Genomic DNA, 256,160 nt, shown 5'->3' with positions numbered 1-256,160 from the left:
AGGTCCTTGATAAGTGATCACCTGTGAAAAAGTTATGGATATTGATACTTAAGGATTTATTATTGGGGCAGCTAGGTGGTGCAGTGGATAAAGCATTGGCTCTGGATTCAGGAGGACCTGAGTTCAAATCCAGATTTAGACACTTGACACTTACTAGCTCTGTGACACTGGGCAAGTCACTTAACCCTCTTTGCCCCACAAAAAAATCTTTTTTAAAAGCATTTATTATTTTTGGTTTAGCCTTTCTTTTACAATCTTAAAAAGATCTTTGAGGTTTAATTGATAGCGCATGAACCAAAAAGAAAACTTTGTTGATATATTAATGAAGACAAGGATTACTAGTGAAAGAATATATTAAGGAAAAGTAAATATTTTTTAAAAATTCTTTTTAGTGAGTAAATTATTTAAATGAAGAGAATAGCAAATGTCTAGCTGTTTTTTTTATTAAATTGCCTGGCTTTTCTCCTGCAGGTAGGTGGAATTGAAAGCTGTACTGTCAGTATTTCCGCAGGGAATGATTTGTCTTACCTGTCAAAGTTTGCTTTGGGAACTGAATGTCACTGCCTAAGGTCACTTTCACTTATGAATTGCATAGGCATATCCTGTCACTTGCAGAATAGATTGGATTTTAATGGAAATAGTCTATTTCCTTTCTGTGAAGATTAGCTCAGCTATCAATTTATTCTTTTGTGGATCACAGTTGTAACCACAAATTAAAGGTGAATAGAATATGTCCTAGTTAATATTTATTGAACATTTTTAGTGTTAGTTACTCACAAAATACCTGAACAATATGTGTGTACACATAAACAATGATATCCCTGTCTTCATAGAGCTGAATGTATAAGAATATCTTCCTATTTTCAGACTCTACATAATTGTCCTATTCATTTCAGCTAATTTACTAATTATTTGGGAAAGAGATGATAACCTTTTTTTGCTTGATTTTCAAAAAAAAAAACCTTATTTTTTAATTGGGGGGCAGGGCTAGAATCATATCAATTGTATATTGGAAAGAGTATCTGAAGACCTGCATTCAAATCCTGGGTCTGTGCAACTAGAGAAATCACAACCACTATTGCTCTTAGCTTTTTATCTGTAAAAGTAGGGAATTGGACAAGATAACCTCTAAGGTCACTTGGTGATTTTCAGAGGGAAAAGGTAACATTCTAGATTGAAGAAGTATGATAGTGCTACCTTTATTTAAAATTTTTCTTAATTCTGATCTTAAACACCAAAAAACATTTCCATAGGCAGCAGCAAAGTTCTTTATGAAACCATGAATATCCAATTCATACTGCTTGTCATAAAAGTATTTTATTATTTTCCAGTTACATGTCAAAATAGTTTTCAGGAGTTGTTTTCATAAGATTTTTAGTTCCAAATTTTTCTCCCTCCCTCCCCCATCCCCAAGACAGAAAGCAATCCTATATAAGTTATGTCAAGATAATGGAATGTGATAGATGAGATTTGGCAGATACTCAAGAGCCCACCTGAGTGGATTACTGGCTGATTTGACTGGATTACTAGTTGACTAGATTCTAAGCACATCTCGCTGGTACTTGAGAGTACTTAAGAAAGCATGGTTCTCAGAAGCTAACAAACTTTGACCTTCTGGCCCAGTCAACCAACCAGCTTGAAGAACCTCCCATTTCTGGGAGGGGACAGGAAGGAGGAAGGAGAGCCTGCGCAGGGAGCTCTGTCTCTTTGGGTTCCTGACTTCACTGTGGTGGAGGAGAGAGACGCCAGAGGACTTCACAGGGAAATTGAGGAAAGATAGGATTGCCAGGCTATAGGAATTCTGTTCTCAATCTTTCTCTTTCTATCTTTCAATAAACCCTTAAAAACCTAAACTCATTTTATCAGTGATTTTAGTCAGTTTCCCCCAAAACTAGGGGAACAGATTAGAACCCACATTTAGAATTTTAAATTACACAGTTATATGTGTACAATCACATTAAACATATTTCTACATTATTCATGTTGTGAAAGAAGAACCAGAACAAAAGCAAAAACCTCAAAAAAGGGGAAAAAAAAACAACCAAAAAGTAAAAACAGTATGGTTCAATCTGCATTCAGAATCCACCGTTCTTTTTTCTGGATGTAAAGAACATTTTCCATCATGAGTTCTTTGGAATTGTCTTGGATCATTGCACTGCTGAGCAGAGCCAAGTCAATCACAGTTGATCATCACACAGTGTTGCTCTTACTGTATATAATGTTCTCCTGGTTCTGCTCACTTCACTCAGCATCAGTCCACTTAAGTCTTTTAATGGAGATGATTCTTTTTTTAAAAAGAAATAATAAACGTATTTTATTATTGTCCAGTTACATGTAAAGATAGTTTTCAACATTTGTTTATATAAGATTTCAAATTTCAAATTTTTCTCCCTCCCCCCCTCCCCTAGACAGCAGGTAATCTGATATATATAACATTAAACATATTTCTGCATTAGTCATGTAAGAAGAATCAGAGCAAAAAGGAAAAACCTCAAAAAAGAAAAAACAACAGTACCAAAAACAAAAGAAATAGTATTGTCCAATCAGCTTCCATATTCCACAGTTCCTTTTTTTTTTTTTCCTGGATTTGGAGAGCCTTTTCCACCATGAGTCCTTTGGAACTTTCTTGTGTGATGTTTAAAATCTTAATTGTGGTCGCCAAAACTTAAAAGGCTTTAGTACCAGTCTTTGGGCATTAAACATTTATTAGAACATACAGATATTTACAAAGAGTTGTTAAAAAAAAAAACCTCTTTGTAACCAAAGCATGCCAATCGAGTGGCATATACCAAAGCCATATTTTGAGTCAGTAAAAATAGTGGCACTCTTCCCTTTGGCTATATTACAGGCTTGTGTAAGAGGAAGTCCTCCTCCACAAGCCTGCTTTAATCAGGAATTCCTCCAGGAGCCTGTTTTAATCGGGAACTCTCTCTCAAGCTGTTTGTGGAAACTTTTTTATAGATCTGGAACAGAGGCGGTCCTTACACACTGCTTCAAGGTGATTGGTTGGTGTCATCCAAATCCATTGTCTTTGAAGGTGTTCTCAAGTTGAGTTCACAGTCTAGTTTCTGAGAACAATACTTTCTTAAGGGATAGCCAGGTGTGATTACAATCCAATTAACTTGAAGTAGGCTTAATCAGCAGTCAATTACTCTCACTTGATTCAATCAGTCTTGATTAATCTCCAGGTGGGTCTTTGAGTATCTGCTAAATCCCATTATTTCATCACACTTGTACATTGTATTGGTGAGATGAATCTAGTCTATCACAGTTGATCAACACATAATGTTGATGATACTATGTATAATGTTTTTCTGGTTCTGCTCATCTCACTCATCATCAGTTCATGCAAGTCCTTCCAGGTTTCTCTGAACTCCTCCTGCTCATCGTTTCTTACAGCACAATAAAATTCCATTACATTCATATACCACAACTTGTTCAGCCATTCCCCAGTTGATGGGCAACCCTTCAATTTCCAATTCTTTGCCACCACAAAAAGAGCAGCTATAAATATTTTTGTACAAGTGGGTCCTTATCCCTTTTTTATAATCTCTTTGGGAAAAAGATCCAAAAGCGGTATTGCTGGGTCAAAGGGTATGCACAGCTTTATAGACCTTTGGGCATAATTCCAAATTGTTCTCCAGAATGGTTGGGTCAGTTCACAGCTCCACCAACAATGCATTAGTGTTCCAATTTTTCCACAGCTTCTCCAACATTTATTATTTTCCTTTTTTGTCATATTAGCCAATCTGATAGGTGTCAGGTAGCATACTGCTTGCTTTTTAAAATATATATTATAAGCTTTAGACATTATTTTCAAAACTGTCTTGTTTGTCATTTTTCCCCTCAACTTTCTTCTGTTCTTATTCATGTATTTTTTAAATGCTACTTTCAAAATGGTCCTGCTTGTCTGTGCTCCTCTCCCTAATTTCCTTTGATTCTTCTCTGTGCTGTTTTCAAAAGTATTTCAGTAGCACTTTCTTTTTTGGCATGACTATTACTAAATGTCTGTCACTACCACCACTACCCCCCATTCTCCTTCCCAATTATAAACAAGTAAAGTCTGGCAAAGGGAATCTACCCAGTGGCTATGTCCAAAAAAAATGTCTTCCTCTGTATTTTGTTTCCAATATCTCTGTCAGGAAGTGGGTAACATGCTTCATTATGCATCCTTTGTCAATAGTTGGTCATTTCATTTATTACATTTCTTAAGTTTTTCAAGGATATATTCACAATGTTGATATCCACTGTAAATTGTTTTTTCTTTGGTTCTGCCTTCAACTTTTGTGTCAGTTCCTACTACTTTGAATTCTCTGAAATAATTTCATGATTTTTTATGGTGCAATAATACTCCTTCATGTTCGTATACCAAAACTGTTCGGCCAATTCCCCAATTGTCTGAGACAATCTAAAGCACTGTCTTAGATTCTAGTTCTTTTTTCTTTTCAATCCCCTACTTCATGATTAAGAAATTTGGTTTGCTTACAACTATTACCATTCTGGTATTGTCCTCCTTAACATCAAAGTTTTTTTGTTTTTTTTTTGGTTTTGGGGGGGGGGGGTTTTGGTGAGGCAATTGGGGTTAAGTGACTTGCCCAGGGTCACACAGCTAGTAAGTGTTAAGTGTCTGAGGCCAGATTTGAACTCAGGTACTCCTGAATCCAGGGCCAGTGCTCTATCCACTGCGCCATCTAGCTGCCCCAACATCAAAGTTTTTAAGTGCATTTCAATGTAAGTTAGTGATTTGGGGCATTTTTCATATGGTTGTTGATAGTCTTTTCTATTGAAAACTTTATGTCCTTTCACCATTTATGGCAAAATGTTCTTATGCCTTTGTATCAATTTACTTCTATAGTTTGAACATCAGAATTTTATCACAGAAGCATGCTTCAATGATCTTTTTCCTGATTAACTCTTTCCTTTCTAATTCTAGTTGCCTTGATTTTGTGAAGAATAAAAAAAGTATTAAAATGATTACTATGTGCCAAACACTACCAAATGCTGGGGATATAAATATAAAAGCAAAGATAGTCCCTATCCTCCAAGAGCTTACATTCCAGTGGGAGAAACACCACACATAAAGGATTGGTGACTGGTTTGGGGCGTTTTGGTCCAGAAGGTTCTAGAGATGGAGAATGGAGCCATGGGCGAATGGCTTTATACAGCTGTCCCAAGAGCAGTGTCAGAGGTGATTGGATTAAGGTTCCAATTCTGGTTATGGGAGTTTTGGAGGATGGGGGTAGGTAAGGCAACTGTAGTTAGAAGGGGGTTAGTTGGGGAGAAGGGAATGAAATATGTCTGCTATATTTCACTTTAGATCTTTCTGTGTGTAATTGTTCTTTCCATTTTTATATTGTTGTAGTAACTATAATATTTTTGACTGCTTATTTTGCATCAGATCATATATTCTTTTCATGTTTCTCTGTATTCATCACATTCATCATTTCTAATAACACACATTCATGGATCACAATTTGTTTAGTCATTCCCCATCTACTTTGATTGTATTTCTTTGCTATCACAAAAGGTATTGCTATAAATATTTTTGTGTATATGGGGACTTTCTTATCTGTGGCTTCCTTGGAGTATACAAGTAATGAAGTCTGTGGGGCAAAGAGTATGGATATTTTAATCACTTTATTTGCCTAATTCCAATTTTTTTTTCAAAAATGTTTGTACTATAGTAACACTGATGCAAATGACCAACTATGATTGATTTAGCTCTTCTCAGCAATGCAATGATCCAAGAAAATTGCTAAAAGACTCATGATGGAAAATGCTATCCACACCCAGAGAAAAAATTGATAAAGTCTGAATGCAGATTAAAGCATACTATTTTAACTTTTGGGGGGGTGGGGTGGATCATGTTTTTTTCCTTTGTTCTGTTTCTTCTTTCACAACATGACTAATGTGGAAATGTTTTACATTACTGCCCATGTACAGGGGTGCTCCAGAAGTCATGAATACTTAATAACTCCTTTATTTTTTATTTACAATACCATAATCATATCATATACAGAGTATATATATATATATGAAATGAATTTACATTATGTAAAAAAAATCTCATAAATGGCAAAAAATAAAGGAAATTTTTTTTAAATTTATTAAAACAAACTCCTTCATGACTTTTGGCCCACCCCATATAATCTATATCAGATTGCTTACCATCTTGGGGAGGGAGAAAGAGAAGAAGGGAGGGAGAAAAATTTGGAACTCAAAATCTTTCAAAAAATGAATGTTGAAAATTATCTTTATGTGTGATTGAAAAAAATTAAATACTACTAATTTTTTTTATAGTTGTACTGTTTCATAACACCAACAATATCACATGTGCCTATCATCCTATAACCTCTCCAGCATTGACCATAGCCATTTTTTTGGTCATCTTTGCCAATTTTCAGGATGTGAGGTAAAACCTCAGGTATGTTTTTTTTTGTTTTTCTCTTATTAATAATTTGGAGAATTCATTCATGTGATTGTGAATACTTTACAATTCTTCTTTAGAGAATTTTTTTGTTTATAACTTTTGACCTATTTGACCTATTTTGATCTATTGAGAATGGCTATTAGTCTTAAAAAAATTTTTATACTAAGCTATTATCAGAGAGATAGGATGCAAAGATTTTCCCCCATTCAACCTCTTCCCTTTTTATCTTAGATTTATTCATTTTATTTTTGCAGAAGCTTTTTGTGTTATCAATTATCTATTTTTTCATTTATAATTGTCTCTATCCCTCATTTGGTTAAGAATATATCTCCCACTCATACTTGTGGGGGTATATGAACAACTTTGCTTCTAATTTTTTAATAGTATAATTTTTAATATTAAGGTCAAATCCATTTAGAATTGTATACTATAGTGTAAGGTCTTAGTTTAAGCCTAATTTCTGCTAGACCACTTTTCAGCAAAGTTATTGTTTTAATTAATTTTTGTTTGAATCTTGACCCTATCATCCTCAAAATATGATAATTTTGTTTCCACTTTCCCTATGCTTATTCACTCAATTTTTTATAACTATAGCTAATATTTATAGAATTACGTCAAATGATTGAATTCATTTAAGTAAAGCATCATTTAATTTGCAAAAAGCTTAAAGGATATTTCAAACTCAAAGCACTGAAGTGGTGTCCTTAAAGGAGGTTTTTTTTTTAAAAGAAAGGATAAAATTTTGTCTGCAAGAAATAGCTTATTCTTTCTCTATGAACAAAAAATGCCATTTGTTAAAGACATTTAAGAAATTATCTCCAATTAAGCAGGCTCTTCTATATGGTGGTCACCATGTATCTCTGGGTAACAGCCAATATCCAATTAATTGTTGCTATTATTTATCTTTTTAAGGAAGACAATTACAGTGATAACTTATTTGAAAAAACCCTAAGGCATATAGTATTATTTGTTCCCTGGATACAGAACTACTGCTACAGATTGAATTACTGTAGTGGAGGGACCTGAGAAATGTGTTCAAGGTTCTACTTAATCAGAGGCTTCTGTTTTAGGAATAAAAGTTTATTTTGAAAGCTTGTTTTAACCACTGTGTCCCTAAAATATGGATGGTTTGTCCTGTCCTTTTTATTTTTTTTTTGTAAGATAGAAGTAGTCCTCTGTTTTCTTCACTATTAAAATGAGAATCATAATAGCTGACATTTATATAGCATATTAATGTATTAAGGTTTGGAAAACACTTTGCATGTGTTGTCTTATTTGGACTACAGGTATTATCCCAATTTAGGATGAGGAAAGAGTCAAAGGGATTGCAGTTAATGTGTTGAGGCAAGATTGACTCAATATCTTAAGTGCACCATCTATAATGTGCTGCTTTTACTACTTGTACCATTTAACTTTGAGGCAGCTAGTGGCACAGTGGATAGAGCTCTGGACCTGGAGTCAGGAAGACCTGAGTTTATATCTGGCATTAGACACTAATCACATGACTCTGGGCAAGTCATTTAACCCTGTTTGCCTCAGTTTCCTCATTTGTAAAATGAGCTGGAGAAAGAAATGACAAACCATTCCAGCATCTTTGCCAAGAAAACCCCAAAAGGAGTCATGAAGAGTCAGACATGACTGAAATGACTGAACAACAACAAATTTAACTGTTGTGAGGCTCATATAGCACATAACTGGTACTCTTTCTATTCTGTTGATATATGTAAACCATTTATAATAATTTGATAATCCCATAAATTGAAAGTCAAGTATGGTTTTCTGGGACAACCAATCAGAGCTATAAGCTTGGTTTACACAATATTAATTTAAAAGGATCTCAGAGGTTACTTAGTCTAACCCCTTTATGAATAGAAAGGAAAAGTATTAAGTTCTTACCATGCAGCAAGCAATGTGGTAAAGTCTAGATGATACAAATAGGAAAGTGAGATGGACCCTGCTGTCAAGGAGCTCACATTCTCTACAATAGAAGAGGGGGAGGGGAGAGGACAGGTCTAGTCTTTAAAGTGCATTGGAGGGGCAGCTAGATGGCGCAGTGGATAGAGCTCCGGCCCTGGATTCAGGAGGACCTGAGTTCAGATCTGGCCTCAGACACTTAACACTTGCTAGCTGTGTGACCCTGGGCAAGTCACTTGACCCCAATTGCCTCACCAAAAAAAAAAAAAAAAAGTGCATTGGAAGGGCAAATGACAATGCCCATGTGGTTGGAGGGCCCTGTGGCTGAGTAGCCTATAAATCTTGGTAGTTTTTTTTTTTCTTACTGGAAGGATTATAGTGAGTAACTCCCCCTTCAAGTCATGTGAGTGGCCATGTCTACCCCTCAGCTCAGAAAATAGGGAGGCTAGTGATCAGGGTTTATAGGAACCCAGGTCCACAGTCCTTGGAAACATCAGGATCGATATGTTCCCCTGGGGGGGGGGGGGGAGAGAGGAAAGTTAGAGGGGGGGGGATCTGGAATGGGTGAAGAAGGGAAAGAGTCACTTGAATATGAATCCCCTTTACAACTTTTCAGCTTAATGACCACTCAGTGATTGGGCTCTCACTGTTTCCTAAAATAGCCCATTTCACTTTTGCCTAGTCTTCATTGGAAGGTGATTTTTCTTTATGTCAAGGTTCAGTATGTTTCTCTGCAACTTCTGCCCACTGGTACCAAGCAGAACAAGTCTAAACCATTTTTTTCACATGATAACTTATAATTGAAGAAAGTTTCTTTATTCATCCTAACTCTCTTCCAAACCAAAAATCTTCAGATCCTTTCAGTAATCCTTATCTGTCATGATCTCCAGCCTTCTCACCATCCTAATTATATCCTGGTTTATTTATAACCATCTTAAAAGTGTGGTGCCCAAAACTAACTCCAGTTGTGAATTCCAGTTGTGTTCTGATCAGAGAAGAGTACTATTATCTCCTTAATTCTGGACATGATCTGAAGCCTAACTCATGGCTGATTTTTCAAGCACTGTGTCACACTTTCATTATATTGATCTTGCAGTTTACCACAAACTCCCCATTGTCCTATACACCTGCAGCTATGGGTCAATATTTCTTTTCATCTTCCTCCTGTTCTCTATAAGCCCTGATCACTAGCCTCCCTATTTTCTGAACTTTAGCATGCCTAACTACTTATAGGACTATAGATGGCACTTTTTTCTATTCATTCTCAGGTATATACATTTGTTTCTATCTCCTCTCCTTGTCTTTCATTAAACCCAATCTGGTTGATAAATTCTTCATGTATCCCCACTGTTTTTATACCACTATCCTTTTTCTTTCTCATCAGAATCTTTGGTGTTGTCAGAGTTTTATTCTTGAGAGCACCCTTTTCTTCCATTCCCCTAAGATATCATAAACTGGAAAATTCTCCTATTTTTGAACTCACTGAAATCCTTTCTCCCAAATCTAGCATGTGCATCAGACTGCCTGGGTTTTCTTCACAATTGGGAAACATTAAATAACTCACTGTTTCAATGTCCAATTTTCAACATAAATTTTGATTTCCTACAGCTGGGGTGACTGATCTTTTCCTGTTGAGGAGCTACTTGAGATTTCCTTGATGTCTTAACCTGCTGGGGTAAGAAGTAAGGACAGTATTCATATAATCAGAGAATGTTAAGAGTTAGAAGGACCTTTAGTAGCTGTATTATCCAGGATAAGGCTCCACCCCAGGTATTTCTTTTTCTTTTTCTTTTCTTTCTTTCTTTTTTTTTTTTTGGTGAAGCAATTGGGATTAAATGACTTGTCCAGGGTCACACAGCTAGTACGTCACTATGTATCTTGTTGACAAGGGATTTCTAATTCATATTACTGACAGGTCAAGCCTAACATGGTATAGGCAGCTGGCTTGAAAATATTAACCCTGGCAACATTTCCAGGCCATTTGGATCTTAGTGTTCTGTGATATAATACTAGCTGCTTGGCTATGAAAACATTACTTAATCTCAGAATTAGTTTCCTTATAAGAAGATAATAAAATTTATACTACCTACCTTGTGGGATTCTTGTAAGGAAAGTGTTTTATAAGCCTTAAGGCTCCAAGAAACTGTATTAACTAAGTGTATTCTCAACATGGTATTGTGGTTGCCTTTGTTCACAGTATAACTATACTGGGGGGGGGTGTCTTTATAGGAAATGGAATTCAGGAAATGCCTATATGCCACAAGAAGGTAAGGCCACTGTGGGAAATGAACTGAATATAGAGTGCTTGGCCATTTAAATGCTTATCTGTAAATGCAATCATGACTTAGTGTTGGACCTTTCTAGTCCTTATTAATTTCTTTGTATTCATGATTTATTTTTTAGCAGTGAGCTAGTAATTGACCTAGTATTTTAAACTTTGAAAAGTGCTTGAATCTCCTGGGACTTTTATAATGTAGGTTCTACAGGCAATATCCCCATTTTAAAGATGAGGGGGCCAAGGATCAGAAAGCTTAAATGAATTGCCCATGGTCACAAAGCTAATAAGTAAAAAGGCCAAGATTTGAACCCACTTCCTAACTAGAACTCTATTCACTACACTATACTACCCCTCAATCACCAATCATTTATTTGTTGGTCAGGCATACGGTTATTTCCAAGTCTTCATGATCCCATGGACAATAGCATGCCAAGTCCTTCTATCCTCCATTTCTTGAAGTCTATCCAAGCACATATTCATTGTTTCTCTGACACTATCTCATCTGCTGTCCCCATCTTCTTTTGCCTTCAATCTTTGGCAACATCAGGACCTTTTCCAATGAGTCCTATCTTCTCATTCTGTGGAGAAAGTTTCAGCTTCAGTATCTATCCTTCTAATGAATATTCTAAATTAATTTCTTTAAGTATAGACTTATTTGATCTCCTTATTGTCCAAAGTACTCTCATAAGTCTTCTTCGGTATCACAATTTGAAAGGATTGATTCTGTGACACTCAACTTTCCTCGTAGTCCAACTTTTTGGGGGGGGGGGTGGGCAATAAGGGTTAAGGGACTAGCCCAGGGTCACACAGCTAGTAAGTGTCAAGTGTCTGAGGCCTGATTTGAACTCAGTCCTCCTGAATCCAAGACCAGTGCTTTATCCACTGTACTGCCTAGCTGCCTCCATAATCCAACTTTCACAACCATACATTACTACTGGAAAAAATCATAGCTTTGACTATACAGACCTTAGTTGGCAAGGTGATGTCTCTGCTTTTTTTTTTCTTTTTGGGTGGGGCAAAGAGGGTTAAGTGACTTGCCCAGGGTTACACAGCTAGTATGTGTCAGGTGTCTGAGGCTGGATTTGCACTCAGATCCTCCTGAATCCAGGGCTAGTGCTTTATCCACTGTGCCACCTAGCTGCTTCTGATGTCTCTGCTTTTTAGTGTGTTGTACAGATTTGCCATAGCTTTCCTTTCAAGGAGCAAACATCTTTAGTTTCATGGCTGCAGTCATCATCTATAGTGATCTTTGAGGCCAAGAATAGAAAATTTTCTTCCATTTCTTTTCCCTCTATTTCTCAGAAGGTGATGGGACCAATTACCATTACCTTAGTTTGTTTAATGTTAAACTTCAAGCCAGTGTTTACACTCCTCTTTAGCCCTCATCAAGAGGCTTCTTAATTCTTCTTCACTTTCTGCCACCAGCATGATATTGTCTGCATATCTGAGATTGTTGATATTTCTTCCAATACCCTTAATTCTGGCTTTTGATTTGTCCATCCTGGCATTTTACATTATATATTCTGCATATAAGTTAAATAAATAAGGTGACAATATGCAGTTTTGTCATAATACTTTCCCAATCTTAAACCAATCATGTTTCATGTTCAGGTCTAAATGTTGCTTCTTAGCCCTCATAGAGGTTATACTCCCATCTCTTTGGGGATTTGCCACATTTTGTTTTGATCCACACAAAGGCTTTAGTGTAGTCAATGAAGCAGAAGCAGATGTTTTTCTGGAACTCCCTTGCTTTCTCCAAAATCCAGTAAGTGTTGGCAATTTGGTCTCTAGTTCCTCTGCCTTTTCAAAAACCTTCCTGGTCTTCTGATAATTTTAGGTTCACATATTACTGAAGCCTAATTTGCAGAATCTTAAGCATAACTTTGTTGACATGTGACATGAGTACAATTGTTTAGTAATTTGAACATTCATTGGTATTGCCCTTCTTTAAGAATGGGACATAAATTGATCTTTTCCAATGGGACCACTGTTAGTTTTTTCAAATTTGCTGGCATATTGAGTGAAGAACTTTAACAGTATCATCTTTTAGGATTTTAAATCTGAGGTGGAATTCCATTAGGAAATGCTTCCTAAGGCCCATGACTTCTTTCTCCAGGATGCCTGGCTCTAGATCAATAACCACATCATTGTGGTTATCAGTGACGTTAAAATCTTTCCTGAATAGTTCTGTATATTCTTGCCACTTCTTAATCTCTTCTACTCTTATCAACTGCCTGCCATTTTTGTCTTTTATCATGCCCATTTTTGCAGGAAATGTTCTTTTTATATCTCTAATTTTCTTAAAGATATTTATTGTCTTTCCCACTCTTTTTTCTTCTATTTCTTTGCATTGCTCATTTAAGAAAATCTTATTTCTCCTTGCTATTCTCTGAAATTCTGCATTCATTTGGATATTTCTTTCCCCGTCTTTCACTTTCACTTTTCTTTCCTCAGCTATTTGTGAAGTCTCATAAGCTGTTTTTCTTCCTTCTCTTCTTTTTCTTTGGGATTTTTTTGTTACTGCCTCCTGTACAATATTGTGAACCTCTGTCCACAGTTCCTCAGGCACTCTATCTATCAGATATAATTCCTTAAATCTATTTGTGTCACCTCCACTTCGTATCCTAAGGAATATTATTTAGGTTATACTTATACACTCTCATAGTTTTCCCTAATTTCTTCAATTTAAGTTAGCTGGGGGCAGCTAGGTGGCTCAGTGGATAGAGCACTGGCCCTGGAGTCAGGAAGACCTAAGTTCAATTCCAGCCTCAGACACTTGACACATACTAGCTGTGTGACCCTGGGCAAGTCACTTAACCCCAATTGCCTCACCCCCCAAAAAACAAAACAAAACAAAATTTTTAAGTTAGCTGACTGTATAGAGCTTTTCTGCCTTTAGCTCCAAAGTATATAATCAGTTTTATTTCCATGTTGATCATCTGGTGATATCCATGCATAGAGTCACGTTTTGGTTTATTGAAAAAGAGTGTTTGCTGTGATCAACGAGTTATCTTGACAAAAATCTATTAGTCTCTGCCCTGATTATGTACTCCAAGACCAAACCTTCCTTATATTCCAATTATCTTTTAGTTTTTTACTTTTGCATTCCTATCCCCTATAATGAATGTGACTTTTTTTGGTGTTTATATATATATATATATATATATATAATAGTTATGTTGATTTCTTTTTTCCCCTTTTTTCTTCCTCACCCCTGCCCTATAGATAGCTACCATTAGACACACACATATATACATTTATATATATATGTGTGTGTGTGTGTGTGTATATACATATACACATATGCATATATGTAAAACCATTCTATACATACTTCTATTTATCAGTTTTTCTGGATGCAGATAGTACCTTCTTTCACATGTCCTTTGAAGTTAATCTGGGTATTTATAATAGTCAAAATGATGCTTTGCTTGTGGCGTTTAAAATTATATGTGGTCATCTTATTTCTGTCCCCAGTTTAGGGAAAATTAGCTGGGATTTCTAATATATTTATTACTTGTAAATTAGAAGCTTTAGCACCAGTTTTAGGCATTAAGCATTTAAAATAGCATGCCAAATATTAGGTAAGAGAGAACACGTGGCTCAGAAAGTTAAGAAGGCCTATCTAGCCTAGAGCTCAGCCTGGCTTCCTTCTTTCTCCAAGTCCCTCATCACCAGCACCTCCAAGAGCATGTATATGTCTGTGGAAGCTTCCTCCATATCCGGAGGAGAAGTAGCTCTTCCACACTGCTCAAAGCTAATTGGCTAGCATCATTCAAATCTATTGGTTTACTGGACTTGAGAGTGGTCCATGAGCAATAGTGCTGAGGTCAGAGTTCAGAGAACACACCCTCTGAGGGCCAGACTTTCAGGTAGGTGTGGCATTAATTAAGTTAACTTTAAGTGAGTTAATCAGAAAAGTCAATCCAATCAATCTTAATATTATCCCCTCAAAGGGGGCCTCTGGGTGGCCCCAAACCCATTATTTTTTCACATGCTCAAAGTTACTCTTTTTTTTTTTTTTTGCAGGGCAATGAGGGTTAAGTGACTTGCCCAGGGTCACACAGCTAGCAAGTGTCAAGTGTCCAAGGCCGGACCTGAACTCAGGTACTCCTGAACCAAGGGCCGGTGCTTTACCACTGCACCATCTAGCTGCCCCCTCAAAGTTACTCTTAAAACACTATTGCTGTTAATTATTGCCTGGATTGTTACAACAGCACAAATGGCCTCCCTGTCTCAAGTTTCTCCCCACTCCAATCCATCCTCCATTCAGCTTGCAAAGTGATTTTCCTTAAATGTAGGTCTAACTATGTTGTACCTCTACTCAATAATTTCTAGTGACTGCTTATTACATACAGGATCAAATATACATTCCTGTCTTAGAATTTATATTTTGGCACTGGGCACTCAAAGACAAAAATCCAAATTGTTCCTGCCCTCAAGGAGGTTACAGTGAAGCCAGAGAGGAGAATGTGTGCATGTGTGCATGTGTGGATGCGTGTGTGTGTGGGGGGGGGCAGTAGAAAGTGATTTTATTTTTATTTATAGTTTTGGGTTCTAATTTTTATCCCTCCTTCCCTCCCTCTTCCCTGAGGTGGCAAGCAATCAGATATGGGTTATACATCATTTCATACATGTCTTTCCAGGCCTTTCTAAAGTCATCCTGCTTATAATTTCTTTCTTTCTTTTTTTTTTTTTTTGGTGAGACAATTGGGGTTAAGTGACTTGCCCAGGGTCACACATCTAGTAAGTGTCAAGTGTCTGAGGCCATATTTGAACTCATGTCCTCCTGAATCCAGGGCCAGTGCTCTATCCACTGTGCCACCTAGCTGCCCGTCATTTCTTATAGAAAAATAATATTCCATGACCATCATATACCACAGTTTGTTTAGCCATTCCTTAATTAATGGGCATTCCTTTGATTTCCAATTTTTAGCCACCACAAAAATAATTGCTATAAATATTTTTGTACAAATAGGTCTTTTTCTATTTTGGGAGATGTCTTTGAGATATAAACCAAGCAATGCTATATTGCTAGATCGAAGGGTATGCAAAGTTCCATAGCCCTTTGGGCATAGTTCCAAATTGCTCTCCAGAATAGTTAGATCTTTTCACAACGCCACCATCCAAGTTCCTGCTTTCTCACATCCCCTCCAACATCCATTATTTTCCTTTTTTTTATATTTGTCACTCTGATAGGTGTGAGGTGATACCTCAGAACTGTTGTAATTTGCCTTTCTCTGATCAGTAGTGATTTGGAGCATTTTTCATATGATTATAGATAGCTTTGATTTCTTTATCTGAAAACTGCCTGTTCATATCCTTTAACCATTTATCAGTTGGGGAATGATTTATATTTTTATAAATTTTAATGCAGTTCTCTATATATTTAAGAAATGAGGCCTTTATCAGAGATATTTGTTTCAAAAATTCTTTCCCAGTTTTCTGCTTCCCTTGTAATCTTGGTTACAATTAGTTTTGTTTATACAAAAGCTTTTTAATTTTACATAATCAAAATGATCTGTTTTATATTTTATATTTATATTTATATCTTCTTTGGTCCTAAATTCTTCCTCTGCCCATAATCTGACAGATTAATCAATCAATCAATCAATCAATTAGCTCATTTATTTATTTGTATTTATTAAGATATTCTCTTAATTTGCTTATGATAATCATCCTCGATGTGTAAATCATGCACCCATTTTGACCTTATTTTAGTATACAGTGTGAGATGTTGGTCTATACCTAGTTTCTGCAATACTGTTTTCCAGTTTTTCCAGCAGTTTTTGTTCCAAAATCTTGGATCTTTGTGTTTATCATATACTAGATTACTATAGGCATTTACTATGGTGTAATTTCTATCTATTCTATTCCACTGATCCACCTCTCTATTTCTTAGCCAGTACCAGATTGTTTTGATAATTACCACTTTATAATACAGTTTGAGAGCTGATACTGCTAGACCACCTTCTTTCGTATTTTTTCATTGATTCCCATGATATCCCTGAACTTTTGTTTTTCCAGATGAATTTTGTTATTATTTTTTCTAGCTCCATAAAATATTTTTGATAGTTTGGTATAGCATTAAATAAATTAACTTAGGTAGGATTGTCATTTTTATTATATTGGCTCTGCCTACCCATGAGTAATTAATATTTTTCCAATTATTTAGATCTGACTTTATTTCTGTGAAAAGTGTTTTGTAGTTCTAATTGCTTTGTTTGTCTTGGGAGGTAGACTCCTGAGTATTTTATATTGGCCACAGTTATTTTAAATGGAATTTCTCTTTCTATCTGTTGTTGCTGGATTTTATTGGTAATATATAGAAATGCTGATGATTTATGTGGGTTTATTTTGTAACCTGAAACTTTGCTAAAATTTTTAATAATTTCTAGTAGCTTTTTAATTTATTCTCTAGCATTTTCTAAGTATAACATATCATCTGCAAAGAGTGATAGTTTCCTCATTACCTATTCTAATTCTTTTAATTTCTTTTTCTTCTTTTATTGCTATAGCTAACATTTCTAGTACAATATTAAATAATAGAGGTGATAATGGGCATCCTTGCTTCACCACTGATTGTATCGGAAAGGCTTTTAGCTTATCCCCATTACAGATAATGCTTGCTGATGGTTTTAGATAAATAGTACTTATCACTTTAAAGTAAGCTCCTTTTATTCCTATGTTCTCTAGTGTTTTTAATAGGAATGGGTGCTGTATTTTGTCAGACCTTTTCTGCATCTATTGAGATAATTATATGATTTCTGTTGCTTTTGTTTATAAATATGCTCAATTATGCTGATAGTTTTCCTAATATTGAACCAGCCCTGCTTTCCTGGTATAAATCTCACCTGGTCATAGTGTATGATCCTTGTGATGTATTGCTGTAATCTTTTTGCTAGTGTTTCATTTTAAATTTTTGCATCAATATTCATTAGCAAGATTGGTGGGTTAAGACAATGGATTTAGCAGATACTCAGGGACCCACCTGGAGATTTAAACTGATTGAATTAGATAAGGTGAACACTTACTAGATTGTAAACACATCTGGCTGGTACTTAATGGTACTTAAGAAAGTAATTGTTCTCAAAAGCTAACAACTTTGAACTTTGACAACCTTTGGGCCCAGTCAACCAATCAGCTTGAAGAACCTACCATTTCTGGGAGGGGAACATGAAGGAGGAAGCAGAGGCTGTGCAGAGAGCTTGGTTTCTTTTGTCTGGAGAGATCTATGTGGTGGCAGGACTTCACAGGGGAGTTTAGGAAAGCTAGGATTGCCAGGTAATAGGACGTCTGTTCTCAATCTTTCTCTTTCTTTTACTATCTTTCAATAAATTCTTAAAAAACCTAAATTTGTTTATCAGTGATTTTAGTCAGTTTCCCCCCAAACTGGGGGGGGGGGGCAGATTAGAACCCACATTTAAAATTTTAAATTACACATTGGTCTATAATTTTCTTTCTCTGTTTTTGCTCTTCCTGGTTTGGGTATCAACACCATGTTTGTCTCATAAAAGGAATTTGGTAGGACTCCACTTATTTTTTAAAATAATTTATATAATATTGGAATTAATTGTTCTTTAAATGTTTGGTAGAGGGGCAGCTAGGTGGTGCAGTGGATAGAGCACCGGCCCTGGAGTCAGGAGTACCTGAGTTAAAATCTGGCCTCAGACACTTAACACTTACTAGCTGTGTGACTTCGGGCAAGTCACTTAACCCCAATTGCCTCACCAAAAAAAAAAATGTTTGGTAGAATTCACTTGTGAATCCATCTAGTCCTGGGAATTTTTTATTTTCTTTCTCTAAGCTATTAATTTTCTCTTGCATAACTCTCATTTCTTTTCCCAAATTTTCTTCTACCTCTTTTATTTGGTTTATAAAATCCTTTTTGAGCTCTTCCAAGAGGCCTTTTTGGTCTCAAGACCAATTCCTCTTCCCCTTTAAGGCTTCACATGTATGTGTTTTGATATTGTTGTTTTCCTCTGAGTTTATGTTTTGATCTTCCTTATCACCATAGTAACTTTCAATGGTGAGGGCTCTTTTCTGTTTCTTATTCATATTTTAGCCTCTTTTGTACCTTTTTTTTTTTTGCAGCGCAATGGGGGTTAAGTGACTTGCCCAGGGTCACACAGCTAGTAAGTATCAAGTGTCTGAAGCTGGATTTGAACTCAGGTACTCCTGAATCCAGGGCTGATGCTTTATCACTGCGCCACCTAGCTGCCCTCTTTTGTGCCTTTTAAAGTTGAGTTCTGCTCCTGGGATACAGTATGCACTGTAAAGTTTCTTTTACTCAGGGCCAGGGGCCCAGTCATTGGCTTTCTGCTCTGAGGCCTCAGCAGCTTGCAGCTTGCTTACTGCACTGGAGTGGCCCAGCCTAGTTGGGCCTGTTGGGTAGCAGATACCCCAGATGGCAGATTGCCTTCTGTGTTGGGGCTGGAGGCCTCACAACGGACCTGCTGTGCCACTAGCTTGTTGAGCTAAGACCTCAAGTACTCAGCTGCTAATTTTATAGCTTTATAATTTAAGAGCCTTTTGCTGCACTGAGCTGTGATCCCCTTTTACCCAGATGAAACAGATGTTTCCTGAAGATCTTCTAGGTTATCTTAAGTCAAAAGATTGTTTCACTCCATCTTTTCTCAGGTTCTGCAGCTCCAGAATCTGTTAAGAGGCTTAATTTAACGTTGTTTCTGAGGAAAATTGGGAAGAGCTCAGGCAGTTTTCTGGTTTCACTCCACCATCCTGGCTCTACCTCCAGTGCATGGTTCTTAATAAATGTTTGATTTACTGATTTCAGTGTGCATAGAAGGAAGTAGTATCCAATAAAGATGGAAATGTAGGTTATGGTCAGGTTGAAAAGGGCTTTTAATGGCAAACAGAGAAAAATTCATTGTTGACCCTGGCAATAGGGAGTTGATGGAATTTATTGAGTAGGAGTAACATGAAAGCAGTTTTGAGCCTATGGAAAAGTTCCTTTGTGATCAGGGACTATTTCAGTTTTGGCTTTGTATCCTCAGCACTAAGAACAGTGCCTAACACAGAGGGCAATAAATGCTTGATTGATTAAAGGATGAGATTGGGGGTGGGGGTGGAGGTAGTATGGAGGTGGTTGAGGGAATAAGAATAATATGACTTCTGTAAGTAGCTTCTGTATTCTGATTTAGGTGGAGAAAAATGAACCAGATTTTAGAAACAGTACTCTACTACTCAGCTGACATAAAATTGTATATAGATAACTAATACTGCCAGAAAACTATTTCTAGGAATTAGATGTCACAAGAATCTTAATTTTTTTGCAGCACTGTCAAATGGCTTCAAATTACAGGAATAAAAAAAAAATGGCAGTACCAAAAAACAACTAACCACCCCATAAAAATGAAAATATGCTTTTAAAAAATTCTAGTTCTAAGAAAATGTTTCCATTGTCATTGGGTTTCTTATTTATATTATTTGGCGAGAAGGGATGATTTATCAATTGTATCAGCACTTGTACTTGTTTTTTTAGCAAGAACGAAATGATCAAATGATTAATGTGTATAAAAGTTTTCAATTGTCCATAAATCAAGCTCTTACTGCTTCTCAGGCATGCAATAAGACTGGACAATCCATGAATCCAAGAGATTAGTGTGAGGGTCAGAATACAAGTCCAGAGTTCTATGTTCCACACTTGAAAATAACTATGCAAAAAAAAAAAAAAGACTATTCAACCAATAGATCTGTACCCAAACCTACCCCCTTAAAAGAGAACTTTCTTTGTTTAAATTTCTAGCCACTTTCAAGAATTTAGAATGTGAAGACTAACCCAGAGTCAACCCTCTTTCCAGTGGAACAGTCTAGCACTCCACGTTGGCTGAACATGGTAATTATATGCTTTTCATTGTAGAATTAGTAGTATTACCTTGAAGAATTCAATTACAGCTGAAAACTCATCTGTACCTGCAGCTCAATTCTCCTGACAATCCTCTGGGCTAGTAACCCAATAAAGTAAACCCTTCTCTGTAGAAACCTCCCTCTGTGCAAAGATCAATTGCAAGAATAGTATGCCAGGGGCAGCTAGGTGGCGCAGTGGAGAGAGCACCGGCCCTGGAGTCAGGAGTACCTGAGTTCAAATCCGGCCTCAGACACTTGACACTTACTAGCTGTGTGACCCTGGGCAAGTCACTTAACCCCAATTGCCTCACTAAAAAAAGAACAGTATGCCATAGGACATCAAGGTACACAGGTTTGGTCCCTTGCATGAAGCATTAAGGGACTTGCTATAAAAGAACTAGGGCTGCTAAAGTGACACAGTGGATAGAGTGCTGGGCCTGGAGACAGGAAGACTCATCTTCCTGAGTTCAAATTTGGCCTCAGACACTAGCTGTGTGACCCTGGGCAAGTCACTTAACCCTGTTTGCCTCAATTTCTTCATCTATAAAATAAACTGGAGAAGGAAATGGCAAACAATTTCAGTATCTTTTCCAAGAAAACCCCAAATGGGGTCACAAAGAGTCAGACACAACTGAAAATGATTGAACAACAATATAAGAACTAGAATTCTTATTTCAGAGCAGGACCACTCTCCATTAGAGATCTTTTCATTTTGAAGTTGTAAGGATATGGGGTTAAAAATCCTTTCAGATAACTGAAATTTCACTCCTTAAGACATTTTAAGATGCTTCATTTGCACAAGAAAAGTTTACAGAGACAATAAAATTATCTTCTTGGTATAGATGGACTCCATACCCCCCCCCCATTCATTTATATGGAAAAGCCAGAGAAAACTTGAGTTTAGGAACTGGAGAACCTGAGACCCAGAGCTATTGAGCAAACAGCTAACCCACAGAGGTGTTTTTTAATGTAATAAACATTTTCATTTATACTTTTGGGTTCCAATTTTTATCCCTCCTTCTATCCCTCCCCTCCCCCTCCCTGAGGCAGCAAGCAATCAGATATGGGTTATACATGTATGATTATGTAAAACATTTCTATATTTGTCATTTTATACAAGAAAACTTGATTAAGAGAAAAAAATTAGAGAAAATGAAAAATAGCATGCTTCAGTCTGTTCTATCAATATCAGTTCTTTCTTTGGAAGTAGATAGTATGTTTCATCAATAATCCTTTGTAACCCACAGAGTTACAAGTTTAGAAAGTATATTATACAATACACTGGGAGCAGGACTCTGTTGCTTTGACCATGCTTAGGTCTGGGTCACAGTCCTGGATGCCAGTCCCAGGGTGAGGAGGAGCACTAGCATACCAGAGCTGGTGGCCACAGTGCAGTGGGGACCCTCTTCACAGTTCCAAGGCAGAAAAGATGCTTGTGGTCACAGGCCACTATAGTAAATACATGATCTAAGGATCATACCACCTTGAAAAAACTAAAAGTTTACAGGTCCCTAGAAGTATCTCTGAAAACAGCTACACAAAACCCCTGAAGCTTGGAACAGTGTGCTCTCCACTGTGGAAGCAGAGTCCCTTTTTAGTAGAGAGTCAAAAGTCAAGAAATAGGCTAGAAAAATGAGCAAAAAACAGAAAACAGTTATGACTAGAGAAAGTTATGGTAACAAGGAATAGCAAAATTCACACTCAGAAAAAGACAACAAAGTCAAAACTCCTATATCCAAAGCCTCAAAGAAAAATATTAATTGGTCTCAGGCCATGGAAGAGCTCAAAAAAAGATTTTAAAAATCAATTAAGAGAGGTAAAGGAAAAATTGGAAAGAGAAATTAAAGTAATGCAAGAAAGTCATGAAAAAAGAGTCAACAGCTTGGTAAATGAGGCACAAGAAAATAATACCTTAGAAAAACAGAATAGGGCAAATGGTAAACGAAGTAAAAAACAAACAAACAAAAGAACACCAAGGAGTGGAAGAATGCCTTGAAAAGCAGAATTGGCCATATGGAAAAAAATATATAAAAAGTCACTAAAGAAAAGAACTCTTTAAAAAGTAGAATTAGACATATGGAAAAGGAGGTACAAAAGCTCACTGAAGAAAGTAATTCCTTAAAAAATAGAACTGAACAAATGACACCTAGCGACTATGTGAAACATTGAGAAACAATAAAACAGTCGAAAGTACAGAAAAAAAGACAATGTGAAACATCTCACTGGAAAAAACAACTGATCTAGAAAATAGATCTAGGAGAGATATTTTTAAAAAAAATTTGGACTACCTGAAAGCCATTATGAAAGAATGAGCCTAGACATCATCTTTCAAGAAACTATTCAGGAAAACTTCCCTGATATTCTAAAAGTAGAGGGGAAAATAGAAATGGAAAAAATCCACTGATCACCTCCTGAAAGAGATTCCAAAAGAAAATTCCCAGAAATATTAGAGCCAAATTCTGACTGCAAATCAGTCAGAAAAAAAACAATTCAAGTACCATGGAACAACAGTTAGGGTAACACAAAATTTAGCAGTTTCTGTTTTAAATAATTGGAGGGCTTGAAATATGATGTTCTGGAGGGCAAAGGAACTGGGATTACAACTGAGAATTACCTACCACATAAAATTGAGTATAATCCTTCGGGGGGGGGGAATGAATATTCAATGAAATATAGGACTTTCAAGCATTCCTGATGAAAAGGCCAGAGCTGAATAGAAAATTTGACTTTCAAATACAAGACTCCAGAAACATAAAAAGGTAAACAGGAAAGGAAAATTATAATGGACTTAATAAGATTAAACTATTTACATTCCTACATAAGAAGGTAATATATGTAATGCTTAATGGCTTTTTCATTATTAGGGCAGTTAGGAAGAGTATATATAGACAGAGGGCACAGATGTGAGTTGAATATGATGGGATGATATCTAAAATTATAAAATTAAGGGATGAAAAAGAGGAATGGATTGGGAGAAAGGGAAAGGGAGAGGTAGAATGGGGTAAATTGTCTCACATAAAAGAGGTAAGAAAGAGCTTTTACAATGGAGAGGAAAATAAAGGAGGTGGCAGGGAATGCTTGACCATTACTGTCATTGGAATTGGGGCAAAGAGGGAATAACATACATGCTAAATTGGGTATAGAAATCTAGCTTACTCTATGGGAAAGTAGGAGGGGAAGGAGATAAGAGAAAGGGGGAGTGCTAATGGAAGGGAGGACAGAGTTGGGGAGGCAGCAGTCAGAAGCAAAACACTTTTGAGGAGGGACATGGTGAAAGGAGAGAGAGAGAATAGATTAAATGGGGGGTGATAAAAGGGAGGAAAATAAAGTTAGCAATCAACTGTGAAAAAAATTTTGAAGTAAGTTTCTCTGATAAAGGCTTCATTTCTCAAATATGTAGTAGTCAAACTTATTAAAATAAGAGCCATTCCCCAACTGACAAATGATCAAAAGGTATAAAATAATCAAAGCTGTCTGTAGCCATATGAAAAAAAATGCTCTGAATCACTATCGATTGGAGAAATGCAAATTAAAACAATTCTGAGGTACTACCTCACATGTATTAGATTGGCTAATGACAAATATTGGAGGCGATGTGGGAAAACTGAGATACTAATGCACTATTGATGGAATTGTGAACTGATTCAACCATTATGTAGAGCAATTCAGAATTGTGCCCAAAGGGCTATAAAAAACATGCATATCTCTTCACCCAGCAATACCACTACCAGCTCTATATCACCAAAAAGATTTAAAATAAAAGGACCTACATGTACAAAAATATTTATATCAACTTTTTTTTTTCTGGTGCAAAGTATTAGAAATTGAGGAAGTTAAGAAATTGTTTAAATCCAAGGCAAACTGGGAGGAAAGGCAGTAAGCTCTTGGAACTCATGACACAATTGCACCACAAAACCTCCAGATAATGCCATAGGACAATTCCTGGAGCAGTGGAACCTGCAAAAGAACAGGTTGAGATTATTTTCCAGCCAAAGATGGCTTAGAATGTTGGCAGAAGGGGACTGCTGTGCTGAGGCAGGAGTGGAGCCAAACTTTACAGTCTTTCTGACACAGATCCAGTCCTAGGTAGGCTGATCCAGAGAAAGAGACCCCCCAGAGCCTCTGAATCAGCTGCAGCACCAGTGTCATCTGGAACTAAGATCACGATCTGATAAGAGGGCTGAGTGGTTGGTTGGGGGGAGATTACAGGGTTTTCTGCTGGCTCTGAGGTGGAACTTGGGTGTTTCACCCCTGCTAGGAACCAGGAAGTAGGCTTGAGTGGCACTGGCCCAGGTGGGGGAGGGAAGCAGACTTGCTGGAGCTAACAACCACAAAACACAAAGTTTTACTGTCTGGTTAATTGGCAAGTTGGCCTGGGGTTATCTACGAACCAGGGAACAGGCCAGGTGAGTGAAGAACCTTCCCCTCCTTAAATCATATCACCTGGGAACCCCTGAAGCTTGGGACAGTGCAGCCTGGAAAAGTACCCCACTTTAAGGAGTTAAAAATCAAGTAAAATACAGACAAGATGAGCAGACAGAGAAAAGTGAAGACCACAGAAAGTTTCTTTAGTGACAAGGAAGATCGAGGTGCACCCTCAGAAGAGGATAGCAATGTCAGGGCTCTTACATCCAAAGCTTCCAAGAAAAATATGAATTGGTCTCAGGCCATAGAGGTGCTCAAAAAGGACTTTGAATATAAAGTAAGAGAAGTAGAGGGAAAAATGGAAAGAGAAATGAGAGTGATGCAGGAGGGTCATGAAAAAAAGTCAGCAGCTTGAAAAGCCAAATTGGCGAAATGGAAAAGGAGGTACAAAAGCTCTCTGAAGAAAATCATTGCTTAAAAATTAGGATTGAGCAAATAGAACCTAATGACTTTATGAGAAATCAAGACACAATAAAACAAATCCAAATAAATAAAATAAAATAAAGGGCAATGTGAAACATCTCCTTGGAAAAACAGCTGACTTGGAAAATAGAGCCAGGAGAGATAACTTGAAAATTATTGGACTACCTGAAAACCATGATCAAAGAAAGAGCTTAGGCATCATCTTCCAGGAAAGTATCAGGGAAAATTGCCCTGATATTCTAGAAGCAGAAGGTAAAATAGACATCAAAAGAATCCGCAGATCACCTCTTGAAAGAGATCCCAAAATGAAAACTCCCAGGAATATCATAGCCAAATTCCAGAGCTCTCAGGTCAATGAGAAAATACTGCAAGCAGCCAGAAAGAAACAATTCAAGTACTGTGGAGCCACAGTCAGGATAGCACAAGAATCTAGCAGCTTCTACATTAAAGGATTGGAGGGCATGGAATATGAACTTCCAGAGGGCAAAGGAATTAGGATTGCAGCCAAAAATCACCTACCCAGCAAAACTCATCACAATCTTTCGGAGGAAAAAATGGTATTTCAATGAAAATGAGGACTTTTGGGTGTTCATGATGAAAAGACCTGACCTGAATGGAAAATTTGACTTTCAAATACAAGACCCTAGAGAAGCATAAAAAGATAATCAGGAAAAAGAAATTAAGAGGGATGTTAAAAGGTTAAACTGCTTACATTCCTACATGGGAATGTAATTTCTCATGTAATTTCTAACTCATAAGAAATTTCTCAGTATTAGGGTAGAGGATAGAAATAAATTTAGACAGAGGGCACAGGTGGGAATTGATTATGAAGGGATAATATTTGCAAAACATTTATTTTTGTTTAACTTTTTTTTTGTGGGGTGGTTGAGCAGTGGATAAGTATCTTGTGATTGGAGTCAGATTTGGGCGAGAGTCCTTCTGAGTCTAGGGTGGGTGCTTTGACCACTGTCACCTAGCTGCCCCATGATGACATCTTTAGGGTAAAATTGGGGGATGAGAGGACTGCACTGGGGGAAGAGGTAGAGGAGAGGTAGAATGGGGTGAAATCCCACATGAAAGAAACAGGAAAGGGCTTATGGAGTGGGGCAAGAGATGGGGAAGGAATGGGACAGTGAATGAATCTCATACTCATCAGAATTGGCTCAAAGACCTTAATCTCATCAGAGTTGACTCAAGGAGGAATTAAAATACACACTCAATTGGGTAGAGTAATCTATCTAACCCTGCAGGAAAGTAGATGGGGAAGGAGATAAGGAGGGAGGGTGCAGTCAGAAACAAATCCCTTTTGAGGAGGGATAGGGTGAAAGAAGATAGATAATAGAGTAAATATCATGGGGAAGGGAATAGGATGGAAGGAAACAGTTAACAATAGTAACTGTGAAAAAGAGAAAAGGAAAAAAAGTGTACAAAAATATTTATGGTAACTCTTTGTGGTGGCTAATAATTGGAGATTGAAGGAATGCCCATCAATTGGGGACTGACTGAACAAGTTGTGGTGTGTGATTGTGGTGGAATATTATTGTGCTGTGGGAAATGACAAGCAGGATGATTTCAGAAAAACCTGGAAAGACTTATATCAACTGATGTATAGTGAAGAGAGAAGAACCAGGAAACCATTGTGCATAGTAACAGCATTAGTGTTCTAAGAGTTAATTGTGAATGACTTAACTACTTTCAGCAATACAATGATCCAAGACAATCCCAAAGCATACTATCCACCTCCAGAGAAAGAACTGATATTGAAGAACACACTTCAGTGTGCTACTGTGAATTTTCTTTTTTTCTTTTTCACTTTAGTCTTTTTATATAAAATGACTAATATAGTAATGTTTTACATAATTGCACATGTATAACCTATATCTGATTGCTCACCACCTCAGGGAGGGGGGAGGATAAGGAGGGAGGAAATGAGAGAGGGATAGAATTTGGAACTCAAAACTTTAAATACATATGTAGATAAATAAATAAATAAATATGTTTTTAGAAAAGTGAATGAGGTAAAAAGACAGTCAGCAAAGCTAATTGGCCTTTCAGAATACCATTAATCAAATTTTAAATGCTGCATTTAAAACATTATTTGATGACCATGAGCAAGTCATTGGATTGTAGCCCTAGAGCTGGAAAAGACCAAAAATTGTTTTGGTCCTATTTACTTCAGTTTTCATTAATTCATACAAGTTTTCTCAGGTTTCTCTTATTCCATCCCTTTTGTCATTTCTCATTGTACAATAATGCCATACCAAAAAATTTTCACATTGTGCAGTCATTTGCCATTGATGAATACCTACTTTGTTTTCAGTTCTCCATTACCAAAAAAAATCATTTCTATAAATGTTTTTGTACATATGGGTATCTTCCACATTTCTTTCATCTCTTTATAGTATAAATTTGGTAGTGCTTTCATTATGTATGCATAGTTCAGTTACTTTGGGAGGGTATAGTTCTAAATTGCTTCCTGAAATGGTTAGATGCTTTCATAGCTCCACCAAGATTATATTAGTGTCTATTTTCCTCCAGATCATCCAATGATTGTCATTCTCCATTTTTTGTCACTGTTGTCTAATGAAAATGGGATGGAACTTCAGTCATTTAAATTTACATTTCTTTTATCATTAGTGATTTGGAATTTTTTTTCATATGGTTGTTATTAGCTTGGATTTTTTACCTTGAGAACTTCCTGTTCATCTCCTATGACCAGTTATTTACTGGGAAATGACTCTTTTTCTTATCTGTTTATAACAATTCCTTATATATATATTTTTTCCCCCTGAGGCAATGAGGATTAAGTGACTTGCCCAGGGTCAAGTGTCAGAGGCTGGATTTGAACTCAGGTACTCCTGAATCCAGGGCCAGTGCTTTATCCACTGCACCACCTAGCTGCCCCCTTACCTATTTTCAGTGCCAGACCTTCATCTAAGAAATTTGAAGCAAAAATATTTTGTCCAGTTTTTTTGTTTACCTTCTGAGTCTATGTTTTTATTTTATTTGTTCAAAGACTACATTTTAGGTAATCATATTTATCTATTTCATCTCCTATGATTCTCTCTATCCCTTCTTTTGTCAAGAACTATCCATAAGCACGAAAATTATATCCTTTACCTTCTCCTTTAATTTGTGTATGATATATCCCTTTCTATTGAGATTGCACATCCATTTGAAATTTATTATGGCATATGGTGTGACGTGTTAGTCAAAGCCTAATTTCTGCCTCACTGCTTTTCAGCTTAGTTTTTGCTTGAATCCCAGTATTTGTAATTCTTGGGTTTGTCATACGTATGCTACTGTTTCTTGGTTCTTATGAAGCCAATCTGTTCCACAAATCAAATTTTCTACTTTTTAATCAATACCAAATTGTTTTTAGTTTGTAGTTGGGTACTGGTAGGCCTCCTTCCTTGCTACTTTAAAATTATTTCTATTGAGATTCTTAACTCCCTACAGAAGAATTTTGTTATTTTTTTAAGTTCCATAAATTAACTCTTTGTTATGTTCAATTGGTGTAGAACAGAATAATAAATTTAAGTAGTAGTATTATTTTTATTATATTTGTATGGCCTAATGATGAGCAGTTATTCTCACATTAATAATTTAGGTTTGTCTTTATTGCTATATGAGTGTTTTATGGTTGCATTCATATATCTCCTGTGTATGTCTTGGTTTGTGTACTCTTAAATATTTTAGACATTCTCTATTTATTTATTTATTTATTTATTTATTTATTTTTGAGGGGCAATGAGGGTTAAGTGACTTGCGCAGGGCCCCACAGCTAGTAAGTATCAGGTATCTGAGGTTGGATTTGAACTAAGGTCCTCTTGAATCCAGGGCCGGTGCTTTATCCACTGTGCCACCTAGCTGCCCCTCTCTATTTATTTTGAATATAATTTCTATTTCTATCTCTTGCTAGTATTTTTTTGGTAATACGCAAAAAGTTTTATGAATTATATAGGTTTATTTTATATCTTCCTACTTGGCTGAAGTTTTTCATTTGTTCCCTTTAATTTTTAGTTGAATCTCTAGGATTTCCTAAGTAGATTGTCATGCCATCTATATAAAGTGATAATTTTGTTTTCTCTCTGCCTATGGTTATACTCTCAATTCTTTTTCTTGACTTATTATTATGGCTAGCATTTTTAGAATGATACCAAATAATAGTGGTCACAATGAGACCTTACCAGGAAGATTATCTGTCATTTCTTCATTATAGATAAGACTAGCTCTTAGCCTTGGATAAATACCATTTATCATATTAAAGAATGGTCTGGGGGGCAGCTAGGTAGGTGGCGCAATGGATAGAACACTGACCCTGGATTCAGAAGGAGCTGAGTTCAAATCCAGTCTCAGACACTTGACACTTACTAGCTGTATGACCCCGGGCAAGTCACTTAACCTTCAGTGCCCTGCCAAAAAAAACAAAACAAAACAAGAATAGTCCATTTATTCCTATAAACAGGTTTGGTATTTTGTAAAATTTTTCTGTATCCATTGATGTAATCATATGATACTTTTGTTCTCATTATTAATCTAGTCTATTATGTTTATAATTTTTATGATATTTAGGCCTATTTACATAAACTGATTCTGGCTCTCCTGGCAGGACTCCTCTTCCAAGATCTATGATTTCTGGTTATCTTTTTCTGTAGTTCTGTGTTGGATAAAAAAAGTATACTATTGTTTTTCTTTTAATTTCTCGATCATTATTTGATCTGGTGACATTTTTACCTCCTCATTTATTTATTGATTGATCCATTTTTAAAACTTTTGAGTTCCAAATTCTCTCCCTTCCTCTCCCTCCACCTTTGAGAAGGCAAGTAATTTGATATAGATTATACATGTGTACTCATGCAAAATGTTTCCATATTACTTATATAGTGAAATAAACATTAAAACCTCAAGAAAAATAAAATTTAAAAATATGCTTCTATCTATATTCAGACATCATCAGTTCTTTCTTTGGGGATGGATAGCATTTTTCTTTATAAGTCCTTTATAAGTCAGATTTGTTTTGGATCATTGTATTGCTGAGAATAGCTAAGTCATTCACAGCTGGTCATTTTACAGTATTGATGTTACTTTGTACACAGTACATTTCCCTTTGCATTAGCTCATGTAAGTCTTTCCAGGTTTTTCTGAGATCATCCCACCCATCATTTCTTGTAGCAAAATAGCATTCCATCATAATTACATACTGCAATTTGTTCAGTCATTCCCCAATTGATGGGCATCCCCTAAATTTCCAATTCATTGCCATCTGTTGACATTTTTAGAGTTTTGCAGGAGTACATGTGGGAGAGCTGGATTTCTCTATAATCTTTCATCTTACCATCTTAACCAGAAATGTCCTCAGTCTTTTCTCTCTGTACTTTAGTTTCTCTCAGGAAAGAAGGACTAAAAGTCATTCATCTCTGTGCTCATTTCTCTCCAATTATGACAATTTGTTCTGAATGATAAAGTTCCTGTCTACTCACAGATGACAATTAAACACCTCAAGATTCCATTTCCTCTAAAAGGTACAGTACACCCTCTCCCTGCCCTTTCAGCTAAAAATTTTGTCCCATACTCCCTCCCTGCCTGTCAAATTGAGGTCATAGCTCCTTCTTCCCTCTTCCTTATCCACTTGGATGTCTCCCTCACCATCTCCTTCTTCACTCCTTAATTCACACATGAAATGGTGGCTAATTGCCAAACTAAGTGCTTCTACAAGCACCCATGATTCCATTCAAACATATCATCTCCACCACATTGGCCCCTTTATCAACCATGCTCTTACTAATCTTCAAATTTTCCTTGTCTATTGGCTACTTGCCTGCTGCCTACAAACACATCTCTCCACTCCTTAAAAAGATCTCACTGGTTGTGACCACACCCAATAGCTATCATCCTATATTTCTCCTCCCATTCTTTGAGAAACCTGTGGACAATTTGTGCTCCCCTTCTTCCACTTTCACTTTCTTCTAAACCCTCTTCAGTTTAGCTTCCAACATCATCATTAGCCAAAACTACTCTCCAAAGTTATCAGTCATTTCTTAATTGTCAAAACTAATGACCTTTTCTTAATCCTTTTCCTTCTTGAATTCTCTACAGCCCTTGGTGCTGCTGATCTCTTCTCCTGGATTCTCTATCTTCTTTAGGTTTTCATGACATTACCCTCACTTGATTTCCTTCTTACCCATCTGACTGCTCCTTGTCAATCTCCTTTGCTGAATCATCTTCTAGGTCAGACCCACTAACTGTGGGTATCTTCCAGAACTCTGCTCTGATTTTTCTTCTCCTTTTATGTTATCTTGATTAATGATCTCTTTAACTAACATGGATTCAATGAATATTTCTATACAGATGATACTCAGATCTACTTATCTAGCCCTAAACTCTCTTCTGATTTCAGTTTCTGCATCTCTAACTGCCATTCAGACATCTCAAGCTATATGTCCTGTAGACATCTCAAAATCAACATATCCCAAATAGAACTCATCTTTCCCTGAAAACCTTTCCCAGTCTCACCTTCCCTCTCCCCCTCCATTTGCTAGGGCCTTCCTTCTAAGCTTACCTCCCATTTACCCCATATATATCTTGTACATAGGTGTTTTCATGTTGTCTTCTTCACTAGAATGTGAAGTCCTTGAGAACAGAGATTGTACTTTTGCCTTTCTTTGTATCCCCAGTACTTGGAACATTGTAAGCTTATTGGTTAATTGGTCTATAGAACTGCAAAAAGTAGTCATTTATCTACCTATGCAATAGTCTTCAAAACAATCATCACAAGTGATAGCAGGACAGCAACCTGACCCAGGACTCTATCCAACAGGATGCTGAGAGAATAAATTACCTACTTCATAGTAGCCTGGAGGTAGCCTCATTCTCATATTGGTTTCTTCAGTCATTTCTTGTACAAGTCAACTCTGACCTTCCTATTTTATCCAGCTTACCTACAGATCCAAATCTTTGAATCCTAGAACTCCAGAGTTGCAAAGGACATTAGAGATCATCTAGTCTTACTCCTTTATTATACAGAGAAGAAAATTGAGACTCAGAGAACTAGACTTCTCCATATAGTTAGTGACAGACCTGAGATTAGCATCTATCCCTTTTAAGAGCACTGTTTCCATTTCTAGAGATACTAATCTTTGGGATGGATATGGGAAAATCTAAACAACAGCAACAATGATAATAGGTATCATTTATATAGTGCCTACTATGTGCCAGTCACTGTGCTAAGGGCTTTACAAATATTGTCTTATTTGATCCTCACAACAGCCCTGGGAGATAGGTGCAATTATTATCCCCATTTTCCAGTTGAGGAAACTAAGGCAGACAACAGTTAAGTGACTTGCTCAGATTACACAGCTCGGCTGAATTTGGAGGTTATTCTTTGGATCAATTGGTGGCTGAGGAGAGGAAGGGTTGGCCTAGAAGGATTAGATTTGTCCAGCTACAGAGAGGATATTCCTTGTTAGGTGATCCTTTGATGTTTTTCTGTATTGGGACTGAGCTACTTTGGTTTCCTGAAAGGAATAACCATCCACTGGGCCAAAATCTACTTTTAGACTTCTTCAAAGAGAATAGGAGCTGAGGCATGAGCATTCACCAAACATCTGCTCATTTTGAAATGGGCCAATTCAGTCCAAGAAGCCAGAGAAGGAAACAGAGACAGCTGGGAGATGAGACATCTCTTTGGATGTGTTGCCATGACATCCTGAATGAGGTTAATGCATAGTTAGCAGGATAGGGGCAGGACCAGGGGAAGTCTCAGATTCTTAACCTTCTCTAAAGCAGGTCATACTCATGCTCAAGAGGCATGATATTCAGGACATAGGATCCAAATCTTTTAATGGTTGCCTTTGCCAGAATTTGAAAATAATAATTATAGCTCATATTTAAATAATGAAAGGTTGATATGGTACCTTAACAATCCCACATGATAGGATGTTTAGAGATTAAGTGGCTTGGCCAAAGTCATATAGTTTGCAGTGCCAAAGCTAGGATTCCAACCCAGGTCATATGATTTCATATCTACTGCTCTCTTTTTTTAGAGAAGCTATGTAGTACAGTTGATAGAGCTGATTCTGAAATCAGGAAAACTCATTTTCCTGTGTTCAAGTCTGTCCTTGGATATCAACTAGCTATGGAACCCTGGACAAGTGTCTAGCCTCAGACAACTTAGGAGGATGTTGGGAAAGATATGATCTCCCAGAGTAATGTTCTGGTCTGATCGTAGTGAAGATACCTCCTGGCAGATTCCTTTGAATCAACAAACAGCAAGCCTTATGGGCAGCTGTGTTGGCTTCCAGAGCTGTTGTTGTTGTTGTTGTTGTTGTTGTTGTTGTTGTTGTTGTTGTTGTTGTTGTTTTTGGTGGGGCAATGAGGGTTAAGTGACTTGCCCAGGGTCACACAGCTAGTAAGTGTCAAGTTTCTGAGGCTGGATTTGAACCAGGGCCGGTGTTTTATCCACTGCACCACCAAGCTACCCCCAAGCTTCCAGAACTTTTGATCCACAGACAATGTGAGGCTTGGGTGGCTGATCAGGGGAAGATTGTGGGAGCCCTTCAATGATGCTGGATATGGAGAAACAGGTACACTTATCAGACAGGGTTCCAGGCTGTAGCTGACCAAAGAGGATATTGTACATGCCAATGAGTGTGGTTGCAGAGGGGTGGGAGTCCTGCTGGTTGTGGTCACTCACAGGCGAGTAGAGTCCCTGGTTTCAGATTCAGGTCAGAAGGTTGTGCTGATGCTTGCAGCTACCTAAAGGACCACAGAGAGCAAGAGTATTTGCAGTGGCAGTGATGCTGAGGGAACCTGGACCTGTTGGCATTTATTTGAGCTCAAAGAGAACCTGGTGCTGGCCAAAACAATACAATTTGTCAGAGGGTAAAATCTTACCTCAGGGGCAGAGAGAATATCTGAAGTTTTTGTAGACCAAGGCATAAGCCATAGAAACAGTGACAACACCTGGCTTTGGATTATAGAACATTGGAAGAGCCAAGAAGTCAAAGGCCTCCAGAGAGAGCTCAGGTAATAACAGCATGAAAAACCTGAAGCTTGAGACAATATTCCTTATACCCTGGGCACAGAGTTCAACTTTAACATAAAGTTAATGGCCAAGAAATAAGCTGTTTTCAAATTAGTAAAACAAAACAAAACAAAAAACAACAGAGACAGAACCTAGCTTTAGATAGCCACTTTGTGATAGAGAAGACCTGGGTTCAAACTTTGAAAAAGACAAAATAGCTTCAAAGCTTGTAAAGCTTCAAAGAAAAATGCAAAATGGTCACAAACTTTAAAAAAAAGTTCTTGGAAAACCTTAAAAAAGACTTTAAAAATCAAATAAGAGAATTGAGAAACAATGGGGAGGAAATGAGTAATGAAAAAAAGCAAGAAAATTCTAAAAAGAAAGTAAACCAATTGGTATGAGAGAGCCAAAAAGTTACCAAAGAAAATAACTCTTTAAAAATTAGAATTGGGTCAGGTGATGCTAATGACTTCATAAGACATCAAGAAGTAATAAAACAAGATCAGAAGAATGAAAAAATAAAAGTGGATGTTTTTTATTAGAAAAATAACTGACCTGGAAAACAGATAGAGGAGAGACGATATAAGAATTGTCAGACTTCCTAAAAGTTATGATAAAAAAAAGAGTCTAGACACCATACTTCAAGAAATTATTAAGGAAAATTGTCCTGAAGTTCTAGAACTAGAATGTAAAGTAGAAATAGGAAAAAATCCACTGATTCCACCTGAAAGAGATCCCAAAATGAAAATTCACAAGAACATTACAGCTAAGTTTCAAAGCTCCCAGGTCAAGGAGGCAATATTTCAAGCAACTGGGAAGAAACAATTTAAATACTGTGGAGATACAATCAAGATAACACAAGATTTAGCAGCTTCTAAACTGAGTGAGTGTAATTCTGCAAAGAAAAAAATCGGTATTTAATGAACTAAAGGATTTTCAGATACTTTTGAACAAAAGACCATAACTGAACAGAAAAAAAATAAATTTGACTTAGAATCAGGAGAAAGATAAGAAGGTACACATGAAGGGGGCAGATAGGTGGCACAATGGATAAAGCACCGGCCCTGGATTCAGGAGGACTGGAGTTCAAATCTGGCCTCAGACACATGACACTTACTAACTGCATGAACCTGGGCAAGTCATTTAACCCACACTACCTTGCGAAACAAAACAAAACAAAACAAAACAAAACAAAACAAAACAAAACAAAACAAACAAACAAAAGGTACACACAAAAGGCTAATTATAATTGATTTAATAAGGTTAAATTGTATACTTCTTATATGGGAAAATGATACTTATAACCTGACAATATGTTGTTTACAAGAAAAACATAAAAATGAGAGACATACATGGGATAAAAATAAAGGGCTGAAGTAAAATTTATTATGCTGTAGCTGACGTAAAAAAAAAAAGCAGGGACAGCAATCATGATCTCAGACAAAGTTAAAGCTAAAAGATTTTTAATTAAAAGATAAGCAGGAAAAGTATATTATCTTAAAAGGTACCATATATAATGAAGTATTATCAATACTAAACATATATGCATCAAATAATTTAAAAATTTTAAAGGTAAAGGTAAATGAATTACAGGTAGAAATAGATAGCAAAACTATAATAATGGGGAATTTCAGCATTCTCCTCTCAGAACTAGATAAATCTAACCAAAAGAAAAAAATTTTTAAGTCAAGGAGATTAAGAGAATCTAGGATAAATTAGATATGATAGACATATAGAAAGAACTGAATGGGAACGAAAAGGAATATGCCTTTTTCTCAGTAGTATATGGCACCTTTATAAAAAATGGTCATACATTAGGTCATAAAATCTTCATAGTTAAATGCAGAAAAACATTAAGTATATCCTTTCCAGATCATAATGCAATAAAATTACATTTAATAAGGACCATGGAAACACAGATAAAAAATTGGAGGGGCAGCTAGGTGGCGCAGTGGATGGAGCACCGGCCCTGGATTCAGGAGGACCTGAGTTCAAATCCGGCCTCAGACACTTAACACTTACTAGCTGTGTGACCTTAGGCAAGTCACTTAACCCCAATTGCCTCACTAAAAAAAAAAAATTAATTGGAGACTAAATGATCTAATCTTAAAGAATGAGTGGGTTAAAGAACAAGTCATAAAACAATAAATAATTTTATTAAAAAGAATAATAATGTAATGAGACAACATACTAAAACTTATAGGATTCAACAAAAACAGTAGTCAGAGGAAATTTTATATCTCTAAATGCTTACATCAGTAAAACAGAGAAAAAGCAGATCAATGAATTGGTTATGCAATTAAAAATACTAGAAAAAGGACAAATTTTAAATCCCCATTTAAACACCAAACTGGAAATTCTGAAAATTAAAAATAAGATTAATAAAATTAAAAGTAAGAAAATCATTGAATTAATAAATAAAACTAGGGGTTGGTTTTATGAAAAAAACTAACAAAATAGATAAACCATTAGTTAATGTGATTTTTTTAAGAGAGAGAGAATAAAACCAAGTTACTGGTATGAAAAAAGGAAAGGGTAACTATACCACTAATGAATATGAAATTAAAGTAATTATTAGGACTTCTTTTGCCCAGTTGTATGCCAATACATTTAATAATTTAAGTAAAGTGAATGAATACTTACAAAAACATAAACTACCCATATTAACAGAAGAGGAAATAGAATATCTAAATAAACCTATTTTAGAAAAAGAAATCTAACAGGCCATAAATGAGCTTCCTTAGGGGGAAAAAAAGCATCAGGACCAAATGGATTTGCAAGTTAATTCTACCAATAATTTAAAGATCAACTAATTCCAACATTAAATAAAATATTTGGAATAATAGGTGAAAAAGGGGTCCTGCCAATCTCCTTTTTTTTTTTCGTGAGGCAATTGGGGTTAAGTGACTTGCCCAGGGTCCCACAGCTAGTAAGGGTCAAATGTCTGAGGCTGGATTTGAACTCAACTCCTTCTGAATCCAGGGTCAGTGCTCTATTCATTGTACCACCAGCTGCCCTCAATCTTCTTTTATGGAACAAATATAATGCTGATACCTAAACCAGGAAGAGCAAAAGCAGAGAAAAAAAATTATAGACTGATATCACTAATTTTTGCATCCATTCTTCCTTTTTTTTTTTCAGGGCAATGAGGGTTAAGTAACTTGCCCAGGGTCACACAGCTAATAAATGTCAAGTTTCTGAGGCCAGATTTGAATTCAGGTCCTCCTGAATCCAGGGCCGGTGCTTTATCCACTGTACTACCTAACTGCCCTACATATCCATTCATTTTTGCATCCATATTCAGATGCAAAAATCCTAAATAAAATACTAGCTAGGAGACTAAAACAATATAGCACAAAGACTACATTATGACCAAACTGAATTTATACCAGGAATGCAGAACTGGTTCAATATAAAGAAAACTGTTAACATAATTGATTATACCAGTAAGAAAAGTAATAAAATCATGTGATTATATCAATACATGCAGAAAAAGCTTTTGACAAAACACAACATTCATTTCTATTAAAAAACACTTGAAAGCATGAGTATAAATTGATTTTTCCTTAAAATAATAAGAAGTATGTACCTCAAACCATCAGCAAGCATTATAAGATCAGGAATGAAACAAGGATGACCATCATCACCAAATATTATTCAATATTGTATTATTGTATCAATATTGTATTCAATATAATTCAATATCATGTTAGAAATGCTATCAATAAGAGAAGAAAAATGCATAGAAAGATTCAGAATGGGCAATATGGTAATAAAACTATCTCTTTTTGCAGACAATATAATGTTATACTTGAAAAATCCTAGAGATTCAACTAAAAAGTTAGTTGAAACAATCAATAATGTTGGCACACTAGCAGGATATTTTTTTTAAAACCACATAAATCACCAGCATTTCTATTTATCACCAACAAAGTCCTGCAAGAAGAGGTAGTAAGAAATAGCTCATATAAAATAAACATAGACCTTAAGGAGTAAATCTGCCAAGACAAACTCAGGAACTATATGAGCATAATCTTTTTATACAAATAAAATCACATTTAAATAATTGGAGAAATATTAATTGTTTATGGGGAACAGACCCAATATAATAAAAATGACAATTCTACCTAAATTAATCTACTTATTCAGTTCTATCATAAATTATCAAAATTTTATTTTATTGAGATAGAAAAATAATAACTAAACTCATCTGGAAGAACAAAAGCCCAAGAATATGCAGTGCCAGATCTTAAACTGTCTTATAAGGTGGTAATTACCAAAACTATTTGGTACTGGCTAAGAAATATTAAATTAGAGCATCAGTGGAATAGGGTAGATAAATGATAAACAGTCATAAATTATTATAGTAACCTTGTGTTTGATAAATGTAAAGATTGAAGCTTTTGGGATAAGAATTCACTATTTGGCAAAAATTGCTAGGAAACCTGAAAAGCAGTCTGGCAGAAACTACACATAGACCAATATCTCTTATACCATTTACCAAGATAGGTTGAAAATGGATACATGACCTAGACATAAAGGGAGATATCATAAATAAAATTTTAAAACATGGAACATATCTAAAAAGATAAAAGGGGGAAATGACAAGTGAGGGAGGGAGTGTGGAAAAATTGGGACACTCAGACACCATTGGTTGGAACTGTGAACTGATTCAACCATTCTGGAGAGCAATCTGGAATTATACCCAAAGAGTTATAAAAATATGTATATTCTTTAATCTAGAAATACCACTATTTATTTCCCAAGGTAATTATGGAAAAAGGAAAAGAACCTATATATTCCAAAAATATTATAATAACTCTCCTTGTGGTGGCAAAGAAATGGAAAGTGACAAAATGCCCATAAATTAGGGAAAGGCTAAATAGGTTGTAGTATATGATTATAAAAGAATACTACTGTGCTATAAGAAATTATGAACAGCTTGATTTTAGGAAAACATGGAAAGACTCATGAAATAATGAAAAGTGAAATGAGCAGAACCAAGAGAACCTTGTATACAGCTTTTGGCCTTTTTTTTTTTTTTGCTTCTATTTTCACACCTAGTTCTGGTTTGTAAATTTTGTAAATTTTTGGTGCTTCCAAGGTGATGTCATCTAGAGAGAGTTGTGATCATTGGTCTTCTGGTTTGTGCTCTAGTCCTTACCCATGAAGGGCCACTGATCTGAATAGTTGTTATCTGTAATGTGGCTGAAATTCTAGCTAGTCTGTCTAAAAAATCTAATGAGTGGTCGCCAATAAATTAGAAGCTTTAGCAAGAGTTTAGACTTTTAAGCATTTATTAGGGAGCATAAGAATTTGGTGAGGAGAGAGAGAGAGGCCTATCTATCTATCTCAGGGATCCAGCATTTTAGCTCCACTCCCCACGAGGTCCTGATGAAAATAGAAAGAGAGAGAGAGAGAGAGAGAGAGAGAGAGAGAGAGAGAGAGAGCACCTTGCCCCTTCTTCATCCCACAGGCCTTCTGTGAAAAACTGGAAACATCCCATACACCCATACATACACACACATACACACATACACACACACACACACACACACACACACACACACACACACAGCTCCAAGCTAATTGGCTGGTAGCTTTGATCGACAGTTCCCACGAGCAAATGTCACTTCCTGACACCAAGGTACTCACCTTCCAAGCCACATGGCTTGCCCTCAGATGCCTTCTCCTCATGGCAGAGCTTTCCTACAATATCTCTCCAGCAGGGGGCATCACTCCAATTGTCGCAGATCCTTTCTGGCTGTAAGAACTTCTCTCTGCCCTGAAACTGTAACCTAGAATTAGGTATGTGAAATGGAGTTGCCAAACTGTGCCCAGTTTTCTGGGCACCTGGTGCTAGCACAGGGGTCCCTTGTAATTTCTTTTTAACCAGTTTTCCAATCAAAATTTCTGTCCTGAGAGCTATGGAAGCCTCTGCTGTTGTAATAGCTGTGTCTGACTCCCATAGCTGGTGATGATGTCACATGTATTCTGAGCCAGCCCCTCACCTCAGTGTCAGACATTTCCTTCCTACCTCCTAAATTGTCTTGGGCTAGAAAAATGTCTCACCCTGAACTTTTGTTGGCTATGCTGCCCCAGAATTTGACTTGAGACATTATTTTAAAGTTGTTTGGATGGATACATTGGGAGAACATGGTTTTAATGCTTTTTCTACTCTGCCATCTTGGCTCTGCTCTTTTCTTATGACATTATTAAACCAAACTCTAATGAATACTCTTTTTTTGTTTGTTTTCTTGGCTCCTGTTACCCTGTCATACTCTATTTTGGTTCTCCTCCTGCCTCTCTGGACACTCTTTCTTGTAGCAGTTTCTTAAGCTTTCTTTTGGGCACTCTATTCTACCTGTTGGTGATTTCATTTTCATTGGCTTCATCTATTTCATATCTATGCAGATGACTCCCAAATCTTTATATTTAGCTTTGATCACTCAACATGTCGCTTGTCAGTTATAAGAATCACAGATTTTAAGACACTTCATTAACTTCTGGTTCAACCCATACCCCCAAAAACAACCCCTTCTACAATGTACTTGATGAAAAAAATAATTCAGCCTCTTCTTGAAGACTTTTAGTGATGGGGTTTCCCCAATAATTCCAGAGGCAGCACATTTCTTTTTTTTTTAATAGATCTTACTGTTAGGAAGTTTTCCCTAACAACAAGATTAAATTTTCTTAATTGTAAACTCCAACCATTACTTCTGCCATTGAGAGCCAAACAGAATAAGTCTAATCTTTTTTTCATATGTCAGCTCCTTATTTACCTGAAAATATTTATTTATATTCATTTACCTCTATGGCCACTCTACAATAGCTGTTGTTAGCTCATTGTCCATATAATGACCCCCTAATATTTATCCTAGACTCTGTTCTATTCTCTCTTTATACTCTCTCATTCAGTGATCTTTTATGGGTTAATTTTAATCTTTATTCAAATAAGATATAAATGCATGTGTTTATGTGTGTGTGCATGTGTGTGTAGAAATAGGACCACTCTCCTAATCTTGTGCATCTCACATTATTTAGTGGATATTTCAAATTAGATGTCTGTTGGGCATCCTAAATTCAAAAAATCCCAAACTGAATTAATTATCTTTTCTGCCAAATACATACTACTCCAAACTTCTATATTTCTGTCAAGGGCATCACCCTCCTTGTCTTATTCACCTATGTTTATAACCATAGTGTTATCCTTAACTTCTTACTCTTCCTAATCTCATATAAATTGCTAAATCTTATTTCTACATCCACAAAATCTCTCCCAACTGTCCTCTTCTGTCTATTCACACAGCCACTACCCTAGTTCAGGTCCTTATCATCTCTCACTTGAACTATTGCGGGAACTTTTCTATGTCAAGTACTTTCCCTTTCCAGTCCATCTAGACGGATGACAAAATGATTTTCCTAAAGTGTAGGTCTAACCATATCACTTTGCAGTTCAATCATCTCTACTGACTTCCTATTTCTTCTAAGATTAAATATGAACTCCTCCATTTTACTTTTAAAATCCTTTATGAATGTATCCAACCTACCTTTCCAAATTTATTATATTTGACCCACATTTCTGCACTCTCTGGTAAAACCAAACTGGTCTTGCTATTCCTCACATGCAACATTGCATCTGCCATCTCCAAGCCTTGGCTTGCACTGGCTGTCTTCTAGTTAGTAAGTGTCAAGTGTCTGAGGCCAGATTTGAACTCAGGTCCTTCTGAATCCAGGGCTGGTGCTTTATCCACTGCACCACCTAGCTGTCCCACTCCCTCTTCTTAAAATTCCTGTTCCCTTCAACATTCTGTGCAAGCACAACCTATTACATGAAACCTATTCATGTTCCTTCCCCCACCCCATTTATTTTGCATTTATCTTGTATATATATCTATATGCATTTTAAGATACTTTTTATGAACTTTATAGTTGTCAACAGACATGAACACTTCTATATTTTATGCACTTTACACAAATTTGTGTATATGTTATCTTCCTGGATGAATATAAGTTCTTTGAAAGCAGAGACTATATCATTTTTATCCTTTTTTCCTGCTTCCAGTAGAGTTTCTGACACATAGTGGGTATGTAGTAAATGTTTGGTAATTGATCTTTTTTTAGAGTAAATTTTATTGATTTTTTTCTATAACCAGAATTTCTCCCAGTATCTTCTATCCTCCTTCCCCCTCCCAGAAAGCCATCCCATATAATAAAAAAATTAAGTGAAAATGAGAAAAAGAAATGACAGAAACCAAAATGGATAATTTTGATAATATCAAAAACACTTTGCACAAACAAAACTTAAGGATCCAAAATTAGAAGGAAAACGGGAAACAGGAAATTTTTTATGGCCTGTTTCTCTGATAAAAAATCTCATTTCTTTTTTTTCTCTTTCCTTTATTTTATTTTATTTTTTTTTTAGTGAGGCAATGGGGGTTAAGTGACTTGCCCAGGGTCACACAGCTAGTAAATGTTAAGTGTCTGAGGCCGGATTTGAACTCAGGTACTCCTGAATCCAGGGCCAGTGCTTTACCAACTTTCCTTTATTTTTAACACTAATTTAAAATTTTTTCCAAGGTCTCTTTCTCTCTCTTCCTCTTGCCCCTCCCCTACTCAATGAGAAGGGAAACAGTGGAATTATGGGAATATGGCAGAATAAGTCAGGAAAATATCTGGCTCCCCCAAAGTCCCCCACAAGTAACTTAAAATGAGGCCTCAAAGTAAATTTTAGAGTGGCAGAAATAATAAAAAGTTGGGTTAAACCAAGTCACTTAACCCTGTTTGCCTTAATTTCCTCATCTTTTTTTTTTTATAATTTTTTTTTTTTTTTGCAGGCAACGGGGGTAAAGTGACTTGCCCACGGTCACACAGCTAGTAAGTGTCAAGTGTCTGAGGCCAGATTTGAACTCAGGTACTCCTGAATCCAGGGCCGGTGCTTAACCACTGCGCCATCTAGCTGCCCCCAATTTCCTCATCTTTAAATGAGCTGGAGAAAGAAATGGCAAACCCCTCAAGTATCTTCACCAGGAAAACCCCAGATGGACTGAAAATGACTGAACAACAACAGCAGCAACTCTTTCCAGAATGCCAACTTGCCTCAGGTCTCCCAGGGATAAATAACTAAAATATCATCATTGTTACATTTGGAGTTTTAAAGTAGTAAGTTCTTGTCACTAGAGTTCTTCAATAGAAGCCTTGATAACCATTTCTTGGGGATGTTTTAAATGGAGGAAATAAACTCTAAGAACTTATCCAACTCCTTACAATCTTAGTGCGAATGAGTCTATTTTATACTAAAGACCATGGGCATCATCTTTTTGCTCATGTGGGGGAAGGGGGGTTGGAGGGAATATTGCATCCCATTAGGGAATCCCTTCCTAATGCACTCTGAGCAGCCTTAATAAACAGGGGTAAGGACAAAAGATCCCACCATTGCTCTGACAAACTAATTTGAAGACCAACCTTCTGGCATATAAAAAACTAAACTTCAGACACTGTTTCTCAATCAAGGGAGATTATCCTAAATGTTTTATAATAGAAGGCATGAACTATACATTAAAGAAACCATGTTTTCCAATTCCAAATCTCCCCATTCAGTCTGCACTGGTTGGATACTTGTGCAAATCTGTTGGGCTTTTTTTTTTCTATCACCATTATTTGTGATTTTCACACAGTGTCATTAAATGCTGTTAGGACATTATTAATGCTCCAATGTTCCTGCATAGGACAATGGGCTATTGCCTTTTAATATGCAGTCTGATAACTGCAGTAAAAGTACACTAAATGGTGATTTCAAACAGTAATCAGATTCTTTTCTCTCTTCTTTCCTCCCTCCCTCCCTTCCTTTGTCCTTTGCTTCCTCTTTTCTCTCTCTTCTTCCTTCCTCCTTTTCTCCCTCCCTTCCTTCTTTCCTTCCTTCCTTTTTCCTTCCTTTCTCCCTCCCTTCCTCCCTTCCCCCTCCTTCCTTTCTTTTCCCCCATCCCTTCCTTCCTTTATTCTTCCTCTGTCATCCCCACTTTATCAGTTATTTTCAATCTCTCCCTGTCTACTGATTCCTTGTCTATTGCTGCAAATATGCCAATGTTCCCCCCTCCTGAAAAAAACCTGTCACTTGATCCTTCCATCCCTTCTAATTATCATTTTATATCTTTTTTCATTTGTGGTTAAACTCCTAAAAAGGCTTTCTACAATAAGTGCCTTAACTTTCTCTTCTCTTGCTCACTTTTTAACCTCTTATAATCCAGCTTCTAACTTCATCATTCCATCAGAATTCCTCTTTTCAAGCATACCATTCACTGATCCTTTAATTGCTAAATACCTCTCTGCAGTCTATGATATGTTGATCACCCTCTCTTTGATACTCCTCTCTAGATTTTCAAAACACTATTCTTTCCTGGGTCTCTTCCTAAACATCAGATTTCTCCTCAGTATCCTTTACTGGATTCTCATCTAGATCACATCCTCTAACTGAAGGTGTCTCTTAGGATCCTGTACTTGGCTCTCTTCTCTTGTTCCTCTTTACTATTTCACTTGGTGACCTCATCAACTCGCATGGAATTAATTACCCTCTATGCTGATGCAGTCAGTGACTGAAGCCCTGAAATTAAAAGACACTTGCTCCTTAGAAAGAAAGCTATGGAAAATCTGAACAACATACTAAAAAGCAGAGACATCACCTTGCCAACAAAAATCTGTATAGTTGAAACTATGATTTTTCCAGTAGCAATGTTTGGCTGAGTAAAGGTTCATAAACTTTACCAAATTGCCAAAGAGGTTCATGACACCAAAAAGATTTAGAAGCCCTCCTCTAGAAAAGGCTTTACTCTCCAGAATATCCTTAAATACTGTCTTCAGAACTACTTTCCCCAATTCTTACTCACATTGGAAGGAAGAAAGGAAAAAAGCATTTATTAAGGGCCTACTATGTGTCAGGCACTTTACAAATGTTATCTAATTTAATTCTCATAACAACCTTAGGATTTGTAGATGCTGTTGTTATCCCCATTTTAGAAATTAGGGAAACTGAAGCAGGCAGAGGTTAAATGACTTGCCCAGGGTCACACAGCTAGTAAGTGTCTGAGACTGGATTAGAACTCAACATTCTATCTACTCGTCTGCCAACCTGTCTCCCAGGTCCCTAGAGAGTAATTATTACATCCTACTTCAGGACATAATGGGTGACCTGGCAGGCTTGGGGATTTTTTGTTTTGTTTTGTTTTGGGTTTTGTTTTGCTTTGGGTTTTTTGCAGGACGATGAGGATTAAGTGGCTTGTCCAGAGTCACACAGCTAGTAAGTGTCAAGTGTCTGAGGTCAGATTTGAACTCAGATTCTCCTGAATCCAGTGCCTTGCACCACCTAGCTGCCCCCTTGGGGGTTTTTTGAAAACTGTTCCTCATTAACTCCCAATGATGTTGCTCTCCATTTATTATCTTATAGCTTCAATTACTTTTAGGAAAAGGGTTTGTTTGGGGTTTTTTTTGGGGGGGGTTCTTTACTAATGTAGTATAGTAAACAGTTGTATATAAAACAGTTGGTACAAAAATGTACCCTCAAAGTATGGGGCACACTCTCCTACAAGTACACACAAGTCCATAGGAAAAGTGAGGTCAAAATTATAATTTAATTACGACGATTGTGAGGCATATTTGTAGGAAGCATGTGTGGCAAAGTGGTAGCTCTTGGTTACTGGAAGTTTTTTTCTTCCTTCACAGAGTTCTCCAGGTACACACTGATGGTAAATCCAATTCTTCTGACCTTTACCTTTCAAAGTTCGCAAGGTTGTTCTTTGGTCAAGGAAGAGTGGGAGGAGAGAGAACTCAATCCTCCTCCCAAGGACAACTGCTTCATCCACTAAAGTGGCCTCTTGTAATCTCTGATGAAATGCTTGATTCCAAACTGGCTTAAAATACATGGGTCCAGAGGTATATATAATTCTTTCAGCTAGTCCAAATATGTTTCCTGTGTGGCATCTGATTTCATCCAGTGATCAAAGTACTTCACCACTCTTGATGGATTAAGACTTTATCACACCTAGTTTACACTTTTGGTTGATTGATTTAAAAGAGGTGTCTTTTTTTTTGGTAAGGCAATTGGGGTTAAGTGACTTGCCCAGGGTCACACAGCTAGTAAGTGTTAAGTGTCTGAGGCCGGATTTGAACTCAGGTACTCCTGAATCCAGGGCCGGTGCTTTATCCACTGCACCACCTAGCTGCCCCTAGAGGTGTCTTTTTTACACTTTTGATTGATCCAGTAGCATGTCTAGACTTTCTGCGATTACATTAATTGGGGTGGGGGTGCGGAACACACCTCCATATATATTAATGTTATCAATCCAGTGTTCTACATAAGAAATAAAGTAGGTGCCTTGCAAAGTGAGTGATCATACATACTCAGGGAAGAGCAGCCTCAATCTGGGAATCTGTCTTCCCCTCTAATATTTTCGAGGCTGGTTGTTAGCAAATGTTTTCCTTGTATGGGAAACTAGGGAGACAAGACAGTGGCCTGGGTCAGGAAGATGGGGAACTCCACCAAGGCCACAAGCACTTAGTTTTAACGAGAAAGCTCACCTTACTAACTGCGTCCCTAATACGGAACAGAAAAGGGGGGCCGGGGGGGGGGGAGAGAGAGACACCTATTAACTTTCACCACTAGGTGGGGATAGCGCCCCAATGTAATGCTGTGGCTGCTAGGGTTGGGGAGGGGGGGTAAGGAGGGGGTGCAGCGGAGGCTTTGCAACCTCCACAGGAGGACACAATGCAGACTAGGCTTAGCGCAGCGCCTGGGCCAGATACCTGGGAGTGAGCAGAGCGGTAGTGTCAAGAGTACCTGGGACCAAACAGGCAACTTCTTTGGAGCAATGGGAGCATCCAGCCAGGCCCCAGAACTGAGAGGACAGAATGCGCATCGGGACGCCAGAGGAGCCAGCCTCTAGCCCGGGGCAGAGCGGGGAAGGAAGCCAGCAGGTGGACTGCCGTAGCTCACCGGGACTGGCATCGAGGTGTTGGGGTGACATCTGAGATGAGGGAGCCCGAGGCGGGAAGACTGATAGCACTTTAGCTTAGCCTCGGGGTCCTGTGTTGGAGTCCTTGGAGGGAGAAGCGTGGTCTGTAGGGAGCCTGGGTGTGCGCAGCGCTTGGTTAGCTACACCCCGCTCCGCCCCCTCCCCCTCCAGTTCTCACCCCACCCCCACCCCCCCGACCCCCTTGTTCGGATTGCCATCTTCCCCATTTGAGGACGGCTCCCCACTGGGGGAGTCTAGGGAAGAGCGGGGTCTGCAGAGCCTGGAACCCCACAGTGACCACGTGATCCTGGGAACTTGGATTTGGGGGCGGCAGGTAGGAGCGGGGTTCGTTTCCTCTTGCTCTTCGGCACCCTGGAACAGAGCCTGGGATAGGGTTCCCACTTCCCTTGTGTGTGTGTCTCTCTGGCTCTTTTTGGAAGCAAGTTCGAACAATGATCACAGTCAATTCCGATGGGAAAATAATGGTCAGAAGATGTCTGGTCACCTTGAGACCCTTTAGGTAAAGTTCTTTAAAGACCATCTCTTTGAGGGTTTTTTAAGGGGATGTGGGTTGGATGGGGGAAGGGGTGATTTCTGTCCAACTGACTATGGGTGGGGGGGTGTGATCCAATTAATCTCACTCCATAGAGGCCAATGGGTAAAGACTAAGGTAATTAGGCGGGTTTTAGGGTCCTGCGAGGGTGGGGAGGAGGTGGGAGGCAAAAGACAACAGTGGAGTTCTGTCCGAGCATGGAGACAATGTCGAAGGCTGTGTGTGTGTGTGTGTGTGTGTGTGTGTGTGTGTGTGTGTGTGTGTGTGTATACGTACTCGCGGAGGAAGGGAGCGAAAGCTCCATTGAGGTGGTAGCTGGATTTGGGGTTCTTGAGAATAAAAGTCTGCCGAGGTCGGCCTATTCTTTCCCCTCCATATGCTATACAGTCTGTCACGGACCCTTCAGTCCATAAAGTTATCTTGATTGTGTGCACACCGGGGGAGTCCGTGCTCCAGGCTGCGCCCTTCTCCTTTTGTGTGTCTCCCTCCCTTTTCCAACACCACATCTTTTCGTCTAATCAAATTCGCTTCTTCTAATTTCCAGGCTGTTTTGGGGTCTCTCGAATTGGGCTGAGGTAGGAGTGGGTTGAGAATGGAACATTGGGAACGGTAATCTTTTTCCAATGGGGAATTCTCCTGGTTTGGGCTTCAGAAATTGTGGGAGACCTACTACACACTTCCCACCTGACTCTGGATTATGGAAATGGCAAGGTGGACTGAGAATGCACAAGGCTAGTAGACTGGGTTAAGGTCCAGGAGACACCTGAGCTCTGGGCGAGGAGGCAGAGCTCTGGGGGTCAAAGGGAATGGAGCCTTAGCTCAAAGGAGTAGAGTAGGAGAATGCAGACACCACTTCTCTTTCCCTCAGCTTTGCTCTGGAGGTGTGGGGTTAGGTCCATTCACTCCTAGGTTATTCTCCTCTACCCTAGCATTTGCTTGCCCCTATTTGTTTCAGCGGATTAGTTCCTTTCGGGTAGGCCAGCGTAATTCCAAAGCAGGAAGGTTATAGGCTGTGCCGGGACCTCCTGGGAGTTCACAGAGCCAGGTTTGGGGGTGGGTGCAAAGACTGGATTGGAATTGAATCTTTATCCAAGAGCGCAGCTGCGAGAACGCGAGGGGACGGTGTGGGGGAGGGGGAAAGGGAAGGAAAACCAGTACGGAGAGTGGACTGGGGTAACATGAAGGGGCTTCGGGACAGGGCTATGGTTGGACACAGCAACAGGTTAAGGAACCCCAACCAATAGGTTAGGGTGCGTGGGAACCCGAGGTGGGCAAAAGACAGGTGCAGAGAGAAGTTATAGCCCAACCTAGCTTTGAGGATTACGTGATGGGTTTGGCTGCAAGCCGAGCCCTTTCACTCTCATCCCACCTATATCCAATAGGCTCAGGAGACCCTTTACTGAGCTATATTTGGAGGATAATGCCCCATGCCCCTCTCCCTCTTCACTCAACTGGACCTCCCTCCATCTTGGCAAGGCAGAACTCCAGACGGCTGAATTCAATGGCCTCACACCAGCCGTTCGGTGAGCTCCACAGGCAGCACTGGGACAAGAAAGCAGGTTCCTGAAAAGGGGTCTCCAGGAGTGTAGAGGAGTGTCTCAGGTTCTGTTACTCCAAAGAGAGGATATAAGATAAAAGGGAATAGGGGGTGAGAGGGAATGTCTCTGACGCTAGACTCATAAGATCATAGAATTTAGAGCTGGAGGGGATCTTAAGGCTCACTCCATTCCATTCTTTAATTTTACGGAAGAGGAAACTGAGGCTCAAAGAGAGAAAGTGGCATCCAACTAACATTATGCAGCAAATTAGCAGCGCATGAAACAGAATCCTGAGCTTTTGGGCCTTGGGAAATCCTTCTGTTCCCTACCTTCCAGGAACCTTTGGAGGTCATTAAGTCCCCTGCCTCTTTTCCATTGTCTTAAGAATTGGAGGCCTTTTCTCTTTTCTGCTATAAGCTACAGATGAAGCCAACGTCCCAGATCGCTGAAAAGGGATGCATTGGATGAAGTTAGAAGCCTGAAACAGCAGGCCTTCAGGACCATGGAGAGCTTCCAGGATCTTTCCAGCTGCTGAAAATGTAGCCTCAAACTTGAGCAACAAATGAATAGATGTATTTAGGTAGATAAGCAGGCAATAAGTCAGGTTGGTAGGTAGGTAGGTAGAGAGAGAGAGAGAGAGAGAGAGAGAGAGAGAGAGAGAGAGAGAGAGAGAGAGAGAGAGAGAGAGAGAGAGAGTTCCTTGAGAGCTCCTCTCCTCTTTTTTCTACTCCTACTCCTTATCTCACATCTTTCCAATGTCACATCCCACTATTTCCCCCTTAACTCCATGATAGTAATATGGTCCTTCTCCTTGTTGAAGCAGCCCCAACTACATGCATTCGATCCTATCCCCTACCTACTCCAGCAGATTTTCTACACCATTGTCCCCACTCTCTCTTTAATGTTAAATCTGGCCTTTTCTATTGGCATCTACCTCACCCTTAAAATTCTCATTATATCCTGTTATTCCTGACAGATATTAGGCCTGCCCTTCTCAGTTAAACTTCTTTAAAATGATGTCTATAAACTTGGACTATTTCAAAAACCTCCTAATTGGTCTCTCTCTCTCTCTTTTTAAATTTTTTTTTTTTTTGCGGGGCAACGAGGGTTAAGTGACTTGCCCAGGGTCACAGCTAGTAAGTGTCAAGTGTCTAGGGCAGGATTTGAACTCAGTTCCTCCCAAATCCATGGCCAGTGCTAGTTAGCTGTCCCCAATTGTTCTCTTTCTAATCCATCCTCCCCTCAAGTTGCCAATATGATTTTCCTAAAGTGTATGTCTGACCATGTTATTCCACTACTCAATAAACTCCTGTGATTACTTATTACACCTAAGATAAATTATGAAGTATTTCATTTGGCATTTAAAGTTCTTTATAACCTGGCCTCTTCTGACTTTTCCAGTCTTTTTACATTATACTTCTCTCTATGAACTCAACAATCCAGCCATTTTGGCCTACTTGCCCATTCCTTAAACATGACACTTCATATCCAGTCACTGCTTTCCATGCCTGAAATATTCTTCCTCCCAACCTCAAACTCTTAGAAGCTCTGGTTTCCTTTAAGACTTAAATCAAGCACCACCTTCTAGAGGAGGCAGGAGATGGGGAGATAATAAATTCTTTTAAGTGTGTGTGTGTGTGTGTGTGTGTGTGTGTGAGTTGGGGAAGAGGAATAAAGGATATGAGAGGTAAGTAAATGGTATGCCCTTATGTAATCCTATTGAAAGTTCTAGTTTCAAGAAATAGCCCAACCTGTTGAAGATATTATTTCAGCCTTTAAAAAATATGACAGAGACAACGGGGTCCAACTCTAGCTAGAGATTAAATAGATCATTCATTGCTCCCCACCCTTTCATGTGCTTGTGTATATAGCTCTAGATAGCTATAATTAGTTGCATACTTGTTTTCACACTTCCATGCACACCTGCTTACATTTCTCCAAAGATATGTGTGTATTTGTGTTCTACCTTTCCTGAAAGTATAAGTTTCCCAAGGACAAGAATAATTTCTCCTTCCATCTTTCCCCAACCTCTTCCCCATCATCCTTCCTGGCAGTGTACATAGGAAGATTTCCTTAATAAGGTTAAATTAATGTCCCTAATTAATTTTTACAGGTGGTACTTTAGTTTTAATGTATAAGGTGAATATACATTGCTTTAGGAAAAAGTCTGGGTTGAGGGTCACCAATGTCCACTTGAACAAGAATTATATTTGTATTTCTTCCTCCAAGATTACTGGCCATTGTCTGGGGAGGCACTTTTAACTAATTATAATAATATCTTGTATTCCTGTGCTTTCTTGCAAAAATTCTTTGAGGTAGGTCTGCAAGCACTATTATCCCCATTTTATTGATAAGGAAACTAAGGCTAATAGGGATAAAATGACTTTCTCTTGGTTGCATAACTACCAAGTGTCGGAGTCAGGATTTGGGAATGAAAATATAGGCCTGCTAACAACAAACTCAGATTTCTTTTCAATATAGAAGTTTTCGTAAATCTAACATTATTTGTTGAGGCAGAGACCCTGTTGGCCTTTAGACTCTGAGGCCACTAGTGATATCATATAGGAAGATATTTCATTTCAGACATGAACTTTCAAGTGATCTAAATCAGGAAACTGATTCTAATACTGGAACTTTGCAGAGGTACCAGCATGGCAGCTTACTAAAAATCCTTAAATGTACCAGTTTGCCTGCCTACTTGGCAGAGTTAAAGACTCCTTCCCACCCCCTCCCTTTAAAAGCAAGATATCACTAAAACTGCAATGACCACAACAGAGCTTCTTTTAGTTTTCCCAACTCACACGCTTTGTTATTGTTCAGTCATTTTTTAGTCATGTGCAACTCTTCATGACCAAAACGGATGAGGAAAGCTAAGGGTGTTCTCTGTGGGTGGGTTCAGTGCACATCATTCATGGTACAGATCCCTAAGGTGGAGTGGTCTATCCTGGAGGGAAAGTGGACCCTGGGAGAGGGAGTTGGAAGCCTAGAGAAGCCTGGAAAGAAGAGGAGTGTGTTGGCACTGGCATAAAGCCTTGACGTGGCTTGATAGTCCTGACTCTTAGAGATCATCAAATACAATAATGTATGGAAAGCACTTTATAAAACTTAGAGCAATATCAGTGTATGGTATGAGGGGATTAAAAGCTAGAACTAGAACCCAGGTCTCATCCTCTGGTGATCCTTCTGAAATGCCACAGCTACCTTTATCTCTCTTGTAAATATGTGGAGCCCAGGTCCCTACTGTGTTCACATCTACTGTGGATCCCAGGGGAGAGCTTCATGGCTGATTGGCCCCTTTGCATTGCCCTGTCCCCTCAACTTCATTCCCTTGCAGGCTGTTTGTTCTGGGAATCGGTTTCTTCACACTCTGCTTCCTGATGACATCCCTGGGAGGCCAGTTCTCCGCCCGACGCTTGGGGGATTCACCTTTTACTGTGCACACTGAAGGTACCTTGGGCAAGGAGCCTTTGGTTGGGGGAGGTGGGGGAGGATATGGGTGTATGTGCTTGTTGGGGACTGGATGGGAGTGTTCCTGAAAGTACAGGCCCAGGAGTTCCCTTGCTTTCCCTCAGAGAGGGGCTATCCATAGACCTGCATGTAGTATGTGGGGTATCCTGGCCCATGAATGGGAGCTTCTGGGAATAGGGGCTGGTGGTTGAAGCTGCATGAGCAATGTGTGGGGGTCAGACTTGCATGCTGCTTCTGCTTGAAGGATGAAATCCTCTAAACATTTTTTGCCCTGTATTCCCATGCTAAGGGCTTTAGCAGGTATGCAAAGAGTAAAGATTTCTTCTTTGCAAAATGAAACACAATGCTTTGTACACAGTAGACATTTAATAAATGTTTGTTCAATTACATTGAATTGAAAAGCATTTGCTGCATTGGCCTACAGTGTATCTCTGTAACCCTATAAACCCCTGTGATGTTTGTTCACCTCAGGATGGGGCTTTGGCTTTTTTAGAGGGTAGAGAGCAGGTTTGTCCAGGGATTAGTTTTTTTGACTCTTACCTCCCTGACAAATCTGCCCTCCTTCTTTTGTGGTCTAGCTTCTAAGGTGATCTGAATGATAACTTGGGGAATGTTCATCTTGACAAGACCCCATCTTATAAGACTCATAACAGTATGAAATGTCAAAGCTAGATGGGTCCTCAGAGGTGTTAGAGTCCAACTCTTTCATTTTACAAGGGAGAAATGGAGACTTAACCAGGGGAAGTCAGTCAACAAGTATTTATTAAGTTTCTACTATGTGCCGAGTACTAAGCTAAGTGTGGAAGTGACTTTTCCAAGGTCACAAAGCTGATTAATGTCAGAGTTGAAGTATCCTGACTCATAATTCTTTGCTTTTTTCTACTACACTATGATGCTGAATAGAGGGAGAGGAAATGATGGATTATACTGCACAAGACCACTCTCTGGCTCCTTCTAATTTTTTTTAGGGAGTTTTGTTTCTTGGGTTAGGTTTACCAACTTCTGTCCTAAACTATTAATTCTTCTTCTAATTCTCTCCTTCATAGTCCAAATTTCATTTATAATTTAATATTTTACCTTTTACTTCTTTTTTTTCCAAGTACTCTTTTTTTGTTTGTTTTGGTTTGGTTTGGTTTTTGTGGGGCAATGGGGGTTAAGTGACTTGCCCAGGGTCACACAGCCCAAGTACTCTTTGTAGTTTTTGCACCACCAAGCCATTTAAAAACAACGTGAGGTTCTACTTACAGTTGACTTATAGTCTACTTATAGTCTTTCCTTTTAGGCAATTCTTTATATATGCAAATAGAAGTTACAAATTCTTTACATTTCTTCATAGTGTTTGGTGTCTTTCTTTTGACCCATATCTCCTGACTCCATTCTTGATTTGGGACTTTGTGCCATTATAAGGCTCTACCTGCTCCCAAATTCTTGGATAGGGAGGCCAGGTCCTGTTTGTCCCTGACTTCACTTTCCTTGGTTCTTGTCACTGGCTTCCTTCCCACTTTCCTTAGTGTGTTCACATTCAGAGTGCTTGCAGGTTTCATGTGCCCATTCAGAGATTTTTGGTTGGCTGACCCTGATAAGGGTACTTCTGTCCCCTCCCTGAGGATTTCTTGATTAGGGCATTAAGTGGTTTCTTTCTCTTGGGGCTTCCCCAATGAACTAGGCAGTCTTCTCTTATTATCTAGAGTTTACACAGTCAGGCTCCTGTGTGGTCTTCTGTTTCTGTTTGGGACTTCCCAGTCAGAGCTGTGCTGATTCTTTCTCACCTAGTGTTTCCCCTTTGGGCCTTTGATCAAACTTCTCTGTGATTTCTGTTCTGCATGGTCTTCTTTTTTGTTTGATTGTGAGTTTTTCATTTTTTTAATTCTGAACTTAGCACACAGCAAAATAAAATGAGCATTTCTATAAACATTGTGGAAAAGGAAAGGATTTTGGATGAAACTGAATCTCTATGATCAGTCAGTACACATTTATTAATTTCTTACTATTTTTCAGGCAACATGCTAAGCAATAGGGATGCAAAGAAAGGCAAAAAACATCCCCCAACCTCAAGAAATTAACTTTTTAATGGGGGGGGGGCAATAGGCAAACTATTAAGTTATATATGAGGTAAAGTGAAGGTAATTTCAGAAAGAAGCCACTAACATTAATGGGGCTTCTTGCAGAAAGTGAGGTTTTAGTTGAGACTTCCTCCGGGAAGCTCAGATCAGAAGACGAAGAGGAAGAACATTCTAGTTTGGGGGAACAGTCAGTGGAAAGGCATGGAGTCAGGAGATGGAGTGTTATGTTCAAGGACCAGCAAGGAGGTCAGTGCCACAGGATCATGTACAAGGGTTTAAGAAAACTGAAAAGGTAGGAAGGAGATAGCTTATAAAGGGTTTTAAAAGCCAAACAGAGGACTTTATATTTGTTCCTGGAGGTAACTGAAGTTTATTTCATGAGGTGGCAGATAACATGGTCAGACCTGTACTTTAGCAAGATTACTTTGGTAGTTGATTGGAGGACAAACAGGAATGGGAAGAGAATTTATGAAGGAAAACCAACTAGAAGGAGTTGCATCGGGGTGATAGCAGTATCCAAGTTAAGAAAGGGGATGTAGACGCTGTAAAAGTAGCATCAACAAGATTTAACAACCAACTAGATATGGGTGAGAGAGACATTGGGAATGATACCTAGATTATGAGCCTACATGACTGGAAGGATAGTGATTCCCTTTATAGTAATAAAGAAATTAGGAAGAAGGGAGGTTTTGGGGGAAAAGACAATGAGTTCAGTTTTAAACATGTTAAGTTTCACACGTTTATAAGACATACAGCTGGAAATGTCCAATAGGCCATTAGAGATGTGAGAGTGGAGTTCAGGAAATAAGTTAGGGCTGGAAAAATAGATCTGAGATTCATCAGTATAGACACGATAATTGAATCCATTGGGGGGGGCTAATGAAAATATCAAATGAGTTAGAATGGAGGGAGAAAAGAAGACCCAAGAGAGAGCCTTGGAGATCACCTAAGATTAATGGGCAAGGCCTGGAAGAAGAGCCAACAAAGGAGACTGAGAAGGAGTTTTAGATAGGTTGGAAGAGAACTAAGAGAAAGAAGAGATTATAAAGAAGAGGGGGATCAGGGGGACAGCTAGGTGGCACAGTGGATAAAGCACCAGTCCTGGATTCAGGAGGACCTAAGTTCAAATCTGGCTTCAGACACTTGACATTTACTAGCTGTGTGACCCTGGGCAAGTCACTTAACCCTCATTGACCTGCCAAAATAAAAAGGAAGAAGAAGAGGGGGATCAGGGGAAAGGTAGGTGGTGCAAAACAGAGGAGAAATATAGGACAATAACTTGCCATGATGTATAGACCAAGGGAGGGTGTTTTTTTGAAGATGGATGAGGCATAGACATATTTGTAGGCATCAGGGAAGCAGCTAGTATATAGGGAGAGATTAAATATAGGTGAGTAAGCTTATGTAGAGCTTTTATTCTCTTCAAGAATATAATAATTCGTTATACCATTTATTGTTGTTTGGTTGTTTAGTCATGTCTGACTCTTCATGACCCTATGGATTATACTGTCCACAGGGTTTTTTTTGGCAAAGATCCTGGAGTGATTTGTCATTTCCTTCTCCAGAGGATTAAAGCAATCCTTGCTTTAATTAAGGCAAACAGAGGTTAACTGATTTGTCCAGGGTCACACAGCTAGTGTCTGAGCCCAGATTTGAACTCAGGAAGATGAGTGTTCCTGACTCCAGGCCCGGCACTCTATCCACTGCACCATCTAGCTGCTCACTAAACTATATTATTATGTGAATACATTTTATTCATGTATTTTATTTATGTACATATGTACATATACATATATATATATTAATTTCAACATGTAATTTTCAAAGCTGTCCAGCTTTCTGCATTTCCTTTGGTTCTCTTCTCTTTTTTTGTGGGAAAGGACCCTATGTGTATCTCCCTCTTTTTCTTCTACTCACCAATTTTTTTTAAGGAGGAATAAATCCTCATAACAAAAATGCATAGCCAAGCAAAAAAAAAAAATCCTACATTCAGCATGTCCAAAAATGTCTGTCTCATTCTTCATCTTCAGTCTTCACCTCTCTGTCATGAGGTGAGTAGCATCTTTTATCATCAGTCCTCTAGAATCATGGATAGTCATTGCTCTGGGTGAAAACCACAGTTAAGTGATTTCTGTGGCATGGTTCCAAATTGCTTTCCAGAATGGCCATACTGATACAGAGCTTCACCAATAGTGCATTAATATGCTTATTTTCCTACAACCCTTCAAAAAAATTTATTCATATGTGCCAATGACTGGTGTGAGATAGAATCTCAAAGTTACTTTAATTTGCATTTCTTTAAATACTAGTCATTTGAAGGATGTTTTCATATGCTTTTTAATATATTGGAGTTCTTCCTTTGAGAACTATCTATTCATATTCTTTGACAATTAATTTATCTATTGAGGAGTCTTTCTTTTCCTTATAAATTTAACTCAGTTCCTTCCTTATATATCTTGACAATGTGACTTTTATTGGAGAAATGATCAGCAAAAATTTTTCCCTATTAACTGTTTCCCATCTATTTTTAATTGCATCAGTTTGGTTTGTGCAAAACCTTTTTCATTTTGTGTATTCAAAATTGTTCATTTTATCCCCTATGACTGATCCTCTCTATCTCTTGCTTGGTCATAAACACTTTTCCTATTTCTATTTCCAAGAGGTAATTTCTTCTTTGCTCCTCTAATTTATAGTATGAACTTTTGTATCTGTAATGTATCCCATTTGGAATTTATCTTGGTGTACAGTATGAGATTGTTTATCATCTGTCAGACTGCTTTCCAGTTTTCCCAGAAATTTTTCTCAAATAGCGAGTCTTTAACTCAGTAGCTGGGATCTTTGGATTTATCATATGTTATGCTGTATTCATTTGTTTCTGTGAATTGTACAAATAATATGTTCTGCCTGTCAACTTTAAAAATTTTTAAACAATACCAAATAGTTTTGGTGAATACTGCTTTGAAGTATGGTTTAAAATATAGTATTGCTAGGCCCCCTTGCTTCTTAATTTTTTCATTTTCTCTTTTGTTCCTCCATATGAATTTTGTTATTATTTTTTCTAGCTCTATGAAGTAATCCTTTTAAAGTTTGGTTTGTATGGCACTGAATAAGTAAATTGATTTGGATAGTATTATCATTTTCATTGTATTGGCTCAACCCAGTTACTTAGATTTGTCTTTATTTCTGTAAAAAGTGTTATAGTTTCTATATGTGTCTTGGTAGGTAGACTCCAAAATATTTTATATATTCTCTAATTATTTTGAATGGAATTTATTTTCCTTCTTGCTGAATTTTTTGTTGGAAAAATGTAGAAATTCTGTTGATTTATGCAGGCTTATTTTGTATCATACAGCTTTGCTGAAATTATTGCTTCAATTATTTTTTTAAATTAAATATCTAGGGTCCTCTAAGTAAATCATCATATCACCTGCTAAGAGCAATAATTTTGGTTTCTTCTTTCTGCTTATCTCCTCAATTTCTTTTTTCTTGTCTTATGATATAACTAGCATTTCTAGAATTTTATCAAATAGTGGTGAAAGCGAACATCCTTTTTGTTCAGTTATTCAGTCATGTCCGACTCTTCTTGACTTCATGGACCATAGCATGTTCTATGACCCTTCTATCCGCTGCTATCTCTTGAAGTCTGTCCAAGCTCATGTTTGTTGTTTTCATGACATTATCTGTCCATCTCATCTTCTGCCATCCTCTTTTCTTTTCTTTCTGCCTTCAATCTTTCCCAACATGAGGGTCTTTTCCAATGAGTACTGTCTTCTCATTATGTGGCCAAAGTATTTAAGCCTCAATTTCTGTATTTGACCTTCCAGTGAATAGTCTGAATTAATTTCTTTAAGTATTGGCTGCCTTGATCTCCTTGCTGTCCAAAGGGTTCTTAAAAGTCTGTCCCAGGACCACAGTTTGAATTTGTTGATTTTGCAGTACTTAGCTTGCCTTGTAGTACAACTCTCATAACCACACATTGCTACTGGGAAATCCATAGCTTTGACTATATGGATTTTTGTCAGCAAGGTGATGTCTCTGCTTTTTAGTATCTTTGCTTTACCCTTTGTCTTATTGGAAGACCTATTGTGATTTAACATTATAAATAATCCTAGATCTAGGTTTTAGATAGATATTATTATATTAAAGAAAGGTCCATTTGTTCATATACTTTTTAGCATTTTTAATAGAAATCAGTATTATAGTTTAAAAAAAGCTATGATCCCATGATTATTGTTTTATTTTTAAAACTAAAGTTATTAATATGATCTATTATATTTATAGTTTTCCTAATATTAAACCAACCTTACATTTCTGTTATGAATCCATCCTGTCATAGTGCATCAACTTTTTAATAAATTGCTATAGTCTTTTTGCTAATATTTTATTTTAAAATGTTCTGTCACTATTCATAAGGGAATTTGGTCTATAGTTTCCTTTCTCTGGCTTTCTCCCCCCACCCCATTTCCTTCCTTTGGAGCACTTATAGTATGCAATATCACTAAATCATCATAGCATACTTGTTCATTGCTACATGAGATTATCCAATCTGAAATTTACTTAAGGTTGAAGCTTCCAGTTTTTGTTAAAGATATACATTATTAGTTCTTTAAAGCTGAAATTCTATAGAACAAGTTAATTTAAATCAAGGGGGTGATCTGTAATATTGTCTCATATACACATCCTCTATCCCTAAAATGCCAAAGACATTTTAAAGAAAATTATCATTGTGGTCATTCCAATGTCTGAATGCCAATAGTCTTTTCAGATTGACCTCCAACCTGGACAGAGATCAGAATCTATATTGCTTAGTGGTGAATTCTTCTGCATGTCAATGACAATCAGAAGTTGGGACTGTATTCTACTTCTTAACTACCTGTCACATTGTTGGCTAAGGATTAAAAAGTCATGTTCCTGGGGATCATCTCTAGAGAGGCCATGTGGTATACATTATTATGTATAATAACATATAAAAGAGTACTAGTTTGTTAGGAGTCAGAAGACCTGAGTTCTAATTTCATCTATGCCACTTATTAGACATGTAGAAAGGGATAGGACCTGGACCTGTGATTTCATTGGAATAGAAAATTCTCTGGGTGAGGAAAAATCTCTACCAATGTAAGTTGGTGCCTTCTCTAGAATTTACAATCACAGAGTTGCTCAAAGTACTGAGAAATTAAGTGACTTCACTTAACACAGGGTCACAAAGCCAGGATGCTTGAGGAGTGGGACTTAAACCCACATCTTCCTGGTTCCTGGTCTGTCTTCTTTTCTGGACTTCTAATCTGTCGCTGTCACCACCCTGCTGCTCTATATACAACATCTGATTAATATGAATTTTGGTAAATCACCTAATTTCTCCAACCCTCAGTTTCTTCCTTTGTAAAATGGGGTTAATGACTACCATTACAGCAGAGGTGTCAAACTGGGGCCCATTGTCCCCAGTGTATGTACCCCACCACATTAAAATGTAATTAAGATTTTTGGAATTTTTTCCTTTTGCTCTGATTCTTCTTTCACAGTATGACTAATGCAGAAATATGTTTAATGTGATTGTACATATATAACCTGTATTGGATTGTTTGCTGTCTTGGGGAGGGGAGAAGGAGGGGAGGGAGGGAGAAAAATTTGAAACTAGAAAACAAATGTTGAAAACTATCCCTACATGCAACTGGAAAACAATAAAATACTTTTATGAAAAAAATGTAATTGGGAAATATCTAATAAAATAAATAAAAATATAGTATGACACAGATGATGTTAATTTTCTAAGTGAATATGCTTCCCCTTTCTACTTGTTTGACACCACTGCCTTATAGAAAGAACCATTATGAAGATCAAGTGAGAAAGTACAGAAAAACTTCCATTATCAATTCAGGTTGTTATCTTCTCTATAGCTTGAACAACTGAAGTATAGTCTTAGTTGCCTAGAGTACTGAGAGGTTAAATTGTTTCTCAAGATTCACATATCAAAGGTGGGAATTAAACCCACATCTTCTGGACTCAGAAGCCATCTCTCTATGCACATGCTAAGCACCAGCCTTGGATTCAGAAGGACCTGAGTTCAAATCCAACCTCAGACACTTGACACTAGCTGTGTGACTCTGGGCAAGTCACTTAACACCAACTGCCTCAACAAACAACAAAAAATAAACAAAAAAACCCCATGCAAGCATGCCTATGTTTCTTTTTTCAAGATTATAATTTTTAGTCACTTTGAATTTGAAAACCATCAACAAAAAATGAACATTTCCAGAATAAGAAAACATAAAAGATTTTTCAAAAAGAATAAAAAGAGAGAATTTCATATGAAACCATGAATCTCCACTGTGTATAGCTTGAGTTTTAAGTACATAATCAATACTACCTGTTTGTTCCAAAGTTGTCCTATTTGTCTATCTCTCTCTATAAATTTTCTTCTGTTCATTAAACATTTTTTAAATGTTTCATTGATACCTTTTTATTTCTGTTCTTTTTTATTTGGCACCACAGTTGTCAGCCTCACCTTCCCCCTCAACTTTTCAGCCCACCCTGAAAAAAATCTTTTTCTTACAACAAATAAGTATAGTCAAGCAAGACAAGGCCACACATTGCACAATTGAAAATGAAAGCATGTTTTATAATTATTTGGTCATTGCATTAATCAGAGTGCATAAATTATTAAAAGTTGCTTTTCTTTACAATGCTGTAATCAACATGCATATTGTTTTCCTAATTCCAGTCACTTTAGTTTTTGTTCAGCTGTTCAACTATTTTTCAGTCCTGTAGAACTCTTCATGACCCCATTTGGGGTTTTCTTGGCAAAGATACTGGAGTGGTTTGCCACTTCCTTCTCCGGTTCATTTTATTGATGAGGAAACTGAGACAAACAGGGTTACATGACTTGCCCACAGTCACACAGTTAGTAAGTATCTGAAGCTGGATTTGAACTCAGGAAGATGAGTCCTCCTGGCTCTAAACCCCACACTTGATCCACTGCACCACCTAGCTATCCTTCACTCTGTATGAATTCATTCAAATCTTTTCAGATTTTTCTGAATCTCTCCTTTTCATCTTTTCTTACAACTTTACGTCTTTTCTTACCCTTCCTTCTTTTTAAAAAAAATTATAGGGGGCAGCTAGGTGGCGCAGTGGATAGAGCACCAGCCCTGGAGTCAGGAGTACCTGAGTTCAAATCTGGCCTCAGACACTTAACACTTTACTAGCTGTGTGACCCTGGGCAAGTCACTTAACCCCAATTGCCTCACTAAAAAAAAAACAAAAAACAAAAAACATTACACTTCCATCTGTATTCAGATACCATAAATTCTTTCTCTGTAGATGGATTATATTTTTCATAAGTCCTTCAGAGTTGTCTTGGATCATTGCATTGATGAAAATAACTAAGCCATTCACAGCAGATCATCTTACAATATTGCTGTTGTTTTGTATACAGTACATTTCACTATGTATCAGCTCATGTAAGTCTTTACAGGTTTTTATGATAGCATCCCACTCATCATTATTTTTTAATAGTAAACTACATTTGTATAGTACTTTAAAGAGAGATTTCCTTACAATACACCCATGAGTTGGATTATTGCAACAATAATAATAGCTAACACTTATATAGTACCTTATACCTGACAAAGAATTTTCTTCTCAATAGCCCAGCAAAGTACCATCCTCCTCCTCCTCCTCTTCCTCCTCCTCATCTTACATTGACTTGCCTCTGCTTCAATTTTTCCCCAGTTACTATTTCTGTGTTTCCCTCCATCTTAATTGCTCCACATGGTATTTGCTCTATTTTCTATCTTCTTTTACCCTATCCCTCCTCAAAAGTGTTATGCTTTTGACCACCCCTCCCTCCATCTGCCCTCCCTTCCTTCACCTCTCCTCCCTTAACCTCTTCCCTTCCTACTTTCCTACAGGGCAAGATATATTACTATACCCACTTAAGTGTGTCTCATTCCCTTTTTGAGCCAATTCTGATAAGAGTAAGGCTTTCTTGCTCCCCTTCTCTTCCCCCATCTTCTCCTCCACACCATAAGCTTTTTCTTGCTTCTTTTATGTGAGATAACTTACCCCCTTCCACCTCTCCCTTTCCCTTTCTCCCAATGCAATCCTCTCACCCCTTAATTTTATTTAAAAGATGTCATCATGGGGCAGCTAGATAACACAGTAGATAAAGCACCCACCCTGTACCCAAGAGGATCCAAGCCCAAATTGGGCCTCAGACAAAAGACACTTACCACCTACATGATCCTGGGCAAGCCACTCAACCCTGACTGCCCCACAAAACAAAAAAACAAAAAACCCTGATAAACAAAAAATAAATGCTTTACAGATATCATCCCTTCATATTCAATTCACACCTGTGCCATCTGTCTAAATTTATTCCTTTCAGCTGTCCTAATACTGAGAAAGTTCTTATCAGTTAGAAGTATCATCTTCCCATGTAGGAATGTAAACAGGTTAACCTTTTAAAATCCCTTATGATTTCTTTTTCCCATTTGCCTTTTTATGCTTCTCTAGGGTCTTGTATTTGAAAGTCAAATTTTCTATTCAGTTCAGGTCTTTTCATCACAAATACCTGAAAGTCCTCTTTTTTATTGAAGTCCCATTTTCCCCCTGAAAGATTATATTCAGTTTTGCTGGGTAGGTGATTCCCAGTTCCTTTGCCCTCCAGACTATCATATTCCATGCCCTCTGATCCTTTAATGTAGAAGCTGCTAGATCTTGTGTTATCCTGACTGTGGCTCCACAGTACTAGAATTGTTTTTATCTGGCTGCTTGCAATATTTTCTCCTTGACCTGGGATCTCTGGAATTTGGCTATAATATTCCTGGAAGTTTTCCTTTTGGGATCTCTTTCAGGAGGTGATAAGTGGATTTTTTCAATTTCTATTTTACCTTCTGCTTCTAGAATATCAGGGCAATTTTCCCTGACAATTTCTTGGATGATGATGTCTAAGCTCTTATTTTGATCATGGTTTTCAGGTAGTCCAATGATTTTCAGATGATCTCTCCTGGATCTATTTTCCAGGTCAGCTGTTTTTCCAAGGAGATATTTCATATTGCCCTCTATATATTTTTTATTCATTTGGATTTGCTTTACTGTGTCTTGATTTCTCATAAAGTTACTAGTTTCCATTTGTTCATTTTGTATCTCCTTTTCCATTTGGCTTTTCAAGCTGTTGATTTTTTTCTCATGACTCTCCTGCATTGCTCTCATTTCTCTTTCCATTCTTTCTTCCACCTCTCTAAATCTTCCTTCTATCTTCTACTTTTTCTTCAAAGTTCTTTTTGAGCACTTCCATGGCCTGAGACCAATTCATATTTTTCTTGGAGGTTTTGGATGTTGGAACTTTGACTTTGTCATTGTCTTCTTCTGAGGGTATATTCTGGTCTACTTTGTCCCCCAAAAATCTTTCTATAGTCTGCTTCTTTCTTTGCCTACTCATCTCAACCCAGAAGCAGATGTCTGATTGAAAATTGATTCTCTATGGTCAGAAGCTTGGCGTGCCTGTTCCCCTCCCACACTGGGCTGCCACCACTAGAGTCAGCCCACTGGATCAGAACCTGGGCTCTTTGCCCCAACTCCAGCAGAGACCACAGCCACTTCACCCTGGCCAACCACCAAACCCCCTCACTGGTCCGCTAGCCAAGCCTCAGAAGAAGTTGCTGGCATTGAAGACTATGAGGCCCTGGAAGCACTGTCTGTCTCAGGCTGGTTCTGCACTGTGCGCTGAGCTCCTCTCTCTATCCATGGCCTGAGTTCCAGAAGCAGCTGCTGCCACAGTTGAGTCAGAGGCTTCCAAGGCCTGGTTCTCTGGGGCTGGGGCTGGGGCTGGGGCTGTGTCCACTCAGTGTGCTCCACTCTCACCCTGGTACAACAGACCTTTTCTGCCGACCCTCTAAGCTGTCTTTGGCTGGAAAATTATTTCACCTTGTCCTTTTTTGGGTTCTGTTGCTCCAACAATTGTCCTATGGCATTATTTGAAGGTATTTGGAAGGGTTTGGGGGAGAAGTCAGGGAAGTCACTGCCTTTCCTCTGCCATCTTGGCTCTGCTTCCCCTCTCCCCCCATTCAATCCTAATTCTTAAGCAATTATTTTCTTCAGAGAACTTTTCCATTTGGTTTTGCAAGCTTTTGACTCTTTTCATGACTTTCCTGCATCACTCTCATTTATCTTTTCACTTTTTCCTCTGCTTCTATTACTTTATCTTCACAGTCCTTTTTGAGCACTTCTATGGCCTGAGACCAATTCATATTTTTCTTGGAAGCTTTGCATGTAGGAGCTTTGACGTTGTTATCTTCTTCTAAGGGTATATTTTGATTTTCCTTGTCACCAAAGCAACTTTCAATGGTCTGTATTTTTTTCTTTCTGTTCATTTTTCTACCCTAATTATTGACTTTTAACCCCTTCTTAAAGTGGGGCATTACTTTCAGGGCACACTGTTCCAAGCTTCAGGGGGTCCAAGGTGGTACAATTTAGGGAGAGGAAGGTTCTCTCCTCCTCTGGCCTGCATTCTGCTCTGTAAATAGCCCCAGGCTTGCTTGCTCTTTAACATGGAAACAGAATCCTTACCCTTCCTTCTAAAATACCCTCCCTTCTCTCCCTGTCCCTGCCTATTTCTATGTTGAGTTAATTGTATTTCTACACCAAATTTGTTGTGTATATGTATTTGTGTGTATATTCAGCCTTTGGCTATTTCAAATAAGAGAAGTTCATGTAATGCTTGCTCTCTGTACTCCTTCCCCCAATTTTTGTATACTTTTCTTCTCACACATCTGATTATAAGAAAATGTAAGTTCCCCCTCTTTTCATTCTCATTTCTTCCCTAGTCCCTTTGAGCTCCTTTTACTTTATTCACTTAATACCACCAAACCTGAACAAAACCACCTGATTATCCTGTATTTATCTTATTTAATTCCCTCTATGACCCTTGAAAAGATTAGGATTCTGAAAGGATGTTTCACTCTTCTCCCCCTACTAGAATGTAATCATTTCATTCCAATTCTTTCCAATTTTTCAGATGTCATTCAATATTCAACAAGCATTTCTCAATACATACATACATATGTATATACATACACATATATACATAACATGCATATACACACACATACATACATACACATTCTCTCCCAATAGAAAAAAAGTTCTTTGAGGGCAGCAATGTGTTTTTTTTCCTTTTTTAGTATCTTTAGCACTTAGTACCCTGCCTGGCACATAGTAAATGTTTGAGAAATGCTTATTGAATATTGAATGACGTTTGAAAAATTGGAAAGAATTGCAATGAAATGATTACATACATACACATACATACATATTGTAAGGTTGCTGAAATTCTAGCTAGTCTGTCTAAAAATATCTAATGAGTGGTTGCCAATAAATTATAAGCTTTAGCAAGAGTTTAGATTTTTAAGCATTTATTAAGGAGAATAAGAATTTGGTGAAGAGAAAGAGGCCTAGATGCCTACAGCTATCTATCTCAGGGAGCCAGCATTTCTAGTTCCTCTCCCCCACTGAGGTCCTCATGAAAGAGAGTGAGAGAGCAAGCCTCACCCCTTCTTCATCCCACAAACCTCCTGTGAAACTGGGAGCATCCCATCCACATGCACACAGCTCCAAGTTAATTGGCTGTTAGCTTTGACAGACAGTACCCACGAGCAAACATCACTTCCTGACGCCAAGGAACTGACCTTCCAAGCCACATGGCTTACCCGCAGATGCCTTCTCCTCATGGCAGAGCTTTCCTACAGTATCTCTCCAGTAAGTGGTGCCACTCCAATTGTCACAATACACACACATGTATGTACATACATGTTTCCAGGTTTCTCTTTATTCCTATGTTGGCTTTTCAAAGCTTCAAATCTCTTCTAATCTTTATATCAGTATGCTTGGAACAAAATCTCCTATGGCATTAAATGTTCATTTTAGTCCCTGTAGAACTGTGCTCAGTCTCTCAAGGTGTATTCTCTATATTCAATATCTATTGTTTGCCTTTTGAAATGTTGCATCACAAGATCTTTATGATTGGGAGTTGCCAAGTATTGTGTAATTGCGACTGTAGTTCCTTGCTTTTTAAACTCTTTTTAAAAATATCCTTTTTTTAAAAAAAGGAATCATTTTTTTTATTTATTATTTTTTTTAGTGAGGCAATTGGGGTTAAGTGACTTGCCCAGGGTCACACAGCTAGTAAGTGTCAAGTGTCTGAGGCCGGATTTGAACTCAGGTACTCCTGACTCCAGGGCCGGTGTTCTATCCATTGCGCTACCTAGCCACCCCGGAATCATTTATTTTTAGCATTAAAAAAATTTTTTTTGAGTTCTAAATTCTCTTCCCTCCTCCAGCCTCTACTCCACTCCACTGAGGAAGCAAGGAGTATATCACTTATTAGGAATTTGAGCTCTTGCTTTCCTTTGACTTGGAGAGTCTGAATTTTGGCTGTGATATTCTTGGAGATTTTCAATTTCAGGTTTCTTTCAGGAGGTGAATAGTAGATTTCTTTCCATTTTCATTTTGATTTCTGACTCTAATAGACCTAAGCAGTTTTCATCTATGATTTTTTTCTTTAAAAATCTATTTTTTGTTTGTTTTTGAACATTCTTTTTTAACAAAAACTTTGAGATTCAAATACTCTCCCTTCCACTAGCTCTTTCCCTACCCATCAAGAAGGCAAACAACATGATATCAATTATACATGTAAAATCATGCAAAACATATTCCCATGTTAGCCATGTTGCAAAAAAAATGGCAAGAAAAATAAAGTGGAAAAAATTATACTTCAATTTGCACCAAATTCATCAGTTCTCTAATGAATAGCAGTTTTCGTCACGAGTCTTTTGGCTTGGATCTTTGCATTGATCAAAGTAGCTAAGGCTTTCATAGTTGATACAATATTGCTGTTACTATGTACAGTATTCTCTTGGTTCTGCTCTCTTCTCTTTTCATCAATTCATATAAGTCTTCCCAGGTTTTTCTGAAACCATGATCCTTGTCATTTCTTATACCACAATAGCATTCCATCACAATCATATACAACAATTCAGCCATTTCCTAATTTGTGGGTATCCCCTCACCTTTCAATTCCTTGACACCAAAAAAAAAAAAAGACCTGCTATGTCATTTATGATTTCTTAAAACATAGTTTCCAGATGGCTTTTTTTAGTATTGGGGAGGGGGTGTTACTCATGGTTTTCAGGGAATATAATAATTGTTAATTTTCTCCCTAGATATTTTTCCTATGTCCGTTTTTGATAGCAGATTTCTTATTTTCTTCCATTTTTTCAATATTTTTTATTTTGTTCTAATATTTCTTTCTTGTTTGTTTTGTAATTATTGAATCATTAGCTCCATTTTATTTTTCAGGAAGTCTACTACTTGGCTAAAGTTTTCCACTCTCTGTTCTAAGCAATCTATTCTATTTTTTTCCTCCATAACTCTTATTTCATTTTTAATCTCTTGATTTATTTCTTCCAGATACTCTTTTAGTCTCTATGATTGGGCCTTTTATCTTTTTTCTTTCCCTAAGATTTGGCTTGTAGTTGTTATGGACCTACTCAGAATACTGTCAGCATTCAGACCCACTCTGAGCTGCCTCATTGGAATACTTCAGGCTCTCCAAAGAGAGCACTGCTAGACTCAGGTGCCTCTGGTCAAAGCATTGACAAGCTCTGGGCCTACAGCATACCTTAGAGATAATGTGGGTTTGGTTTCAGGTCACTGTAATAAAGCAAATATTGCAATTGAGGGAGGGTTGTTTTTTTTGTTTTTCAGTGCATACAAAAGTTATGTTTACACTGTACAGTAGTCTATTAAGTGTGCAACAATATTATGTCTTTTTAAAAGGTACATACCTTAATTTAAAAATACTTTATTGCTGAAAAAAATGCTGACCATCATCTGAGCCTTCAGCAAATCATAATCATTTTGCTAGTGGAGGGTAAATAGAACCTTACCTGAGCTCTTGTTTTCTCTTCTAGTTGCATTTTTTTTGTACAGATAAATGAAAGTACTTACTCTTCTTTCTCTTTTCCTATCTTCATCATTATTCAATATGGTGTCCCTTTATAGATCTTTTCTGGAGTAAATATAAGAGATCAGGGCTCCTCAATGACTTTTCATGTTGTTATCTTAATGGAGAGTCTCATGTCCAGTTTTGTACATGTCCAGAGTTTTACAAGGCACTTGACAAAAGCTTTCATATCTTTGTGGAAAAGGTGGTGACATGGCCTAGTTTAGAGGTGGCAAGCCTGAACCAGATTCAATGTAATTGAGAAATGTTTAACAACATAAATAAAAATACAATAAAACATAGATAATGTTAATTTTGTGTTTTCTAAGTTAACATGGTGCCTGAAAAGGATTTGTTTCTATTTGAGTTTGATACCACTAGTCTAAATGATAGTACCAGTGAGTAGATTTGGATTTGGTTGAATGAATAGACTAAAAGATAGTTGTTAATAGATAATATCAGTTTGGAAGGAAGTTCTGGTTGGAATATCACAGGGATCTGTCCTGGGCCTTGTGCTGGTTAATATTTTTATCGGTGACTTGGATAAACACGCAGTATGCACACTCATTAGATTTTCATAGGACACAAAACTTGGAAGAACTGCATATTAGATGATGTGATTAACATGATTACAATCAGGATCCAAATAGGTCTCCAAAGTCTAGAATAATGAACCAAGTCTAACAAGATGAAATTTTATAGTGATAAATATGTATTCCTTTACTTGAATTTTTACACTATGAACTGAAAAACTATGAGATGAGGTAGATATGGATAGATAAGAATTATTTGGGGGCAGTGGATAGAGCACCGGCCCTGGAGTCAGGAGTACCTGAGTTCAAATCCGGCCTCAGACACTTAACACTTACTAGCTGTGTGACCCTGGGCGAGTCACTTAACCCCAATTGCCTCACTAAAAAAAAAAAAAGAAGAATTATTTGATTAAAAACCTTGGGATTTTAGTGGATTGTAGGCTCAGTAAAAACTTAATAGTGTGAAATGATAGTTAAAAACAAACACAACCTTAAGCTATATTATTAAGAAATAAGGTGTCTAAAATGAGGTGGGGGGTAATAGTCTTGTTTTACCCCACTGTGTTCAGACTCCATCTATAGTGGAAGAGGGATTACACCTATTCTTCTTGTTCCTAGATGGTAAAACTAGTGTTAAGTGAGTTGCAGAGGTCAATTTTAGCTCAATGTAAAGGAAAACCCTGTTTATGAGTACTTCCACAATATCTCTTATTCATCCCCTTATTTTCATTCATAGACAGTTCTCAAAGTCCTTACCATTTTTCTGTAGGACTTTTGTAGTACCAGTATACCTCATTTTATTATACTTCACTTTATTGCACTTCACAGATATTGTCATGTTTTTACAAATTGAAGGTTTGTGGAAACCTTGTATCAAGCGAGTCTATAGGTACCATTTTTCCAACAGCACATGCTCACATTGTATCTCGGTGTCATATTTTGATTATTCTAGCAACATTTCAAATTTTTCATTATTATTATATCCAGTATGGTGATCTGTGATCAATGATCTTTGATGTTTCTATTATAATTATTTTGGGGTGCTATGAACCATACCAATATAAGGCAGTAAACAATTAGTAAATGTGGTGTGTGTTCTGACTGTTCCCCATCTCTCTCCCTCTTGTTGGTCCTCCCTATTCCCTGAGATGCAATGATATTGAAATTGGCCAATTAATAACCCTCCAATTACCTCTAAGTGTTCAAGTGAAAGGTAAAGTCAATGGATTTGGTAAACTTCGTTGTTGCCTTATTTTAAGAACCTTCAGCAATTACCACCTTAATCAGTCAGCAGTCATCAACATTGAGGCAAGACCACCCACCAGCAAAAAAGATTACAACTCACTGAGGGCTCAGATAATGGTTAGCATTTTTTTTAACAATAAAGTATTCTAATTAAGGTATGTATATTGTTTTTTAGACATAATACTATTGCATACTTAATAGATTACAGTATAGTGTAAACATAACTTTTATGTGCTATGGGAAACCAAAAATTCATGTGATTTGCATTATTGAGATATACACTTCATTGTGTTGGTCTGGAACCAAACAGTCAATCTCTCTGAAGTATTCCTGCAGTCTCATTTGGTCTCCTTGCCTCTGACCTGACCTCTACTCTAATTAATCTTTCATTTTAGTACTCCGAGACACCACTAGACATTTGATCTCATTGATAGGTATTCATTCCAACTGTGCAGATCATAATCCATCTTCTACACAGATGGGTAGAAAGCACACAAAATGTAGAAAGACCTGGAAGAAAGCCAGAGCATGGCCAGGAATTGCACATGATTAGAAGGGATGGACGAATTGCAGTCTGTCCTGGTGGAGGGAAGAGCCACTTCAATGAGATTACAAATCCTTTGAAGTCCTGAAATAAGAACATAGGTCTTGGCCCTATTATTCTCTTGTTCAAAACCTTCAGTGCCTCCTTATTATCTATAGTATAAAATGCAAAGTCCTCCCAAAGGTCTGACATTAAGGCCCTCCTCAATCTAGCTCCAACTCACTTTTCCAGGCTTATTTCATATGATACTACGTTATGAATGGTCTTCTACATCCAAACTGTATTACTGTTTCCTTCCACATCTTGGCATTCTAATTCTTGCCTTCATGAATTCCTATGTCCTTCTTCCTGTCCTCCTCTGCTTCTCAAAATCCTTATCTGCCTTCAAGGTTGAACTCAGTTGTAACCTCCTTGACAAAGCTTTTACTAATTCCCTCAGTTATTAGAGCTGTCTTCTTTCTCATATTACTTTTTATTTAATTATCTGTGTGTAGTGGGGGGACAGAGACAGAGCACATGGAAGACACAGAATGGTTGAATTTTTATTTCTCTCCCCCAAGGTGATGTAATCACAGAAAGTAAAGGGCAGATAATAGAAATAATGAAGTGATATACTAGTGAGGTGTGAAGACATGTCTACAACCTGTCATCCTCTTACAAAGCATGTAAAATTTTTTCCCTGATAGAATGTAAAGGGAAGCTGGCTGTTGGCTAGGGTGGGGATGGTGGGTGTGGGGATTGTCATACTCCTGGAGGTTTTTAAAAGACTAAATCTGCCGAGCCCTGGAGATTGTCAGTGTGAGGCAAAGAACAGTTGTGTGGAATGTGACCCCATCACCTCTAACTAAGAGTTGGTAGGGGAGAGGAAGAGAAAAGGATTTTCTCTCTTCCTTCCACTCTTTTAGGCCCTGACATATTGTAGCAGATGCTACATCCAGCAAAGTTCAGAGAGTCCAGAAGGCTAAGGAAGGGAGCAAAGAATTACCCTTCAGAGACACAGTGTTTAAAGCAGGAAGCAGCTTCAAGGAAAAAGGGCTTTAGCAGCTGAGAAGAGAGCTGATTCAAGCGATAATTAACCTAATCTATAGAGAAGAACAAGTCAAGTGTTCTAACTCAGGCCAGTCCTAAATAGTTAAGTCTAAGAATGAGATAAGGTGGGGCAGCTAGGTGGCGCAGTGGATGGAGCACCGGCCCTGGAGTCAGAAGTACCTGAGTTCGAATCCGGCCTCAGACACTTGACACTTACTAGCTGTGTGACCCTGAGCAAGTCACTTAGCCCCAATTGCCTCACTAAAAAAAAAAAAAAAAAGAATGAGATAAGGTACTTGGAAGTAAAGGTTAATAAAAGCAGATTTATTTAGCAGGGGAGGGTTTTTCAACAAAGGATATACTTTGAGAACACAGTGAATTGATTAAGTTGAGAGACTCTTACCTGCCTCTAAATAATAGTTCTCTCTAGTCTACCAGCAAAGCATTAGAGAAGGCTTGGAGCTCTTTATGGATGTTTTGTACTCAGGATGACAGGAAGTGACATCAATAGCCTGAGTCTTTAGTCCTTTGAGTCAATCAAGTCTTTTTTTTTCTTTTTTCTTTTTTTCGAGGGGGGTGGGGTGGGGCAATGAGGATTAAGTGACTTTCCCAGTGTCACACAGCTAGTAAGTGTCAAGTATGTGAGGCTGGATTTGAACTCAGGTCCTCCTGAATCCAGGGCCAGTGTTTATCCACTGTGCCACCTAGCTGCCCCCAGAGACAATCAAGTCTTTTTTAAATTATTTATTTATTTATTTTGGTGGGGCAATGAGGGTTAAGTGAACTTTTCCAGGGTCACACAGCTAAGTAAGTGTCAAGTGTCTGAGATTGGATTTGAACTCAGGTACTCCTGAATCCAGGCCCAGTGCTTTATCCACTGCACCACCTAGCTGCCCTCTGCTGATGTATATTTGCAAAAGAGTATGCCTCAGGTTTCGGTGAGAACCATCGACTACCTAGAAAATAATTTAGGACATCTTGAATACTTGGCATTGTATAGTCTACACATATCTGGATCATCCAAGATTTTCCATATCACTACTATGGACAATACATATGGACTTCTGAACTTTGTAATGATTCTGTCGATTTTACTTCTTTCAGGTTATTTCTGAGGTTGTCCATGACATGGAAGGAAATCTTCCATGGCTTCTTTCAAAAGAGTCAAGCCAGTAAAACAGATTCTGTGAGTTTCTCCTTCAGCACATTCCACATCCCACTCTTGCAAAGAACACCTTTGTCCACTTACTGAGCTATCCTCTCATTTGTTCCTTCCATTCTTCAGGCTCCGGAGGCAAATGTCTTTAGGTTTATTTCTGAGTTGAAGAGATTTGTTCTTTGAGGATGCTCTCTGGTACTACTTGGTCAAAATATTCAGCTTCTTTTTCATATTATGTTGTTAATATCTTGAATAACTTAGAGTTGGGTGCAATCAGCACTGACACACCAAAATGTTCTCTGGATCTGGATGTGGTAGAGACAAGGTTTCCATTCTTCTGTTGATACCAACAACCTCCTTAGGAAACTAAAGATTCACTCTAATGTAGCCTTTATATAGATAGTCTTTGTCATGCCGTCAATAGTAATCTAGTCCGTTAACAGGCTTCAATGGAATTTTCCTCAAATTTTTTCATAGAAGGACTGGAACCCAAGGACCACCTGGGATCTAGTGTCTAGTAAAGCATTTCACATTCTAGTCTTCACCATCATTTCTTTTTGGGGGACCTATAAATCCAAATTGGGGGAGGGGACCTATAAGCAAATTTATGAAGAACTATGCTATAATATGGACAAACTACTCAAAGATCTCATTTAGGGATATATGATCAAGAAGCAAAAAGGCAGGACAAAATAGGTCAGTTTGGCCTAAACCATCTGACATTATTAGGAAACTGTTGGAAGGGAAATATAAACCAGCCTTGAAAGATTTGGTCCATCGCCTCAGACATACACCAGTGCTGGCTTTTACAGACTTGAGCAAGCTTTTTATGCCACTAACCAAGAGAAAGAGGGTTATAAAAACCTGTTGCTTTTGCCAGCAGAGGACCTTTTGACAACATAACTCAATATCCAATTTACAAATTGGAATTATTGGCTCTAAAATGTGCTGTCGCTGAGTTGAAAAACTATGTGTGTGGAGTTTAATTCCAAATTTGAATGAATAACAATCTACTGACCTATATTTTGACATCTGCCCAATTGGGTGCTGTCTGCCAGAGATGGGGAGATTTAAGTTCCAGCTTTGTGGGGAGTAGGAAGACAGCTGTGAAAGAGTGATCACTCTCGTCTCCTATCTTCAAGAGGAAGGATACAGGGCTAACCCTTGCCTCATATTTTACTGAAAAATTTGAGGCCATTTGCAGATGAGAGCTCCTTCTTCTCCCCTGTTTCTCATCATATCACTCAGATGTCTTCTGCTACTATTTCCTTCTTCATCCCTGTTTTACATAAAGAGGTATTCTTTCTTTCCAAGGCAAATCCCTCTACATATGCAATCAATTCTATTCCATCCTGCATCCTCCAACAGATTGGCTCCCCCATCACCCCCACTTTCTCACTAATCTTCAATAACTACCTGCCAGTAGCCAGTAGGCTACTTTCTTCCAGCCTACAAGCATATTTATAGTCTAAGAATATGATTCTCTTTTGGGGACCAGAATAAAAACTATTTTATTTGGTAGCTAGACACTGTAGTGGGTAAATTCCTAGGCATGGAGTCAGGAAGACCTGAGTTCAAATCCAGCCTCAGGTACTTACTAGCTGTGTGACCCTGGGCAAGTCACTTGACTTCGGTCTGCTTCAGTTTCCTCAACTATAAAATGGGGATAAAAAATAGCACCTATACCTCAAAGGGTTGTGAAGATTAAATGGGATATTATTAGCACAATGCCTGTCACAAAATTACAAATTTAATACCAGTCAATCAACATTTAATTAATTAATTAATTAATTTAATAAATGTTCGTTTACTTCCTTTCTTCTTTGGTCATTCTGGGAAGAAAGTAGTCGCCTCCCACCAAATGCTTATTACAAAAAAGATAATCAGAGGTATTAGAAAACATTTATCAAAGCAAATAGTAAAATAGTAATTGGGAAAATTAGACAGAATAGTTTATCCATAGAATATACAAGAGTCAGGGAAGTTTTCTAACTTGAGAGCAAGATGAAATTTCAGCTAAGCTGAGGAAAGGATAGTCTTACCTACAATTAACAGTCTTTGTAGGGAGAGGGTATAAGTAGAATCAAGGGACATTTAGGGGTTCTGACTCTTCCCTACATGGCTATCCATGGCCCTGTCATTTAAAGTCTTTCTTGCCAAGTCCATGTAGGGGCAAAGCTATACTTGCATATGAGTCAATAGGTCTCAATTTTAACTTGCATTTGATAATATTTGGGTGATATAACATATTTTCTGTTGATGTCTGCTTTGGGGTTGAAGAAAATGGGGAAAATGGAGAGATATATAACCATTTTGTGTCTCAGTAAAAAGATACATTGAAAGAGACTTATCATCTATCTCTGGCCTTAGATCTGAGAAGCTGTGATAGAAACAGGATGAAGCCCAAGTTCATTGCCAAGATCTTTATCCAAGTGGTAGAGTTCTGCTAAGGTATTTGACTATGTAGGGAAAGACATAGAATAAGAGAACAATGGTAGCTGAGCCCTTACTAAGTCATATACTAGGCAACCTGATAGTTTGCAATATAATCACCACTACCCCACCCCCGAAATGGTCAAGATTCCAAAAAGACAATGTATCAAAACAGCTTATCGGAGAACTGGTAACACTTTCTGAAGAACTAAGGCAGAGAATGAACTGCAATCTAAGAGGAACTCGTAGGACAGCCCCACTTGTCTGCTATGGAGAAACTGTCAGAGGTAGGTAATAGCTTGGAAGATAATGCTTCTGAAGACAATAGAATTGGTACCTACCAAGGAGTCAGGGGACTCAAACCAGATGGATCCCAACCAAAGGGGAGCCCCCATGCAGCTAAGAGGAAAGTGATATCCCTTTCCAACCTAATACACTGCTGTATTACCTGGGAAACAGAGGGTACCTGTAAGAGACCATGAAAGCCAACCTGAGCCATCCACAAACTCAGAACTGGTATTGCAACTCCTAGAAACTACAGGGTTGGTCCAAAGTCACGATGTTTTAATAACTTTTTGAAAATTATTTTTCCTTTATTTTTCACCATTTATTAGATTTGATTTTTTACACATAATGTAAATTCATTTCCTACATATACTATATGTGATGCTATGGTATTATAAGTTAAAAACAAAAAATAAAGGAGTTATTAAATATCAAAACCCCTTTTGGCCCACCCCTTACTAGAGAATAGCTTCAGCTTTGAACACTAGACCTGTGGATGCTGATAGCCACGATAGCCAGATTGGCAAGGCAGGTGTGATAGGATTATTCAGCCAGTCAACAGACTTAATTATGATGATTCAGGAAAAATTAGAGGTTATAAATATCAGTCAGTCCAAATTCTCTCTCTGTCTCTGTCTCTCTGTCTCTCTCTGTCTCTCTCTGGCCATGTGACTCTATTATGGTTTCTGAAAGTGAGTAAAATCCTCAAGTTCACCAATTATGGAAGGCCTGGATCCTTATGGAAGCAAGTCTCCAGCAGAACTGTGTCACGTAAACTCTTTATGCAGGTCTCTGGGGAAACTGCTTGAGAATATGATGCTTAAGCCTTCCCAAGTCACTAGGGTGCTTTCTAGAAGTGGGACGATGGCCAGATATGTCACAAGCACTTCTGCTTAATCAGCTGAGGACAGGAAATGTTTAACCCGGCGGGGGGTAGAAGGTGGGGAGAGAGTGTATAGAAGCGGGATTTTGTTGAAATCTGAGAGTGGTCATCCTCCCCCACTTCTACCACTGCCCCCGTACTGCAAACCTGAGTACCAAGCTGGGAGGTCAGCCCAGATAATGGACTACATGTGTACATATTATATTTCATAGTGTAACAAAAGGTCCTTGTGAAGGAAAAATCCTTATTGTTTTTCCTTTTGCCATTGTTTCCAGAGGGCTTGACATGACACCATTCACATGATAGGTAATGAATATGTTTGTGAATTGAATTGATTTGGAATGTAGAAAAGCAGAATAGACGAACTCAGTTCCTCCACAAGAGAGGGTTCCTCTTCAGATGAGACTAGATGAGGACTTGTTGGAGATATCCTGTTAAGGTTGGAATTTGTGGCCTCTAAAATCTCTTCCAAAATTGAGATTCTGTGATTTTGTGTACAAGTTAGGTCAAATCGGGGACAGCTGGCACAGTGGATAAAGCATCAGCTCTGGATTCAGGAGGACGTGAGTTCAAATCTGGCCTCAGACACTTGACATTTACTAGCTGTGTGACCCTGGGCAAGTCACTTTACTCTCATTGCCCTGCCAAAAAACAAAACAAAACAAAACAAAAAGTTAAGTCAAATCCTCTTGTCACTGGTTTTACTTTTCCCACTATGAGAAGGAGCTGGGCAATCAATAAATAGATATTGAATTATCAAATAAATAAATTGATTAGTAAATCAATCAAATAATTGTGATATGACATTGAGTTCTTATTTCCAGTAACTTCTGTTAATGTAGAAAGGCAATGTTATCTATCCCAGGGACAGGTCTAGGCATTGATGGGCTTGGGATATGTTGGGACAAGAATGGTCCAAATGGCATAATTGAACAGTGTATTGGACCTAGGTCTTGATGCCAAGATATTTCAGAAAATCAAACTAATAACTAGAAACAAATTATTTTGCTCAATCTTCTCTAGGATCTGTGGGCTGTCTGAGGTTAATAAACTTTTGAGGTCCATTACCTACACAGCCCACATGAACCTTGCCAAGGGTTTAACTGGCATAGGACTTCATGAAAGATAGGATAAGGAGGCAGGCCCTAGAAACAGTTCTGGTGATTACACAAATATAAGTGACTGGTGTAGGAGTGAGAGTAGGGAGAGGGATTTCCAACTATAAACTGAGCAACCCAGTGAGACAATACCCTGAGATGCCTCGTCTGGTGGATGGGATGGGATGGAGTAAGGGAATTTTTTTAAAAATGTGCTTGGGTTGGGGCAGCTAGGTGGCACAGTGGATAAAGCACTGGCCCTGGATTCAAGAGGACCTGAGTTCAAATCTGGCCTCAGACACTTGACACTTAACTAGCTGTGTGACCCTGGGCAAGTCACTTAACCCTCATTGCCCTGCCCCCCCCCAAATGTGCTTGGGTTTATTCTGAGGCCTCAACCTCTTTTTCAAAAGTACTACTTGATATATTGGAGATAAAGAAGGGGAAGAAATAATTGTCCTATTTATGAAATTCCTCTTAAGAAAACTACCTTGGGGGCAGCTAGGTAGCACAGTGGATAAAGCACTGGCCCTGAATTCAGGAGGACCTGAGTTCAAATCCAGCCTCAGACACTTGACACTTACTAGCTGTGTGACCCTGGGCAAGTCACTTAACCCTCATTGCCCAGCAAAAAAAGAAAAAAAAAACTACCTTGAAATCATCAAGCCCAATTCAGAGACCACTTTTTTTTTTTTAACCAACTCACAGGAGCCAGTATTCTAGAATTAGAAGGGAACTTTAGACATACAACAGGATTACGGAATCACAGAACCTTTAACTAGGCCAGCTGGTACCTGATCAATAATCTCCTCTACAAGGTATTCAACAAGTGATCATCCAACCTTGGGCTGAGAAACTGAAGACTCAGCACAAGATGGGAACTCAGAATACTCTGAGGCAGCCCATTTTATTTTTAGGTAACTCCATTAGGACATTTTTTCTTTAATTAAGTCTTATTTGCCTCTCTGTAACTTTCATCCATTATCCATAGTTCTACCCACTGTGGCCGAGCAGATCAAATATAATCCCCTTTCTGCATAACAGCCCTTCAAATATTTGAAGATTTCATGAAGAAAATCATGTCTCCTCTTTTTTTCTTTTCACCAACTTAAGCATCCCTAATCACAGAACCATAGATAGAGAGGTGAAAGGGACCTGAGAGACTATCAGGTCCATTATTCCTATTTTACAGATGAGGATACTGAGGCATGGAGAGTTAAAAGGTGATTTTCCCAGGGTCACACAATCTAGTAAGTGTATAAAAACCTGGGTGTATAAAACCTGAGATTAAAACCTGAGTCTTGGGGCAGCTAGGTGGTGCAGCAGATAGAGCACTGGCTCTGGAGTCAGAAGGACCTGAGCTCAAATCTGGACTCAGACACTTGACACTTACTAGCTGTGTGACCCTGGGCAAGTCACTTAACCCCAATTGCCTCGCCAAAAAAACAACAACAAAAAAAACCCAACTTGAGTCTTCCTAGAGATCATATGTCATGATCTCAAGGACAGTCACCATCCTGGCCATTTTCCTCTGGACACTATTCAGTTTATCAATTCCCTTCATTTCCGTGCTTTCCCCTCCATTCTCCTGAGAAGATACTAATAGTTCCAGTTTCAAAAACTTCCTTTACATATATATTAGAAATTTCCCTATGGATGTATGTGTGTGTTTCATCTTTAGCAATTATGGGTATGCAGTTTTTTTTTCTCCTGCAGACCAAACTATTAATAAATGTAACATTTAAACACCATTTCTGCCAGATCCTGTTGATGGAGATTAAAATGAATAAACCATGTAAATTTTTCCTTTCATCAAGCCTAATTTTTCCCTTTTTTTTTTTTTAAATTGGAGCTATTATTTTTCTTTTGGTCCATTGGGCCAATCAGAATTAATTTAATCCTTCTCCCACACAACAGCCCTTCAAATATTTGAAGACAATTATCATATCTACTATAAATATTCTCTTTTCCTAAAAAAAAAAAAAACCCAAAACCAAAAAAACTCCAGTTCCTTTGACTTATCCTCAAAATCTCACAACCTCTCACCATCTTGATTGTTTTCCCATAAACATTCTCTGGCTTATCAATGTCTTTCCTAAAATGAGATTTAAAGAAATAAACTCAATATTCAAGGGGCAGCTAGGTGGCGCAGTGGATAGAGCACCAGCCCTGGAGTCAAGAGTACCTGAGTTCAAATCTGACCTCAGACACTTAATACTTACTAGCTGTGTGACCCTGGGCAAGTCACTTAACCCCAATTGCCTCACTAAAAAAAACAAAAAACAAAAAACAAAAACTCAATATTCAAGATGCCTTCTGAATAAGGGGGTGTCATCCTTTATCTTTTAAGCTGACTCTCTTAGTTTTCAAGAGCAGTTAGGTGGCACAGTGAATAGAGTGCCAGGCCTGGAGTTAGAAAGACATCTTCCTGAATTCAAATCTGTCATAAGACACTTACTAGTTGTGTGACCCTGGGCATGTCACTTAACCATGTTTGTCTCAGTTTTCTCACCTGTAAAATGAGCTGGAGGAGGAAATGGCAACCCACTCTAGTAGCTTTACTAAGAAAACTCCAAATGGGGTCACAAAGAGTCAGACATGACAGAAAATGACGGAACAACAACATAGTTTATAGAGGAGGACATTGTGACCTAGAGAGTATGAGTACTAGATTTTATTACTCTTGAATGAGAAGTCAGCAGTCATTCTACTGTACTCCCAAATACAATAGGCAAGCCTTAAACATTTTTTTTATGTCTTCATTCATCCCACTTCCTTCTAGGAGAACCTGATCCCATTCAGGGACCTTTTAACAGACTAGTCCTATTAGAATTGTATCTGTGGACCAGTCATCCCACCTGGTCATTTTTCTAATAGATAAAGAGCCTCCAAAATCCTTCTTCTTTCCCACTTCAAATACTGATGGAAAGCATGTAAGAAAAGAGGGCTAAGCATGGGGAAACATTTGATTGACACTAGGAGTGCAAATGAACTTTGAAAAGATAAATATATTTCCGTCTAATGGTAGTATGTAATTTAAAATTCCAAATGTGGGTTCTAGTCTGTCCCCTCAGTTTTGGGGGGAAACTGACTAAAATCACCGATAAACAATTTAGGTTTTTTAAGGGTTTATTGAAAAAATAGTAAAAGAAAGAAAGATTGAGAACAGATATCCTATAACCTGGCAAATCTAGCCTTCCTAATCTCCCCCTTCTTAAGTTCTGGGCCACCACCAATGTCTCTCAGCCAAAGAGCCAGAACTCTACCCCCAGTGTCTGCTTCCTGCTTCATGTTCCCCTCCCAGAAATGGGAGGTTCTTCAAGCTAATTGGCTAGTGTCTTTCAAATTCATTGGTTCACTGGACCCGAAGATGGTCTCAATGTAAAGTTCAAAGTTTTTAGCTTCTGAGAACAATTACTTTCTTAACTACCCTTAAGTACCAGCCAGATGTGTTTACAATCTAGTTAACTGGAAGTAAGCCAGTAACCCAGTCCGAAGTCACTTGCCTTATCCAATTCGATCAGTTTAAACCAATCTCCAGGTTGGCCCCTGAGTATCTGCTAAATTTCATCTATCACATTCCATTATCTTGAGGCAGTAGCTATCTCTAGGGTGGAGGGAGGAGGGGAAGGGAGGAGGGAAAGAAAAAAAGAAATTTACATGATAAATTATACATTTAAAAGGAATATCAAGTTGTGCATAATAGATATATAGTTTCATGTACAATTATCTTTTTTTATTCTAGGTTATGGAAATGGTCATTTTGTTTCATATATTAAAAATACAATAAATAATTTTTTTGAAAAAAGGTAAATAATTTCTCTCCAACTCTTTGAAGTTGCTGGGTAGATCAAGGGGGGGTAGAAAGGAGTGGCGACATGGTAAGTAAGGTCTGAGTTTTAAAAGGTAAGGATCAAGAGACAGCATCAAAGAGGAGCTAGAGAGCTGGTGGTAGAACCAGGAAGAGTTGGAGTCAAGTCCTACCTATGGCTTTGTGCTACCCTGAGTATCCTGTATACCATTCATTCTATCCTGAGAAAGTCACTTAACTTCTCAGTGCTCCAGGAAACTCTCTTATCTATATAGATGGAATGTTTTCACACCCAACAGTTCTCTATATCAACAAAAGCCAGATCCAGTCCCTACTCCTCTTCTAGAATCAACTCATCCCCAGCCCAGACATCAAAGCTACTCATTTTAAGGACCCTTCTCTGGGTCCAGGAAGGGAAAGATTTCTGACTGTCAAGAATACTAGGGGGGCAGCTAGATGGCGCAGTGGATAGAGCACCGGCCCTGGAGTCAGGAGGACCTGAGTTCAAATCCAGCCTCAGACACTTCACACTTACTAGCTGTGTGACCCTGGGCAAGTCACTTAACCCCAATTGCCTCACTAAAAAACAAACAAACAAACAAACAAACAAACAAAAAGAATACTAGGAACACCACAACTTTTATTCCTCCACCTGCAAGCAGGCATGATTTTGGGAACAAAGTTCCTCCTTCCCTCAAATATTCATCCATTTCCCCCTAGCCAATAAGCTCTCTCTATCTTCTTTTGCTCTCCTAGTTCCATGTTCCACTCCCAGCAATTTATATCCATTCTTATTCAAATATAACCCATCTCCCACACTTTTCCCCTTTGGATTTCACAAGCTAACTGGCTTTTCCAATGGAAGTGACCAAGTCTTCCCTCTAACCTCAATTGTGCTCAGTGCAGCAAGGGTGCCCAGGCAGGAAATGACTTATATTTACATGGTAAAAAAAGAAAAATACTTCAGCTGGACAAGGAGTCATGGTAAACAGAAATTCTAAAGAGAAATATTCCAGGGAGTACACGAGGTGGTACCCTCATTCTGTGTCCCATTAATCAGGGGTCAGGCTAGAAAATTCTCTGCTCCAGGGGAATAGAAAATGATTATTTTGTAAGGGGTTACCTGCAGGGACAGTTAGGTGGTGCAGTGGATACAGCACAAGATCTGGAGTCAGGAAGTTGCTGTTGTTCAGTCACTTTTAGTCATCTGACTCTTCATGACCTCATTTGGGTTACACCACACTGGAGTGGTTTGCCATTTCCTCCTCCAGCTCATTTTACAGATGAGGAAACAGGATTAAGGGACTTGCCCAGGATCACACAGCTAGTAAGTATTTGAGGTCAGATTTGAACTCAGGAAGATGTCTTCCTGACTTCAGGCCCAGCACTCTATCCACAGAGTCACCTCCTCGACCTCAAGAAAAGCTGAGTTCAAATCCAGCTTTAGATACTTCCTGGATGTATGACCCTGGGCAAGTCACTTAACCTCTGTCTTTCTCAGTCTCCTCAACTATAAAATTGAGATAATAATAGCCTCAACCTCCCAGGATTGTTGTAAAGATCAAATGAGATAATACTGGTGACTTTGCACAGCCCTCCCTCACCTAAATCCAATTCACTGCAAGTCATGACATCATCTTCCAATGTGATTGTCCTCTTCAAGAACTAAAGACAAACAACAGGTACTTAATAAATGCTATTCCCTTCCCTTCTCCATGAGGTAGTGTTGGGGTTGGCTGGGAATAATTTATTAATGTTTTATATTCAGGCAAAATGAAGTCTAAGAAATCAAACGATTTCTCTGAGATCCAACAGCTAGTAGGTGGCAAAGTCAGGGCAAAAACCCAGGTTTTGGCAGCACAAGGATAGCAGAGAGAACACTAGGTTTAGCATCAGAGAGCCTGAGGTCAAACCCAGTCTCTGCTACTGTGGTTCTCCCTAAAAATGAGTGATGGGACTAAGTGATGTTTAAGGTATCCTCTTCTAGTTCTAAATCCTATGATCTAAAATGTGCTCCCATTACACACCCTATCCTGGGTGTGATATAGCTCTCCTTTCTCTCTCAGGTCCTTCCTTAGGGGTCTTTCCCCATTTCCCCAAAACCCACACAATACAGCTCAGCATGAATTGGTTCCATTTATTAGAAATCCTTTGGCTGATCAGTTATTGGGCTTTGTATTTGAGAAGAAAAGTGCCTGGAGCTGAAGGCCTTTAGGCTTATTCAGCAGGATTGTTAAAAACCCAAAGAAAGATTGAATTAATAAGGCATGGCTAAATGTGTGGGCTCCCCAGCCCTTGGGTATGCACACACACATGCACGTGTGCACACACACACACACACACACACACACACACACACACATATATACACCCTCTACTAATTATCAGCAGTGATTGGAAAGGCAAGGAAATCCTGGAGAATCATGAGGCTGTTTAATGGTATCTGGTTTCAAGTGCTTTGCTCATTTTTTAACAGCATGATCTCCTGCATAAACGGCCTTCATCTTCCTAGCAAGATGTGGGAAGCTTCCGTTTCGATGACCCAGTTCTGGGAAAGCTCTGGCTTTGTTCCCACTCTTCCCTTGCTGTCAGTGAGTTGAAGTATCTGGAAATATGCTTCAAATTCAGGACAAATGTATTCTTTCTTTTCGGCCTAGACCTGAGGAAGAAAGCTGAAGGAGGGATATGCTGGAGTGAGGGCCTCAACGTATAAAAGGAACAAACAGAAAAATAGCAAAAAAAAAAGCAAAATAAACAATGTGACAATCCTTTCTGAAGGAGCTGAATTTGGGAGAACAAAATCCAGGAATTTCAAGCCTTCTTCCCCACTTAAAGAACTGAGTCCAAGATTTAGATAATCTGGCCTTTGTGGTGGTCGATGCCAAATCTTCGTAGTTCATAGTAGTGTCTCAGGATGGGCAGGAACAGCAGAAGATGATGCTTACTATGTAGTCACCAATCCTCAACACAGGTCAGGGAAAAGTACCCTGTATAATCAAGCACTGATGTTCTCTGTCTCTGAAGCCAGGATCTCTCCCTACAGAGGTAGGAACAGGTAAAGGTAGGAGGATAGCAATCTCTGCCTGCTTAGGTGGCAGAGGAGATAGAATTCAGAGTCAAGACAACCTGAGTGCAAATCCAGCTTCAGACACTTCCTAGATGTGTGAGTTACATAATCTCTGTCGGCCTAAGTTTCCTTAATTGCAAAATGGAAATAATAATAGCACCTACCTCCCATGATTGTTGTGAGGTTCAAATGAGATCATATTTGTAAAGTGCTTAACATAGTGCTTGGCACATAGTAGGCATTTAATAAATTCTTGTTTTCTTCCCCTGTTGTCATTACAACAAATCTTGGAGGATTTGTACCCTTCTTCTGTGGAGGCTGGATAGGCACTTTCAGCTCTCCCTTCTTACCAAAAAAAAAAAGACACCTCCCAACCATACCACTTCTTGGTCTTCCACCCCCTCTCCAGGCAGGAGTTGTCCAAAGACCACTGAATCATAATGGGCAGCAATGTGGAAAGACATTGGTCTATAGTAATCAGAGAGTTGTAGTGGCCCTTTGCCATTCGGAGTGAGCACATGCCAGTGCTCACTCTGCTGAAGCCTGTGTGTCTATGCCCACTTGACTGTAGCTGCTAATTGGGCCCAGGATGTTGCCTGCTGGTTTTGCCCCTTGGGCCCATGGCCACTACCATTGGCATCTGTTCCACTATCCAGGGTCAACCGCTACCCTGCTGTATCAAGGCTGAGTGTTGTTGTGCATACTGTCACTGCCCTCCTGAACTAAGTAGCTGCTACTACTTGGGCCTAAGCTCCGTTGACCTTGTTGGACCCTTATTCTGGGGCCTAGCTTTGACTCCTATGCTGGAACATAGTATTGCTATGGGCATGTGCCCATACTTTCCCATAGGCAAGACGGGTTACCTGTGTAGAGCCCGACTCTGCCACTCCCCATGCCAGGACAAAGCCTTGCCACAGGCTTGTGATGCCACAGCTGAGGCTTCACTGTCCCCCCCTACTAGTCTAGGTTGGCAGTCATCCAACAGGTAGCTCAGACAATGACAAGGGATTCTGGCCAAGTATGCTGAGGCTTCAGTTCTTCCTCTCAGTGGTTGTCCTCTCAAGCACGGAAAATTCCTCCTGCTGCCAATCAGAACTCACTGAGGGGCCCAGGAACTCCCAACATCTCTAACTTAAAAGACAGCCAGCAAGGCTAGGATTACCCAGCTCAGGATTATGTACCTATGCTATACACAAAGAGTAACGATTTTTACCAGGATGGGAGGTTAGGGTGCTAGAGCTTGAGCTCTGCAGGGATCCCTTACTGGAGGGACTGGAAGTCAGAGAGAGAGAGAGAGAGAGAGAGAGAGAGAGAGAGAGAGAGAGAGAGAGAGAGAGAGAGAGAGAGGATTGCAGTTCTCAGTTCAAGAGTGAGAGTGGAAGCTTCCTTTCTTTTAAAATTTTTCAAACGGCAACATCCCCTATTTTCACCAAATCAACAGAGGTGGGAGTGGGGAGTGGTACAATTGGTACATTTATCCTTATCTCCAATTCCAGAAAGTTCTCTGCCTTCCTGGGGAGAACCAGGAAATTTCCTCATAATGTCTCTCAAGTGTCCTCTCCAATGCCACATAGAAAGCCCCAGTTCACTACAGTTTTTCAAACATTATAATCTGAGGGAAGAGATCAGCCTTGGTCTAGGCCTATTAGCTGGTGGGCCTTCATACCTCTATCACCCCATAACACAAGACATTATACAAATTCAACCACCAGCAGTCTGCAGAAAGATATTGGTGGGTTGTTTTTTTTTTTTTGAGGGTATAACTCTTATTGACACCAAGCATATTCACATCAGTATGTCCTTACTGAATGGCCAAAGACAGTTTACACTTTAATCTTCTGGGGTTCAGGGAATTATTTCAAAGCAATTATCTCAAAAGCATGGAGGCTAGTCTAGGCTCACCATTAGCCATCATCCAGTTCAAGAAGATCATCCCATTTCAATCTTACATCACTATGTCAACTGTTCTGGGCTATACCTGACTTGAATCAATTTGTAGGAAATTTGAGTTTTATATCAGGACAAAATTAGGAACTTGTTGTTTATTCAACTTGAGAGAGAGAGAGAGAGAGAGAGAGAGAGAGAGAGAGAGAGAGAGAGAGAGAGAAAGAAAGAAAGAAAGAAAGAAAGAAAGAAAGAAAGAAAGAAAGAAAGAAAGAAAGAAAGAAAGAAAGAAATTTGCTAGGGAAAGACATTCAACAAAGGATATATACTGAGGACACCATGAATCAGTTCAGCTTACTGAAGTTTCTCAGCCTCTGAATAATGGTGGTGGTCCACCAGTCAAACATCAGAGATGTCTTAGAGTTCCTCAGAGCTTTTTTGTACTCAGGTGATCAGAAATGTTATCAATAGCCTGAGCCTTTGGTCCTCTGATGGATTTTAATACTTTTTCAGGAAAAACTTGCCTAACTTTCATAAGGGTGAGTTAGGATTTCATGGGGGTAGAGTTTTAAGATACTGCTTCCACCACTAAATTTATATTTGACTTGAACCCTGAAGATATTTAAGGACTTAGGGGCAGCTAGGTGGTGCAGTGGATAAAGAACTGGTCCTGGATTCAGGAGGACCTGAGTTCAAATCTGTTCTCAGATACTTGACATTATCTGTGTGACCTTGGACAAGTCACTTAACCCTCATTGCCCCACAAAAAAATTTTTTTTTAAATTAAGGACTCTAAAAGATGAAGATGAGGCTAGAAGTCTAGTCTAGACATAAGGACACAGTTCAGGTAAAGAAGGTGTAGAGGCTGAAGATAGAATAATAAATTGGGGGAATAGAAAACTGTCTGGTTTGGTTGAAGTAAGTAGAAAAATATAGCCTGTGAAGGATTTAATATGCTAAGCTAGAGAATTTATGTTGTAAACCAAAAGTAATAGAGAAGCATTAATATCCTTGAGCAAGAGCAGACCTGTTAGCAGTCTTCAATATTAATTTAAGAGGGATGAGGCTTGAAGCAGAGGCACCAACAAGGAGTTATTGCAATAGTTCGGGCAAGAGCTAATGAGGGCCTGAACTAGGTTAATAGACCTGAAAGTAAAAAGAAGTGGAGGTAGAATTGATGAATGAATTAGACTCTGGGGCTGTGGAGGTGAGGATGACTCAGAAATACCAAACACAGATGGCTGGGAGACTGGTAGTATTCTCAATAAACTTAGAGATATTTGGAAGAATAATGGGCTTAGAAAGAATGAAAATGGGTTCTGTGAAAGACATCTGGGTAGAAATGTTATATAAGATGAAAGCTCATGAGAGAGACATAATGATTGGACATAGAGATTCAGGCATCACTTTCATAAAGATTATCAATGAACCCATGGCAACTGATGAAATCACCAAGAGAGTATATATTTAGAAAGAAGAGGATAATTCCAGGACAGAACTATGAGGGACACCCACCATGACAGGTCAGAAGATATCAAGGAGAATGCAAAAAACAAGAGGTAGAACCTGGAAAGACCAATGTCATGAAGAGGCAGAATATTTAGGAGGAGAGTGTTGCCTATGAGTCAAATGCTAAATAAAGTGAAGAAGGATAAGGACTGAGAGAACACTGGATTTGGTAATTAATATATAAAATTATAACCCTTTCAGACTAGGTTGATAGACATGAGGAGGAGAGACATCAAAATGTATGGGGAGGGACAGCTGGGTGGCGCAGTGGATGGAGCACCGGCCCTGGAGTCAGGAGTGCCAGAGTTCAAATCCGGCCTCAGACACTCAACACTTACTAGCTGTGTGACCCCAAGCAAGTCACTTGACCCCGGTTGCCTCACTAAAAAAAATGTATGGGGAAAGGATTTTCAGATTGTGAAGGAATCGTTTCACATGTTAGAAAAGTTCTGAAGCTTGTAGAATCAATTGTATGTGGAGAAGCCAGATGGACAGCCAGCTGTGTCTTAGGATATATACTACTCAATACCTTCATCTCCAGCCATTTGTCTGCATGAGGCCTGTGAAAAATCTGTGATCATTAAAGGTAGAGTTCCGCCCCCCGCCCCTCTCCCGTCCCGCAAAGGGAAACCACCTCTGAATATAGAAGGATCATTCAAAGCTGAGGCTCTCAGGGAGTCAAAGAGGAGATCTTCTACCTGTCCTAGACTAGAGATTGTTGTCCTAGCTAAAAAGAACATTGTAACAGCTGAGCCAGAGGATCTAGGTGGCAATTAATAAATCACTGGGAGGACTATGGGAAAACAGGCACTTTATGCACTCTGGGTGTAGCTATGAATTGGTCTGGTCATTCTGGAAAGCAATTTATATGTCTAAAGGGTCAGTAAACCTTTTATCCAGCAATACTAGTACTAGGTCTATAAACTCAAAAGATTAAACCGTGAAGAAAAGAATACATATGTACATAAATATGTAAAGCCACTCTTCAGAGTAGGGGAAAAAACCTGGAAACTAAGATGGTACCCATCTATTGGGTACTGTCTAAGGCCAGTTATGGTATGTGAGTATAATGTTATATCCTTGCTCTATTAAGGGACTCAAGATGCAGAATGAGATATATGCACTTCTGGACATTACCAGTGGAAGTTATTTGTTTTGCTTGACCATCCATACTAGTTACAAGGATTTTGTTTTTCTTTTTTTCTTTTTTCAAGAGCAGGGAAGGTGAGTGGAGGAAAATGATTGTTATTTTTTAAAAAACTAAAATAACATAAAAGTTACATAAAAACTAACAGGTTTTAACAATTAGTAAATTGTTCATCGGTAACCTTGGAGACAAGTTTTTAGTAGGGTGGTGTTGAAACCATATTGCAAGTTGAGAGGCACTAAGTGGCTTCAGAACTTCTGTTATATGGAGGTTCTATGAGATAGGAGGTAGGAGGAATAATTTTAAATTTTGCCCAAGGCATTCAAATGAAGATATTAGTATTCTGTTCTGCTTGGAGTTCACCTACATTTTTTTTCAACTGGGGACCAGAGTGAGGCAGAGGAAGGAGCAGTGACTTAAAACCATAACTACTCTGTTGACTTAGTACTCTAGGGATTTGCCTGACTTGGAATTGTCTCATCTCTCATTTTTTACTTGACTCCTTTAACGCCCTCCAGAGCATGCCTCCAACTTGCTTTTCAGATTATTTCCCATTACTCTATACTCCAAACAAACAACTACTAGATGGCCTCTGAGCTCAACATTCTATCTACAAGAATTCTTTCCCCCATCACTTTCACCTCTCACAATCTTTAAATCCCGTAACGCCCAGTTCAGGTGCTACCTCTATCCTTCACTGATCCTTTTAAGGGCTCTCTTTCTTCACATTCTTAATTTTTTTCATCTATGAAGGTGTTGTTATCTTTCCAGTAGAATGAGATCTCCTTAAGAGTAGGGTCTGCTTTCTTTTTCTTTTTTCTTTTCTTTTTAAATGTTTTTATTCCCAAGATCCAGCATATTATCTTGTATAAGGTAGGCACCTCATAAATAGTGAATGAATAACTGAAAGATGCATTGCTACTCTCTCAATTTTCCCTCTTCCGTTTAAATGTCAAAAAGTTCATGTTGTCCATAAGTAGTCAGAAAAATGTCCATTTGTCCTCCTGGGGAATTCTATGCTACAAGGGAGCCTTGGGTTTGAGACTGTGGTCATTTCCCTCAATTCTACCTATATAGTTATTGTGTTGACGAGGAGCAGTTCTCAGCACAACAGGTGTACCAACAAGGATCCCATACGTTAGGACTCAGCTCTGTCCCATCTATGCCCTACCATGGTCCCGATGAGCAGAGTTGCTTCTAAAATACCCTCCTCACTATAATCACTATAATCACTCCTACTGGGTTCTCTTCCTACAGTTATTGGTGCATTGGAGTCCCGGGTTGTCTTACGAAAGATGAGTGACCTATTGGAGTTGATGGTAAAACGCATGGACACAATGGTGCGTTTGGAAAACGGCAGCGAGTTTCACAGGGGCGATGAGGGCCATGCTGTGGATAGGTGAGTACTGGGGTAGGGGTTATTATGACTCCTACCTTGTAATGTCTGTGGGCAGGTAGACCATGAGAGGTGAGGAAGAGTGTCGCGCACTCTTCTCCTATCTTTGGGAAGAGTTCATTCCCAACAAGAGTGAATCTAACACTAGATTTTTCACTAAGGTCTGTTGATTTTAAGTATCATTCATAAGCATTAAAAAAGTTACATCTGGCGATCAACTCTGTTGCTTAGTTAAGGTTACTGGTCAAGTCACTTATCTTCTCTGGTCCTCAGTTTCCTTATTTGTGAAATGATAGCATTATCCTCTGAAGTTCACTCCAGTCTGAAACCTATGACATAGTTTAACCCTTTCATTTTGCAGGTGAAAAACTGAAGCACAGAGAGGGGAAGGGGTTTGCTCAGCATCATATTATGACTTAGTGACATACCTAGGACTAAAACTTAGATTTCCCAACTGCTAATCTAACTCACTTTCCACTGCATTCTACTGTCTCTTCTACCAACCAAGACTGAATTCTCATATTTTATGCAACTTTGGGGAAAACCCATGTATTGATATTTTGTCCTATGTGAAAACCAAGAGACACATGACATGATGGTTGTATTTTAACAAGCATAAGTCTGCCAAATCACTAGTATTCAAAAAAGAATTTACTTAACATAGTGGGGAAAACACTGGACTGGGAGTCAGTTGACCTAAAGTCTGGCCCTAGCTCTGCCAGTAACTAGTTCTGTAATTTGAGAAATGTGATATCCTCCTTCCAAGAGTCAGTTTCTTCACCTGTAAAATGGACATAACATTGTGCATTTCCCCTGTTTTGATGACTCCCAGATTTTTATATTTAAACATCTCTTCCCTGAGTTCTAGTATTGTATTACCAATTACCTGTTGGACACTTCTAACTGGAAGTCCTATAGGAATCTCAAACTCAATATGTTCATGATAAAACTCAATCTTTACCACTAAAACCACCCCTTTTCCTAATTTTCCTCTTTAGTCAAAGGTTCCGCATCCACACAGACACTCAAATTTGCAAATGTGCAGTTGTTTTTACATCTTCACTGTCCCTTAAAGCTGACATGTTGCCAAGTTTGATCAATTCTACCTCCACGTCTTCTCTTGTATCTTCACCCTTCTCTCAACTCAGAGAGCTACTATCTGGTTCAAGCCTTCATCACCTCTTGCCTTGACTATTGCAGTAACCTCCTAGTTGTTCTCTCTTCCTCAAAGTCCTTTCCAATCTTTCCTTTACATAGATGCTAAAGTGATATTTCTAAACACCCTGTCATGTATGACCATGTCATTCTCCTGCTCAAGAAGTTTCATTGGCTTCTTGTTGCCTCTAAAAACTATAAAAAAAAAAAGAAAGAAAGAAAGAAACAAATCTTTCCCTTGGTATTTAGAGCCCTTTTTAATCTGGCTGAAGTTGTTCTCTCCAGAGTTACCAATGATCTCTTAATTGTCAAATTCTGATGACTTTTTTCAATCTTCATTCTTCTTTACTTCTCAGCGACTTTCTTCTCTTTCATACTTTCTTCTCTCTAGGTTTTCATGGCATACACACACACACACACACACACACACACACACACACATACACACAATTTCCCTATATGTATAACTTATAGACTGATGGCATTTTAGAATTAAAAGAACCTTTAAAATAATTTTCCAAACTTTATTTTACAAATGAAAAACTGATGCTCAGAGAGCCCAAGGTCACACAGTTCATATTCATTTATAGTTGAGAAAGCACATCACTTACATTATTCGTGTATGTTCTATATGTTGTTGGTGTTATTTAGTCATTCAGTCATGCCAGACTCTCCCATGACCCCCTAGACCATATCATACCAATCCTGTCCATGGGGTTTTCTTGGCAAAGATGCTGGAGTGGTTTGCCATTTCCTTCTCCAATGGATTAAGGCAAATAGGGTTAAGTGACTTGCTCAAGGTCACACAACTAGTAAGTATCTGAGGCTATATTTGAACTCATGTCTTCTTGACTCCAGACCCAGCACTCTATCCACTGAGCCATCTAGCTACCTCCAGAATTCTGTATAGATTTATGAACATGTTTTCTTCCCTAAGGGAGGAAGCCTCCTTGAAGATAAGGACTGTTTCATTTTATCTTCAGTGCCTGGTACATAGTAGGTATTTTATAAAATTTTGCTGATTCATTATTTCATTTAATCCTCACAACAATCTTGTATAGTAGGTAATGACTATTATAATCCTCATTTTACAAGTGAGGAAACTGAGACTCAGGATGGGGAAGTTATTTGCCTAAAGTCATTAAGTGTGGTGTTTGAAATATTGGGGGGACTAGCTCTTTTGTGCCCAGATTATTAAGGAGCCAGGCTGGGGTTTCTAAGATATTGCTACTTCTGAATTAGAGGCTATTGCACCAGTTTTGGCAGAAAGCATTTATTATTAATTTGACCGCATGTCTGAAAAACTTCCCCACTATTAATATACCCAGCATGGAGTCCCAGGAAGAGGGGCTGAGAACCAACCCCCGGGGTAAGAGAAGCATGTAGGAGCATAAGAGAATAGGAGAGGCAAGAGCTTTGCATCTCCAGGGATTTTTATCTTCTCTCAGGTAGAGGCAGGTCACCACACATTGATCTAAGGTACTTGGTTAGTATCATTTGTGATGTTTAAAGTTTAATGTGGGTCCTACCCTGCCCCCCCCCCTCAGTTTTGCGGGGAAACTAGCTAAGATTTACTGACAAATTCAGCAAGAGTTTAGGCTTTCAAGTATTTATTAAAGTGTATTAGAAGTTAGTGAAGAGAGAGAGGATAAGAGCACAACTCCATTGATTGTCGTGACTGGGGGGGTAGTCAAGGTAAGTTTCTTTTCCCTAGGTAGTCAGAAAGGTCAATCTGCATTCCTTTTGTTAAGCTGCAGGCTCTTCCCAGGCTGGAGAGGGGGAAAGCAGCTTCTGGATTTCTTTTAGAAATTCATTATTGATAATTATTTTCTCACAAAAGTTAGTGTCAGAGCTGGATCTAGAACTTGTATCTTCTGACCCCTAGACCAGTGCTCTTCCCAATACAGTATGTTGGGGAAGCTAGGTGGTGCAGTAGATAGAGCACTGGCCCTGGATTCAGGAGGATCTGAGTTCAAATCTGGCCTCAGACATTTAACACTTACTAACTTGTGTGACGCTGGGCAAGTCACTTAACCCCAATTGCCCCTCAAACCCCCCCACTGCCAAAAAAAACTCCAGTATAGTATGTTATGTGCACATTTCTTGAACCCCCTCCTTGAATACCTTTAACTAGGCAAGGTAGAAATAACTACCAGGTTACATGTTACCACATATATTTGCATGCATGTATATTTGTTCTCATACTCAATTATCTGCAGTCTATCCACCTTGTCGATTATTAGTGGCAATTTTTAAAAAATCCTCAAATGTCTTCTCACTACCCCTACACATGGTTCTAAACTACCTTCTTTGACTGTTAGCTGCATTGCAAATTAGCTTTAATATCAGCCTAAACAATGAATAATTAAGAAGGTAAATCTGCTATACAAAATCATATTATGAATTCCAAAGCCAAGTAGCAAGGTTCCTCTCCACTGGTGTGAATGATTAAACTCTAACTCTGTGTATATTTGTCAAATGTTTTCCATATGCATGGTATCCATCTGTAGGGGGACGGAGTAGGAAGAAAGGACAAAGGAAAAGATTATGTGGTTCCTGTCCTCAAAATGCTGACACTCTATTTAGGAAGACAGAATATACATAAGTATATAGCTAGAGAACAATTAGACAGATAGATAAGGCAAGCAAATGCAAAATAACAAAGTTCTCCCTTTAATCAGATAATAATTAAGGTTCTACTATGGGTAGAGTTGAACATGAAATACAAAGCACTTAACTTCAGTCCCTGTTCTCATGAAGTTTACAATCTAGTAGAAGAGGATGGGACAGAAATAAATATTTCTTAAGCATCTGCTTTGTTCAATGCACCATGGTGAGGTGCTGAGGCTACAATTTTATTCTTTTTCAGTCATGTCTGACTTCATGACCCCATCTGAGGTTTTCTTAGCAAAGATACTAGAGTGATTTGTCTTTTCCTTCTTCAGCTCATTTTATAGATGAGGAAACTGAGGCAAACAGGGTTAAATGACTTGACAACCATCACATAGCTAGTGTCTGAGACCAGATTTGACCTCATAAAGACAAGTCTTCTTGATTCCAAGCCCAGTGCTCTATCCACTGCACCACCTACCTATAAATGTCAAACTTTTATGACATGTTGGTTAGTGTTGTTGTAGTGTTTTTTTCCACTCTTTTTTATTCTTTGTTATAAGGGATGACTCTCTGGGAGGGGGAAAGATAAAGGAGATACATTGGAAAATATGGTTGATGTGAAAAGATAAGGTCCTGGCAATGCTACATGTGGTATTGAAATGTCAGCTACTAGAAGTTTTAACCTGAAATTAAGTTGATGGAGTGGGAAATGTAGTGCCAGAGAAGAGCAAGGAATATTTTTTTTCCACTAAAACTTGATCTTGTACTCAGGCTTGATTCCTTTTAGGTGTGACCCAATTTTCCTCTCAGATCCTCACATAGGGACCGTTTATACAGGAAAGATAAATGCAGTTCAGTGAAATGGAAAGAGTCTTCTGGGTGGGGGGGAGGGTTGCGGATCGAGAAAACTGAATTTTAGGATTTTAGTCCTAACTCTTCTACTAACTAGCTGTGTGACCTTAGATAAGATATTTTCTCTCTCTGGGCCTCCTGTGTAAAATGAGGAGATTGGACCACATGGTCTCTAAGTTCCCTTCCCACTCAACAATTTTATGGAAATCTTTCTTTTTCATTTCCTTTTTTAAAAAATTTATGAATTTAATACTTATCAATAAATACATTTCAATACATGAAGAGGAAAAAGAATTGCATATAAAACCATGTTTTTAGAAATACATATTAAATTTGACAATGTAGGAGCAAAATTGCCCCATTTTGATTTTGTCCTCCCTCTTCTGAACTTTTTTCTTCTGTGTATTTTTAATGTTTTATTTGATGATTTTTTTTCATCCCTATCCCTACCTTGACTCCCTCCTCTTGCCTACCCCCATTCCTTCTCTTGTTACAGGCATGCTCAAACAAAATACATCAACACTTGGGTAATGTCTGAAAATGCAACTCTAGTCTATTACCTCTCATCATCACTCTTTTAAAGTCATGATAGGTCATGGCTTTGGTCAGTTTTGAAGTCTTTCAGTTATTTTCCTTTAAATTTTCATGGTCTTCATGTAAATGGTTCTCCTGATTCTGTTCAATCCACCATGGATCAGTTCATACACATTTCCCCAAGTTTCTCTGAATCTTTTGTTTTCATAATTCCTTATAGTACAATAATATTAATTACATTCACATACCTCAATTTATTCAGCCATTCCCCAATGGAAAGACTTCCTTTGTTTCCAATTCTCTGCTGCAACAAAAAGTGCTACTAAAAACATTTTTGTCCATAAGAGTCCTTTTCTCTCTTTAATCTTTTTCAGGCTACATGTGTAGTAGGTGTATATCTGGGTTAATAGGTTTATAGTTATAACAATAATATATTATTATATGATATATGTCACTATAATGTATAATAATAGTTATATAGCAGGTATACAAATAGGATATAGTTCTCAATTTTCTTTCCAGTTATGGATATCTTCTTAGAGGGTTTTGTCACTCCCCAAGTGGACAGTAGTCAGACTAGATTTGAGATCAGGATCTGTCTACTGTTGTTTGCTTTCTCTTCCCAATGGAAAAAGGAGATCAAGGACACCCAGTATTATAAGTATGAATTTGATCACACACTAGGTTCCCTACAGAGCACAGTGAAAAGCATATTGGGCTGAAAGTAAGGAGCCCAGGGTTTTGCCACTAACTCTCACAACCTCTCTGAACTTCAATTTTCTTGTTGGCAAACTAGGGTGTTGAGCTTTTCAGAAGGATATGAGAATACAACCATGGAAGTAAAAGTGTTTATAAAAGTTTAAATAGCTATAGCTAAAATTTGTATAGTGCTTTAAGGTTTGAAAAGCTCTTTATCTCATTTAATCCTCATAACAATTCTGTGAGGTTGATGTTATTATTGTTATTGCCATTTTACGGATGAGGAAATTGAGGCTGAGGGAAATTGAATGGTTTGTTCAGGGTCAGAGAGCTAGTAAGGGTCTGAGGCTGAACTACAGTCTTCATGACCCCAAGTCGAGCATTCTAACTATTATAACACCTGGATGCCTCATAAAAGTTAAGTAACATAGTGTTCATCCTTAGGGTAAAGAAGTACTATTTTCAAGCATCTTCTTTGACAAATGTAACCAAGGACAAGTTATTTGACCTGTCACTGCTCCCTGGTCACTCTAAGAGTTGTTGACAGATCGCCTTGAAGTTCCATGGAGTTTCTGATATGTATTGGTTAAGGACTTCTTTACATTGATGAAATCACATGTCTGGATCCCTCCAAAATTAAAAAGCTAAATACAAACCAATTTATTATCATTTCAGGATTATATGTAATAGTTGGATACCTAAATATTCTGCCCTACTCCTGTAGGACAGGAGAAGCTGGGCACAGTTCTGAGGAAGAAGGCTGAATGTGGATTTCAGAATCTGACTCCATCCCACCCTCAGATAGCTGGCCTAATGACTGAAATTGCAAATGTCTGACAGCCATCTCTTCCCCCAAAAGGTGTGTCTTCAAACTGCAAAACTCCAGTTTTATCTTATTAATATTGGTTGGTTCTTCTGGAGCAGAAGTAAAGGAGGGGCAGAGTTATTTTACTGTCCTTAATTAAGTTTCCAGCCCAGTAAGGCTGTTTCCAAAAGAGCTAGGCTTTCTGAAAGAGACCACAGATGGTGGAAGGCAGTATACTATTGAGTTAAAAATTCAGAGACCACCAATGTTGACCTCTAGAGTTCGACGATTATGTCTAGGCTCCTTCAGGGTGGTTGGTTCTCCAACAGGGATTCCTAGGGAGTTCAGAGCTAGTTGTACCCTCTCCTGTGACCTGACTTCCCTGGGATCTGCCTGACTGACCTGATCTAGGGACTGTATATGTCTATGTGTGTTTTCTCATCATGTAGGTCTGTTTATGTCTGCCTCTGTTTTAGTGTCTTTGGGGTGTGTGTGTGTGTGTTTAGAAAGAAAAGCTATTGGTTTCTTAATAAAATAACAACTCCCAGCAAGTATACTAGCCAGCTGTGGGAAAAATCAATACTACTGTTAGAGGAATGCAGCCCTCATAAATCACAGGAGGAAAGTGAAATTAAGCCTCCTTATAGAGGCTTCCTGGAGAGCTCATTTACTCAGCAAGGGTAGTAGAAACTATAATAGGGTATCACATGCTCAGGCTTTATAGCAGAGGAAGGAGGAACTGCAGGGAGGGGGGGAAAGGGTCACATTTAGGGAACTTGTGGCACCATGGATAGATCACTGGCCCTGGAGTCAGAAGGATGTGAGTTCAAATCCAGCCTCAGACACTTGACACTTTACTAGCTCTGTGACCCTGGGCAAGTCACTTAACCCCAATTGCCTCAAATATCCAGGGCCATCTCCAGTTATCTTGATGTATATATTGTCCACTGGACTCAGATGGCTCTGGAGGAAGGAGTGATACTCATTACTTTGCACTCACTTAAATCCAATTCATTGCAAGTCATGACATCACCTCCCAATGTCATGGTCCTCTTCAAGGAGAACAACAACAACAAACAGAGGAAAGAGGAGGGAACGCAGAACATGGGCGCCCTTGATATGAGAATGAGCCAGAACAAGAGAGCTCCCTTCTCTCCTTTCCTATATCCCAATGCCTTGTAGGGCAAAACAGAAACTGTGAAGAGCCAGATTCTCTCAGTGGGCAAAGGAGCATTTCTCCCATGGCCTGTGAGATAACTTGTAACATCCATCCATTCATTCAACATCTCCTGATCAAGACTCCATTAGATTCTGTGGAGGACAAAAAGTTGAATCTACCTCACATGACTGTAACAAAAGCAAGTATTTGTAAACATATGCACAATATAAGAACAAGCTGTTACTACTCTTATTTTTGTTGAAACAATGGCAATGTAACATCTGGGGTATCCCTTTTTGTATGTGGAGCCCAAAGACTAGCTATCCCAGATTCAAAATACTCTATGCATCCATCCATATCTAATTAAAATTATAGCTCATGAAACCTCTCCAATGATTGGTTTGCTTTTTCTCTAGTCAGCTAGAGGAGGCAAGGATACATTAGTTCATTAGACATTTAATGAAATATCATAGATAAAAGATTGGCAATAGAACATTTCCCATCCCACCCCCTAAACTTGGGGCACACTGTCTCATATATATAGACCAGCAACAGAGAGAGTGAGTATGCATAGGGATCACTCATGAGGGGTCCATGAGGGACAACTCTCATGTCTAATCCTGCAGGATCCCTAATGTCTTTTTGTGAGTTCAATATGCCACTCTCATTGGGCTTGCTTATCACCGTGTCTGCTGATCTTGCTAAATGTCTACCAGGGATATTGTTCTTCTGCATCCTGCTGTTCCTTGCTGGTCTCACTACATGGGCTCCTCTGGTCTGTTAGTGGTTACTGTTACTTGTAGTTCCTGCTGCCACATTGCTCTTGCCAGTCTCATGGGCATTTCTGGACCCATCTTCTGCTCACTATGAGCCAAGCATTATGTAACTTCTGGGGATACAAAGAAAGACAAAAAAGAAAGAAGGAAACACTAAAAAATTCCAAAAACAAAACAAATGAAAAAATAGTCCTCATTCTTAAAGAGCATGCATTTTAATTTGGGATGCAATATGCAAAATATTTAGATACATACAAAAATATATCTATATGTGTATGTATTGAGTATGCTTTAGAATGGGCCCACAAGGTCTTTCTTGAAGATCATGCTTTGAGGGGCAGCTAGGTGACTCAGTGCATAGAGCATAAGCCCTGGAGTCAAGAAGACCTGAGTTCAAATCCAGCCTCAGACACTTAACACTTACTAGCTGTGTGACCCTGGGCAAGTCACTTAACACTTAACCCCAATTGCCTCACAAAAAAAATAAATCAGCTTCTCAGGGCATTAATGCTAGGCTTGCAACATCTGGTGTGGATTGTTGTTGCTCCATAGTTTCAGTCTTGCCCAATTCTTCATGAACCCATTTGGGGTTTTCTTGGCAAAGATACTAGAATGGTTTGCCATTTCCTTCTGCAGCCCATTTTACACATGAGGAAACTGAAGCAAACAGAGTGAAGTGATTTGTCCAGGGTCACACAGCTGGGCACTATCTATCCATCTCATCCTCTGCCATCCCTTTCTCCTTTTGCTTTCAATCTCTCCCAACATCCTGGTCTTTTCCAATGAGTCCCATCTCATCATGTGGCCAAAGTATTTAAGCTTCAGCTTCAGTATTTGACCTTCCAGTGAACAATCTGAATTAATCTCTTAAAGTATTGAGTGATTCCATCTCCTTGCTGTCCAAGGGATTCTCAGTCTTCTCCAGTACCACAATTTGAAAGCATGGATTCCACAGTGCTCAGCTTTCTTTATAGTCCAACTCTCACAGCTATACATTGATACTAGAAAAACCATATCTTTGACTGTATATTATCTTGTATGTGTCTAGTTGTTTGTGTATTGTCTCACCCACGAGGGTATGTGTTCCTTAACTACAGGGACTGTTTTTTTCTTTTGTATTGTTCTTACCTTTCTTTATATGCCTAGTGCTTAGCAAAGTGCTCAGTACATAATAAGCATTTAAAAAGTACTTGTTGACTGTCTAACTGACTAAGCAAGTCTTCACCGGTAATATACTGCAATCTACTAATGGCCACCATCCATTTCACTGTTTCCCTTTGAGTGACCTCCTTTTCCTTGCTCAAATCAGAAATCAGTCCATTTTGGTATAAGCTACAACCAGATCAAGGCCTAAAGAAGCATTTGGTTTTGCTGCCGTGAAGTCTAAAATCCTAGAAGAGTTTGTGTGTATGATTAAGGCTCAAATTTAGAAATAGTTGGCACTCTAATTTACCTGGAAAAACTCTGTGATGAAGGGGCAGCTAGGTGGTGCAGTGGATAAAGCACCGGCCCTGGATTCAGGAGTACCTGAGTTCAAATCTGGCCTCAGACACTTGACACTTACTAGCTGTGTGACCCTGGGCAAGTCACTTAACCCCCATTGCCCCACAAAAAAACAAAACAAAACAAAACAAAAAAACTCTGTGATGAGGGTGGTGAGGGAGCCATCAAGCAGGGAGATGGGAATGAGTAAAGGTAAATTCTGTCTGTCATTGTAGGTAATACCTAGGATAGGTTAGGAGAACTAGCTGCCACTCAAGAAGAATCAATCCATTCACTTCCTCTTTCTAGCAATCAGTCACATTCTAGAAACCGTGGGTGGCTAAGTAATTCTGATGGCCATGTGTAGTGGTTAATGGGAGTAGTCTCTCTCCTTCACTGCCTCCCTCCTTTCCCCCCTGTGGAATTCTGTTCTCTCTGGCTTGCTGCTGCACAAGATCACTCCCGATATCCCTTTTTGTGCTATTGGCTTTCTTAGTGTCAGTAAAGCAGGAGTTTGTTATTCAATGACTTTGCAGATGAAATTGTTCTTCCACCTGGAGCTCCATAACTTAGCCCTTACCAATTAATTAGCAGGCAAAGCTGAGGCTGGAAGAGTGGGAAGGTGTTGGGTTTTGTTTTGTTTTTGTTTTTGTCTTTTTTTTTGTCACTCTAAGTGCTAGGCAGGGAAACAAGGAATTGTTTAAACCCTTACTTAGACTGAGGAAGGGTAAACTCATTTATAGTCCAATAGTAGGTTCTATTCTTCTAATGGTAACTCACTCCCTGGACCAAAAACCTTGCTCCCTCCCTCTTGTGGCACAGGTGATATAATATATTAGTAGGAACACAGGATGGAAACAGAGGCCTGGCTTCTAATTCTTGACTCTGCCACTATGCTATTTTAGGCAAATCACTTTTCCCTCTCTAGTCCTCAGTTGCCTCATTTGTAAGATAAGAGTGGGTGATTAGGTCATTTCTACAAGGTAATAGTTACTATCTATAGTGAAATATAGGTCACCTAAACTGCAGGTAATTGGTGAAGCCACATTGTACCCCTCCTTGAACCCTACCACTGCTGGTCTTGTCTCTGTTGGGACAGTGTGTGGGAAAGAGCCCTTGAATGGGAATTAAGGAGGCCTCAGCTCACATTCCGACTCTGACACTTAAGTGACCATAGGTAAACTTTCTTAGCCTCAGTTTGCTCATCTGTAAAATAAAGATAACACCGTTAATCTCTACTTCGCAGGATTATAAGGATCAAACGACACAATATATGTAAAGTGCTTTCCAAAATTGAAAGCACTACATAATGTTAATCATTATTGTAGTCAGTAAATTGTGTATTTTTCAAAAATAGAAAGTGAGGAGAGATGGGAGATGAATTTGCCTCCCGGTAACCTCAGGGTTCAGACATGAACTGCTTGGCAGTGTAGATTTAAAAGTTCAGAATTTATAGGCTTAGCACAGCTTCTTCCTTTAACTTCTCAATGGGATTTAATTTAATCGGATTACTTCCCTCCTGGTAGCCAACTGAAATTAGCCCAGTTGAAGTGAAAGGTGGGAGGAGGAGGAGGAGGAGGAGGAGGAGGAGGAGGAGGAGGAGTGGGGAGAGGTAAGGGAGAGAGAAAAGTGAATTCTGAATTTGAGATATTTCTAGGAGAAGGCAAGCTTCTGTAAGGACATAGCACTGGCTGCTTTGGGCAAGAAACAGATAATATGAGGCTTCTGGGTACCAGAGGTAAAGGGAAGAAGTTATAACAGGAAATTGGAGGGGAACCTTATTCAGACTTTTGCCGAGTCCTGCCTCTTTCCTCTTTTCTTCTCCCAGATAGATACCCAAGGGAAATAAGTTTCTCCCTTTGAAAAAATGGGTTTCAAAAAGGAGGAGAAGTTCAAGTCCATTTGCTCCTTTGTCCATCCCTAGAAAACCTAAGGAAACAAGTAGAGTCAGTGGAGAGAGAAATGGGAAAACAATGTAAGCCATATTTCTAGTTGTCATACACTTCTATCTGACCCTGCTCTGCAGACTGAAAACAGATTTCCCCTCCAAACACACAGAACTGATTTAAACCTTCCCTTCTCCCCTTTCTCTGTGCTTTACTTGATAAAAGACTCTGCTTTGGTGATAAAGCCAAAAAGAGGCTGGAGAAATTTAATAGCTGATATTTAATTTAATAAATTTAATAATTAATAAAAATTTAATAATAAATTAATTTAATACACCTGCTCAAGTGCATGCATTATTTACATATATCAACTTTGTGCAGTGGGTCCACTTGAAGAAACTGAGTCTCAGAAAAGTTAAATAACTATCATACAGCTAAAACACTCTCTTAACTTGCACTCCAACTCACAGACTACTACAACTGCCAGGGTTTTAGGGATAATAAAAGCCTGAAGTAATTTGGGCTAAAAAGGTGTATTCCCTGTTTAGAAAACGATGGTCTGCTCTTGAGAACCACAGGGCAGAGAGAAAAATTGTTCAAGGAATTTGAGAAAAACTAAGAAAACCGCCCACAATTTCTTGCAAAAAATAAGAAACTCTAAATTACATTTCTATGGACTATTCTCTGAGCCTTAACCAGTGTGATCCTGTCAACAATCAACAACTTAGCATTTAGCAAAAACATTTACCCAAATAGTATGGTAAGAACAGTTGATACAAACCTTTCTCCCCAATTCCTGGGGTACATTCTCATATATCTACATACATGGTACCCATATAAACAATGGGTTCAAACTTAAGAGTCCAATGAAAGTGAGGTACACGTGCAGGGAATACATAACCCACAGCCCCTAGAAGTCTTTTATCCCTTCGCAGAGTCCTTACAAAGGTCTCTTGGATTCAGCTCTCTGGTTGGCAGGCTGCTCAGACAACTTCCAAGATCGGCTCCTTTCCTGAGTCTATAGCCACCATAGTCATGCTCCCCAAAAATACCTTTGCTCCAGTAACTATCTCCAGTGTCTATCCTTGGTGTGACTTCACTCCTGATGCAGATTCTTCCTCTTACTGATTCTTTCCACTGCTGTTTCAGAAATGCCATAGCAGGGGCAGCTAGGTGGCGCAGTGGATAGAGCACCGGCTCTGGAGTCAGGAGTACCTGAGTTCAAATCTGACCTCAGACGATTGACACTTACTAGCTGTGTGACCCTGGGCAGGTCACTTAACCCCAATTGCCTCACCAAAAAAAAAAAAAAAAAAGAAATGCCATAGCTACAGCCCCATTCAACTCTGACAGCTGATGAGACTTTGGGGTCTTCTGAACTTACCATCCTTGGGCCACATCTATCTCAAGATAGTCAAGAAAAGGGGCAAAAGGGGCAGCTAGGTGGTGCAGTGGATAGAGCACTGGCCCTGGAGCCAGGAGGAACTGAGTTCAAATCCAGCCTCAGACACTTGACACTTACTAGCTGTGTGACCCTGGGCAAGTCACTTAAACTCAATTGCCTCACTAAAAAAAAAAGAGAGAAAAGAGGCAGCTAGGTGGTGCAGTGGATAGAGCACTGGCCCTGGAGCCAGGAGGACCTGAGTTCAAATCCAGCTTCAGACACTTGTCACTTACTAGCTGTGTGACCTTGGGCAAGTCACTTAACCCCAATTGTCTCACCAAAAAAAAAAAAAAAAGATAGTGAAGAAAAAACAAATGCAAAAGAGACAGAAGCAACTATATACTCATGGCGTCCAAGGCAAGGTGTGGCATTGGGACTAGCTGTCCCTCACCTTTTCCGTGCTGGAGAAGCAGTGTAAATCTGTTGTGCTCCATTCTCTGCCCCCCCCACCCCCACCCCCCAACCGGAGAACAAAAAAAGGATAATATAGGGGATGGTTTCCCCTTTTGTATATTGACTAAGTGCCTGATTAACAGCCAATTAGGGAACTCTGACCCCATGTCTACCCCTTTAGCTCTTGCTCTGTGTCGCTTTGGAGCTCTCTCTCTCTCTCTCTCTCTCTCTGTGACTCTGTCTCTGTGTCTCTGTCCCTGCATCTCTGTCTCTCTGTCTTTCTATCTCTGTCTCTCTGTCTTTTTGTCTATCTGTGTCTCTGTCTATCTGTGTCTCTGTCTCCCTGTCTCTCAGTGGTCTCTCTGTCTCTGACTCTGAATCTCTCTGTTTCTCCCTGTCTCTGTCTCTCTGTATATCTCTCTGTTTTTGTCTCTCTTTGTCTTCTCTTCTCTTCTCCTCTCTTCTCTCCCCTCTTCTCTCCTCTCCTCTCTTCTCCTTTCCTTTCCTCTCTTCTCTTCTCTCCAACCATCTGGTACTTAAGGGCATCCTCTAGATTTTGCTTCAATAAAATCCCCTGAACTTTCCTGTTCTGGCTACATAACTTGCTTCTAGCTTTCACATCTGTGTTCCTTCTTCCCTTTTCTCTGTCTCTATTTTGATGTTACATTTACCTTGGTTCCTCCCTAAATATTTACTCTTGAGCTCCAATTTTCTCTGCAGCTTCATCTTCTAGCATAAAGAATTAGATCCAAGATCATTACCATCCCTTCAGGAAATACAAATAAAAATTGGTATTTATTATGTTGTAGCACTTTAAATTTTGCAAAAATGCTTTACAAGTGTAAAAAGACCAGCTGACCAAGGCTGGGGCACCTTTCCCATGAAAAGGTAACATCTCTAGACTCATTCAAACCAGATTTGGTCCTAGTGGATGGAATTTAGCCTCTGGCTTTTTATGTCCACACCCTGGAGACCAGGGGAAGTCATGCAAAGTTTAGGTTTGGTTTAAGTCCAAAGTGTTTCCCAAAGGGAAACAAGATCCTTCAAGAACAGTATTCCATGTACAAGGTACATCATATATAGGACAGCTATTTCATTCCTCCAACCAAAAGAAATACTTATAACACAAAATAACTACTAGAATGAATTATTTAATACTTGAAGTAATAGCCCATAACTCCCATTATCCTCTCCTAGGAGGCTGATACTTAAGCTCTTATCTTGAGAGGCAACTATGGCATAGTGGAAAAACTGCCAAACTTTGAGGCAGTTAGATCTCAAAATTCAACTCTGGCTTCAGACACAACTTGTATGACTCTGGACAAGTTATGTAAGCTCTCTGGGCCCAGTTACCTTCTCTGTTAAATGAGTTGATTGGACTTTATGATGTCTAAATCCTTTCCAGCTATATGCTTTCTCAAGGTTCCACTCTCCCAGCAGTCTTCCTTAGGCTCATTCTCTTGTTAATGGTCATCTTCTCTGAGAAATGTAATAGATTTAGGAAACTCCTATTGCTCATAGTTAGCATTGACTCAGGAGTACATAAACTCCTCCTCCTCACATACCCCCTCCTCCTGCTCCTCCTTCTTCCTTCTTCCTTTTTCTTCCTTCTTCTCTGTCCACATGGGGAGTCATGCCCTTACATGTGGGTGCTCTGTCCAAAAGAATATAATTTTGATCATTTATGTTTTGTAAGATATCTTGGGGTTTGAGAAGTAGATTTTTTTTATTTTAATTTCTTATTTCTTTATTTTATCTTTTTTTCTCAAAAAGCTGAGACAATTAACTCTTTCTTGTGCAGTTTTCACTTATGAAATATAGCTCTGGAAAAACAGACTTTGGAAAAACCCATTGTGATTCAAATGGAACTACTTGACTATCCTTTAAACCCAAATCACTCTGGCTTTCATTGAATGGCCAATAATAGGATCCAGCTCAGGCCTCTCACTCATTGTTTAGGTTTTAAGGACTTTAAGTAGCAATTGTTTTCTGTTCTGGCCAGAAACTCTGCGGTTTTTCCCCTCCCAGATGGATTCTTTTCTGGTGGCAAACTAGGACATCTTTTGTCTCAATTCTTACCTAGCCCTTAATCACTGAATGGAGATTGCCTCAGACAAGCTCAGAACTGGGAAAGACCTGTGTTTAAAAAGGCCAAGGTCACCCACTGCATCCTGGGTAGTCATCTTGACTTTTGTCTTGCCACTGGACTCCAATGACTCTGGAAGAGAGATTGAGGCTGATGACTTTGAGCAGCTCTGAGTTACCTAAATCCAATCTACATGCAAGTCAAGACATCACCATCATGATGTTATTGGTCCTCTTCCAGAATGAAGGACAGACAACAATAAACATGAACTCCCAGCTCTTGAGGTAATTATCAGATTCAAAAAGTCCATCACTCAGTATTCCTATGCAGTCATCTATACTCAGGGAAAGAAATACAAAGCCAGGGGCCCAAGGTCCAACCTCAAGCTCACTGCCATGTCTGATCAGCCACCTTCCTTGTGCTTGGAGGGGCAGAGGCAGGAGCAGGGAGAGAGAGGCAACATGAATCCTTCTTCTCCCTTGAAGAAAGTCTAAAGGAGAGACTCAAAGAGTTGGAACTTGCTTGGAATATGGGAAAGAACAGAATTCCTTTTAGGTGTGCTGAATGGGCCACTCTTTCCTGGTTCAGTGACCTTTTATTTGAATTATCTCTCTGAGAGGAAAATGACTCCTGCTTAATAATTCTCTGGAACTCAGCAGTGGTGATGTGTCAAAGGCTCATTTATTGTCATTCTCTCAAGAATGGTTACCCAGTGTGCAACTGGTGGGTACAAAGAATGAGGGCTCACAGGCCCCGTTTTAACCCCTAGTCCCTAATGGGAATGGACCTCCCCCTTTTTTATCACAGGTCGATTACTCAAGAGTTACAATCTACACACCATGAAGTATTCCTAACCTTAATTTCCTTAATTATTCTTTGGGTTCTTAGCCAATGGGGGAGGTAACACAGGGACATTTCTTCAATCTTCCCTTATATGGACCAGCCCAGGAAAGGACCTAATTGAGACCAACTCAGGGCTCCTTGAACCATGTGATCTTGGCCAGATCAAGAAGAGTGTAATTTGAATGGTGACTGTTATATCCTTATTGAGAGGAGACCATTCCCCATTTCCTCACACTCTCTTCCTTTGTTGTCATGATATGAACCAAAGGATTGCTATGTCATCCCAAAATCCTTCAGCACAGGACATGTGTTAGCCCAAGTGGCCATTAGTGCTCAGCTCAGTTCCACTCATATACTATGGGGCATACTCTAGCCAGAACAAATCAGGGGAACTCTTCCTAATTACCACCATTATATATAGAATATCTTGTTTGACCTTCACGACAACACTGAGGGGGGTACTATAAAATTTAAGACTTAGAGAGATTAAGTGACTAGACCAAAGTCACACAGCCTAGTCATAGATAAGTTCTAAACCAAGTCTTCCTGACTGGATTCAGGAAATCCAGGCCCCCAAAACTTATATTCCTTTTTTCTCAGATCACTTAGAACAATAGTGCAACCACAATGTACTCACACCACTTCCTTTGATCCATTCTTCTTCATCTACTCCACCCCCACCTGACCTATCTCTGGAGGATTGAATCCACACTCTGTCAGAAGGTCTTTTAAAAATGTGAACTTTCCTGTTGTTTTTTGTTTGTTTTTGTTGTTGATATTCTAAGCCTCCATCTCCCAGGCCATAGCTCTGCTGGGTTCTAGGTCCTCTTGCATACATTCAGTTGACATTAAAAGAAAATTTAAATTGGAGACACAAGCACCATCATTATGGATTACTTTAAAAATAGAAAGTGCCTTCTCCACCAGTGCTGAGTCCAGTATGATGCTGAATAATTTCATTTTGAACAAGCTGAACTTGTTAAATCAGATAGACTCCATCTGTACTATTTAGTCTGTGCTACAGATATCATATGAAAATTGCTGAACAAAAGGGAAAAAATGAAATGGCTATCCACTGAATTATCAAAGATGACAAAAGATGGAAATAGTCAATGATATGTACAGATTGTCACACTAGTATACTATTCATTGAGCTGTAAATTGGTCCATCCATTCTGGAAGACAATTTGGAAATATTCTAATAGGTACAGATGGGTAGGGGAAAGCAGCCCACAAAGGGGCATTATGTTTCTACCCCAAACTATGGAGAAAAATCTCTAAAATGAAGCTAAGATATGTCTAAAGGTTCCTTCTAAAAAATTATTCAACATACAAAGTAGTAGATATTAGGTTTAGAACAGCTAGTTATTTTCCACCATACAACAAATGATTAAAGTCTCCAAACCTCAAGTGTTCATTGATATATCCTTAAAACATAAACTATGACCTATTGTCTCTATTATACTTTGCTCAGAGATAGGAAATAGCCCCTCAGAAGCTTTCAGAGACTGACAAACAGATTTCAATTACTTTTATAGTCTGTACTCTCCAAACAGCAATTAGAGCCTCAAGTCTGTCCAGCTAGGGTTTCGGTTTTCAGAATGATCTTGTTGATGGTCATCTCTTCCACCAAGAAATGGCAGTTACTGCCAGTCAGCACCCAGAAATTCTTGGCCTCTCAGACTCACAAAGTAGCTTTCAACACTGGAATTGTCAATCACACAGGATTGCCATTCAGTAACCTGTGCTTAGGGAAAGAAACACAAAGTAGAAGAGGCAACTAGGAACTTGAGATCCAATCTCAGCCTCAACTAGGCAAGCACATGTTCTCACTGCCATGTGCTCAAAACTGTCATCAATGCTTCTAGGAAGTCGAAAGAGAGAAAAAAATTCCTCCCTCAAAGAAAGTCCAAGGGAAAGAGGGAACATTGGCTGTGTGTTAACAAAGAGGAAACCTAGAAAAAAGGAGACCAGAAGCCATTTCTCCTTTGCTTCCATAGAATGGATTGTTCTTCATGACTCAGTCATTGAATCCTCTTTGCCATAACATTTTCACCACTCCCCAATTATAGACACCAATGAAACAATCAGAAGTTTCTGGTCATGCATGCCCTTTAGTAAGGGGCCAGAGCATGTGGGGGCCAGTGTTCAGGCCCATATTCATGCACATTCTATGACTGGTTCCCCACTACACTAGAAAAGGACTAAAGTGTCCATTCTCCCTAATCCAGAGATCTTACTACTAAACATATACTACACCAAAGACAAAGAAAAGTCTAATATATTGATGAACATTGTGGTGTTGTAGATAGAACTCTGTAGACTTGCAGTGAGGAAGACCTAAGTTCAAATTATTCCTTAGGTAATTATGAGTTCTTGATCCTAGGCAAGTTGCTTAATCTCTCTCAGCCTCAGTTTCCTTATCTGCTAAATGGAAATAATCATTGTACCTACCTCCAAGGTTGTTGGAAAATTAAATGAAATAATATCTGTAAAATGTTTGGCAAACCTTAAAGCATGATATAAATGTCATTTTGTTGTTGTTGCTGTTGTTGTTACACACAAATATTTTAGCAGTACTTTTTGTAGTAGCAAAGAACTGGGAACCAAGTACATAGTCATCAGTTGGGAAATAGATAAACAAATTTTGGTCCATGAATGTGATAACTATTTAGAATAGTACAGCTTCATAAGAAACAATAAATGTGATGAATATAGGGTAGCATGGGAAGATTTATATAAAATTCATGAAATTAAGCAGAGCCAGGAATACAATATATACAATGATCACAACAGTGTAAATGGGGGAAAACAAAAAACAAAACAAAACAAAAATGAAACTGAACATTGTAATTATAATGACTAAGCAAGGAAGAGAAATGAGAATACAACTTCCTTCTTTGCAGAGGTGGTGGACTGTGGATGTGATATAACGTATATGTTATAGGACTTAATTGACATGTTAGTGTTGATAAACTTCTTTTTAAAATTCTTTGTTATAAGAGATAGCTCTCTGAGTTGTGAAGAAAGGTAGGAATATATTGGAAAAGGAAGGTGATGTTTAAAAAAAATAGATCAATAAAAACATTTTTTTAAATGCCCCAAACATATGGTTCTGCACATATGCCTAAGGGTGAAAAAAGTGCTAAATTTGACTTCAGAAAAACCTGGCTTAAAATCTTACCTGTGGCACTGACAACCTGGACAATTATTTTAACCTCTATGAGGTTAAATTTCCTTATCTGTACAATGGGGATATTAATATCTATAATACAGTTATCATGGTTCTTATCTTCAAATAAAGTAAGTGTATAAACCACTTTGAGAACCTTAAAGCAATACATGTGTCAGTTGTTATTGTTATAATCATCATTACTCTTCCTGTGCCCATCCTTCAGCATTCCCTGGGGACTACAGTTCCATTTTTCCATTCTTGACTTTAATAATCCTTATATTTGAAGATGCACATATACCCAAGGCTTACATCCTTTACATGCCTCATGGGGTCCACTGCTTGTAAAAAATCTGCTTGGGAAATGATGCCCTGAGAAGGTACAAATGGGTTCTCCCCAGGCTTATAGTTCACACTTCCTTTCTTGCTCAGGTTCTCACCAGGTGCCAAGCTGATGGAAAAGATCCAGGCCATTGCCCAGAATGTCTCTGACATTGCCGTGAAGGTGGATCAAATCTTGCGCAACAGTGTCCTGCACAGCAAGGGTAGGCCTCACTACCAGCTTCTGACCATAGATATTTACCCTCCCTTTAGCCCAACCCCTTTCCATCTCTTAAATGTGTAGTACAGTTCCAGGAAGGGTGGTGACAGATTCTGCCTCACAGGCTGAGCAAATTCCCATAAGGGCAGGTTATTGGACAAAGCTTCCCAAAGGTGGGACTTTTAGAAGGTTGGAACTTCAGGGAATTGGTAAGTAGGGCTAAGCAAGTGTTGTCTAGAGGAAGCTTGGGGTATTTTCTCCCCCTCCTCCCCCTACCACACACACACTTTTTACTTAATCCTCTCAGAATCTTTTTGAACTTGGGCCTCTCGGGCAAAACTAGAGCAGCAGGTCTCATCTCTTCTCACTAATCAGCTCTTTAAGTCAAGCCTATGTTCTTCATGCAAGGGGCCACCATTTGGTGTTAAGAGCAGCTGAATTGGTAAAGAGTCATTTAGACCCACCATCCCTAGTCCCTTGCCACCAGGACCCAAGTCCACACTTTCCCTAAAAAATTGGGTGAGTAGGTACTGCCAAACCAATGTCCACCCTGCTTCTCTGGTGACACCATTGTTTGCAGGAGTGAAATCCAGTTTCTAAGGGAGGAAGTAGAGGATGGGAAGATGCCAAAAAATGGGCAAGGCTAAACATCTGTAAGAGAGAATGCCATCTGCTAGCCTGAGCATGGTCTGGGATCATGGAGAGGAGAATCATGGCCCAATCCCTTGAGTTTACGTGCTCACAATTCTTGTTTGAGAGGTTGAGTGCTAGGAAAAACCATCTGCCCTTCACCTCCAATATTAGATTGACTCATTTCCTTCTAGCAGGGTGTGACTGGGGACCTTATCTTCCCACATTATCTGCCTTTTGCTCTAACCCTCTCCTCCCAGTGTCCGAAGGCCAGCGAGATCAATGTGAGGTGCCCAATGACCCTAAATACCCAGACTGCTCTGGAAAAGTAGAGGTAAGTATTGATGAAATCCTCCAAGGAATCATTCTGTGGGGAGGGAGGAAAGAAGAATGTGGATGATCCTTCATCCAAAGTTACTTAAAAGAGTCATATTAGAAATAAAGTGATATTGGAAGTTTCAGAAAATTTTAAATACCTATGCAAGGAGCCAGATGTGTCCTATCTTCAAAAGAGTACCCCATCTAACCTTTTTATAGAGGGTTAGCTCAAGGTGGTGTTGATGAGGCAGGGAAAGAAAGAGAATATGGAGCCCAAAGAGACCTTATAATGTAACCCTCTCATTTAATAAGTAAGAAAATCGATGAAATCATTTCCCATTCAGACAGGGAATAAATTAAATCAACATTTTGATTCCTCTTTCTAGAGCTCTAATATACTGTGGTGGAGAAAAGACACATGAGATCTTAGGTGGAGGTGGCAGATGTCAGTTCACATGAGTTATTCTTAATAATTCAGTGGGGAGCATTGTAAGCCAGCTGCCTCTGTGGGTACACTATCTGGCAGGGGGCCCTTTCCCCTCTTGAAATCATTGCTGTATATAGTAAATGCAATGGATATCAAAACCTGGACTCTTCCATTTTAAACACTTAGCTATGTGACTTTGGACAAGTCACTTAACCTCTCCACCTCTGTTTCCACACCTGTTAAAAGGAGATAGTAAGGACTATGGTACTGCCTGACTCACAGGGTTAGTGCAAAGATCACTAAATAAATGTCAATTATTGCTATTATTATTCAAGTCCTGGCTCTATCACTCATTGATTTCATGACCATGGGGGTAGATGCTTAACCTCTTTGGGCCTTGCTTCCCTTATTTGTCAAGTGAAGGGGTCAGGCTAAATGATCTCTAAGGTCCCTTCTATCTCTGGCATTTTGTTAATGTTGCTGCTCTGGTTAATCTAATGAACTCCATCCCCATCTCCTCCCCCACCCCCCTGCTCAGGCAATGCTCGGAGAAGGCAATTGTATGCCCCAGGCAAAGTTTGAAAATTGCTCCCCATAAGTGTTACTGTCCAAGGGAGGCTTTGTACTTTCATATGCAACTAGACTTGTCACAAAATAATACCTATGTACCCTGGGGAATGGAATTTTCTGGCATGAAAAATATATGCATTTTTTTAAGTATCTAAAATGTCCCTTGTTGGAGCTTCTCTCTCTCTCTCTCTCTCACACACACACACACACACACACACACACACACACACACACACACACACACACACGTGTTTTGGACCTCAGCACACTTGTTTTATAGATGCAAAGTCAGAGGTACATCTCTAAGTAAGAAGAAGAACCAGAGACCACTCAAATCTCAATCCAACCTTTTGGGTTATATTTGGAACGTTGTGTCAGGCAGGTGTTACCAACACTTGAGTCTATGAGGCTTCTCTTCTACCCTTACCACCCCAGTCATACTAGCTCTCGAAGGATTCTGGAGTTGGTCAACTATGGTAACCACAATATCTAGCTACTAGAAATCCTTCAGACCTCAGGACAACAACCACCATTATTAAGAAAAATTACTTTCCTATGGCAAATTCGCAAATGCCTCAAAGATTTCAAATGGTCATTTTATTAAGGGACTATTAAGGAGGGAAGGGAAAAAAGGGAGAAAAAAAAGAAAAAAAAGAAATTTACATGATAACTTTCTTATATATATTTGTTTTTGTTTTTTTGTTTTTTAGCGAGGCAGTTGGGGTTAAGTGACTTGCCCAGGTCACACAGCTAGTAAGTGTTAAGTGTCTGAGGCCGGATTTGAACTCAGGTACTCCTGACTCCAGGGCCAGTGCTCTATCCACTGCGCCATCTAGCTGCCCCTCTTATATATTTTTAAAGAATGGCAAGTTGTATATAGTAGATTTGCAATTTCTTGTGCAATCATAATTTTAATTATACTATGCTATGGAAAGACTTGCTTTGTTCCATAGATGAAAAATAAAATAAATTTTAAAATAAAATAATGTGACCAACTAAGGACATTACAAAAGATACAATTCTGACTTGGTCTAGTATAAATACTAAGTAAAGACACTTTATTTTTAGCCCAGAATAGGTTTGGGGTGATACTGCAACTAAGTGTCATGAGATCCTCAGTCTCTGTGAGTGGGTGCTGACTCCCTGGTTTTGTCCTCCTCTTCATCTCCATTCTGTAGCTACCTTTGGCCCGCTCAGATCCTGCCCTGCTTCTTGTCCTCTGGTTATTCTGTACTGACCTTCCACCCCTATCTTGGACATTTCTATGCTGTCTTCTCAGGAAATCCTATCTTTATCCTTTTAAAAAAAATATCAATTTAATTCAACAAACATTAAAAGCCTATGTACAGGTAGGCAGCTAGGTGGCGCAGTGGATAGAGCACCAGCCCTGGAGTCAGGAGTACCTGAGTTCAAATCCGGCCTCAGACACTTGACACTTACTAGCTGTGTGACCCTGGGCAAGTCACTTAACCCCCATTGCCCTGCAAAAAAAAAAAAAAAAATTAAAAAAAAAAAGCCTATGTACAAAGCATTATGTTAGGTGCTGAGAGCACAAGGAAGAAAAATGACATGATTCCTGTCCTCAGAGAGTCTACAATCTAATGGAGTGGAGGTGACAGCAGGATATAGCGTAGACTCAAATAAGAATGGTTCATTGAGGCAGCTAGGTGGCGCAGTGGATAAAGCACTGGCCCTAGAGTCAGGAGTACCTGAGTTCAAATCCGGCCTCAGACACTTAACACTTACTAGCTGTGTGACCCTGGGCAAGTCACTTAACCCCAATTGCCTCACTAAAAAATAAAGAAAGAAAGAATGGTTCAAGGCAATAAGAGCAAAGGAGGGGTCCCAAAAAATGAACCTTCACCAAAAGGGGAAAAAATGAGGGGGAAGAGATCATTTTCAGCTCTAAAGGTCAGGGAAGGGTTCATGGAGTTAACCAATCTTGGTCTTGAAAGGGAAAAAAACTAATGGAAAGAAGTCTGTTCTAGGTATCAGAAGACAGACTGCAAATATGTAGAGAGGGCAGGAGGGGATTGAAGAATAGTTCATAGGGTTTATTGGCTAGAATGTTGGATGAGGGAATGGGAGTAGTGGGTTTCCCAGTAGGCTTCTCTGGATCATATTCACCACATGGTTGTTAAGGCTACTCTTCAATGAAACTTGACTTCTTCACCTATTGTTGAAAGCTTACATCTTGTATAGTCTTTTAGTGGCTATGTAGCCTCAGTGGAGGATACCATCTGTTACTGAAAGCCTTTCCACATGAAATTAACTTTCTTTGACTGTTAGAAACAGATTGCCCTTATTTTCATATTTCAAAGTCTTTTGAGAGTCCATTAAATTCTGGTTTCCTAAGTAAATGTCTTTAACTCTCAGCTCATTAACAGAACAGAAATAACTAACATTGGAATGTGCTCCCTTCTCATCTTTACCTCCAGGAATTCCTAGCTTCCTTCAAATCATAGTTCAGCTGCCACTTTTTTTTTTTTTTAGTTTGCAACATTTGCTTTTATAAGATTTCTAGTTTCAATTTTTTTCTCCCTCCCTCACCCCTCCCCATAGGTGAGGCCTCTCACAAGTTAAAGGGTTGTTTCCTTTTTTTTTCCTTTTCTTTCTTTTTATTTTTTTTCAGGGCAATGAGGGTTAAGTGACTTGCCCAGGGTCACACAGCTAGTAAATGTCAAGTGTCTGAGGCTGGATTTAAACTCAGGTACTCCTGACTCCAGGGCCAGTGCTCCATCCACTGCTCCATCTAGCTGCCCCTTCAGCTGCCACTTCTTAACGAGGCCTTTTCTGATCTCCTGTTATTTGTTATTCAGTTGGTTCAGTAGAGTCCAGCTCTTCATGACCCTGTTTTGGGGTTTTCTTGGCAAAGATACTGGAGTGTTTTGCCATTTCCTTCTCCAGCTAATTTTTCCAGATGAGAAAACTGAGGCAAATAGAGGTTAAGTGACTTGCCGAGGATCACACAGCCAGTAATGTCTGAAACCAGATTTGACCTCTGGAATATGAGTTTTCCTGACTTTTGGCCTGATGATCTATTTGTTGAGCCACCCAGATATCTCTCCTGATATTAGTACCCTCTTTCTTTTGAAATTATTTTTACAGGCTTTGTATTTATTTATTTCTGTGCATATACTTCTATCCCTTATAAAACATAAGCTTCTTGGGGGCAGCTAGGTGGCACAGTGGATAAAGCACCAGCCTTGGATTCAGGAGGACCTGAGTTCAAATCTGGCCTCAGACACTTGACACTTACTAGTTGTGTGACCCTGGGCAAGTCACTTAACCCTCATTGCCCTGCAAACAAAACAAAACAAAACAAAAAACCCATAAAACATAAGCTTCTTGAAAGCAGGAATTCTTGGTTTTTTACTTTTGCATCCCCACTACCTAGAACATACTAAGTGCTTTAGATGGTTTTACATTCAGTCGATTTGAATTCCTTGACTTCACTGATTGATTGAGTTTTTAAGTTTCTAGTTATGACCACTTCCCTAATTTCTTTTTGTTGGTCTCTCACTTAGGTGCTCCCAGAAGAGTCAAACTTTCTCCATTAAATTCTTATGGAATGTGGTTATTTTTTTAAAATAATAAACATTTTAATTTATAGTTTAGGGTTCTAATTTTTATCCCTCTTTCCCTCCCTCCCCTCCCCCTTCCCTGAGGTGGCAAGCAATCAGATATGGGTTATACATGCATGATTATGTAAAACATGACCATGTTTGTCATTTTGTACAAGAAAACTTGATTAAAAGAAAAAAAATGAAAGAAAGTAAAAAATAGCATTAATATCAGTTCTTTCTTTGGCGGTGGATAGTATATTTTATCAGTAGTCCTTTGGAATTGTCTTGGATCATTATATTGTTAAGAATAGTCAAGTCATTCACAGTTCTTCATCAAACAATATTGTTGTCTCTGTGTACAATGTTCTCTTGGTTCTGTTCACTTCACCATACATCATTTCATCCATGTCTTTCCAGGCCTTTCTGAAATCATCCTGCTTGCCATTTCTTATAGCACAATAGTATTCTATCACCAACATATATCGGTTTGTTTAGCCATTCCCCAAATGATGGGCATTCCTTTGATTTCCAAATCTTAGCCACCACAAAAAGAGCTGCTATAAATATTTTTGTACAAACAGGTCTTTTTCTCTTTCAGGGGATGTCTTTGGGATATAAACCTAGCAGTGGTATTGGAGGAATGTGGTTATTTTAAACACAAATTAAAATTATACACAAAATTTCCAGCAAAAAAAGACAAGAGTTTCCTCATGATCTATCTTTCATTTCTCCTCTCCTTAGTGGAATTAGTCAGTTTTCCAGAGGGAGATGAGACCTTATATTCAAGGCCCTTCCTAGCCAGTGGTCCAAGGCAAATTGTTTTTCCTGGCGGTAGTCTCTTTCAGGATTTCCCTAAGAGGATAATATTCTAGCTCCCCAGCTCTTTTCTACTCTTACCATTGTCTTTGCCCTTGCCCTCTTGCTCCAGCCCACCCTCTCTGGCAACAGGGGTTTGGTTTCTTTGTTCCAGAACTTGCCACTGAATAATGATAATTCTGCATACATCTGGGGGAGGGTGTAATATCTGTAGGGTTTCAGCCTTGTGGTAAGTAGTTCTGTTCTCAGAAGAAGTGTGGTATAGTAGAAAGAATACTGGATCTATAATCAAAAGGAATGTGTTTAATCCTGCCTCTGACACTTATTAGCTTTGTAACCATGGGAATGCCACTTAATGTCTCAGATACTCAGTTTCCTCACCTGTCAAATCAGAACTTAACTCACAGGGTTGTTGTGAAGGTCAAATGAGAAAAATAAAAGTAAAAAAAAAATGAGAAAAGTAAAAGTAAAGTGCTTTAAAAAGAAGTTAATTTTGATCCACCTGTCCATACTGGGGGATTAATAGAACCAAAGATCATAGCTCTAGGGCTGGGAGGGACCTTAGAGAGCCAATGCCCTCATTTTTTAGAAGAAGAAACTGAGGCCCATGGAGGTGAGGTAACTTCCCCAAGATCATACACATAGTAACCAGGATTGTAACCCAAGACCTCTGAAACCAGAGCTAGCACTCTTGACTATACCATGATGCCTCTGGACTTTAAGGAAGACTTTAAAGAAATTCCTACCCTTCCATGCCACTCTCAGGGTCCCTCTATGAGGACTAAGCATAATTAAAATACTAGGATTGCCCTTGTCTTGTGCCTTTCCCCACCCTACCCCCACAGTACCTTGCTCTTAGCTCACTCGCTTTTGCTACTGGAGTGTGAGCTGAAGTTATAATCAGTTACCACAGTCTCTCGGTGGCCTCCACCATAATGAAGTCAAGTGATTCTACTGTGGATGACTGGGTTGGTATTGGGAGTAAGGTGTCAGAGCTTGTTCTCTTGCCTCTGACTCCCATTCCTTTCTACAGTGGATGCATGCACGATGGACTTCTGATCCCTGTTATGCCTTCTTTGGTGTGGATGGCACTGAGTGCTCCTTCCTAATCTACCTCAGTGAAGTAGAGTGGTTCTGTCCCTTAATGCCTTGGAGGAATCAAACAGCAGCGTTGCCTGCCCCTAAGCCTCTGCCTAAAGTCCAGGTAAAGACTTTGTATGACAAAATTGCCCATGTGGTGGGACCAATGGAAGACCATTTACTTATTCCTGTACACTTTCTTCAACTAATAGACCCTTTAAGGCAGGAAGTCTTATAGATTCTGGGGCCTGATGAGTCTTTAAGGTGTAGCCTTTAGTGTGGGATATAAAAAAGTCCAGATTCCCCCCCCCATCTAGCTGAAAACTATCCTGTCTAAAACTATCAAATGTCCAAATACAGCTCCTCTCCCATCTCTGGTCAAGAGGTTCCTTGACCCATGATCAGTTTAGATCACTCACAGGCAGATTTTAGGGTGAGGGGCCCTAGAGGCCCATCCTATGGCCAACCCACATTCATTTAGCAGAGGCATAACTGATCCAATCCCTCAGCTGAAGCCTGGGAATCACCTGAGACTCGTTCTGAAAGGGACACTTTGACTCAGACCCTTAGTGCTAGGGCTGGTCATTTGTCCTATTCGTGTCCCAGAATTCATCCTCACATTAAGTCTTATGGGGCAGTGGTTCTAAATGTGTCTCCTTAACCAGGGATGGAGAAATCCTAGTGGAACCCAGGCCCCTGATGGTCTGTCAATAAGCATTTATTAAGCACTCTATAGCCTGGGGATACAAATGCAGAAATGAAACTATCCCTACCATCAAGGAGCTTCCAATCTAAAAGTCATGACTATTTGTAAGAGTTTTGGGGTAAGCCATTATAGCTATGGTGAGTGAAGCCATAAGGCTTCATAACCAGTTGCAAAGGTAGTATTGATTTATTATTTCCAGAGCCAGTGCAAGAGAACAAAAAGGGAAAATGGTTGCATAATGTAGTGGATGGGCAGGTGACAGGATGTCCACATTGTGTAGGACCTGGTGTCCTGGTGTATGGTTAGATAATGAGAGATTAATAGACACTCCCTCCCCAAAATCCACTGGGTACAACAGTTTGACCCATAGTAAGCATCAATGTCTGCACCCCTCTCCCCCATCTCATTCCCTATAGGCAGCTTTCCGGAGCAATCTCTCCCACCTCTTGGAGCTTATTGGAAGTGGGAAGGAGTCACTGATCTTCATGAAGAAGAGGATCAAGCAGTTGGCAGCCCACTGGGCTCTGGCCGCACAACGCCTGGAAGCAAAGCTAAAGGGAGCGAGGAGGGATCAGAAGCAGGTATGTGAGGAAGACTTTCCCTGGGACAATGGCAGGAGACCCACACCCTGGTGTGGGATTGTGTTCTCACCCTGTCACACCCTGACTTTTCATGAGAAAAGCTATACCCACCACTTAAGACGAGTAACACTGACCCCTTTTCTCTCATCTCACTCTGATGCCTCCTTAGCTTGAAGGACAGTTCTCACTTGCCACACTCTTTGAATGCCCCCCTAGAGATCCTTCTAAGAGCCCCTAAGCTTAGACTGAGTTTCTATTGTGGTCTTATACTGCTTGGGCTATTGCCTTGGAACTATGGGTCCTTATGAGCCAGGGGCTTCCTCTCACAGTGAGTATACAACAAAGCAATATGAAGGATGACTACTCCAGATGCCAGGCACCTACTTAAGTGTGGCTCTCTTAACTACCAGGCACAAGCAAACACTAGAAAAATGGAATTGTACTGAAGTTTGAGCCCAAGCCAAGAGGATAAGATAGTGCATGAATTAGGACAAATAACTTCCAAAGCTTAGAAGAAGAGTGGGACATGTAGTTTCTGAACTGTACTCTATATCTTCCTACTATCAGTCATAGAAGTAGCAATGATCTGGTATTTGTAGGGTTTCTGGCTTAGTCTGGATAGCTTGTTCTACCCCCCTCAGAAGGCTTCCCCATCTACTTCTTGGTAACTATCTACTTTGCTGCCACGTAAGTAGTCAATTGTAGTTTAGAGATGGTATCTGCTACTGCTCAACTTCCCCAGACCCCTGAAGTAGGGCAAATCTAGATGAAGCTTTGATTTTTTTTCTTTACACTGATTTACTCTCTTCTCTCTTGGCTTCAGATCCTCATCCATATTGGTTTCTTGACAGAGGAATCTGGGGATGTGTTCAGCCCAAGGGTACTGAAAGGGGGTCCCCTGGGAGAGATGGTACAGTGGGCAGACATCCTAGCTGTCCTCTTCGTCCTGGGCCATAACCTGAGGATCACTGTGTCCTTGAAAGAGTTGCAGAGGTGAGTGTGTGGAAGAGTCTATTGCAAAAGTAAAGGGGAAGAATCACCCTGGTTACCCTTGAAAAGAAATACTGCAAAGGCTCTCAGTTTGTTCAGCAGCCTGGGTTGGAGAACATGAACTCTGGAGGGCCCAGTCAAACCGAAATTACTTAGATCTGTGACCATTAGGAAGAATTCCTGATGTTCTGGTTAAACTCCTCAGCTTAAAACTTCCCATTGTACATTGTTCACAACATTCTTCCTCAGAACTGACATGTTGAAGATTTTGGAATGCACTGAGGCCATACATATATCCTATTATTCAAAGGGAGTTTCCTTACCAATCAAGGTCTTACTTCTAAGTGCAATGAAGTCCTATTATTTGTGTTCAATATCTGGCCAATATTAGTTTGATGGAATTGGAATGAATTGTATAAATCAACTCTGCTCTGCTTCCCTAATCCTGATGGGAACTGAAGCATCTGCAAGGATTCTTCAGGATTCCTCATATTGGGCCCCATTCTAGCACACCATGAGTTGAGCCTGAGGCCAGAACTTATCATCTAGTGTTTCCTTGCCCCTGTCCTGGCTATTATAGATAAGTCTGCAGATGGAGACAGAAGGCTGGAGAATTAGAAGTTATTACCTTGGGCTGCTGAGAAAACAGCCATTCAGGAGTAAATATAGGAACATTGAGAAGGATAGAAGAATAATATATAGATTTCTGTTCTGTGGCTTCATTCCTCTCTCAAATCTGCTCTCCATTAGTATTTTCCCAAGGGTCCACCCAGGTATACAAAATACAAAAATACACAAATCACTGGCAAATGAATTAAACATATACTCTTTCAAGCCGTTGTTGCCTCTTTTTAGTAAGCTTCCCAGTTAGCATATTATAGATGAGGTCTAAATCCCCACTGTGTATCTTGAAGGATTATCAGTTCTAGATGTATTCATGAAGTCTGCCCTTTCCTTCCCCCCTGCAAATGTTCAAAAAAGCATAGATTTAGAGCTGGAAAGAACCTTAGAAGTAATCTGATCCAACCCCATTATTTTGTAGACGAGGAAACTGAATTTCAGAGAGCAGCTTGTTCAAGGTCATACACTAATAGTAAGTCTAGGGGCAGCTAGATGGCGCAGTGGATAGAGCACCGGCCCTGGAGTCAGGAGTGCCTGAGTTCAAATCCGGCCTCAGACACTTAACACTTACTAGCTGTGTGACCCTGGGCAAGTCACTTAACCCCAATTGCCTCACTAAAAAAAAAAAAATAGTAAGTCTAGCTCAAGAAGGATTTGCATCCTTGTCCTCAACCTCCAAATGCAGCACTTCTTCTATTATACAACACCTATCTTTCTTCGAGTCTCTTTCTACAAAAAATAATAAATCCAGATCCCCCATTTCAGCAAAATGATAACAATGATAATTAGTCACATTTCTCTATTAATTCAAGGCTTGTAAAAGGAAGCTTGGCATGCATTATCTCATTTGATCCTCTCAATTCCCCCCTCAGTGAAGTATACTACAGGTATTATCCCTGTTTAGAAGTGTAGGAATATGGGACAGAGGGTGTGCACGCTGAAATAGGAACAGGTGAAACGTTGCTCAAGATAGATTTTGTCTACTTAATAATTTTACTTAGGGCCAACCCTGCATGGTATTATCAATCCTATTCCTTCTAGGTAATACAAATAAGGGGCCCAGATTTTTGGAGCTGTCCCAGAATCGTGGTGCTGAAAGAAGATAAAGGCTTCACCAGTGCAGGGAGTTAGAACCAGCCTTTTTCTAGAATCCTGCTGTTTCTATTGTGTGGAGCCTCTCTCTGCTGAGTTGTGTATATGCGTTACCTGCCAGAGAACAGAGTTGTTCATTGAGACAGAAACATAGTTGAACCCAAGTCATTCCCAACACTGTTTCCTATAATTAGAAATACCTCCCAGCTCCTGCTGAACAGAGAGCTTGAGAGATTTATTGACAGTGTCTGTGGGAATACATGTAACATAGCCACTAAATTATTGTAAAGAATGAAAGGGGAAAAATTCCCATGCTTGTGAATCTCTTGAAGGTGCTGAGAAAGAGGAATCAGAAACTGAGAGATGGAGGAGGAATGTTTAAGGGGGAGGCTGTTTGCTAAGTTGTAAAGGCTCTGTATACCATTGATTTTGCACCAAGTGATTACAACCTGGTAGATTTGTAGCACCAGTACCTATGGCTTTATAAAGGTAACTAAGCTGAATACAGGGTGCTATGGTTTGGTGGAGATAATATATTTTGAGAGTGAAAAGTGCAACACCCTAGTTTTAATTATTGTCTGGGCCCGGGCAAGTCATTTAACCTCCAGACCCCATATATGATGTAGGGACAATCCTATTCATATATTTCAGAGATGCTGTTAGAATAAGATCACAGAATCACAGAATTGGGGTTAAAACAGATGTCAGTGGTCATCTAGTCCAATCTATACATAAAAGGGATCCCATTATAGCATACCCAATAAATGGCCAGCCAGCTACTGTTTGAAGACATCTAATGATACCTTTACAGATAGCCCATTCCACTCTTGTGTAGCTTTCTTAGGAAATTGTTGTTGTTGTTGTATTCTGACACCAAGTAAAATTTCTTCTTTGCAACTTAAACCCTTTGCTCCTGGGTTAAACCCTTAAACCCTTTGCTCCTGGATTCTTCTCTCTGGGAAAAATAAAAAATTTAGCCCTCCTCAACACAACAACCTTTGGAATATCTGAAGAATATTATCACTTTTCCTTTCTCTGGGCTAAACATTACTTCAACTGATTCTCAAATAACATAGATTCAAGAACCTTCACTATATTAGTTGCCTTCCTAAATATTCTTCATTATATTAGTGTCTTTCTTACACTGTGGAATCCTGAACTGAACACAATATTCCAAATAAGGTCTGATGAGAATAGTATACTAAGGGACTATCGCCTCCCAAATCCTGGAAGCTATGACCCTATAATTAGAACCCTAGATTTAATTCATTCACTTTTTTGGCTTCAACTTCACACTGCTGATTTATGTTGAGCTTTCAATTGACTAAAACCCCAAGATCTTTTTCAGAATAATTGTCTAACCATTCCTCTCCTGTCTTATACTTGTTAAAGGGAATTTTTATATCCAAATGTAAGACTTAATGTGTATCCCTATGAAACATTAGATTATTAGAATTTAGCCCCATACTCTAACCTGTGAAGATTCTTTCAGATCCTGACTGTTATCTAGCATGCTAGGTTTCCCAACTAGCTTATTGTGATCCACACATCTGTTGAACCTATGACTTTTTAAAAATCATTGATTTAAAAAAATTTTAAAGCACAGGCCCAAGCACATCTCTGAGGTATTCTAATAGTGACTTCCTGCCATGTCAACATGGAACAATTAATACTATTTTAATCTAGCCATCCAATCAGTTCCAAATCCATCTAATTGTATTATCACTCAATCCACATCTCCCCATCTTCTCCACAACTAAGTAATATGGCCATTAATCAGCACAGGTGCTATCTCTAAATAAGTGAATATGGGGTCATTGAATTTGGGGTCATCTCAGAAAGAGATTGTTCTAAATGGAAAATTTATTTCAATTCGACAAACATTTATCATGCACCTACCACTTGTAAGACTCTATGCTAAGCACCAAACATACAAAGACAAATACAAAACAGTCCCTGGCCTCAAAGACTTTACCTCATATTGAGAAGATACAATATGTATATAGACAACTAAAAGAGTGATGAAATTTTCGAATATGTCAACCAACTCTAATACCTCAAGTCACTCCCAGAAAGATCCCAAATCTCCTTTCACCTATACTCTTGGACCTTTCAACATAACATTGATTTTTGTTTTACTTTTGCATGTTGGAAGTTTTGAGAAGAGTGTAATTCAGTGGAGAGACAACCCCCAATTCTTCACTCGTTAATTAAAAGTACTTTAGCTGCTCACTTTCATAACTGGTTTATACAAAGGCAGATCTAACACCTATCCCCTAATGCTACATGAGTGTGTATTCCAACATGATAGCTTGTTTAGGTAAAGCAAAATTTTGTAAAGAGTATATCAATCTCAGAGGATTTTCTCGAGGAGGTGTTGTCCAAATCTTACAAGGTACAGAAAAACAGTTAAAGGAAAACAAATCAAAACCCCGAAAATTGCTATGTTCCCTAAGATAGAACAAGGCAGGTCAACAAAATTAACTTAGTTCATACTATAAAGACAGGCAACATAATAAAGTAGACAGAAGACTGGCCTTGGAGTCAGGAAGACTTGTGTTCAAATCCTCCCTCTGATAATAGCTAATATATTAGCTAGGGGAACTTGGGCAAGTTGTATAATTTCCTGGTACCTTATTTATGTGTTCCAACTCTAAGACTAGAGCTTATCTATATCAGAGAAAGAGAAAAAGAAAGAGAGTATGTTCCCCACACCAGTGAAATCACAAACCCAACCAAAAAGAAGAAATAAAAATATTTAGAATTGAAAAGGGCCTTGGAAATCATCTAGTCCATTCCTCTCATTATTCTGATAGGAATACTGAGGCTCAGAAAGTATAAGTGAGTTGCACATAGTCATGTGGGTTGTAAGTGGCAGGGACAGGATTCAAACCTAGATATTTTAATTCTAAATCCAGCATTCTTGATCCTATATCTTTTTTTATTTTATTTTTAATTTATGGGATAAAACAAGAATTTCCATTCATTACTTAATATAATGAAAAGATGATTGCATTTGAAAGTATAAATCTACTATGCACAACTTGCTATTTCTTTCAAATATACAACAAAATTATCATGTAAATTTTTTCTTCCCTCTCCCCCCCACCCCGCCCCACCACCCTAGAGATGGCTATCATTACACACAAATAATTTGTGGGTGTATATATGTGTATGTGTGTATACACACGCACACATATATATGATTATTATAGACATACTTCTATTTATCAGTCCCTTCTCTAGATGTAGATAACATCTTTATTCATATGTCTTTTATAGTTAATTTGGATATTTATAATAGTCAAAATAACTTATTGGCTCAAAGTAGTTCCTAAAATAATATTGCTATTACTGTATACAATGTTCTCTTAATTCCATTCATTTCACTCTTCATTACTTCATGCAAGTCTTTCCATGTTTTCCTAAAATAATTGAGTTCATCATTTCTTATAGCACAGTAGTATTCCACCACAATCATATACCACAATTTGTTCAACCATTCCACAAATGATGAGCATCCCTGCAATTTCCACTTCTTTGCCACAAAGAGAGCTGCTATAAAGATTTTTAGAACATATAGGTCCTTTTCCTTTTTCCCTAATTCAAAAATTGACCAAACAGTGATATTGCTAGGTCAAAGGCTATAGATAGTTTAATAGCTCTTTGGGAATAATTTCAGATTGCTTTCCAAAATATTTTTCAAGGATGGTTTAACATAAGGAAAACTATTAACATAATTTATTATAGCAATCATAAAAGTTTTTTTAATCATATGATTATAAAAAGCTTTCTCAGCATCTATTGATATAAAATTCAACACTCATTTTTATTAAAAACATTTGAAAGTCTTGATATGAATGGATTTTTCCTTAAATTAATTTTAAAAGCATCTATCTAAACCCATCGGCAAGCATTATTTGTAAGAGAGATATAAACTAGAAGCCCCCAGTAAGATCAGGTGTGAAACAAGGATGCCTACTGTCACCACTATTATTGAATATTTTACTGGAAATCCTAGCAATATGAGAAGAAAAAGAAATGGAAGAAACTGGACTAAGGAATGAGGCAATAAAACTATCTCTTCTCTCTTATCTTAACTGTCTCCCAGAAGACTGTTTCTTTTGACCCCCATAAGCAAGAAGCATAGATATTCATTACTAAACCACCAACAGATGTGTTTCAGCTTTTTCTTTTTTTTTTTAAATTTTCTTGGCTCAGCTGAGTACAGATTTCTCCTGTAGGAAAGAGCATGGATCAGAGTGGTGCTTCAAGTGTCTACTTCTCAATCTATGATTATAGGTTGAATACCAGAATGTAATCATTGTACAATCACAAGCAGAGAAGCCCAATCATAGGTTCTGAGCAGGAAGGGATCTTAGAGGTTATCACTGTGGTCCAACACTCTCATTTTGTAGATGAAGAAACTAGACCCAGAGGAGTGACTCATCAGAGATCACACATGTAAGAAGTGGCAGAGCCTGAATTTGAACCCAGGTTCTTTTATTCTAGATCTAGAACAGGAGGTAGCTTTAGGGTTTTAAAAATGTGTTTAAGGGGGGCAGCTAGGTGGCGTAGTGGATAGAGTACGGGCCCTAGATTCAGGAGGACCTGAGTTCAAATCCAGCCTCAGACACTTAACACTTACTAACTGTGTGACCCTGGGCAAGTCACTTAACCCCAGTTGCCTCACCAAAAAAAAAATGTGTTTAAGGGCAGATAGTCTTTCAAAAGACTTTCCAAATGTTGTCAAGCTTTAGATTTGGTGACTAATTGGGGTGGAAAACAAGAATGTGATTGGAGAACAAAGACTTTAAAAATTTGATGTAGGGGCAGCTAGGTGGCACAGTGGATAAAGCACCGGCCCTGGATTCAGGAGGACCTGAGTTCAAATCTGGCCTCAGACACTTGACACTTACTAGCTGTGTGACCCTGAGCAAGTCACTTAACCCTCATTGCCCCACACACAAAAGTTCCTATTTGCTAAATAGAAAACAATTTTAAATATCTTCAGGTCAGTGGAGATGGTACATAACATGTTGGATAGTATGATACATGGAGGGAAATAGTATGATTGGGGGAGAAGTTAAGTGCCCAAGGGGAAGCGATGAAATGGTACTCATATAAGTACCTAGGTACAGCTCTGCCTAAGATTCCAAAGAGTCTAGTGACCTGGCATTTATTTTGTTCAATCCTTTACTTGGATTTCTCTTTGCACTGTTTTTAAGAGGAAGGAAGTTAGATGGAGTCTGAAGACAAGTGGGGTGAAGGCATGTAGTTAAATGAATGGTTCTTTGATTTCCCAAAACCATTCTTCCTATTCCAGGGTCACATGGGTGCTCAGACAAATGCTCTGCTCCCAATCTTGGATTTAAATATAGCTAATATACTTAAAAGCCAAGGGTTGCATCTCCTCTCCTCTCCTCTCCTCTTATGGTAATAGTTTCAGTCTTAAAAGGGGGCATCAGCAGAGGTATAATTAAATAGGAAGAATCACATTGCCAGGCCAGCAGGAAGAAGGTAGCATCCTCTAGGATCAATTGGAATTTGGGTTTCCCAGCCCAGAAGTTATCACACAGGAACATAGCTCAGGTTAATATAAAAATGGGTCAGTGAGATGTGAAGTTAATCTGAATTTAGAGACTCACTGTTCAGCTTCAGTGCTGGAAATGTCTCCCTTGGCCAGTGAAATGACCTGTGCAGGGAAATCAGCAGGGCAAAGACGCCACTTATAGATTTATTTGAGTTTATTCACAGATGTTCCTGGCAGATGTCTTGGCTCTTGTCTAAATAATGAGGCTGGACAGATAAGCAGGTTTCTCCCTGTTCCAGATACACATCTGGATTTGCTGTTACAAAGCATCATCTTACTACCGGTGCAGTATGACTCTAGGCACAGCATAGTAACAGCCACAGGCTCCCTGATGAGGCCATGATAAGGTGATGTAAGACATTCCCCAAGGCTAGGGGGAGGGAGGCCCATCAGAGCTGATCCATCTGCCAGTTACCTTAGGAGGTATTATTACAACTGTAGAGATCTATTGATTTGTGTTTTTTCCTCTTCCTTCTTTTATTTTTAAACCTAGGCCTTTCCCTTCTAGCTCTCTTGGCATCAATCATGCTCTTCAATTTTATTTGCATAACTGAGCTTTTAGTCCATCCATGAGTGAAATTGGTTTTAGTAGAAAATTAGTTGACTTAACTGGCAAATGATGAAAGCCTGAATAAAGAATGTTTAAAGAAGGAAGGGCTAGGAGGAAAAACCATGTTCTCTTTGGAGCATGTGGCTTGAATGGCAATCAATCTCTAGGTCCATAAAACAATGGAACATTAAGGCAATAAGAGACCTTAGAGATAATCTAGTCCAAGCCTCACATTTTTTTTTCAAGCCCCACATTTTACAAATGAGGACACTAAGACTGAGAGAGAAGAAATGACTAGCCAGAGTTCACGTAGCTAACTAAAGCAGAGCTGGGCCTAGAATCATAATTACAGGTTCAGTTCTTTTCCTCTATGGTATTTTCTCCCCCAGTGGATCCATGATCTACTGATATAGGAAGGTCTTAAAATAGGCAGATCACAGGATCTTTGGAAGGAGAAACTTAGATCATATATTTAAAGCCAGAAGGAATCTTAGAGTCATCTAGTCCAACCCCCTCGTTCTACATATGAGGAAACTGAGACCGAAATGTTACTAAGGTTACATGGGCAAGTAGCAGGGCCAGGAATCAAAGCCAAGCCCTCTGACTCCAGACCCAGTGCTCATGAGCTCCCCTTTATATTTAATACATTTTATAGCATGGTGTGATCTACAAAAAACAAACAAACAAACAAAAAAAACCAACTTGATTTATACTCAACTTTTCAAGATCGTCTCTGGGCCCCATTTCATAAAGGGAGGGGATTAGGCTAGGTCATCACTAAGGTCCCTTCTAGTTCTGATAGTCTATGGTTCTAACAGATCCGTTTGGCTAGAGTAAGATTGTTTGTTGGAGTGTCTGTCTGTTGGGAGCATCCATGGAGCCAGTACTGTTCTTGTCCTAATGCATCAGTTTAGATTTTATATATGGCACTGGATAAATGAATCTGAGGCATTACCCAGCTCTCTTAGAGAAGGGGTCTGCAGGCAGGCCTCTGTATTTACTGATAAGGAGGCATAATTGGAGAAGAGACAGTCTACTTTCATAGCTCACATTCGTTATAGCTCTTTAAAATTTATAATGGGGGCAGCTAGGTGGCGCAGTGGATAGAGCACTGGCCCTGGAGTCAGGAGTATCTGAGTTCAAATCCGGCCTCAGATACTTAACACTTACTAGCCGTGTGACCCTGGACAAGTCACTTAACCCCAATTGCCTCACTAAAAAACAAAAAACAAAAAACAACAACAAAAAAATGTATAATGTACTTTCCTCACAACGAGCTTTCGAGGTAGGTAGAAAATGGATATATCTATTTTATCTGTAGCATAGGAGTTGGTCTTGGCATGTCTGGTCTCACCTCTATCAGTTCTCCCAACCTGGCCCTGGACAATTTCTCTCTCTTGTCATTTGAAGCTGGCTCATTTTCCCCTTTCAACATATAACTATGCTGACAGTAGGTTGTGTTCCCCTGAGAATAAAGTGTCTGCCATAGCTCAGTACTATAGGGGTAACTCTGATAAGTTATTTTCCTAATAATACTGTAGCTCATGAACCCCCACTGGTATATTTCCCCTTAGCAAATAAACCAACATAACTCCATAAACTCTTTGGGGGGGCACAATGAGGGTTAAGTGACTTTTCCAGGCTCACACAGCTAGTAAGTGTCAAGTGTCTGAAGGCAGATTTGAACTCAGGTCCTCCTGAATCCAGGGCCAGTGCTTTATCCACTGCACCACCTAGCTGTCCCCAACTCTTGATAGATCAAGTGTTTACTTAATCAGAACATTTTTAAACAGAAGCCAAAGAAAGAAGGACAGTTATCTAGCAAACCACCTAAATCCTTGTGATGTTCTCACCCACCAATGCATATAGTATCCCTGAGGAAAGCGAGCACAAAACTCAAGTTACCAGTGTAATGGGGACCACATGTGGCCAAGGAAACTCAAATTCATGAACTGCAGGTCTTAATGTCATTTCTTTTTTGCAAGAACTGCTTTCTAAAGTTCACGGATAGTCATAGTGCCTGTGTTGGATGACTGGACTCCATGGATAAGCTGGGCTAACCCAGGGCTTACTAGAGAAGAAAGAATTCCTCACAGAGCATAGTGTGCCAATAGGATGAGTTGGTCCACTACACTGCTCTTTTGCTACTCCTGTACTCCTATAAGCTTTCTTTCCATTCACCTAAGCTTATTTTCACACCTCCATGGCAGCTCTAGTCTTTAGTGATGCCAGCTTCAGGCTCAACCAATGCTTTCAGCCAAGAGTGTTATGCTTTTTTCCCAAAAGGGCAGAGATCCTTAGCCTAGGCAGAAACCCCTCCAATTCTGTTTCTTTTACTGGGCTCTGAGGTTTTTCCTTCTCCACCTCTTTATTTGTTTTTTTTGTTTGTTTGTTTTGTTTTGTGGGGCAATGAGGGTTAAGTGACTTGCCCAGGGTCACACAGCTAGTGTCAAGTGTCTGAGGCTGGATTTGAACTCAGGTCCTCCTGAATCCAAGGCCAGTGCTTTATCCACTGCGCCACCTAGCTGCCCCTTCTCCACCTCTTTAACAAGTGACTGCTGAGAAATATTTTCTTTCACTTTTGTCCCCACCAGCTTAATAATAATTGCTAACATTTCCTACCATTTTATATGCTGATAATTCTCCTTTCCTGTCCCAGTCTCTCACATCTCCAATTACCTTTCAGTCATCTCACACTAGATAGCGAGTAGATGTTGAAAACTCATCGTGTCCGGGGGCAGTTAGGTGGCACAGTGGATAGAGCACCGGCCCTGGAGTCAGGAGTACCTGAGTTCAAATCCAGCCTCAGACACTTAACACTTACTAGCTGTGTAATCCTGGGCAAGTCACTTAACCCCAATTGCCTCACAAAACAAAAAAACAAAACAAAACCTCATCATGTCCAAAACAGAACTCATTATCTTTCCTCCTAAATCTTCCCTTGCCCTACCTTCCCTATTACTGTAGAGGGCAACACCATCCTCCCAGTCCCTCAGGCTGGCAACCCAGCAATCATCTTGGACTCCTCACTATCTCTCACCCTACCTCCCCTCATATCCAAACTGTTGCCAAGGCTTTTCAACTTCACCTTTGAAATATCTCTTGAATATGTCTCCTTCTCTCCTCCAACACCACCATCACTATAGTGCAGGCCATCATTACCCCATGACTGGACTATTGCAATAGTCTACTGGTAGGCCCCTCTCCACTCCAATCCATCCTCCATTCAGCTACTAGAGTGATGTCCCTAAAACATGAATCCAGTCAAGTCACCACAACCCACACATACACATATACACATGCACACACACACACACACACTTAATAAACTCCCTAACACCTTCAGGATCAAATACAAAGTGCAATGTTTGGCATTCAAGGCTCTTCATAACCTAGCCCCATTCCTATATTTCCAGTCTCCTTACACCTTACTCCCTGACATGTATTCTTTGATCCAGTGACATTGACCTGCTGACTATTCAACGAATAAGATACTCTTATCACTTGGCTCTGGGCATTTCCTCTGACTGTTCCCCATGCCTTGAATGCTCTCCCCCTACTGACCTTCCTTTATGTCCCAATCAAAATCCTACTTTCTACGAGAAGCCTTCCCTTTCAATTAATCCCTCTGTTAATTGTTTCCTATTTCTCCTATGCTTTGGATTCGTTTGTTTGCACATTGTCTCCCCCATTAGACTATAAGGTCCTTGAGGACAGGGACTGTCTTCTTCTTTTTGTATCCCCAGCATTCAGCACAGTGCCTGGCAATAGTAGGTACTTAATAATTGTCTATTGATTGATTGAATGATAACAGGTGACAGTGCAGAGTCTCTGCTCTAATTCTAGTATAGAAAGCTATAGCCTCACTTGCACTTGGCTCTGAAATGTATTCTTTTACCCTCCATTCTACCTAGTTCTTTCTGCCTCCCTTTGAGACTCTGGTTTATGATGAATACCCAAATTCTCATTTCTGTTGGCTGAACCATAAATAGGAGAAGTACCTTTGTTCGGTAATCATAAAACAGTTGTGGGGCTCATGATTCCCCCGTTATTAACACTAAAGATTTTTGGTCTATCATATGGAAATAAACAACCGAAACCGAGCATTGGAGCTGGCTTTGCCCTGGGGAAGTGTATTGTTCCTGTAGAGACTTTTGTGATGTTTTCCATTTCAATCATCCAAGTTGTCAAGGTCTGACTGGGGCTTCCTCTCATTATACAGATTGGAAAACTGAAGTTCAGAGAAATGAAGTGAGTTAGCTAAGGTCATGGGCTTTATATGACCCAAACCCAGGGGCTTTGACTCAAGGTCAGCACTCTTTCCATTATGTTATGTTACTCTGGAAATGAACTAGACCTCAAGGGAAAGGGGGAATCTATACTTGGGGAGAGAGCAGTGAGATCTGAGCCTTAGACATTCTGCATGCCCTCCCAAGGCTATACCTATCTTGCTTCCTAGCAACTTCTACATCTTGAGTATGGGGGATAGGGAAGGCCTGGGTTATAGAAATTCATTGGTATTTATAGTTCGTGTCTTATCATTTCAGCCTCATTTTTCAAGAGCTGATCATGAGAAGTCTAATTCTCTCACTTGTAAGGGAAAACTTGTTACTCTGACTTAACACTTGGAGTCATAAGACTCAAGTTCAAATCCTGCTCCAGACTCTTACTATGTGACTTTGGGACAAGTCAAATTAACCCCTCTCAGCCTCAGTTTCCATATTTGCAAAGTAGAGCTAATAATAATATACTTCACATGTTTTTGCAACAATCAGATGAGGTAATATATGTGAAGTTCTAGGGGCAGTTAGGTGGCACAGTGGATAGAGCACTGGCTCTAAAATCAGGAGGACCTGAGTTCAAATGTGACCTCAGACACTTACTTGCTGTTTGACCCTGGGTAAGTCACTTAACCTCAATTCCTTCAAAATAAAAGTAGGATATTTTGGATTGGGAACAAAGGGAATCCTGCTTTACCTCTGGCAAGGGACTGGTATTTTGCAAAGTGCATTAGTTTTGAATTCCTAAAACCTGGGTTGAACTCTCAGCTCTTCCAGTTGCTAACTGTGTGACCCTGGGCAAATTACTCTTTAGGCCTCGGTTTAATCATGTATGAAACAATGTTGGATGATGTCTGAGACTTTTTCTAGCTCTAACACTATAGGATCCTATGTCCTCTCAGGGCTTGCCTCCACCCACTTGCCCATCTCCAATTCTTGTTGTTGTTGAATTGTTTCAGTCATGTCTGACTCTTTGTGACCCCATTTTGGAGTTTTCTTGTAAGAGATACTGGAGTGGTTTGCCATTTCCTTCTCTAGCTCATTTTAAAGATGAGGCACTGAGGCAAACAGGGTTAAGTGACTTGACCAAGGTCACACAGTTAGTAAGTGTCTGAGGCTGGATTTGAACTCATGAAGATAAGTCTTCCTATTTCCAAGCCCAGTGCTCTATTCACTGTTCTACCTTTTTACCACCCCCTCCCCCAAAAGGGCTAGGGGCATATACACTTCTTCCTAATCAACCTCACTTACAAAACTTTCAAAGTAAGCCTCATCCTCCTTCTCTTTATCCTCCCAGTCAACACACATGCATACAATCAGCTCATTGCTGTAGTCAAAACTTTGGCACAATCCTGCTTGGGGACCTTAGGCACATAGGTGGGAAGGAACTATAACAGAGCTAAAATTGGTTGTCTAGGGCAAATTCAGTTGAGATTATGAGGATCCATACAATGAAGAGGACAGTTTAGAAAAGGAAGGAGGATTGCACAGTGTATGACAATCCCACTAAAAGTGCAATTATATCATGAGAGAACTAGAAAGTCTTATGGGGACAGTCAAGTCCCAGGCCTTGAGAGCAGCAGGACCATGGAATGAGAGATAGTAGTTGTCATGGAGAAGAAATGTGAAAGTGCAACCATCTGGGAAGAAGATCCTTAGGGTAGGAAGTGTGACACCTAAGGAGAAATGCATCCCCCTACCTCCCAGGTCCATGCTATGGAAAAAAGCTCCATTCACCCCATGCTAGTTACAGCTCTGAGGAGTAACCTTAGGAGTCAGAGCAGCCTGATAGATTGAATTGTTGCCCTTCTTTGGCAGTAATTGGAAAAAGGTTTTCAGAAAGAGAGACCTCTTCAATTCATGTCATTGCTCCAAACAGCCACTTAGTGTAAAATTGGCCATAAAAATGAACTTAAATTGCAAGAGATAAAACTACTGCCTGCTGATTCTCCTCACAGCTGACCCTTTTGCTTCTGTGCTTGGTGAAGGCTTAGATTCTTTATGAGGTGAGCAATGAAGCAGATTCAGACATTTCTCTTGGGTGAAGTCACAGCAAATTGAAAATTCCCTTTGTCCCTGGCTCTGGAGCATGCAGAGGACTCTTTTGGGGGGGTGGGGCGGAAATGAGGGTTAAGTGACTTGCCCAGGGTCATACAGCTAGTAAGTGTTAAGTGTCTGAGGTCAAATTTGAACTCAGGTCCTCCTAAATCCAGGGCCAGTGCTTTATACACTGCGCCACCTAGCTGCCCCTGAGTGTGATTAAGCTATACTTTTTTAAAAATTTTATTCTGAACTTAAGAAATAAAACAAGCATTTCCATAATATAGAACAGAAAAAAGATGATTGTACATGAAACTGCAAATCTATTATTACAACTTGCTATTCCTTTAAAATATATAATAAAATTATCATGTAACTTTTCCCCTTTTTTCTTCCCTCCCACCCTAGAGATGGTTACTGTTAGACACAAACGTGTGTATATATGTGTGTATGTATGAATGTATATATGTATAAAAACATCCTATACATATTTCTATGTATCAGTTCTTTCTCTGAATGCAGGTAGTATCTTCTTTCACAGGTCTTTTGTAGTTAATTTGGGTATTTATAATAGTCAAAATAACTTTGTTGCTCAAAGTTGTTCTTAAAATAATATTACTGTTACTGTGTACAACATTCTCCTGGTTCTGCTCATTTTTCTCTTCATTATTTCATGCAAGTCTATCCATTTTTTTCTAAGATTATCAAGCTCATAATTTCTTATAGCACAGTAGTATTCCATCATAATCATATACCACAACTTGTTTAGCCATTCCCCAATTGATGTGCATCCCCACAATTTCCAGTTCTTTGCCACCAGAAAGAGAGCTGCTAAAAATATTTTAGAATGTATAAGTTCTTTTCCTTGTTCCCTAATCATCTTGGAAAACAAATGGTATTGCTAGGTCAAAGGCAGTTTATAGGCAGTTCAATAATTCTTTGGACATAATTCCAGATTGCTCTCCAGAATGGTTGGATTAGTTCACAGTTCCACCAACAGTGAATTAGTGTCCCAATTTTTCCACGTACCTCCAACATTTGTTGCTTTCCCCTTCAATCATTTTAGCCAATCTGATAGGTGTAAAATGATATCTCAAGGTTGTTTTCATTTGCATTTTTCTAATCAATAATGATTTAGAGCATTTTTTCATGTGACTATAAATTGTTTTGATCTCTTCATTGGAAAACTGTTCATATCTTTTGACCATTTTTCAAGTGGGGAAATGACTCATATTCTTATAGATTTGACAACGTTCTTTATATATTTGAGATATGAGGCCTTTATACCATTTACCAAAATAAGGTCAAAATGAATACATGATCTAGGTATAAAGAGAGAGATTATAAGAAAATGTGAAAAACATGGAACATATTACCTATCAGACTTATGGATAGGCGAACGATTTATAAATAAACAAGAGATATAGAGCAGTGTGGGGTATAAAATGGATATTAGATTAAAATTAATATTAATATTAATTAATAATATTAATATTTGATTTAAAAGGTTTTATGCAAATAAAATAAATGTGGCCAGGAGCAGAAGGAAAGCAGAAAATTGGGGGGGGGCAGCAGATTTTTATAGACCCTTCCAATATTTAAATCCTATGATCTATCTCTAAGATCCCTTTTCAGGTCCGAAGTCCTGTGACTACATCTCCAATTATGCCTTTGGTTAGTGGCCAGAGACAATCTTTCTAGGATTTCTTTAAACTACTAGACAAGTATATACTTATCTTTCACTGGAAAGAACCAAATTATCACACTCCTGGAGGAGGATGCGTATACTGAATGGGTATCTCTGGACCAATTTGCTTCTCTTCATTCTTGTACTATTTGTGCCCTTTTTGGTATAGGTGATGTATTTTGATTCACACAAAAATTGGATTAAAGTGATGCAGAGTTGTACAAAGTTGTCAGTTTCACTCTCTCTTCTAGAATCATCAAAGTCCAATGGCAGGTCAAAAGCCAAGACAATTGGTGATGGCTCAGGATATAGTGGATGACCTTAGTGTCTTTGATGTCTAACCAAGGTCTAAGTGCTCCACAGCACCTGCTTCTGCTGCCTTCATGGCCACTGGGACAAACTATTTCCATCTGCCCATTCCACCAGGGGAAGTCTTCACATTTGAGGCAGATACCTCCCTAACTCAGAGAAGATTTGAGACATCTCGATTACCCGCAACATAGTTTGACCCATCCGCCAGAATAGTTTACCAGGGTGTGGCTTCTTATGGATACTTATGGACAACATGACATCCAGTAGACCTGAAAGACAAACAGATCTTGTTGCAAAAGAACTGAGCAAGTATCATATCTTCGGTGACTATACTCCCACCATGAAGGTCAAAGAAAAGATTTATGAAGACTTGGAGACCCTCATCATCAAATGTGCTAAAACAGGACAAGCTTATCATTCTGAATGACTTTAATGCACAGACTAACAGACATGGCAGAGAGTCTTTGGGAGGAATGGAGTTAGAAACAGCAACATCAATGGTCACTTACAACTAAAGACTTGTGCATTTCATGACTTTCTCATCACGAACACTATCTTCTGTTTACCTAAACAAAATAAAGCTTGGTGGATGCACCCCTGCAAGCAAACACTGGCATCTAATAGACTATGTCATTGTAAGGAGAAGAGACAGAGAGGTTGTGAGAGTGACAAAGGTAATGTGTGACACAGAATGCTGGACTGATCATAGACTTATCCTCTCCAAGCCAAATATTCCCATTCAACAAAAGCAGCTTCTCCAAGGGAAAATGACTACCAGAAGACTTAATGGCAGCAGATTAGAGCACTTCTCCAAGAAGAAACAGTTCATTGCTAACTTGAAGGGAAAGTTGAGCCAAAACACAATGGGCAACAGTGGAGCAGAAAAGAAGTGGGCAACCTTCTGAGATTTGGTATAGCACTGCATTTACTCATGTAGGCCAGAATACTTATAAACATCAAAACTGGCTTGATGAAAATTGGGGGAAATTCAGAAGTTAATGAAAGGAAATGAGAACGAATGACTCCACAGGGTTTACTAGCAGGATAGTTCATCTGTCTCTAAGAAAGTAGCATTTATCTCCACCAAAAGTAAAGTGCAAGTGGAGCTTAGAGAGATGTAGGATTCTTGGCTCAGTAAGAAGGCAGATGAAATTCAGTTTTATGCTGATAGTAACAATCCAAAGTGCTTTTATGATACCCTGAAGTCTATTTATAGGCCAGAGACCTATGGTGCATTTCAATTACTCAGTGCTGATGGAGCCACATTGATTAGTGATAAGGACATGACCCTAGAGAGATGGGCTGTAGTGTTCTCAACATACCACCATCAATCAATGCTGAAGCCATTGGCCATTTACCTTAGGTTGAATTTAATCCCTGTCTAGCCAAATTTCCAACTGAAGAAGAGGTTTTGAATGTCATTAGGCTTCTTTCCTGTAGCAAAGCACCTGGTGCTGATTCTATTCCAGGTGAGAATTACAAGATGGGGGGCATAACTCATATGAAAGCTGGCTAAAATTTTCTGGGTTATATAACAAGAGGAGATTATCCCCCAGGAGTTCAATGATGCCTCCATTGTCCATCTTTATAAAAGTAAAGGGAATAGATTATTCTGTGACAATCACAAGGGGGCTTCAATCTTAGTTATTACTGGCAAGGATCTTACCAGAGTCCCCTTTAATAAGCTGACCCTTCACCTGGAAGATGATCATCTACATGAGAGCCAGTGTAGCTTCAGAAAGAGCTGAGGAATCATCAACATGGTGTTTGCTGGCTGACAACTCCAGGAGAAATGCCAGGAGCAGAAGAGAGGTCTGTAAACAACATTCATTGAGCTGACCAAGGCCTTTGATACTGCCGATCATAAAGACTTATGGAAAATTATGTCAAAATTTGGTTGCCTGGAGAAGTTCATCAGTATTGCATGTCAATTTCATAATGGCATGTTTGCCTGGGTCCTCGATAATGGACAATGCTCTCACATTTTCCCAATAACAAGTGGAGAGAAACAATGCTGTGTGCTTATTCCCATGATTTTTAGCATAACATTTTTAGCAATGTCATTATACACCTTCAACAAGGATGAAAACAGCCTCAAGGTAAATTATTAACTTGAAAAGACTACAAGCTAAGACTAAATTGGAGGGAGAGTTGGTTCATGATTTTTGGGCACTTGATGATTCTGAAGCTGAGATGCCACAAAGTATGGATAGATTCTCTGCTGCTTGTCCTGATTTTGACCTAACAATTAACACCAAGAAAACACAGGTTCTCCACCAACCAGCATTACACCATCCATAGAACCATTTATTATAGCAAGTGGAGATATTTTGAATACTGTGGATAAGTTCACTTACCTTGACAGTATGTTCCAGGGATGTACACGTAAATTATGAGGTTGATGCATGCATTACCAGAGCTAGCTCAGTGTTGGGGAGGCTCCAAAGGAAAGGTCTACAAAGCTATTGTGCTGACTTCATTGTTCTATGCCTATGAAACTTAGACCACCTAATAGCACCATGCCAGGAAACTGAATCACTTCCAGTTGAATTGTCTTAGGAAGATTCTGAAGATAAACTTGCAAGACAAAGTACTGGACACTAAGGTCCTTTCTCAAGCTAAATTGCCAAGCATTAAAACTCAGCTGCAGAGAGCATAACTCCAATGGGCTGGCCATGTTGTATGAATGCCAAACGTACATTTGCCTAAAAGACTATTTTACAAAGAACTCAATGCAAGGCAGGTACTCACATGATGGTCAGAAGAAACAATACAAGGATTCCCTTAAGGTATCTCTGAATAACTTTGAAATCAATTGGAAACAGTGGCAAAGGACTGCCCAGCATGGCACGTCCACATCAAAGAAAGTGCTGAGTTCTATGAGCAAAGCAAAATTGCAATAGCTCCAAAAAAGGTGAGATGTAAAAATTTAGAGACATTTCTACCCAGATGTTCATTTGGACAACTTGTGGCCGACCTGTGGTAGAGCCTTCTGAGCTCATGTTGGTCTGATCAGTCACCATCAGACACACTGTACCTTGACCCCAACATAGTGGTATCATTTTGGTTCTCTTTGAGAATGAAGGACAACAACCAATCATTTGTGGCTATTTAGGCTAGTTGTGTGAATTTTTGGTACCTGAAAACTAATTATTGTGAGAAATGATTATTTGTAACCCATATCTTTGAGGTTTATTTATTGTAAGAAATGATTATTTCTAACCAATATCTTAGAGATTCAATCCTGACTTCCCCCATTCCAAAGTCCTTCTTGATAAATAAAGTAAAATTGTTCCTGGTCAGGGCTATAAACCTATTTTGACCCTGGTCATGGCTATAACCCCCTAGGAATCTTGATAAGATCAACCCTTCTAAATTCTTCTTAGGCCCATAAAAATTTGGTCTGGACACCCAAAAGGACACCATTGTGTCCTGTTAAGGAGATAGACCTTTTATTTAGATAGGAAGGCCTCTCCTCCAATAAGGGGCTATTCAGCTTATCTTTTTTCCACTTTTTCATAGTATTTTATTTTATTTTTTCCAATTACACATAAAGATAGTTTTCAACATTCATTTTTGTAAGATTTTCAGTTCCAAACTTTTCTCCCTCCCTTCCTTACCTGCTCCTGAGGCCAGAAAACAATATGATATAGGTTATATATTACAATCATGTTCAACATATTTCTTCATTAGTCATGTAGTGAAAGAAGAATCAAAACAAAAGGGGAAACCACAAGAAAGAAGAATCAAAAAACAACAACAACAAAAGTGAAAATAGTATGCTTTGATCTTCATTCAGACTCCATAGTTCTTTTTCTGGATGTGAACAGCAACTTCCATCATGATTCTTTTGAAATTGTATTGGATACAACTGGAAATTGTATTGCTGAGAAGAGCTAAGTCTATCACAGTTGATCATCGCAATATATTGTTATTACTGTGTATAATGTTCTCTTGGTTCTGATTGCTTCACTCAGCATCAGTTCATGTAAGTCTTTCCATTTTGTTCTGAAATCTGCCTGCTCATCATTTCTTTTTTTTCCTTTTTTTTTTTTTGGTGAGGCAATTGGGGTTAAGTGACTTGCCCAGGGTCACACAGCTAGGAAGTGTTAAGTGTCTGAGGCTGGATTTGAATCCTCCTGAATCCAGGACCAGTGTTCTATCCACTGTGCCACCTAGCTGCCCCCTCATCATTTCTTATAGCAATAGTATTACATTACATTCATATGCCACAACTTGTTCAGCCATTCCCCAATTGGTGGGCATCCCCTTGATTTCCAATTCTTTGCCATTAGCTTATCTTTTGAAAGAGGATATGCATTCTTTGATTAGTTAGCCCAAGTATAGGGATCTGTCATTAGCCCTTCATTTTACTAGAGTCTACCTCCAAATTAAGTTGACCAATCATAGGTGATTAGGCATCCCTCAGGAATACCTCCTCTTTGAAGGGCATATAATCTGTGACCTCACCACCATTAGGGGTCTTTGGTCTGAGAGAGATGGTCATGGACCATCCTTTTATTAATAACCTGCCATCTTATTAATAAAAATGTCACATTATGGATCAATTGGTCAACAAACATTTACTCATCTACCATGTGTCAGAACTTTTGGGGGTTATTTGAATCAGAGAAGGGGAGAAGTTGTAAAATTACATGAATGATAGGGTGTTACAAGGTAACACTGCTCTTGAAGACTGAGAATGATGGAGTAAAAGCTGAAAGGATGGGTAGTAGCAGGGAATTAGGGAGTTATGCCCATCATTTACAAAGGATCTCATATCTTTTAGAAGCATCTGGTCTAATCTCCTTATTTCAGACAAAGAAATGAGGAAATTACTAGTCCAAGCTCACATAGCCTAGTATGTGGAGACAGGATCAAAATCTAGATCTCTCTCACCAATGTTTTTTCCTTGATACTACATTATACTAAATATCAATTAACACTATCCTTCCTCTAAACCTCTCCCCTCTTAGGGGCTGAGTCTGAAAGTTCCCATGAGGCTCCTCCCACCCACCCCCACCCTCATTGAGGCCTAGGGTTGAGATGTCTAGGAAGCAGTATAAGATGATAGCAGGAACATATAGGTGTGATTCCTACTGGGGTGGAATGCATAGGATCATAGAGCTCATTTTACAGATGAGTAAACTGAGATGTACAGTAGGTATCTTTGGTGGTTTCTAAAAGCCTTTCCCTATCTCTGTTAATGTTTGTACCCAAATCCATTAATTAATGCCACATGTATTTATGATGACAATAATATAACTATAATAATAATAAATACTAACTAGCATTTATATAGGGCTTTAGGGTTTACAAAGACCCTTAGAAATATTATCTTATTTGATACTCATAACAACCCTGGTATGTAGGTGTCATTGTTACCTCATTTTACAGATGAGGAAACTGAGGCAGAAAGCAGTTAATTGACTTAACCCAGGATCACATAGCTAGTAAGTATCTGAGACTGGATTTGAACTCAGGACTTCCTGATTCCAGGTCCAGTGCTCTACCCACTGTGCCACCTAGCTACAACATACCAGGCACAACACCATGTCAGACCCTGGGCAAGTCAACAATTTGAGCCTCAACTTCTTCATCTATAAATTGGAGGTAGTAATAACACAGTTTTTGTTTAGACCAAAAGAGCTAATGCACATAAAGCACTTTTCAAAGCACTCTTTAAATATCAGCTATTAGGCGCAGGGATTCCAAAGACAAAGTGAAAAACCATCCCTGCCCTCAAGCAAATTACATTCTACTACTGAGGTATATTATATATACATATATATATTATATGTACATATATGTATTATACATACATATATATATATATATATATATATATATATATAATGACTAAATAGAAAATAAGTTAATGAAGAAGAGAGGAGATTAACCACTAGGGGAATGAAGAAAGTCTTTCCAGAGGAGATGGCATCTGATCTTGAAGAAGGCTAAGAATTCTAAAAGGCAGAGGTGAGGAGAGAGTGTATTCCAAGCATTCTGGACCCTCTGCTGCCAAAGGGTAATGGGGGAATGGAATGTGAGGTTGGGAAGAAGAGCAAGTAGGCCAATTTGGTTGGAACATGGGGTGCCTAAAGGGGAGTAATGTGTAACAAGTCTGGAAAAGCACTCTAGAGTCAAAATGTAAAGGGTTATAAATACTAAAACGGCAGGAGTTCTTCATCCCAGAGGGACTAAGGAGCCACTGGGGAGTCTTGAGCAAAGGGCAGGATGTGGTCAGATCTGAACATTAGGAAGATGATTTGTCAGTAGTGTGAATAATGAACTGGAAAAGGGAGACAATGAAAGTAAGGAGACCAACCAGGAAAGTCTTACAATAGTCCAAGTGAGAGCTAAGAAGGGCCTAAACTAGGTTGGAATTGTTTGTTTGTTGTTGTTGTTGTTTGTCCCTTGTTCTGGGAAAGGACCAATGACATCAGGAAGGTGATATCTTGATTTGCAAGTGACTTGGAATTAAGTGATACAGGGCTGTGTAAAGTCATCAGTCTCACTCTCTCCTCTACAGTCATCATAGTCCAGTGGCAAGATACAGGTCAGGATGATCAGCGATGGCCCCAGATACAGCGGGAGAACTTCGCCTTTCTAAACCAAGTTCTTTCCCACGTCTCAGTTTGTCTGAGGCAAAGCCCATTCAGCAATTAAAGGCTAGGTAAGAATTGAGGCAAAAAATTACCTAGTTTGCCTTCATAAAAGAATCAGTCTGGGAGGGGAAGTCTTTTAGACCTGCAAGTAGAGAGAAGGAGGTAAATTCTAGAGATAATAGCACTGATAGGCCTTGGTTATGGACTGGATATGGAAGATAAGAGAAAGATGACTCAGAGGCTTCAAACCTATGGGACTTAAAGGATGACAGTGACCTTAATAGACTTATGGGAAGTTTGGAAGAGTATTGGGTTTAGGGTGGAAAGAAAATTTGTTTTGTTTTGAACATGTTGAGTTTGAGAAGCCTTTGGGATATGCCGCTGAAAATGTCTTGCAGTTAGTGCGATGGGCCTGGAGTCAAAGAGAAAGATTAGGTGTTTATTTATGGATTTTATAGTCATCTGCATAGAGATGATAATTAAACCCATAGGAGCAAATGTGATTAACAAAATAGAGCATGTAGAGAAAGAAAAGAATAGTGTAGGACAGAGCTTTAGGGACACTTACATTAAAGGAGAATAATGTAGAGGATGATCTAACAAAGGGGATAGAAGGACTGGTCAGAGAGCTAAGAGGAAAACTAGGAGAAGGGAGTGTCACAGAAGCTGATGGAGGAGAGAGTATCCAAAAATGGGGGTGATCAACTGTGTCAAAAGAGGCAGCAAGGTCAAAAAGGATGAGTATTAACTAAAGGCAATCGTTAAGGGTTCTTTTCTCAGTCCTGTTTCTTCTTGACCCCTCTATATAGCCCTTTTTATTGTTTTTGTTTTGGTTCATATGTTTGTTTGGGGGTTTTTTTTGGGGGGGGGTGGCAATGAGGGTTAAATGACTTGCCCAGGGTCACACAGCTAATAAGTGTCAAGTGTCTGAGGCTGGATTTGAACTCGAGTCCTCTTGAATCCAGTGCCTGTGCTTTATTCACTGCACCACACCCAGCTGCCACCTAGCTGATCTCATCAACTCCCATGATTCAATTATCATCTCTATGCAGATCTATTTATCCAGCCTTAACCTCTCTCCTGACTTTCAGTCTCACATCTCCAACTGCCTATTAGACATCTCAAACTGGATGTCCCATAGATATCTTAAACTCAATATGCCTAAAACTGTACTTAATCTTTCTCCTGCAAACTTTCCTCTCTTCCTATTCCCCTTATTATAATCCATAGGATATTACCGCCATTTTCCCAATCACTCAGGTTCTCAATCTTTGCATCATACCCAACTCTGTTGCCAATTCCTCTCATATAGCTTCATAACATCTCTCTTTTATGTGTTTGTGTGTACCACACACACTCACTCCTCTCTCCTGGCATTCTCCCTGGTACCACCTTGGTGCAGACTCTCATGACCTCACACCTGGAATATTACAACAACATTCTGGCTGGTTTTTCTGCCTCAAACTTCTACCCACTCCAGTCCATCTTTCACTCAGATCTTCCTACAGTACAGGTCTGACTATATCACCCCTCCATTAAAAAAAAAAAATCCCAATGACTCCGTATTACCTCCAGGATCAAATATAAAATACTTTGTGTTTTAAGACCCTTTATAACCTGACCTATTCCTGTGTTTCCAGTCTTCTACCTTTCCCCTCTCCATGAACTCTAAGGTCTAGTAACGTTGGTCTCCCTGCTATGCCTCAAACAAGACACTCCATGTTCTTACTTCGTGGGTTTTCACTGATTGTCCCCCATGCCTGGAATTCTTTCCATCCTTATCTGCCTCCCCTGCCTTCTCTTTAAGTGTCAGCTAAATTCTTACCTTCTGCAAGAAATCTTTTCCTTATGAGAAATCTTTGCCTCCGAGATTATTTCCAATTTATCCTGTGTATGTCTTGTTTGTACATAGTTGTTTGCATGTTGTTTTACCCATTAGACTGAGCTCCTAGAGGACAGGGACTGGTTTTGCCTTTCTCTGTATCTCTACTGCTTAGTGCAGTGTCTGGTACATAATAGGTGCTTTATAAACATTTGTTGATGACTAGCAATTAAGCGTTTGAAGAGAGGAAAGGGAGGCCAGAGTGATTTGCTGGCAAAGCAGGTAGAGAAATTGGATATTGATACCCTTGGACAGGCAAGTTTCAGTAATAGAATGGGGTCAAAGCCTGATTGTAAGGGGTTGAAAAGTATATAGAAGGGGAGGAAATAGGAATAATGGGTGACTTTTGAAAAGCAAGTAGGGGGGACAGCTAGGTAGTGTAGTGAATAGAGCACAGGTTTTGGAGTCAGGAGGATGCTGGGCAAGTCACAACCTCAATTGCCTCAAAAAAAGTGGAAGGAATGCAAGAAGGCAGGTAGGAAGGCAGGAAGGAAAGGAAAGGAAAGGAGAGGAGAGGAGAGGAGAGGAGAGGAGAGGAGAGGAGAGGAAAGGAAAAACAGAAAAGAGGGAAAAGAGAAAAGGGAAAAAGGGGAAAGGGGAAAGGGGAAAGGGAAGGAAAAAGAAGAGAAAAACAAGTAAGCCAGTTTGGCTGAAATACAGTGTTTATGAAGAGAAGTGATGTGAATTAATTCTGGAAGGATAGACTGGAGCCAAGCTGAGTCTAGATTAGAAGTAATGACTCTTCTTCCCCACCAAAGTGATTCTATTTGTGTGCTGGGATATGGTGAGTAGAGGAGGGAAGAGGGAGGAAGAGTAGGGGAAAGCATCTAATCTGTGTGATCTCATTTCAAAGGAAATAGCTTCAGACTCCACTAACTTATACATATAGGATTGTGGATGGAGGTAGCTCATCCTATAGTGAGAAGCTAAGCTCCTGCTTCCTGAGTGTGTTTGTAAAGATGAGGTAAGGAAGCAAGCAGGAGCTAAACTGAGCTTTTGGTTTCTTCTCTCCATGTGAAAATTGGCTTTCTTCACCAGGTTGCTATTCACTGTTATGGGAGGCTGATAAGAGTCGGTTTCTGAGACTTAGAAAACCAATCCCATATTTGTAATACAGGGGTTGGAAGGGAAGAGGGGAAATGGAACTTAAGCCATCTTGGAATATTTGGAAATTTGGGACTTTCTGATATTGTCTTGTCTTTTCTTTTTTAAATTTGGGGACAGGGTTAGGTGACATGCCCAAGGGCACACAACTAGTAAATGTCTGAGGCCAGATTTTTAACTCAGGTCCTCCTGACTCCAGAGAGGTGATCTATCCACTGCAACACCTAGCTGACCCCTCCAATACTGTCACTATAATTAGTAGATATGTAAGTTCAATACCTGACCCAGTTTCCACCCCAACCCTTCAGCTTCTTCTTATGGACTTCTACTTACATGTTGACCTCCTCCCAGACATCCTCGCTTCCTAGTTCTTTCTTGGATCTCATGATTTGCACCTTCACTTCAGCAACCCATGGGAATGGTCATACTCTTGATTTCATTATTCACAAATGTGTCAACTCCACAGTATGACACAACAAAAAATATGATGGACTTGGAGCTAGAGCTCCTGGTTCTGCTACTGTCAAAGACAAAATATTAGTGCTGCACTCTGCATTTTAGTCACAAGTTTGCTATGAACAATTTAATCTAGTATCTAAGTCATTTCTGGCTTGTTCTTATTCATCCTTTGTTTTTCAAAGAGGACCAATGACATCAGGAGGGTGATGTCTTGACTTACTTGTCTTAAATTGGGTTTAAGTGAGGCATAGATGAGCAAAGTTACCAGCCTCACTCTCTCCTGCAGAATAATTGGAGTCCAGTGGCAAGATATTAGTCAAGACATCTGGCAATGGCCCCCATTTCTGGCTTAGGGAAGAGACAGAGACAGAGAGGGGGGAGTGGGATTAGAGAAAGAGAGATGTCCAAATTGGCATACTTTCCCTATGCCTCATACATAATTCTTTGCCCCAAGATGATTTGAAGTAGCATTTATAAGAATCTTTAATGAGGAAAAAACTCATATAGCTGTGGGGTTAATTTTCCAAAATACATGAGCAACAGTCGCCATCCTATTCCTTCCTAGACCACTCCTGTCAAGGAATCCACAGCACTCTTCCCAGAGACAAATATCAGGAATCTCTTCTGATAGGGCAGCTAGGTGGTGCAGTGGATAGAGCACCGGCCCTGGATTCAGAAGGACCTGAGTTCAAATCTGGCCTCAGACACTTAACACTTACTAGCTGTGTGACCCTGGGCAAGTCACTTAACCCCAATTGCCTCACCAAAAAAAAGAATCTCTTCCGAATAATAAAAAGGACACTTCTCTTTGGTGTGTCCAAGGCTAATACCTTCAGGGGGTGAAGTACCCTTAGATGGGGCTATAACCCAATCACTTCAGCAGTGGGAAGGCAATCTTCTTAACAAGAACTGTTAAAAGGATGGTCTTTACCCTTAATCCCTTTCCTGATAAAAGATCTTTTTGTCCTCAATCTATTCCCACTTTCAAACAAGAAAATCTGGAAAGGTGTTTTTTGTTTTGTTTTGTTTTGTTTTTTAACTAGAGAAATATAATTTCTTAACCTTCCAGGTTAACTTAAAAAAGGAGGCTTTTAATATGTTTCCACACTACTTACTATTTGCGTGACCTTGGGGAAGTCACTACTTCTCAGGGCTTCAAAGGTTCCTTCCAGCTCTAAATCTATGATCCTACGAACACTGAAATTCTTCTATCTGACCATAAATTCCTACCTTTCCATCTTTTCCTTGTGCTTGTACCATCTCCCCAAACCTATTCTCTATCTTCAAGACATGTCTAGTCTCTTTTTTACTGGGCCAACATACTTGCTCGAGTCTTACTTTCTTCCCTTCAAAATCTTTAACCTAAGTTCAACTAAATGAACAGTTAATAGACCCATGAAGTTTACTGTGGGAAGTTATTTCAATGGTAGACAAATCACTCATCTACTCCACTGGGATGGTTCCTTGCACCTCAGCACGATAAATCAAATATAATGTTTGGCATTCAAAGCCCTTCAAAGTCTGGCTCCAGGCTACCTTTCCAGGCATTATATTTTAGACCTCTTCACATACTCTAGCCAAACTGATCTACTTACTTGCTATTCCTCATATAATATTCCATTTCCCATCTCTACACCTTTGCACAAGCTATCCCCCTTGCCTGGAATGCTGACCCCCCCTCACCTCTGCCTCTTAGAATCCCTAGGTTCCTTCGAAGTTCAGTTCATGTTCAGTAATGAAAAATATCTTAATTCTCCCCAGTTACTAGTATCCACTGAAATCATCTTACATGTACTTTGAATATATTCTGTAGTTAATTTTCTGTACATAATTTCTTCTCCCTCCTTTCTCCTTCTCTGGTTGAATATAAACATTTTGGGGAGAGGGAATGGTTGTTTGGGGGTCTTTTTTGTCTTTACTATAACCTAGTACAGTTTGTGGAACATACTAGATACTTAATAAATACTTTTTGAATGAAGTTATATTAAATGAGTTTAATAAATTGGAGAACTATTCTTTTTATTGTTATTAATAAACTAGACTTGGTTGGGGCAACAGGATTGCCCTTTCTTGGGTGCCTGGTTGGCCCAAATTCTGAAGGGCTCCTTTCTCAGTAACTTAGGGGTGCCGCCAGGCCGGGGAAGCTGTCCACTCACCGTGCCCTTGCCCTTTGATCTCATCTATACTGACTACCATGGCCTGCAGCAAATGAAACAACACATGGGACTCTCCTTCAAGAAATACAGGTGAGAGGCAGATGTTGGGCCAGAGGTGGGGGGGGGGGAGGGGTGTAGAGGGCAACATGTGGATGAGATCCCTAAGGGTTCTCAAATCTAGGACTTCACTCATTACTGTAACTCTGGGTCTACAGATTTCAGAAGGAAACACCCTCTGGTTCTAGTTCCTCCTTTTAAAATTGACCTCCAGGGCAGCTAGATGGCACAGTGGATAGTGCACTGGCCCTGGAGTCAGGAGTACCTGATTTCAAATCCGGCCTCAGACACTTAACACTTACTAGCTGTGTGACCCTGGGCAAGTCACTTAACCCCAATTGCCTCACTAAAAAAAAAAAAAAAAGATTGACCTCCAACATTGTTTGGGGGAGGGGGGTGCTTGTTTTTTTTTAGCAAGTGGTTCCAGGGTGTGTTTTGCATGTTATAGGAGTACTAGGGTTATTAAATGTGGTTGGGCCCATTTAGGAAGTTATTGCTTATTTGAGAAATGAGATCAGTATCCCTTTTTCATTTTAAAATAAAAAAAGAAACTGAAAGTCATTTAAGTTTTTCAGGATGCCTCCCAAGAATTCCTTGTTCCAGTTTCATTAAAGTTGGTAGGTACCTTTGGTGCCCTTTGGCCTCTTCTAACATGACACATAACTTTTTTTCTAATGCCATGTCCTATCTGCCTGAGAATAGATCTCCTCCTTCCCTCTCCCACATTTCCCCTATTACACTGATTGTTCTGATGAGCTACTCTAGTAGGAAGAGGAAATCTGTCAGTACAGCAGGAGGTTAATGCTGGAGGGGACACAGGTGTATAAATTCAATCCAATTCAACCATCATTGGTTCTTGGATCATCAACCTCCTAACCAGACTAGAACAGAAACAGACTCTCACCACCACCACCACCACCACCACCACCACCACCACCACCACCACCACCACCACCACCACCACCACCACCACCACCACCACCACCACCACCACCACCACCACCACCACCACCACCACCACCACCACCACCACCACCACCGCTCCTTACCCCTGCCTGCCCTACCACATGAGTGCAAATGAGAGGTGTACAAAAGTTTCTCTGTTCTCTTTTCCCTCCTTTCCCAGGCTGCCTGGACAAAGCCTAGTTCTGACTATGCTCAGGTCCTTTGACAATTTATAAACTACCAAGTCAGTGTTCCTACTCTTACCTGTTTCCATTTGGAGGGCATGGCTGGGAAAATGATGTTGGACTGGCAGAGCACTGATGAGGAGGGTGGTGATGGGGGAAAGAGAATCAGGGAGGGTAGTGAGAATCTAGGACAGTCAACAGAGGCTCTCAGGCCTCTGCGGGTCTCTTTCACGCCAGCAGCTCCTTCCCTCACCCCCATCTAAGTTCCACCTTCACATCCCCCACCTCCCTTTCAGTCCTGGAAAAGACAAATGGCTTTGCTTCCTGCTATATCCACAGCCAGCAAAATATAGAATTAAATTTAGCACAGATCGTCCTGCTATTTATTACATTTTCTCTAATCCCATTGACTATCCCGCATGATTTTATTAGAGTAAAAAATGACAAGCTGCATTATTGCTTTTATTAAAAATGAATGTGCTGAGTTCATTCTGCTCTTTTGCACCCCCACCCAACCTCAATCTCTCACAGTGGGAATAATGCCAACTTCAACATTTTTTTTTTTTTTTTGGTGTGAGGAACAAGCACCTTGGAGCAGCCTGGATCTCTGAGAAGGGAGATGACACTCCTTTTGGGAAAAGTCTGAAGCTTAATGACTTTTTTTCTATTTCTGGAGGAACAAATGCTGAGTCCATCTCCTCCCTCCCTTTGGGTTTACTCGACTCAGATTAGGGAAAGGGGAGGGAACTGTCATTGTGTGCCTGTGTCTAGATGTAGCCGTGTGATATTTGGGGCTACAGTCAGAACCTTTACTATTAATGTGGGATCCTTCATAGCGAAGGTTGCTCTGGGCCATCAAGATGAGACACATCTGAATGGGCAGTCAGACAAAGATGAAGGTGGTAGAAAACTAACAAAGTTAGGTGAGATCTTGTCTAGAATGGAAGTGGCAGAGAGATTTTTGAGAGTAGATTCCGGAACTGTTCTATCTTTTGCTTTTCCAAAAACTAGACTTTTCAATTTCCCTGAATTTTCTTTTCTACCTGAGAGAACACCGCACTGAGAAGGCCAGGTACAGCTTCAGGATGTAAGAAGCTCAGGACTTTCCAAGAGGCAAAGCTCTAGAAAGATTTCCATGACACGTAGGTTCTGCTTAGACATAGAAATGAGTAGATTATTAACCTGTTACCCTTATCTTTTTCTAACAGGTGTCGATTCCGGGTCATTGACACCTTTGGGACAGAACCTGCCTACAACCACGAGGAGTATGCCACTCTGCACGGTTACCGAACCAACTGGGGTTACTGGAATTTCAACCCAAAGCAGTTCATGACGATGTTCCGTGAGTGGCCCTCCATGTGGGACTGGTGAGGGGCAGGGCCTTGTCATGAGTGCTGAGTGTTATTATGTGGTTCATCTGGAATCTCATCTCTCTTCTCTATCCCAGAAAAGAAAGGAAGAGGGTGACAGTGAGGTGGTTCTCCCCCAGGCCTCCACCTTTTCTGAAGGGGGAAGGAAAGCATTTATTAAGCACCTACTCTATACCAGGAATAAGCATTTGTTAAGTACCTTACTCTGTTTCTCTGAGAATTGCTACCCCTTATCAGAGGTCACAGGTTGCAGGGTAAGCTTCAGAAGGGAAGATATAGCCACAGAAGAAGCCCCTGTCAGAATCTAAGAAATAGGGACTAAAGAGGGGAAGCTTCTTTTGGAGACACCAAAGAATTTTAGACCTGGAAGGAACCTTGGAAATCATTTAATCCAAACTCTTGTTTCACAGAGGAGCAAACCAAAGTTCTGAGATATTTGCCCAAGATCATAAGATTTAGAATAATATGGGATCTTAAGGATTGTTTAGCCCAAATCCCTCATTTTACAGAAGAGGAAACTGAGGACCAAAGGACTTTCCCAACAACTCGTAGTAACTAGTCACACCTAAATTAGTATCTGTTTGTCTTGACTTCCGAACTCCCTCCTTTTACTACATTGTTTCATAAAACAACATACAGAAATACCTCATTCATCTACTATCTCTGGAGGAGGAAGCCATTCCATAGAAGATAATTTTCCAAATAACTGCAGTAAATCTCTTCAAAACTCAAAGCTGAAGGGGCAACTAGGTGGTACAGTGGATAGAGCACCACTCTGGAATCAGGAGGACCTGAGTTCAAATCTGGCCTCAGACACTTAGTAGCTATGTGACCTTGGGCAAGTCACTTAACCCCAACTGCCTCAAAAAAACACACCAAAAAAAAAAAAAAAAACCCCAAAAGCTGGAAGATTCCTATTTGATAACAATCTTTCTAAACTAGGCTCTAGACTATTCTGCCTTCTTAAACAGAGGCTGTGGAAGGTTGACCTATGAATTTGTTGATATCTGTAATTCCTGGATTGAGGAAAACTATTATAACTATTGTAGGTTGTACATTTCCTGCAATTTCTAGCCCTAGCTATTTGCATAAAGCAATGAGTGATGTGGCTATGTTGCAGTGGATAGAAAGCTGGCTGTTGACCAGGGTTCAAATGCCACCTCTCCTTCCTCCTGGCTGGTTATTTCATTCTGGGCAACTTTCTAAACATAGGATATTGACTCCTTGATAACTCACAGGCATTATTACAGACATTAGGGTTTTGTTTGTTTGTTTGTTTTTGTTTTTGGAGACAATCAAGGTTAAATGACTTGCCCAGGGTCACATGGCTAGTAAGTATCTGAATCCAGATTTGAAATCATGTCTTCCTGACTCCAGAGCTGGTACTCTATCCATTGCACTATATAGCTACGCCATTAGTTTTTATATTATTTTGTAATAATGCCTGACATTTATGTAGCATTTTAATAAGTGGAAAACATCCTCAAAACAGACCCACAAGATAGAAAGGGCAACTATTTTATGATCATCTTACAGTGGATAAAGAAATTGAAGTTCAGAGAAAGGAAATGATTTGTGTTTAGAAATATGAATAGAAGAATTCTATCTAATTAACTTCACATGTGTGTGTCTAGTTAGCTTCTGATTCGAAATTCGGGCTCTGCAGTGATACTCTCAGGTGCCTCTGTATAAAATGGCTCAATAAGCCAAGTTTTTATAATTCTTTAAGTAGCTTTTCTGGGGCAGCTAGGTGATACAGTGGATAGAGTGCCAGGCCTAGAGTCAGGAAGACCTGAGTTAAAATCTGGATTCAGATACTTACTAGCCATATGACACTTGCTAGCTGAGTGACCCTGGGCAAGTCATTTCACCCTGTTTGACTCAGTTTCCTCATCTATAAAATGAGCTGGAGAAATAAATGGCAAACTATTCTAGTATCTTTGCCAACCCCCACCCCTCCAAAAAAAAGGGGGTCTTGAACAGTTAGATGCAACTGAACAACAAGTAGTGTTTCTGGGTTTTTCCTTCCATGAGCTATCTGTTATCACTTCTATTGACAAAGTGCTTACCTTAATTTCAATCCACTTCAACAAAGCCTTTATTAAATAGCTATTATGCATCAAGTGAGCTGCCGCATGGAATCTTCAGATAGCTGACCCCAGGAAGATCCAGGTTCAAATCTTGTCTCTAACATATGCCAGTTGTGGGACTCTGGCCTAGTCACTTAATGCCCCAGACAACTGTTCTGTACTGATATAGGGAGTTTCTTCACTGGGACTTCCCCACTCGAATGAAATCATAGATCTGTTCCACCCTATCCCTCCCAAATATACCAAGTACTATGTCAAAAATAAAGACATCCCTGTCCTCAAGGAACCCACATTCTAATTTGTTAAGGGGCTAAAATTCTAGCTAAACTGTCTAAAATATCTAATGAGTGGTCGCCAATAAATTATAAGCTTTAGCAAGAGTTAGACTTTTAAGCATTTATTAAGGAGAATAAGAATTTGGTAAAGAGAGAGAGAAAGGCCTAGATTCCTATCTATTAAAGGGAGAGCACATTTCTAGCTCCCTTCTCCGCCAGCGTCCTCAGGAAAGAGCCCGAGACTGAGCGCCAGTCTCTTCCTTCCTCCTCCCACTAGTCTGCGTCACTTCCTGATGCCTGGTCTTGCCCTCAAAGACCTTCGCTTCATGGGCAGAACTCTTCTACAGTAAGTATCCAGCAGGTGGCGTCATTCCAATCGTTACAAATTGGAAGGAGTAGTCAAGCAATTATCCCACTTCCTACCTAGCCCTTCTATTGTACCTACCTTAATTCAGGTAACCAAGCTTGTTAGAATTGTATCTAAAAAGGGGTAGCTAGGTGGCGCAGTGGATAGAGCACTGGCCCTGGATTCAGGAGTACCTAAGTTCAAATCCAGCCTCAGACTCTTAATACTTACTAGCTGTGTGACCCTGGGCAAGTCACTTAACCGCAATTGCCCTGCCCCCCCAAAAAAAATTGTATCTAAAAGAAGAGTAAATAGGTTCAGAATGAAGGCCTAACTAAAGTACATATACTTGAGACTGATATTTTGTATGTTCAGATGTGTGGATTCTTGGCCAGGTAAGGTTATCTGATAAAGAAGCTCCAAATAAACAGCTACTGTATAAACAAGTACAAAATTAGCATAATGCAAACTCCAGTACTCAAAGTAAAGAGGTAAAAGAAGGGGTAGGAATAAATTAGGGAAGATTTCTTTGGAAGAAGAGAATTTTGAGCAGGACTTTAAAGGAGAGAAAGAAGGAGAACAAGCAGAAAGGATGGATAAAGGTCATATGTGAGGGGCAGGCATGGGGGGAGTAGGTATAAATCAACCACTTTGAGATGGAAAATTGCTTAGTTTGGCTAAAGCTAAGATGAATAAGGAAGGAGGTTAGTGAGAGAAGGGTGGAGGGCGGAGGATAGGAGTGAAGGGAGGATAAGACTCAGTGTAAAACCTTAAAGATTAAATAAAGTAGTTGGCATTTGACCAAATAAATCAGGAGATTTGAGACTTTTGAGAGGAGGAAAATGAAGAAAGAGGCATTTAAGAAAGATGATCCTGGTAGTGTTCAGGGTGAGCCAGACAGGGAAGATTATAGAGGCAGCAATCTCAGCTAGGGAAGCATTGCAATACTTCAGGTTTCAAATCCTACAAACAGAAAACCCCCTTTAGGGAAATGCCTTTTGGAGAGCCTGTGTGGCTCTAGACACACAATCCTATGAACCTCAGAGATTCCTTCTGGCTCTTAATCTTTGATTATTGTATCCTCTTTGAGATCTTCGAGGTCATTTTGTTCAACCCTCCCATTCTACAGATGAGGAAAATGAGTTCGCCCAAGATGATTGTGCTTCTGATTTTCCCCCAAGAGTAGTAAATGACACTGGCAGCTAGCTGGCACAGTGGACAGAGTGCTGGGCTTGAAGTCAGGAATCTGATCTCAGATACTTACTAGTTTTGTGACCCCAGACAAGTCACTTAACCCTGTTTGCCTCAGTTTCCTCATCTGTAAAATGAGCTGGAGAAGGCAATGGCGAACTGCTCCAGAAAACCCCTCATGGAGTCCTGAAGAGTCAGACACAACTGGAACGATTGAACAAGAAGAAGCCTGGAATGACAGAGCCTGGATTTTCATTCATATTCTTTGACTCTAAATCTAGCCCAGTACACTTTCTAACCAGTCATGCTGAGGCTCAAGGTCTAAAAAGAAAATCCTGAGCAGCTCCCAGCCCCTTTCAAACTAATAACTATTGATTTATTTTCCCAGTGGAAGCTGAATACTTTTTTCCTGATCTAACCCTTCTGGCCTTGCCTCCAGGGGCCCTTTTAATTAACTGTAGTACCTCCACATCTCACTCTTTCTGGCTAATTCAGTTTCATATCCCTCCAGACAATTCCCTCCTGCTGGAGTCTGGGAAGGGAAGGGGCTGTAATAACAATAATTATAATAATAACTAATATTTATATACCACTGACTATGTGCTAGGTACTATGCTAAATGCATTACAATTATTATCTCATTTGATCCGCACAACAACTCTGGGAGGTAGGTGCCATTATTATCCCCATTTTACAGATGAAGAAACTGAGGCAAACAGAGGGTAAGTGATTCGCCCAAGGTCACACAACTAGAAATTATCTGAGACCAGATTTGAACTCAGATCTTCCTTACTCCAGGTCCAGTGCTCTATCCATTGCTCAACCCAGCTACAGGATGTGACATGGAGATGTCTCTTCTTTGTCATTGTTCAGTTGTGTCTGATCTTTGTGACCCCATGGACCACACTGTCCATGGGGTTTTCTTGGGAAAGATGCTAGATATTTGCCAGTTTCTTTTCCAGTGGATTAAGGCAAAGATTAAATGACTTGCCCAGGGTCATACAGCTAGTAAGTGTCTAATGCAAGATTTGAACTCAGGTTTTCCTGATTCCAGGTCAAGCACTCTATCCACTGAACCACCTAGCTGCCTCCTAGGCAAACAGGGTTAAGTGACTTGCCTAAGATCAGTGTGTGCTAATAAGTGTGTGAGGCCAGGAATATATACAGTTTAGATAAGATGTCAAAGAGTTTATAACGTAATACTTGTAATACACAATATTATAAGTTTAAGTATCTTAGAGGGTTAGAAGACAAATTATCAGAAAAATGTTCAGGTCCCTACTGATAAAGGAGGGATGGGGAGATTTCATTTGAGTCCAATACAACAAACACATTTTTAAACAACTGATGAAATTGAGTCTGGCCCTCCCAAAATATGTTCAAGTCACTATGCTGGCCTGGAGAGGTATAGATAAAATCAACAGTTCTTGCCACCAAGGAACTTCCATGCTTGTGAGGAGACACAACATAAATATAAATTAATATAAGCATAGTACTAGGAAAATTAAGGAAATAAATTAACCACCAGGAGAAAGCTCAGGCAAAGCTTTATAGAAGTGGTAGCAGGAGTTGAGGTTTGAAGGAAGAAAAGGTTTCTATGAGGCAGAGATAAGAAATTAATTCTAGGCTTGGGGGACAACTGGTGCAAATGCATGGAGGTGGGAAATAGAAATTTAGGAGTCTCATTTGACTGGAACATAAGAGTGATTGATAGGTGGTATTATAAAATAAATCCAGCAACATAGCAGAGAGGTAGTTCTTAAATACCAAGCAGAGGCAATGGGGAGCCACTGAAGTTTTGGGTTTTTTTTTAAATCAACAAGTACCATGATCAGACCTGTGCCTTAGGAAGATTATTTTGTAAGCTGTGTAGGAGACGCATGGTGGGGAGAAGGAAGGAGACCAGTTAGGAATCTAATATGGTACCTCAGGCAACTGGACTCAAAGCAGGTCGTTGGACAATGAACAAAAAGAATGACAAATAAGGTGAGGAAATCACAGGAGCAAAAAGCTACAAGGTTAAGTAGGGTTTGGCTCAGCTGTGTGTGGAAGGGAATAAGATCATAGAGTCAAAACTAGAAAGGAACTTCGCAGTCATCTAGTCTACAAATGAAGACACTGAGGCCCAAGGAGTTATTTGATTTATCTAAAGACATATAGGTAGCAAGCTGTAGTGCCAGGATTTGAACTACAGGCTTTTCTTGGAAAATTCATCACACAAATTCTCTCATATGAGAATTAAAGCTGAAAAAGTAGTGTGATGCTAGATTGTGGAGGGCTTTGAATTTGAATGTCAGGCAATGGAGTTGTTGGGGGTTTTTACTTTTTTTCTTTTCTTTTTTCTTTTTCTTTTTCTTTCTTTTTCCTTTTTTTCTTTTTCCTTCCTTCCTTCCTTCCTTCCTTCCTTCCTTCCTTCCTTCCTTCCTTCCTTCCTTCCTTCCTTCCTTTCTTTCTTTCTTTCTTTCTTTCTTTCTTTCTTTCTTTCTTTCTTTCTTTCTTTCTTTCTTTCTTTCTTTCTTTCTTTTTTTTGAGGCACTCGGGGTTGTGACTTGCCCAGTCACAAAGCTAGTAAATGTCTGAGGCCAAATTTGAACTCTGGTCCTCCTGACTCCAGAGCCACTGCTCTATCCACTGTGCCCCCTAGCTTCCCTATTCTTAATCTATAAAATGAAAACATTGGACTAGATGGCCACCAGGATCTCTTTCAAGTTTAAATCTATTATCCTATAATAAGCAAATAATTTCAGGAAGACAAAGCACTCACCTGAGGAGATCAGGAAAGGCTTTGCTTGGGAAGTACCAACTGAGCTATGCTTTGGGAGCTATGTTAAGGAAGATCAGTTTCTAAGATGAAGAGATGAAGAGGGACTGCATTTCAAACATGGAGGACAGTCTGTGCAGAGGTGCCAAAGCGGGAGACAATGTCACGAAAATAGAACTAGTTTGGCAGGATTGGAGAAGGGATAGAGAGATATATAAAAGGAAAGTAACCTGAAATAGGACTGGGAGGGAACCTGATTATAGAGGCATTTAAATACCAGGTTGAGAATTTTGTATTTTATCCTAGGGACAATAAATGACCGCTGGACTGGGCTTTAAGGACAGTCAAATCTGTGTTTTAGGAAGATCAAAATCCAGCTGCATGAAGATGGATTAAAGAAGAAAAAGTGGGAGCAGGGAGAATATTTAGGAGACTATTATGGTGGTCCAGCTGAGAGTTGGAGAGGGACTAAACTCTGAGAGAGTCTGTCTAAGTGGAGAGACAAGTGTGGGTGGAAGAGCTGCTTTGAAAGTAGAATCAGCTAACCTTAGCAACTGTTTGAATATGGAGTGGGAAGGAGAAGGAAGAAGCAAAGAAAACTCCAAGATGATGAAACTGTATGACTGGGAGGGTAGGGGTGCACTCAATAGACAAGGAGAAGTCTGGAGGAAGGGTGGATCAGGGAGAAAGTATAATGAGTTCTGTTTTGAACATCTTGAGTTTGAGATGCCCACAAGGCATTCAAGTGGAGTTGTCCAGCAGGCAGCTGGAGATTTGGGACTGGAGCTCAGGACAGAGATGAGGATTCCATATATAGACATGTAAATATAGGACAAGAGGAAGCAGAATTGGAGGAGAAAGCATGGTGGTGGGAGGAGGCTTATTGAATTAAAGGTAAAGGCTGTAGAGGACGCTCAAGTCTGGGGGTGGGAGTTGGGCTGAGTTTAGGCAGGTGGAACAATCTGAGCCCAGAGGGAAAGTTCTTTCTTTGAGCACTAATGTTTCCAGGGCTAATAATTTATTTGAGTTTTGTCAGCACCCTGGTAACAGAACTGTTTCCCTTTGGCTAAAAGAGTTACAGGTATGTGGAGGGGGAAGGAGAGGGTGAGGAGGCAGTGGTGTGGAGAGGGAAGAATTGGTAATCATATACCAGTCTGAACCAGATAATCTTTAAATTTCCTTCCAACTCTAAAAGTCTATGAAAATGAGCTCCCTGAGGCAGGAACTGAGTACCTTGGAGTTCTATTACCACTCCCTCCCTAGGCCTGCTCCCTCCTTGCCACCCCTACTCCTATTACTGCATGACCAAGCTCCCTACATGGGGGGAATGAATAAGGCCCTGGATGTGTGGGTGACCTTTCCTTCCTTCCTATCCTTCCTGCATCTCCTGGCATGCAGCTCACACACCGGACAACTCTTTCATGGGCTTTGTGTCAGAGGAACTGAACTCGACAGAGAAGCAACTTATAAAGAACAACAAAGCCAGCAATATGGCCGTGGTATACGGCAAGGAAGCCAGCATCTGGAAGGTGAGAGCCAGGGCTGAGCCCTGCAAGCTTTTCTGAAGCCAAGACTACACTTCTCTTCTACCATGCCCTGCTCATCAAAACTCCCAACATTTTTTACAGACATGGATTCAAACTCAAAGCACAGGGAATTGGGAAGCTTTTCATTAAAAGGTCTCCTTTAACACATATGGCCAAAGTCTCTTGTGGGCAATGTGTATCATGGGGCTGTGGGAGAGGGAGAGATTCAGGACAGCAAAAAATCTGCTATTAAAAACACTCTTTCATCATTTGATTGAACAAACATTTATTAAAATGCCTGCTATGTATAGGGTACTCAAGAACATATTAATGATGTTTAGTGAACATCTAGAAAAGAAAATGATGATTACAAAGAATTAGCATAACCCCATCAAGAACAGGTGATACCAAATTAACCTTGTTTCTTTTTTTTTTTTTTCCTTTTTTTTGGATTGGGTTGCTAGACTGATAGGTCAGGGGAATGCTATAGATATAGATGACAAAGATTTTAGTGAAGTATTTGACAAGTTCTTCATAATATTCCTGTGGACAAACATGACAGAGAGATATGAGTTAGATGACAGTATAGTTAGATCAATCCTTTGCCCTGATCAGACCACCTAGACAATTGTATTAAATTCTAGGCAATACATCTGCAGAAGGAGAACATTGAGAGGAGGGCATCAGTAGTGGGAAAGGGTCCCTAGATCATGCTGCAGGAAGATTGGATGAAACAACTAAATGTGCAGCTTGGAGATGAAAAGACTTCTAGGGATGTGTCTTGGAGTAGTCTAAGATCTGGAACATGGATACAGGAATACACTTGTTTTACTTGACCCCAGAGGCCAGATTTAGAAGCCATGGTTGAAAGTTACAAAGAGGCAAGAAAAATATCAAGAAAAAATGTCCTGACATTTAGAGTGTTCCAAAAGTAGGGTGGACTGCCCTGAGTGGTAATGGGTTCCCTGCTCACTTGAGGTCTACAAGCAAAGTGAAGTAGAGAATGCAATACTCTAGTGTGCAGTAGAGATGATTCCCTTTAGGGTATGGATTAGAGTAGATAACCACTGAGGTCCCTTCCAACACTGAGGTAGAATAGGAGCTTCCACATAAACATAGGTTCACAGAACATTGTAGTTGGAAAGGACCTTGGGAACTTAGCACATCCATTTCTAGAACTCAGCCCTCACTCTCAGACCAAGAGACATTTGAGATGAACCTCAGAAGAAATCCTTGCTTTCAATTTAAAAAGCACCTCTCCTTGAATCCTATTCCACCTGCCATTCTTAAAAGTCATTTGATGGGGGGGGGGGCGGCTAGGTGGCACAGTGGATAAAGCACTGGCCTTGGATTCAGGAGTACCTGAGTTCAAATCCAGCCTCAGACACTTGACACTTACTAGCTGTGTGACCCTGGGCAAGTCACTTAACCCCAATTGCCCTCCCCCAAATAAAAGTAATTTGATGGAGGAATATGCCCAGCTATTCTTCCCTCCCTTGTAGGGACAGAACAAGGGGATTTAGGTTAACCACCAGAAAGAAATTTGGCTGTGGGGTGAGACACTAAACTGGCCACTGAGGGGAAGCTGCAAATTCTCCTTCTCTGGGGATCTTTAGGATAAACATGTCAACTAGTTTGGTTACCCAGATGAGGAGAAAAAAATGGCCCCTGTCCCAAGAGCTACTTCCAATGAACCCAAGGAATTAATCCTGTTCTTGGAGTTTGAATTGATGAGTGAGATGCTAATTTATTCCCTCTTTCCCTTCTTTTCTTCTGCCAACCTCTTGGGGATGCTGCAGATGCAGGTATGGTACAAGTGGGGTGCCCCAATTTCTGATTGCTCTTTTTCCTCATTTCTGTTGTGTCTTGAACAATGAAACTTGGTGTCTGAACTACCTAGATTGGGTTTAACTGATATGGAAAGTAGTTTTGTGAGAAGAGCAGAAGGGCAAGAAGGATGGCTGGATAGAAAAGTCTGTCTATGATCCCTTTTCTTCCTTTTTATGAAAGGATCAAGACCCTGAAACTGTTTGACACTGTCCTAAACCCAGAGAGTGAAAGAAGTGCCACAGAATAAGCTATATTAGTGACATACAAGAGGCCAAGGGAGTATTAGAGGAAAGAGCAAAGCTTCAGTAGAGAACCTCAATGACCCTCATGGAATTGAAAGGGGAGGGATTGGGTCTGGGAAAAGCTTTGACTGTGTCTCACATCCGATAGTTGCTTCTCTAAACGAAATGATGTTTGCTGAAGAACAAAGAATGATTTGGGCACTAGAGGCTACAAAAGAAGGTGGAGAGGATAATAAAGCAAGCAAGCCCAGTTTTACAAAACATTGTGAAGACACTGCCCTGGGAAAAATGAAATTATGAAGTCGAGAAAGTGAAGGGTCTCTTCACCAGCTTTAAATACCCAGAGGACTGTTGGTTAGCAAATGACCTTATGAGAAGTTGCTACAGTATTGGTAACTACAGGAGGACAAGAGTTCTTTCTGCAAAAAGAAAGACAGAGAAGTAAATTGAATCATGTGATAGATTCATGACTAAGGGTGAGAGAGGGGCATAAGAGGCTGAGAAGGGGAGGAGAAGGTTATTAAGTACCTGAAGGGAAGCACAAGTCCAGCTCCAGTCCAGTGGTAGCTTAATGGGGCTAGTAATGAAGAATGCAGTTTTCAATGATTTTCTGCCTTGCAGGGAGTGCAGTACTAATGAGACTAGGACCACAGTTCCATCTAAATGTGTGAGCCAGTTAGTTTCTCTCTGTTCCACAGTCTCATTTCTATCCCTGGAATCAGCTAGTCAGCTTATAAGGAAAGCAGGGAGAATAAGGAAAATGTCTCCCCACTACTGAAAAAATACCTGGCCTGCTAATGGTCAGTCACAGCAACATAAGATTCCAAGCTGGAAGAGACTTGAGCGGTCAGAGAGTCTGACCTCCTCCTTTTACAGATGAATAAATAAAAGGTAATTTAGGGAGAGAGAAAGCATTGATTTAGGGGACCAAGGAAGGCTTCAAGGAGGAGGAGGAGGCACCTGAGCTGACCCTTAAATTAAGGAAGATTCTGAGAGACAGAAAAGAGGAGGCCGTACATTCTAGGCATGGAAGACAGTCTGTGCAATTGTACCAAAATGGGAGGTGAAAAAAGCTAGGAAACAGGAAGTAGCCCAATTTGACTGGAATATAGGATCAAAGAAAGGGCATAGAAAGGCATACGACTGGAAAAGTGTGTGGAAATTGTTATATTATGGAAAGTGTTAATTGTCAGACTAAAGAGTCTGCATTTTGTCCTAATAACAAGAGAGAGCTGCTGAAGACTTTGACTGGGGGAGTGACAAGGTCCACCCTGTGCCTCGTGAAGATTATCTTGACAGTTGTCCCGGGCACAAATTCCCTCCCACTCTAGGTCTATAATTTCTGAAATGAAAATGGATAGATAAGCAATGAGATCCTTGGCATGCCTTCTTAAGATATCCCAAATACCAAAACCTCACCCACGGAAATTGCCTTTCCCTGATGTGAGCACTTGCACCCCAGCCACAGCTGATGGATAGAATGAACTCGTCAGAACTCCCCTCCCCACTCGGGGCCTAGTAACATGAAAGGCTTAGGGCCTGTATCTGTCCTTAACTGCTGTTCTTCCTTCTCTTTTGCTCTCCCTTCTCAGTAACACTTCCCTAGGTAAATACAAGGTAAGCAGAGCCAAGGGCCACAGGAATATAGAGCTGAGAGTCAACTTAATCCAACTGTCTCATTTTGATAGATGAGGGAGTTGTTGCCCAAGGTCACACTAACAAGCTAATGACAGAGTCTGAACTAGAGCCCAAGCCCCCTGACTCCCAGTTCAGAGTTCTTCTCATTTTTCCATGTATTCCTGACTCCTAATCCAGTGTTATGCCATAAAACCTCATGGGTGGTTCTGCATTATCTGATAATTCCTTCCCTTCCTCTCCCAGGGCAAGGAGAAGTTTCTGGGCATCTTGAACAAATACATGGAGATCCATGGCACTGTGTACTATGAGACCCAACGGCCACCAGAGGTCCCTGCCTTTGTGAAGAACCATGGCCTTCTACCACAACAGGAATTCCAACAGCTGTTGCGAAAAGCCAAGGTAAGGGGCACAGAATTACTTCTAAGGCCGAGCTGGGGGCAGTGGATGGTCCTGAGCAGCAAAGGTGAAAGCTATTCCAGACTGTTCTTCAATAGCTGCCCTTGCTTTTCTAGTAGTTCTTTCTGTGTCATAGTCCCTTGGGCCTGGCAGAAGGCAGGAGAGCAGGGATTGCAAAGAAGGGAAGGGAAGGGAAGGAAAGGGACAAGGGAAGGCAAGGCACAAGGGAAGGCAAGGGAAGGGAAGGGACAAGGGAAGGGACAAGGGAAGGCAAGGCAAGGCACAAGGGAAGGGAAGGGAAGGGAAGTTTACAGAGTGGAGTGTCGGAGAGGGTTGGCCTCCAGACTCTTTAAGGCAGAGATTCTTATCCTTTTTTTGGGTCAAGGACCCTTTTGGCAGTCTAGTAAAGCCTATGGATGTCTTTTCAGAATAATGAATGAAATAAATGAATAAAATAAATACATAGGAATGAAATAAAATATATAGGACCACAAAGGAAACCAACTGCAGGGTGGGCCAAAAGTCACAAAGTTCTAATAACTTTTTTTAAATTATTTTTTCCTTTATTTTTCATTATTTACAAAATTTGATTTTTCACACATAATGTCAATTTTCTATATATACTGTATATGATGTTATGGAATTGTACATTAAAAACAAAAACTAAAGGAGTCATTAAATACGGAAACCTCTTTGTGACTTTTGGCCCACCCTGTCTATTGATTTCCAACTGTATTGGTACTATTATCAAAAATGATATTGGTAGAGTTTCAGAATATATTGGTATATTTATGAAAAAAAAATTTAGTTAATTCATATACCTCCCCTACCCTTAAAGGCCAATGGACCCCCAGGTTAAGAACTCCTGCTTTAAGGGGGGAAGAGAAAGACTGTGACAGAAAAGTAGCTAAAGTGTTATTTCCTTCCCTGTTTGGTTCAAGTCTTGCCTAGCTGCTATTCACTAACAGGATTCCACAAAGAATTGATCCTGGTTCTAGCTTCTAGATATTTTCCATTTAATTCCATTTAAGAAACATTCATTAAGCACCTACTGTGTGAAAAACCCAATATTAGGGGCTGGAGGATCTACAAAGTTTCTATAAGCTACTATTTCTCCCCAAATAGAGTCTAATTGGAAGAAGTCTGTCCATACTTCCTTTGGTTCTTCTCTTTTTATGAAGGGAGAATCAGGAACCAGGACATACACATATTAACTGTAATTCAGTATATAGTGCTTGCATCCAAGAGTTCTAAAACGAAGTGCTTTAGAAGGTTTAGGTATGAGAGGACAAAGTCTTATTGAGATGAAGGAATGGTAGGTATGAGACCTACTGCTCTTGGAGGGGCAGTAGCTCTTGGTTTCCTGGCTCCCGACATCCTCAGGTATGCAGAGAGTTAGCATTTACTGCTTTGGGAACTATACCAAGGAAATCTGGGTTTCCAGATGGACAAATCTGTGCCATGGGGAGACCCAGAAGGGGATTCCTTTATGATTTTAACCTAACTAAGGCTGAAGCTTGACAGAAGAATGAACACATTTCTTTACAGAAATAATTGCTTCTTGGAACTATCTGATAGCCTCTGGGAGAGAAATTTTAGATTCCTTTCCCGGTTCCTACTTTTTCCCCAGCTTCCCCTGCAAGCCTCCCACACCTGCTCCTTTATCTCAAAGTCTTGTTTCTCTAACATGTGTCACCTATTAGTCAATTTCTGCCCTGACAGTCCTGTTACCTGTTCCCCTAGCTCTTCATAGGGTTTGGCTTCCCTTATGAAGGCCCTGCTCCTCTAGAGGCCATTGCCAATGGCTGCATCTTCCTGCAATCCCGCTTCAGTCCACCTCATAGTTCCCTCAACCATGAATTCTTTCGAGGAAAACCCACTTCAAGAGAGGTAAGTGATGAGAAAATTCTGGCCCCCATGGAAGAGAATCCAGGTAGAGTTATAATTAGAAGACAGACACTGATATCTAACAGTGCCAATGTTGGTCTTATTCATTGACCTGCCCTTTCCCAATATCCTTAGAATCCAATCACAGTTGTACTCCTTCCACAGAGTACCTTTTCCCACCTCCATGTACCCTTCCTGCTACTTCCCACTTCTGTCTCCTTTCAATGGTAGAAGAGGCCTGGGATAATTACCTCCTAGCCCCCAACAACTGAATTTACCTTGGGTAGCAGAATCCTACTTACAGTTTGGAATCTAGGGATTCCAAGGACCATTTTCTTACAATTATTACATTGGGTCTCCAGAATAAAAAAAAAAAGAGACTAAGGCGTGGGAAGTGAGTTTAAAGAGAAAATCTATGAGTCTAGGGTATATGAATAAGGAGCCTAAAAGCTATGGGATTAGAACACAGTCATTTACAAAGGAGGGAAGCTGGGAAATATGAAGAAATGGAACAGGATCAAAAAGTTTGGGGCTGCATTCCTTTGGCACACTTGGGTTGGAGGGTGTCTGGCTTTCTATACCTGGGCTACCTCAGCAGTACACAGAGAAGCTCAAGACACCTTATGTCCCGGCTAGGTGTTTTCTCAACACCCCTATGCTGAGAACTTCATTGGCAAACCACACGTGTGGACAGTTGACTACAACAATTCAGAAGAGTTTGAGGCTGCCATCAAGGCCATCATGAGGATTCAGGTGAGGGGGCTGTGATAAGCTCCTTTCCCCCTACAGAAACAAGTTGATAAAGTAGGTCAAATCCTGGACTATGGGCTATTCTGTGTACCAGTTTGCTTGGTCTACCATGTGAACTCTGTTACTTCACCATTCTACTTTAGCCAGCCCTTCCATTCACTACCATCATTTTCTGTTGGAGACAGTTTCATAGAAGTTGAGGCTTATGAAATACATGGGCCAGAAGATTCAAAGAGGGAAGCAGTTGAGGTGGATCAAGTGATTGATCAATTTACACTTACTAAGCACCTGCTGTGTACCAGTTACTATGCTAAGCACTGAGGATACAAAAAGAGGCAAAACATAGTACTTGACCTCCAGGAGATTACAATCTAATGGGGGAGACAACATGCAAATAAATATATACAAAGCAACCTATATACAGGATAAATAGAATAATTAACAGAGAAAAGGCACTAGAATTAAGAGAAATTGGGAAAGGCTTCCAGGAAAGATGGGACTTAAGTCAGGAAGGTCAGTGGTGGAAACAAAGGAGGGAAAACATTCCAGGAATGGGGAACAGTCAGAGAAAAGGCCAAGAGCCAAGAGATAGAGTGTCTCATTCATGGAATAGCCAAGAAGCCAGTGTACATGTCATGGTATATCAAAGAGTTCCTGTCAGGGAATAAGGTATAAGGAGACTGGAAATGTAAGAGGGGGGCTAGATTATAAAGGACTTTGAATGCCAAACATAGTATTTTGTCTTTGATCCTGGGGGAAACAGAGCCACTGGGAATTATTGAGTTGGGGGGAATGGAGTAGAGTAGAACATGATACAACTTGGACTTTAGGAAAATAATTTTAGTAGCCAAATAGAGGATTGTGTTAAGGCTAAAATTCTAGCTAGTCTGTCTAAATATCTAATGAGTGGTCACCAATAAATTATAAGCTTTAGCAAGAGTTAGACTTTTAAGCATTTATTAAGGAGAATAAAAATTTGGTAAAGAGAGAAAGGCATAGATTCCTCTATCTATTAAAGGGAGAGAGCATTCCTAGCTCCGCTCTCCGCCAGAGTCCATAGGAAAAGAGCCAGTCAGAGCACCAGCCTCCCCCTTCTTCCTCCCACTAGCAAAGGTCACTTCCTGATGCCAAAGAAAAGATGCATGGTCTTGCCCTCAGAGACCTTCACCTCATGGCAGAGCTTTTCTACAGTAAGTCTCCAGCAGGTGGCATCATTCCAATCGTTACAATGGATTAGAGTGGAAAGGGACTTAAGGCCAGTAGATTCACCCAAAAGCTACTATAATAATCCAGGCATAAAGTGAGAGGGCCTGCACCAGAAGAGTGGCAGTATCAAAGGAGAGAAGGTGATGTATTTAAGAGATGTTGCAGAAGCAAAATCAACAGGTCTTAGCAACAGCTTGTATATAGGAAGTGAGAGATAATGAGGAGTGGAAAATCACATCCAGGTTGTGAGCCTGAGGAACTTCCCTCTATAGTAAGAGGGAAGGTAGGCAGAAGAGGTGGGAGGGATGGAAATGAGTTCCACTTTGGACATTTTGAGTTAAGATGTCTAATGGATCCAGCAAAGGAGATGGAAAAAGAATGGTCAGATAGGTAGGAGGAGAACCCAGAGAAAGTGTTGACCCAAAAACCCAGAGAGAAGAAAATATTAAGGAAGAGAGAGTGATCAACAATGTCAAAGGCTGCAGAGAGGTCAAGGAGAATGAGGATTGATAAAAGGCCATTGGATATGGCAACTAAAGAGATCATTAGTAACTTCGGAGAGTATTGGTGGAATGATGAGGTCAAAAGTCTTATAAGAAAAGAAAGAAGAAAGTGAAGGCATTTATAGTAGACAGCCTTTTCAAGGAGTTTAGCTACAAAGAGCAGAAAAGATATAGGATGATAGTGGGAATGGAAGGATCAAGAGAGGATTTTTTTTTTCAGGATGGGGGAGACACAGGCATGTTTGTAGGAAGTAGGAGATGAGCCAGTAGACAGGGGGAGATTAAAAATAAGTGAAAAAGTAGCAATGACAGAAGGAGCAATCTTTTGGAGGAGACAGGTTGGAACAGGATTACTTGAACAAGTGGGATAGTTTATGAAACTGGTAATTAACATATTAAGAAAGAGAGGGGGGGGCAGCTAGATGGCGCAGTGGTTAAAGCACCGGCCCTGGATTCAGGAGTATACCTGAGTTCAAATCCGGCCTCAGACACTTAACACTTACTAGCTGTGTGACCCTGGGCAAGTCACTTAACCCCCATTGCCCCGCAAAAAAAAAAAAAAAAAAAGAGAGGGGCAGCTAGGTGGCACACTGGATAGAGCACTGGTCCTGGATTTAGGGGGACCTGAATTCAAATCCAGCCTCAGATACTTGACACTTACTAGCTGTGTGACCCTGGGCAAGTCATTTAACCCCAATTGCCTCACTAAAAAAAAAAAAAAAAAAAGAACATTAGTTGCTGAGTGATGATATCAGAGCAGAGAAGGTCTGAAAGTGGCAGGACTGTGTCTGGGAGTGTACAAGAAACAGCAGCTAACCTCAGAGAGGATGTTAAGAGATGTGCCTTCAGGAAATAGCTATGTTTTAGTGCCTGCCTCAAGTTGAAAGGAATGTGACAGCAGGCATTCTAGGATGAAAGGAAGTTAGTTAACAAAAGAAGAGGCTTCCAGTGAACCAAGGAGGATAGAGACTGGGGAAGACTAGGATTGTAGGTGATAGAACTGGAAAGGGCCTCAGCAGCCATCAAGTTCAACACCTTCCTTTCACCAATGAGGAAACTGAGGGTCAAGGAAATTAAGTGACTTCGCCCAAGGGCACACACCTAGGAAGAGTCTGAAGTACAGCTCCTACCCAGATGTTGGGACCTAGAGGCAATGTACCAGCTGTCCTTCCCTAATTACCACCGTGCCCAAGTTTTCTTATGGCTGGGATAAAGTTGTATTTCTAAACTCCTCTACTTTCTAACCTCCTTCTCTACTTCACCCTACCCTCAGCCTTCCCATTCACTTTTCCTAAAACCTAGTCCCTCCTACCAAGAAAGAGCCATTTAAAATACTTTCAACATAATTCTCAGTATAAAAACCTCACACATTTTGAAGAAACCTCAGCTCTTGGCCAAATTTTTTAGTAAGTAACCCATGGCTAAGACTACATTGGCCACACTGGGCTCCTTGTCCACTTTAGACATCAGACTAACCTAGACTTTTAGGGAATGGAAAGACATCTTCCTGGGGCAGCTAGGTGGAGCAGTGGATAAAGCACTGGCCCTGGAGTCAGGAGGATCTAAGTTCAAATCCAGCCTCAGAAACTTACCAACTGTGTGACTCTGGTCAAGTCATTTAACCCTGATTGCCTCCCCCAAAAGAGAGAGAGAGAGAGAGAGGACATCTCCCACCAAGCTCCAACTACCCTTTGTCCTGCCAGTGACAGTGCCCATGACATAACTAACCAATCCCAGATGCTAAAAACCCTAGCAGAGCCATTTCTGAACTGTTCTTCCTCACTGAAAACCTTTCCCATTATCAGCAGCATGAGACTTTGCCTAATATGGTGATGGGAGTAACCATCAGGAGTGATTTCTCTCTGGAAGTTGGGTGGTGCTGGTCCCTGGAAGTTAGTAGCCGTGAACCTCTAAGAATAATTTCTAGAAAGAGTTTGTTGATAGCAAAAGAAATTGTCGGTCCTCCTACCTAATATTTATATCTATAAAGGGAGAATTAGCTAGTAGGGTTTTTTCTTTGCTCTCTTTCTTCCCTACTCTGACTCTGTTCTGTCATACTTTACCTTTGGGACTTCGCTCCAAAGACCAAAGCCATGTGAAGAATTAGCACTTAGCAAATCCAGTGATTTACCAGTATGAATGCAGAAAGGTCAGATGGCTTTGCTTGGGATGGGGCGGGGGGGGGGGGGGGGGTTGTTTTGTCCCTACAAGAGGGAGTGGCTGAAATATGGTTCAAGTTCAATTGTCCAACATGCTTCCCAAGGTTAATATGAGGATCGATAGCATCTAGAGTTACAAAAGATATCAAAGATCATCTAAGCCAAACTTCCTCATTTTGCAAATGAAGAAACTGAGGCCCAGGGAAGTAAAGCAACCTGGCCAAGGTTACATAGTTAGTAAATAAAAGAACCAGGAATCAGGAAGAGAAGAAGCCTTTACTAGCTGCTAAGATTAGCACATTTGATCCTCATAACATTTCAAGGTATTATTACTAATAATAGTACTGGGTACTGTTTTACATTTTACAGTTTATTTACCATTTTACAACTGAGGAAACTGAAGCCAACAGTGATGAAGTGATTTGCCTAGGGTCACAAAGCCGGTAAGGGTCTAAGGCAAGATTTGGACTCTGGTGTTCCTGATTCCAGTCCTGTTCTCTGTCCATTGAGCCACCTAGCTACATCTCTAAATCCTGTGCTTTTTCTACTAAGTTATGCTATCACCTAACCAATGAGATAATGTATGTAAGGTACCTTGTAACTGTAAAACAGTATAAAAATGAAAACTACTATTATTTTATTCGATCAAAGGTGTCACCAAAACCAAAATTTCAAAGATCAGAGCCAAGATTCTAAGTCAAGGAGCCCAGCCCCATTCCTTCTTTCTTCCCCCTCCACTATTCATGGATAGCTGAGCATAACTCTGACTTCTGGTTCCTTATACTTCAATAAGTCTCAGATCTCCCTTCACTGACTCTGTTTCCATTTACAGTGTGGAGCTGGGGCAGGGACATTGAGGACATTGGGCCTTGTGCATTTCTCTTCTTGCTGGGAAATTTGGAGAGAAAATGCAGAATGGAAGAAGATGAGGACACTGAACATAAATGTCCTGGAGAGTCCAAAGAAAATAAACTTAACTCTTTCCTTTCTATAATGACAGAAAGGGAGTAATCTGTGATCTATTTCAGTGCCTCCACAATATATGTGCTAGGTGGGGTCTAGAAGCAAAATGGGGTATAGACAATCTCACACCATAAAATTTGGGGCCTCATACTTCTTGGCCCACTACTACATAGTTACATTCAAACTCTTTCAGGATCCTTCAACTCTATCGAGAGGAAATACACTTCCCCTACTCACCACTCTAGGTCTTAAGCCCCCAACCAAAGTGTTTGCTATCTACACAACCAGCTACTCACAATAATGCATCCATGCCGTGCTTGTTAATTACATGACCATTGACAACGACAATACTTTCAGATCTTAACTAACAATTTGCTAAATAGGGCAAAAAAAAAACCAATATTGTAGATTTTTGTTGTTCAGTCATGTCCAACTCTTCATAAACCCATTTGGGGGTTTTCTTGGCAAGACACTGGAATGGTTTACCATTTCTTTCTCCTGATTCCTGTCTCCTGATAGATGGAGAAACTGAGGCAAACAGGGTTAAGTGACTTGCCTAGAGTCACACAGCTGTAAGTTTCTGAAGTCAGATTTGAACTCAGGGAAATTAATCTTCCTGATTTCAGGCCCAGCACTTCACCACCTATATTAAAGCAAATACATAAATAAAATATGCAATATAAATGTGATCTTGGGTTGAGAGAGAGAGAGATAAAGAGAGATAGATAGATAGATAGATGATAGATAAAACAAGATCACACTTTCCCACCAATGCATTCATGGTGAAGAGCAGCTACACATATAGGAATTTAGGTTGGAAATTCATGAGATAGGAAAATTTATGTGCTAAAGGTAACTCACGATTCTAGACTGCAGGCTTCAATGTCACTGAGCCACACAAAATGGTTTTCTGCTCACTGCTTGACTTTTGATCCTTACCACTTCATCTAGGGAAATCGTCTTCTCCAATCTATTAGAACAAAGCCTTTAAAGCTCTTTCAATTAGCCATTACACTTAAAAGGGTGAAGTCGTTAGCTCTTAAGGGGAATAGCAGTGCTCTTTAGATAAACTAACTTCTTAAACTGTGGGTTTCCATATTGGGTCAAGTAATTGAATGAGGGGGTCGCAAAAAATTCAGCAACAGTAAAAGGTTATGTATACTTATTTTATATGCCTATATACCCAGCGTCAGGTAAAAATTTCTCAGGTGAGAAGGAGTTGCAAGTGGGAAAAGTTTAAGAAACCCTGAGCTAGACAACTACCAAGTTCATCCAACTAGCTATCTCTAAGCTATATGGACCAGTCCAACCAGTTATTCACTCAGATGGATGCTGCAATGTCCAATCAGAACACAGCTCATAGCAACACTGTTCAGTTTCCATCTTTAAGCCATATTACCACAAGAGTTGCAAAACCTTTCATAAGTCAGATGTGGCAATGGAGAGCAAAAAGCCATAGCTGTTGTCACTGGAGCTCTTGACCAATGATGTTCATTCTTGCCAACCAATCAGGAATAAGTCTGCTGGAGCATCCTCTCCAACCCCATCCTGTGCCTTCACCTCTTATGAGGTCCTTCTTTCTTTGCTATTGCTGTCTTCTCTAGCCTTTTTCCTTCTTGCTCTGTTGAGTGGCTTAAATGAAAGCCTCCAGATTCTAGGTGACTCACCTTTTACTTAAAAAGTCTCAACTCCTTAGATTTCTTCTACCAAATTAACAGTCCTTTTTCAACCACACTTTAGTCTCCAAACCTTTATTTGATCCAGTGCTTAGTACAGTACCTGGCACATATTAAGCACTTAAATGTTTATTGACTGACTTCTCATTTTCTTAGTTTTACCCTCTTTCATCATAAAACTTATATATGCAAGTTAAAAGGGATGCACTTCAAGCCTCTGCTTTGATATCCCCAACAATGTCATTGATCTCTTTGGTGTCCTTGAAATTGTGTTTCTTTCCAATCACATTTCTATAGTTTTTAATACATAAGAGATCTTTCTTTGCCTCTTTATAACATTAAACTGTTCCCATACAAGCAAGGCATTATTTCCATATTGTTAACAAAGAGATCTAAATCCTCAGATCTACAACACAGATCATTTTCTTGTCCAAACTGTCTAAAATCCCATCTGAAAGCTACATTTCTTCATGCTCATTTTTGGGCAGTATACATTAAAGTTCTTTTTCTAGTGCTATTAGATATCAAAATGTTTATCCAAAACAGGGTCAATATCCCACACTCTTTGACAGCATAAAGCTCATCCTTTACACAAAATCATTTTTCATGTCATTTTCATCATTAACTTCTCTTGTGAAAAGAGCCTTCAAGAGACAGCGTACCTTGCATTTCCAAAATGAATTAGCAAATTTGGCATTCTTTCTAATGGTAGAAAGGCCTTTCAAGGTGATTAAAAGAAGATGATGTTCTTCTGGTCAGATCTTGTTACAAATCTGGAACCCAACATTCATAAGCAGGATCAGCACTCAACATTCTGTTGAAACTGATTATGACACTCACCTGTAATTAGACCTAATGGGTGTAATTTCTAGTCTGGCTGACTTCTCTGGCAGGATATTTATGGCAGGAAGTATCTGGCTGGGATCTTTGCCTGCCAGCTGAGACTTTGAATCTAGGTTTGACAAGGACTTCAAACGACTGAGGAGGAATAATTCTGCTGTCAGCAAGCATAGGGAACAACATTTTTAGAAGAAAATCTGTTCCCTTGGTGTGTTTATTTATAACCTAGGCCTGGAGCTTTGTACATAAGATACTTCCAGATGGTAGCAGATGCTGCCTTCAGGAACGTGGCTGTCTGAAACAGATTTCAGAAAGGGCTTCAGTCCCTGCTGGGATGGTAGCACCCATATTGTAAATCTTTGAGTCACTAGTTCAAGAAAGAGTGGAGTATGGCAGGATAGTGTAAAGGACATGGCCAGTATGATGGTTTGGTCCTAAATGGTAGGTGCCCTGAAAGGCTAGCTATGGAATATAAGTAAACCATAGACATAGGAATATCTGGGGCAGTTAGGTGGTACAATGGCTAGAGCACTGGGTCTGGAATTAGGAAAATTTGAATTCAAACCCGGGCTCAGACACTTATTAGCAGTCTTATTCTGGACAAGTCACTTAACCCCTATTTGCCTCAGTTCCTTATCTGTGAAATGGGGACACAAAAGGGTAGGAAATGGCAACCCACTCTAGTATCTTTGCCAAGAAAATTATGTCCATGGGCACAGTGCAGTCAGACATGACTGAACAACAACAACAACATAGGAATGTCTAGGCACATCTCTTGAAGTAAGGTTAGATCCAGGCTATTCAGCAGATGAGAATGCTGTGCCTGGAGTCAGAGAGACTTGAGTTCAAATCCAGTATCAGACACCAAATTGTGAACTTGGACAAGTTGCTTAACCTCTGTTTCCCTCAGTTTCCTCAACTATAAAATGGGGATAATAAAAGCATTTACCTCTCAGGATTGCTGTGAGTATTAAATGAGATAATAATTGTAAAGTGTTTAGCACAGTACCTAGAACATAGTAAGTACTATATAGATGCAAGTAGGTGACACTCAATGGACAGAGCACTGACCCTGGAGTCAAAAGGACCCCCGAGTTAAAATCTGGCCTCAGACTTTCCAGTTGTGTGACTCTGGGCAAGTCACTTAACCTCAATTGCCTCTAAATGTGACCTTTCAACTTTCCTGGGCCTCAATTTCCTCGATGAGAAAATAAAAAGGTTGATTTAGATGACCTCTTGGACCCCTTGCAGCTCTGGGTCTATGATTCTATTATCCTACCCTGGTTCAGGCCCTCATCCATCACCTCATCTGATCACAATAGTTTTTTAAGAGTTTCATGATTTCACCTTCTTCACCCTCCAAATTGTCTTCCACATGCCTGTTGCTTTAGTATTCCTAAGACATAGGTCTGATCAGATTATTCATCTGCTCAAAATTTTTTTTTGGCAACTCTCTCTAGTTTCTAGGGTAAAAATGCAAATTCCTTAGTCTTACATTTAAAATTTTCCACAATCTGGTTCCCACCTACCTTTGTGGCCTTATTTCCACTATCCATCCCCACACATTTACATACTCTTGGTTACAACAAAATGACTACACTGTGCCACTTAGCTGTCCCACACAGGTAAAGTATTAAGGCAGGATTTGAACCCAGGTTCTCTGACTCCAGAGCCAGTACCTTGCTTTCTCCTTAGAGGTCACGTGAGTGGTATAAGGAGACAGATTGGAGAGATGTCATAGTAGTAGAGTCAATAGCACTTAGCAACTAATTAGAATCACAGCATTGGAAGGAATCTCAGCAACAATCTAGTCCCACTCATGCCCTAAAAGGAACTACTCCTTAGATATACCCAACAAGTGGTCATGCAGCCTTTGTTTAAATACCTTCAGTAAGGAAGAATCCACTACCTACCTCCTAAGGTGTTTCCATTTTGCTTTTGGAAAACAGTAATTACTAGGAATTTTTTTTCCTGATATCAACCCAAAATTTGCTCATTTGTAAGTTTCACACACTACCACCCCCATGGTTTTAATTCTTCATCTGAGGCCAAGTAGAATAAAATCTAATACTTGAAAATGGTGATTATGTCCCCCTGGGCAGCTGGGTGGTCAGGCCTGGAGTCAGGAAGACCTGAATTCAAATTTGGTCTTAGACACTTACTAGCTTAGCTGTGTGACCCTGGTCAAGTCACTTAATTCTGCCTTAGTTTCCTCATCTGTAAAATGAACTGGAGAAAGAAATGACAAACCCCTCCAGCATCTTTGACAAGAAAATTTCAAAGGGGAGTCATGAAGAGTTAGACAGGATGAAAATGACAACAACAACCTTACCTTCTTCAAGTTAAACATCCAAGACTGCTTCACACGCATGGTGCATAGCACAGTATCCATCGTCTCTGCCACGTAGTAGGTGCTTTGTAAATGTTTGTTGATTGATCCTCACAAAAACCCTGTGAAGTAGGTACTACAAGGATCATTATTTTCACTTTGTAGATGACGGAACTGATATTGATAGAAAGTTAATTGATTTTCCTGTGATCACAAAGCTAGCAAGTGATGGAGTTGGGGTTTGAACTCAGCGCACTATCCACTATTCTATATATGCCCCTCTCTGTGCTTAGGAGGAGGGTTATCTCCAGTGGTTAGACAGGTTCTTCTCCTTTTTCCTTAACTCCATTCCTATCTTGAGGCTTTCCTTGGACTCCCACTTGACTAATCACCTCTTCCATGTTGCTATCAATCCCTGTTCACATAAAGTCCTGAAGTTCAGTCCAGCTAATACTATACTGAGCATGATTGCTGAGGAGAGTAGGCTGCTTATAGCTTCTCAGTGCCTGGGGTAGTCTTCTCTCCACCAACTTCCCCTCCCCACTCCAAATAGATTGATTTGGAGACTCCCAGAGGTCTGGGTCCCTGGACATAATAGGGGTTTGGGAGCAGGGGCTAACCTCCCTGTTCTCTCTGCCCCACCTATTTCTTCTTACAGGTGGATCCCTATCTTCCCTACGAATATACATGTGAAGGGATGCTTGAGAGGATCTATGCCTACATTCAGCATCAGGTCAGTGCCTAGTCCTCCTCCTTCTCCCCCACCCCAATCCAAGGCCTTCTCCTGGACAATGTTAGATTAATTGCTTCTTCACTCTCTGATCCCCAACCAACCCATTCCCATCACACATGAGAAGGAAATTGGAACAAACTCTATATTTAATGTTTTCTTTGAAGGCCATCTGTCTTCTGATTCTTTTTAGACTAACCACTCTTCCCAAGACAAATCCAGGTGGAGATAGGGATAGAGGTTAGGAGGAAACTTAGATAATTTCAGAGCTAGATGAACCTGAAATCTAGCATCATCTAGTTCAGTTGCCACTTTTTTCAGTTGAGGAAGCCAGAGTGCCAAGAAGGGAAGTCATTTGCCCAAACTTAGCAGCAGAGTCAAGCCTAGACCCTGGGTCTCCTGACTTTCAATCCAGGGATTTTTCCATTATACCTTACACCCAATGGTCCACTCATAAAGATTTAACAACCAGCTTTCTAAGAAGGAAAAAAAAAAAACATGTGTTCACCATACCTTTTTATATTTAATCTACATTAATTACCATTTAATCTACATTATTACCATTTTCTCTATAACGTTTAGAGTCTAGGCCATCAACCAAACCACAAATCAAACTGTCATTTGTAGCATTTGCTGATTTCTGAGTTACAATTGCTCATACTGAAAGTTGAACCATTTCCCCAGCATGTCTAAGCAGGCTCTAGGACACCCCTGCAAGCTTTCCATCATCATCATTACAAGGCATTTACCAAGGTCCTAAGTGTTCCTGGAGCTGTACTAGTTCACAAAGAAAATTGTCCATCTATCTATCTCCTGCTCTTGAGGAACTTACAGTCTAAGACAAGCATAAATGTCCAGGGCATATTAATGACAGAACATTTCTATAAACACTCAGCAAGTCATGACTAGACAGTGGAGGATTTACAGAAGTTCCTTTCTGAGGTGAGGGTAAAGGTCCCATAGGAAGTACATTTTCCTTTCCCTCATTCAGGAGGTAATCTCCCCCAACCCCTGACACTCCCCCTTTCTGAAAGAGGAGCCATGGGGAATATCTAAATATTAAAAATGAACAGAGATAGACTGGATTCTTCTCACCAATACAATGGTACAAGAAAGTTCCAGGGGACTCATGATGGAAAAGGCTCTCCAAATTCAGAAAAAAAAAGAACTGTGGAATATGGTTGCTGATTGAACCATAATATTTCTTTTGTTTTCAATGCTGTTGTTTTTCTATTTTAAGGTTTTTCCTTATTGCTCTGATTCTTCTCTTATAGTATGACTGATGCAGAAATATGTTTAATGTTGTTATGTATGTGTATATGTGTATGTACATATATGTATAGATATGTATATATATATGTGTGTGTGTGTGTGTGTGTGTGTGTGTGTATTTTATATATGTATATATAAAATATAACCTATATCGAATTGCCTGCTGTCTGGGGGTGAGGGGAGGGAAGGAGGAGGGAGGGAGAAAAAATTTGAAATTGGAAATCTTATATAAACAAATGCTGAAAGCTATCTTTACATGTAACTGGAAAATAATAAAATAAAATTTAAAAAAATGAAAAGATAGGGGCATCTAGGTGACACAGTGGATAGAGCACTGGCTCTGGATTCAGGAGGACCTGAGTTCAAATCCAGCCTCAGACACTTGACACTTACTAGCTGTGTGACCCTGGGCAAGTCACTTAACCCCAATTGCCTCATCGAAAAAAAAAAACCCACAACAAACAAACAAAAATGAACAGATACGTGAGCAAGGCAAAGGCCACCTTTGCCCTATAACTTCATCCCTACCCATTTCCCTTTCCTAATTCTATTTTTCTCCCGGCAGGATTTCTGTGCAACTAGAGCACCCTCCCCACTGGTGGCTCCACCCCAACCTGCTCGAGCTCCCACTGCCCTGACGCCCAATGCCACACACCTGGTTTGGCCCTACAATGCCAGCCTGGGCTTGGAAGCCTGGCCCCCTGTGCACTCACTTCAGGGCTGGCTGGCAGAGACCGGGAGGACCTGCACAGACACCTGCTTGGACAGGGGCCTCATATGTGAGCCTTCCTTCTTCAACTTTCTCAACACCCCGGATGCTTTCCTGAAGTGAGTGTCTGTGCATCCCTCCTTCACCCCAGTTCCTCTAGGCAGAAAGGAACCCTCCCCCAAAAAATCATAGTATTATAATCCCCTTGTTTTAGAGCTGAGGAAACTAAGGCCCAGAGAGATTATGTGATTTGTCTAAGATACAAAAGAAGACTGAAAATCCTAATCTCCTGACTCCAAGTCTCTGCTCTTTTCATTTTACCACCCTTCTTCCCTAGCCTATCCTACCCAAAGGTGTAAGGAACCCCATCATGATTCTTCCTGCCTCCTCTGACACTTCAAGTCCTAAGCATCCTGGATGCTTGGTTTCCACATTCCTGCCACTTAGCACCCTTTACCCCTGGGCTAAAAACACATCTTTCCCTGGGACTTCTAGGCAATTTAAAATTCTTTTAAATCCCAGAGGACTCCTAAGAAACTCTAAAAAATTGCAACCCCTGAGTAATCCTCTACCTCAGCTGCATTTGGCCTAGGCCTGGGTCACCCTGGCCATATCTTGATATAACCCCACATCTAATTCAATAAAGAAAGAGCCCCCTCCTCACGCTTATCCTCAGACCTTCTCTCAGAGCATATTCCCCTGACCAACCTTGGGTGGGAAGCTAAATGATTGAAAGCAGGTTTGGTTAGTGATCAGGTCTATGCCTCCCCATACATAGAGGGGAAGATGGGGAAAAGAGTAGAATAAGCGATCTGAATCCTATGCTACTCCCCCAGGAGCCACTGTGATGGAAGCAAAGTGGGGAGGGGAGGGAAGTCTGTTGGTAGCACTGGGGTAATGGGGAGTCAAGTTGATGGTGTGTGGGAGGGCAACTTCCTTAGACCTGCTAGAGCTGGGGGAAGCTGGCTGGCCAGGTGTCTGTGTGCTCCTCTCCCTCCCCACAGGTTGAATGTCACTTGTGATCGAACTGAGTCAGAAATGAATCATCTGTACCCGGCCTTTGCCCAGCTAGGTCAAGAGTGCTACCTGCAGAAAGAGCCGATACTCTTTAGCTGTGCTGGCTCCAACACCAAATACCGCCGGCTCTGCCCGTGCCGAGACTTCCAGAAGGGACAAGTGGCACTCTGCCAAGACTGCTTGTGATGTCTTCGGGTTGAGCTGGGGGTAGGGGCTGCTGATGGCCTCCTTTGTGCTGACCTTCTTCTCTCTGTATTCTCTCTTCATCCCCATCCCCTATCTCCCACCTTCACTGAGAACCGTTGGGATATGCTGGCTACACTGCCCCATCCCCAGCAGAAAGCACCAGCAATTTGGGTTCTCTGTGGCCCACACTCCCTGACTCCAGGCTGGGACATTCCTTGTGATGGAAATGGGTCCTTCTCCAAGGCAGGAAAATGGTAATAGTGGAATAACAAGGCTCCCTGGGGGGAAGGGAAGAAGGATGAATCTTATACCTTAAGTCTCAGTTCTAGGCTCATGATTCCTACCCCTGAAAGGCCTAGATACCAGGAGACCTAAGAAAAATCAGCTTGAATCAAGAGGAGCCCCCCATGGCTTCATCTTCCACATCCTGCCAAACCAGATGTAGGCCAAGAGAGGGAAGATTTGAGCCATTAATGCATACATGAGTGGGAACAGAAAGCCAGGAAGGAGGCTGGTTGGAAGGTCCCTACAAGAAAGATCAAGGGAAATGGCTTTGACATCCTCCCTGACCTCAGTGCATGACACGCATGAGGAAATTAAATCTTAATGCTGGTTGCCTTTGAACAACCTCCTTTATTTATGGGACTTGCATGATCAGTCTAGGCCCTGGTCCTTTGCAGGTGGGAGAGTTAGATGGAGGGAGTGGGCCTGGTAGTCTTCGGTGCTGCCTCTGATCTCTTGCCTTCCTTCTCCATGGCTCTTCGCTGAATAGCCAAAGTAGCTGAACAGCTCTCAGGGCCCCAGCATAACCCACCTTCAAGTAGCAGGGGCCAACACTGGGGGTGTGAGGACTGTTACTCAGGCCTTGAGAGCTGATCTTTCCACTCTGTAATTCCAAATTCCCTCTTTTGGGCCTAGGCTTGAAATCTATTTATTTTTCCTGACCCAGAAGCATTAAGTTTAGCTCTAAATCAGAAATAAACCAGCCTAGGCCCAATGGTGCAAAGTCAGTGGCCCCGCTATGCAGGGACCAGGACTAGTAAAAAAAAAAAAAAAAGGATTGGATGACTTTCTTCAAGCCTTCCAGGCAAATCCCTATGATTTCCAAGTCATTCTGTTGGCAGAATTTCTGAGAGCTCAGGCCACTGTAGGTTCCTTCCTTCTGTCCCTTATCTTCATTTAAGAGAAATGCAGTTTTCCAGAAACTACTCCATGGCCCTCTAAAAAAGCCCCCACCTTAGGGGTAAAGTTCAGAGCTCACCCCTGGATGCCTGCCTACACAGATGTTAGGTATGGGCATCTAGGGCCAGCTGCACAAGCGCTTTGCAAACTTTAATATACCACCTGAATATCAGCTGTTGTTATCACCATTATTGTCATTATTATAACTGTTATTATTATTACAGACACTGGATAAAGTTACATTCCCACTCCAAAGGGGCAACTCCCCGGCCCCAACCAAAACTGTCCTTCCTGCCTCCAGATTTCCCAAGCCTCTGGTCAACTCAAGATTAATCCACTCCTATGCAGCATGTCCTCAGCCACAATCCCTGGGGACTCCCTGTCCTAACTTCCTTTGACTCTCATTTCTTCGACCTTACAAATAGACTAGCCAGGCCCAGAGCCGGGTATCCAGGTACACTGCCACACCTCCCACCTCTCACTGACTATCTGTCCCTCTGAGGGCTACCTGCTGTCCTGGAATGCAACACCAAGCACTACCCCTCCCCTTTGCCCCTTTCCTTAAAACCCAGGTTGGGGGAAAACGCTACTGAAGAGTAGGGCAGCATTCCAGGGTCTGGTTTTAGGTTCCTAGACTGACTGAGTGGGTCCCAGCCTGCTTAAAAGCAGGAACCAGAGGACCAGTTAAAAAGTCTTTGGGGCTAGAAATAAGACAGCAGGGCCCTGATTTCTGATTCTGTGGGGTGGGGGAAGCAATAGAGAAACTTTTTTCTTTCTTTTTCTTCCTTGCCTCCTTCTCTTCTGTCTTCATCTCTTCCTTTCTTCCTTCCCTCCCTCCCTCCCTTCCTCTCTTTGTAAAGGATTTATTTCTTGAAATAATAAATATTTTATTGGAATGTCAGACAAAAAGTCAGGGCTATTTTTCTTGGTCTTTTCTAGGTTGTGAGATGGGGCTTGGGGAAGTCTCTAGAAGCCCAGGGAGGGGAACCAAAGATCTGGAACCTAAAAGAAGAAGAACCATTTCATAAATATTTTGTAGTCTGTCCAGACCAAGAAAGGACTTTAGAAAGTCCAGCTTTTACAGTTGAGGAAACTGAGACCTGAAGAAATATGACTTGCTCAAGGCCACACATGGAGTTAGTACAGAGGCAGATTTAGAAAAGCCATCTTTTACAGGAAGCCCTTCCCAATCACTCTCAATTGTAAAGGTCAAAAATGTCAAAAGTAATCATGAAGAAAAAAAAAGTGGAAAAGAAAGGCCCTTAGCAGTACCAGATTTCAAACTATACTACAAAGCACTAATCAATAGAATTATTTGGTATTTGTCATGCAGGGGAGTCCAGATGAAAAGTGTTTTTCCACTCAGAGATGGTTTTTAACAAATATTATTGCCACCCACAAAGGGAAGAGGAAAAGAGCTGCTAGTAAGGACTCTCTCAATGTGCAAACCTCCATGCCCACATGGGGTTTGGGGGAGGAAGCTTGGGGGTGAGGAGTGGCAAATCTACCCTCTGGTTGAAGGCAATGGGCTTTGGGCTCAAAATTATATCTCATTTGAGACAAAGAGGCAATATGATACAATAAGAAATTGTTCTCTTATCTTTAGGACTAATAAAAGTATTTTCTAAATTACTCAACAAAGAGGGAAGAATGTGGAAGAGGGAACTAGGAATGAAAACAGGGAAGGAGGAAACTTACTAGTCAAACCAATTTTTACTAGTCAACAGCATTGTTTAAAAATGGAAAAAATAATCAAAGGGCCAGATTAGGAACAGAAGATCCAGAAACAAATGAACATAGTAGCATAATGTTTGATAAATTCAAAGTACCTAACAATTACAAAAGGATTCCACAAAAACTGGTGGAAAGTTGTCTGGCAGAAATTAGGTTTAGACCAACATCCCTATGCACAATAAGCTCTAAATGATTACATGATCTGGGTATAAAAGGTGACTTCATAAACAAACTAAAAGAGTAGCTATAGACTTGAAAAGAGTTTTTAACCAAATAAGAAATTGACAAGATCACAGGCAATAAAATGGACAGTTTTGATTATATAAAATTTAAAAGTTTTACACAAACAAAATCAGTGTATTTAATGCCATATTAATCAAACTAACAAAAGGTTTTTTAGATAAATAAAAAAATAGTAAAATCCATCTAGAGAATTAAAAATATCAAAGGTAATAATGGAGGGGCAGGGAACAAAATTAGAAGGGAAATAGTTACCTGGGGAAATTTTTGCAACAATTTTCTCTGTTAAAGTCTGTTATACAAGATACAAAGAAAAATTTTTCAAATATATATATAAACAGAAGCCACTTCCCAATAGACAAATGGCAGAAAAATATAAGCAGATCATTCTCAAAAGAAGAAAAGCAAGCTATCAATACCCATATAAAAATGCCCCAAATCACTGATGACAAGATAAGTACAAATTAAGACAATCTACCTCAGAACGACAAAATTAATAACTATAACAGAAATGGAAAATGGTATGTGAGAAAATTATTAATAATAGGGTATTTGGGGGACTCAGAGACCCCCCCCCACACACACACACACACACACAGGAACTGTGGCTGGTTTTGCAGGACCAGCCCAGAGTCAGGAGAATTTCAACTGAAGGAAGTTAACTATTTAAGAACACCTTCAAGTCATGTCAATCAATGGACTTGAATGTTACTGGCCAATTAACTTGGATCAAGGTGGAGTGACCCACCTCTAACTGAGACAGGTTAAAAACCCTGGAGAGGGGTCTCTCACTATCTCTTGGCATGGTCTTCCCTCTACTACCTCTCTTTCCCCTATCCTAGGTATGTAGGGCTTCTTAACTTTCTGAGCCATGTGCTCTATCTCTTTACTAATATTCAATATACTTTAATAAATGCTTAATGCCCCCATACTGGTGCAGTAGCCTCTAATTTCTAAGTAACAAATATATTATAAATACCAATTCCCTAACACTTGGGACAATTACAGGATGACCCCACAAATTTTTAATCGCCACACTTAGCAGTTTGAGACAATGTGTGAGAATATATGCTGATACACATTAATGATTAATTGTTTACCTTCTAATAGGGAGAGAAGAGATAACTGTATGTTGAGAATCATGATGACTTCAATGAGCACAAAAATAGTTAAAAAAAATAAAAATAGGGCCTGGATGTGGTTTTGTCCTATGTTCTTGGTTTTAGGAGAGGAAGCCAAAAAGGAGGAAAAAGGGAATATATTACAGAAGAAACAAAGAATAAGGGGGATTTATTATTTCCTAAATAAGGAATCTGTGAGAAAAATTCTCCACCAACTCCTCTCTCTGGGGATTTAAAATCACATAACCTTATTCTTATCTGAACTGGATAAAGGAAGGTTGAACACACACACACACCATACACACACCTCTAAAGTGTTTAGTGTGGAAATACCAACTTAAATTCAACAGGAATATAGGTGGTAACAAGAAAAGAGAAGGGAAGACTAAGAGGGAGCTAATCGTCACAAGCAAAATGGACCACCTTTGGAAGTTTGATCTTTTTTTTTTTTTTTTTTGCGGGGCAATGGGGGTTAAGTGACTTGCCCAGGGTCACACAGCTAGTAAGTGTCAAGTGTCTGAGGTCGGATTTGAACTCAGGTACTCCTGAATCCAGGGCCAGTGCTTTATCCACTGCACCACCTAGCCGCCCCCAGAAGTTTGATCTTTAAATATTTTTTAAATTATTCATTAATGAACATCAAAAACAAAAAAGAAGAGAATATTTCCATATACAAAACAGAACAGAGAAAGAGAATTACATGAGAAAAAACAAATCTGTATCATATATAGCTTTCTTTGTTCAACTGTGCATTTTAAAAAATGCTTGAGTGATTCTCCTTTATTTTTTCTTCTTTTTTTTTTGGCAACATATCCCTATCTCCCCCTCCCCTTCCAAAAGCCTCCCCCAAATAACAAGGGGAAAACACAATTTTATAAAAAATAAGCATAGTCAAACAAAACAAACTCTCGCATTTGCCATGTCCAAAAATGTATGACTCACTCTGTATCTTAGTCCTGTCACCTTTCTGTAAGGAGATGGGTAGAATGCTTCTTCCATCATCCATCATCCATCCTCTTCAGTCCTGTTTGGTCTTTGTATTGATCAGAGTTTTTAAATCTTCCCAATTTGTTTTTCTTTACAATGTTGCTGTTACTTTATCAGTTTTTCTCCTGGTTCTGCTAACTTCACTCTGTATCATTTTATACAGAGTCATCCCAGATTTCTCCAAAACAGATGCATTCATCATTTAGTGCAATGCAATAATATTCCTTCATTGACCATAATTGGTCCTCAATTGATGGATGCTCATTTTGCTTACAGTTCTTTGCTACAAGAAAAAGAACTACTATAGAACAAGGAGAACAATTTATACAATAAAAACAATATTATAAGGATAATCATTTTGAAAAACTAAAGATCTCTCAACAACACAAGGACCAACCACTATTCCAAAGGACTCATGATGAAACATGTTAACTATCTCCAGATAAAGGACTGATGGTCTTGGAGTACAAAATGAAGATGTTTTCTTTTCTCTCTTTTTCTTTGTTTTTTTTTGGGGGGGGGGAGTGCAAGAAACATAGCTAATACAGGAATTTGTTTCCCATGATGATACATATTTGTAATTAATTTTTTTTCTCAGTGGTTGCAGGAGGGGAAGAAGGGAGCGAGACAATTCAGAACAGAAAATAAAATTGAATTATTTTAAAAGAACTGCTATAAAATTTTTTGTGCATGTAATATTATCTATCCTGGCCCCACTATCTGAAAGCCTAGTATGTCACATTTCACCCCTCCCCTAGAAGGGTTTGGAGATGTCTACGTTTTCTGCCATTGACTCCAGCCCTCACTGATGGTGTTCCCCCAATTGTATGGGGTGGGTACCCTGAAGTCCAGTTCCATTTAGCTAATTAAAGTCAGATTAACTTTTGCAAAGAAATATTTACATCAAAGTCATAATCACCACTATGCAAATTTATATCCTCAGCACGTGGGAGTGCTTAATCCCTACCCTCTTATACCATCTTGGTATCTGGGGAGGGAAAGAAGACTAGGTTCATAATTTAGATCAGTTCCTATAGAGCATAGTTCCAAATTCTAAATCCAAAACCCAGGCATCCAGGCTTTGAGTCTCAGGCACCCTGACTTCTCCGGGCTTCCCTGCAGGGCTAGCTGACTGACTGGAATATTCCACCTGGCTCCACCCCCACCATAGCACCAGCCCTCAGTAAAATGGAAATTACTGTAAACACCTACAAAGGGAAAAAAGAGAGGGGAAGCAGGATGTTTTTCCCTCCCAGTTCAGTTCGTGATGCTCCAACCATGAGTAAACTTTGTAAAAGCTTCGTGTGGAGGGGCAGCTAGGTGGCACAGTGGATAGAGCACCAGCCCTGGAGTCAGGAGGACCTGAGTTCAAATGTGACCTCAGACACTTAACACTTACTAGCTGTGTGACCCTGGGCAAGTCACAACCCCAAATGCCTCACTTCAAAAAAACCCCAAAAAACAAAAACCTCGTGTGGTCTTCATCTGCTGGACCCAACAGAAAAGAGCACATGGGGCACAGGAGGAAGTTGAGACTCTCAGTCTGCCAGTTTTAAGGACACAACCTGTTGCAGCTACCCAACTGAAGGAGACTACTCCCTCCCACACAGCAGGAGAACCCAGAATGCAAAATGCCACCATGTTAAGTGATTTGTGCATGCTCCAAGGCCCTGTTACATACATACAGGTCTTTTTATCCTTTTCATTTGATCTCATTGGGATATAGGCTTAGTAGTGGATTGCTGGGTCAAAATACTAGTGAGGGAAGTTGGGTTAATCATAGAATTAATCACAAAATGTCAGAACTTGAAAGAATCTCTTGTAGATCATAAAGTCCAAACAACAAAAAAAGCCATCATTTTACAAATAAGGAAAAAATGAAGTGGCTTGCTCAAGATCACAGTTAGTGGCAAAGAGACTAGAATACAAATCTCTGGATAGGATCCCACTAGTCTATCACTCTTGCTGTCACACCAGTGACAGAACTAGTCTAGTTCTCAAGTGTGTATCTGATCAATTTCATTTGAACCAGCTCCCCCAGAGCTGTATCTCTCATCCTAACCCAGCAGGAACCCAAGTGTCATCTTGTTTGACAAACAGATTGACCCCAATAGTAATCAGGGACTTCTGCACCAGCCCTCCTTGCCAAGGTCTGAACCAGAGCTATCTGCCCTTTGCCAACAATGGCTATAAGTGATAATAATTAACTAGTTAACTTTATTTATCAAGAATATTTACTTGAAAAGCTTCAGGGTGTTTTTCACAGAGAAGGCTAAGCAAACTCTTGGAACACTAAGCAACAAAGATAACAATAACACACTAGAAAGAGTTTGGGATTTAGAATCAGGGGAATCACGTTCATGTCCTGGCTCGGTCACTTGCTACCTATGTGACTTGAGGGCAGGTCATTTAACTTCTCTGGGCCTGAGGTCACTCATCTATAAAATGAGGGGTTCTTTAATGTCCCTTCCAGCTCTAAATCAATAACCTTATCATCTCCAGGGAAAGGTCCAGAATTTGTGGGGATCTCTCAGGCCTACTCAGTAGAGGCCTCCCAACCTGTCAGCATTCCTGTAGCCTGTAGGTCAACAGGACTCTTGTCAGTGCCAGATTCAAGCTTTTCCTCCTTATTCCCCTTTCTCTCTACAATCCCTAGATGCCCTTCAACATTTAATACTTCTATAATGTTGTAATTATGAAAAAAATATACTGTAATTCAGGTTTGAAGTTGAAAGTATTAATTCCCTGGGGCTTCATTACACCACAGAAATTAATGAAAATCAGGTGGAATCCATAACGAGTCTCACTGTCATAGCCATTACCTGAGTTTCATGGGATGGAAAGAGGTAGAGGTTTGGAATGGGTATAATGCCTTTGGTAACTCTACTCACCAAATGAAGCTCTGTCTATCCAGGATATCCTTATGGAGTACATTGCCCCAATGGGTTTTCATGGGCTTTTAGCGCAGAAAATACTCTTTTGTGAGCAGTATGTTATGCAAAGTGATATTTGACCTAGCTTTTGAAGACCTAATAAAAGGGCTGGGGAAACTGCTCCCTGCTGGCAGGGGACAATAACTCCTTCTTCAAGTACAAAGGAATGGTGGAGTGGAGAGAAGCCTTTTCTGCATTTATCCCAACTCTAGCCTTTTTCACAGTCCCACTAATACCTGACCCCAGGGTGGATTGTAAGGTAGATGAAATTTTTCATCAAACCTTAGAGTCTGCTTTTGGTGTTTTCTCTCCCTCAATAGTATGATCTCCCCCATCCCCTTCATTTCTTTCTGCTGCCAATTAAGAGCTTGTTTTCAGGAAACTGAGGCAGAGGAAAGAGGATGAGGAATCAGCAAGCCAGGGTTAAAGTTCTAGCTAAGTCTCTTCCTCTTTCTGAGTCTCAGTTTCTTCTTGGGTAAAATGGGCCAGGGGAGAATAGGCAAATCCAAATTTCTACCTAAATATAACAGCACAAGGAAGTATTTTATATCAATAATTTATACTTTTTTGGGGACGCAATTGGGGTTAAGTGACTTGCCCAAGGTCACACAGCTAGAAAGTGAGTGAGGGCAGATTTGAACTCAGGTCAATACTGACTCCAGGGTTGGTTCTCTATCCATTGCAACACCTGGCTGCCTCAGTAATTTATACTTGTTTATGAGTTTAAGTGATATTAACTCCTGAAATGAGAAGCAACATGTTGTAGCAGGGAGGGGTTAAACTTAGAATAATAAAGACCTGTGTTCAAGTCCTGACATATCTTGGTTGCGTGACCCAAGGCAAGCATCACAGGTTCAGTCCAAAACAAAACAAAACAAACAAAAAATCCCTAAGTAGTTCTTGCATCTTAATTAGAGTTTGGGAATCCAAGTTAAAAGAATTTTAGAAACCTAGGAGCAGGTGTGAGAGTTTTGGGTTTGGGGTTTTTGGGTTTGTTTTTTTTTTGGAAGTGAGCAGGAAATCTCTTCTCCAGTCTCTGGAATCACGAAAAGTTATTCCTTCTGATGCAATGATTCCTGAAGTAGAAACACTAAATCCAAATTTATCCCTTTAGAAAACTGCTGTTTCTCAGTTGTGTGTCTTTGTTCTAAGCATACCATTTATTCTGGTTCACTGAGAAGGAAAGAGAATTTGGGGGCAGTCAACTGGACAGAAACAGTCCAGAGAAAAGTAGAACATTCTCCGGGTGCTTGAGGAGTAACCCATATTCATAGATAGAATGCTAGAGTTAAAAGGGACTTTAAACATTGCCAAGTCTGATTACAACCCATTTCTACTCTCTGTTATTTAGATAAGGCCCAGAAAACTGAGATTTGTCTAAGATCACACAATTAGTAGCTCAGCAAGGGCTAAAACCCAGGTTTCCTGACTTCAATCTGACCACTAAGGCTATACATGGCCTTTCTGAACTTTCATAGAATGGAAAGGAAGTAGCAATTACCTGGCCTCCTAGAAAATGATCTAACCTCATCTGACTGCCACATGACTCAGGTAAGTAACTCCCTTTACCTGTCTGCCCTTCAGTTTCCTTATCTCTAAGAATATTTAACAACCAGCTTTCCAAACATATGCAGGGGACATTTTTAAGTATAATCTGCATTATTTACATTTTCTCCATCATTTTCTAAAGGCTGGACAATCAACAAAACAATAAATCAAGCCCTGATTTACATTTGCTGATTTCTGAGGTGTAACTGCTCACAATGAAAAGTTAAAAAATTAGCTCTCAAAAAAACAAAAACAAAACAAAACAAAATGGCTCTCTTCTGTAGGCTTAAGCTGGTTCCAGCATTCTCCTGCCTCCTGATTTATAGTTCTACAGTACCATCATTATCAATAAAGATTTATTAACTGTTCTTGTTCAGTTATACTGGGCTCTGTGCCCAAATTGCCTCATTAAGGAAAAAGGACTTATAAGCAGGATAAAATAACAACCAAAGGGGCAGCTAGGCAGCACAGTGGATAGAGCACCAGCCCTGGAGTCAGGAGTACCTGAGTTCAAATCTGGCCTCAGACACTTAACACTTACTATCCATGTGACCCTGGGCAAGTCACTTAACCCCAATTGCCTCACTTTAAAAAATTAAATAAATAAAAATAACAACCAAAGTAGCATCTACTAAAACCCAAATGAGGGGTACTGAGAAAGGACTAGGTCTGCTGGAGATGATCTCATAGAGGAAATGGAGCTGGAGGTAGTAGGTCTCAAAAGAGATGTAGGAATTATGTTCATTGATTCATTCAGCAAGATACTATCGGAATTGTTAGAGGGACCTCAGCCAGAGTCCTTGCCATATACTCAGGTTCAGTTACCTCAGTCAATAAACCTGTTAGTTACCCTAGGCTGAGTTCAACAAAACAATGAACTTCTGAACTCAATTTTCAGTGGGATTTGATCATGCAATTGTTGCTCTCCATGACTGTCCCTTACTCCTTGACAATTATGCCAAACCAGGTCCTCTATGACCTTCTTCGTCTGCAAAATGAGGATAGTGTTTATATATTCTACCTGCTGCATATAAAAAACTTAAATGCAACTCTATGTGTCAGTTGTTATTTCTTGGAAAATTTTAAATGTTTAAGGTATTCGAATTTCAATAATAGTATTTAGGTCACATATGTCTTTTGAAATATCCAGGACGTGTTTCTCAAAAAAAAAAAAAAATAGGCCAGGAAGCAAAAGTCAGCATGAACGCTGCACAAGAAATATTAAAAGGTCCAAATGTAACTGACCAGGTGTTGCTGGTGAGCAGGACAGGTCAAACTATCAATCACTTCTTAGCCTAAGGGGTCTGTCTGCTTGCACCTTAGCCAGGGAAAATTCACTCTCTCCTCACCTGCTGGAAGCAAAGCTTTCTTTTCCAGGAGCAATCTACCCTTTCAGTGAGTGGAACCCACTCCTTATTTAAGGGCTTGGCATTTCCTTTCAAATCCAGGGTAACAAAGTCTTGGCCTGGTGGCTGACACTAGCTCGATTTTATGGGGAGTATTTTACTGGATAAATTAATAAATTCTCCACTCTATTAAATGTGAGGCTCTCAAACCTTTTGCCACTTATATTGGCAGTCTGCACTAAGTTTACAAAAGCCTCAATAATTTATATACTCTTCTTTCCTGGCCTTCCTCTTCCCCCTCCCATCTTTCTATGTGCATTCAAACAAATACATGACACCAACTGATAATTATCCACTTTGATACCATTTCAAAAGCACAAAAATAAACTCAAAATTAATACTTAAGGAGATGAGAGTGCTAAAAGGACTAACCACTCTGACAGCAACCAGGGGGACAAAAGAAATAACAGTTCTCTTCCCCTTTGGCCTTCTCCCTGAAGAAAGTAGGGGTCCTCTTAATAATGATGAAGAAGAATCTTTACTGGGGACCCTGTGAGGTCTAAGGACAATCCAGACTTGTTGGAGCAAATCAGGAAGGAAAAATCATTGGCATCTGTTTGTGACACTGGCATGGAGACACCCCTGTGCTCTTCTGGGACCAGGGACTTAGTCCCTATTTACCTGCTCGCATTTACTCTCTATCATCTTTTTCCCCCCAGCAGGGAGTAGGTCAAGAAGAAAACTATGCGGATTATTCATATGTATGTGTTTATGTATACATGCGTGTACCTGTGTTATGTGTGCACACATGTGTGTTGTACCTGTGCATACACATGTGTGTGTTTATAAATATAAAGATCTAAACCTATATCAAGTACCTACTATGTGCCTGGCACTATGCTAAGAGCTTTACAACTATTATATCATTTGATCCTCACAACAACCCTGGGAGAGACGTGCTATTATTATCCTCATTTTACAGTTGAGGAAACTGAGGCAGACAGAGGTTAAGTGACTTGTCCATGGTCTAAAGTAAGATTTGACCTCATCTTCCTAACATTGGGTCCAGTGCTCTATGCACTACACAACCCAGCTGCCTCAAATCATTTGTATGTTTTCTCCCCCATCAGACTGTAAGCTCCTTGAAAGCAAGAGGTTTTTTGCTTTTCTTTATATGTGCCTGGCACATAGTAGGTGCTTAATAAATGTTTGTTCATTTGATTTGATATCAGAGATACAGAACTGCATTCCTAAGTCTGAACTTGATTAAAGGGACATTCTAGGAGTCTATATAGCTGAAGTTTTAGGCAAGAAAAGTGATTCCTCTTCTTTTAATCCTCTCTCTTTGTCAGAAGTTCTCTTACTTTGAGGCAAAATTCCTGTGTTATGGTACATAGAGTCTTCACTTAAAATATCATTTTCTGGTTCAGAGTCTTTGTACCACTGCTGGGAGGTATCTTTTACTTAACAGTTCTCTAAGCTAATTGTCAACCATTTCTATTCTCTTGTTCCTAAGAAAATCCAACTAACTCTCCAATGGAGATGGTAATGGTGAGTTGTTTACATGAGGTCCTGAATAGTCTCTGGGGCTATTCTGCAAACAGGCAAGTTGCCTAGTGTCTTTAAAATTAGGTAAGGAGTTATTTTTCATTGATCTGCTGACCTGTATGTCATTTGAGCTCCCCAAGATTTCTGAATGGAACCCTATCTCCTTGTTAAAAGTCAAGATGCTGGGGACAGCTAGGTGGCACAGTGGATAAAGCACTAGCCCTGGATTCAGGAGGACCTGAGTTCAAATATGGCCTCAGACACTTGACACTTATTAGCTGTGTGACCCTGGGCAAGTCACTTAACCTCCATTGCCCCACACAAAAAAAAAATTCAAGATGATGATCTTGGGCTCCATGTTCTCATTTGTTTCTTTTAAGGGCTCTTCTGACCTGAAATTAGGTTTCAGCTGTTCTCTCAGATGAAAGATGTTTTGCTTGTCGGCATCCTCCCCTTTCTCTGAGACTCCAAAGTCCATTGATAAGCAGATGTGGTTCTCATCCAAACATCAAGCACAGCATACTGTGGGTTACAGTACAAATTTCTGATAGCATGTACACTTTTTAAAAGAAATGCCATATCTTGACACCACAGAAATTTTTGTTCTGGGTCTCAGTGTTCCTAACATGTCCAACAATGTGTGATACTATCACGTCTCCCTGGGGATGGTAGTTTACAGACTCAATGAATCATTCCAAGGCTAAAATCTCCTTGAATGTATGCTCTCAGAGTCTCTGTATTGGTCAGGATGGATCCTGGCAGGGAATCCATACAATGAGAAATACCTTCACCATAATCCTTTTGTAATAGGGGAAGCATTCTGACTTCTTACTGTGTAAGCCTGTGCATAACTGGTGAAATGATCAGTCAAGCTCTGACTTATACTCACACTATATTTTTCCAGCAACAATAAGCCAATGCATACAAGTTACAATAGTTTGCTATTGCTTATAGTCTCCAAATACACAGTATGAATTGGTAACACTTTTTTTGCCTTTTTCACACTTTTTTTAGGTTATATATGTGCAATTATGTTAAACATATTTCCACATTCCACATGTTGGTGGCACCGGTTTTTAATACTCAAAAGACACCTCACATACTTCTTAACAATATCTGCTGCCATGTTGGGACTGTTAAAATTTTACCAGCTCCAGGGTTCTCACTTGAATCATTTCTTAGACATGAAAGGAGTAGTAGCAACTACTTCCTAATACCAGGTATGGGATCACTGTCAGCAGTGGCATCCTGAATCCATAGCTGACTGGTGCTGCTACCCTCTCTGGCAAATGACATCTAACTTGGTACTGGTCAAAATATAAGCCAGGAGATTGCTGCCCTAAGCCTTTTACAATTTTGTTCAATATACACAGTGACATTTCAGTGACAGACAGCCCCAGTTCAAAACCAAAGACTCTAGAATATACATGTAGAAGTAAAGTTCTTGGTAGAGGATTGGTCCTGAAGCCTTCAAACTGGCATCTACATGAAGTATAAAAAGTTTGCTTGGATATGCATAGGCTAACACTTTAGCCTGTGCAAGGCAATTGGCTGAGTTTTTTAAGTTTGTTCATACTTGTCCAGCCATCAATCTCCAAGTGTTTTCATAGATTTTAAAGTAATTCGGCCTTTCTTGCCATTCTGTTTCAGTCACAGAAATTTAACAATAGCAGCAGAATTCTTAAATTCCTGAGAATAGCTGCCAAATCCTTAGATCTTGAAGGTTCTTTGTTGTTTTTGTTGTTGTTCAGTCATTTCCAGTTGTGTCTGACTCTCCAAGACCCTTCTTGGGTTTTTCTTGACAAAGAAGTCAGAGTGGTTTGCCATTTCCTTCTTCAGCTCATTTTGCAGATGAGGAAAATGAAGCAAACAGGGTTAAATGACTTGTTGGAAGTTACAGAACAAGAGAATGTCTAAGGCCAGATTTGAACTCATGAAGAGGACTCCTCTTGACTCCAGGTCTGTCACTCTATCCCTTGCACCACCTACCTGCCCAGAAGGTTCTTTGTATATGGCCAATGCAGAAAGGCTTCTAACTTATGGCAAACCAGGAGCAATCAATTAATCAATCACTAAACATCCATTAAGCACCTAGCTGGGAAGGCTTTTAGTAAGACATGGGATTTTAGTTGAGACTTAAAGGAAAATAGGGAGCATCAATAGTTGGAGTAGAAGAGGAAGAGCATTCCAGGCATGGAGGACAGCCAGAGGTTAAATTAGATGGCTCCAAGGTCCTTTACAACTCTTGAATTCTGTGATTCTCTGGGTGAACTCACATCTTGCTGTGACACCATGTTACACATATTCTTTTTTTGGATTTTTTTAAACATATATTCTTACAGAGCCTTTTTTTTTTTTTTGGGCAGGGCAATGAGGGTTAAGTGACTTGCCCAGGGTCACACAACTAGTAAGTGTCAAGTGTCTGAAGCCGGATTTGAACTCAGGTACTCCTGAATCCAGGGCTGATGCTTTATCCACTGCGCCACCTAGCTGCCCCCAACATATATTCTTAATAGAAGTTATTCAACATCATCACTTTAGTTTAAAAATCAGGCAGGTTGGTACAGTTGGTAGAACTCTGGGCCTGGAGTCAGGAAGACCTAAGTTCGCCTCTTACCTCAAGCACTTTAGTTACTAGTTGAGTAACCCTAGTCAAGTCACTTAACCTGCTTGCCTCAGTTTCCTCATCTGTAAAATGGGGGTAATAACAGCACCTACCTCCCAGGGTTGTTGTGAAGATTTAATGAGATAATAATTGTAAAGTGCTTAGCACAGTGCCTGACATATAGTAAGCACTAAAGAAATGTTAGCTATTAGTATTGTTATTATTGAAAACTTCAGACCAACTTTCTCTAGCTTATATGATACTTCTTTTAGCCTCCCCTCATATTCTCTCTTCCCAAAGACAATAAAGTCATCAAGGCACACCAAGAATCTGAGTAGTTCATTCCTCCAACTATGTTCTCCATGAAGTATTGAAAATGGCAGATGCCCCTGGGATGCCTTGAAACAAATGTTCAAACTGTTTGGGCAGATGAAAGCAATCCAAATCAGTCTTCTCCCTTTCTTCCTTTACCATAAAAATCTGATAGCTTTGTTGTTCAGTCATGGCCAACTCTTAGTGACCCCATTTGGGGTTTTCTTGGAAAAGATACTGGAGTGGTTTGCTATGTCCTTCTCCAGCTCATTTTACAGATGAGGAAAGTGAGGCAAACACATGACTTGCCCAGGGTCACATAGCAAGTAAGTGCCTGAGACCACATTTGAACTCAAGTCTTCCTGATTCCAGGTCTGCTACTCTATTCACTGTGCCACCTAGCCGCCATTATCTGATAGTATTCACTGCATAAATCCAACATTGAGAACCACTGGCTGGCTAAGAGATAGTCCAAGGTATCCAGAACTCTTGTTCTATACCACGTTACTCCTCTTTTTCAAAGTTTAATAGTCTACAAACATTCAAATCTTCCCACTTTTCTGTACCATCCCAACAGGTGATGCACCAAGGATGGTGGACTTTGTGGTAATCCCATTGATAAACAGATCTTTAAGGTCTTTCATTAGAGATAAAGGAATTGTCCTAGATCATTTCATAAATGTCCAGGAATCAGTGAGGCAGATTTTGTAAACTGCTTCTAGGGCACATCTCCCATCCCACTAATGCAGTGTATGCCTGTCCACTGGCTGAGCTTCTCATTCAACTAATCTGTCCATTTATCTGGTGCTGAAAAACAACCAAAGTCAGGGGCAGCTAGGTGGCACAGTGGATAAAGCACTGACCCTGGATTCAGGAGGACTGGAGTTCAAATCCAGCCTCAGACACTTTACACTTACTAGCTGTGTGACCCTAGGCAAGTCACTTAACCCCCATTGCCCCACAAAAAAAAAGAAAGAAAGAAAGAAAGAAAAACAAATTAAAAGTTACTTTAAAAAAAAAAAAGATGCATTGCATGGAGCAGCTAGATGACGCAGTGGATAGAGCACCGGCCCTGGATTCAGGAGTACCTGAGTTCAAATTCGGCCTCAGACACTTAATACTTACTAGCTGTGTGACCCTGGGCAAGTCGCTTAACCCCAATTGCCTCACTGAAAAAAAACAAAAACAAAAACAAAAACAACCAAAGTCAAATCCCTCAACATCCACTTCTGTGGTTAAAAGGCTATAGTCCACAAGATGTTTGATGCGACCACTTTTCTTTAGCCACTTTTTCAACCTCTGCACAGAATGTATGGGTAGTCAATGTGAATGGGACCCATTCCCAGTTTGCTGCTTGGTTCCAATCAAGCAACTTGACACTCCAGAAATAGTTGGTCTACACACACCAGAGCCATGGAGTCCTCCACTCTACCAATACCAATCTTAAGAAAGTTCAGGAGGTAGCTAGGTGGCGCAGTGGATAAAGCACCAGCCCTGGATTCAGAAAGACCTGAGTTCAAATCCGGCATCAGACACTTGATACTTACTAGCTGTGTGACCCTGGGCAAGTCACTTAACCCTCATTGATTTCCTAACAAAACAAAACCATAAAGTTTACTATGTTCCCCCTCCTTCTGGACAATTTTCTTTAAAAATAGGCAATTTTCAACAGGATGGTGGAAGAAAGGCAGTAACTTCTGTGAGCTCCCCACACAATCACACCAAAAACCTCCAAATAATGCCATAAGAGCAGCAGAACCCACAAAAGGATGGCATGAGATCACTGTCCAACCAAAGATGGCTTAGAAGGTTGGCAGGAAAGGTCTGTTGTACTGAGGTGAGAGTGAATCACAGCCCCACTGCTGTGCATGCAGATTCAGCCCCAGGTCACACCATAGAAAGAAAACCCCAGAGCCTCTTAATCAGCTGCAGCAGTGGCTTCTTCTGGAACAAAGCTCACAGTCTGGTAAGAGGGCTGAGTGGCCAGCCCGGGGGAGATTACAGGAGTCTCTGCTAGTACTGAAGCAGAACTTGGTTGTTTTGCCCATGCTGGAAATCAGAAAGCAGTCTTGAGTGGTGGGCCCAGGTAGGGGAGGGGCTTGTTTCTGAGTTAAAGAGCAAGTAGGCCTGGGATTCTTTACAGACCAGAGCACAGGCCAGGAGAGTGAAGAACCTGCCTCTCCTTAAATTGTACCACATTGGACTCCTTGAAGCTTAGGACAGTGCATCTTGGAAACAGTGACCCACTTTAAGAAGGAGGTAAAAGTCAAGAAATAGGCTGGCAAGATGAGCAGACAGAAAAAGAAACCTACCATTGAAAGTTTCTTTGGTGACAAGGAAGATCAAAATACACCCTCAGAAGAAGATAACAAAGTCAAAGCTCCTACATGAAAGCTTCCAAGAAAAATATGAATTGGTCTGAGGCCATAGAAGCACTCAAAAAGGACTTTGGAGATAAAGTAAGAGAGGTAGAGGGGAAAATGGAAAGAGAAATAATAGTGATGCAGGAAAGTCATGAAAAAAAATCAACATCTTGAAAAGCCAAATGGAAAAGCTCTCTGAAGAAAATAATAGCTTAAGAATTAGGATTGAACAAATGGAAACTGATGACTTTAAGAGAAATCAAGACACAATAAAGCAAATCCAAATGAATGAAAAAATAGAGAGCAATGTGAAATATCTCCTTAGAAAAACAGCTGACCTAGAAAATAGATCCAGGAGAGATCATTTGAAAATTATTGGACTACCTGAAAAACATGATTCAAAAAAGAGCTTAGACACCATCTTCCAAGAGATTGTCAGGGAAAATTGCCCTGATAGTCTAGAAGCAGAAGGTAAAATAGAAATTGAAAGAATCCACAGATCACCTCCTGAAAGAGATTCCAAAAGGAAAACTTCCAGGAATATTATAGTCAAATTTCAAAGCTCCCAGGTCAAGGAGAAAATACTGCAAGCAGCCAGAAGGAAACATTTCAAGTACTATGGAGCTACAGTCAGGATAACACAAGATCTGGCAGCTTCTACACTAAAGGATTGGAGGGCAAAAGAATTGAGATTACGACCAAAAATCACCTACCCAGAAAAACTGAGTATAATCTTTCGGGAGAAAAAAAAATGATACTTCAATGAAAAAGAGAACTTTCAGGCATTTGTGATGAAAAGACCTGAATTGAACAGAAAATTTGACTTTCAAATACAAGACCCTAGAGAAGCTTAAAAAGATAAACAGGAAAAAGAAATCATAAGGGAGGTTAAAAGGTTAAACTGCTTACATTCCTAGATGTATTTCTCAGTGTTAGGGCAGCTGAAAGGAATAAATTTAGACAGAGGGCACAGGTGGAAATTGATTATAAAGGGATGATATCTGTAAAGCATTTATTTTTTTTATCAGTGTGTGGTTTTTTTGTGGGGCAGTCAGGGTGAGGTGGCATTCCCAGGGTCGAGTGTCTTGTATCTGAGGCCAGATTTGGGCTTGGTTCCACCTGGGTCCAGAGTGGGTACTTTGTCCACTATGTCATCTAGCTGCCCCATGATAACATCTTTAAAATAAAATTAAGGGGTGAGAGGATTGTACTGGGAGAAAGGGAAAGGGAGAGGTGGAATATAGTAAAGTGTTTCACATTAAAGAAGCAAGAAAAAGGTTATGGAGTACAGGGGAAGATGGGGGAAAGCAGGGGAATGAATGAGCCTGACTCTCATCAGAATTAGCTCAAAGAAAGAATAACATACACATTCAAGTGGGTATAGTAATATGTCTTGCCCTGCAGGGAAGTGGGAGGGAAAGGGGATAAGGGGGAGAGGAGAGAAGGAAGTGTAATGATTGGAATGATGCCACCTACTGGAGACTTGCTGTGGGAAAGCTCCGCCATGAGGAAAATGCCTCAGAGGGCAAGGCCATGTGGCTTTTCCTTGGCGTCAAGTGACATTTGCTCATGGTTTTTTTCTATCAAGGCTACCAGCCAATCAACTTGAGGAGCCTCCTATTTTCTGGGAGGAGACAGGAAGGAGGAAAGAGGGCCTGCACATAGAGCTCTCACTCTTTTTGTGTTCCTGACTTGATGGTGGTGGTGGCGGCAGAGGACTTCACAGGAAATTTGAGGAAAGATAGGAATGCCAGGCTGTTGGAATTCTGTTCTCAATCTTTTTTCTTTCTATTTTTCAATAAACCCTTAAAAACCTAAACTCATTTTATCAGTGATTTTAGTCAGTTTCCCCCAAAACTGGGGGAACAGATTAGAATCCACATTTAGAATCTTAAATTACACAGTTGGGAGGGCAGATTGGGGGAGGAGAAGTCAGAAGCAAAACACTGAACAAGGGAAGGAGTAAAAGAAGATAGAAATAGAGTAAATATGGGGAGTGTATAGGATGGAGGAAAACAATAGTAACTAGGGGAAAAATTTGAAGCAGGGGAAAGAGCAATGTAAGATGAGGATGGTGGTGGTGCTGGTGGTGGTGGTGGTACTTTGCTGGACTATTGTGAAGAAAATTCTTTGTCAGGTATAAGATAATATAGCTATTATTGTTGTTGCAATAATCAACCTCATGGAAATGGTCAAAGGATATGAACAGGCAGTTTTCTGATGAAGAAACCAAAGCTATCTATTCCCATATGAAAAAATGCTCTAAATCTCTAATGATTAGAGAGATGCAAATTAAAACAACTCTGAGGTACCACCTGACACCTATCAGATTGGCTAAAATGACAAAAAAGGAAGATAATAAATGTTGGAGAGGCTGTGGGAAAATTGGAACACTAATGCATTGTTGGTGGAGCTGTGAGCTGATCCAACCATTCTGGAGAGCAATTTGGAATTATGCCCAAAGGGCGATAAAGCTGTGCATACCCTTTGACCCAGCAATTCCACTTTTAGGTCTTTTGCCCAAAGAAATCATGGAAGGGGAAAGGGACCCACATGTACAAAAATATTTATAGCTGCTCTTTATGTGGTGGCAAGGAATTGGAAGTTGAGGGGGTGCCCATCAATTGGGGAATGGCTGGACAAGTTGTGGTATATGAATACAATGGAATACTATTGTGCTGTAAGAAATGATGAGCAGGAAGAGTTCAGAGAAACCTGGAGGGTCTTACATGAGCTGATGATGAGTGAGATGAGCAGAACCAGAAGAACATTGTACACAGTATCATCAGCATTGAGTGTTGACCTACTGTGATGAACTATATTCTTCTCACCAATGCAATGGTACAGAAGAGTTCCAGGGAACTCATGATAGAAGAGGATCTCCAAATCCAAGAAAAAAAAGAAAGAAAGAACTGTGGAGTATAGATGCTGATTGAACCATATTATTTCTTTTGTTTTGGGTTCTGTTGTTTTTTTTTTCTATTTTGAGGTTTTGCATCACTGCTCTGATTTTTTCTCTTGTAACAGGATTAATGCAGAAATAGGATTAATGTTATTATGTGTATATATATATGTGTGTGTATACATCTATATCTATATGTATATGTATAGAGATATATAGATATAACCTATATCAGATTACCTGCTGTCTAGGGGAGGGGGGAGGGAGGGGAGGGAGGGAGAAAAATCTGAAATTGTAAAGCTTGTATAAACAAAAGTTGAGAACTATCTTTACATGTAACGGAAAAAATAAAATACCTTATACATTAAAAAAAAACAATCAACCTCATGGGTGTTCTAAAAGGGAATCTCCCTTTAAGGCACTATATAAATGTAGTTTACTGTTAAAAAGAAAAAAGATTAGCAGGATGCGATCAGAAAAACCTAGAAAGACTTACGTGAGCTGATGCAAAGTGAAATGTACTGATACAAAATAACAGCAATATTGTAAGATGATCCGCTGCAAATGACTTAGTTATTTTCAGCAATGCAATGATCCAAGACAATTCTGAAGGACTTATGAAAAATGCAATCCATCTACAGAGAAAGCACTGATGGTATCTGAATATAGATAGAAGTATATTTTGTTGTTGTTGTTAGTTCCTAAAGTTTTTTTGTCTGCTATGTTTTGCACAACTGTACATCTATAACATATTGAATTGCTTGAGTTCTTAAAGGTAGGATAGGGAGGAAGGAAGAGAATTCGGAACACAAAGTTTTAAAAAATCAATATTATAATTTGTTTTTTACATGTAAGGTCAGGAAAATCCTAAATAAATAAATATTTTTTTAAATAGGCAATTTTCTTTAAATGTCTCTCATATGGAATAGGATGGCAACTTAAGATGAGCTATTCAAAACAGCAATACATTCCACATTCTTAATCTTCATCATGACTTTGAATGAAGTCCTATGAATTTAGCTAATGATGAGGTCAGGCTTGCTGTTTTAAAGGGTATGGTATGGCCTCCTTCTCTAGCATTTGTTTCCAAATCTTGGTCCTGTAGATCTCAGCTTCTGTAGCACCAGAGCTATATTAACAGAAGGTAATTCTGCCTTTCTGTTCATCTTCTGATAATGGTACTAGCAGCTCATGTACCCATCTAGACATTCTGGCCTCCTTTCCTTTATCTTTCCAAGTAGAAAAGCTTATATTCTTAGGCAGCTAGGTGGTACAGTGCTCAGTGCTGAGCCTAAAGTCAGAAAGACCCAAGATCAAATCTGATCTCAGACTTATTAGCTGTTTGACCTGGGGCGTGTCACTTAGACTTGATTTCCTAAACTTTAAATGTGGATAATAACAGATAAACAGTTGTGAGTATGAGATGACATAATGACTATAAAAAGTGCTTAGTACAATGCCTAACACAGAGTAGGTACAATATAAATGCTTATTCCCTCTCCTTTCCCCATCCTTATTTTAAATGAGAGTCATTTGAACTTTATGAAGATTAGAGCAGGAACAAGAATTAACCTTGTCTTTGAACTACTTAATATGAAGGAATGGGAAGAGTAGCTTTCCTTTAAGACCCAGCTCCTCCTCTCCTCCCCTCCTCCCCATCCTCTTTATTTCTGTAGATTTAATGAGAAACACTATGTTACAGTAACTAGCTTGTTTTTAATTTTAGGTACAATTCAATGATCTTTACAGTTCCCTTCTCTTGCTTCCTGTACTTTATATCTGATAAAAGTTAGGCATATAATAATACTATCTTAGTAGGTGCTATATAAATGTTTATTTCCTTCCCCTTCCTTTCTCTTCTTCAAAAGGTTATCTACAAACCATAAAAGCCTTTGTACCTATACCTTTGGTGTGGCTGCTTTGTGACACTTATAGCCCATACACAAGAGGATATTCTACAGCTAATTAAGGGTGGGCCTTCCCAATAGGAATCCATTGCAGCTGTAGATTTTTTTCTGTATCCTACATCCCATGTTAATCAACAGAGTAAAATGCCATGGAATAGTTCATGACTCTGGAACAGCAAGGACCATCTGTAATCTCAGATGTGTATTATACTTATTCACATTCCCAGATATTACTGCTATTAGGTAAATTAGTCTCTGTAATAGCATTGTGAATTTGTGTAGCTTTTCTCCTTTGGGCAAAATGGTAGGATAGATAAATGAGGTAAATACATCACCAAACTAACATTCCTCCCACATGATATGAAGCTATGTGACCCTCAGGTCTTGCAAAAGTCCAAAAGCTAAGACTTTATATCAACATGTTGTTGTTCAGTCACTCAGTTGTGTCCAATTCTTCATGACCCCATGGACTATATACCACACCAGGGCCTTCTATCCTCCACTATGTCTCAAAGTCTGTCCAAGTTCATGTTCATCATTTCCATGTCACTATCCATCCATATTATCTTTTACCTTTTATCACCCTTTCACCTTCAATCTTTCTCAGCATCAGCCTCTTTTCCAATGAGTCCTGTCTTCTTATTATGTGACCAAAGTATTTAAGTTTCACCTTCAGTGAATTAATTTCTGTAAAATTAATTAATTCCTTTAAGTATTGACTGATTTGATCTCCTTGTTGTCCAAAGGACTCTCAAAAGTCTTCTACAGCACCACGGTGCAAAAGTCTCAATTGTGCAACACTGTTTTCTTTATAGTCCTACTCTCATAGCTATAGGTTGCTACTGTAAAAACCATCGCTTTAACTATACAGACTTTTGGGGCAAGGTAATAGCTCTACTTTTTTGTATGCTGTCTTGATTTGCCATAGCTTTTATGTCATTTGAAAATATATGGGGGTGTCTGTCTCTGTTCTAGGTTTTAGGGAACTTAGCTGGGATTTCTAATATATTGCTACTTATAAATTAGAGGCTATTAGCACCAGTCTCTGGCATTAAGCATTTATTAATGCATATTAAATGTTAGTAAAGAGAGAGAACATGGCTCTGAAAGTTCAGAAACCCTACATTACGTACAATAGAGAGGAGAAAGCACAGGGGAAGGAAGAGAGGAAGAGCCTGACACCCCCCACCCTTGCCCCAAGAGTTTTTATCCTCTCTCAGGTAGAGGTGGGTCACTGCACATTGATCCAAGCCAATTGGCCAGTAACATTCAAATCCATTGATTGACATGACTTGGGGTGGGGGGTGACTAGGTGAGTTAACTTTCTTTAGGTAGTCAGGAAGGTCAATCTACATTTCTTTTGCAATCCTACTGACTCTGGGCTGGCCTTAAAAGAAGTCAGGCAAGGCTCCCTGGAGTGGGGGGGCCTCTGGGTCCCCCAGAACCCCATTATTTTCTCACACTTTCTTTCCAAGGAGCAAGTGTCTTTTAATTTCATGGCCGCAGTCACCATCTACGGTGATCTTTGAGCCTGTTATGGGCCCAGGGCACCCCAGAAGTTCTCTGGGGCATATCAAAGAAACTTCTACTTGAGAAACTAAACCAGAGGACAGACATACCTAGAGAGATAAGTGGAACCAGATTGGACTGAGCTAGCTCCACGACCCCCACCCTTCATTCTAGTCTCCCTCAACCCTAGGGTGATAAGATTAGGTGTGGCTACTTCTTTGTGTCCTGAGATGGCTTGAGAGATCTGTGGCCACCCCTCACCCAATTCTCCCAACCACCACCAGTGGGGGATGGTCCTCCCTTACTAAAGGAACTTTCCAGTCAGATGGTCAACCCCATCAGTCCTCTATAAAAGTACCTGCCAGTCTCCTGCTCAAGGAGATTGGTATCTCAGAGCCATTCTCTCTGTGCCATGTCTTTCTCCCCATGAGAAGTCCAAGGACTTCTTTCATGGTTTCCCTTCCCTTCCCTTTCCCTTCCTCAGTCCTGAAATAAACTACCATCTTATTCTAATTGCTTTTATGTGCAAGAGGGTGTAATTCTTTAAAGAGGAATTCCTAAGGACCCCAAACCCCTACCCCTAACCCTTATCCCTTACCCCATTTTTCCCATGACAAGCCCAAGAATATAAAATCTGACATTGTTTCCATTTCTTCTCCCTCTATTTCTCAGGAAATGATGTGATCAATATCCAAGATCTTAGTTCTATCAACATACTCCTCTTTTAAAACTCAGATACCTGCCAGTTTTATAGTGAATTGGATTACAAGGGTAATCCAGTTGTTCCACGGTTATTCCCTAGGGGGACATCATTCTTTTCCCAATAAGCTTCCTAATTTGGGCCTACAAGAATATCCCTGAACTTTCCCACCACAAAATGCACTGTGTCCACAGCAGGTGTTTGTTTGTCTCTTTGATTTACAGACCTAGTCCTCATCTTACCCATAGCTGGAGCTTTTGTAATTTTTTTTTACTATGAACTGAAGTCAGGATTCAAGCTAATTAATTAATGGAATAAAGCTTGCAAGTTTATTAATGAGAAATAAATTATCCAGACATCCCTCTAGATTGCTATAGAGTTCAGAAGGATAAAATTAAATATTTAGCAATGAGTCAAGTCACAGGCTAAGTCTGTATGACCTTCAATCCTCTCCTCTGGCTCTGGGGGAAGATGGGAGCAGAATTTTGTCACCTTTTCAAAACCAGAGGGAACCCCAAAGTACCACCACCACCCCCCTAGATACCTCTATTCTCCCTAGCTCTTAGCCCTCTGAGGGTTCTCAACATGTGGCAAAAGTCCTACACAGACAAGATGATTACTACATTGAGTGAATCCTCTATGGAGAATTTTTGGAAGGACTTTGGTAATCATATAGTCTAAGAAGGCACATATTTGTTAAAATTTGGGGTGTTTGTGGTTGTGAGCTATTTACACTGATGAGACCATGGATCCATATTGGCACTTTAAGGTCTGTAAGGCATTTAAAATACATGATACCTCATTTGAGCCTCACAATAACCCTGTAGGATAAACCCTCTTTTTTTAGGGGGTGGGGAAGGTGGGGGAGAGGAGGGATTGTTTATTTCAATTTTGGTTTCAGAGAAGGGTAGGAAAAGTAATAGAAAACTGAGCAGAACTGTGGTCTCATGTGCATAACAAACTTCCAGTACCATAAATCCCTCCAGCAAATAAAGACCTAAATCTGGACCAGGTATTCCATGCCTTCTGTCTATTTACCAAGTCAAGCTGTCTTTGCTTGAAAGGTTAAGTAACTTGCCTAGGGTCACAGTACTATAGGCAGAACTCCAATCCAACTCTTCTAGAATCCAAGACCAGAAGATCTTAGACTATTGCAGTGCTGCCTTTCAAGATGTCTAAGGTCTCTTCCAGCTTTGACAATCTATGATGTTATAACTACCCTGGTGGGGGGCAGTCTGGGAGCCCTAGCTGATGAGGACTAGTTCTTTGTTGCCCAGAAAAATGGAAATCCCTGCATAGCCATATTCAGATGGAGCTGTCCAGGGCTAGGGTGACTGAGATAAGAGGGAACTGAAGTCAGAGAACAGAGATTAGAGTAATGGGATACTATTTGCCAGGGACTAGTTTAGTTTAATTGAAATGTACCCAAAAAACACAGAGAGAAGGCTTCTGTGTTATGTGAGAGCCTCCTAAACTGATTGCTATGTTGATTAAGTATTAAAGATTTTTTTAAAAAATTAAGAAAAACAGCTTCATTTGCAAGGGAAATGAAATGACTAGGGCCCATCATTTGCAATTCTTACAAACCAGGATTTGATTAGCTGCCTCAGAAAAGGTTCCTTTTGTTTTATGCATGAGGAGCTGTGCCTGGGGACCTAGATTAATCCCTTCCCCTACTTCTACCTCTCTCGGATCTCATTTCACTTCTCAGCCTCCTTATTTCCCATTCTCCCCCCTTCTCTCTCCTCTCTCCTCTCCCCATCCCTGCTAGAACAATAGTAATAGTATTTATGTAATGCTTTAAGGATTGCAAAGCACTTTACACTTATTATCTCTTTTGACCCTCACATCAACCATGGGAGGTAGGTGCTAATATTACCTCCATTTCATATCTTGGTTGAAAACAAAACCCAGACCTAAAGAAATTTGGGAAGAAGCTTATTCATTATCTATTGGCTCCTCTTAATTATTTCCATCCCACATCAAATTGATGGGAAAATAATTAATTGTTGCATTGTTTGAATCTAGCCTTGCTTGGCATGATACTGTATTACTTAGAGATCGACTAGTTTAATGCTTAACTTAGTACTTACTGAATTTTTTCCCCTTTTTCACCTCCTACATCAAATTCAGTAATTAATCATTTTCCCCACAACACATAAGAAAACTGAGGCAGACAGATGTCAAATGACTTGCCTGAGATCACACAGCTAGCAAGTATCTGAGGCCACAAGTGAACTCAGATCCTGCAACTCCAAACCCAGCACTCTATCCATTGCACCACCTGGCTGCCACTACAAAAGTGATGGATCTGCAGAGAGGACAAAGAAGAAGAGGAGCCAATAGATAATGAATATATTTAAAGATAGAGCAAGTCTTGGAAGCTATTTAGTCCATTTGATTATTTAGAACTGTCATTTTATAGATAAGGGAAGTACTTTGTGAACCTTAAAAAGTATACAATTGGGGGCAGCTAGGTGGCACAGTGGATAAAGCACCAGCCCTGGATTCAGGAGGACCTGAGTTCAAGTCTGGCCTTGGACACTTGACAGTTACTAGCTGTGCGACCCTCTGCAAGTCACTTAACCTTAATTGCCCCCACCAAAAAAAAAAAAAGAAGTCATTTAACCCTCATTGTCCCATATACATACATACATACATACATATATATACATACATATATATACATATATACATATACGTATATACATATATATACATATATATACATATATATACATATATATACATATATATACATATATATATATATATATATATATATATATATATATATATATATATATATATATATATATATATATATATATATATATATATATTAGGAGCTTGTGGTAATAGAGGCACCAGTCTTAGAATGAAGAAGACCTAGATTCAAGTTCTGCTTCTTCCACATGCCTACAAGACTATGGGCAAGCCAATTTACTTCTCGGGGCTCCAGGCAAATCTCTAGATTATAAATTACAAATGAATTGCAGATTTCCATCAGTGGTAGTGTTTGGGACAAACTGCTTCAGTTTATCCAAATAACTCGAGGAGACCACCAAGTCAAGCAGAGACAGATTTATTACATCCTCATGAGGACGGGCAAAACCCAATTAGACATTGCAGTCTTTCAAAGATAGGCCCAATCCTCTAGGTTTTTCTAGTAATCTTGAAAAGGACTGTCCCCACGTACACCTAGGGTGGATGAGCTCACAATCTAACATCCAATCCTGTCTCATCCAAGGTGCGTACCCAGCTCGTGATCCATGTATGGAGACACGTCCAAGAACAAAGGGGAAAAGGGGAAGAGGTACAAGTCTGAGGAATGTCAAAGAAAGAGGGAGGCAGAAATCACTACCTTATCTGACTGCAATTTATCATTACAAGGACTGGGATTCTGACATGTGAGAGGGGAGTTTTTTTATTACAGGCCATAAACTAAGGTGTAGCTGGCTTGTGGGAACTAAGCAAAAGTAAAGTAAATAGTGCTAATTGGTAGAACTGTGACAAGTAATAAAACTTACTGGGGGACTGGATATCTCCCAGACCCCATCCCCAAAGTTTACAGAACTGTCCCAAGTCCATTATCTCAACAATAAAACTTAAAGGAGACAGTGAGAATTTGACAAGCAATTAACTTTTAGGCAAAGCAAGAGGCTAGCTATTGGGGGGGGGGCGGGGCGGGGTTAGGTATCCTTCATACTCCATCCTCAGAGTTTAATCTGACTCAAATCCATAATTGTCCCACACAGTAGGAATTTCCAATTTGGACTAGTTCTCTGCACCAAGAAATATATGCACACACCCCATACCTACACATATAAATATGTACATATACACATATATGCTAACTCTCCTTTATGTCCTGTCTTGCCCTACTCAAACATAAACTCTTTTAAGGCAGTAAATATCTTACCTTTGTTTGTACCAGTATTTAGCACATTTAGTCTGGTACATTGTTATTCAGTCATTTCTGACTCTTTGTGATCCCATCTGGAGTTTTCTTGGCAAAGATAGTGGGGTAGTTTGCCATTTTCTTCTTTAGCTCATTTTGCAGATGAGGAAACTGAGGCAAACATGGTTAAGTGATTTGCCCAGGGTCACACAGCTAGTGAGTGTCTGAGATCAAATTTGAACTCAGGTCTTCCTGACTCCAGGCAAGATGCTCTATCCACTGTACCACCTAGCTGACCCAGTCTGGCACATAGAAAAATGTTTAATTAATGTTTTTCCATTCATTTGTACATATAAAGTAATATATGTAATAGTAACAATCAGGTGAAGCCTTGATTTGCAGAACTGAATAACCTCCCACAGGGCTGGGCATTTACTATGATCCCTTTGGCATGGTGGATGTAGAGGGTTCTGGATCCTTGCTGAAGGACACATTCTAAGTTGAACTGATTTTACAACTCTTGATTACCAGTTATTCATGATATGGGTAGGGAGTATTGAATATTAAAATATAGTTTTTGTATCTGCTTGTCTCCTACAAACAGATCAGAGAAAGAATCTTTAATCTCTCCTACAAAATTAATAAACAGATCAGAGAAATTATAATATCTCCTACAATTTGTTCCCATACCTGTCCTCCCACAAATATAATAACCAGATCAGAGAATTTAATATCTCCTATAAGACAAACCAGATCAGAGACAGACAGAAAAAATCATAATATCAATTTAATATTTTGTCCCAAGAAGGAATATATAACACATGATGAAGTGGAGACTCCCTTCCTAAGAGGGAAGCTCAGAGACTCCCCATTTCTGAGGGTATATATGGGATTTTTTGTCCACTGATTACAGAGCATTGTCAGTTTCAATACTGTGATACAGAAGCAAAGGTAGTTTAACAATTTCTGTTATAACAAGTATGAAGGAAATATCAAAACATCATAAGATTACAGGATTCAAAAAAAAAGGGTTTGGCAAGGATGAGGATGCCCAGATGTCACCATATAGATACTGGCAGCTGGAAGGAGATGGCCAAGGACCGCGCCTGATGGAGTTCAGTACTAAGGAGCAGCTTTCGTGCAGCTGAGATGGGCCTTTAAGCTCTGGAGGAAGAAAATTGAATGAGACGCAGGAACCCAACCGACAGGCAACAGAGAGCGCAGTTTTCCAATGTCCTCGTTGCAGCAGGAGCTGTGGCTCCCTCATCGGACTGCACAGCCACACCATGGCATGTGGCTCTTCAAGGCGCTGATCCATGGTCGTCCGCGACTGGTGGAAGCCTACTAGCCTACCAGGTAGGGTTTTTTATCTGCTAGCTATGTGAGTTCAGTTTCGGAGTTCAGTTGAAGGACATTTTGGTTCCAATTAATCCTATTAATCCAAGGTTTCATAAAAAAATACTTTTGGATAAGAAGGTACCTCCATCAAAGCCAGGTGATCCATATATTCATATTAACAGGGGAAATGATGGGTCACAAAGTCAGACAGAGTTGTCCATTTGTTGGGCTATGAGAGAAAATGAGTAGAAACTGCTCTCTTCCAAGGCTATCTTTTCCTTGGAATTCCAGAAAAAGGCTGGGTTTAGGGTGGGGGTTGGGAGTGACAGAGGATTTCTCCTTCTCTTAGCATCTTCCTCCTGACAGTCAGAATATATGCTTGCACAGGTAAGCCTGAGCTCTTGGCCACCACCTTAGCTTTTTGTTTTCTTCCCTGAACAGAAACCAATCACCTACAATCCTGAGAAAAGAAAGTTTTCTGCTCTGGCAGTACTACCTTCTGGGTGCAAGAGGCCAAGAATTTCTTAGGCACCAGCTGAGAGGTGATTTCTGCAAAACCATTGCTTCTCAGAAGATAATCAGGAGGATCTGACAGCTGAAAAGCCCAAGGAAGCCCAGGTTGTGCCCTGGCTGGCCAAGAGATCTGAACCTTTGAGTTGCTTAGATAATACAGATCTGAGATGAAAATAAAATATGCATGCATTTAAAAACTCAGAGTCAGGAAGACCTGAGTTTAAATCCTACCTCAGACACTTATTAGCTGCATGACCCTGGAAAAAATAACCATTCAATCTCTGTTTCCTCATTTGCAAAATAGGGCTAATATGACCTACCTCATAGGGCTTTTGTGTGAAAATATAAAGTACTTTGCAAACCTTATAGCACTATATAAATGTTAGCTATTATTGTATTTCAGCAACCCTACAAAATTATATTCTGTATGATGGATTGTTGATTTATGTATTTGTTAATGTATTTTGTATATTTAAGCATTTTTGTGATGGAGGAAATAAACTGTGATCCTATACTTGATATTCATATTATAGCTTGAATATTGTTTCTCAAAGGGACCCTTTTAATCCTTGTGGGGAGAATATAAACATGAGTTAGACCTAAGCTTTGTTTTACAAATTTCCTTATGAAGTTACTCCAGGGTGGGGCTAATGAACCTGAGATAAGAGGAAAGATTGACTCCCCACCATTGAGGTCAGGCCCACCTCTCGGTTGAATTCAGACTATGTGAGTGCTAATAGGAGCCTTTTGGGGTGGGATGGGGGTGCCCATGGTTCACACACATATATTTGAATGTAATCAGGATTGAATTGGAACCTAAAGGACCACAGTACATGCTCAGTTCCACAGGAGGTGATCCAATCCTTATTACAGATATATACACATATATATTGCTATAGGAAAGGGGTGGGGGGTGGGGTGAGAGAGAGAGAGAGAGAGAGAGAGAGAGATCGATCTGACTTTTCCAGGACTTCACAGCAAAATCAATAGCAGAACTAGAATTCAAAACCAAGACCCTTGATTCACAATTCTATCCTTTGTGACCCAGCAGCATGCTTCTTCTTAGAACTTTTCTTCAATCTTATCCTTGAAGTGAGAATATATATTCCATTGGGCCAGACCTCCCTTAGAACTCTCCAAAAGGGAAAAAGGTTGTCTCAACAGCTAGGGAGTCAAATCTAGATGACCAACTGCCTGAGATATTATAAAATGCCTATTTTAAGGATAAGTCAGACTAGATGACTTCTGGGGTCCCTTCTACCAGACAGATTCCAGGATTCATTTCTGCTTGGTCTGCATAAATTTGTCCATGAAATTGCTGTTAAGCTCCCTAAAAAAAGGGCTGGGGGAAAACCTGATTTGTCTAGTCATAGGGGGAGTCTGCTGCATCTCAGCCAAAGCTCAGTTATGTCATTTACTAGCTGGGTGGTCACAAGCTAAGCCACTTCTCTTTTCTGAGACTCAGTTGATTCATCCTATGAAGTTAAGGGGCTGGAATGGATGATCTAACTTGGGCCTTAGGAATTTTAGTATTCTGTGTCTTCCCGATCAGGTCAAAGTTTGCATTTTGACATTGAAAGTGTTTGAAAGGGGAAAGTCTCTCTCAAGTTTGCATGCCATTTACTTTTAAAAATCAGATTCCAGCTCCTATTCATCACCAACCTCCTCCCAACCGCCATATAATCACTCAGATTCCCTCTGTTTTCTTGGTTTCTTTTTCTGTATTTTGCCAGGCCTCCTGCTCTGTGTGTCATCTGAAAACATCATTAAATACTGAATTAAATCCTCCATGCTGAGACAGTTTGTGGCTGTTTTCCTGGTTGGAGATAGCAGAGCCCAAAGAGCAGAAACCTAGGGACAACTGACAATTTACTCTGAAATTTCAAAAACAACACAGTCAGTAGTATATGAGACAGTTGAATATGGGAAGGGAACCAGGGTGAACCCAACATTTTTTAAAATAGGTTTTTACTGATATCTTCTGTTTTCTACATCATTAGAGTTATCCTCAGTATTCCTTCTTGTCTCAGAGAGCCATCCCATATAACAAGTAGTATTTTTAAAGATAAAAAAAAAAAAAACCAAACGGGGGGGGGGGGGGAATCAACATTAACTGATCAATATATTGAAAAGTCCAAAAATCAGTGCAATGTATATTACCTATGTACCTCCCACCTCCATGAAAAGATGGGTTGGGGGAGGGGGTCTTCTCATAACCCTTCGTTCAAATCATACTTGATCTTCATAATTTTGTTATATTCACTTTAGATTTTTTAATGTGTAATTGTTCTTTTCATTTATATTATTGTAGTTACTATGTATAAGTTTTCTTGACAGCTAACTTCATTCTGCAAATATTCATATAGATCTTTCCATGTTTCCCTATATTCATCATACACATCATTGCTTACAACACAGTAATATTGCAATACATTAACATACCGCAATTTGTTTAGCTGTTCCCCAACTGATGGGCATCTACTTTGTTTCCAGTTCTTAGCTATCATAAAAAGTGCTGCTATAAATATTTTTTAATACATGGGGACTTTCTTCTTACTGATTGCTTCCTTAGGGAAGCTCTGTAATTAAGTCTATAGTTCAAAAGGTATGGATATTTTAGTCATTTTACTTGCATAATTCAAAAATGGTTGTACCATTTCATAGCTCCACCAACAATGAATTAAAATTCCTTTCGTTTCACAACCCTTCAATATTGACTTTTGTCATTTTTGCCAATTTATAGAAAGTGAGGTGAAACTTCAGCTTTGTTTCAATTTTCATTTCTCTTCTTATTAGTGATTTGGAGTGTTCTTTCATATGGTTATGGATACTGGGCAATTCTTGTTTTGAAAAGTGTTCATAATTCTTTGACTGCTTATCAATTGAAGAATATTATTGTTAAATTTACTTATTAGTTATTTAAATATCTTGGATATTGAACTCTTGTCAGAGAAATTTGATGCAATCTTTTTCTGTTTTTACCACTTATCTTAGGTATATTAGTTTTATCTCTGTAGAAGCTTTTCCATTTCATGTAATCAAAATTATCTATTTTATCTTTTGTAATTAGTTCTATCTCTTGTTTGGTTAGGAATACATCTCCTAGAGCAGAACCAGGAGAACATTGTACACAGTATCATCAACATTATGTGTTGATCAACTGTGATAGATTTGATTCTTCTCAGCAATACAATGGTATAAGATAGTTCCAAAGGACTTGTGATGGAAAATGCTCTCCAAATCCAGAAAAAAAAAAAAAGAACTGTGGAATATGAACCATACTATTTCTTTTGTTTTTGGTGCTGTTGTTTTTCCTTTCTGAGGTTTTTCCTTTTTTGCTCTGATTCTTCTTTCACAGCAAGACTAATGCAGAAATATGTTTAATGTGATTGTACATATATAACCTATATCAGATTACTTGCTGTCTTAGGGAGGGGGGAGGGAGGGAAGGGAGGGAGAAATATTTGAAACTAGAAATCTTATAAAAACAAATGTTGAAAACTATCTCTACATGCAACTGGAAAATAATAAAAATACTTTTATAATTAAAAAAAAAAGAATACATCTGCTACCGAATAACTGTGAGCGGTATATAATTTGTTTCTCTCTTCCTTTTTTTTTATTGTATGATCTTTACTATTAACATTTGTTGCATTTAAAATAATTAGAAGAGATACCAGTTCTGGGCAAGCATATTATGGATTTATCAATCTCTACCAGTAAAGGATTGACAAAAAGGCTCCCTAAGTTTTCATGGTCCAAAGAGAGAGACCAGTTAATTTCCAGGCTTTTATCTTTTTTCGATAAGAGGTAGGTCATTATACATCAATCAAGTCTGATTGGTTCAGGTAATTAAAGGTGGATTATATCGGGTGGAAAGGACTGAACTATACCCTTGATTCAGGACAATATCTCCATATATGATAATCAATCCAAAGAATTCAGAAACAGCACTGCAACAAGAATTCAAAGACAGCACCCAGACTGCACCAAGACTCTGGTTACTTATCTGGGCATCATCCTGAGGGGGATAGTGAGTCCTGGTTGACAAGTAACAAAAAGAGGAATCCAATGACCCATACACTGGTCATCAATAATTACTCACAATCCCCCATCTGATGCTAATTAAGAAATTAAATTTGCTCAGTGAATCACACTGTAAATCAACTTAGAATGTATTGCAGAATATGGTGTAAGGTCTAAGCCCAAATTCTTTTTTTTTTTACAATTTTGTAAAATACTACTGTATTAGTCATTTTGTATAAGAAAACTTGAATAAATTCAAGAAAAAATGAAAGAAAGCAAAAAATAGCATGCTTCAATCAATATCAGTTATTTCTTTAGAGGTGGATAATAATGTTTCATCAATAGTCCTTTCGGATTGTCTTAGATCATTGTATGGCTGATAATAGTAGTCATTCACAGTTCTTCATTAAACATTGCTGTCTCTGTGCATAACGTTTTCTTGGTTGTGCTCACTTTACTATACATCAGTTCATATAAGTCTTTCCAGGTCTTTCTGAAATCATCCTGCTTGTCATTTCTTATAAACACAATAACATTTCATCACCATCATATACCACAGCTGGTTTAGCCATTCTCGAATTGATGGGCATTCCTTTGATTTCTAATCCAGTCTAAGCCTAATTTCTGCCAGATCGCTTTCCAGTTTTCCCAGAAGTTTTTATCAAATAAGAAGTTTTTTCCTAGGTAATTTATGTTTTCCCCTTTACCAAACACCAGGTCATTGAGTTCTATTGTTTCTGATTCTCCCTTATCTAGTCTGTTCCATTAATGTTTTTCTCTATTTTTTAACTAAAACCAGATAGTTTTGATAACTGCTCCTTTATAATATAGTTTAAGGTCTGGAAATACTATTCCCCCCTTCATTCCTACATTTTTTCATCATTTATCTTGATATTCTAGCTCTCTTATTTTTTTTCCAAATAAGTTTTGTTATTATATCAAGTTCTATAAAGTATCCCCTTGATAATCTGATTGATATAACATTAAAAGTATAAATTAATTTTGCTAGTATTATGGTTTATATTGTGTTGGCATGGCCTAGCCATGAACACTGAATATTACCCCAGGTTTTTAAGTTGCTCTTTATTTCTTCAAGGAACATTTTATAATGAAATCTGTACAAGTGTGGTATGGGTTTTTGTTCTACTTTGTTTTGTTTTTATGCTTTGGGAGGTCCATCCCAGGCATTTTATGCATTTTGTAGTTATTTAAAATGGAATTTACCTTTCTATTATTGCTTTTGGGATTTTGTTATTATTATATAGAAATGTTGTTGATTTTTGAAGACTTATTTTGTAGCCTGCAACTTTGCTAAAGCCATTGTTTCAATTAATATCTTTGCTGATTTCGTAGGATTTTCCAAGTATATCATTATGTCTTCAACAAATAGAGTTAGTTTTGTGTCTTCTTTACCTATATTTATGCCATTATTTTTTTTCTCTTGTTTTACTTAACTTGCTTAGCATTTCCAGAATTATATCAAATAATAGGGAAGAGAGGAGGGGCATCCTTTCTTCACTTCTGTATTTACTAAAAAAGTGTCTAGTGTATCCCCATTGCATATGATGTTTGCTTTTGACTTTGGTTGTTTTTTGTATTATTACAAAGACCCCTCTATATCTATACATTTTGTAAGTGTTTTGACCAAAAAGATTGCTGATTGTCCAGGGCTTTTTTCTATATCTTTTGACATAATCATCTGGTTTTGTATGATTTGGTTTTCAATATGATTAATTGTCTTCTTAATGGTGAACCATAACAACAACAACAACAAAAAACCCTGAATGTTGAACCATGCTTTCATACTTGGTACAAATCCTACTTGGTCATAATGAATGATTTCTTACATAAATCACTACAGTTTGTTTGATAGAGTTTTGTTTTAAATTTTTGAATCGATTTTCATTAATCATATTGTCCTATAGTTTTCTTTCTGTATTTTACCTTTCCATGGTTTAGGTATTAGGACTATATTTGTCTCATGAAAGGACTCTAAATGATTGGGTGCTTTATTCATCAAGACTGGGAATTGGGGTTGTTTTTTTTTTTTTCCCCTCTTTGTACTTCCTTTACAGCTAGATCTGTTTGCTTTTCTGAGATTGTTATTTAAGATCTCTATCTAGTCTCCCAATAGTTTCAGTATTTTATATATTTGAAGGTATTCTTCTATTTCTTTTGAGTTCTCAATTTTATTAGCATATAACTGTGTAAGACATGTTCTGATAATTCTTTTTATTTCTTGTTGTTTTGTTGAGATTTTACTTGTCATTTGTTATTTTATCGATTTGATTTTCTATGTTCTTTTTAATCAAATTAGCTAAAAGGTTATCTTAGTATTCTTTTTTTTTTAAAGCTTTTGGGGGAAGCTAGGTGGTGCAGTGGATAAAGCACTGGCTCTGGATTCAGGAGGACCTGAATTCAAATCTAGCCTCAGACACTTGACATTTACTAGCTGTGTGACCCTGAATGATTCACTTAACCCTCATTGCCCCACAAAAAAAAAAAAGAAAGAAAAAAGGAAAGAAAAAAAGAAATGCAGAAAAAAGCTTTTAGTTTTATCATTTATATGAGGTTTTTTGTTTCCAGTTGATCTACTTCTCTAATTTTTTATCTCTTTTTTTTTAGTGAGGCAATTGGGGTTAAGTGACTTGCCCAGGGTCACACAGCTAGTAAGTGTCAAGTGTCCGAGGCCGGACCCGAACTCAGGGCTGGTGCTCCATCCACTGCACCATCTAGCTGCCCCTATCTCATTTTTTGTATTTTAGATTTGTCTATTGACTCTCTGACTTTTTAAAATGCATACTCATTTCATTAATCCTCTTTTTCTATATTGTTAGTCTATGTTTATAAGAATATGATGTTTTCCCTGAAGACTACTTTAGCTTCATCTCAGAAATTTTGATACATTTTTCATCTAATTTTATTTCACATAATTATTAACTATTTCTATAATTTTGACTCATTCATTATGTAGGATTTCATTGTTAAGTCTTCATTTGGGTCTGTGTTTTATTTTTAGTCCCTGAACCAATGTTGATTTTTATTTTGTTGTATTTATTATTTCTCTCTTTTTATACTTCTTTTTTTTTCTTTTTTTTTTAGCGAGGCAATTGGGGTTAAGTGACTTGCCCAAGGTCACACAGCTAGTAAGTGTTAAGTGTCTGAAGCTGGATTTGAACTCAGGTACTCCTGACTCCAGGACCAGTGCTCTATCCCCTGTGCTACCTAGCTGCCCCTATACTTCTTTGTAATATCTCTGTGCTATGATCAAGTTTTGTAAAAATTTCAGGTGGTAGGGCAGCTAGGTGGTGCAGTGGATAAAGCACCAGCCGTGGATTCAGGAGTACCTGAGTTCAAATCCAGCCTCAGACACTTGACACTTAACTAGTTGTGTGACCCTGGGCAAGTCACTTAACCCCCACTGCCTTGCAAAAATAAAATTTTTTTTTTAAATTTCAGGTGGTGCAAAAATATATATATTATTTTGCATCCCATTTAGAAGATGCTATTTTGAAGATTTCAGGGTTTGCACAAATAAAATCAATGCAACCAAGATTAGAAGGAAAGCAGTAAGGTGGGAAACAATTTTTACAGTCAATGTTTCTGATAAAGGCCTCATTTTTAGAATATGTAGAGAACTGAATTAAATATATAAGAATACAAGTCATTCCCCAATTGAGAAATGGTCAAAGGATATAAACAGGCAATTTTCAGATGAAGAAATTGAAGCTATCTAGAGACATATTAAATAATGTTCTCAATCACTACTGATTAGAGAAATGCAAATTAAAACTACTCAAAGATACCACTTCATACCTATCCAATTGGCTAATATGACAAAAGAGGAAAATGATAAATGTTGGAGAAGATGTAGGAAAATTGCAACACTAATGCACTGTTGGTGGAGTTGTGAACTGATCCAACAAACATTCTGGAGAACAATTTGGAACTATGCCCAAAAGGCTATAAAAATGTGCATTCCATTTGACCCAGCAATACCACTATTATGTATATATCCCAAAGAGATCATAAAAAGGGGGAAAGGACCCACATGTACAAAAATATTTATAGCTGCTTTTTGTGGTGGCAAAGAATTGGAAATTGAGGGGATGCCCAATATTTGGGGAATGGCTAAACAAGTTGTGGTATATGAATGTAATGGAATACTATTGTGCTGTAAGAAATGATGAGCAGGTAGATTTCAGAAAATCTTGGAAAGACTCACATGAATTGATGCTGAGTGAAATGAGCAGAACCAAGAGAACATTGTACACAGTATCAACCACATTGTGTGATGATTAACTTTTCAGCAATACAATGATGCAAGACAATGCCAAAAGACTCATGGTGGAAAATGCTCTCCACATCCAGAAAAAGAACTATGGAATCTGAATGCAGATTGAAGCATACTATTTTCACTTATGTTGTTTTGTTCTTGTTTCTTCTTTGTTGTGTTTTTCTTTCCCTTTTGTTTTGATTCTTTTCTCACAACATGGCTAATGTGGAAATATGTTTAACATGAATGTAATGTATAACCTATATCAAATTGCTTGCTGGCTTTGGGAGGGGTGAGGGAAGGGAAGATGTGAGAAAAATTCAGAACTCAAAATCTTACAAAAATGAGTGTTGAAAACTATCTTTACATGTAATTGGGAAAAATTAAATAAAATACTATTTAAAGAAAAAGAAAGTTGGGGCAGCTAGGTGGTGCAGTGGATAGAGCACCAGCTCTGGAGTCAGGAGAACCTGAGTTCGAATATGACCTCAGACACTTAATACTAGCTGTGTGACCCTGGGCAAGTCACTTAACCCCAATTGCCTCACAAAAACAAAAACCACTTTAAAAAAAAAGAAAATGAAAGTTAATCCAAAACTCATCAGTAAAGTACTTCATGAAGGACTTAGAAAGAAGTGGGAGGGGACTCTGAATCTCCCCAAGATATTAGTTATTTTTTATTTTTTACAGTAAGGTAGAGATTCTATTAGGAAATGAGGCTAGAGTATATCTGAGACATGAAGGACCATTTGTGCAAAGTCATATTGATGGGCAACTAAATATAACACAGGAGGAACAGCTATCAGGTTAGTTTATCTGAAATGAAAAGTGTGTAGTGGAGCAAGCAATATAGAATGATAGTAAAGAGAAATGGAGTCAGATGGTGGAGGGCTTTAAATTGTAGGCTAGGGATTTTGTATTTTGTCTTAAAAGGCAAAGGTAGTGGGGGGAAAAAAGGCAGTGGGGAGCCACTGACAATTTTTGAGTGAGGGATCCATCTGAGATTAAGTAATTATGGTCACTAGAAGGGGGAACATACCAACTGGCTGGTTAGGTCATTAGGGATGAGTTCTTTCCCCACATCTCATTCATGTCAATTGTTAAGAGATCAGAACTTTGGGGGTAGCTAGGTGGTGCAGTAGATAAAGCACCAGCCCTCAGGTCTTCAGGAGGACCTGAGTTCATATCTGGCCTCAGACACTTGACACTTACTAGCTGTGTGACCCTGGGCAAGTCACTTAACCCTCATTGCCCCACAAAAAAAAAGAGAGAGAGAGAGAGAGATCAGAATTGGGGCATAGAACATAAGTTTTTACTCACTGTGCAATTGTGTCAAGTTACTGACTGTCAAGTCACTTTCCCTTCCTGGACTTCAGTTTCTTCACCTACATAACCACTTGGGAGTTTGTGTAACCAATTTTCCTGGCTCTACCTCAACACCTAGGTTGCGTGTATGCTAAGGCTCTGGAGAGGGGGATAGTCTCTCCCACTCACCACCTCTTCCTTGCCTCCCTAACTACCCGTGCACAGTCTATTTTACACAGTTAGAGCTGTTTCCTGACTTCCTTCCCCTTATTCCTCATTCCTTTGTAGGCAATTCATAGTATTCCTTCATTTCAGTACCCCGCCATACCCCACCGGCCTCACCCCATTGGTGACAAGATAGTCTCCTTTTTACTTGTACCCTGTCAGTTCTTTGTCTAAAAACTCTTTGTAAATCAGAGCCTTGAATAGTTTTGATCAAAATATTCATCCTGTTGCAAATCTAAGTCACTCCCTGTATGTTGCCTTTGGAAATAAAGAAGCCACACACCTCTGTTCTCCCTCTCCCCAACACCCTTGGCTTCTGCTATCCTATAACTGTTATCCTATAACCTTTGCAGCAATGGTGTTTTTCTGGAACAACTCGCTCCCCTTTTGTCTTTCAGAGATCTTGAGCAAGTCCATGCACTAGAAGCAATAGCTGTTACTTTGGGTAGCATCACTATGGTAACAGCACATGCTCAGTAACTCTTAATCTCTTACTTCTGAAAATTGTCTTTGAAGCGTACATGGAAACTGCCATAAACCTCTCACTGAAGTAGCCTAGTTTTTTATTTTTTGTTTTCCTACCACACATATCTTTCTGTCTCGTCTTCTTTTATGCAAAGGAATTCTATATTTGAGATTCATGAAGACTTCAGAATTTAGAGCAGGGGTTCTTAACCTGGAGTCCACCAACTTGTTTTTTAAAAATATGTAATGCCAGTTGTTAACTCCCCATGCCAAAATTTGGAATTTTCTTGTTTGGCAGCATGAAGTCAGATGCTTAACCTTTATGACATTGTACCTACAGATACTTCCTGTCATAGCTGAGAAACATCTGAGGATAGTAGCTGGACTTTTTTTTATAAGATAAGCATAGTGTTGGGTTGTTGTTGTTTTTTTAAACTAGATTGAAAATGCCACAACTTTCAAAGAGGTAAATTGGTGTAATGGAAAGAATATTTGACTTGTAGTTAGAAGAGACATGAGTTCAAATCCTGTCTCCAGAACATACTAGTTGTATGCTGCTTCTCGGAACCTGTTTCTTCATCTATAAGTTGGGATGATAATACCTATTGTTAGCTATGTTATGTCATTATTGTAAAGAAAAAAGGGAGATAAAATGCAGTGCTCAACAAACTTTATAGCACAATGTAAATATATTAAAAACAGTTCTTCTATGAATATGCTTTATATATATTTTTGCCATTGTTATAACTTATCAACATCTTTTTCTTAATCTCAATATAAATATGTGATTAATATAATCATGTTGTCTTTCTAGTGTTATACCAATCTTGCATTCCTGATAAAATTTCAAGTTGGTTGCAGTGAATAATTTTTGGATCTATAGTTTTTTTGTTAAGATTTTAATTTTAAAATGGAGAGTTATTAGTGAAATTAATTTATAACTATATATCTTATCCTTCCATGGTTTCAATATATTTGTATAATTTAGCAGTGGTTTTTTCCTAAGAAAAATTAAAATATGTAAACTGCTTTTCAATATAATTAATTGGTTTCTTTTGTGATGCTAAATATGGTAGTTTGTACATTTAAAAACATTATTCTGAAAAGGAGTACATAGGCTTCACTGGACTGCCAAAATTGTCTGGATCACCAAAAAAAGTTTATGGTAATTTATGGGAAATAAAGAGCCTCCATAGCTCTACTCTGCTGAGTTTAAAAAAAAATACTTCTTACTTTTGAATGAGGAAAGTATCATGCACAAGAACCTCCTAGGGACCAAGACTGTTCTCAAATCTCTGGCCTGTCCTTAGCTTGCGCGCTCTCTCTCTCTCTCTCTCTCTCTCTCTCTGAAAAGGGAAAAGGCAAACTCTACAATTGACCTCTAAAAATCAGGGAAGGGCATATACTCAGATTCACAACAGTTGCAGCAAACCAGGGCCAAGGAGATGTCTTTAATCCTCTCTGACAGTCTAGTCAAGTGATCACTCTCCACACACTCCCCTAGAGGGAGTTCATTAATTATAGTAATTATAGTCAGGTATTGTTCAAGTTCATAAGGTAACTCCCTGATCAACCCCCTTTCCCCCTTTCTCTATAGGTTGTAGAATATTGAGCTGGGCTGGAGGAAAATGCGTGCTGGAACCAGATCAAACTTTTCCAAGTCAATTGTTAAATTTTCAGGGTGAGCATTTAGACATCAGAAATTGGCAAAAGCTACAAGTCAGGGCTTGATTTATTGTTTTGTTGATTATCTAGACTTAAGAAAGAGATGGAGAAAACATTAATAAAATAGATTAAATTTAAAAGTGTGTCTTGTGTCTTTTTTGGGGGGGGGAACCAATTGTTAAATAATTACCAGTACCTCCCTGAGGGCTTATTCATAATTATTATCTTTCCGGACTGCATTGCTCTACTACCCTTTTGTTCTCATAACCAAACAAAATGAGAAGATAGGCAATGACAGTTATTTGAGCATATTCCCTGTTGATACCAGTTCTCCCAAGACATACACAGTCCAGACATTTCCAGACTTTCATCCTCAAGTTCTCTTTAATGATAACCTTTCTCTCTTTGCAATCCAAGATGAAATAATACCATTACCAAGCCTAGCATGTCAACCTGGAACACAGAGTTAATGAATAATTCCTTAAATTATAAAGTCTGTTAACAGGAAGTCAGCATAAAGCTTAGCTCCCAAAAATGTGTATGACTTATTCCTTTCCCTCTCTCTTTTAAAGAGTGTCTTTATGCATACATAGAGAATAAGTATGTGTATTCATGAACAAATTATGCATATATACAGATGGAGAAAGATATATGAAAATGAGAGTAAAGTTCTCCTGAGCAGTTGTTAATTCTACTTAGTTCTTCTGCCTTATAGTTATTGCTGTGTGATCTTGTAAAAATTATTCTATAATGGTTTAGAGTACACAGACAACCCTTCCCATCCCACTCCATTGTGTGGACAAATTGCAAGAGAATCCTAAAACAAACAGTAAATCACCAGGACCACTCTGGAGACAGTCTCAAATGTAGACAGGTAGAACATTTATCTACACATACAGTTAATTATGTCATTGTTTCCCCTCCCCATGTCCACAAGGGGCAAATGTTTTCCTTTGTTTTTAAAAGGTTTACTTTCTTCAGCTAGAGGAGGCTCAAGTTTTATCTTTTAGTGGTCTCCAAACTTTTTTTATTGTTCACTCTAGCAGCAAAATAAAATTTGAGTATATATCCACAATATACACAAAATAAAATATTTTAAAATGATCTTATTTAACTATTTAAAATACTTTGGTTCTTTTTTTTTTGCAGGGCAATGGGGGTTAAGTGACTTGCCCAGGGGTCACACAACTAGTAAGTGTCAAGTGTCTGAGGCCAGATTTGAACTCAGGTACTCCTGAATCCAGGGCCAATGCTTTATCCACTGTGCCACCTAGCTGCCCCCTGCTTTGGTTCTTAATAAAATTATAATCAATAATAATATTCTTAGTGAGAGCCATGTGATTAAATATGCTTCATTCTTTTAAAAGATTTTGGCTTAATACTATGCTATAGCATTACTTCACATGAAAATGAAAATGAAAATGTAATCAGTAAGGGGACACTGTAAACTTCTCCAAGTTGTTTAATTTCTATTCTTCCCTCAGGATATCTCACTATTATCTGTTGTTTCTAGGTTTTCTTCTTTGCCCCACCAGTTTTTTTAAGATTAGATTATCTAGTGTCATTTAAGCTTGAATCCTTCTTTCATGGGTCTTTTATTGATTAAAATGTGTTTAAAATATCTGCTTTTCTGAATTTGTTTCTGAAGTGTTTATTCACATGGTCAATTTGTATAAATGTGCCATATATAACTAAGAAATAAGTATAATACTTTCTATTTACATTAAATAATTACTAGATATCTATCATATCTATTTTTTTGCAAAAATTCTAGTTAGGTCAACTTTACTTCTTTCTTATATATCTTTTGTTAGATTTGTCTAGATCTGAAGGGGTACATTTAGATCACCAAACTACTGTTGTTTTGCTTCCATTTCTCCCTGTAATTTAATTAAATTTTTCTTAAAGTATTCAGATGCTATTCTATTTAGTGTGTGTGTGTGTGTGTGTGTGTGTGTGTGTGTGTGTGTGTGTGTGTGTAAACTGCCTTTAACCGTAATGTAGCTTCCTTGTCTATCTGTTTTAACTATGTCTGTTTTTACTATTGCCTTGTCTGAAATCATGATTACTACCCTCCTTTTTTTGAGTTCCCCTAAAGCTTAATAAATTTTGTTCTAGACCCTTAATTTAACTATATCAAGTAAATTTCTTGTAAATAACATATTGTTGAATTCTGCCTTCTAATCATTCTGTTATTTTCTTCCATTTCATGACTGACTTTATCTTATTCATGTTCATAGTTATGATTGTTTATTTTATATTATACCTATCCTCTTTTTATACTTTTTTACTCTCTTTTCTCCCATCACCCTCTTTGCAAAAAAGAAGGTAGTGATGTGATAGGTGGTTAATTGGACTCCTATTTTATTCCAATCATTATTAATCAGTTTGGTATGATTCCATAGGGGTAATAAGTTCTGTTTATTAGGACCCAGAGCTGTAAACAACACATTATAAATTCATTTGCTTAGTCATAGGAAGCTAACTAGCAGACATCTACCCTTGTTTTTGCCTAGTTATGGCGATCCAGCCCAACATGGTAGCAGTGACATGGAAAGTTCCTCAGCTATTTTTGTTGCCCCTCAGTCCTTCATCACCCCTCTATTGCCCAACATAGGGAGATGGCTATGAGCATTTGAACAATGAGTGACTGTTTGCCAGCCTGTGGTCTGCCTTTCTACTGGATCATTAGCCACATAGGTGTTTTGATATCTGTTGATCAGCCCATCCCATAAGTCTGCTGGTCAGCCTAGTAGGACCTCCTGAAAGGTCAAGATAGGTCTGTCAAGATCTGCTCATTAGCTCATTTGTTAACCAATGGGATTCTATATTTTATGCAGACCCTCCTGGAGGGTCAAAGGCAAAGTCTAACAACCAATGAGATTCTGTATTTTTATTTTACATCTATATTGTCTGGGTATCAAGCACTATAAAACTAAAGCCCTAGAAGAAGGGGGCATCTCAGATCATGAGGAAGGTCATTAGACATGGATCCTTTAATAAAGAGCTATTGGCTTGGAGCTCTGCCACAGTGGTTTTTCATGTAGATTGGACAATTTTGAATCCCACAGTAAAAGAGTGGTGTGTTCAACTCTAATGGTTAATAATGTAACAAAACTACTTCCATTCTACTGTGCCTCCTCTTCCTCTTGTCCAGACTCCATACCCTTATAATTCCACTACATGACTCTCTGAAGAGGGAGTTTGTTTGGTTTATGATGAATCCCTTCCTAATTCTACTCTCCCTCTTGAAGCTTCCCCCTCCCTGTTCCCACCTATTTCCCACCTATAGAAATATGAAAAACTCATGTTTATCTATATGTAAATATGTTTGTTTGTGACTATCTGACCTCTCCTTTGTCCAGGTAAACATAATATTCATGTAATACCTCTTCCCAAATAGCTTCTTCTATGATTGAATAGTCTTCTCATATACCTTAATTATGTAAGACGGTAAGTTCCACTTCCTTCCTCTCCTTTTCTTCCAGAGTTATTTATTTCTTTTTCCTTTCCTTTTCTTTCTTCTCAAGTTTTCTCTCAGCTTTGATATTTCCATCAAGAATGTTTGCAAGTATTCTGTTCCTTTAAAGATCCATTTTAAAAAATAGATTCAGTGAGTTACAACCTAGCAAAGTTTTCAATTGTTTTTCCAGTTATTTCTGACTCTTTATAAACCCATTTGGGATTTTCTTGGCAAAGATACTGGATTGATTTGTCATTGCCTTCTCTAGCTCATTTCATGGATGAGGAAACTGAGCCAAACAGGGTTAAGTGACTTATCCAGGTCACACATATAGTAAATGTCTGGGGCCAGATTTGAACTCAGGAAGATGAGTCTTCCTGAGTCTAGACCCAGTATTCTATCCACTGTGTCACGTAGCTGTCCCTCTCTCAATGTTTGCATGGTACTTTTTTCTCTATTACTTATGAGTCTAAGCTTCCACTGGTTATATTTCCCTATTATTAGGGGTGAATGATTAGTGCCCCAGTTTCCTTTAATCATATAACATCAAATAGTTTTACAAGAGGTGTTTACTTCAAAGATATAACAAGAACAAATGTACATATGTTTCTCTCCCCACCACCAACATCTCAAGGGTAATAGGCTCAAAAATTCACTCAGTTCCTATGTAGTGTTGGTCCCACCACATTCATATCCAAAGATGGTATTTCTGTCCAATGAGGCCTTGTTTCAGCCCTGTGGAAAAGGAAAATGAAGTAGAGGGGAAGTGACTTGCCTAGGGTCACACAGCTAGTAAGTACATGATTTGCCTAAGGTTACACAGCTAGTTAAGGTTGGATTTGAACTCAGGTCTTCCTAAGTATAAGCCCATCTCTCAATCCACTGTGAGAGAGACAGAGACAGAGAGAGACAGAGACAGAGGCAGACAGACAGCCAGAGATATAATCTATATAGAAAGAGATTCCTAGATATCCATCTATATCTAATATAGATATCCATCTATATCTAATATAGATGGATATCTAACTATTTCAGTACCTTGGTATATTGATGCTGCACAGGTTCTGGAAGCCAGACTCTGGAACATTGGCTCATTGAGCCTTTCTTTCAATCAATGAGCCCTTCTGGAAACAAGCTCTTCTGTGTCTCCAGAACAGAGAAATGTCCAACTTGTGCTTGTGTCCAACCCTATCAGAGAAGAATATACTCAGTTTTTCAGAGAAGTTATTCCTTGTTGAAAACCTTTTCCTTTTGCCTTTTGGATTACAATATTCCATGATCTCCTATTGTTTCAAGTAGAGGTTGCCAGTTCCTGCATGACCTTGCAGTCCTTTTTTCTAGCTTTTTGTAACATATTTTATTTGATCTGGCAGTTCTGACTTTGTGCACTGAAATTCCTAGAACTTTCTATTTTGAGATTTCTTTTAGGACATGACAAATGGATTCTTTATATTTTCACTTTACCCTCTGGTTCTAATTGGTCTGGGTAGTTTTCATTTATGATTTCTTAAAATATAGGGAGGGGAGGGGCAGCTAGGAGGCACACTGGATAGAGCACCAACCCTGTAGTCAGGAGTACCTGAGTTCAAATCCGGCCTCAGACACTTAACACATAACTAACTGTGTGACCCTGGGCAAGTCACTTAACCCCAATTACCTCGCTAAAAAATAAATAAATAAATAAATAAAATAGGAAGGGGATACAATTTGAAATTCAAGACATTTTTTTTAAATGTTAAAAAACTGTTTTAGCATATAATTAGGGAAAATTATATATGTATATGTATGTGTGTATATGTGTATGTATATTGTATGTGTATATGTTAACATTTTTTAATTTAGTATCCAGACCTTTTTTTGTGAGTTCAGGAGAGGTGTCATAGTCTTTAGCTAGCCTGATGATTTTTAGATTATCCTCCCCTTCATCTATTTTCCATCTTGGTCTGTTTGATACAGGATACCTTACATTATCTTCTCTTTTTCCAATCTTATGATTTTGTTGTATGGTTTTTTGGGTTGTTTTTATAGATTTCTTATGGGTTCATTAACTTTTGCTTGGCAATTCTAATTTTCAGAGAGTCTGTTTCTTGGGTAAAATTTACCATCTTCTGTTATAAGCTACTTATTATCTATTCTTCAAAATATTTTTCCTCCAGAATTCTTTTTTTTTCAACAAAAATTTATTTTATTTTTTCCAGTTACATGTAAAGGTAGGTTTTTTTTTTTAAGTGAGGCAATTGGGGTTAAGTGACTTGCCCAGGGTCACACAGCTAGTAAGTGTCAAGTGTCTGAGGCCGGATTTGAACTCAGGTAGTCCTGAATCCAGGGCCGGTGCTTTATCCACTGCACCACCTAGCCGCCCCCTAAAGGTAGGTTTTAACATTCATTTTCATAAGATTTAGAGTTCCAAATTTTTTTCCCTCCCTCCCTCCCTTTCCTCCCCCCTCCACAAGACAGCAACCAGGTCATATATGTATAATCCACAAGTGCTCTTTTTATCAGTTCTTTCTATGGGGGTGGATAGTAAACTTCGTCATTATTCCCTTGTGTGTAATTTTAAATTCTAAATGTAAGTTCTAATATGTCCCCCCAGTTTTGGGGGGAAACTGACTAAAATCACTGATAAACAAGTTTAGGCTTTTTAAGGGTTTATTGAAAGGTAGTAAAAGAAAGAGAAAGATTGAGAACAGATTTCTTATAGCCTGAAATCCTCGCCTTCCTAAACTCCCCTGTGAAGTTCCCTGCCACCATGCCAATGTCTCGCAGCCAAAAAAGAGTGAGCTCCCTGTGCAGGCTCAGCTTCCTCCTTCCTGTCCCCTCCCAGAAATGGGAGGCTCCTCAAGCCAATTGGTTGACTGGGCCGGAAGGTAGTCAAAGTTCAAAGCTGTCAGCTTCTGAGAACCATGCTCTCTTAAGTACCAGCCAGATGTGCTTACAATCAGTTTAAATCTCCAGGTCCCTGAGTATCTGCTAAATCCATTATCTTAACACATTCCCCCCTTTGTTTCTTCTAGGAACAGGGTGTTCCTTGATGAAACATACCCTATGCTGACAAACAATATGTAAATAACAATATAGAAAAGGGAGAGAGAAAAGTTTTGTCTATAGGGGCGGTCCCTCATGGAGGTGATGCTTTGACATTGGTCTTGCAGAGGGAGGGCCTCTATAAGTATATAATAACAGAAGGAGAAAACAAAACCAACAAAAAACCTGTTCATATAAAGTCTCTGAGTTATCTTTGTCTTCTTGGAGTGGTAAGATGTCATCAGGAAGAAATGACTCTGGTTTGGTCTCTGATCTGGAAAGAGGGACTCTGGACTCTGGTCTGAAAAGCTGGATTCTCTTCTTTAACTGTTTGAATTGCTGGATTTTTTACTAAACCTTAGCATAACATTGTCAATGATCAAATTAATACATTCCATTACATTCCCCTCCTTTATATAATAGAGGGCTGAGGTAGTTACGCAATCTATAACATTTCTTACCACCATGTGTCTGGATCAAAGCCAAATTTAGCAATGTGTTCATGACACCTGAAAATGTTATGGAAAGGTTATCATACCACTTCTCATGGTTTGAGACAGCCAGTGATTGTGCTAGGCCACAGGTGATTAGACTGAGTGAGACAAAAAGAAAACAAGTTCAGTTAAATTAGGTTATTTTAGGAGGGAGAGAGGATGAAACTGGACTGTTGTCTAGCAATTGTGCTCTACATAGTTGCCATCATAAGCAAACCGTGGACTTACATATACCTGTCTCTCCTCTTGTTGCACATGTATTCTCTCCAGGACCTGCATCAAGCTTACTGTAAGAGTCAGTTATGTCTCTGAAATGATAAGTTTCCATAATTCATAAATCTCATATTAATTTCACCAAAGACAGTATGATGGTAAAAATGCATGTTATGCTGCATAACTGAGGATACACTAGCAATATATACAATAATTCCAAACCATACCCAGAGTATAATGACATATAAATGATAAATGAATGAATGTAAATAGCTGATTATATTAGACATTGTTACATAATCTTCTTTTAGCAAGTAAACCACATCATCTTATACATGAATTCTCTATCTAGTATAACAGTAACAGATACTTAAAGTGGTAATCAATTTATCAAAAAGAAATAAGACTCAGGGCAGCTAGGTGGTGCAGTGGACAGAGCACTGGCCCTGGAGTCAGGAGTACCTGAGTTCAAATCTGGCCTCAGACACTTAACACTTACTAGCTGTGTGACCCTGGGCAAGTCACTTAACCCCAATTGCCTCACTAAAAAAAAAAAAAGAAAGAAAGAAATAAGACTCAATATCCACTCAGAAAGATTCAATATTCAATATGTTCATTGATAAACCAAGCAATAGGTTTCAATAACCCTTTTTTAAAAAATTAGAATCCCATAAAAAAAAAAAACTCATGGATCTCTCAAAAAAAAAATAATTGTGGTAGCTTCTGAGGCCCAATGGCCCCACCTACAGCATATACTTAAAATGTCTTTGAAAAGTCACTTAGTTTACAAAATTGAGTTTAAAAAAAGGAAAGCAAAAGAAACAAAAGTCAAAAACAAAGCAAAAACAAAGCCAAAAAGCAAAAGATATGCTAAGCACTCTTTTGTGCTCTTAAAGAACTTAAAGGTGTGGTGAATTCCAGGCCTTTTCAAGGCCTTTCAAAAGCAAAACAAAAAAGATGGGATTAAAAGATAGGTACAGGGAGGGGAAAGGGTGGGGGAGATTGAGGTGTGTCAGAAAACCAGACCATGTGCTTCAGTGGTTTGCCTGTAGAAGGAAAAGCTTGTTAAAGTTAAATTATTTAAACTGCTAGAATTTGGGGTATACCACATTGTTTTAATTGGTTCCCCAATTCTCTGCACGTCAAAATGGCAGGGGTTCCTGAATTGTCATTGATTTTTCTAATGCTGTCATAATGTTCTCTATGGTAGAAAATGTGGAATTCTTTAGCATCAGCTTTGTCTATGCCACGGATTTTCCATAGGGGCTTATTCAACTGATGAATGATTACATTCAGCTGGTGATGTTTAGCAAAAGTTATCATTGCCACCCCACCTACCAGGTTGTCTCAATTCATCAACATATTCTTCAAAAGGGGAGTCATTCACTGTAAAAGACTCAAAATCAGTTCTATGCATAAGCATATAAGAAGCAGCTTCTTATCTGTGTCTGATATGATTTCTAGGGTGGCCTTCCAGCTGATCCCCCAGAGCCCTAAAAAGGCAATTTCCATCTCTCAATACTTTATGAAGACTGAGTCCCAAGGCATGTAATGTAGGATTATCAAATGGGAACTGCCTATTGTTCCTGGGCTCTATTAGGATTCTCTGTTCTTTAACAGGAGCTATTGTTAGGGTTTTATGCTCTTTAGTGTCTACTTGAGTTTTATTTGTAGTTTCTTTACCTATAAATGGTGCAGGCTTTACATGAGAGCAATGAATCCAAGAGTCTTTTTCTCCAATTTTAATAGCAGTAGGAGTCATCAATAATACCTGAAAAGGTCCCTCCCAAGCGGGCTGGGTTCCACTGGTTCACTGAAAATTCTTCATATATACCTTATCTCCAAGATTTAAATCATGCAAGGAAAAATCTAAAGGACCAACTTGTACAGCAGCTCCTGCCTCATGGAGTTGATGTAGCCTAGTCTGTAATTCTTGTATATAGGAGGCAACAGAAGTATCACCTCCCACCAGTGATGTATAAAGTGGGGGAAAAGTTTTAGCTTGGATAGGAGGGTGACCAAGAAGCATTTCGTAAGAAGATATATGAAGTTCTCCTCTTGGTCTACTGTGTAGATAGAATAATGCCAATGGTAGAACATCAGGCCATTTCAAATGGATTTCAGGGGCAGCTAGGTGGCACAGTGGATAGAGCACTGGCCCTAGAGTCAGGAGGACCTGAGTTCAAATCTGGCCTCAAACACTTGGCACCTACTAGCTGTGTGACCCTTGGCAAGTCACTTAACCCCAATTGCCTCACCAAAAACAAACAAACAACAACAACAAAAAACCAACCAAACAATCAAATGGGTTTCAGTACATAATTTGCCAATCATACTCTTAAGCTCTTCATTCATACATTCAACCTGGCCTGAACTTTGTGGGTGATGGGTGTATGGAATTTTGGAGTTATTCCCAAGAAAGAGTAGATTTGGATAAAACCAAATCAGTAAAGTGTGTGCCTTTGTCAGAATCAATGCGGGCTGGTGGGCCAAAGTGAGAAACTATCTCTTTAAGAAGAATCTTGGCAACAAAGGCAGCTGTGGCTCAGGGAATGGGAAATGCCTCCACCCACCGAGTGAGTTGGTTAACTATAACAAGGCAAAATTTATAATGTCCTGCTTTTGGCATTGTAATATAGTCAATTTGCAAGTGCTCAAAGAATGTATATGCTAGAGGGCGCCCTCCATAAGCTTTGGTCTTGAAAGCATATTGATTATAAGATTGACACGTGGAGCAGCCCAAGCAGATTCTAGATGCTGTGTTAGTCACATCTGGTGCTATCCAGGTTCTCTTAATAGAGTCCACAATGCCTTGTGTGCCAAAATGACTTTTCTGTGAATAAAGAGACATACCTGGTGATAGAATTTCTGGGGAAGAAGTGGTTTTCCCTCCGAAGACATCCAGACTCCATTGATCTGTTTTGCCTTAAATCTCTTTTTCCACCTTTCTACTTTTCAGAATCATCATAGATTAGGTTGGGAGGATTATCTTCAGAAAGTGAGAGGTTAAATACATGTTCAGGAGCTTCTAATGCAGCGAGCTTGGCTGCAGAATCAGCTTGTGCATTCCCTTTTGAAACAGGATCATTATTCCCTGTGTGGACAGGGCAATGTACAATGGCTAGGGCAGAGGGCAGTTTCAGGGCATCTAGGAGGTCCTTGATAAGGTCCCCATTGGCAATAACCTTGACCAAGGATGTTAAAAAGACTCTTTGTAGCCAAAGCATGCCAATCGAGTGGCATATACCAAAGGCATATTTCGAGTCAGTAAAAATGGTGGCACTCTTTCCTTTGGCTATATTACAGCTTGTGTAAGAGCCACAAGTTCAGCAGCCTGCACACTAAAATGGGAAGGCAGAGAAGCTGCCCAGACAGTGTCATAATCAGAAACTACAGCAGTTCCAGTGGAACAGGTCCCCTTTCTCATAAATGAAGAACCATCTGTATAGAGAACAAGATCAGGGTTTTCTAAAGGTATATCAAAAAGATCATCCCAGGGTTTCTCAGCCATATCAACTAAAGAAGCACAGTCATGCAATGGCTCCCCTGAAAGTGGTAAGTTAGGGAGTAGTGTTGCTGGGTTAAGGACTGTTCAGCGTTTTAGAGTGATATTCTCATTGCCTAACAGGGTTATTTCATACTTAGCCAGCCTTTGATCTGAAAAGGCTTGTGTCCTGTGACATAGTAAGAGAGCCTCTACTTCGTGAGGGCATTGCACAATTAGAGGGTTACCCAGGACCAAATCAGGGGCTTTTTCTACCAAAAGGGCTGTGGCCGCCACTGCCCTAAGGCAAGGTGGAGCCCCAGATGCTACAGGGTCCAGTTGGGTTGAATAGTAGGCTATGGGGCATTGGTTAGGCTTCAGTGATTGAGTAAGAACTCCAGAAGCCATCCCCCTTTGTTCATGCACAAAGAGAGTGAAGGGATTACTGTAATCTGGGAGTCCTAGGGCAGGTGCTGATAGCAAGGCCCATTTTAATTCTGTTATGGCTGATAGATGCTGAGGATCCAACTGTAAAGTTTCTGGGACAGAATTTTTTGTTAGAGCTATAAGAGGCTTAGTAATTTCACCAAAAGAGGGTATCCATTATCTGCAGTACCCAGCTGCTCCCAGAATGGCTCTTAACTGCCTCTTAGTAGTGGGGGCAGAGAGTTGTTGAATGGCCTGCACTCGCTTAGAAGAGACAGAGCGAGTACCAGCAGCCAGAATAAATCCTAAATATTCTACCTGGGGCAAACACCATTGTACCTTTGACTTGGACACCTTGTGACCTCTCTTATATAGCTCTAGTAGTAAGTGACGGCTCTTTTCCTGACAGATTTCAGCATTAGGGGAAGCTAAAAGTAAGTCATAAACATATTGTACTAGAGTGGAGCCCTTGAAGGCAATGGAGGCTAGATCCTGCTGTAAAATTTGGGAAAATCATGTAAGACTGTCTATAAATCCCTGTAGGAGTCTAGTCCAGGTCCACTGTGTATTTTTCCAGGTGAAAGAAAATAAATATTGGAAGTCCTCATGTACTGGTATGGAGAAAAAGGCAGAGCAGAGGTCTACCACTGTGAAGCATGTAGCATCACACTTGGGATTGTCTTGGATCATTGCAGAATTCATTCTTTATCTCTTGCTTCATTTCTTCTAGGTATTCTTGTAGATCTCATGGCCAAGGGATTTTTTTTTCCTCTGAGGCTCTGTTTGAATTTGTAGAGTTGTTCTCTTTTTCTAGATTGGTCTCTGGAACCCTTCTGCACCCATAAATTTCTCTATCATGTTTAGTGTCTTCTCTTTATTCTAGCCTCAGTTATTTCTCCTATCTCCTGCTCACTTGGTCCTAACATGGATTACTTGAACCACTACTGCTGGCTTCTACCTTTCCTAGTGTATCTGTCCTCAGTTTCATACCCCCATTCAGTATTTCTGTCCCTGGGTACAGAGTGCTGAAGGCTTGGGGGTCCTTGGAATCCCTCTGACCACATTGGGAGGTTTCTATATTGTTTTCTAACACTCGTGCAGATTTTTCTGGACATTTTGTACAATCGTGGACTGGATAAATTCACTCAATTTTTCTTTGAATTACTTGATCATTATTCGGTTTGGTGATTTTTTTTTACATTTTTTCTGGAGTACTTGTGTGAAAACTGGGATGTTTTGTGATTGTTTTCTCGTCCATCTTATTTATTTATTTTTTTGGTGAGGCAATTGGGGTTAAATGACTTGCCCAGGGTCACATAGCCAGTAAGTGCCAAGTGTCTGAGGCCGGATTTGAACTCAGATCCTCCTGACTCCAGGGCCGGTGCTCTATCCACTGTGCCACCTAGCTGCCCCTCCTCATCCATCTTAACTGGAAGAACATACCTTGTTCCTGGCACATCCTATTAATTAGCAACACCTGATTTTGCTGAAAACAAACCCTAGGGGGTTGGTGAAACTTGTATCTTACATTTGACATGTAGGGAGTATAAAGAGAATTCTAATCTAAAAACAATGATTGACTAGAATGAGCCTCTTTTAGGTTATTATGTTGGGTCTTATTTGAAACATAGGAGGCATACTATCATAACCATGCTAGAACAGTTATTTGGGGGTCTAGTTATACATAGCTCTTCCTATAGTATTGTTTTGTTCTGTGTCTCCCCCTTTAATACATATATAAGTAAGAAGGTTACCACAATTATTCACATGCCTTTTTTTTTCTTTAGGAAATTCTGCTATTCAGCCTCTCTTCAAACTCTTCCTCTATGTCATTGTTTGGTGGTCATTCATTCTGCCAGTAGTAATGTGGTAAGACCCCACTCCACAAAGAATAAACCAGTTTTCCCTTAAAACATATTGAAACTGTACTTAAGATTCAATTGAGGGGCAGCTAGATGGTACAGTGGATAGAGCACTGGCCCTGGAGTCAGGAGTACCTGAGTTCAAATCCGGCCTCAAACACTTAACACTTACTGGCTGTGTGACCCTAGGCAAGTCACTTAACCCCAATTACCTTGCCAAAAAAAAGATTCAATTGGTTCAAGGGACTCAAACTCAGGACATTGATGAAGTGCTCTAGTAGCCAGAGTAAAAAAAAATAGCTAGATCATGAATGACTGGACCTCCTCCCTCAGGTTTCTGTCCACAGACCAGCAAGATGACCATTGCTAGCAGAGAAAAGCTGCATTCAACTGAATCAAGGGTACATTATGGATGAACATCTGCTGCTTGCTCTGAATGTCTTTCCACTGCTATGGTTAAGCAAATCCCTTTTTGTCAACTATTAAATTGATGAGAAGAGTCTCATTTAATTCCAGTTTAGAATATGAGGTACCTGATGAGCCTGGTTAAACCTGGTCTACAACAACTGGCTATAGTTAATAATTTTGGAATTGAATACTGTGAGAAATGGGTAATTGTCTCCTCTCAATGTGGATGTAACAGTCAGCCATACTCCCCCTGACCTGTTTGTAGGACAAAGGTCTCAGATCCCCTTCTCCCCCTCAGGTTAGCAAGGTCACATGGTTCAAGGAGCCCTGGTCTCAATAAGGTCTGCTCCAGAGTTGTGTCCATACAAGGAAGTATAAGGTCCACTCCTGAGTTATGCCCATACAAGGAAGAGGGGTGGGAATACTGCGTTCTGATTAGCTAATTTTTGCGCATAGATTGTAACCCTTGAGTAATTGGACCATTGATGAAAAAGGGGAGGGTCCATTCGCGTTAGGGACTAGGGCATAAAACAAGGCCTGCGAGCCCCCTTTCTGGGCACCCACTAGCTGCACACTAGGGTGCCTCCTTCTCATGAGAAGAAAATAAAGCCTTTGTCACCTCAATGCTGAGTTCCTGAAAATTATTGAGAAGAAGATGGATTTTTCCCTCACAAATACTCTCCTTAAAGTAGGAGAGGGTCAATTCAGAGGAAGGTAGCTGAGTGGTCTTCTTGCTTCTGGTATTAATTCTGGTGATAGTATCCCCTACCACTCCTAGAGAACTAGAAAGTAAGCTGTCTGGAATCATTCAGCCAATAGAGATAGCTGTGAAAATACTCTTTTATCTTTAAGAAGATAAATGTAGAAAAATTGTCCTTTGTTGTGGCAGAAAGTGAAGAGGAACTAAGGGGCCTCTTGATGGGGGTAAAAGAAGAGAGTGTAAAAGTTGTCTTGAAGCTTAACATCAAAGAAACTAAGATCTTGGCAACTGGTCCCATAACTTCCTGGCAAACAGAGGGAGTAGAAATAGAAGCAGTGTCAGATTTTATATTCTTGGGCTCAAAGTTCACTGCAGACAGTGACTGCAGCCATGAAATTAAAAGAGGCTTGCTCCTTGGAAGGAAAGCTATGGCAAATATGGACAGCATACTAAAAAGCAGAGATATCATCTTGCCACCAAAGGTTCATACAATCAAAGCTATGATTTTTCAAGTAATGATGTATGGTTGTGGGGGCAGCTAGGTGGCATAGGTGGCTTTATCCATAAAGCACCAGCCCTGGATTCAGGAGGACCTGAGTTCAAATCTGGCCTCAGACACTTGACACTTACTAGTTGTGTGACCCTGGGCAAGTCACTTAACCCTCATTGCCCCACCCAAAAAAAAAAAAATCCCCAAGCCTTCCAGGACACCCATTATGTCCTGAAGAAGAATGTAATAATTACTCTCTAGGGACCTGGAAGACAGGTAGGTAGAAGAGTAAATAGAATGTTGAGTTCATCTACATTAAGTAGTTAAATAGTTTCTGTAGTGACTCCGGGAGAGTCTTTTGGTTGCCTTTTGTTCTGTTACCCCATCAGTTTCCATCATTGGGTACTCCTAGCTTCAGCTTTGCAATACCACAAGCTATAGTTCCTCTGACCTGATTAAAGACCTTATTTTCTCCTATATTGTTTCCTTAATTTCCAGGTTAACAACAGCAAGGAGATCAAATCAGTCAATACTTAAAGAAATGAATTCAGGCTCTTCTCTGGAAGTCTAAATACTGAAGCTGAAGCTTAAATACTTTGGCCACATAATGAGAAGATGGGACTTATTGGAAAAGAGCCTGGTGTTGGGAAAGATTGAAGGCAAAAGGAGAAGGAGACAGCAAAGGATGAGATAGATAGTATCATGGAAGCAATCAACATGAACTTGGACAGAGTTCAAGAGATAGATAGTGAAGGACAGAAGGGCCCGGCCTGCTATGGTCCATGAGGTCATGAAGAGTTGGACACAACTGAACAACAACAAAAACAACAATTTTTATATTTGGGGTTTATAGTAATCTACTTGTGTTAGGCCTGGGCCTTCCAGTCTAACAATTTTAGTCTCTTCCAAGTTCTTCTAAGGGTTCTTAGAATTCAATTTATTTTCAAACTAGGAGGGAGAAATTGACTTTGGGGGATTTGAAGTTTTTATTCCAAGGAACCAAATGATGAAGAATGAGCCCCTCCCTTCCCTTAATTTTGCCTGAAACCAGATGAATTTTTATTAGTAATAGTCATTGCTTGGTTGCCACAGGGGAGACTACTGAAAAAGAAATATCCTAAAATGAAATTCTCTGTGAAGTAAATTTGAAAACCCTCATTTTATCTTGGTAGTTTAAAAGAATGGCTTTTGTCTTTTGGACCATTTTATCTTGGTAGTTTAAAAGAATGGCTTTTGAGATGGGGAGGGGCGGCAGCCTCACACCTACCCACCATCCACCTCCCCCCACCTCCATACCCCCTCTGGGTGTTGGGGGAATGAGGAGAGGAAGAAAAGTTTGGTTTTGAATGGCGTTTGGGGAAATGTAAATGCAGCAGATCAAGAAGTCTTCAGTTGATGGGTGGCATGAGTTGTTTGTCCTTCATTCTCAAAGAGGACCATGATATCAGAAAGTGACATAATGACTTGTGCTGAATTGGATTTAAGTGAGGGAGGGCTGTGCAAGTTCACCAACCTCACTTTCTCTTCTAGAACCATCTGGGTCCAGTGGCAAGATATACATCAGGATAACTGGAGATGGCCTTGGATGTTTAAGGCAAATAGGGTTGTGATTTCCCAGGGCCATACAGCTAATGTCAAGTGACTGAGTCCAGATTTGAACTCAGATCCTCCTGACTCTAAGACCAGTGCTCTATCCACTGTGCCACCTAAGTGGTATGAGAGACGAATGAGAGAATGAAAAACAAGGTAGATAAATTATGCAATAGAATACTCCCCACTCCCCATTCTTCCCTAAGCTTTCCAAGATCGATCCTAAGGGAAAAAAGTGGGTTGTAGCCCCAGAATAATACTATCTGTATGGTTGGCCATCTTTGTCCCATATTGTATATGGGCATGTATGGACTATTGAGGAGCAGTGTTTGTCCTTATCCCTATAGTTTCGAGACTGTTTAAAAAAAAAAAAAAGGACCATGCTGAAAAAACTATCTAGAACTTTTGTGTGACATTTGGGAGGCCACTGAAAGCTGTGACATTTGGACTTTGGGGCACTTTTTGGTAAAACAAAAAGCACTTGAGGGAACAGTGCTTGATCATCACCTGGAAGAGCCCTGAGACTTTTTCACAAATGGGATGTGTACAAATGAACCCAATAAAGGAGGGGTAGGAGGAGGGAGTATATCAGTTTAAAATTTTTAAAGAGAGACCGCTAAAAAAATTTGTTTTAAAAGAGAGAGAGATAGCTAGTACTCCCACTCCAAAACTGTGAAAGTCTCCTTTAGGACTAAGGACTGAGTGAGGGTGAGTGAGGTGAGGGGGTCTTTGTGAAGGTCAGGCTCCAGGCACCCTTCCCTCCCCTGGTTGACATATTGAGGCATTATTCCAGAACTGTCTAGGATAAGATACCACTCAGCACAAACCACAGGGTTGTTTTTTTTCCCCTTCACTTCAAAGTCAGTAAGACCATGGCCATTTCCAGGTTGGGTTTCCTGCAATGGAATCATTAAAGAATGATAGCATTCCTCTATAAATCATTGGATTACTCTATACCCATTGCCATAAGAACCATCCCCCAATACCCTAGTGATAATGAGATGAAACTTAATTGAGGTGTGTTCCTATGAGCTCTTCTCTTAGATGGTAGGAAGAAATCATCTACATACCAGAACATCTGAAAAGATGCTTCTTTATTTCTGGGAGATCAATTCATCAGAAAATGCCTGCTGAGTGACCCAAAACACATCAGGAGACATCGTTGGTTATTAAGGGACTCCTAGTAGTTGCTCCTGCCAAAGGTGAGAAAACTTTGAAGGTATGGTGTATTTGTTTCTCATATTTCATACTTAATGTGAAGTCTTCTCTTTAAGAATACTGATTCTTGGGGGGCAGTAAATGGCACAGTAGATAAAGCACCAGCCCTGGATTCAGAAGGACCTGAGTCCAAATCTGACCTCAGACACTTGACACTAGCTGTGTGACCCTGGGCAAGTCACTTAACACTCATTGCCCCCCCCCAAAAAAAAGAAAACTGATTCTTTTTTTTCAGACTAACAAGAATTTTTTCTGTGTCCCACTTACTTCCCCATCCCATCCCCAAATAAACAAAAAGAAAAAAGAAAAAAAACTTACCAAAATTATGCATAATCAAAGCAAATTCCCTCATTGGCCATATCCAAAAATGTAGGCTTTCTTTTGCATTTTGAGTCCATCATATCTTTGTTAGGAACCAGATAGCATTCTTCATCCTTGGTCCTCTGGAATTGTGGTTTGTTATCACATTGATCAGAGTTCTATAGTATTTCAAAGATGTTTTCTTTGCAACACTGTTGTTGTTGTAAAACTTGTTATTTGGGTTCTGCTCATTTCACTTCGCATCAGTTTATAATAGATCTTCCCAGTTTTCCTTGAACCTGAGGGACCTTGATTCTTTCCATTAAATAAATGTTTATTACCGTTCTCCTTATTTCCCATCACTAGAGTTCACAAGTTCATGAGATCGTAGGATTGAGGACTGGAAGAGGGCTTAGATCCTTTAGTCCCACCCCTGCACCTCAAGTTTGAAGGATTCATCTTTGACCACATATTCCTTTCTCCCCCAAATTGTCTTTCATCATCTTTAATTTTCACATGATCATCTCTAGTGGGTTCTAGATAAAGGAAGTCCAACAGGAATAGTCCCCAAAGAGCTTGGAATGTAGAACTAATTTCATGGAGTTTTCTAGCTAAAAGGAACCTTAGAGACCTAATCTAGGCCTTTAATTTAAAAGATAAACTCCACAAAGGTATCATAAGATGCTAGAACTCCAAGGACTTCAGAGATCAGCTTGTCCAATCTCCTTGTTTAACAAATAAAGAAACACAGTCCCAGGCAGCTAGATGGCACAGTGGATAAAGCACCAGCCCTGGATTCAGGAGGACCTGAGTTCAAATCCGGCCTCAGACACTTGACACTTACTAGCTGTGTGACCCTGGGCAAGTCACTTAACCCCCATTGTCCCGCCAAAAAAGAAAGAAAGAAAGAAACACAGTCCCAGAGAAGCTGAGTGACAATCTACTCAGTGGTAAGAATCAACAATGGGTTTTGAACCTGGGTCTTTAATAAATAGTTCAGTGCTTTGAAGGCCTGGAGATGGGAAATGGAAATGTGTGTGTGTGTGTGTGTGTGTGTGTGTGTGTGTGTGTGTAGACTAGTTTGTAAAGGAATATTGTGCGATATGTCTGCAAAGATAGGCCAGAACCAGATTATGAAGGGTTTTAAATGCCAAACAAGAGCATTTAATTTGACCTTAGATGCAATAAGGAGCCTAGGTATAGTGAATAGAGCAAATAGTTTGGTGTCCACAAAACCTGGATTCAAATCCTGCCTCAGACACTTAGGAGCTATGTGGCCCTGGGAAAGTCACATAACCTCTATGGGCCCATGTTTCCTCATCTGTAAAATGAGAGGTTTGAAGTCAACAATAACTAACATCCCTTCCAATTCTAAATGTATGGTCTTTTGGTCCTAAGGCCACCTATAACTTCTTGAACAGGAGAACGATGCTCAGACCAATAGGAATAGGAATAGGAATGTGATTTCATTGATATAGGGAACTCTAAAGTGAGGAAACTCCTGCCAATTCAGGACAGGATCTTCTTTACAACTTAAAAGCCTTAGAAAGTTGCCTAGAATCCTTAGAGCTAAGGTGAATTTTCCAGGGTCACAAAGTCAATAAGTGTCAAAGGCAGAGTTTGCACCCAGGGATTCCTGGCTTCAAGGCCATCTCTCCATTCACTCTGTCAGATGCATGCTTTACAAATATTATTTTGGCATTTGTATGGATTTTTGATTGGAGAGAGAAGAAATTTGATCAATTAGGGATAACAATTGGGAGGCTACTACAATAGTTCAAATGAGTGATCATGAGACCTTGAACTGTATGCCTTACAACAGGGAGAAACAGATTAATAAAACTACATTAGTTGGGGACCACAATATACCCCCTTAAGTCCTAAACAACTCTAACAAAAAAAAATAAGAAAGATGTTAAGCACCTGAAGAGATATTTAGAAAAATCAGACATGACAGATTTCTGACGATAACTAATGAAATAAAAAGGATAATACATATTTCTCATCCGTGTGTACCATCTTTACAAAAATTGACTATGTCTGATTTTAGAAAAGCCTGGAAAGACCTAAATGAACTGATACAAAATGAAATAAGCAGAACAAGGAGAACACTCTACACAGTAACGGCAACATTGTTTAATGATCAAAAATAAATGACTTCGCTCCTCTCGGCAATACAAAGATCCAAGACAATTCCAAAGGACATGAAGGAAACACTATGCACATTGAGAGAAAGAACTGATGGACTCTGAATGTAGCATTCACAATAGATGAAGAGTAAACAAAGTAAATTACTAGAAACTATTCAAAATAATTCAATCTCAGAAAAAGAAATTAAACAAACCATAAACTCCCAAAGTGTGTGGGGTCATAGGTAGGTGTGGGAGGGGGACCTGGAACAAAATAGATCAAAAAGAGAATTCTATAATATGTTTCCAGAACAATTAGCTATAATTTGTATAAATTATTTGTGAAAATATAGAAAAATTGGATCCTACTATGGGAAGTGAGTGAACTATACTGATTTCATCTCATCATTTAATTCTGGATCTAATTCACTTCCCTTTTTATTCGATGATGGATCTAGATCAATTTCTGTCTTGTGAGAAAACTTTATTCAATTATGGAATTATAAGAAAATTTTATTGCATTGTTTGAACCTAGCCCCATGTGTCTGAAAACCTGGATTACTTCTACCTGTTACTTTGTAGTTGTTCTGTTATTTTCAGGCATGTCTGACTCTTCATGAGCCCATTTAAGTCGTTTTGATTTTGGGGGGGGGGGGAATGTGGGTTAAGTGACTTGCCCAGGGTCACACAGCTAGTAAGTGTCTGAGGCCAGATTTGGACTCAGGTCCTCCTGAATCCAGGGCCGGTGCTCTATCCACTGCACCACCTAGCTGCCCCCCATTTGGAGTCTTTCTGTCAAAAATACTGAAGTGGTTTGTCATTTCCTTCCCCAGTTCATTTTACAGATGTGGAAACTGAAGTAAACAGAGTTAAGTGACTTGCCCTAGGGTCACACAGCTAGTAAGTGTGTAAGGCCAGATCTGAACTCAGGAAGATAAGTTTTTCTGGTTCCAAGCCTGGTATTCTATCCACTGTGTCACTTAGCTGTGCCTACCTATTGCTTAGAGACCTTTGACTAAAGACCTAGGTTATACTGACCAGAACCCCATTCAGATCCTAAGATTGATGCAAGAAGTTTTCTCACAATTAAACATCTCAAGCAACCCATATGCCTTATCTGAAAACTGATCCTGTGCTGGTAAATCAGTTACTGTTTCCATGTTCCTTTGATTAAATGGAAACACTTGGAAGGAGTGGGACACCTCTTCTGATTTCAAGGAATTGCACCTGTTCACTCATCCCCTCCCAACATGGAAATCTTTCCTCTAATTAGAAATCAAATCACTAATCTTGTGTCTTGGTTTATATTCTTTTAATTGTTTTCTTTTACTGAATAAAAATCTGCCTTCCCCTATATTCAGAGTCCAGTGCAAATATAGGAAGCCTGGTACCAATTTGTTATGCAATTGGCATGCATTGCTTAATAAACTGATATGCTTGGAAGCTCAAACCTGCATTTACTCAGTTATTTCAGATTTCACCCATTATATTTCCAAACTTCTCTATGATAAATATATGGTACTTCTTAAGTAGATAAGAGAATGAGAAGTCAGAGAAAGAAATTATAGAACTATATCGCTAATGAATATTAAAGCAAAAATATTGAATAAAATATTAACAAGCAGGCTACAGCAACATATTAAAAAGATTATATATTATGACCAGGTCAGAATTAATTCAAATAGAAATTTAATAGAAATAATTATCTACTTCAATAAAGTAGCAAAATATAAAATAAACACAAAAATTATTAGATTTTTCTACATAACAACAAAGAGATAAAAAAGAAATTACATTCAGTAGAATTACAGAACGTGTAAAGCATTTGAAAGTTCAACTAAAGACAAATTCTAGTATTATATGAATATAACTACTAAATAATTTTTACAGAAGATAAACAAATAATTGGAGAGGAATTAATTGGCTGTGATAATATAATTAAAGTGACAATGCTTCCTAAATTAGTTTACAAGTTCAATGCTTTATCAATGAAACTATCAAAGGATTTAGAACTAGGGCAACTAGAAAGAAAGGGAGAAATGGGATTTAGAACTAGAAAAAATATTTTTATTTATTTATTTAATAAAAATATATCTGGAAGAATAAAAGATAGGAATAACAGGAGATATAATGAAAGAAAGTGGGAATCAGACCTAGCAATAGTAGATCTCAAGCTATAATACAAAGCAGTATCATCAAGATTGTTAAATACCTACTTTAAAATGAAAGAGTTATTCTGTGAAAAGATTATGTGCACAATACACAGAGCAATTGAATAATATGAATTAGTGTTCAATAAACCCAAGGACAGCTACTAGGTTAAGGAGTCAGTATTTGCAAAGACCAATTGAGTCCAGAAGACTACAGATCAAGGAACATCCTTACTTCTTGATATAGGAATAGAATGAGATGTATCTTTTCAAATGTGACTAGTACCAATCAAATTTGTTTTACTTGCTTATGTTTATTTGTTACAAGGGAGAGCTTTATTTGATATGGTGGGTAGTGCCATAGAGATTGGGGGAGTAGGTGGGTACTGCTGATGTAGAATTAATAAGAAACAATTTTTAAAGTATTTTTATTATAAACTTGAAAATAATAATTTTTAAAATGAATATATCCATGTTCAAAGGAGAGAAGAGGATTTCAATTTATGCATCAACTCCAACATTGTAAAGGAAAACAACTTTGAAAGACTTAGGAATTTAATCAATGCAGTGACCAATCACAACTCCAGAAGGCACCAGGAACACCAACCCTTAAGAGTCCTTTGGAGGAGGTCTAGCCTCTCTGCAAAGTTGTGATTGTCAAGAGACTTTGGTTTAAGGACCACTAGGATAGATGATTTCTAAAGTCTCTTCCAGCTCTAAATTTTTTTTTGAGGCAATCAGGGTTAAGTGACTTACCCAGGGTCACACAGCTAGTTAGTGTCTGAGGCTGTATTTAAACTCAGGTCATCCTCACTCCAGGGCTACTGCTCGACTGAGCTACCTAGCCACCCCCCAGTTCTTGTGCCCCCAAGACCTGTTGTTGAGAGAGGGCAAAGGAGGGTAGTTACAGAACAAGGCAAGATAATGAAAATGAAGAGAAGAAAGTGAAGAGGAAAGTCATCAGTCTCTTCTTTTAAAACTAAACCCAAGGGGCAGCTAGGTGGCACAGTGGGTAAGGCACTGGCCCTGAATTCAGGAGGACCTGAGTTCAAATCTGGCCTCAGACACTTGACACTTACTAGCTGTGTGACCCTGGGCAAGTCACTTAACCCACATTGCCCTGCAAAAAAAATTAAAAATAAAAAAATAAACCCTGGAGGCAGCTAGGTGGCACAGTGGATAAAGCACCAGCCCTAGATTCAGGAGGACTTGAGTTCATATTCGACCTCAGACACTTGACACTTACTAGCTGGATGACTCTGGGCAAGTCACTGAACCCTCATTGCCCTGCCAAAAACAAAAACAAAAACACACACACACACACACACACACAAATAATCAACTAAACCCAGATTGAGGAGGTGTAGAGCAAAGCTTCTAAACTGTGGGTCTCAACCCCATATGGGGTCATGAAAAATTTGGCAACGGTAAAAGGTTATGTATACCTATTATATCCGGGGTTGCATAAAACTTTCTTGGGTGAAAAAGGGTCATGAGTGGAAAAAGTTTAAGAAGCCCTGGTATAGAGGACAGGGAAAGAGAAGGGGTGAAGGATGACTGGGAGTGTGTTTCCACTTCGGTCTTGCTCTTTTCAGTAAATAACCCCTTTTGTAAAACAAAATTAAAATCCTCTCTGTGTCCAATCTCCAATCAACCAGATGAAAGGGAAGAGGCTCGGGAGTCACAGCTGAGTAATTGTGATGTACTTTAAAAACACAGGACTAGGAGATCTTCAAATAATAATTCATGGTAGAGATAGTGAGTCCTCTTCTCCAAGAAGAAATATGATTGCTAAGAGGCAGCTAATGGTGTACCATTTAACTGATGACAAATCAGCGGGGCTCATTGCACCGAAGGTCCCAGCCTTGAAAAAGAAGTGCAGAATTAACCAGTGGAAGGAAAAGAAGGTGGGGGGAGAGATCTTACAAAAGCAGAATTGAAACATTGAAAAGAAGTAGAAGCAAATGAAAGGAGAAGCATAGATTAGGGGCAGCATGAATATATATATGAATATGTGTGTGTGTGTGTGTGTGTGTGTGTGTGTGTGTATTGAATAGAATGCCGGATTTAGCAAATGTCCGACCCTAGACAAACCTGATAATTTCTATGAACCTCATTTTCCTAATCTACAAAATAAGTATAATAATTGCACTTACCTCACAGGAATTGTTATAAAGATCAAATAAGAGCATTTAAATTGATTTGCAAACCTTAAAAGCCATTATATAAATATGAGCCACTACTATAATCATTGTTTGGCTTTCTTAATGGTTACACAGACTTCAAATTCACTCCTGAACTTTTCAGAACTGGCCCAACCCATTTCTCTGGCTTCTGGTATACACTGGGTAGTCTACAGAGGTCATAGCTGTTATTTTCCTTGGGAAAATGCAGTGTGACTAGTATCCCCAACTGCCTTCAGGATATCTCAATCTCAATATGTTCAAAACTGAGTTCATAAAAACAAACAAAAAACTAAATTTAATTTTTTTAAAAACCGTATTCATTATCTTTCCCCCATATTTACTCCCTCTTCTTATTTCACTATTTGTGGCACCACTATTGACACAGTTTCTCATGTTCATAATCTTTGGGTTATCTTTGATTCTTCTTTCTCCCTCACCTCTTGTTTGCAATGTTGTCCACCCACCCACCCCTAGTCCTATTCACCACTATCAGAACATGTCTCTGTCCTGCTGTCTCTATTCCGAGTGCCACTACCCTAGAATAAGCCCCTATTACTACTCATCAGTACCATTGCAATGACCTTCTCTCTCTCTTTTTTTATTTTACTTTTAATTGTTGGAATAAAACAAGCCCCTGTCTCACTTCTCACTTTCCCCCTCTTCCCGTAAGTCTCTCCCTTTATGTTTTCAAATATTTCCAAGGTCAATGTATAATTTGTCTTGGAAAATATTTAGTACTTACATAGGATCATGGAACTAAAGCTAGAGTCCATTTATTCCTCACACCTGTTTTATGGAAGTGGAAACTGAGGCTCCCAGAAGCTGTGACTTTCCCAATCCCAGTGTCAGAGCTGGGATTTGAACCTATGACCTATGAAAGAGCCAGAGTTATTTCCATTTTAGCACACTGTGCTAGACACCACCAAAGTTCCTTTCCTCTCTGTCATTGTCACAATTAAGCTGGCGTCCCCTGGATGAAATAAACCCTAATGTACTCAGAAGTATTTAATGCAAAAGTTTTCAAATTAGGGGGTGAATTGAAGCCAAAGACCCTCTAGTAAGAGGAAAGATATGAAGCAATGGCCAAAATGGGGGCGAGGGTGGGGTTCTAATTTTTTAAATGACTTTTTACTGATATCCTTAATTTTTTACAACACTAGAATTTCTCCCAGCATCCCTCCCCCAGCTTCCCCTATACTGCCAGCCCATATAAAAACAATTTTAAAGAAAAAAGAGAAGGGGGTGGGGGAAAGAGAACAAAAATCAGCAAAATGAGATAATAGATAAAAAGTCCAAAAATATATGCAGTGTTCCACACTTGTGGACCTCCTACCTCTGCAAAGGAGTGGGATAAGGGTGTTTTCACTGGGGTCTTGTTTGTTCTTGGGGGGTTTTTGTTTTTTGTGGGGTTTGGGGTTTGGAGTTTGGGGGTTTTGGGGGGGGGGTTACAGCATTCTCTTTTGATTGTTTTGTGGTTGTTTCTTTTATATTAACATTATTGTGGTTACTAGATTTATTTTGGTATTGTGTGGGGACTTTTTTTTCTTATCAATGACCTCCTTGGGGTATAAGCCTAGTGGTGGAATCCCTGAAAGGCTATGGGTATTTTGTCATTTTATTTGGATAATTTCAAATTGCTTTACAAAATGGTTGTCTTGATTTATAATTCTGCCGGCAATAAACTAGTGTACCTATCTTCCTGCAATCTTTCCACCATTATTATTCTCATCTTTGGTCATCTTTGTCAATTTCCTCTGTCTGAAGTAAAACTTTAAGGTTGTTTATATTTGTATTTCTCTTATTATTAATGATTTGGACCATTCTTTTATATAGTTGCTAATAGTTTGTAATTCTTCCCTCAAAAATTGTCCTTTAACCACTTATCTATTGGGGAGTAGTTTTTGTTTATATGTGTAAAGTGTACGTGTGTGTGTGTGTGTGTGTGTGTGTGTACACATAGACACACACATAATGAGGGCTATCTTCCACTTGTAGCATGGGAGTGTCATCATGTGGCTCAAATGGAGCATGTTCTCTAAGGAAGATTTCATTTACTATCAAGAAGAGAAATCAGAAATTGGAGCCAGAACTTGACCAATCTGCTCAAGAGGAGATACCAAGCTAGAATTATATGTGCCATTAAATATTATTCATCTAGGGGATATGATTTTGAATGCCTCCACTGGCAATAATATAGAGGAAGGGAAAATAACCTATATCAACTTGAAAACTTAGGTGATCAATTAATTGAGAAACTAAAATCTTTCCTAGTTTTCTTTTCATTAAGTGGATAAAGCAACAGATATTATTAGAGATGCTTATTGACTTACATATGTATGATAGTATTATTGATTTTTTTTTTTAGTGAGGCAATTGGGGTTAAGTGACTTGCCTAGGGTCACACAGCTAATAAGTGTTAAGTGTCTGAGGCCGGATTTGAACTCAGGTACTCCTGACTCCAGGGCCAGTGCTCTATCCACTGCACCATCTAGCTGCCCCGATAGTATTATTGAAACTATTTGTAAATATGTGTTACTTTTCAAAGTTGTTGATAGCATTGCCACATCAAAATCCATTTTCAATATAATGGACAGATTGTTCTCATGAAAACTATATGTGGTGGGAGAATTGTATAGAACTCCTCATTGATATAATTCAATTGGTTTCAGGACAAAATGCAGGTTTACAAGCACTAGTGTAAAAGGTGGACACATTGTACTTCACAATCACTTGTATCAAGAAATAGAAAGCTGTACAGTTTTTCAAGTTGTTATAAGAGTATCCAATTTTATTTTTTAAGTCATTAAAATGAAGGTGTTCTTTTTAAAATTCTGTGATGATATAGAGTTTGGAGTCAAAACCCTAGACTTTTCTCATTTGGCTGTGCTTCCAGATACACTGACATCATCAGCTAAGAGCTGTGGGTAGATTAATTATTGTGCTAGCAAAAGATACTGTGAGGAAATATATTCCCATGAGAAAGAATGCTCCAATCATAACACAAGCACTATGTCCTGCTTATAGCACTCCATGAAGCATACTATGCTAGAGTTCTCTGTAAACTTCTGGGAACAAATTATGGTACAAGCATCCAAGGATTTGAGAGTTTTGGGGTTCTGAAACAAAACCTTGGGAAGTCCTTTGGTCCATGAAGGGAGAAGGAAGTGGTAGTTGTTATTCAATTGTATTATGGACCATAGCATACCAGACTCTTCTATCCTTCCCTATCTCTCAAACTCTTTCCAAGTTCATGTTCACTATTTCCATGGTACTATCTATATATTTCATCCTCTCCCATCTCTTTTTCCTTTTGCCTTCAATCTTTCCCAACATCAGGGTCTTTTCCAATGAGTCCTGTATTCTCATTATGTGGCCAAAGTATTTAAGCTTCAGAAGCTCCAGTATTTGACCTTCCAGAGAGTAGCCTGAATTAATTTCTTTAAGTATTGACTGATTTGATCTAAATCTATGATTATTTATGGGGGGGGGGGGTCTAAAGAATAGATTGGAAGGGAAATAGAAGACTGGATAGGAAATTATAACAACAGTCAAAGAGGAAAGATGAGGATCTAAACTAGTGTAGTTACTGTGGGAATGGAAAAAATGGACTAAAAAAAACATGTTTGTGGGGACAGCTAGATGGCACAGTGGATAAAGCACCTCCCTGGATTCAGGAGGACCTGAGTTCAAATCCAGTCTCAGACACTTGACACTTACTGTGTGACCCTGGGCAGGTCACTTACCTCATTGCCCCACAAAAACAAACAAAAAAACCCCACATTCGTCTAGTGCAGAGCTAGAATAGACAGAGTGTGGTATTTCTATTTCTCATGCCTTGTTATATTATTTATTAATTGGCATGATCTTTTAAATAAACCCATTTAGGAAAGAAACTATATTATTATATTCTAGAGTGTAGAGAATATAAAGATGAGGAAGAACAAGGAGGAAGCTGGGTTTTAGGAGGGCATCCAGATAAAGTGGCAAAGATGAATACAGGGTGGGTAATGAATGAATGCGAAAGCATTTAGTAATTAGTAAAGAAATATGCATTAAGCACCAACTATGTGCTAATGTTAACAATGTTAAACAATGTAAACAATGTTAAGCCCTGAGAGTACAAAGACAAAAGTGAACTTCCCTGAAGGAGCTTATATTCTAAGAGTGTGTGAACTCACATATATACATATGATTATATGCAGAATATATCTACATTTTCTTCTTTTTTTATTCTGTTGACTTTGTTTTATTGTTTCTTAATGTCTCATAGAGTAATTAGCTTCCACTTGCCCAATTCTAATTTTTAAGGAATTATTTTCTTTCTTTTTCCATTGGGCCAATTCTCTTTTTAAAGGAGTTCTTTTTATCAGTGAATTTTTATATCTTTTTTATGGTCAAATCTTTTAAGGTGTTATTTTTCTTCAGGGTTTTTGGGGGGGTTCCTCTTTTACCAAGCTATTAATTTTCTTTTCATAATTTTCTTACGTCACCCTTATTTCTTTTCCAATTTTTTTTTATCTACCACTCATATCTTTCTTTAATTCTTGAGCTTGGGTCCAATTAGCATTTTGCTTTGAGTCTTTGGTTTGCTATTTTCACATTGTTATTTTCTTCTGAGTTTATGTCTTTGCCTTCCCTGCCACCATAGTAGCTTTTTATGGTCAAATTCTTTGTTGTTGTTATTGTTTGCTTGCTTTCCCAGTCTATTTCTTGACTTTGAACTTTATGTTAAAGTTGGGCTTTGCAGTTTGGAATCTTTGATCCAGAAATAGCACTGCTATGTTTATATCCCAAAGACATCCCCAAAAAGAGAAAAAGACCTATTTGTACAAAAATATTTCTAGCAGCTCTTTTTGTGGTGGCTGCAAATTGGAAATCAAAGGAAAGCCCATCAATAGTGGAACGGCTAAACAAACTGTGCTATATGATGGTGATGGAATCTTATTGTTGTATAAGAAATGACAAGCAGGATGACTTCAGAAAGGCATAGAAAGACATGTATGAAATGATGTATAGTGAAGTGAGCAGAATCAAGAGAACATTGTGCACAGAGACAGCAATATTATTATTTTCTTTTAATCAAGTTTCCTTGTACAAAATGACAAATATGGTTATGTTTTACATAATCATACATGTATAACCCATATCTGATCACTTGCCACCTCAGGGAGAGGGAAAGAGAGGGAGGTAAGGAGGGATAAAAATTGTGACCCAAAATTATAAATAAAAATGTTTATCACATTAAAAAAAAGTATTGACTGCTTTTGATGTGGGGTAGAATTTAGGGTCAAATTGATTGTGAGTCATCCCAAAAGAATTACAAGACTCAGTGACTCAGTTTCCCAAGATTTATTGCAATACTATGGGTGACCACAGGGAGAGAACCAGAATAGTGGAAAGGTATCTCTTGAATAGTGAAAGAAAAGACAGTTATATTTATAGTATGGATAAATTGATAATCAGCCTCATTATAATCTCCACATTGGGGAGGTACAGGGGAGGGCCTGTCCTTCTCATTATAATATTCTCCACCTTGGGGTGTTTCACAGGAGGGCTTATCCTAATTTGGAGTTCCTGGGGTCCTAAGCCAACCACCGAGCAGGTACCTTTTTCAGTGGAGGTGTGTTTTGGGGGTTTACACATCATAAGGTGAATCTGGGGACAAATTTGGCCTTTTCTGCACATGTTTCTTTCTGATTCCCATGACTAGTTTCAAAACAAAATCATTTTTCTTTAGAATTTCTATACCCTTGTCATTTTATCATTGTTATAATCTTCAGGTCTCCTTGGCCTAGGTCCCTCTGTTCCCATTATGGGTACTGATTTATGTGGGTACAAAAACCCAGCATCCTACTTGTAAGTTATCCATTAACTGGAGTCTGACTCCCTTTTAGAGGTAATATCTGAATTAGAGCTTGGGTCTTGGGTTTTTCTATTAACCCCTTTTTGCCTCCTACATCAATTTTATCTCCTTGCTGTCCAAAGGACTATCAAGTCTTCTCTAGCACCACAGAAAACTTCTGTTCTGCTGCATCTTCCTTAGCTTTAACTGTACCGAGCTTTGTTGGCAAGGTGAGGTCTCTGTTTTTTAGTATGAGAATCTGTCAAAACTTTCAGAGAGGAATGGCCACTAAACCAGAAGGAAAAACTATTCTTTCTGATTCTTACTAAAGGAAGGGAAGGTGAGCATAGTTGATTGAGCAGTCATCTAGAAGTAGAAACTGAAAAGAGTTCTTATTCCTGTCCCACCCCCACCCCCAGCCTAGAATTGATGAACATACTTTACTTAGGTTGTAGAATGATTGGAGGGAAGTTGCATTTCCCCTCCCTTCCCTGTTAAAGAAAGATTGTCTAGAAGCTCATATTTCCATTAAGCTGATAGAAATTTTCTTCTCACTATGGGAAAGGGCTGAGCCCAGGAGAAAAATGGCCTTTGCAGCCAGGAGTGTGGGCAGCTCCCAATCCATATAAACTGTTCCGTCTATTTCTCATTGTCCTTTCATTACTATTGTTTTGTAAACCCCTTTATATAAAAGAAAATTTATCATATACTAATCCTTTTTGAGTGTGATTAATGCAGGCTCGGGTAGAGATTTGGGGAAAGGTTTAAATCTCTGTAGGAAGAGAAACATTACAGCTGAAACATGAAGGAGGAAGAACAGGCATTGTCTCCATTTGGAAATCACAAAGAAGGTACATGAAAATAGCACAACTAAGCAAGCAGAAGTTTCCAAAAACAGAAGAGTCTAAAACCAAAGAGAGGTGAAAAACATGAATTTAAAAATACTCCTAGACCAAGTAGAGAGCTACCTTTGAAGCAAAATCAAGCTAATCCCATAAAAGCAGAATCTGTGCTACTGTTGCTACATGTGGTACAGCTACCCCTTAAAGCTTCTACTTTGTGGTGATCCTTCCCATAAATTCTACATATGGGAGACATCCCTTTGTGACCCTATCCAGTCTTTACAAATGGGGACCTCATCATTGAGTATAAATTTGTCCTTTTTTTCCTGTTTTTTTTTCTACTGCTATTGAGATTTACAATGGTTTCTTTCTTTTGTTTGTTTGTTTGGGGGGCAATGAGGATTAAGTGACTTGCCCAGAGTCACACAGCTAGTAAGTGTCAAGTGTCTGAGGCCAGATTTGAACTCAGGTCCTCCTCAATCCAGGGCTGATGCTTTATCTACTGTGCCACCTACCTGCCCCCTCTTTTTTTTTTTTAACAGTCATTTTAATCCTCTATGTTGTTTGGGATATTTAATGATAGTCTTAAATCCTGTTTTGCTTTTTTTCTTATTTCATGTTTGTCTGTGTTTTGTTCTGCCTCCAACAGGATTCTTCTCCACACTGGACATCTTATTTTATTTTATTTTGTCTACCATGAGAATGCATCATCCTAGCCCCTTTCTGAGAATAATACCTTCTTTATTTATTATTTTTTTAGCAACAAACATTTACTTTATTTTTTCCAGTTACATGTAAGGGTACTTTTCAACATTCATTTTCATAAGATTTAGAGTTCCAAATTTTTCTCCCTCCCTCCCTTTCCTCCCCCCTCCACAAGATCACAACCAGGTTACATATATACAATCCACAAGTGTTCTTTTTATCAGTTCTTTCTATGGGGGTGGATAGTAAGCTTCATCATTACTCCCTTGGGATTGTCTTGGATCATTGCATTGCTGAGAGTAGTTAAGTCATTCACAATTGCTCATTGAACAATACTGCTGTCACTATGCACAATGTCCTCCCAGCTCTGCTCACTTCACCATATATCAATGTTCATTAGTCTTTCCAGGTTTTTGGGGGATCATCCTGTTTGTCATTTCCTATAGCACAAGACCATTCCACTACAATCATATAGCACAGTTTCTTCCACCATTCCTCAATTGATGGACATTCCCTTGATTCTCAATTCTTAGCCTTTACCAAGAGTTGCTATAAATATTTTTTGTACAATTTTGCCCCCTTTTCTCTTTTTCATGATTACTATTGTTAACTGTTTCCCTTCCATCCTATTCCCTTCCCCATAATATTTGTTCTATTATCCATCTTTTTTCATCCTATCACTCTTCAAAAGGGATTTGTTTCTGTCTGTCCCCTCCCCCAATCTGCCCTTCCTTCTTTTGCCCCTCTCTCTTTATCCCCTTCCCCTCCTATTTTCCTGCAGGGTTAGAGAGATTACTCTACCCAATTGAGTGTATACATTATTCCCTCCTTGAGCCAATACTGCTGAGATTGAGGTCTTTGAGCCAATTCTGATGAGTGTTAGGCTCATTTAATGCCCAGATTAAATAGATTACTCCACCCAGTTGGGTGTGTGTGTTAGTCCCTCCTTGAGACAACTCTGATGAGTTTAATGTCTTTGAACCTTTTCTGATGAGTTTAAAATTCATTTGCTGCCCTTCTCCTTTCCCATCTCTTCCCCTACTCTGTAAGCCGATTTTCTGTTTCTTTCATGTAGGATTTCACCTCTGCCCTTTCCCCCTCCCCCAGTGCATTCCCCTCACCCCTTAATTTAACTCTAAAGATGTCATCATAGGGCAGCTAAGTGACAGAGTGTACAAAGCATCTACCCTGGACCCAGGGGGATCCCAGCCCAAACCCCTCCTCAGACACAAGACAGTCATTCACTGCACAACACCAGGTATGTCCCCCAACTCCAATTTTTTATGGTTCTATAGGGTCTTGTATCAAATTTGCCATTCAGTTCAGGTCTTTTCATCACAAATACCTGAAAGTCCTCTTTTTCATTAAAGTCCCATTTTTTTCCTCT

General features: G+C 39.3%; 1 protein-coding gene across 5 annotated transcripts; it reads left to right on the top strand.

Moving 5' to 3' along the window:
• Positions 1–47,073: 47,073 nt before the first annotated feature.
• MGAT5B (alpha-1,6-mannosylglycoprotein 6-beta-N-acetylglucosaminyltransferase B) lies at positions 47,074–182,634 on the top strand. 5 transcript variants are annotated; one of them, XM_044004535.1, is made up of 18 exons: positions 47,074–47,700; positions 52,792–52,904; positions 90,871–91,012; positions 111,341–111,453; positions 112,340–112,413; positions 118,810–118,980; positions 119,979–120,143; positions 120,967–121,136; positions 149,476–149,607; positions 151,913–152,046; positions 160,136–160,266; positions 162,063–162,068; positions 164,217–164,372; positions 166,113–166,259; positions 166,893–167,009; positions 177,341–177,415; positions 179,250–179,512; positions 180,398–182,634. In XM_044004535.1, exons 2-18 carry the CDS (start codon positions 52,835–52,837, stop codon positions 180,594–180,596), a joined length of 2,265 nt encoding a protein of 754 aa, XP_043860470.1. In that variant the 5' UTR covers positions 47,074–47,700; positions 52,792–52,834; the 3' UTR covers positions 180,597–182,634. The 5 variants fall into 5 exon arrangements, with proteins under 5 accessions (XP_043860470.1, XP_043860468.1, XP_043860473.1 ...); XM_044004533.1 differs by having other exon boundaries at positions 47,074–47,886; XM_044004538.1 differs by having other exon boundaries at positions 47,074–47,886; positions 180,462–180,601.
• The last annotated feature ends 73,526 nt before the right edge of the window (positions 182,635–256,160 follow it).

The sequence above is a fragment of the Dromiciops gliroides genome, chromosome 4, assembly GCF_019393635.1.
Source record: "Dromiciops gliroides isolate mDroGli1 chromosome 4, mDroGli1.pri, whole genome shotgun sequence".
In the NCBI taxonomy this organism is placed as follows: domain Eukaryota; kingdom Metazoa; phylum Chordata; class Mammalia; order Microbiotheria; family Microbiotheriidae; genus Dromiciops; species Dromiciops gliroides.
This window is presented reverse-complemented; position numbering and strand designations above follow the sequence as displayed.

Coding starts and splice junctions, on each gene's coding strand:
- MGAT5B (XM_044004533.1), top strand. CDS start 47,819: ATGATCACAGTCAATTCCGATGGGAAAATAATGGTCAGAAGATGTCTG. Junction 149,608..151,912: donor CTCTCCTTCAAGAAATACAG/GTGAGAGGCAGA, acceptor TTTTTCTAACAG/GTGTCGATTCCGGGTCATTG. Junction 152,047..160,135: donor GCAGTTCATGACGATGTTCC/GTGAGTGGCCCT, acceptor CCTGGCATGCAG/CTCACACACCGGACAACTCT.